Here is a 288,358-nt window from a genome sequence, read left to right as displayed (position 1 = left end):
AAACCACATGTTACTGTGGTTCAAAACAAAACTGGAGAAAACGCTAATTTTAGTGGTGAAATGCATTACCAGTAGCTATGTCTTTACTTGGAACAAGAAGAGAATCATTTTGTTAAGAAGACTGATATATCTTCTATCCATTTTACTGCAAAATGAAATAACCTATGGAAAGTTGGCTCCAGGCTGAAGCATGTTTCTGCATTTGGACAAAGGCACTCCCACAGTAATGACATTTTCATTTCACACAGTGACCCAAATGGGTTGTTGGGGTTTTTTTGTTGTTCCAAAGAGCCCTTAATTGATTAGCTTGCTGGAGGCCTGATGGAATACTAGTGACAGGATATTCTCAATGAATATTAAGTGTGGCCTTTAAAAGTAGTTACTTTAAAAACATTGTCTGAAATGTATCCTAAACTGGTAAATAACTTAATAGTAATTAGATCTGGAAATGTGTATTAAGTCTTTTTGTCTATCCTCTGTGAACAGATGAGTGTTTCCTGTTCTGTACTTCAGGATATTTAATTTAGAGCAATTTTTGGTGGCTCTGTAAAAATATTCTAATTTTACCACACAGAACTGCAGTTCATCCCCTTTACCAATTTTAATGAAAAGATGCTTTCTTGGCTAACTGAAAACTAACAAACACACACACAAACAAACACACACACACAAGCAATCATCCCTGTGTTCCTGAGTTTTACTTCTGGCAGCCCTGGAGGGCTGGATGCAAGGAGGTTGAATTGTAGCATTCATTCAGTTTTATGGCTCAGCAGAAGACGTATTTCCAATGCACCCTGTGCAAAGCCACATAGGGGTCACAGGTATCTCTGTGGACATATAATTCACATGGGATAATCTGTATCGCTGGTGAAAATATATAAGGTGGAAATAATCTAGCTTGTACCCTAGCTCTCAGGTTGAGTGTTCAGGTCTGACAGCTATTGAGGGCATCTTACTTGAGAATTTAGGCCTGTAATGTGGAAATAACTGAGTGACAACAATCTTCAACATATCAATGTTACCAGGCTACTTTTCAAAATGCCACTGCACTCAAAATGACTGAAGAACTTGGATTTCCGCTGGTATTTTCTTTGAGAATAAATTTCAGAGATTACCAGACCATACATTTGATCTGTTTCTAGACTCAATATTTATTTTCTTTTCTATAATTTCAGTCCACTGTATTTTCTGTTATATTTCATGCAGTACATAGCAGCCTCATACCTCAGAAAGGTATGTTATCTTAACAACATTTCTCCCTGCAATATACTTCAGGAGAAAATGCAAAATCCCATAACAAGACAGAGAAGCAGTGCAGATCTTCTGCAGACTGTAACCAATTCTCAAACAGTGACATTTTTGCTGTGTAGCCTGATGATCTTAAGGTCCTTTCCAACCCTAGCTATTCTGTGATTCTATTTAGTAAAACAATGAATTTGGTAATCCTGCTTGTTTTCTGTTTCTTATGTCTTTTGATTATATGTTTGAGCCTTTCTATACAGCCAGGAGTGAAACCTGACTGGATACTGTGACCCAGAAAGTAGACAACTGAGGAAAAGAGCATTTACTCTCATACTGCGATAAAAACATGAGTCTGCAAAATTGTGACTTCTCTGGATTTTCCATTTCTCTAAACAGGTAAAAAAGAAGATGGAGCTAGAGGGACTTTGCCCTTGTGTCCCTTTGTGCTCTTGCTCTGGGAGCAGGGATAGGTAGTATGTATTAGGCATAATCCCTCCCTTTCCCTTCATGAAATTGTGTAATGTCCCTAGCTGAAAACTAAAACTAGGTGGGTGGTCAGCATGACATGACTATCCTCAGCACAGCACAGGGAGACTTTTCAATGTGACTAACTTTGTCTAGGTACACCTCTCAGAGAGACACTTGTGGGGCCTGAAGGAGGAACAGCAATTCACATAACATCACACCTTCCCAGGCAACACCTTTTCCCAGCACAGAAACTTTTAGTATAAAAGATTGTATCTTTTTTTTTTTTTTTTTTGAGCTGTTACAGTGGCTGCTGAGTTAAAATGTTTTCCTGTTGCTGAAGAAAAACAATCTTTCTCTCTGAAAAATTGTAGCTTTGTACTGGACATTATTAGCAAAGAGCTGAAAAATGCGGCAGGATATTGTTCCTTTATTATCTTTGAGCAAAATGAAATTATCTTCAGAGGTTCCACTTACCTGCACTTCCAGGCATCAGCACAAGAAGGCACTAAAACACTACAGTTCCTCACCCGTCGGCCTGAAAGGCATGTTTGGTTCTTGCGTTCCTCTAAAAAGACACACTGCGTAAGTTTACACCAGCAAATTATAAACTGTGGTTTAAGCTATTATTCAGTGCATCATGCTTTTAGTCCTCATTTGCATTTGTGCATGCATTTCTCAGTGCGCTGCTGTGTTTGGGAGTACAGGTTTTCAATGTAGATTGATGACAAAAGCCCAGCTGCAGGCAGCTGGTCTGTACATGCTTTCCTGATGGAACAGATAAAGAGCAGGATAATCTGATCAAAATGATAAACATCTTCTGCCATGAAAACCGTAACAATGCTATGGGGCCTGAAAAAGACTCTGAGTAAAGGATACAGTGGGGTATTTCTTTTATTATATATTTGAAGTTTTAAAATTATATACACTGAAGAAGAGTCAAGAAGAAGGGGCATATTTCAGTCTTGCTTGCATTCTTAGAATATCTTTGGAGTTCTATATATGCAGAGAGCATGGGAATATGGTTTTGAGATAGTAATTTCTACAGCAAACACATCTTTGGTCAAAGCCTTACTATGTTCCCCATAAATCAAGAAGGGGCATAGAAAGATGGAAGCAAAGGAATATATCTGCAGGAGCGGGACTGGATAAAACCAGTGATAGCACTTGATTCCATATTGCACTTGCTTTACTCTGATGCACAAGGGGTACAGGCTAGTGGAGAGTGGTTTTGTGTTGTTTTGATGGCCACAGTTTCCAAGTGCTCCAGTTTGAAGGGCAGCAGCTGCTAATGAGATCCCATCAAAGCAAATTCATTAATATTGAGGAGCTTGCAGATAACACCTCACATATATAGGTAGGGGTAAGAACAGGGGTAAGCATAGGGGTAAGCACAGACTAATTAGCTCAGAAGGAAAAAGTGGTGTGTTAATAAAAATAAAAAAGTCCAGCTTGTGCCTTCCTACCAAGTCAGTGTTCAAGGGATGTGGGGTTTGAAATCAATCTAATCCTCTATCCAGTGCACTCAGTTACAAGTGGCAAAAATCTTGGAAGGAAATTTGCTCACAGAGTTCTGAGAACACAAGAAATATTATTAACATATTGGATCTATTTCAGACCTGTGTTCTTTCTGCATGGTATCTTCAAGAAAAGGTGAGCTACTACATGAGCTCAACAGGGAAAATTGTTCAAAGAAACAGGAATTCTCAGTAGCACTTAGTTCAGCATCTCTCTAGATAGTGTGCAACAGTGCAAGTTCTGACAGAATAACTTATAGGAACAGGGAATTAGAGCAGATGAAATGCAGAGGTCCTTTTAAGCATAAATTGTTCTATGAATCTGAAAATTGTATTAGATGCATTTTGTCCAATCCTCTACAAAATCAAATTCTTTTTTTTGGGATAGAGAGGGGAAAGCCAGGACCTCCTTAAGATGCCAAAGTGAATTTATTGTGTAACTGCACTATCAGAGTTCAAGCTGGAATTCCCATACTGGATCAGAAATTATCATATTGGATCAGCCTTTAACTTTCTCTGAAGGTTCCCACTACCTGGTGCTCCATAAGGCAGACCTCCTCTCTCTATATGCCTCTTCCTTTTGGGAGAAATTTGTTCCCTACGCGATTTTATTCTAAACATGACAATGACAGATCGATGGCAATTATAATTTTCTAATTGTTTGTATCCACATGAAATATCAGGGCTTTCTTTCTCAAAACCTATTCTGTATGTATCTTTACAATATTGATAATGTCATACTCCCTGGACAACTGTTTTCTCAATGAAGAGAAACTCTTTAGCTACTTAATACTGAATTCCTGAAGAAAATTGCTTAATCCATTGTGTATTTTAAATACATTTAGGTATATACATTTAGGTATATGCCTTCTGTTAAGTTAGAGAAAAATGTTTATAAAGAACATGTTAATAATGTCTGTGAAAGCAGACATGTGACATCTTTGTCTGACTGAAGACTTTAAGAATACTTATAGATACACAAGAGTTTCTTATCATCCACAGTCACAAACGGTATCAAGAATATTTATACATATAATTAATATTTGAAATTTCAATTCAGAGATTCTGTGAAAATCAATTATATCAACAGAGTGATAAAATGAAAGTGGTAGACTTTATTTAACAGTGTTTTATACCAAGACCAAACATTAAGCTATCTGAATATTTGAAGGAATATGTGTTTCACACTAAGCTCATGTAAAATATATGTTCACTGACAACCAGCAAATTATTTGATGCTTCCCTGTATGCTACTGATAATTGGAGGTTTTATTCACACAAATATGTTATTTGTATATTGGAGATATTTTTTAAACTGTCTGTAAATACAATGATTATGTATGTTTGCTTGGTTGTTTCTAAAGTAACTCAGGTTCTGAAAAGATGCTACAAAGTAGTCATAGAGAACCTTTGTCAATTAAAAACTATGAACAACCTTGGGCAGTAGCACACAAAGAAATGCAGCATAATTAGGAAAAAGAATAAGTCACTCCAGCAACTTGTATGCACCTACCATGCTTGACCCACATAAATTTATAAAAGCTGATGAATCAGGGGACTTAATTCTGATGAGAAACTGTATTCTTGTACTGCACCATTAAATCTGACGGGAAAATTACTGTTCAACTCAATAGGAATAGAAATGAGATTTCTGTAATTAGAATAGGAAAATGCAGTATTAATGGATCTATTCAAAAAAAGAATGAGTCCATGAAATAAGTCTAAATTGACATGAACACATTTTGGACTTGAAAAATTAAATGCTGGATATAGCTCCTGTTGATGTTTAACAAATGCCAGCTTCTCTTTAATTTGTCCAAGAATTGAACAGTACCCACAAATTTCCTTCTGCAGAGACTATAAGATCAAAAGACTCTTAGGAACAAATATATCACTATTAATTATAAATATATAAAGATCAACATACTATAAAGAAAGAAGACCACACTTTATGTATTCATTGTTCATCTACAGTTCTTTACCAGTCAATGAAATAACCCTTTTTCATTCACAACCCACACAGGGTTGCATGGAGAAAAGGAACTACAAATCAGAACCTGTTCATGTTGTCTAGCTCAATGCCTATTTTCGCCAGACTGAAATGGATACTTATCCACAACTGGAGAGTTAATATACTCCATCTTTAAGATAGGAATTTTGTCACTGGATGACTGAGAAATAAAACCCTGTAATTTGCAGACTCCTATCTTTAAAGGGTATGTGAAGTTTAAACCCATAGCATATCTGGATGCCCCATCCCTTCAAGTGTCTAAGGCAAGGTTGGACAAGCCTTTGAGCAGCTTGGTCTAGTGGAAGATGTCCCTGCCTATGGCAAGGGGGCTGGAACTAGATGATCTTTAAGGTCCCTTCCTATCCAAACCATTCTATGATTCCATGATTCTATGATTCTATGATCATTATTGTTTTACTGGGTGTCTGTTGTTGGGTTTTATTACTTTTCCCTTATATTAATTTTACCTTATATAAAAAAGTGATGTTTTTATTGTCTTTCTGCTCTCCTGTTTCAAGTTCATATTCTTGTCTTTTACTTGTGCCACAAAAGGCATTATTTAACTTGTGCTTCAGCAGCAGACTTCTGGCAGAAAAACAGGCTTGTGATTTCATTGAAAGACCATTGTGGAGCTTGTGAGCTGAAAGCCAGTTCTTATTTTCAAAGAAACAGTTGAGAAAGATAAAGGAAGAGGCAGAAAGTTAAAAGAAAACATGAAAAGATGTTTATAGAGCAGTTTGTTCCTGGACTGAAATCAGTGTAAATGCCCCTTTCTATAACAAGTTAAACAAATAAAGTAACTGTATAGAGCCTAAAGAGGTGATAATCCAGAAACTTGCAAAAGAGGAGTCTAACAGCACCAGGATCTGTCCAGACTGAAAGTACTGAGAAGAATTTAAGTTTCAGACATTAATCTTTGCAGTCTTGATTGCTCTACAAGATTACTAAGCAACAAAAGAGGAGATAATACCTCTAAGTGGCTGGTGTGATACAGTCTTTCTAACATACACAATACACTGGACTCTTCACAGAAAAAAGGATGGTGAAATGATTCTTGCTGTGAGAAGCTTCGTCTCATTACAGAGGGCAGGCAGACAGAAGCATGGAGATTTAGGACTTTTATGCTTCTCCACAAAATAGTGAATCAGATAAACCATTTTGACTATCCAAAGCCCAGCCCTTGGTCACAGCTCTGTGACAAAGTGTTAGAAGTCCCAGGTGCATATGTGTTGAGGTAATACAGACTTTACAGACAGCTGCAACATATCAGTACAGCCTTGACAAGGAGCATCACTACTTAAGAGCATTGCTGTGCTGTATTTATTACCTTTTTGCTTTGGTTGATAAAAAAAACTAGAAAAGATTTTTTTTTTTTTTCCCCCAAAAGTAATGAGGTCTTTTTCTGTCCCGTGGTAGAGAGAAATGAGATTTTAGTGTGAACTTTCCCAAAATATCTCAAAAGGGGGTATACACGTAATACAGACAAGTCAATGACTTCTGTATTTTGACCCATGGTAGTACTTCCTGCATTGGCACATGTAACATTTTGAGAAGTTTTGTTTCTACTGTTTATTTTACAGGCACATAAGGAGATACTAATCATAAGCACCACTTCCCTTCTCTGGCTCACACAACTGTGAAATTCTTTAGGGTCATATATTTGTAAATATTTCCAGGGAACAGGGGTGGAATCACCCTTGGAAAGAGCTGAGCATTTTAACACTCTTTATTACAAGGAGACGAAATAAAATACTACCTATACTCTTGGCCTAACTAAAATGTTTTTTTCCTCACTATATAAGAGTCAAAGTAGCTTATCTTTGTCTAGCAATGGGTGTGCTGTATGTGGGAAAAAAAACAGAGATAGTTAAGGTAAGAAGCTGGAGATGGGTAAAATGATCCTTATTTGTATCTAGAATAGCAGATAATTTTCTGAATTATAAATTTAGCATATCTCATGTATGAACCAAGCCTGAATGTCACTGATACATCAAAGAATAGAGTTTAAAAACCCTAAAATAATCTGTCCCGTTTAGTAAAAGCTATTGTGGATATATATAGTGATTTTACAAATGATCCTGCAGAGTACATAGAAGAAAGAAAAGAAACATATATCAATTAACCATTAATTTCTGGTAAATCTTTCCATCACAGGGTGGATGCTATTTTTTTTTTTCCAGAGAGATCCTCAGATTTCAAGAGATAAGAAAAAAGCTGCACTGATACAAAATTAACTATGCCTCTCTCAAGTTTTAGAGCATGGCACTAGATCTATTTCCTTTTAAATTTTATAAAGGTGTCAATAAACCCACAAGCCATAAGCAAAAAGGAAAAGCTGAAGAGCAGAGGTTTCTGAAAAGTGTCTTTGAGAATTTCAACTTTGTGTTTGCTCATGAAGCAAAATAAAGCTTTAGAAACAGCTTAATGAGGTGTGGGAAAATAATGCAGAATCATCGTAGGGGAAAATACCAAAAGGGGAGTAACAAATACAAAAATAAAAGGAAACAGAAATATTTTCCTGTGACATCCTCTTTTAAAGCTAGGTGTTTGAATATCCTGCTGAGAGTGTAGATTTTGAAGGAAAAGGCCCCGAGGTTTCATGGCAACCCTATCCAATCTTCAGAGGAGTATTACTAGAGGTGTTCAAGTGTAACTAGTTGGGTAACCTGGAATGATTTCAAGTCTGATGATACAAAACAGAATTTGACAACATTTCCTTACTTCTGAATAAAGAAAAATAGATACTGGCTTAAACAGAAAAGCAACATGAGCAATTAATAGTGAGAAGAAAGATTAGGTACAACTAATCTTATCTGTCCTTTTCATCCTCCTTCTGCATCTCTTGGAACTGGGTGTGAGAACTAGTTTTCCAAAGCCAAGTTTAGAAGGATTGCCTGCAGAAAGCACCTTTGATGAGCCCTCAGGTGGCCACTGCGCATGGTGATGCATGGGAGCTGGCCAGGCAGTCTGCTGCAGGGTCTTGGGGTGTTAGGACTGCAGGCCCTGGCCTAAGCCTGAGCTAAGTGAGCAGGTGGTTTAAGCCCAGCTGGCAACCCAGAACCACACAGCCACTTGCTCACTCCCACCCGCCTTCCTCCACCTGCTCCTGGAGGGATGAGGAAGAGAATTGAAAGAATGTAACTCCCACTGGTTGAGATAAGAGCAGTCCAGAAACTAAGGTATAACACAAATCACTGCTGCTGCCACCAATAATAATGATAAGGGAAATAACAAGGGAAGAGAATACAATGCTCCCCATCCGCCAACTGATACCCAGCCCAACCAGAGCAGTGCTCTAGCCCTTCTGGGTAACTGTCCGCAGTTTATATAGTGGGCATGTTGTGCTGTGGTATGGAATACCCCTTTGGATAATTTGGATCAGGTGTCCTGTCTCTGCTTCCTCCTGGTTTCCCCTCCTCCCTGGCAGAGCATGAGACTCAGAGAGTCCTTGGTCAGAGTAAACATTGCTTAGCGACAACTAAAAACATCGGTGTTATCAGCGCTGATCCCAGACCGAAAGTCAAAACCACAGCACTGCACCAGCTACTAAGAAGGAGAAAAATGACTGCTACTGCTAAACCCAGGACAGCAGAACACAAAAAACTGTCAGACATGATGAGAGAAGCTACCAGACATGGCAAGCAGCAGCGTGAGAAGCCAGCAGATGTTGCAGACAGTGTGGCAGGGGGAAAGTCTGAATTCCATGGGTGGGTCGGGGGAGTCGCAGTGAAAAGCAGCCAGACTCCACAGGAGCTGAAGACGGTGTTAGAGATCCATCAGATAACTGAGTCTTGCTTGGGAAACTGTATCTCATGCCCATGCTTGATGGCAATGTCTTCCCAATGATTTTCTAAAATAGGTATCCTGCAGTAAGAAGCCTAATATCGATAACACTAATACTAAATAGAAAAAGTACATAAATGGATATTTTTAAAAAGCAGTATATGAAATAGAATTTTTAATGACCATAAGTGTAATAGATGAAGTGGCTCACAAGGAGAGAGAGCCTTTCAATCTCTGCAGACACAGTTCCAAGATTTCCTCTGAAAATAGCACTGGTCTTTATAGTTGACCTGTATCACAGACCTTAGTATCACTGACCATTCAGTAGGATGGGCAGATGGGTTAAAGGAGGATGTAGGAATGCAGGGATAATGATAACCACAGGGTATCCATAAAACCTTTGCTCATCTTCGAAAAAATGGGGAGTTAACTTCGGCATGTATTACATTGAACATTCACTTTTATCACTACTATGTTCACTCAGTTTTGGAATATATTTTTTAAGAAATGGCATTTTATTTTGTAGAAAGACCTTCTAAAACTTGAACTCTCTTGAATGGGAAATGATCCATTTTCAGTCACAAGACTGAAGTACAAACCAACTATTTTTCCTGATTTTGTTGCTCTGACCTGACCTCCAAAGTTTATTTCTTTACTTATTTGCTTTTGTATAGATTACAAAAGTAATTTTCTGTGGCTTGAAATTGAAATGCAAAGTTTCAGTTCAGAGGAAAGTTTTAACCAAATGTGAAACACTTTAATATTTACTCTACAATTAATTTGTACTTGACCTCCACCTCATTCTTTCCTCACATTAGCTTCTGCAGTGCAGACCTGTGTTTCCTGGTGGAGCTATGCAGGGAGAAAATCTATTAGAAAATCCTCTTCACTGATGAGCTATAAGGACACATTTCTCCTAAAAGTGCAGAAGTGAAAACGATACTGAAGCAACTTGGGAAACTCAGTCAAGGGTCAAGTCCTGCATGTGCTCACAGGACAAAAAGGTCATAAGGAGAGGGGACTACCAGCACTAGATGTTATGTCAAAAGCCAAAATGAGCACTTGTGGGAATCAGCAGAGAGGCTACAGAAGGAAATGAGGACGGGTATGTACACAGCACAGCACTCTGCAGCAGGAAACATCATGCTGACTGGAGCCAGTCTGCCCCATTCTGCGAATCGTGCTCTGGAACACATCACTCTAGCTGCCATACCTGCTGCCCATGCAGCTGGTGCAGCTGGCCAAGGTCCTGCTTCAAAGCAGTGCCCAGCCAGGGCTGCTGGAGCAGCTGCAATGCCTCCTCTGAGAGAGACAGCTCTGACATTCAGTGAAGCTGCCTGAACATTGCTACTACCAGGAGCTGCTGAAATGGAGCTTCAGATCCCCAAGACTGCTGTCCTGGGTTCTGTTTCTGCCTGAATGCTTGCATGGCCATTGTGCAGGATTTGTACCAGCTTTTCCTGCTTAGCCATGCAATTGTAATCTCTTCCTGAAGATTTTTGTGTAGTAATGTTAGCACAGTGTGATATGCTTCTGACATCTGAGACGGGAACAGTTGTATTACCCAGAGCTGGTAAAGCTATGAGTCAGTAATGTGGTTATCCCAGTGATACAGACACTTATTTCCCTAGCAGATGTACACAAACACACACATGTCTTGCAAACAAGGACAGTAGTATTTCCCTAATTTTTAAATGGGAAAAATCGGAGTAAAGACATTAAATTTGTTCAAAGTCATCCAGAAGCCATGTGTAATTTCTTTTTTATATCCAAAAAGCTCCAGAAAGCTTTGCAAAAGTCTTAGGAGCAAATATGTAAATAAATAAATAAATAAATAGATAAATAAAAATTAATAAGAAAAAAATAAATTAAAAAAATTAAAAAATCCAGACTGTGCATGTCTCAATAAGAAGCAAACAAAAATCCTCCTAATGATGCACTAATGATGCAGCAGTGTTTTTAATTTCCACTTATTACATGTCTTACATAGAATTCAAATCTATACACACAAATTTATATATTTCAAAGCTTAAGTCTGAATCTCGTGGACCCTGCCAGTACTAGAAGCTGGGTAGTCTGTACCCTAAAATAAATCTGGGAGTTTTTCTGTTTTAGCCATGCTGAGTCACAAATTATCTGATTTTAAGCCAAAATAGATCCAGGTCTAAAATTTAATCTGTTTTTTTCACCCTTTGTTCGTAAGCTGAGATTCATCAGCCTGTCCACCACCTGAGTTACACCTCAATACATCAGTTGAAGCAGAAGATATATAAACTATAAATCTTCTCTGCCATCACAGTCACTGTAGATTGAAAAAAGACAAAACAGGCCTGCAACTAACACAAGCAATCACACTTGGCCAGAGACTCCTAGTAAGGGAGCTCCAGCTGTTCTTTCCTGTTCAAGTTTTCACTGGTTTTCCATGTGTCTGAGGGAACAGAAAAATGTCACATTAAGCATGTCCTGCCACTATATGAAAAATTATAAGGTCCTGCTGAAACCTTGGTATTTGGGAAGCAGATTCAATTGAATGTTCAGGGAATGCTGTTCAACAGGGTCAACTGGTCTGTTTGCCATTCAGCTGATGAAGCAGCTCCTGACCTTGCATTGCAGGACCGCTGGCTGGCTATGCCTTAAGTACATATGAGGTTATGACTGAAACAGAAGGGGAGCAGCAGATGGTAACTGTATTTGCATTCAAACAGCAAGCAAATTACCCTGCTGATACTGCCTTTCTTCTGACTGCAGGTGTTTAGCTTTGCCAGCAGTCCAGCAGCAAGTTCATGAGATAGATACTAGTTTCTATGTTTATGTTATGTAAGCTTGTGTTTAAGTCAATACCTTTTGCTTCAGTAATGAGAGAGGGTCAAATTCAACCCTTAATTTTGAAAATGGCATTAAAGTTGGGACCAGTTTAATGAATAGTTTAGTTTGACAATAGCTTAGTGAACTCAGCACTAACTTCAGGTCTTGGCTTTGGTACTTATTTCACAGATCTTGTCACTTTTGCCACTGATAAACAGGGATAATGATACTGACCTCTGTAACAAGCTACTCTGAGATCTACTGATAAGGAGTCATGGTGGAAATTACTAGCTTTACACTACATATCTCTAGTTCAAATTAATCCCTTGATGTGGGTAAGCCATTTCACTTTGCCATCTGTGATGTTTTGACATTTACCCGTTATATGACAAAGATACAAATACTCAGCTGTTGAAAAATATTATGTGGCACCCTTTAAACAAGAAAAAGGATCCGTTTTCAAAATCAGGTACTTTCTGGTTTTAAGCTTAGTTTCTTGACACTGAACAGCATCCCAGATGCTTGATTGATTGCCAGAGAGGGCAAACACAATCTCTTCATTATGCTAATAATGAAGTAATAGAATTTCAATGACTTTTTTTTTTGACAAATGTCAGTGATTAATTAATTCTCTAGTCAGTATAATCACATTGATAATCCCTTTGAAACCAATGTCACCATCACTTTCATACAGTTGTTCGTAGAAACAGTCATGGATTAAACAAAATGTCACACTGCGTGTTCAATCACCCTGTTCCATCCTGAGACTCCCCTTTCTCTGGGGCCTGTTTTTTTGTGAGTGGACAGACGCAGCATGTCTATTCCTAGGCTTGAAAGAGCAACAAGGCTTGAAACTTTGCATTTTAGCAGCCACTGGTGGCCCTTCTCTCACTGAGGATATGGTGCTGAACAGCCTTCTGACCTGCATCAATAAGGTGTTGTGAGTGCTGCCTCCACACTGTGTGCTGCCCCATGTGACTGGGGGGTGCCTTGAATCCCTTAGTGAAATGCACTGTCTTGCTTCAGCACCCTTCCCCTGCCAAAGTGATCAAGGGATTTGTCCCTGTAGGGAGCCTGGAAAGACTGAGGAGGGGGAGATTAGATCAACCAGCAGCTGCTCTGGGGAGCAGGGGTGGGTATCAATCCTATCCATCCTCAGGTGTACACACCCTATTCAGACCACTTAATATGCCTGATCCTGTTACTTAAAAAAAACCCAAACCAACCCCAAAACCTCAAACCTAGTACACACATAGGTGTGCAGCCCTTTGTTTTCAAACACAGAGGAAGAGGAGTTCCCCATCACTCCCCTTTGCACAGGCAGTGGGAGGCTGGGTTTCACTTTGCTCAGCTGCCCTTGAAGCCTGACCAAGCCCCATCTCATATGAAAATGCCACACAGACCAGTCTCTGGGTTACTTCAACCTTGGGAAACTGCCAGTCACTCACCTCAATCCTTTTGCATGTGAAACTTCATGAGACTGCAACAGTCAAATATTTTATCTAGTTATGCTCTGATGTACACTGTATATTTGAAGAAGTATTTGGAAGGAAGAATTTCCCACTCCCCAGACTTTCAAAATAAATGCACCACTAAGCTATTATATTGACCATGTCTCCTTGGAGAGTGAGTCACGCTGAAGCTGGGAAGGGAGCTGAATACCAGTCTTCCCTATGACCTACCTGTCAGTCCATGAAGTGCTACAGAGAAAGCAAGGTGTTGCTGCTCTGTATTGTACTTGCCATATGAGATGACCCCCAAGAGTAGTGTATTCAACCTGACCCCCACAGAAATACAGACATAGAATGCTTTGGTTCATGGTAGGACTGAGGTTTTGAAAAGGTGCCATGGTATCAGATACAGATCTTAGGGTGCCTGGGAACTTTAGCACTGACACTATAATGGTGCCACAAAGTAGAGCTACCAGATATATGAAAGCTTTAAGCACTGCAAATACAAATTTAGTTTAAGATTTTGTCTAAACTCAATTTATATGTACAAATAGTCCTTTGGACCTGAGGTTTTGTCACTTTCTGAAGAGGCAGGAGCTGAGCCGGTGACTCATAAGTACAGTATCCTCTTTCAGGTCCATTTTTGATACCTGCTTGACAGATACAAGACATTATTTTCTGAAACAACTATTCAAAAGCCAAAAGTAATGTGTTTAATTCTAGAAAGCTGTATATTTTGCATGTCACTGACTCATTCTACCAGAGACAGGAGTTGCTTAAGCTTCTTTCACCTACTACTTTTCAGTGTGTAACAAGGTGGATGAAAAGCTCATTGGTCTTCCCTATTTGAAAAATTGCCTGCACTGAACAAATGCATCCTATGCATTTTGGAACATAAAGCTCTCTATGCTTCATGTGAAGTAATGAAAGAAAGATAAGGAGATGTCAAGTGATGGACATCAAGCAAGATAGGGTCAAGCAGAGAGCATGAGTTGTTATAATACTGATATGAAAATGAAATAAAGGAATAGTAATGGTGGTTACTCTGAAACATGGTGTTATCAACACTTTCATTAAGACTTGCATAAATCTTTACAAGATCTGAATGTCAAATTTAGAACTGCAGATAGAACTAGGAACAGTTCTATTTCTGTTTTTACAGGTATTTGTGTGTGTGTTATCAGGTAATGAGTATGGCTTTCCTGGTTTTATCAGAGGCTTTAGATAAATGTAAAGGTTTTAGAGAACATCTTTTTCTTGGAGTTTGAAATATTCTGATGTGTGTGTTTAAATGTGTCACCTACAAATGACCTCACTTGCTGACGTTACGACACATCCTTACACCCAGAAATGAACAAGCAAGGATGACAAAGTACACAAACAGGCAAAATGAACAGAAATGTACAAAGCAAGATCAGGCAGCTGAGAATGAAGAAAGTCCAGCTTCAGGAAGTCATTGAATAGTTGAGGTCTTATTTGGATAGTCTCTGCTTTGCTACTGCTCTTCTGTCTAGAAGAGTGTGCAGCCTGTTTTTAATTCTATTCTCTGAAGCCTGACGTCATCTCACTTGTCTCTGCAATTGAAATTATGCCCATGGAGATGGAGAAATAATACTATTGCAAAAGGATTCGTGATCAACTACAGCACCCAAAATATGAAATGAAAAGAAATGCATTATTTATGAGTGTGGTAAGCTTTGAGGACTGAGGCAGTAAAAAAGCATTAGGCATGAACTGACGTGAACCATCAAGGCACAAAGGCAGCTCCAGCAGCAAATGCTGATCATAGAATCATAGAATAGTTAGGGTTGAAAAAGACCTTCAGATGATCTAGTTCCAAATCCCCTGCCATAGGCAGGGACACATCACACTAAACCATGACCCAAAAGGCCCTGTCCAACCTGGCCTTGAACACCACCAGGGATGGAGAATTCACAGCTTCCCTGGGCAACACAGTCCAGTGCCTCACCACCTTCACAGTAAAGAATTTCTTCCTTATATCCAATCTAAACTTCCCCTGTGTGAGTTTGAACCCATTACCCCTTATCCTGTCACTACAGTGCCTAATGAAGAGTCCCTCACCAGCATCCTTATAAGCCCGCTTCAGACACTGGAGGGCTGCTATGAGGACTCCATGCAGCCTTCTCTTCTCCAGGCTGAACAGCCCAAGCTTTCTCAGCCTGTCTTCATACGGGAGGTGCTCCAGTCCCCTGATCATCCTCGTGGCCCTCCTCTGGACTTGTTCCAACAGTTCCATGTCCTTTCTGTGTTGAGGACACCAGAACTGCACACAATACTCCAAGTGAGGTCTCACAAGAGCAGAGTAGAGGGGCAGGATCACCTCCTTTGATCTGCTGGTCACACTCCTTTTGATGCAGCCCAGGATACAGTTGGCTTTCTGGGCTGTGAGTGCACACTGAAGCTGACTCATGCTAAGTTTGTCATCGACCAACACCCCCATGTCCTCCACAGGGATGCTCTGAATCTCCTCTGCCCAACCTGTAGCTGTGCCTGGGATTGCTCCGACCCAGGTGTAGGACCTTGCACTTGTCACAGTTAAACTTCATGAGGTTGGCATCAGCCCACCTCACAAGTGAGTCAAGGTCCCTCTGAATGGCATTCCTTTCCTCCAGCATATCAACAGAACCACACAGCTTGGTGTCATCGGCAAACTTGCTGAGGGCGCACTCAATCCCACTGTCCATGTCACTGACACAGATGTTGAACAAGACCGGTCCCAACACTGATGCCTGAGGGACACCACTCGTTACTGGCCTCCAGCCGGACACTGAGCTGTTGACCACAACTCTCTGATATCTGACGGCAATCTGAAAGGAAGTGAAGCCAGGTTTATCTAATTTCTGCCAAGGAGTGAGTAACTGTGGTAACAACTGAAGAGAAGATTGAAAGGTGGTACCTTTAATAAAGCTTTAAAAATGTGAACTATTTTTCTGTGATAAGTTTATTTCTAAAGCAACCATTTGGTTCATTCTGTTTGTTTGTTTATTTAAACAAAATGAAACAAAATGGAAACATGTTTTGGATCTTCCAGGGCTGACTGCACTGAACTAAAATTGGAATTCATCAGTGGTGAAACAAGACAGTTATTAGTTAATGGAGATAAATAATACTCTTGTCAAAAATGTGCTCATATTTCTATGAGACAAATAGATACTGAACACCTTGAATGTGTACGAAAACCAAGTTTCTCCTTTGGCTCAAACCCTCAGCTTTTTGCTTTCCCTTGCATAAAAATTATTGCCACTACTTTAAAGCAGAAATATCAAGAGCTAGTGAACTTGGATGTGACACACATAGCAGCCTTCCAGTATCTGAAGGGGGCTCACAATGACGCTTCAGAGGGACTCTTAGAGACTGTGGCGATAGAACAAGGGGTAATGGGTTCAAACTAATATAGGGGAAGTTAAGGCTAGACATAAGGAAGTTGTTCTTTACTATGAGGGTGGTGAGGCAACTATGAGGGTGGTTAGGCACTGGAACAGGTTGCCTAAAGAAGTAATAAATGCTCCATGCCTGGCAATGTTCAAGGTCAGATTGGACAGAGTGTTGGGTGGCATGGTCTAGGGTGAGGCATCCTTACACCAGTTTTGGTGTTGCATCCATATGATCGTCCAGTTCTTTGACAGTACTGGAAAGACGCCTTAACTTTGCTGTCCTCCACTGAGACTGTAGACCCTATTGAACTGGTTAAAGAAATGGTAAGAAAAAAAAGAATATAGCTTAAAATTATTATTTTTCTCTTCTGATACATCATGTCTTGAAAAGGGGATCTTTCCGTCTTCCTTTTCCCACACCTGGTTTTGAATTGCTCAGTCTCCAAAGACTAGCACAGCATGTTATTGATTCTAGAGAAAAGCAGTATGTGTAGTGTTCAAGGAAAGCAATGGCAATGGAGACTGCTTAGCCTCTGGGAGTTACAGGAGAAACTTTGGTAGATGAAAAAGTAGGGACAGTCTTGGCCAAGATAATTTATGCAATTTTGCTTTTGTTAAGGTAAGCTTATGTAACAGCAAAGTAAATCATAATCAATTTCACTGTTGTTTGCTAGACAGTATATAATTACTACCAAACTGGTATGGTGCCAGCTGTCCTTAAGGTATTTTGCAAGATTTAAGACCACTAAACACAGAGCCCAGTGGATTTCAGTACATTTTTCACCTTCAGTTTCATTATGAATAATGACCTTTCTCTTTGCATTCTCCTGCAACTACAGCAGACCCCTAACAGCTGCTCAAGACAGACTATGTAATGAATAAAAAAACAACCAAGCAGGTCTGAATGCCATGATGTATAAAGAAAAACCATCATATACATGAAGTCTGTGTTTAAAATACCCGGGTACTCAGCACTGAAAGGATTTTGTTATGGAGTTATGGATGTGGCAAAAGACATTTAAATCAGAACACTGTATGTAGTCTATATGACCTGTTTTAATTTGACAAGATTGCGAAAGTGCAGGAAAATGGGAAAGATCTACTCTTCTAAAGAAAAAAAATAAATTGAAAGCAAGGTAGAAAACATAAAGGTTTGACAGTAAGAATTGTCACAAAAAGCCAGTGAGGAATATAGTAATTTTGGCAAAGGACTTCTGTGCAGTTACTAAGTCTGGGAAACAACCAATTAAGATAGATATTACAAGACATTATAAAAGCCTGTAATAAAGGAATGGATAAATTTCAAAACAATGGGGTTTAATATGCTTTTAAACATAAACTGTATTTAGCTTTGATATTAGGAATTCAGTATCTTTTTAAACTTTCTCAGTTGCCAAGCATAGGGAAAATGTCCTCCAAATGGTCCGCAATTGTGGGTTGATTGCATTGACTGCATTTAGAGGAAATACGTTCTAAATAAGATAAAGAAATACACAGAATGCTAACTGATCAAATTGTGTAGTGGTTACTGAGACAGAACTGATCTCACATAAGATATCATTGAGAAGTCAATGATAAGCTGACTTTCATCTGGCAAGATACAGACTGTGTCATTCACAAATATCTGGAGCTAAATTTGTGGAAAAAAATAGTTTTTATTTACAGTGGCATGACAAGACACAGAACACCCAAACTTTTTATCTCCCAGACTAATGTTTGAAGATCAGGAGGTTCTTGATACTTAAGAGATGAGGCTGTGAAAAGTACCTGTAGCTTTGTCAGATTCTCCTTAACTACTGATCTTGAATTTGGAATGGGAGAACAAAGCAGATTTAAGTTCTTTGTATTATATAGGAGTGAGGCTGCTAAGCTTCATGAGTGCATGAGTAAGAACATCACTTCTCTTGTGTTTTCCATGAAGTAGGGAATCACCACATTGCACTGCATATCTGTCATGCTACTGAACTGCTTCTGGTGCTCTAGGATTGGGTGATGGATGGTCCTCACAATTTTTTTCTGCAGCCAGGGCACAGAAAAATATGTGGAGAAATATTTCTGGTCATTTTGCTAGCGATGTTGCACACCTCACTGCAAGAGAAGAGCAAATCCATTGTACTTTTAGGACTTTCCATGAATAACTTCTTTTTATTTGGAATGCAGAGGAATTATCAGATGGAAACCACAAATAAACTTATCAAACTATTTGAAATTTCTCTCTCAACTCAGTCTCTTTCTCATGTCATGTTGGTTTATTCTGCAAAGAGAGTGTCTGAACACCCTCATTTTGAATTGGCAATATTCTAGAGTTGAGAAGTCTGCCATTTGTTTTGCTTGGGTTGGGACATATGGCATATTTGGGGAAGGGATACATTAAATCACCAACTGGCAAATACTTGATTGCTGGCACTATTAGCCCAGTGATGCAGCCAGGCATTTTCATGATGGTTGTATAGTACTCAACTATAGGTTTCCAAAGCATCTCAAGTGGTATCTCAAACATCCACCCCACAAGCATCTCTTATGCATATGATTCTATTTTATACAAATGTACAGAATAGCATGTCCCAGTTCCCTGGTTCAATAGGAGGGAAACATGAAATTCACACTTTCTACTCATCATTTGTTTTTGCAAATTCTTTATAGAGAGAGCCAAGTATGTCCTCTGATAGCAAATTATCTATAAATGCTCAGATAATTTCCTTATTTTCTTCCTTTCTCTAAACACAAGAGTATGATAAAGCAGCTCAATCTCATTAATGCAAATATATACTGAACATAATTATTTCTCCCACAATGCTGAACTTTGCACAACCTCTGCAGTAAGTATTGCAAAGTATTTTAGGGTGTACTATAGCCAAAAATTAGACTGAAACAAAACTATACCTGACAAATGAAGAGAAGTGATTCAAACATAACAGTTTATAATAAAATGTAGCCCTAGAGATTCAAGCAGCTAAAGATTAAATTAAATGCTACCTTTTCTTTGATGGCATGTGAAGTACCCCCAGTGGTTAGGGAATGACAGATTGCAAAGGACTGATGATGTTCTGTACTCTAATTGCAAACTAGCAGTAAGTCATCTACTTTATAAGGCACAGAAAGCCATCAATTCAGAGTTTGTTTTTTTTTTAAAAAAATCCAACAAAACACAATCTTTCCATCCTGTTTTTCCCTTTTGTTCAAACTTCCCTGCTGTCAAGATTTTTCTTAAGCTCTGTGTTTTTGGAAGGAGCTTTTCAATTACTGTCTTTTATCCATCTTCATCTTCCAAGTATAATACATTTGGAATAAAACCAAAACCAAAACCCACAACCCAAGAACAACAACAACAGAAAGAAAACCCAAAATCCCAAACCTGCCTGAAAGCTGTAAATGTGTGGATTGCCCTTCACAAATATACTGATTGCTAAAATGTCTTTTTACAGCCAGTGCCACCTTAGCTTTGCACAGAATAGAGCACATTAGTCTGATCAACTTGCTGCCAGATCCTTGCTCAGTCTTATGCAGCTTCAGGGCTCTAGGCATACTAATGAAACAGTGGCAACTATTTAAAAGATAATCTGCTTCCTTTCATCATAGTGCCCTTCACGAGGAGATTCCTTTGCCTGTAGCAGAAGGTAGTATTGCTATTTGTTCCAACTAATGAGCTGAAAGCAGAAAATATCATAAAACATTATTAAGAGGTAATTTTTTGAAAATAATCTCTTAGGCCTCTCATCTGTTTAGCTGAAATAAGAAGAAATGAGCGGTAATGTTAATCCAGTATGCCTTAGGGTAATGTCTCTATGACTGAAAATAGATGTATTGTAGTTAGATGAAAATTTCTGGCCCTGTTAATAAATGAATTGCTCAGTTTGTAAGTGTTTAGGATTAATCCTGATAGGGTCTGAGTTTCCTAGATTTTACTTTGTATTCTCAGTGAATGTTTTCCATATTCTGGTTTCAGCAGACACGAGGGCACACATTTATCATGAAGCACAGGTCTTTGGTTTCACTACACAAAATTTAAGCAAGAACATTTTGATCTATTTCTGTGTGACTACAGCTTTTGGGAGGAATTTGCGAAGTTACTGAGAAAGCAAATGAGCTTCATTATACAAAACCCCTAAATTTACAGATGTACATCTAAATTTACATGCAAAAGTAAATTTACAAGTTTGTGGGGTTTTGTTGTTGTTTTCTTTTTTTGAAACAAATAGAATAAGAAGGAGAAAAGGACTCCTTTCCAATAGCCTGTGAAAAGACAGATACAGATCCCAGTCCTTTGCTCGCCTCTGAACAAGAATGTAATTCCTAATCTTTTATATCTCAGGAGAGCAACCTAACCATTATTAAAGGTGGATCATGCATTTCCCTAGTTTACTTGTACTAGAATCACTTTACATAAAATGTTATTTAAGGTGGAGAGTGAGAATAGCTTAGCCTAGGAAGAGAGGAAATATGAACTAATTGACATGAACTATTTAACTGTGTTTTCTGTAGTCTGTTAGAAACAGAAAGGCACTAATGAACTATGTTGACACAAATGCAGAAGATATTATGTTGATCAAAAATTCTACATGCAGGAAGGATTGTACTGCTATTGGTACTGGAGAAAAGAAATGCATTCAGTAGTACAGGCTATAAGCCTTATACTTGGGGATGAAAAAAAAGCGTCTGTTGCAAAATTGAAGCTAAGCAGCTGCAATCAAAAATAAGAACTGTGATGTTCTGGTCAAATGCATGTCAAATGTGGGCCACAAATTAGGTCCTAAAAGAATCAAAGTACAATATGTATTAAATGTACTTAATATGTATTAAATGTACTTAATATGTATTAAATGAACTTAATATGAGTTATGGAAGGAAAGGTTGAAATATATACTGTCCTGCTAAGATACATTAAAAAATGCATCAATACAAGCAGCTAAGGTCTGCAACAATGAAAAAGAGAACAGAAAAGCTGTTAAGAAAAGCAGTTTTAAAGAGTTTGTCTTGGTTTTCCCAGGGAGACAAAAGCAGAGATTTAGTTGCGATTACTGTTTCAGGGTTTAGTTCAAGGAGGGCAATTGGAGGTGAGGAAGAAAGGAAGCATAACAGCAGCAAAAGTATATAGCATCCAAAGGAGATTGCTGAAATAGCAGATCCACAAACTAGCTATCAATGAATTCATGCTGAGACTCTTAAGGTTAGTAAAATGTTGTGTCAAAGAAATCAAAGAAGTAAAAGCAATATAATGTAAAATAAAAAAAAAAATCCTCACTTAAAACCTAATATACCTTAAAATGCATTAATGGGGTGAACTGTTTTCTTCCTTTTCGTTCTTCTTTCTTTTCACAAAGAAGCCACCCGACAAACTTGAACATGTAGGCTAAGTTGCCCATATCTATCTGCAGCACCTTCTGCAAACTCAACTAGGACAGCTTTTTGAGTGGTTGCTGACTTTGAGCTTTGCAGTGAGCATTATTTTCAACTTTACTGAGACAGTTTCTTTATATTAGACACTAGTGAAAAAATCTTCCCTGTGAGGGTGGTGAGACACTGGCACAGGTCGCCAGAGAAGCTGTGGCTGCCCCATCCCTGAAAGTATTCCAGGCTAGCCTGGATGGGGCTTTGAGCAGCCTGGTCTAGTGGAAGGTGTCCCTGACAATGGCACGGGAGCTGGAACTAAGTGATCTTTAAGATCCCTTCTAAAGCAAACCTTTCTATGGTTCTATGAACATTTCTTGGCTTCACTTCCTGCCCTGCACAGCCAGGCTCCAATCTGTAGCAACAGACATGAACTAAAGTGCTTGCTGAGACAAGTTGCAGAAATTCCCTAATAAAGGGCCTGTGACCTGACAAAAATATCATTTGCTTCTTTTCATAGTGATTTGCTTTAGTTTGCAAAGGCACAAATGTTTGGCAGATTTGTAGGCAACACCTGTTGAGTTATAGTAACTGTCTTGGCAATATATAGATCAAGCACATGTAATTACAATTGTGGTAAGCACTAGGTTGTTTCTGAAACAGTGTTTCTCCAAGACAACATGTTCAGTCACAGGGGGGTTGTCTGAGACCTAGCATCAGGGGAGAGATTTGATGGAACTGCTATTAAATTTTTTAGGCTACAGAGTGAAACATGTCTCAGCTGCTGATAATTGATGAACAGAGAGTTATATCGAAACCCAGGGGAGGGATCTATCTATTGATGCAATCTTCATCCTAAGATCTTCACAAGTGGGAGTTAATGGTCTCTTTCTTCCATGGTTTACTGCTGTTAATAAAGGAGCTACAATTGCTTTCTGAAGAACATCCTGGTTTCTCTGTTGATCAATTGATTTGCTTTTCTCCCAGAGCAACCTTTTTTCCCCTAAGATACCGTATGCATTCCATTATTTCATTGAGTAACTTTTAGTTTTGCTGATGATTATGAGATCTATTTGTCAAACAAAGCAGAGGAACTCAATTTTCTTTAGGTCATAGTGTGGTAGCTTTTAATGAAGTCTTTTATTTAAGTTTCACAGTAAGAAGATAGCTAAAAGGTCAAGAACAACAAGGAAGCCCTGCATTTCACTGACATTTAAGGCCTTCCTAATTTTACACAGCTGTTAATTTCAAATGGCTGTATCATTCTTCCTGAGGAGAAGAAATCACATAGGTCTTTTTCCTGTGAGTTATCCCATATACAGTACTTGGCACAGTTGCAGCGTTTTTACTCTCAATCGGGTACTTTCCAAACAAAATGAGACTCATTTAAATTCCTTTATTATGAGGAGTAAGCACGGAAGAAAGAAGGATTTCTGTCCATGTTTGGTCTTACAAGATCCAGGACTACTTCCAAGGCTCCATGACCTCTTCGCCAAGGTCTCATGGCATGATGGGTACCACACCAGCATGACACCTAGGAATGGCTGAGCTACCTTCTTCCACCCTTTAGAAGAAGAAAATATAGTTAATTGTGCAGTTCCCTTTGATTACAGTGATAATGGCTGTTCTCCAGGTTCATTTAATCTCCTTATCTAAATGACAAACGTATATGTCCTCAGCCATGAAACCCGACCACCCCAGGCATGACACATCTTTTGAGGCAGTTCTGGTTTCACTTGATTTTCATTACAGTCAGGATCTTACCAGCCTTTTAAAATCAGACTCCATTTCACTGTTAAGCTGTTTCTATTTCAAAATAAAGCCTTGTATATGCATAGCTATTACTAGAGGCAGCATTATGGTCTTTTAATGAAGCTGTCATAATGTTGTGTAAGTGATACAGGAGGTGGTGAACACAAGGTCAAACAAGGTTTGTTTTTGTAATGATCACAGACTTTGGCAAGCAATTTTTATGGTTTAGGACCTGGAGGATGGCTAGCTGGGATATCAGCCATACATATACTAAAGGAGCTCTAGGAAGATGCCTGTAACATTATCACAATCATAACACTTATTCTCAACAGGCCAGCAACATTTCAGATTTTTCATATTTGTTGAAATCTCTCAAAAAAAGTCTGTGAATTTAACACTGAGTAATGACCCTATGTAAAGCATTTTGTCAAAGGAGAGCCAAATGCACAGTGTATTTATTTATTCTGCTAATTGCACAAAATCATTACTATATGAACTTGAATTACTTTGTTCACAAAATTCTGTCATATTTTTAGTGAAACGTGTCATGTCATGATACTGTGCAACTAGCTAAGGTGAAAAGTAGCAAAGCTTTATTCAGGAGAAGTGTTTGGAGAATTATATAGCTGGAATGTAGTTACCCAGCTTTCTGCTAGCCAGAGCCAGTAGGTCTACTATTGAACACTGATCATGATTGAAAGCACTTGTACTGGTGCTTTGACAGCTTTGTTCTGAGCTCTGTCTCAATGCTAAGAAGGAGTACAAAGATGAATGATTTCTTCCCTGTGACTTCCCAGGGTGCTATGGAGAACCCCAAGGTGCTGTTCCAGTACTCCAACCCCGGCATCTCCTGGCTCTTTGGCAGTTAACAGTAGCTGTATCCACTGCATCCCAACCCATGGGACAGGACAACCTGTCTTGGCAGGCCCAGGGCATGAGGATCTTCAGCATGGAAGGGTGGCTGAAGGGCTGAGGAGCACATCATCTACCCTCTGTGAATACTACCTTCTACATTTAAAGCATGCAGTAAGTCACCTGTTTCCACCAGGCATTTGGCTCTGCACCAACATACCTATTTATTCACAAGCAACAAGGTTTTCCTGCTGGTACATGGTGTGGCTGGGATAGGGTGGACAGATCAGTCCAAGGGCAGCTGTGCTGCCCAGCCATGGGCTCCACAGGCAGAAAGGAGCCACTCTCACTGTTCTCTTTGTTCTTAACTGAGAGGATCACAGATCAGTGGTGCCTTAAAAAATGCCAAAGTGATGACTGTGTTTCCATTTGATAACTTTCTGAGGATTTGGCTGTATAAATGTCTGGTAAACACTACAGTTAATTAGATGCCTGCATCTGCACATTTAGTCAAATATGCAGTCAGATATTGATTCCAGCCACAAGACTCTTGTAAACAAAGTCATTGAAGATATGTGAAGTGTTTGGGTGAAAATCTTTATATAACAAGATTATCCAGCTGAAAACTCCGAAGTTCTAAATTAGCAAGAAAATCAAAACAAGAAGTAAATTCAATCCAGACACCCATGAGAAAGCAAAATGATTATTAAAAAATAAGAGCTTTGACCACTTGCCATCACCGCATACACAAGCACAGTACAACTTCATTCAGTACTGATAGACACAAACTGTGTTTTCACGATCATTGTGTGAGCTGGTGATGATGTCATCACTAAAGCTAGTTTCTGAAGCACTTTTCAGGCAATTTTTATTGTGTGAGGTCTGGTTGAAGTGGTGATGGTCAATGGCAGCCTTGGCTGCAGTGACCATGAGATGGTGGAGTTTAGGATCCTGTGTGGGAGGAATAGGATACTTAGCAAGGCCACAGTTCTGGATTTCCGAAGGGCCAACTTTGGCCTATTCAATCAACTGCTAAGGGAAGTCCCATGGGAAAGGGTACTAGGCGGTAAAGGGGCTCAAGATAGTTGGTCAGCATTCAAGGACCACTTCTTCCAAGCTCAGGATCGGATTGTCCCACTGGGTAGGAAATCAAGTAAGGGATCTAGGAGACCAGCGTGGTTAAACAAGGAGCTGCTGGGCAAACTCATGTGGAAAAAGAGAATCTATGGATTATGGAAGGAGGGGCTAGCCACCTGGGAGGAATATAGGACAGTTGTTAGAGGATGTAGGGAGGCAATTAGGACAGCTAAGGCCTCCTTGGAACTTAATCTTGCTAGTCGGGTTAAGGACAATGGAAAGGGCTTCTTCAAATACATAGCAAATAAAACTAACACAAGAGGCAATATAGGCCCACTGTTGAACGAGGTGGGTGCCCTGGAGACAGAGGATACAAAGAAGGCAGAAGTGCTGAATGCCTTCTTTGCTTCTGTCTTTACTCCTGCAGACTCTCCCCTGGGGTCCCAGATTCCTATAGCCCCAGAAGGAGTCAGGACAAAGGAGGAGTTTGCTTTGGTAGATGAGGATTGGGTTAGGGATCAGCTATGCAATCTGGACATCTATAAATCGATGGGTCTGGATGGAATGCACCCATGGGTGCTGAGGGAGCTGGCGGAGGTCATTGCTAGGCCACTCTCCATCATCTTTGGTAAGTCGTGGGAAACAGGAGAGGTGCCTGAGGATTGGAGGGTGGCAAATGTCATGCCAGTCTATAAGAAGTGCAAGAAGGAGGACCCGGGTAATTATAGACCGGTCAGCCTTACCTCCGTCCCTGGAAAGGTGATGGAACAACTTATTCTTGACTCCATCTCTAGGCATATCAAGGATGAGGGGGTCATTAAGAACAGCCAACATGGTTTTACGAGGGGGAAGTCATGTTTGACCAACCTTACAGCCTTCTACAAGGAAGTGACTAGGTGGAGGGATGATGGTAGAGCGGTAGATGTGTTTTTTCTTGATTTCAGTAAGGCATTTGATACTGTCTCCCACAGCATTCTCATAGATAAGCTAAGAAAGTGTGGGCTTGACGATCAGGTAGTGAGGTGGATCAAGAACTGGTTGAAAGGAAGAAGGCAGAGAGTTGTGGTCAATGGCACAGAATCTAGCTGGAGGTCCGTGACTAGTGGAGTCCCTCAGGGGTCGGTGCTGGGACCAGTGCTGTTTAATATTTTCATCAAGGACCTGGATGAGGGAACTGAGTGTACCCTCAGCAAGTTCACTGATGACACTAAATTGGGAGGAGTGGCTGACACACCAGAAGGCTGTGTTGCCATTCAGCGAGACCTGGACAAGCTGGAGAGTTGGGCAGGGAGAAACTTGATGAAATTCAACAAGGGCAATTGTAGAGTCTTGCATCTGGGGAAGAACAACCCCATGTACCAGTACAGGTTGGGGGTTGACCTGCTGGAAAGGAGTGAAGGGGAAAGGGACCTGGGGGTCCTGGTGGACAGGAGGATGACCATGAGCCAGCAATGTGCCCTTGTGGCCAAGAAGGCAAATGTCATCCTAGGGCGCATTAGAAAGGGTGTGGTTAGAAGGGCAAGAGAGGAAGAACTTCTTTACTGTGAGAGTGACAGAGCACTGGAACAGGTTGCCCAGGGAGGTTGTGGAGTCTCTTACGTTGGAGATATTCAAGGCCTGCCTGGACAAGTTCCTGTGTGATCTACTCTAGGTTACCCTGCTCTTGCAGGGGAGTTGGACTAGATGATCTTTCGAGGTCCCTTCCAACCCTTGGGATTCTGTGATTCTTCTTTAGTTATGGGCAAAGGACAAATAAGCCTTTTTTTTTTTTGTTTTTTTTTTTTTGGGTTTTTTTTTTTTTTTTTTTTTTTTTTTTTTTTTTTTCCCTAGAGTTTCTGTCCTGTTATTAAAGAGTGAAAAAAAAAATATTGCTAGACTTAGCACTGTGGCTCGGCATGGATGCAGTTTTGAACACGTCTAACTTCTGTGCTTGCAAAAATTGAGGGTTGTACAAGCTCCTGTGTTCAGTTATAAAGATCCTGTTGTGCCCACATATGCTGGCCACAGTCACAGCTGTGGTCATATTTTCAAAGTCTGACTCCTTTAGGATGTTTAAAGAGGACAGAGGCAGTAAATAATATTGAAGGACAGATATGATTTAAAATGAGGCAGAGAATGTTATCTTTATAATTTTTCCAGGACTGAAAATGTTGTTTGATGCCTTCTTTACTGCTTACAAGAAGTCTGAAGATCTTAATCAGCAATACAATTATGTTCTTAAATACACACTGTCCTCAGCTGCTGGAAAACTGAAACATTGCTGCAGAAAAGATCTCTGTGTGAGTTAAAATGTTTATTCAATTTGGGTTTAACTTCAATTATTTCCAGCATCTTCTCCTTGATAGTGACGCAGAACTGAACACTACTACATGACAATTTTTCCCTTTTTCCTCATACATGTATGCTTATGTATTGTGTCCTGCACTTGAAAATTGTGTAATGAAGGTCCTATGTTTCACAGCAGTGGTTGTCAAGGAACAATATCAGAACAGACAATAGGAAGGAAGCAAATGTGTAAGTGAACTGTCTCTAACTTTTCTAGATCTTGTGATGTATTATTAGAATAAAACCAGCAAATTATCTCTACATTATTGGGAGAAACAGTTACAGCTGTGTCAGCTTATTATTCCAATGTTAGGAATTAATTTTTCAAATAGTTGTTCAAATAGTTTACAAAATAGTTTGCCTATGTATTTAAATCGCCTTTGCTTTTAATCAGTATTTTGATTTGTTTGCACCATGAAATAGGAGAAAAATCCAGAACTAGGTTCAAGCGTTTCAGAAGCATAACTAAACTGAAATTGGTTACTCTAAGGATGGGCTTTAAGGGTCCAAGGCAACTGGGGCCCTTTGAAATCCTGTCTTCTTTCAGAGTTTCTACTGCCATGTTGCCAAGAGGAGTACAAGAGATGGGAGTGAGGAAGGGGCCATTTGAGCAGTAGATTTATATGGCAAGAACTCCAAATACCCATTAATGTGTGTTCCAAAAGCACTATGTTTCCTATGTTTGTCATGCTCTAGGAGTTAATTTACTCTAAATTATCAGTTGTACAATCTCTTTTACCTGTTCATCAGGGGAAAATTAAAAGCTTTGGCAGCCAGACAGAGAGTCAATGGGTTCCTAAAATGTCTAGAAAGTATAGAAGAAAGCTTAAATTACTCATAGCTTGTAAGACTGGCTAATAGCAAAGATAATTTTAGTATCTGTGAAGCCCTATGAGGGGTCTAGGGAGAGATGATGCAAATATGAATAAAGAGGTGGAAACAGAGGCTACTGATTTATCCGTTGTTATGGGAAGGGTCAAAGGGCAAAGTCCATCTGTGCAAGGATGGCTGAGAAGTGTCAGAGGTAAAGCAGAAAGGAACAGAAGAGAACTCAGTGATGCCAGCCATGTTGGCAATGAACTTTATTGTTAGTATTGGAAAGGCATTTACACTGAAAACTTTAAAACAATGCACAGCAATGCTGAAGAGATTTCATGTTGTATAAGTAGCACATGAAGAGGTCAGAAAAGTTCACAAGAGCACTAATATGTTGGCTGAATTAATAGTGGTGGTTGAGCTTTCCTTGCTGCAGGATAATAGTATAGCATGTGGTTTTGAGACTGGAAACATGCAGCTGGCAAATAAAAATCTTTCATTTGCTTTCAAACTACCCACAGCCCATGTGGAGCTCAATGCTTTCTCTTCTGGGGGTTAGTCTTCCATCTTTTAAATGAAATGATGAATTTGAAAGTTAATGGTTTCCTGATGATTCTGAATGGAAATATTTATCTTGATTGTGAAAGATTTATTTGGAGAAGGTAGATATCTGCTCAGATCTATATGACCAACAGAAAAGACAGGAGAGAGAAACAATCAAGGCTGAAAATCTGATGGATTATCAGAGATAGGAACTCATAGCATTTTAGAAGGAAGAGAGAGAGGATGAGTGCCATTTTGCATGAGAATGTCTGACATTCAGACCAGAGTGATTTTGAAAGTCATGGTGTTTCTGCTTGTCCTTATATGCTGGAATACATATTCCACGTAAAACCGATAAATTAACAAAGAGATAAAACAGAAAAGGAGTTACCTGAGGTACTTTCTCCTATTGAAAACCCACACCAGACACTCTTCAAACTGAGATAAATGATAAGTAACAATCAAATACCACCTTCCTGTGCTGACTGTATAGGCTTATTTTTAATCCCTTCTACCCAATAACAAATACCACTGATTACCTTTTGCTGGCTTAAAACTCATCTTTCCCATCACACTTGCAGTTAAATGAGTTTCTCTTTCTGTCACTGTCCTTCCTGATCAGCTGCTAACAGGAAGAAGATGCAGGTGTGCTGAATAATAACCCTGGTCTTTCATTGTTCACCCCTGGTTTTGAGCACTTGCCATTAAACCTACTGTTCAGGGCAGCACAGCCCACTTGTAAGCTGCCTAGAGAAAAGACCATACCCACATGAAAGAAGGAATAGCGTGTGGAATACAGATATTTGTACTCCTGTTGTAGGAAATATTCAACATAAAATGGAGAATGGAAACCTTGAGTTTACTTCAGCAGGTTTTCAGGGCTGTTGGACCACAAGTGATGTGCCAGCTAATGGAAACATCCCTTTCTAGCAGCGCAAAGTGAATGTGTAATGTAGCCATAGTGTTTAGGGGCTTATTTTTTCAAGGTTTTCTGTGCTATGCTGGCTTTGCATAACAGCCTTGAGTGTTGCAGGGTATTTTTCAGCTTGAATAATTTATACTTTTTTTTGCAGTGAATCTGAGTGAATCTAGTGCTAATAGCACATGGACATTGTCAAGGGACATTTTATCTTAATGTCTCCTTTTGTTTTATTCAGTAGGAAATTATTGTCCTGATATTCTCAATTACAGTAATTCAGAGAAAAATAACTGCAGCAAATACTATTATGTGATGTACAAAGAACATCAAGGCAGACATATGAATATGAGAACGTTACCTGGCTGGTCCTGTGATTTCAACATTCTCAATACTCTTCTCCTTTCCTGCTGAAATAAGATGTTTGTGCCATAGTTGATTTTGCTGTATATTTTCTTCTCCTGCCACCCTGTGCTTGCCCTGATATTCCCAGTTCAGAAAGGTTATTTTTTTTTTTCTCTTCTTCATATGAACAGAAAAACATCTTCTTGACCTGACATATTCTCACTCTGGCAAGTTGATTTTTCCAGCTGTGGTTTTTTGGTTCTTTGTGCCTCTGCACTCCCATTTTCCTGCTGCAGGTACTTCTGTTCCTGCTCCCAAGGCAGTCCAACCTACTGAGCACACATCCAGTTATTTTGCTGATCTAGTGACATAAATGCAGGTGGTTTTGGTCATTCACTATTTACAGGGAGAGTGAGGGAAGAATGGAAGGAGGGAGAAATAGTGAAGAGAAAGGAAATTCAGCCTGTATTTGCCCGTCTTTGCCCATGGTTTATTATGAAGGTCAGACATTGAAATTCGTGTGTATGGAGAAGGGCTGCCCAAGCTTCCCTGTCATGGGTGCTTTGCTTTGCCCATCTCACAGCAGCCCCTTTCTCTGCTCCTCCTCTAGATCCCTCTGTGTCTGGAAGCACAGCAGACATCCCATAATTGTGTTTTCATGGATAAATATTGCATTTCTGATAACCTGCATCTTCGCATAACCTACACAAAAGCAGAGGAAGAGAGGAGGAAAGAAGGCAGGATGGCTTTCGGGGAATATGAAGGGAGGGACAGGAGATGTATTGGAGTAGAGACAGCAGGCTGAGAGGGATCAGAGGTTGTTACTGGCAGAACCAAGACCTATATGTTAGAGATGCTAACATACATACATATACCTTCTAGTGCAGCTTAATTATGGCTTGCTCTGACTGGAATCTTGGGTTGGGTTATGGGCAACAAAATACAGCAGTAGTTTCTGAATGTTTAATTCTTCTGTCAGAAGATGGACCTATCTCTCATGTATTTCTTCCAGACCTTTCCTGCTTCATTCCCAGTTCCTAGACCCCGCCCCCAGCTGGTGTTTTGTTTGTTCTGTATGAGCTTTCCCTTTTCTTTATAACAACAAACGTCAGCAGCTCTATGTAATGCACCTCTGACACCTCTGGCTGTGCCCTGTTCCCCCGAATGCCTCTGCAGCTCTGGCCTAGTGACAGAGCAGTCCCTTCAGCACCAGCACAGGGGGAGTATCTATGCCTCCTGCCGTGCATCCACCTGTGTTTATGGGCTATGGGCAATGTCTTATATAGAAATACTTTCAGATTTCATCTAAACTAAAAGCAGAGTTAATTGCAAGGTTTTTATTTAACTGTGAATATAAAAATGCTTATGTCTAAATTTGCTTTATGTATCTGAAAGCAAATATTAAATCACTTTGTTCTTCCAGTTCTGAAGTCTAATTTAAAATCCCGCTAAGCTGTATGGGAATTGTATAAGGCCCCTGGGGAGGACAGAGAAGAGAATAACATAATACTAGGTCAAATGTAGACTATAAAACTTTCTGAGATCTGTTTGAAGCTGTGGGAAACAGCTCCTGTTGATGACAATGAACAGAAACAAATAAAAAAAGGCCTGTGAGAGAAACAAAATGGTCAGATTGTTATTTTGCCTTGGGCAAAACCTACCAAAACCTGCTTTTTCATTTGAGTTCAGAAGGAAGAAAGTCACCGAAAAGATTAGATCATGATGGGAAAGCACAAAAGCAGACCCTTCATTAAATATGTAAGGATCACAGGGGCAGGAAATTTCACCAACAAAGAGAAAATGAGGCGTGTCAGAGCTGTAGTGCGATTATGTATGAAAGTATATGCTACTCCTGTCTGACTCCCAACATTTTACATATATGCAGACAGCTATCTCTCTCTTGAAAGCATTTGACAATGACCTGGTGTGATTATATGCCACCTTTTAACTGAAGGCTCTCAAGTGCTTCCAAAAATTACTATTATTTTCTTTTGTGGAGTTATTCAGCATCAAATCTCAAAACAGAGCAAAAAATTAGGAGCAGAAAAGAGCTCCAGTCCCTTTCTCCAAAACAGCAGTCAACGTTACCTACACCTGTATGCAATGGCAGTGCCACTGAAAGACACCCATCCCCTTCTGAACTGTAGCAGCTAAAAAGAATACAGCAGAATAATAAGAACAAACAGCTCACTTTTACAGTTGCCTTTCTTATTTTTTCTGTTCCTGAGAATTCCTTGGTCTTCCCGGTATTTGGCACCTGGGCTAACAGTTCACTAAGAAAAGAGTGACAGTATCACTCACAAACAAAACTCTGAATTCCAGGGGTAGACAAAAAATAGCTCAGTGAAAAGGACTACTAATGTTACTAATGAAGAGTTACCCTCAAAACAAAGTTAAACCAGCTGTTTCAGTGCTGCTTCTAAATGAGCAGAATGTGTAGTGTTCATTCTGTTTTGATTGGACTGACCTGTGGAGCCCTAATTATTAAGAAAAGGGAATTAAAAGCAGGAAATACCATTGTCATAACATATGAGCTACTCTGCATCAGTACAAGTGCACTTCACTTGAATAATATTAATTCTCAGCTGACACACATAATAAATTACTGCAAGCTGTATTACAGATGATGTTATTCAACTCCTGCTCTTCTGCTATAGAAAATTTGTCCAGCCTGTTTCTCAAATAAGAAGTGATTTACACCTGGCATATTCACTGGGAACTGGGAACAATGAGAGCTGGATGAGTTAGTAGTTCCCAGCTCTGCCTAAGGGAAGCAGCCTCCCTACAGTGTACTAGTTGCTGTGAAGAAAGAGACTCTTCAGCAGAAGGACCACAGTGGACTCTTGGTAGATGCAATGAAGGGAAACTACTCTTCATGGTGGGTACAGACTAAGGTATTTTCCACTTAGGAGAGTAATTCACAGTCTGGTGAATGATTTTAAGGCATCAATTTCCTTTCGAAGCACCTGCCATTGTTTATATTATTAGCTGTCATTCCCACATGTAGAACAAAACATAGATATCCAGACTGAATGGCATTTTTTGGCTTGTGAACATGACAACAAAGGAGGGAGTGTGACCTCCCTGAAGCAGATGGCATCATGCTACTTGCGAGCCACCAGCATTGCCCATCCCCAGTAGACAGGCAGTGCAACACATTCCTTTCAAAGGTGCAAAGCATTGCAATTTCTCCCACTTGCCTCATAAGATATAAGTAGCTGCAGATATGCTATCCTAGCCTTCATAAGGGGCCACTGTCAGTGCCTTGAGGGCATTCCCTGTCCTCCACAGGGTTTGTCTGTCTGGGCTCAGGGCCAGGCTTAATAACAAAGCTGTCAGGCCTTGGCAAGCTCAGCAGATGCCTGCCCTGCCTTTGCTCAGGACCTATTTTTAAACTGAGGCTCCTGCACTTGGTGTTTGCCTGAGTTATGTTACAGGTATGCTGGTGCACACTCCTGTGCCTCCCTGATGTTCACACACTGGTGGGACTTTCCAGCTTGAGTTGGGACCTGCCTCATCCTTGCAGACTTGCCCAGGAGTCTGGGGTCTCAACAGATCCATGTCACCCACATTGACAAAGCTCTGCTCTCCTCGCTCACTGCTGTGGGCTGTGCCTTATCAGGATGGTGCTGCTCTGCTGCTCCTGATGTTCCCTACCAGTCTATGGGGGCCACAAGTGATGGTGGCCTCTTACAAAATAATTTTTCTGAGATGGATATTGGGTCATTACAAGCTCAGGATGTGTTCATACTCTCACCAAGAGGTCCGAGCATTTGGTCCTCACATGCAACATAGTTTGGATCTACATTTTCTGCAAAAGACTGTCCTTCTTCTGCCTTTGTGACTGCCTCAAAGTTGCTATGGAGACACTTTAATTTTAAAGCACAAGTAAATCGTTTAGGAAAGCCACAGATGCATTAGCTTTATTCCTCTGTTGCATAGGCAGGGCTGAGGGCATTACTGGCATAGAGACAAGCATAGACAGATAAATAGATAGATACTATGACGCCTACCACCCTTGAATGACTTACCTGTATAATCCAGGCTTGCTGAATCTTCATGTGAGTAAGACTTGTACGGAGAGGATAGATAGCAAATATGTGTATAGAGGAAGGAATCTGGGAACATAATATCACTTTGGTAAATAATAAATTTGAAATGAAAACAAGTAGCTTCCCAAATGGATGAAAGAGACTTTTCTTCAAGTGTTTCTCAATTTCTAACACTAAGAAACTGAGCTTGAGAATTGAGAAATTTTAAGACTGAGCTTGAGCAATCTTTTATTTATTCACTACTGAGGTAATTTAAGAACATGCTTATAAGTCCTGTAACTTTGAATACTAGAACAGATTCTTTGTTCACTGTAGAAGGAAGCCATACCAAGTCATACTTTGTAGTAGAAATAAGACTTTATGTTGCAGAATCATAGAATCATAGGGTTAGGGTTATAAAGGACCTTAAAATCATCTAACTCCAACCCCCCTGCCATGGTCAGGGACACCCCACACTAAACTATATTGCCAAAGGCTCTGTCCAACGCTTACAAAACCTTTGGTTAATAAACAATTAAAGAAGTTATGACAAGTGGAAGAATAAGAGAGAATAAGATCAGAATGAGACCAGATTGACTTTTATATATTTCTAGGAGATGACTCATTCATGCACTTGGATCCAACAGGGACTGAAAAACACTTCCAGGTTCATAACATATAGAGATTTTTTCCAGAAAGATCTAACATTGCCATTAAAAAAATAAAACAGACCCCAGGCTTAGGAAGAATGCTGTAACTCAAGAGCATGTTAACTCTGTGAAGATTCCTAATAACTTATCTTATTTCTGCATTTCAAGCTTGAATAATCAGTGCTAAGTACAAAATTCAGCAGAAAATTTATTCCTTGGCAGGACACTTTCCTCCAAAAACACTAGATTATTCTAGTAGCTAAAACTGTCTACAGAGAGTTCTTCTAGAACATAGAGATTTAACCTTTTTACTGCATAGCTAAACCCAGGTCTTCATCATTCAGAGCAAACTGGATGTGTGAGCTATAGGGTGCGATTAGGCTTTCATTATTGCCCTCTTGCTTCAAATAATTGAAATGGCTGGTTTTACCAGGATGGAAAACCATTGGGCAAAGTAGTTCCTAAGGCTGAGTAATCGGGGCTATGAACCAATGAAACATCTATTAAAATCTCAGAAGTTGCTTCAAAGACTCTCAGTTTTCCAGATCTTAGTGGGGAGGCAAGGGAAAGAGAATTGAAATTAGGTAGAGAGAATTGCTTACTTTAGACTTCATGACTCTAAATGAAAGACTATTTTGGGCTAGTGACAAATTGATCAGCAGTACTTGTTTTTGTGATTATCGAGTAATCATGGAGATTAAAGGTTGCAGGCAAATGCCACTAGATAGTAGATGTGTTTTGGAAGAAGATTTAACGAGTGAATTGGTGATTGAAAGCAAATTACTCAGAGATGTTTTCACAGCACGCACTGCTTAGCTACCAGCATCTTTTCTCAGGAGGAAAAGTGATAATACACTTTTCTGCTAGCTGGATGAAGAGGTGATAGGGGTTTGTAAGAGAAAATAGAGAAAATGAGGTGGGAACTAGCCCTTTGCTCTATGGCTAGACTTGCGGGAAACAAGTGCCAGAGTGTGACAGACATCTTGAAACTGATTGGGTTTTTAAATGCTATAGGATTTACCTCATTCCTTTCTAGGTCCACTGCTGTCTGGCCCTTCTACTCAAAGAGACCCCTCTTTGGAGGGAGGAGGCTGAAGGCCCTTCTGTGAGGAGCTGCAAAGCAATGGCACCCACAGCACTGAGCCAGAGCTAACATGTGTGGCGGCTTAGGAGAGCTCATTAAGTCTGGCTTGGCACCATGATAGCTGCAGTCAAGAGCCATCAGTTGGCATGGAGCTGAGCTTCAGCACATCTGCCTCTGGCCAGGAGACAGGCTCTTACAGGGAATGGGAGGGAAAACCTCACGCTGCGGGAAATGGAGTGTGTAAAGGGTATGTGAGACCGTCATCTGCACCATTCTTTGGCAAAAGACATGGCAGGAGAGAGTGTTGGGTTGTTTTATTAGGCAAAGCACACATGTACTACTGCTGCTTCTGTTGCATGTCTGCTTCCACTTGATGGTTTCATCAGCCCGACCCAGCATGTGAACTGAAGGAGCTGGAAAACAGCTGCATCAACTGCTGATGCTGTGGTAAAGAAACTGCAGTTAACAGAAGGATGGAGACCCATCTAGACCCTTTTGTCACCCACATTCCACCCCATCTAAATCTGTGTCTGGCTTGGACTGTGTCATGTAGCTTACAGTTCTGTGTAGGGTTGTGTGCTCATTAATAACACATTTAACATATCTGACTTAACTGCTCTGGTAAAATGTATTCTTTGTAGGACAAATATTGTCAGCTCTGCTGTGCATTTTGCTTGCCAATTTATAATTGTCATGCATACTTTATCACACTGCAGGTCTTTATCTCAAGAGGTGCAAGCAGTTCTGGAGAGGTGAACTAAATTTTATATAATTAAGCAGACAACATTTGCTCCTAACTGTGAAGGGTCATTATGTAATTGTAAAGGCTCTTACTAAAATAATTGCTTTGGGATTTGCTGCCAGCCTTGGGATTTTTCTTTGGCTGTTTGGGTTTTTTTTTTTTGCTTGTTTGGTTGGACTTTTTTTTGCTTGTTTTTTGGGGAGTTTTGTTTGGTTTGGGTTGCCTTGATTTGGTTTTCTTCCTTCCCCCTCCTTGGATAGTGTTACTTTAGAACATTACTTATGCTAAGTCCATTTGGTTCTCTTCTTCAAGGGGTGCAAAATAATTCTGTCAAATAAAATTACCTGATTTTGCTGTAACTGGAAGTATCTTGCCAGTGAATTGTTGTGATTTGTAGTTCTAACCTTTGTGATTTCATGTAGATGACCAGAAATACCTATTCTAGACCAACATGAAATAACAGAGGTGTATTTTTGAAGATGCAATGAAAATTGATTGAAATTGTAAAATCTTTTCATAAGATCATAGAATCATAGAATCATCATAGAATCACAGAATGGTTTGGCTTGGAAGGGACCTTAAAGATCATCTAGTTCCACCCCCACTCCCATGGGCACCTTCTGGACATGGACACCTTCTACTAAGACCAGGTTGCTCAGAGCCCCATCCAGCCTGGCCTTGAACACTTCCAGGGATGGGGCAGCCACAGCTTCTTTCAGCAACTTGCACTAGTGTCTTACCACCCCCATAGCAGGATTTCTTTCTAATATCAAATCTAAATCTCCCCTCTTTCGTTTTGAAACTATTATCTCTTATTCTATCACTACTTACTCCTATAAAAAGGCCCTCTCCAGATTTCTTGCAGGCCCCCTTTATGTATTGGAAAGCTTCTATAAGATCCCTGTGGAGCCTTCTCTTCTTCAGGCTGAAGAAGCCCAACTCTCTCAGCCTGTCTTTGTAGGAGAGGTGCTCCAGCCTATCTTTTTGTCTTGCTCTGTCTCACAAGAGTTTGTCCATTGAAATTCCTGCTCTGGTCAAATATGAAACCCAGGGGAGCTATGATACATTAGTTCTTTAAAATGCTATTTTTATTGACCCTGACCAATGCCAGATGGATTCCAGAACTGACAAGTTTCCCTTATTCTGATCCAGAACACCTTGAAGAAGTTATGGCTGTTACAGAGAACTTCCTGCCTAAAAGCTGAATGAATGGAGAAACTAAGTCAGTCAGCAAGACTGGAGTTTATGTTGTGGAATTGTTTCATTCCCATTTCACTGACACTGTCAGGAAAAAAAAAATTAAAAATAAATCCATGCTGATCTCCTGAATGTTGCAGTACCTCATGCTTTTCTTGAAATTTGAACTTAGGAGACAGTGACACAGGGATGCCAGCAGACAGAACTTCTTAACTGGATAGTTGTGTTCTTTAGAATTGTCTAATTTGCGTAGGTCTGTTTGCAGACATAAATGAGATCTAAAGACTGAAATACAAAGGGCTTGCTTGAAAGCAATTACAGCATGCAGCTTCCATGGCTCTTAGATAAGTTTTTATTCACGTTACAATACAAGTACAGCTGCCACCTCAGCTCTCACACAGCAGTTCTTTATGCTAACAATTCACTTTTTTCTATATTCCTGCAACCATGCGTTTTTCACTTCAACTTTAACATAACAGGAACGCCATGGCATGTCAAGATGACCACTAAAGACAGGTCTGTGAAATTTCTAAGCCTTTATTTGTGTGCTTTTAAACCAGATATCCAGCTCAGTTTCAAACAAAACAGGCACAATATTCCATGGGGTTTGCTGACATTTCTGACAGCTTGATTTATTGGAAGAAACCTCAGTGGCCAAGGAGGAGGGCAGAATGCGGAGAAGATAATTTTCATATCACCAAAGGACATTTTCCTTTCTTCTCTGATCTCTGTTGTTGGAGGTGGGCATAGCACAGCCCTGAGATGAACCTGGGAGTTGAAAGCGCATAAACTCTCATTGCAAAACTTTCTTCTAGCAGGGATCTTCAAAACCAGTATCACGGCTGTTCCTGAAATGTCTGCCTGCTTGCAGTAGATTCAGGGCTTTTAAGAGCATTTTCATCCTCTGGCCATTCTAACAGACATAAAATTTTCCTTTGGTTATTTCCCTGAACAGTGTATCTCTTGGCTGAGAGCCCTGCAGAAACATGTACACCCCAGCCTAATGTTTTTACTGTCTAAGCCTCTGCCTTCTTTCCATCTACTTGAACTGCTTTACTCAGATCTCAATAAGTCTGCAACAGAAAGCAGACAAATACTTCCCAGAAAAGCTCATTAGACCTGCCATCCTTCCCCAGTCTTTTAGGAAGGACTATATGAACTAGAACCTCTTCTGCTAGCAGAAGTGAGCACTGGCTGTGTAACTACCTGAGAATGGATAGAGGGAGATAAGTGGTGTTGGATTTGTCCAATATACTGCAGGTCTTCAGAGATGCTTCATCCAGTTTTTTTTTTTTTTTACTTGAAAATATTCGTTCTTCAACTGTCACTAAACAATAAACAGGTGAATAAAGAAAACAGCTTTTCTTAGACATCATTAATGGTAACCCCTTGTTTTGCCTTGTTTGCTATTTGACCTTCTGCCTTCTCAAACAACTTGGCCTTGAAATGTAGGGTTTTGTTCAGTGAAACTATTAGGAGAAAGTAAGGAATAAATAAGATAAAGGTATCAAAATTCTATATGATAGCCTGGCATCTCACTCTGAGATTTAGAGACCTGCAGTGAGGAATTTAGGCACGTGGTTAGCAGGTTAGAGACTCTGAGGCAGTGGAGATGTGTAATCTTGCTTCTTGGTGCTTTTGCAAAATTTCAGAAGTTCATTATTTTGTGAAAGGTTCTAAGAGGTTGTGGTCTCTGTCAAGAAGTGTCTGTTTCCAAGATAAAGGAGACTTAACACATGAAAAATGCATATGTTTCTGTTGTCTTTTCCATGTCATGATGTAGATATGCCAAAATGCTGTCACTATTTCTTACAGGTTACAATTGTGCCTGTCCAGGTAGTTTTTGGAAGATTGGAAAGCTTGTAGTTACAACATTATAATGAAATCTAGTTATGTGAGGCAGACTTACAAAACTATCAATTGGTCAGCCTCACCTCTGTGCCTGTAAGAACATGGAGCAGATCCTACTGAAAGCTATGTTAAGGCATACGGATTATAGGGAGGTGATTAAAGACAGCCAGCATGGCTTCATAAAGGGCAAATTGTGTTTGACTAATCTATGGCCTTCTATGGTGGAATGGCTGGGCTGGTGGATAGGGAAGACCAACTGATGTCATCTATCTTGACTTCTGTAAGGCCTTTGATACAGTCCCACAAAACGCCTGTGCTGCTAAATTGGAGAGCTATGAATTTGATGGATTAGGAATTAGATGGGTGGCAGTGGCTAAAGAGTTACAATCAACAGTTCAATGTCCAAATGGAGATCACTAAAAACAGGTGTCCCTCAGGGATCCATATTGGTTTGGTATCTTTAGTACTGACATAGGCAGTGGGATTGAATGCATCCTCAGCAAGTTTGCAGATGACATCAAGCTGTGGTGCAGTTGAGGAAAGGGATGCCATCCAGAGGTATCCTGACAGACTTGAGAAGTGGGCCAATGTGAATCTCTTGAAGTTCAACAATGCCAAGTGCAAGGTCCTGTACCTGCATTGTTGAAATCACCAATATGAGTACAGGCCAAGTGATGAATGTATTGAGAGCAGGTGATTATTTTATGATACTGCCCTCCTGCAAGACTCCACCTGGAGTTCCAGTTCTGGGGTCTCCATCACAAGATGAACACGGATGTGTTAAAATGGGTACAGAGGAGAGCCAAGAAAATGGTCAGAGGGCTGGAACACCTATCCTATGAAGAAAGGCTGAAAGAGCTGGAGGAAAGAAGGCTCAGGGGAGACCTTATTAAGGCCTTTAAATACTTAAAGAGGGCTTATAAGAAAGATGAAGAGAGACTTTTTACCAGGGCCTGTAGCAATAAGACAAGGGGTGATGTTTTTAACTAAGAGAGAGTAGATTCAAACTACATATAAGGGAGAATTTTTTACGATGAGGGTGGTGAAACACTGGAAGAGGTTGCCTAACCAAGCTGTGCATGTCCCTATTCCTGACAGTGTTCCAGGCCAGGCTGAATAGGGCTTTGAGCAACCCGGTCTAGTGGAAGGTGTCCCAGCAGAGGGTTTGGAACTACATAATCTTTAAGATTGATTCCAGCCCTAACCATTCTATGATTCCATGAAAACTATTTCACAGGGTTCTACTAATACTGAGATACTGGGATAGATGTTTCAAACCTATACTTTGTCTTAAGAAAATCTGCCACAAGCATAGTTTTGTTCAGGAAAGTGAATTTAGATCTCAGATGCACCTTCTATATACTTTCAGATAACTGAAACACTTCATGTAATTTAATATTCATGTGGTGTTCAGGATTCAAAAGGAGCACTTACACTTCTGCAAACTGCAGCAGGCTTTGACTATAAATCAATGACTCTTGTCTGCCCATTCTTGCTTTCATTAATATTTCATAAAGTTATTAAATTACTTTTATGCAGTTTCACATTGAACATATGCAAGGGGTAAATGTGATAAATCAGTCAGTGTCTCACAGCAAGAATGAGGAAAATGGAGAGAATTACTGAAATGCTAGTAGGTGGTTAGCCATAGACTGCACAGACAGTAGAAAATTTCAGAGAATATTCGTCGTGCAGTTTTTGGGAATTTTGGGATTTATACACAGGTGAACCGCAAAATATTTCTGAGATAGCAGTAACTCTGAAGCTTTTTGGTTTTGTTTGTTCGTTTGGTTTTTTTCCCCCTTCTTCCCTAATTCTTAACAGCATTTCAATGCCCCTTAGTTGAGGTTCAGTACACTGAAATCTTCTGCCAGAAAGAAATCACGTACAAGCCTTTGAGACTGTAGTTAAAAGAACCAAACACTAATGATGACCCTGGGCAATGGCTAGCAGAGCACACATACAAATTATAAGTTGTTCATAGTGACAAAACCACTGCCATTTGGAGAGTGTGAGTTGGAGAAAATAAGAAAAATCAATGATTTTGGTTTTTTTTAGAGTCTTCATTACACTAAATTATTTTTCTTTGGAAACTCCTTTGCCTTTCAGTCTCTTTTTCAAGAACTCTATTGCAGCGATCTAAGTGGCTGTAGTAAGTTTTTCAGTTCATATTTGAAGAAGTTACAGATTTGAAAACCACTACAGAAGCTAACATTTTATAGAGTGGAAAGATAGTGAGATGTATAGAAAAAACATGCCTCTTTCTTATTTATTTATTTATTTTAATCTGGAAAGAGATCTATTTTTAATACTTATTAACAATAATAATGAATAGCACATGCAGATACTCTAGGCTGTAGATTATAAGAGGCAGTGTGTTAGGAAAATATCCAGGTGTATACAGATTTAACTGTATTTCACATTGGTTTTTTTTCTGTGTGATTTTGCATAAAAAGCTTGAGCTCCTGACTTCAAGCTGTACAAGAATTAATTAGGTAATCAAATAATTAATCTGCCCTGACCATTCCTCTGGTCTATTCAAGCAGCCTTTTTTTCTGATCTTTCATTACCTTTTAATAGGTCTCTTCCCAGCTGTCCCCTCTAAAAAGCTTCTCACAATTAAAGATGTAATTTAGCTTTAACGTTTTGACAGTTATTGGAGTTAAATATTCCAGTGGCGTAATTGCAGGTATTAAGATGGGATTTTCATAATTATGTGATTGAGTTGAACATCACTATTTTCAAGATTTCTGAGGTGGCATAAGTGATCAGGTTATGTAATAAGACAAAGTCCTAAAAATCAAAGTTTCTCCTTTGTTGAAAGTAGATGTAAATTATGTAAGCAAAGATTTTGTACATTATTTCCATTATTAGTACCAATGTTTATTTATAAACGAAGCATCTATGCAATATGAGCACTGACTCTGTTTTCAGGCCTTTCCTGGCAATCACCATTTTTTATGATAATAAATGTATTTGTGCCAAACCATAAGGTAGCCTTATCATACGTTTACAGAGAGGAGGAAGACCAAGTAGTCACCTTGCGCAGGATCTCACAGGGAGTCTGTGACAAAAGCTAGCTACATATATATCCTTCCATAGTAGTTTCCTAGCCATAAGTTGGCATTTTCCTTCTGTTGTCTTCCTATAATACAACACTAGCCTTTCAAAACAATTTTGAATGTAAAGCATTTAGTGAGAATAATCAACTAGCTTTTTAGATCTACTGTTGCCCATCTGTGAAGAAAGAGACTTTAAAGGAATTTCACAGTGACAGATTATAGGTAGTTTTCTTTCTAGCACATAGCCAATTTTTTGCTGTTGCTCTCTTGGGTTTTCATTGGATTTGAAACCTTGAAAAACAGATTGGTGAGGGGGGAAAAAGCCTTCAGCTGGAGGTGCAAACCTGAGAGAGAAGTTAATTAAACATGGTGAGAACTTAATTAAAATCAGTAGAGAATTAAATAAAGGAAAATATTGTGGTAAAAAGAAAATATTTCAGTCTGACCAAAACCAAGAAAGAAATTCAGACTTTCATAATGACATTCATCCTTGTACTTAGTCTAGCTGTGAACCCTGACCCTAAGGTGTTTTCTCCGAGGGTTTTATTCATTTGGTGTGTAGAAAAGCATCGCAAAGTGATAGCTTTGTGCTTATGCAAGTGGATTGGGGTGACCTCCATGTAGACTTGCTATTCATCTTTCAGGCTTGCCTTCCTTGTTATTTAAATACCTTAATCTTGATCTAAACCATCACAGGTTACGCTCATGTCCACTGAGGCTGTTTTTCTGGCTAGTAATGTTTATTTATCTACTTGGCATATGCAGAGGTGTTCTGAAACAAGGATAAAGAATCAACACCTTCCATCATTATAGTGTTCTTGTGGGTCCTTAACCATCCCTCACAATTACTTCCAAGTAATTTTTGATTGATCTGTACTAGATGTGTCCATCTTTCATATTCCTTATTATAAGTAAGATATTGTATTTTATACTGGCTTCTCAGAGGTTTCAGGTGCTATGGTGATTGGGAGAAAGAGACTACTCAGGGAGTTTATGAGGACAGCAAGAAATATGTTGCATATGTCAAGATTATACAATAATGAACAAGAAACTCCTGTTCATAGACATGCCTGTGGAGAGGTTTGGAAATTAAAACACTTTCCATGTTTAAATTTACTTTTGAATAGGTAGGCAAGGAGAAAATATGTTGAAAGAGATTTAAAACTATAAATATGCAGACTGTAAAGAACAGAAAATCTTGGAAAACCTAATGAAATAAAACTAGGCATTTGGATCATTTCTAGGGTTGGGCAGTGTAACCTGTTATTTGTTCTATGCATTTTTAATAGCTCCAAAATCCCTATTTTTCCCCTTTATGACCACCTATATAGCAGCACACCTGGTTTTATGAACACACGAAAGTCTGTGGTAGGCTGTTGCTCTGAAGCAAGGAGTGTGTGTGAGAGGAAGGAGGAGTATGATATCTTACAGTTGGTCTGCTTGGCTCCACAAACAGAAAGCAGCAGGATGAGCAGACACAGTGGCCTTACCTCATACATGTCAGCACAGCATGAGCATGAAGGATATGCCACTTACAACCACTTGCTTTGGCCACACCACAGTGATATGGACAGTCAGGACTGTCTTGAGCAATGGCTTGGTATCTGTGGGCTCACAACATGAGCTCAAACTGTGCGTGAGTTTCCGACAGTTCCAGGTGAGACCAGCGTGCACTGAAACACTTCATGGAGCTTTTAAACTACCCACTCTTGCCTAGACCAGACTATCAATAGTTTTTACTGACAAATTGGTGGTTTAGCAGTTGTTCGTGGTAGAAAGGGTAAAAAGGTTGCTCTCCTTAACCTCCTCGCACTTGCTTTTACACAATGACACAAGCAGGAAAAGACTTCCCTTACAGGCATGCACTGTAGGCTATGGTGCACGCCACATTTATGATGGTGGTACTGACTGTCAATCCAGTCTTGTGGATAGGGAGTCAGTCAGGAGAATGAGAGCAAAAAGAAATCTATATTAGTTGTAAATCTTCTCTAACATGGAGAGGATCAGTTCACAGAGAGGGAGCTGAGACACAGGATTTAATCACTTTGCCTTTAATGCCATGGGTTATTTTTAAAAGATTTACTGTGTAATGATGTAGAAAGACAAGTGACTGTTATACTCATGGATGGGTCTAAAGGGATTCTAACAAAACATTTTTATTCATTCGTAATGAATCTGTTGACTGGAAAACTGAACTGCTCATCAAAATTTGGTAGATAAAGACTGTGAGAAAAGACAGAGAAGATGACAGGTTGAACAGCGATGTGCATGCAGGCACAGCCAACAGAATTATAAAGAGCTCATAAAACCCTTTTTCCTTTTCAATTGTTTCTCCTCTGTGGTTGTGCTTAGTTAGGTTCTCAGGCCAGCTGATCACTGAAGACATCTATTAACTTCAATAGACTTAGTGAAGTCCTGTAACTACTCCATATGGATGTGCCAAGAAAATATTTGGAAGCAGTGTTTGCTTACTTATAAATCACATCTTCTGTTCTGAGACCTGAAGTTATAGGTTCTTGGTTCACTGCATGCTTTAGGTTTACAGGTGAATATATATAGTCTTAGATTACATTAATAGGAACACCTAAAAGAGAGTAGTTTTGATGGGGTATCTTAATTTTCTCTGTCACAGATTTGACACCAGTTAGTGTTTTAGAGTAAAATTCTGTAATTCTATCTTGGAGATGATTCGCAGAGATGCTAATGAAGACAGAGATGCTTTCTGGGGGAAAAAAAATCAGTATAATATTTAACACTGGAAATAGTTTTTTTCAATATACAGTCAGTTATAAATTCAGAAAAACAGACATAAGAAGGATCATGTCCCTTAAAGGAGGTTGGTTAATAATCCTCAGCAGTCAAAGTCAATAGATTCAAGAGACAGAAAATCACCAGTGTCCAAATTAGGCCTCATTGGTATGTGCATTGTTTTTGTGAATGACTATGATTAAATATCTATAAAGTAACATAAGGGAAGCCTGTTTACTGAAAATGGGTTCCAGCAGACTAACACCATTTTGTGCAAGATTTTAAAGCATGATCAGGTAAGTTATAATAAAATAGAATACATTCAACAGGTAAAGATGTGATGCTTGTGAAAAATAAAACATTGGCAATGAAGTGAAATACTTGAGCTACAAGACAAATTAAAGCATATGTACTTTGAAGACATGTCTATCCTCAGGTCCTATAATGAGCTCAGAATGTCATTTTCAGTTGTATAAAAATATGTGGGCTTGTTTGAATACACAATGACACAAATTAACCTTTATTCGAGTACAGGCAGAATTTTCCCTGGGTGCAAATAGAAGTTTAAAAATATTCAAATGGAGTTGGCATCAGGCAGAGTCTGCTGACAGCTGAAGGAAATAGGGATAAGAAAGATAAGAGATAAGAAAGTAGAGCCTTCCATTCCTTTTAACATGTTCGTTTCCCCTACACACACCAGAATTCTGGAGATCATCAGGTTATATAATTTTATTATATTAATATTAATCTGTTTTGTTTATTTATATATTTTAGTTATTATTTTATTTATTTAAGTAGCTTAGTTTCTTAATAATTATAATTTTATATTTAAATTTATTTATTTATATATTTTATTATATTATATTATGATTCATACACCATCAGTACTCTCATAGGCAAGATAGATCAAGCTGACTTAATTTTAGATTACTTTTGAAATATTCCTAAATAAATCAGGACAAAGAAATACTTTAATTTCCTGAATTCTTATTTAAAAATTCCAAGAGACAATTGTTTTCATCCATACACTGTGGAAGTCACTCATGTTCTTACGCATTTTACATACCTAAATGTTACTTTCTGTGAAGATGTGGAATTTTCTTCTAACCTTACTTTTTTATTTGAATGTTTAGCTAAGATGTCCTCTAAATATTATTTTAAAAATTTATTTAAATTCATTCGTCTACATCTGCACTGGGAAATAAAGTGAGATTAATTTTTAGTTATTTTGTAAAATAAATCGTAAGTACACACCATATTTCATTTATTTTTAATCTTTGAAATATTTTCCCATATGTAAAAAGCAAAACATCAAACAGATATTTTAAAATATATACTAGGTTGCATATATGCAATAAAATATATGCGTGCATAAACAAACGAGAAGTTTGACACTTCCATAAGAATCATAATATGAACAGAAGTGACACTGAATTAATTCATCTCATTCAGCCTGTGCAAACACAAAATACATGTGTTTGTCCAGCAAAGATGTTTTTCCAACCCGTTGTTAGTAAGTTCTGAAGAACTTCCAAATTATTCTTTATTAAACTGTTCTAAAGTTTGTATATCCATACTATTTGAAAATATTCTGATGTCTTTTAAATCCACATTTCTGTAATTTAAGCATATGCATACTTGTGTGCTATGAAAAGTTAATTTGTTTTGTTTTGTTTTTGTTGTGTTTTTTTTATAGCTTCTATATATGTATCTATAGAAAAGTCTCCTTTCTTCTTTCCTCAGCTTAATGCAAACATTTTTTTCTTCTTTCTGCTTTAGTTTTACTCTTAACCATCACCATATAATAAACTCCTTGTGGTCTGGAGATCTGAAACTCATTATTGAATCAAAGAAACAAGTAAGTAGCTTTATGCAAAGATATGAAGATAGTTTAATGTGGAAACTTCTGGGATAAATTGTTGCCAGTGGATTTGCAACATATTAACCTCTGCAATATAAGTGAACTGAGCTGGTGGCTGAAATCTTCTTGCACTTTATCTTGAGGATTTTGGGCTTGATATTGCAACATCCCTGAAGATAGAAGGAAACATCCCCAAGCCAAAGGTACAAATCAGATGAAGATGCTGTTGCATCTTCCTCCAAGTTTCACCTGTAGACACAGCAACAGAAATTAAGTCACTTTATAAACCTTTCTGAAATGTCATGCGGTTACTGAAATGTTGTCCATATGATTATGCTGAAAGTGAACTTAAAAGGTTCTTGAGTTTCAAAAAAGCGACTTGAGATATACCTCCTTTCTGTGACCACAAAACACTGCCTACAAAACCATGCCTAGGTGAGATATTTGGGCACCTAAACTGATCAAAATGAGTAAAAATGCCTTCTTCATAAAGGAAGAATTGGAGGAATCAGTTGAATGCACTGACAAAGTATCTGAAGAAGCTAGCCCTGCATAGTCTACATTAAGTAATGAGAAGCCAGCTGGTAAGGTAAAATGGTATTTACACTGTTACTTGCATTGTTTCCCCATGTAACTAAAACAATGCTTTGATCTGAAGATTTCTAGTTGCTCTGTATGATACTGTCGTGGTTTAAACCAACTCCCAGAGAGTTAGGAAGGAAAATCCAAAGAATGTAGCCCCCACGGGTTGAGATAAGAATGGTTTAATTGCTAGGACATAACACAAAACCCCTACTGCCATTTACTACTACAAATAATAATGATACAGCAAACAACAAGTGAAAAGAATACAACACCCCACCAGCCACCAACCCATAACTCACTCCACCCTGCCCGGCTGAGCACCGCGTGCTCCCTCCTCCATTTTCCTCTAGAGCTCCCCCCCTCCAGCCCTCTCTTTCCCAGTATGCATCCTGGGCATCACGTGCTATGGTATGGAATACCTCATTGACTAGCCTGGGTCAGGTGTCCTGTCTCTCCTTCCTCCCGGCCTCCCCTCCTCCACCTGGCTGGAAAAAACCTTGAACAAAAACACCCTCAAAACATGCTCAAACCATGACAGATACTTATTGCAGCTCCTGTAGGAATCATACACTCAAACCTCTTCCAATATTCTGGGTAAAATCAACAGCTTCACAGGATGCTGTACCAAAATGCTCAAAATCACATTTAACAAAAGAACTGTAGACTTGCACCACAAAAAGATAAAAGCAGAAGTTGTAAAACCTGAGATGGAGACACTGCAACACCCTGCAAATCCCTAAGCTACTGTTCACGCAGTGATTGGTATAGAAACCTCACAGCTTACTAAAGCCACAAGTGCTTTCAGAAAAAGTTGCTCACTTGGGTGTCTGAGTTCTAATTGATCTGGAGATGTTTTTTTCCTGTTTTTCTCCTTGAAAATTGAAATGCACGTTTCAGCTGGTGGCTGAAATGAAAAGAAGTGCTACCAACAGTTCTGGGCTTCTGCTTAAATGTGGATGAAGTAGTTTCTTAGTCTTTGGTAACTCAAAAAAAAAGCACCATGACAGTTACACTTTCGCAGCATTACAGCAGTGCAAGATCAGCCTGTCTTTCTGTCCTTTAGTCATCCGTATACTAGAATGCCTATATCTTATTTACAGGCTATTTAAGGTAAATCTTTGACAACCATAGTAAAAATAGGAGTAAAAAAATCCTCTAGTAAAAGGATCTTACTAGACAGAGACATTAGAGAGAATTTACAGTTGATATATAAGGAACATTCCTTAATTCCTATCAAAATGCTAAAACTAAAAAGAAAACCGACCAACAGATACCACACTGAAACAAAGTAATGTCTTTTTGAATGAAAGGTAATTGTTACTATATGGCTGTTTATTAAAAGACACAGAAATAAAGTCCTCTTTGTGACTATATCCCACAACAGATACAAGTACAAACATATTTTCTGGTATTCATAAGTTTTTTATGAAAATCTGATTTTTGGTGATATGCCGCAATAAAAAAATAAAAACATTGCCTAGTGTTAAAAAATAATTGGAAATGGCAGTGGTGTGTCTCCTTTTTATTGAAGGGCTTACTCTACAGAATTTTACATGAAGCTGTTAGCAATCATTAAATCTGAAATGGAATCAGTCAGTCTCTCTTTCTGTCCCTGAGATGAGTCTTATCATATTTATCAAAAGCTGTAACTGGATAAACAGTTGAATAAATGAATGAAATTTGCATTCATACAACAACTTTCATCTGCACAGGACAGCAAGAAAGTTAGAAAGTAAGAATTTTCAAATTAAAAATTGTATCTTTGCTAAGCAGTGAGCGGCAACTGATATTTATTATTTATTATTCCAGGAGCAGGAAGATAAGAACTCAGCTGAAAGAATCTGACCTAGAGAACATCTGATCAAAGAGCAGGGTTTATTATTTCTTATTATGGAATGGAAAACAGCCTCTTAGCTGTAAAATACTGTCTGTATTTCCAGCTATCTTATATAGCTGATGCAAATGGGACATTTCCTTACGTGACCTTTTGACCTGCTGTGGCTATTAATCATCTCACTTTGAAATTCATTTATTTTTCATAAGTTATGAAAAGAGAAAGTCTCAGAAGATTTAGGAGGAAAAACTAGTTTGTTGTTTTGTAGAGATTCACAGATCTGGGATTCAAATGATCTGTTTAATGAGTTGCTGGAATGGTTTCACAAACTACCTGAGGTTGGTTTGAATCTGCCTTCATAAGCACATATGGGGCTGCTGTTTGATCTGGGCTCTGTCTAACCTGGGCACATCTAAGAGTTCTTAGAACAAAGCAGACAGTACCAGAGAGACTTCCAAATCTGCCAGACATAGCCTATTTCTTTATTAAAGTCTGTTCAAAAACATCCTTGCTCAGATTCTCCCCAGGTTCTCAGAATCAGAAAAGGGTAAGTGTAGGCCACTCTCTAGAGCTACTCTGTCTCAGCAGGATTTAGATGTCCAAAAGTCTAATCCACCAATATGTTCAATAAGAAAGATAACAGGTTATTTAGATTATTACAGGTTATTTAGATTACAGGATATTTAGATTAATTTCATTGACTAATATATGTAAAAACTTCTGTGCACTACTAGCTAGTTGCTTATAACAACTCATTGTCTTTCTTTGAATAAAACCCTCCTGATTCAGTTACAGGCCTAAGAAATTATAAAACCAGAAAAAATATTAGCAGTGAGTACAACAAAGCAAAAAACAATTGTTAAGAGGTATCACTGGAAAAGTATGCATCTAGAAGAAAACATTTTTTTCTTCTTATAGACTACATGCAGAGCTGAATACCTGAAATCTTAACCTTGTTGATGTCCTGGAAAACACTGACATTTTAAAAATGCATATTTATTTTCTGTATTAGAAACTCTGTAGTTCCCTGGAAAACAGCAAAACAATATACTTAGCAGTTAAGATGGTCAACTGGTATTTTATAGAACATTGGTAACTACAGATTATATAAACCAGCAATTATTAAGTCTTTCTAAATGTACAATATCAGATAATTTGCACCTAATGGTACTATAAGAATTGGTAAAGTTCTTTCTGCCATAAGTACTGATTTTGAAATGTATCTGTTTATCACGAAAAGAGGGTAACTGGAGAAAAGCCAGTGTCATTCAAAATATGAACTAAGAGAGTAAATAGGAAAACCTGGCAATATCAGACTATTTATACATACACTGCTCCTGTGAAAAGCCTTGAAAGGGTTTGGATTAAACCAGAAGAGAATTCAAGATTAGGAATAATTAGTGCCATATAATTAACAGCAGCTTTCATGGGTTTGGAAAGATTTTAAAGGCTTTGTGGAACTATTCCTGTATTGTCTGATATAAGATCACAAATTTGGCTGATAAAACCAGCTGTGATGATATGTGGACACAGGGTTCTGAAACTCACTCATCTTAATACTCTCTATGTATAGCCAGGGGATTTAAGGGAGTTTAATGCTTTGTTCCAATATGGAATAATGACAAATTCTGATATTCTGCTTAAGAGGAATTTTCCTGTTCTGCTGTTCTAGAATTTCAAACCTTGCCTTCATTTCATGAGAGAAAAAGGAAAGTTCTTCTGGTGAAAAATAGTGTACTTTATTTCAAAATATGCAGTAGATACAATTTTTCTGTTACTAGTACAGAAAAATTTCATGGGTGCCTTGAGCTACATTTTGGGTTGGGCGTTTATTGAGTGCCTTTTAACTCCTGGGTCCTGGCAGTCCTGAGGTAATGGTTGGGTCTGATATTCTTAAAGGTCTTTTCCAACCTAATTGATTCTATGATTCTATGAAGACAGAAGATCTGATATGGAAAGACACAATACTTTAAAGTTTAATGTATTAAAGTTAAAAAGTATAGCACTCAAGTCAAAGGACCCATAAAATGAAACATTTTGGCTGGTAATAAGGGAAAGATGTATCTACATATAATACCTGAAGGTATAAGTTAAGAGATCAGTCACTGATGTTTAAAAATTAATAAATAACAATAAATTAAATGACTTCTAGCCTCTAAGCTCATGTTTATTATTGAAGTTTCTCTTGGTAATCACTGCTTGTTTAATATTTTACATTTGGTTGTATGTGTCTCAGGAAAATTATGGAAATATCCTCTTTTGGAATTTCAGAATCAGAACTTACTTGGAATTACCTGAAAGTAGTTATTCCAACTTTTAAAGTAGGACTTGAATAACGCTACTGCAATCAATATACTAAGTCTTCAGTTTCTATGGGTATAAACTCTCAGGGTGCTTACTGGATTTCCTGTGGCAGAAGCATTTTTTTCAATGAGGAGTTAGCCAAACTTCAGAATAGCTGTTAAGCCTAAGCAGAATTTGATCTGAATGCATATCCTACTCTTGCTCAGACTTATTATTTTCTGAAGAGTTTTGATTCACTTAAAGGATATGGTAAACACACTCTCAATTCAAAGACGTGGAATAACTCAAAGCATCAATCTACAATGAAATATTTTTCTGTAATCTGCAAAACCTGAAGATAGTGATTTGTGTAACCCTTGAAGTAGTCCTTTAACACTGTACTCATCCTTTATCTAGCCTCCCAATTTAAAACACAAGTTAAAATATTCTCAGATCCATACCGATGGACAACCATAAACTTCATGAGGATAAAGATTTTCTTAACATCAGTATAATCGATGTAGGCCAAAACTAATGTCGGTAAAACAAATAGATTTCATCTTCACACTTGAGAGAGCATAAGCTTTCAAATATGAGTTACCAAACTACAAATAATTAAAGATTCTGTAGAAACGATCTCATCAAAAGTACTGAAAAACTGTCAGAAATAACCAGGAGGAATAAAATGGTCTGATGACGTAGCATCAAGAACAGTTAAGGTTGGAAAGGACCTTAAGATCATCTAGTTCCAACCACCCTGCCATGCGCAGGGACACCTCGCACTAAACCATGTCACCCAAGGCTTCATCCTATCTGGCTTTGAACACCTCCAGGGATGGAGCATTCACAGCTTCCTTGGGCAACCCATTCCAGTACCTCACCACCCTCGCAGTAAAGAATTTCTTCCTTATATCCAATCTAAATTTCACCTGTTTAAGTTTGAACCCATTAACCCTTGTCCTGTCACTACAGTCCCTAATGAATAGTCCCTCCTCAGGATCCCTGTAGGCCCCCTTCAGATACTGGAAGGCTGCTATGAGGTCTCCACGCAGCCTTCTCTTCTCCAGGCTGAACAGCCCCAACTTTCTCAGCCTGTCTTCATACAGGAGGTGCTCCAGTCCCCTGATCATCCTCGTGGCCCTCCTCTGGACTTGTTCCAACAGTGCCTGGGATTGCTCTGACCTAGGCATAGAACCTTGCACTTGACATGGTTAAACTTCACCTTACAAGTGTGTCAAGGTCCCTCTGGATGGCATTCCTTCCCTCCAGCGTATCAACAGAACCACACAGCTTGGTGTCATTGGCAAACTTGCTGAGGGCACATTCAATCCCACTTGTCCATGTCACTGACACAGATGTTGAACAAGACCGGTCCCAACACTGATCCCTGAGGGACACCACTCGTTACTGGTCTCCAGCCGGACATTAAGCCATTGACCACAACTCTGATGTCTAAGGGTAATCTGAAAGGATGTGAAGCCAGGTTTATCTAATTTCTGCCAAGGAGTGAGTAACTGTGGTGACAACTGAAGATTGAAAGGTGGTACCTTTAATAAAGCTTTAAAAATGTGAAGTATTTTTCTGTGATAAATTTATTTCTAAAGCAACCATTTGGTTCATTCTGTTTGTTTGTTTATTTAAACAAAATGAAACAAAATGGAAACATGTTTTGGATCTTCCAGGGCTGACTGCACTGAACTAAAATTGGAATCTATCAGTTGTGAAACATGACATTGAGCGGTTTACCACAACACTATGCATGCTGCCATCCAGCCAGTTCTTTATCCACCGAGCGGTCCACCTACCAAACTGATGTCTCTCCAATTTAGAGACAAGGATGTCATGCGGGACAGTGTTGAATGCTTTGCACAAGCCCAGGTAGATGACATCAACTGCTCCACCCCTGTCCATCAGTTCTGTAGCCCCATCATAGAAGGCCACCAAATTGGTCAGGCAGGATTTCCCCCTAGTAAAGCCATGCTGGCTGTCACCAAGCACCTTGTTGTTTTTCATGTGCCTTAGCATGCCTTCCAAGAGAATCTGCTCCAAGATTTTGTCAGGCACAGAGGTGAGACTGACTGGTCTGTAATTCCCCAGGTCATCCATTTCCCCCTTCTTGAAAATGGGGGTTATATTTCCCTTTTTCCAGTAGTCGGGAACTTCACCTGTCTGCCATGATTTTTCAAATATGATGGCCAGTGGCTTTGCAACTTCATTTGCCAGCTCCTTCAGGACCCGTGGATGGATTTCATCTGGTCCCATGGAGTTGTGCATATTCAGGTTCTTAAGATGGTCTTGAACCAGATCCTCTCCTACAGTGGGCCTAAGGCCTTCATTCTCACAGTCCCTACATATGCCTTCCAAGACTTGGGTAGCGTGGTCAGAGCATTTGCCAGTGAAGACTGAGGCAAAGAAGTCATTCAGAACCTCAGCCTTCTCCAAATCCAGGGTAGGCAGTTCTCCTGACGGCTTACGGAGAGGGCCCATGTTGTCTTTAGTCTCTCTTTTATTTGCAATGTACCTGTAGAATCCCTTCCTGTTATCTTTCACATGCCTAGCCAAGTTTAATTCTAACTGGGCCTTAGCTTTCCTAACCTGGTCCCTAGCTATCCGGACAACATTCCTGTATTCTTCCCGGGCCACATGTTCTTGCTTCCAACTTGGACTAGGAGTTTGTCCCAGTAGCCATTGCAAGAGCTGCAGCACTGACCCAGCTGGGTTTAAAGAATATTCACTGCAGTCTCATTTTAGAGAAAAAAAAAGAATCTGTAAGTGAAGAATATAATCCTCTGTTTTGCTGATATAACAGGCTGGTGCAATGATGGGACTGAGGAGTTTTCCTTATGTCTTCTTGGGCAGCCCATCTACCTCTTGAAGTCCAGAAGACACTGTAATGAACCTTGCATTCACATGTGAAAGTGTTCCTGCACCTCAGGATTTGTGTCCCAGAAACTGAATTTTTGTCTTTTTGCAAATTCAGTCCAGTGCTTGAAACCTGAGACTTGATGATCACTATGTGCAGCATAAAAAGACAGGAAAGGGTGCCTAGGGTCTTATGTTCATGTGACAGTAGGGTGCTGGAGGCCTCTCTTCTGTTTGTAAAGCAGTGTCTCCATCACATCCTCATTCATGTATCTTCCTTATAAATGCAAAACGATTTCCATCCTTTAGCCATGGAGGATTTTCAGAGCTCTGATGGTTATGTTTGATTGACTTATCTGTATGTTAACAAGTATAGACAATTATTTTTTCTTATTGTACATATTCAAGGTACCTGAGAAAAATATTTTCAGGTCCCAAAATCTCTCTATGGACACTTGAGATCTTATTTTATGATTATGTAAAGCTGCTGAAAGCCTCCAGAGAAATTTTAGTCTTGCTGCTGTCATAAACTTCACTGGATACTAGTAAGCACTTCTTCAATGACTTGAACTTCCCTGACTTTGTCAAATCCATTTTTGATCCCATTTATAGTTTTCATACCCAAAACAACCGGGGAAATTCAATTCTACTGTGTGATTATGCACATCATAAAGAATACGTCTTCGTGATTGTTTTAAATCTCTCACCTTATATTGCTATCTGATTCCCTCTCCTCTTTGAGGTCAATAGCAATTTCTCATTTTCCTTCTTCATGTGAATTGTAATTTTATTTGCTGTTATATTATGTCTCTTCAACTATTTCATTTCTTAGATGAAGAATCTGTTCAATCTCATCTTGTAGAGAAGCCATTCTGCACCTCTGATAATCCTTATTGAGCTTTTCTGTACTTTTCTCTTTCCACTGTAACTTTTTGAAATTGAGATGACCAGAATTTTGCTCAATATTCATCACAAATTTAATCCTATTACATCTATTTCACAACAGCTGTTGTCTCATTTAACATGTGTGACAATTTTAAATTGAAAGTTTGTCATCTGACGATTGTTTCATTAACAACTCATTTGTATCAGCTGTCAGCACATGAATGCATTAATATTACCAGAACAAAGCCACAGATAGCTGCAATAAAAGTGGAAATTCAGCAAACTGAGATCTGATGAACAGTCTGCATTGATGTATAGGTTTTACTTCCATACAGAACAAATACAGGGAATACACTACCTTCAAGACAGCAGGTGTGCACAGCCAGCAGGCTGCGGCTTTTTTGTGGAACTGGTCAGACTCTAAATTGGTATTTTTTGTGCTAATAGATTTTCAGTTGTCTTTCTTATCTAAGTGTTCAGCTTCACACAAAGCTATGCTACTGTGACCAGGAAGGTAATAATCACTTGGAACAAGAGATGAAAAATAACAGAAAACCCCCAAGTCAATAATTCAGCAAAACAGTACGCAGAACAAATCAAAGCCTAATCTCTTTTCAAATATGTTTGCTTTGTTATAGCAAATATTTAATTTTAACTGCAAGTTGAATCTAACACTGGAGCTTTATGAGACAAAATGAGACATTTTCCTATTGGCTAAGGGGAAGCACAGGAGACATAAGAAGTAATATTTTGTAGGCATAGCATGCAATAACACTGAAGTATCTGGGGATTAGATGTATAGGAAAATTAATGGACTGTAAGAACATGAAGGTTTAGGTCTGAGACATTGGCTTGCTTTTCCCATAGGAACATGAGATCCAATTGTGGAGCTCCCACCTAGTAGGATTTAGGAAATTTGCCATGTGGAGACCCAAAGCATGGAGCTTAATGAGAGGTTAAGCTATTTGTAGACCTGTTTACAGTGGAGTTTCCAGTTAGTAGTTCTGTCAATGGCCCAGGTAATTCCAGATGGTGTGGAATAACTGGCATCTTATTTCACATAAACAGTCACTTGCAGACCTGATTGTGTCAGTGAACCTGGAATATAACTTGAAAAGCTGATATATAAATTTAGGGAGACTAAAGTATTAATTAAGCAGATTAAAAGATCATGGATGAAAAAACAAAAGGTGAGAGGTTGTGGAAATGGAAGGAGATGCCATCTAGTGAAAACCATGCCAGTTCTATACACTCATACTTCATAATACACGTTTCCGTGGTATCCACACTCAACAGAATATAGTGCTTCCTTTTTAATGTTCTTGCCAAATATAACTGTACATATCAGCCTGTGTTGAAATAGAAATACTCACTACCTTAATCTGCATATTTTTACTTAATTTCATAATGTGAATTGTATGCTTAGCATTCTATAAATAGAAACCAATTATCTTGACTGAGTTAATGATGCAGCAACTCCTGTACAAGGGAAAATATTTTACAGTATGTTGTAAATATAGCTACTCTATGATGAAGATAACTGCATCTCTAATTGGAGTAGGATAGCTCGTGTTTCATGCTAAAAAATAAAGTTAATGGGAAAAATAATAAAACCACCCTAACTCCCACATATAAAATTTAAATACAGTACTGAATAAACATAAAATGAATTCATAAAGCTGTAGTTCACTCCCACTGAACAATGGAGTATTTTTTTCTTTCTCTTGAGAAAAATCAAACATATTATTGCATGGCATTTAATTCATTTAGTAAATAAATGAGCATTATGCTGTCAGAAACGCTTGCTTATAAGACTCAACATTTTTCAAATTGTACTGCAATTCAGGACGTGAATCACATCTATGGTAGTGGAAACAGTTTCTTGTATGTTTGGAGAACTTGCTAATCATATATATATTTGTTTCATTTTGAAATGCCTAGTTTGATTGTTTGTATTGGCCTGAAAGAGTGTTTTATTAGGGTAACAGAGAGCTCAGACCTTTGAATTGAGGACAGTGCTGAAGTTTTCATGCTTAGGCATTTGAAGACAAACACTTTAGTAGAAGCAGAGGAAACTGAGGTGAGTCCAGGTTTGAAACTAGTCATGCTTTGGGCACAGGACTGGACCAGGTTACCTTCCAACCTTGGACATCCTAGACTGTACATTACATTGCTCATTTTCAGAAGGTACAGCTTTGCCCATGTGGGTACTGTTATTTGAGAATGGGGGAAACAAATTATTATCCAAAGAAATGCCTTGATGCAGTGATAAAATCTGTATAAGTGATTGCAATATAGAATTTGAAACTGAGATATGAATACAGCAAGTAGGCAAAAGGTTGCTTCAACACAAAAGATGTGTTTTGGAGGCAAGGTCAATATATGTTGTATAACATCGTTTTGATGGCATCTGCTGTACAGTTTCTGTTAAAATGAAATTCTGTAAAGAGAAGGCTCAGGGGGATCTCAGCAAAGTGTATAAATACCTAGAGGGTGTAAAGATGGAGCCAGTGATGCCCACTGACAGGTCCAGAAGCCATAGGCACAAACTGAAACACAAGAGGCTCCACATCTGAACATTAGGAAGCACTTTTTTGCTATGAGGGTAACCAAACACTGGCACAGGTTGCCCAGAGAGGCAGTGGAGTCCCCATCTTTGAACTATTCAAAAGCCGTCTGGACATGATCCTTGGCAACTGGCTGTAGGCAGCCCTGTTTGAGCAGGGGGTGGGACCAGATGATCTCCAGAGGTCCCTTCCAAACTCAGTCATTCTAGGATGCTGGAATTCTGGGACAGCCTGCACAGCCAAGCCATCAGAGAGCCCACTGCCTTATAAATGCTCAGCAGATTCTTGCTTGTGTTGATTATGTTGCCACTCAGTAAGATCAAGGACAGTAGATTTAGTTTTTAATACAGGTTTCCCCTTCAGTCTTATAGCTTAAAGTTCTTCTGTGTGACTGTCTAAAATTTGGCACCTGATGTTAATTCAAGGACTCTGGTCATCTTCAGCATCTCTGGGTGAAAGTTTTTCTTCAAAGGAACAATGTGATCAGTGCAACTAAACTTCAGTACATGTATTTAGAACTTAGTCATTGACTTGTATATTCAGGTTTCACCACCTGTCTAACAACTTTAAGAAAATTAGAATCAAGCTGGCATTCTAAAATTATACAAAAGAGACTTTTATACAAAATATTGTTAATTGCAATTGTAATTCCTAACCATTTAAGCTCTTCAACAACTCCTTTGTCTTTCATTTCTTTCCTCTTTAGAGTCTTTGCTGAGGCTGGGAGCAGAATATTGAGGCAAATTTTTGTAATGGCTGTTGAATTGATATTGCAAATTTCATTGCTCTTGAGACAACATTGCAAATGCTCTCATCTCCCATCTATGAAACAGTAGGGCTGTAAAATTTTCTTAGGCCAAGGAAAGAGTTGCCTGCTCTTCAGAGAATTATTAATCTGTTAGAGTTTATTTGGAAGTCATTGATTTAATTTAAAATATAATTCAAGTATTACAGATGAAAAGTTGCTCTAGAAAGTTAAATTAAAGGATGTGTTAATTTTTTACAGCAGTTGTGTTTAGGCAATTCAGCAAAGATTATAGGCAAAAGTGCTTTATATTTGAATCTCTTTGGAAAATCTGTTTTCTCAAATTATGTATTATTGTAAATTATCAAATTATGCCTCTTCACACAGAGATCAGTATTTATCTGTATTGAACAGACATACTAAAGATTTGGAACTTGTTTAGTGCTAAAGAACTATAATACATAACATATCTTGGATCAAAAGGTGTATAATGCTTGACTTTTTAACTCTCAAGAGTATTTATTTTTTGTTATTCTGTAGCATAATGTCATTTTGGTGCTATAGTCAAAGATGCTAGATGACCTTGATGCATGTGCTTTTGATTTGTAACTTTTAATAAACCATTTGAGTTTAAATTCATCACTGCCATTCTGATTAAATGCCAAGGCTTTAAGAAAATTTTATTGAAAGAGATAGATACATTGAAGAAAGATACATTTTTTTCATAAAATTCCTCAGTGTTGCAGCCATCACACAGATGATGAAATAATCAAAGGATCACATGGAAAAATTACTGTTTTTTAAATTTTTCCTGCTTATCGAAAAGAAACAGAATCAATAACTGGGATGGGAATCTGCATAGCAAATTATTCTCTGACAACTAATGAAGGAGAATTCCATTTCTGCATTTGTGTCTTGTGGCCAATTAAGAGATGCCTATAAGAATCCTTGTTTTAATACTAATTGTGCTTCTTCTAGTTAACACTAATAATCTCATTGTATATGAAAAAATTGTGCTAAGAAGTATATAATCCACAAGTGTGCTTGGTTTGCTTTAGGGTGTCTTGTTTCCCAGGAGGCTCTAGGACAGTGATTTAGTGTTGGGGTCATGCTGCAAAGGCTCCTGATACAAAAGCTCCTATAAAAGCAGCCCGACCCTTATCTATCATGATCTATGTGCATAGAAATATCACCACTGAACATACCCAGGATTGCTGCTGGTGAATTATACACACAAGTAGGCTCTGAAGTCACTGAAGATTTTGGTATATATCCAAGCATACTGAATATTAAGTATCATAAAGCAGTGATTAGGGCATATTTCAACATAAAGGACATCCAGAAGAACTGATTGTGATAAGGAGCACTTTGGACCTTATTGTGCTAGAATTAATGGAACTTTCCAATGGCTTCACTATGTCTACAAGAGTTGTCAGAATGGCTAATTTCAAAACAGGTCCCTAAAAATCACAAAATAAATGTGCATTATTTTCTTTGGGTATATTTGATGTTTCAGAGACCTATTTTTAATGAAAAATCAGATCAAATCTTAGTGCGATGCATGATCCAGAGGGGATGATCATCTGCCTTGGACAGACTAGGTTTTTTGTTTTTCTTTTTTTGAAGGAAGTTTGAAGGACCATTTTTTTTTCACTGTCTGAAGCTGTATGAAGGAGAAATTATTCATCTTAAAAGTGATTGCTATGGTATTCCTTTATTTCTTTAGACTGGTTGATTATAAAGCATGATCAGAATTTTCTTCGGGGACAATTACTAGAGAATCCCTTGGATGAGACATTTCTATTCCCTTCCTTCTTGTCTGCCTCTAGCAATCTGGAACACAATTAAGAATAAAAGAAAAATGTAAGCTGCAGCTAAGGAATTTTTTAAGGAACTAGATTTTGTTTGTATGTTTTTGGCTTTGTTTTTGGTTTGTTTGCTTGTTTATTTATTTTTGTTTACCTAAAGTGGTTGAAGTCATATCTCCTCTTGGATGCTGAAGAATTGCTTGTCACCTAGGGAGAGAGAGAAATGATGATGATGAGCCAACAAGAGAAAAATAGAAGTCTTAGCTGGAAAGTATCACCTGAAAATTAAGAAAACCATAGCAGAAACTAGCAAATCTTAGATGCACAAAAGATAAAACAGGAGGTGAGTGGAGATGTCTGAAAAAGACTTCAGAGCAGCATTTATAATTCTGTACTAATACACTGGTGTTCGCTAATGCAATATTTTGAGCTTCAGTTTTCCCATTGCCATGGTTACCTTCAGTTTCAACTGAAGTCAACCTATGGGGCTTTATTCACTTTGGGGCTTAAACATGCTGTTACCCTTTGTTCCACCAAAGTGAACACAATGAAAATGTTTGATATCCGTTTTTAGTTTCCAGGTCACCACAGTGACGATGAAGAGGTGCTTTGGGAGGATGTGGGCTCAAGATGACAGACCCTTGCTTATCTTTGCATTGGCCAAAACAATTCAGGAACTAGCAATTTGAGAAGGTATGGTGAGCCAACAGGGCACTGCAGAAGGGTAAAGAAGATCTTGTCTCAAACTAGGACATAAGATCTGAAAGGTAATGGGAAAAATAAATTAGCTATTGGTATAAACCATAGAGACTGTGAAGTGATAAGAAGTCAGTGAAGAGTTGTCAGGTTAAATCATATCAACATAGGTAATTTCTTCCTTTGGTGGGATAGCTGCCTCAGTGCAAGCAAGAGGGAAATTCAGACTCTATGCAAATTAACTCTGGTATTTTCAGAGACCTAGGGAAAAGCAATCTACATGAAATCATCATAACGATGGTGCTGATTGAAAAAGTCATTCACTGAGCAGTGCTCTGAGATTTTTTAGAGCATTTCAAATGGGGATCCTCTGTAAGAATCTAAGTGATATTTTAAGCAGCCAATCCCTGGGTGATACTCAACTGTGAGGTGACACCAAATTCATAATTCAAGTTGAGTTTAAGAAACTGAAGAATTACCCTGCAATCAGTAGTATTCAGTTTACAAAAGGTAAGGTGAAAATGCCATTCCTGAGGGAAACTGAGCTCTGTTATGCAAAATGTATCATTAAGGATAAGCAGAAATACTGCATCTGGAGCTATAATAGTGGAATATGACCTGAATATGCATCAATAATGAAATTGTAGTGCAGAAAAAGTTTCCTTCTAAAATGCATAAACCACAAAAGGAGTATCTACCTCATGAACTGTAGCTGTTCTCCTCTGCCAGCAATGGTGTAGCCTCAAGCATTGAACTGTGGTCAATTTTAAGCACTGTGGACCACTCCTTATTAAAAAAAAAAAAGAAAGAAAAATAGGGAAGGAATCAATTGGAAAGCAATAAAAATGGTTATAGGTCTTATTTAAAGAAAAAGAAAGAACTGCTTTATGTAATTAGAAAGGAGAGGCTGAGGTGGAAACATCACACTAATTATCTATGTGGTAGACAACTGTCCTCAGATGGTAGGATGAAAAGCAATTAAATTAAAGTATCAGAGATGTAGTTCATATATCAGGGAAGATGTTTTAACTATGAAGAAGAGTAACTAATCATAAAAAGTCTGCGATTCTGGTCACTAGCAGTCTCTATGGCAAAGTTTTGTCACTGTCTATGAGGGAGGATCTCCATGTGCTTCATCTCACTCAGAGCAAAGGAGTTACTTACCAAGGTCTCTTCCAGTTCTCTTTTCCTTAGCTATCCTTATATTTCCTCATATTTATATAAATAATATATTAACATTTTTTCTATTAATTTCTAAATTTGTATTTATAGGACATATTTGAGGGGGAGCATAATATTTCAGATTATATTCATTTTCTAAACAATGATTTAGCATTTAATTTTCAAGGGAAGATGCAGCTTCCAGGTCTGTGTAGGTAAGAGACATATATTTCTATTTTGGTTGTTCTTTGTATGGATTCAGGTTATTTCCAGTACAGAGTTCCTCTAACAATGTAAGTGTGACAGCAGGAACTGGGGAGTCATAAGACTCTTCTCTGACACAGCTTGCCAGGGAAATACAAACTGCACATTTTAAGTGTCTTTGTTTCTGATTGACAGATATCTTCCACCTAATCTCTATACAGTGGAGGAGTTTGTTGTTCTCAGAAGAAGCAGAATGGTTTCTGTAAATCACCTTCTCCTAGAAGTCATGATTTTAGAAGCTGGATATTACAAGATAAGTACAAGCTAGCAGAGTGCATAAAAACCAGCCTAAGTGCAGATTACAAAGTTTATTTAGCAAAATTACCAAGTGGAAAACAAATAGACACCTTGTCCATTGATGAAGACTATGTCTAAGTGTGACAGCTCACATGGGAGCTGCTTTCCAGCCAGCAGCACTACAGGTAGGACCTGGGGACTGGCTGGGACTCCCCTGTCTGGGAGTCTCAGAACTGAGAGTCTGTATCTTGGCTGACCTGTACCAATCCTGTCTTCTAGGCGACCCCAAGTTTTTCCCTTCTCATACTGTACTGGAGACAAGGGATTGCAGAGTCTACCTATGACTAGAGGGTTCTAGAGAGCGAAGACACAAATACGGTAGTACTGCAGGTTTCCTGAATTACTCCTTTCCTCTGCTGTTGGGAGATTTGACTTCCTTACTCTTTTTCCCTCCCTGTTCATACAGGGAATGACTAGGCTATCGTTCACGTTAGTTATTTTCTTTATTTCCAGTAACTTACATGTGCAGTAACACAAGACTAAAGGCAGGTACTCAGCTAAAACCTCATTCAGTTTGATTTACTCTGAAGACTCTAGACAGTCCAAGTGTGGTGCATGTGTACAGCAGAAGAAAGATTTCTCAGCAGATTGTAAGGATTTCAGTGCCAGCTCCTGGTGCAGTTTGTTCCAGTCAAGTGTTTTAAAGGCTGAGCACCTATTATCTGTTTAACAAATGAATAGTATTGCAGACAGAAAGTTTACTGTGGTTTTCTGCTCTTCCTTTCAATTGTAAGGCATTAAAATAATGCAGCAAACTGTTGTTGATATCTTCTTACTGCCTCTTATAGGTAATCAGATGTGCACCAGAACCACAAAAATTAGGTTCAAACAACTCCCATAAGACACTGGCAATCTGCTTTGGTCAAAAATATACTTTTAAATTGCATTTTAATTGTGGAGAACAATATATCTTTAATTTGACACTAGATGTAATTCATGTTTTAAAGCAAGTCTTTACCCTGTCCTATTATCTTTACTGTAATTTGTAGGATAACATGGATCATTTTTCAACATCTGACATTGCAAAAAGAACTGTAAAAACCCAGGCTTGAACCAATGAGGTAATTATTTCAAGCACAAAGAGACAAAGCCCCTTTCTCAGCTTTTATTTGGTATATCACACTGCATTACTCTGCCCATTATAGCTATTTCCAACATGTTACTTCTTACATATACATCAAAATTTCAGTTTCAGTGTGCCATATGTCAGTTTAATTATTAAAGTCAAAACAAAACCAGACATATTCCTAAAACCAAGCACAGACCCTCACCTTTGCATTCTGTCACATCTTCATTAACTAGTTCCCTCACTCCACCAAAGGCCACACTCTCCAACATTAGCTCCAAAACTAATACATACAGAATTCTGAGTTCCAATCATAATTTATAGCTTCATAGCCAGCCCTGTACAGAAACTGGACCGTTAGTCTCTCTCATCTCCTTAACCCGGTTTCTTCCAAGTTTTGATAACTTGACATTTCTAGCTTAATCAAAAATCATTTTTCTGAAGCCTCTGATCTAAGCCCAGTGCTGGATGTCTCTTTAAAGACTCTCATTGGTTTTAATGAGACAGAAACTTCTTACAAATGACAAATGGAGACAATGCCAGCTCAGTGTCAAACTCCTCATTATAGACTCACAGTAGCTGCCATTTGTTACAAACCAAAGCTTCTCTCACAGGATGCTGTTTTATCTGAGTGACTGAGATCAGAACTAGCATTGATATTGTGAAAAATCTTAGATATATTTAAAAAAATAACTACATCCTACTCATAATTAATTTTATGGAAGTTGTTTTGAGCTTTAGGGTAAAGGTATTCATGTGAAGTTTAAGCTGACAACCATGCTGGAACTAAAAAAGCCAAAGTTTTGAATATCAGAATATCTGTTAAAAAGTTTACAGTTTGTAGACTCAGAGAAAACTTCTACAGGAGGGGTGTGCATCAACAGAAGCATTCAAAGCTACTGGAGTTGATCGAACCCAAGTGGACATGGTGCTTTAGTTGACCCTCCTGCTTTAGCTGACCCAGAGGAGCTGGACCATCCTGCTTTAGCTGACCCTGAGGGGCTGGACTAGACAGGGTACAGATGTGCCTTCCCACCTCAGCCATTCACTGCCATGGTCACATCTCATTGCAATATGGCTGTCAGGAGAAGCAGAAGACAGCTCTTCAGAAGCTAAACACTGTGCTGCTGACACTGTAAATTCATTGTTATAACAAGGAATTAATTAATATTTTTACTGTCTTATGAATAGGTCATGTTCAGCTTGATACACAGGCATAAAGAGTTTACATTCTAGTTTAGAAGATTAATTTTCTCCATAGGAACTATGAATGACTTATTTTTTTTTTTTTTCCTTCTCTAATTCTCTTCCATTTGAATTCTGATTTATCGTTATGGTTTTACTGGCTTTTTTCCTCCCATTGCTGTAGTAAGAATGAGACTAACAGGTAGTGGTTTTGTGACAGCAGATGCTGCACCACAGATATACATTCAGTTTGCATGTACATAGGGGGGTTGCAAATATGCAATGAAGCATACTGACTGGGGAATACAGATCATAATACACAGAGATGAAAGATAATGACTACAGTAAATTACTTTTCTCTCTTTGCATTGTATCACTGTTTACTCTTGGCAAGAAGGGGGAGAAAAATAAAGAAAACAAAACCAAAAAACCAAAACCCCCAAATACAAGCCCATTTCTGTGTTAACTCTCAGTCTCCCTTTTTTTACCAGACTATTTATTGATGAATACTCTCTAGATAGAAGGTGTGCTTTTAGCAGCAATACATTGATCCCTTTCATCCATATGGGATAGTGGGTATGACTCCATGTGTGGGCACTGAGATTTCAGAAACAATCCTTGTCTGTATTTTCTTGCACTCAGACTTATAGAGTTCAGTTGCCCCATAACACTAACACTGGCTGCAGGATTACAACAGTATTGCCTGTAAATCACTTTCTACTTGTGCAATGGTAACAGGAAGAGAAGAGCTGCTCTAAAATAACTGTTTTTTTTTACCAGATGTGTATCACAGATCATGGGATTTAGAAAGTTACAAGTTTGACATACTTCCATGTGTAAAGCATAGCCTTTTTTGGTAATTAATGCAAAAAACTTTCTTGAGAGTGGCAACAGGGAGGGGAATACAGAGATATGTGTGTCTGTGTTCCCTCAGATAAAGTCATGTGCAACAGAGGAAAAAGTTTATTTTCCAGGATATGAATTTTAGTGATCATTTTTTTCTAGCTTGCTTCATATTCATGTGATGTATAATCTTTTTTTTTTTTTTTTTTTTTTTTTTTTTTGTCCGGAAGATAGCCAAAGAGTAAGAATTTCACACAATTATATTTTACAAAATTGCATGAATACAGGCACTGGAACACTAAGCAGAAAAGCAAGCAATAATGAGCTGCAGGAGAAAAGTGACATGCAAACTCAGAAATTTGGTCTAAAAGATCTCCAAGCCCACATCACCTTCAAAATTGAAGCCTGACAATCAGTACAGACTCCAAATAAATAACTGTAATTTATTCTGACACAGGCAAGCTTCAAACTTTCTAGCTTATTACCTCTAGTAAAAGAGCCTCAGCAACACAGGATGGAGCAGGTGCTGAGGAACTGACCCAGAAAACTGCACACCGTCCACCACTATTTGCTTCCTGAGATTTGTGCAACTCTGCCTGCACACTAAGCAAGACCTAAAGTAGATACTCTGACAATTTTTTTGACAGCTGTCAAATGCAATACCCAGAGCCATTGTGTGCTTTTGAGCAAGCTACCAGGAGGCTTTAAGCAAAAAGAAGATCTGAATAAGTCAGAGACCTACTGCTCCTGAGCTTACCGTGAGCAACTGGAACTAAATTGGCTGTCTCTATAGAGACCCTGAGCTTAGGAGTTCGTGCTCGTTGCTGTGAAATGTATATATCTGCTGTGCGACAAAAATTCTGTGCAAACCCTCCACAATAAAAAACTAGCATAGATGCTGCTTTTCTCCACCAAATGTTCTGCTTCAGACCTGAGGCAGCAAATACACCCTTTGAAAAGTTCCAGTTTGTTTTTCCAACAAAACAAAGGTGTTGTTTTGGAGCAGATACTAGTATTGTTTGTATCTCAAAGCTTTTCTCCTTTCATTTAGCCTCCCTGTACAATATTGGCTTGTATGAAACCCACCCAGAATTTCTAATCTACTCTTAATTTTGTATATAACTATACATAGATTTTCAGTTCAGTTGTTTGCAGTGTATTGACTATTTGAGGCAGGGTTAATTTAATCTCTTGACTACCAGTTCTGCTTGGGTAATTAAATTTCCAGTGGAACTTGAAGAAATGAAGTACTACATACATTTTTACATAACTCTTGCACTGTGCTGCTGTGAACAGTTAGAAAAGAGCCACGCTACCCTGGCAGCTGCATGACTGCAGTTCAGCAACTGATAAAAGGATTGATTTTCAGACAGTGGAGCAGGTTGAGTGAAGAGGTCAAGTGCTTTGAGACTGTTATAGGCAAACCATCATCACTATAAACATTTGAAGAAGAAACTCTGTGAAATTTATAATCCTGTGCCCTAACGTGGTAATTGCTGTGCTTGCTAAATAAGTTACCTTCCCTTCTTTAACCTGGTAGGTGTTCTCCTCTCTGACCAACTCCTTGAGATAAATCAAAATGAGCCAGACTGGCAATGAAGTTAGACATGCAAATAATTCATGTTCAGCATGTTAACACTATTCAGTTTAACACCATGTATGTGGGCATTTGGTGCTGAGCTGGTCTCTATCAGGGATTTAAGAACAGGTGGGACTGCAATTTCAAGTATATCTGCAACTAGAAAAAATGAATTTGCAAATAGGTAATTTTCCTGATGTGTGTGTCAAAATTCCTTTATGAGACCACAAATCAGAATAAACTTCCTTGAATCCAAATTTTGTAACACATTGTACCTCAGATTAGAATTGAGACAGATGCATTCAGCAAGGAATTAGGGATTATCCTGAAGATAATCTGTGTCTTAGTACTGTGGAATGCCTCAATGCTGTGTCATTTTTTTAGAAATGAATTTGAGAATTAATGGTAATTTCACTTTCCTCTCTGTAAAAACAGCTTTGCCAGATTGCTGGGAGTGATTTGCATTTTGTTCATCATTCCATGAAAACCTAGTCAGCTCTGTATCATCTTGGCACTGTAATATTTGACACTGTAAAATTCTTGCATAATATGCAATGTATATCATGCTGCCCATGGCCACTCATTTGCTGAAATGTGACAACCTTAATAGTGGCATGAACGTAAACTTTGCCATATTGAATCAGAGTAACCACTCATCTAATACAGCTTCTCATGCCAGCCATACCCAGTAACAGATGTTTCTGAAATTGTAAAAGTCCTGGAAGTGCCAATTAGACAAAAATATTCCCATGGCAGTGATATTTCCACTGGCTTTCTACCAGCCAAACCAGGCCCTCTCCCAGAGCTTCTTCTGCCTGGGAAAAGGGAGATGAGATCTGTGGCCTTTTGGGAGCACCTATCCCTGGCCCAGTTATACACAGATCCTGGAGAGCGCACAGCTGTAAACTGAGCATGGAGAGCATTAAAGGACAGCACTCTGCTCAACCTGTGGCATAGCTCATCTGTGCTAGTACTCACATCCGCCAGACATGGCCATACAGTTGCCTAAATTACACTCTAGTAAACACTGCATCTGCATGGCTAGTCTGCTGGAGACATGGTAGAGGTAACTCCCATTTCCTTATCAGTATGCTGAGTAAGGAGATAAAGGGTTTATTTACAAAGGGTGGTTTTATTTGAAAGCAGATTAAAAAGAAGGTGGTGGTGGGGCTAAGGCTTTGGTCAAGATGCAGCTCCAGGCAGTTCTGCTGAGGAGGCTAAGATTGATGTTCACTCGTGGCAGCAGTGGACAAAAAAGACTTACAAACATGTCTGCATTTGAGTTGGTAGATCCCATCTACAATAAACTAGCACACGGTAGAGCATGCAACATCTGTGGTGGAGCATGCAACACCTGTGGTTCAGCATTTGGTAACACAATGAGTTCAGACAGAAAAAGTAAAATTCTGCCTTCACTTTTCAGCTATACAATTCTGCCCAAAGTCTGCCATGTAGAAAAAATTTGTCTTTCAGCACGCTGACAAAAAGTATGGCACGCAGTTTTCCATTTTCCTGCCAGATTGCTCCAGTTTGCCTCCACAATCAGATTTGCTGGTCTGGACAAGGAAATCAGAAACCATTTTTTTCTACACTGATTATTATTTGGAGAATATTTCAACATCAAAACACAGTCACTTTGCATTACATGGGAAGAATCATTGTGGAGACCTAGCAAGTTTTCATTCCTAAAAGCCATAGTAACACGTCAAATATGAAAAAAAAAACCACAGGAAAACTACAGCCATAAAAGTCCCACGGTTTTCAGCACTTTGTAAGGAAAATAGATGTCTCCACCAGTCCTGCTCGTGATTCAGTAGTATTTAGCTAAATCAAATCAAACTTTTAAATGGTATTTTTCTGATGAAGCTCAAGGAAGAGAAAGCAAAGAGCATGTCCTTCGTGTTCAATCTTAAACCACACAGTGCAGTGGTGCAAGCTGTTTCTTGCACAGCAGCATCTGGTTTCCAAAACGTTGGTGAAAGTCAGGACATTTGAAAAGAAAACTCATTGTTTAGTTGACAAAACATTCTATCCAGTACAATTTCTAGCAGAGATGACAGCATTCAAATGGAGATCAAACAGCTGCTGTTGGAAAGGATATGTACAGCCATAGCAGGAGGATCAAAACTGAAAGTCAGTTATAGAAAAGAGGAAACTGAATTTCACACTCCAGTTGAAGAGGAAGACAAGCTGATGGTTTGCCATGTTTGTGAAGAAACCAAAAATATTTAGTTTAGAAAAGGATGGAGTATGACCCTCACTGGTATCTGAGGAAAGGTAATGGCAAGCCATTAACTGAATTGATTAAGGAACTGAGTAAATAAACAAACTGGACTGGACAGTTTGCAAATGAGAGCTGAGACTGTGAGAGTCTGAAACTGCAAGTGTAGTCAACTGACAAGAATGTACTTGAGAAAGAATTCAAGAACACAGAACAACCAGCTGATTGATTTAAAAAAAAAACAACAATCATAAGGCATTAAAGCACCACAGAAGCATTGCCAGAAGAATATCTGGGGAAAACAGAAGTTGAGGATAAAAAAAGCTGCCATAAGGAAACTATATATCCTCCTTGATACCAAACAAAAAGGCTCCCTGCTCAGGTGATTCAGAAATGTGAAGGAAGTTCTTTATGAAATAATGTTAAAAACAGTGAAACTTCAACAGCTGACACAAGTCCAAAGTGCTCAGTGGTACCCTTAATGACAAAATGGCTCCAAGACACAGCTTTCTGGATGGCACTTCTGAAATGCTTCTCACAGTTTGGTAATGCTGTCAAAACCAAAGCAAGGCTGATGAGATCAGCTTTGTATTTCAAGGGTTTCAGCAGACTTCTGGTATGATATGACTGAGACATTTACTCTGTCTTAGTGTTGTTTAAGTTGGAGTGAGAACAAATCCTCCCTCTCAGCATCTATCTATATCTGTATTTAGGCTGTAACTTTCTTAGAAGGAAAGAGAAACTGCAATGTAAATATCCAGTATTTCCATTTGTTGTGGTTTAAGCCCAGCTGGCAATCCAGAAAAAATGCAGCTTCTCGCTTCCTCCCCTGACACATGGAGGGATGGGGAGGAGAATCGAAAGAATGTAACTCCCACGGGTTGAGATAAGAGCAGTCCAGTAACTAAGGTATAACACAAATCACTGCTGCTACCACCAATAATAACAAAGATAAGGGAAATAACAAGGGAAGAGAATACAACTGCTCACCACCTGCCAACCAATACCCAGCCCAACCCGAGAAGTGATCTAGCCTTTCCTGGTAACTGCCCTCACTTTATGTACTGGGCATGATGTGCTGTGGCATGGAATGTGCCCTTAGTTAGTTTGGGTCAGGTGTCCTGTCTCTGCTTTCTCTTGGCTTCCCCTCCTCCCTGGCAGAGCATGAGACTCACAAAGTCCTTGGTTAGACTAAACATTACTTAGTAAGAACTAAAACCATTGGTGTTATCAGCATTGTTCCCAGTCTGAAAGTCAAAAATACAGCACTGTACTAAGGTACTAAGAAGGAGAAAAATGACTGCTACTGCTGAACCGAGGACACCATTTCTCTCCTGGTTGAAGCTGCTTAACTTCATGTTGGAAGATGATATTGGGAAACTGGCAGCCACCTCTTATTTCTATTCACTTCTAATAAGAGAATTTCAATTATACTGTACTTCTGCATGTTATAAACTGATGCTTCCTAAAGTACGTACAACCCTCTTTACCACCACTAGAATTTGTGCTTCAAGCAAAATGCTGCTGACACACATTGTCTCTTTAACTAAACTTTAAAAATGTGGACGTTTATAGCACTAGAATAATTTAACGTAGTAGAGATGAAGCTATGGTATCGTCCCATTTGTTTCTTGCATAATAATATGGGGATAGGGTGCATTTTGAAAACAGTGTTTTACTGTGCTCCACTTTAAATGTAGATTGTCAACACTGAAGACTAGAATGGATCATTTTCACAGTACACTGTTGTCTTTCATTTTGAAGAGTGTGTGTTTGTGCGTATTTGTGTATGCATGACATTTAGATTTTAGTATTTTAACTGTCAGTTTCATGAACTTATTCAGTTAAGTTGACATCCTCAAAGACTACATAAATATAATGCTCTTGTTGAAAAAGTGTAACACAGTAAGCTATGCTTGATAGCTTTAATTTATGAAATAGGAGTGTCTGGCTGTAAAGAATTTCAGAAATACAAATATCCCCTGTGGTAAAGTCACAGCAGAGGTTGTTAATCAATTTTTGGAAGAACAGCTAAACCACTTCTTCAAAACAGTGGCAAAAGCTTCTAAGGCTCAAAAGCAATGTGCACAGATGTGGACATATGCACATATATCCACACAAAAAGAGAAATATCCATCAGTGATGGACTCAGATCTTCCACATAAACTATGAAAGTGTCAGGTTTCAACTAGGTAATGGGAAGTCCCCTTAGAATCTTTTTATCCATCATATTTGTTGAAAACTGTGGTTCAGAAATACTAAAATATTTACCAAATGAATCTGTGTCTGAAAATTTTTATGGTTATGGGACTGACGGGGACCAAAGGGACAGGGAGAGGTGTTCTCTAGTTTCTCACTCTGAGATTAAGTTGTCAGAGTTCCTTGTCTCAGAATGTATTTTTGGATGCTTTCCATTTAAGTAGTTATGTCCAGAGATTTTAAGCTTGATGAGACTAAATTAAGGTACACAGGAAATTAATGTGCAATAATCTAGTCAGTACACATCAATTTAGCTAGAGCACCTAAAGATGGCTTACCTAAACAAAAGAAGTGGTTTTTTTTATGACAGCAGATTATATAAAAGTGCTGCAAGTGCTGAATGGAGATGTGGAAGGTACATCTTTGAAACATGATTGACTGGGACAGTGATTTTGACTCTGGTGCAAAGAGATGTTCTATTGAGTAGAATTTTTGCTTTAGTAATAAAAGTAAAAAATGCAAGAGAGCTCCAAGTGTGCCTTTCATCAGGCAGACAGCTGTGACAGCTGAGTGAAAGACGCATGTATATGAAATGTAGTAATCACAGGCTTTTCTAGTTTCTTGAACAGCTGCTCAAATTAACAAATGTATAGAACTGAGTACCTTTAGGTTATTGCACTTAGCACACGATTCTTCTTTAAATCTCTTGAGCCCAGGACACTAAGAACCAATTCCCCTTTCATTTACTTCTGCACAGATCTGAGAGACTTGCAGTGTAGATGAGTATCTGCTGTCTTCCCTAATCTCCGTTTTTGTGTTTTATGGTATAGCACTTCAAAACACTTGGCAATAATTTTTCTGCTACTGCTACAAACACAGATAATTCTGCCGTGTACAGTGGCAAGCTATTTACTGCAGTTTAACAAGTTTGACCTAAGAACTTTTGTACACAGCTGTTTAAATGATTTGAATTGTAAAAAAAAATAGGATTATCATAAACTTTAAATTACCTAAGGAGGTAAGATAAAGAATAGAATTTGGCAAGCAAGCATTCACACCAGTGCTATGCAAAGGTGGAGAGTTCATTAATGCCTTGCAGTTCCCTTTGTCTTTCTTGATTTAATACTCTGTTAAATGTTTCACCCTATACTTTTTATACAAAGGTATCTGACAGACACAAAGATTAGCAAGCTCAGAGTTGGGATCTTTCACAACTCATTATTTCTCAATCACATGTGATACAAGCATGCTTTTCCCCAGTTGTTCAGTGTGGGTTGTTTAATATTACGAACACAGCTACTTGCACTACTTGGGTTTTCACAGAGCATAGTGCTTGACACATTGAGGCAAGTGGCAGGTCAGCAACGTCTTTCACCCCTTTTTAATCTTTCACATAGTTCTATTCATTTTTGTTCACTAACAGTTCTTTTGTATCTGTTTTTCTCCACAAAATGGTGTAGCTCTGTAACACTGTAATTTCCTAATCAAGAACCCTTCCCCTGACAGAGCTTCAGTTTCTTTACATGATACACAGGGTTTTTATTCAGGCAATGCTGGATCCTCCTGCATTTGGAGCTAGCCAGAAAAAAGGTAGCACTTCTCAACCCACACCCAAACACTTTATTGTTATTTACCAAGCCGAAAACTATGGAGTCAGTTTTATTCATCCAATTTAAGATTTTTAAAGTAACCAAACTCAAAGAACATTTTCAACCTACAAAGGTTTCTTTGCTTCTGTCATCCATTAAACAAATCTTAGAGGAATGCTGTAGATTAATGTAATAAAGTATTTATTCAGCTCTTGGTGTATCACTGGCCAAAGGTGAGATGAATATTGTCCTAGTGAAAAGAATAAGACAAATTAAGATCATGTGTTTTAGAAGCACAAAAGCTGATCAATGGCAAATTCAGCTTCTTGGTACAAAGGTTGTGAGATTTTGGGATAGAAAAGTGTCTCTCCTGGTCAAAGCACAGGGTGGCAGAGTTTTGTAAAAGGTAATGTGTGGCACATGACTGTTTTAATGTGTGTGAGAGCATGAACAGTATCTTTGGGGTCATGTTTCAGGGTTTTGATGCTGGAGTCTCAGATGTGCTGATAGGCATGTGTCTTGTAGAGAAGGATGCAGTGAAGAATTAATACGTTGCCAGAGAAGGACAAGAATAAATTTGGTTTACCATTATTTTTAAGAAATAATATCCAGGTCAAAGAATCAGTTTAGATCATAGCCTCATTTAGAATCTTTCCAGAAGGGGAAGACTGCAGTTTTGGTTGGTTTTTTATTTGTTGTTGTTTTAACTGCTGTCACCTACTGTTATGTAGCTTTATCACAAGGCAACGTGTGCATTGCTTCTACCGGAGGGTTGTTTCTGGGAAAATTCTAGCTTTAAAGAGATTTTCTCTTAGTTGCATTGACATGGAAAAAGGAAACCTCATCATGCTAACGCAGTTACACTGGGAGAGATTAGAATATCAGTGTAATGGCAGGCTGGTGAGGATTTGTGTCTTCTCTAGAGCCTATAGGGCAGATGATCAACTAGCATTTATCTGCTTTTGAAATGCCATGTTGTTTTAACTCAGAAAATACAATATGTGTTATACCCAAATGCTAGCCTTACCTCAGCTACTACACAATGAAACCTAATTACTGTCTTCCCATCTACATGTTGAGGTATTGGTTTCAAGTATTATAGAGGTGTCTGCATTGTGAGAAGGTAACTATTCCACAGCAGTAAAAGAAAGACACTGTGGGACCGTAAAGAAATAGTTGGCAGTTAAAAAACTGATACACCACACAACACTAAGACCATCGGTATTTGCAGAATGCATTCTGATGATGTTGGGTAGACTAATGTCAAAAGGCAGAAAAGCCTTAACTAACAAACGAGTTTTGAAATGCATGATTACACAGGACAGAATTATTTCAGCCTTCCAATATCTGAAGAAAGCCTACAGGGATGCCAGAGAGGGAGTCTTCATCAGGGACTGTAGCGGTAGGACAAGGGGTAATAGGTTTAAACTTAAGTGGGGGAAGTTCAGGTTAGATATAAGGAGGAAGTTCTTTACTGTGAGTGTGGTCAGGCACTGGAACATGTTAGCCAAAGACGCGACAAATGCTCCATCCCTGGCAATGTTCAAGGCCAGATTGGACAGAGCCTTGGGTGACATGGTTTAGTGTGAGGTGTCCCTGCCCATGGCAGGGGGGTTCGAACTAGATGAGCTTAAGGTCCTTTCCAACCCTAACTATTCTATGATTCTATGATGACAGCACTAGGGAGGCAGCACACAGTGCTATAGCAGATTCTTTGTTCTTTATTCCCTGGCAGCTAAGAGCTGTATTCTCACACAACAGCAAACTGATGGATCTCCACTGGCAGCCAGCACCAAAGGAAAATCAGTGGACTATTTTTATTTAAATTTCAAAATATAATAAATTGCATACACATTTTTTCTCCCTATGACAATCAATAATACAAACAGGAATAATATTAATAAAACCAGTCAAAATAGAGAGACTTGTTGACAGAGGCATTTTAACAATATTGTGCAGTCATTTGCAGCAGCAGATCATGAGAGATTGCTAGATATAATTCTTGTTATATTTTAGTTTTCTTTATATCCTGGTCCAAATAGAAATTTTTGCACATATTCAAAAAATCTACTTAGAATCTCAACCAAAAGGACTCTAGGATCTGACTGCTTTTTATTTAGTTTATCATTGTATGTACAATAATATTCTACATGTACCTGAAAGACACGTATGCTCCAAGTCAAGCAAAAACCGTAGCACATTCAAATTATTCTTACATAGGAGGGTGTGGTGAATGGTCAAATGCTAAAAAAGAGTGTTTATTAGTGATACTAATTTCAGAATCTTAAGAAAATGTCACAAGCACAGAAAAGAAATTATTAAACCTGTACTATTTCTTGACAGCATCTTTTGACTGACGAAAAATTTGAGAATCACACATTTGTTTTCAGATATTTGCATTGTTTTTATATCAGTTTGAAAAAATGAGCATTTGCAATGTTCTAGGAGACCCTAATATTGAGCAATATAGTGCAGAAAAGTTCTATTTTCCTAAGAGAAGAGGATTTTCAGGAGAGGCAAAGAAAGAATTTAAGAATTTTGGTCTACACGGATGACAGGTATGGAAAATCCATCAGCTATACTGTGTTTTGCTATAAAATGTTTATAGAGATACACCATAGGTGAGCTACATGGGCTAAAGTCTATGCAGCAATCTGCTGTGACCTAAGCCTCATGGCTTTAAAAAGAAAATCAACTGCATTTTACTCAAAAAGATTAATTCAAAAAGATACTATTCTTTTCCCTGTAAGATAATTTCAGACTTACTCAAAATTTATCTCAGCTATTTAATGCCATGAACTGAGCTAGTAGCTAGTTTCAGATCATTGTTTCACTTAAAATTGCACAAGACTTTCTGTCCTTTTTAAAAATACCTAGAAATTAATAATAATAATAATAATGATAATATAACCTGGATTGCTTTATTATTCATTACCTTTAAAAAGAAGGATGAGCTTATTCTCTCAAGACTGAGACACAACTTACTTGCTGTAGATGTAAAATACATATGTTTATTCATTTTTCCTATGAAAGAACCTTCTGAGATTATTTTAATATTTATTCATAAACGCTTAATGCTAGGCTGAAGAGTTGATACTACTGCTGAAAAGAACTCAGTCACCTGTTTTTGATCCTTTAGAAGCATTTTCCTAAATACTTGTGTTCTTGTGAATGACAAAGAAGAGGTTAACCTTTGTTGGTCTAATGGAACATTAATAGTCTAAGGGGAAAGTCATAGGGGAAAACATGGATGTTCTTTGCAGCCTTCGCGTACTTTGTGGCCAGTGAAAAAAATGATGTGAGAGCAAACTGAATGAAGTTTTGGTATCCAATATAACTAAATTTAGGTTAAGATCAGGCTAATTATCTCAGATGAAAGTCTTTGCATTCTCAGAAATCTAAGAGCTTCTGTGGTCATCGGATGCCTTTTGAAACTTTTTCCAGAAATGGACTCTAAATTAGTACCTCAAGAAACTAATAGATAACGATTACTGCTGGGTCCCAGCCCTTAGCAGGGGCAAAGCAGACACATAGTAAGGGATAAATTATGCTTCTAATTCATGACAAGCTGACTAAGTAACGATAATGAGCTGGAGTAACGTGGCAGTGTAAGCAACCAGGAGTAACTTGATGTTATAATTAAGGAAAAAGGGGAGAAAGGGGAAATGATTTGTCTGGGTTCACAGAGGAAGTTGGTAGTACAATATAGAATTAGATGCAAATATCCTGTATTGCAGTCTGCCTCTGTCACTAGAGTGGAGCTACAAGTTTAATTTTCCTTCTCTGCTTGGATGATAAACTCCCTTTAAAACCAAGGAACAAGCTGATTGCCCTAGTTTATTCAACACTTAGTTTTTAACATGCGTTTTTTTTTCATGAAGAGTCAAAAATTAGTTTCTTAAAAGAAATACTTCTTTTCCATATCTCCTCTGAGTTACCTTAAGGGAAAGGAAATGAGAAGAAGTCTTAGAAAATTGCCCTGACTGGAAAAGCAGGAAAGTTTATTTTAGGTAAAACTCAAAATCAGAAAAGATGAGGTGTATTGCTTGCTTGAGGCACAGTTCTGTTCTTGTGCGAGATGTTTACACAAGTAGTAGCAGAGTGGAAGCCCAGAGGTCTTATGTTTGTTCCTTGTCATGACAGGCACCAATGAGCTACCAGGGTAACTCAGTCTGTAAGTGCCCAGGAGGTCTAAGGACACCCACAGCTGGCACATACTCCTGGCGCCAGACTGCAAGAGGCCACATGTGCTCAGGAGACATCAGGAGCTGGTTTTCTCTGATCAGAATGACCTTGTTCCTGAGGACAGTACTGACAAAGATGAGATTTCTGTACCTTAGAGAAAAAAGCTAAGCTCGTCCTTTTGATGTGTTTCTCTCATGAAGAAAATGGTCGTGGGAGTTCTTTTTGCTTGTAATTTTTTCCTTTATTGGGAATTTTAAAACTTTTTTGTAATCATTTTTTACTAGGTTAGCATTTTTTGAGTGGAAACTCAAACCACATATCTTGTTTTAGACACAACAGAAGAAATTTCTTTAATTCACTGTATAGGGTGAAGGCTACCTTTTCTGACCTTAGACAAGAAAATGCTATACATGAAAGAAGTTTAAAAAGTGACAATTTTTTTAGTAAGATCATCTAACATCTTCAAAAAGAACACTGATAATTTCAGTTTCAGAAATATCTCCTTTTTTGTCCCACAACAAATAACAATGGTTAGGAGCACGGTGGGAAAGCTGGGACGTGAGCAGAAACTCTTTACAGGAACAGTGGAGGTGCAGGTCCCCATGGACTTGCTTTTGTTATTCCAGACTTTCACTGTAAAATAGGGATGCTTGCAGCCAGATCCAGGAACTTAAGATGAATTTAATAACCTCTAGTGCTGGCTATATGACAAGTAGGTATTGGAGATTTATGGTTTTGGAATCAGGCACCAAAATTCCAGTTATGTCCCATTGGATTTAAAAACATAACCCTTGTAAATTTAGACTCTGGTGATTAAGAGAGGGTTACTACCAGAGGAATTTACTACTCAGGTGGGCTCTGAATCAGTCTAAGACTGACAGTGTAAAAGTTTCCAGCTAATATAACTCTTTTTCCTGTAGACAGTCCTGTTGCAAGTGGTTAGTGCCGCTGTCTTCAACAACGTGCTTTAGTTGAATGAAGATGTTTCCTACAGACACACAGGTCTTCATGCATGTAATTTGTACAAAAAGCAATTACTGACTATTTCATACAATCATTTTCACAAATGGTTAACCAGTAATTTAGAAAGTACTGTGATTGTTTCTCCTTGCAGCTAGAACTAGCAATACCAGAAGAGTATGAAGTTTTATTCTGTGAGGCATTTCAAAACAGAATGAAGAGACAATATTTCCTGTGAAATAGCTTTTCTAAGAAATCTTGGTATGGATCTTTCAGTGTGGCACTTCATAATTAAATATGAAATATATAAATAAACCAAGAAAATTAAAAAGCTTTTATTTGTTCCAATTAAGTACTTTAAAACAATCAGTCCCTGTTTAAAGTTTTGATTTACCATAAAACCCCTCAGCAGAAATTTGGTCAGTTCTATCAACTGCTTAAGCTTTAATCATTGCAGTGGTAATAAATTAAGAATCCACATCAGTTCAAATGTTTAAATAGGTTTTTTTTTATATAGGATTTATTATAGCCACAAGAAAAAAAAGCAAACAAACTGCACAGTTTAAAAAGTAATGATTTCCCAGACGTTCATTTTCCTGAAATTTATGAGTCTTATCATCCTTTGTTTTCTATATCAAGCCTTCTGGTGTTCTGCAGCTGAAGCTGGAACACACTTTCTATGTGAATAATCTTGGCTGCTATATGCTGTAGGAGTTTGGCACTGAGATGAGTGTAATCAACTTAGTAAATGTTTTATTAATCTGTCACAAAGAATTACTTTCAAATCTAGACAACGATATACAATACTCTGGAGCATGAACTTGGTTTAAACGGTCAGTGAACCCAAACCAAGCTAAGTAGAATCATAGAATCATAGAATCATGGAATAGCTAGGGTTACAGGGCAAGTTGTGTCTTCTGGAAGGCAGGATCATGTCTGGGAAGGGCCCTGTATTTCCAGGTAGAGACAGGAAATTCTCCCAAATAGTGACTGAGAGTGAATAAACATAAGTTGCCAGGTTCATCCATGTGGAGGTCCCCGTTACCTTTCTAGTATTGGAAGCTGCAATAACTTATCAGTGTATCTCTGGAGATGTTGGAACAATTGGAGCAGCAGCTTCCCTAGCTAAAAGGAGGAAGCCAAGGGAGATTCACACTTTCTTAGGAACTTCAGCTCTGATTGCCAAAAGTGTTTGCAGATGACTAACCCAGTATAATTACTACGGACATTACTGCTTGTCTCAGTTTTAGCTGCAGATAAAAGAGAGCAATTATTATTTCAGAATGTTTACCCCGGAGGGCCCAAATACATCTAGTCATTGCACTATTTTTTTCATCTGACTCAGAGAAACTGAGTTTCTAATAAAGTTATTTTCATATTTTTAATTGCTTTATCATTACTGCATAAACAGACTCTACATTTCATGTAAAAGACTAAATTTGCAGATCAGACATCTATTTTTTTTTTATTATTTCAAATCAAGTAACCAAGGAAACAAAGGATACTATTTACCTTTATAATAAGGAGCTTAATGGACATATTAGAGACTACTTTCCAATTGAGAACAGCCCTGAGGAGAAGGACTTCGGGGTGCTGGTTGATGAGAAGCTTAGCACAACCTGGCAGTGTGCTCTTGCAGCCCAGAAAGCCAACCTTATCCCAGGCTGCATCAAAAGAAGTGTGACCAGTAGGTCAAGGGAAGTTACCTCAAACAAGTAGAAGAACCATGTCTTAACTCAAGGTGGTAGGGAACAGGGATGGTTGTTGTGGATACTCAGTCATGACTGAGAAGAAGGTAAGTGTATTGATACCAGCTTTGAGGATACTTTTATTCATTGCTTTTCTTTCTCATAATTTCAGAGAATTCATAGTAGATGGCATACATGCCAAGTTCTGCCTCCCTCCCATCTGTGCCACAATCTCCCTGATGGTATTTATAACACAGCTTATTTTACATATATATCAATTTTCTAATGGGAGTCCAACAGCAAGAGAGATTACCTTGCTTGGCAACCCACCTGTAGATACTGTGACTCTTTTATTAAGGTAATAAACTTCACAAATATTCTAAATTTAAATGTACATTAAAATCTAAATTAACTGAGAGCATCTGAAAACGTGGTAAATGCAGCATCTGTTTAACTGAGAGAATCTGAAAACATGGCAAATACAGCATCTATTTAACTGCAGGAAAACCAAGGTTTACAAGTGGTAATGTTATTTCCTCTTCATTACTGACCATTTAGGATAGTCTCTGTGGAATTTTTGTGCCACTTGCCTCCTACCTAGCAGTTAGCAAACATTTCCTCAGTCTCATTAAAAAGTGTATTGGGTATTATGTGAAGTAACCTGAGCAAATCAAACTCAAAGTGCTTTCAAGTTCTGTTGTTCAAATTTGCTTGTGTTAGTGTGACAATAATATCCTGTTATTTCAGAGCTGAGTTTGGACATAAGTCTTATCAGCTAAAATTGTTAGGAAAACAGAACAAACTTGAAGTTTCTGAATAGCAAGATTTTTTGCATTTTAACTGGAAAAAGACTATTATTATCTTATTTTTTTCAAGATAGGTGTAAACTGAGGAAAACAAAACAAAAGAATAAACAAAAACAAACCCCACAAACCCTGCTGTATTGCCTCAGTAACTTTAAATGTAAAACAAACATTACTTTTATAGTGAGAAAACTTTCCCAACTGAAATAAGTTACTCTAATGATATAAATCCTTTTGAAAATATAGATGACTGTCTTCACTTAAAATTCAGTTACAAGGGCAGAGAAACAAAATAAATGTGTTTAAATCTATTTTGTGATGAAAAGAACTCATAGCGGCATATGGAATGGTAAAGTGTTAGCATTCTTTCTTCAAGGACCTTTGTTTTATTATCTTAATTGTCACTCAGGTCGATATAACACGTATTTATTTATTGAACTCTTAGATAAAGAATTATTTGTGAAGGAATTGTTTGGTTGCTTTCATCTGTAAGATCTGATGAAAATTAAGCCTGTGACAAGAGATTTCTTTTCAGGAGAGCAAAATTCAATCTCTTATGAGGAATAAATAAGAAAGGTGAAAAATTAGAGAAAAAATAGGAAAATAAATTCTAGAAAGCAGAGGGTATAGAGTATAAGGTTGTAAGTCTTAAGCCTAAATGGAACTTTGTATGCTTTAAAAAATAAGATGTTATGAAGCTGCAGCTCAGATAGGAGATCAAAAGTTATACTTCAATTGCAAGAAAATAAGAAGTCCTTCATAATAAGGACGTTAACATTAAGTAAACAGAATTCAATTCTGCTGTGTTAATGAAGTAAGAGTAACCAGTAGACTACAGTAACTTGAGGTTACTGTGGATCTGCATTTAAAAGACTGTATGGACATAGCTGGTAATAAATATCCAAATTGGTGAGATGATTTTTCAGAGCTGTTCCCAAAAATGGCATTACATCATTTCCACTATTCCTTCTTTTTCTAATTTATTAAAACCTGATTTTGTGAGTGCTAACTTTGATTATTTACTAAGGCTAGTTAATTCATAAATTGTTAGGTTTATTAAAATGTATTTTCCTATAATAACTGTTAAGGGGATATAGATAACTGAAGGAATCACTTAAACTTTATTAAGTTATTGAACATTGAATAGTTATAATATGAAGAATAAATCTCAGCTGATCATCTTCCAAATCTGATGGCAAGGACACTATCTAAGACTAGGACATCCTAAAATGCAGATTTCTAGGAAATATAATGCTAAGAATAAGGTAATTTTCCCAGAACACTGTGGACCCTCATTTCTGACATGCTTAAAATAGGATACTGTAACATTGGATAGTACAGAAGAGTCTGTTCTGATAAGCACTATCCAGGCTAGAGCCATAGAAAAGATCCATAAGTGTAAACAAGCAAGTGTAATATACACTGGAGTTAGGTGCTCAACAACCATAAAAATAAGCAAACAAATGCCCCTAAATTATTTCTTCCTGTAGGATCTTATTACTAGGAAGAATGTGATGCAACATTATGTCTAACTCAGGGACTCTGGAAAGCTTTTTGCAGGTAGTTAGAGACATCTGTGCCTATGAAAAAAACAAAATTTCACAAACTGAACTGTAATAAACCATTAGGAACACCTATTATAAGCTTGTTAAAACCAAACCTGATTTATGTATCCAAACTGCTCAGCAGAATATGCAATTTAAAAAGTAATGCACCAGAAGAATGTCCTAAGACTTTCTTCCAACAGATATTTCAGGGTAAGCTATGAAGCTTCCACAGATTAAAACCTAGGAAAATAAACAAAGACAAGGAAAAATAACACAACACAGACAAAAGCTTTACAGTTGTGTCCTGGTTTCAGCAGTAGCAGTCATTTTTCTCCTTCTTGGTAGCTGGTGCAGTGCTGTGTTTTGACTTTCGGGCTGAGAACGGTTGCTGATAGCAAATATGGTTTTTTTTACTGCTCAAATGTTTGGTTTGTCCAAGGCCTTTTTCTGAGCCCATGCTCTGCCAGGGAGGAGGGGAGGCCGGGAGGAAGGAGAGACAGGACACCTGACCCAGGCTAGCCAAAGAGGTATTCCATACCATAGCACGTCATACCCAGGATGTAACCGAGAGACCCGGGAGAGCTGGAGCTCTGGGGGGATGGAAGAGGTATCGGTTGGTGCTCGGTTAGGCAGGGTGGGGTGAGTTATGGTTCGGTGGCTGGTGAGGTGTTGTATTCTCTTCACTTGTTATTTCCTTTATCATTATTATTTGTAGTAGTAGTAGCAGGAGTGATTCGTGTTATGCCTTAGCTATTAAACTGTGCTTATCTCAACCCATGGGGGCTACATTCTTTGGATTCTGCTTCCTAACTCTCTGGGAGTTGGGGGAGCAAGGGGGGAGTGAGTGAGCGAACTGTGAGGATTTGGTTTAAACCACGACAAGTTGTAAATGATAAATTATCTTTTCAATATGATCGTGTTATGTTATAGATATTATTTTTGTATATCATACTTATTATACAATCATAGAATAGATAGGATTGGAAAAGACCTTAAGATCACTAGTTCCAACCCTCCTGCCATGGGCAGGGACACCTCACATTAAACAATGTCACCCAAGGCTCTGTCCAGCCTGGCCATGAACACCACCAGGGATGAAGCATTCACAGCTTCCCTGAGCAACCAATTCCAGTGCCTCACCACCCTTACAGTAAAGAACTTCTTCCTTATATCTAACCTGAACTTCCCCTGTTTAAGTTTGAACCCATTATCCCTTGTCCTATCACTACAGTCCCTAATGGAGTCCCTCCCCAGCACCCTTATAGGCCCCCTTCAAATACCCTTCTAGAGAAAGTCTGCAAAGACCATGATAATATTTATGCGGTGTCCTTTACTTATGGAAGCCTAATACTCTTTAAAGTGATATCTTAGCTCACTATGGTAAGTAGATATCAAAGTCCTTAAGACTTATAAACAAAGAATTGACTATATAAGTAACTTGACAAGATCACGAAAAAAAATTGAGGTAAGAAAGGATTTTAAGAGAATCAGATCTTTGACTGTTGGGTCTAGACAATGAGTAGACCTTTAAAACATTAAGAAAAATAGAGCAAACAACAAACATGGGAAAGTACATAAATTACTATTAATAATAGATGTTGAGTGGTACATGCTAAATTCTGTAATTAGATAAAAGTGAAGATCTCAACATTGTGATTGACTTAAAGGACCCTTTTCAATGTTTTGAGGAAATGATCAGAAGGAATAAAAATATAAGGAAAACTTAGAGTCTGTCACCAGAGGTGATTTGGTTTTTAACTGTAATATTTTAATTTAAGTCATACCACAAGAAATTAAATGTAAGATTAAAAATTAAAAAATGAAAACAGGTGACAGTACAGCATAACAATGTTGAACAAGACACCATATATTGTGAAGTATTTGTTATATTTTTCTGCTTTCCTGTAATTATGTGCTGAAAATAATTTAATCTGAATGGAGCAGGTCAAAGTGGGAAGAGGGAAATTGACTAGAAGTTGAGAAACTCATTTCTTGATACTATTCCATGTGCTGAAGTCTTATCATTTTGCACTGGAATGAAACAAAGCCTTTTACAATGTAGTCTCAAAAGCAGACTGTCAAAATGTCTGTCTCCACATCAAAGCATGCACTTTTAGGAAAGTGCACACCATGTGCTTCCTTGCAGCTAGAGCTCCGTGCTGCAGGAAAGCCAGCTTTCAGACTTTGCTATCTCTCCCCCATAGTGCAGTTTCTTGTCATGGGCTGTTCTGAGTCAGTGTTGTGGTTTAATCCCAGTCGGCAACCCAGAACCATGCAGCCGCTCTCTCACTCCCCCCTCTTCCTTCCCCTGCTCCCAGAGGGATGGGGAGGAGAATCAAAAGAATATAACTCCCACGTGTTGAGATAAGAACAGTCCAGTAACTAAGGTATAACACAAATCACTGCTGCTACCACCAATAACAATAATGGTAAGGGAAATAACAAAGGAAGAGAGTACAACCGCTCACCATCCACAGACCGACACCCAGCCTGACCCAAGCAGTGATCTAGCCCTCCGGGTAACTGCCCCCAGTTTATATCCTGGACATGATCTTCTGTGGCATGGAATACCCCCTTGGCTAGTTTGGGTCAGGTGTCCTGTCTCTGCTTCCTTTCGGCTTCCCCTCCTCCCTGGCAGAGCATGAGACTCAGAAAGTCCTTGGTCAGAGTAAACATTACTGAGCAACAACTAAAAGCATCGGTGTTATCAGTTGTCATGGTTTGATCATGTCTTGAGGGTGTTTTTGTTCAAGGTTTTTTCCAGCCAGGTGGAGGAGGGGAGGCCGGGAGGAAGGAGAGACAGGACACCTGACCCAGGCTAGGCAATGAGGTATTCCATACCATAGCACGTGATGCCCAGGATGCAGACTGGGAAAGAGAGAGCTGGAGAGGTAGAGCTCTAGAGAAAAATGGAGGAGGGAGCACGCGGTGCTCAGCCGGGCAGGGTGGAGTGAGTTATGGGTTGGTGGCTGGTGGGGTGTTGTATTCTTTTCACTTGTTGTTTGCTGTATCATCATTATTTGTAGTAGTAAATGGCAGTAGGGGTTTTGTGTTATGCCTTAGCAATTAAACCGTTCTTATCACAATCCATGGGGGCTACATTCTTTGGATTCTCCTTCCTAACTCTCTGGGAGTTGGGGGACTTGGTTTAAACCACTACATCAGTGCTGTTCCCAAGCTGAAAGTCAAAAATACAGCACTGTACCAGTTACTAAGAAGGAGAAAAATGACTGCTACTGCTGAACCCAGGACAGCCAGAGAGGGCAGAAGGCTAAATGCGTATCTCACATATGCTCGTGCAGAAGTAGGAAGATCATCTTATGAGACTGCCTGAGAAAACATGTTTTGCTGTACCAAAAGCTTTGACATAGCATATTTTGGGAGAACGTCCTCCATCACCCCAAGCCCCACATCAGTGCTGACTCTCTTGGCATAAGCTATTAGCTTGTTTCTGAAAGAAAAGCTCTTCAATAAGACTTTAAGGCAAATGCACATTTCTGTTAGCTTTTATTCTATGAAGAAGGAAAAAAAGTCCAATTATTCTTTTTCATGGCAGGCAAACAGCTTTGGTTTATTTTACACAGACACAAATATCAGGTAAATAAAATGCCAGAAATGGTTTTCAAAGAGAAATGTCACTGCCTTAAGCCCAGAGAACACCTCTGGAGAAAACTCCTACCCCTAGTTTCCAGAAAATGTCATGATTACATATGACAATATAGAAATATTATATATAGAAATATTATATATAGGAATATTTTAAATTACTGAAAATGACAATCAGTAATGTCACCTACTCCAGTGATGTCTAGAAGTGTCACTCTACATTTTTTATACCCACCAGAGGACGTTGGGGTCAGGTTTCTTCCAATACCTGTTTATTGGTTTATTTGGATCACTTATTACCTGCAAGGGAGAGAGAACACAAAATCGGTTCTTTTCAAATGGCCTTCCCTTGAGTACTAGACAGAAAAAGCTTGCCTTTAGCTTTCTGGTCTTCATGGGATGTATAGCAAAACTCATCTGTTTTGTCATGATAGGTTGGGAAGCAACAAGTTGATCACATGATCTGGCAGACTTCCATGTGAAGATTTTTAATATGAACAACATTCCTATGGTAGTGCTGTACACATTCTGAAAAATAGAGGTGTGGTGTAGGTAAACAATCTCTGTCCCTGAACATTAACTTTCTAGAACCTTCAGAGAAGATCATTAAGTTGCTGATGACTAGTATTCAGCCAGCCTGCTGCTTGAGAAAAACATGTCCTTTTACTCAATACATATATATACTTAAATATTTCTGTCTTCCTCAATGTGTTTCTAGGAACAACAGTTAGAATACAAAACTTTATACTCAAGGATAAACTAAAGTCCACTCACATGGACTTTGCTTAATGTATTACCAGTAAAATAATGAATTTTACAATTTGTACAAAACTTTTAATCTAAAAACTGTACAGTCACAATTTAAGTATAGAATAATTATTCTTATGAGCTTGAGATCTGCAAAGGCATCTGTATGTGTGTACCTTTACAGGGTCAGGCTTCAACTTTTCAAATGCCTATACATATATTCCATGACTTAATGCTAGAAGCATGCAAAGCACCAAATGCAGCAGATGAATCTCCAGAATAACATGTGAAGCAGTTTTCAAATCCCTAAGTAGGAGATATATTTCAAATCTTCATTGAGTGTGTTTTCATAGTGTATACTTTTAAAACTATTGCATTCCTGTCAGGACTAATGAGAACAGCACTTTTTCTTTCTCTGAGAAAAAGATAAAATACACTGTAATTCTGAAGCTTGACTCATTACAGCTCTTGATCTTCCATTCTTCACAGAATGAAATATTGGACAGTGCTGCTGTAGAATATGAGGCTACTATGTCATTCAGTTATAGTCTTGTAAATCGTCAGTTTAGGACAAGCCACGTCTGATGGATTCTGCCAGCTGGAAAAATAGTGGACATTTTTCTTGCCAAAGAAGTCTTGCAGTCACAAGCAACATGAGATTGACTTTTTACCCTAGCTTTTGTAATATAACCAGCTGGTACCATTAAATTCTGGGCCTTATGATAGCAATCTTCTTACAGAAAGTTGGGTTGAACAATGAAAATACCTAGACAACCTATAATATTTTTATGCTATACTATAAAAACATTTCAGGTTTTAACTTTTATACTGTTGCTGTAATCATATAAAAAAAATTAATACTTGACTACTTAATGTGATTTAAGAAAGGTAGCCATTAATTACTTTCTTTACACTATTAACACTTCATGAAATATCTAGATTTTTTTTCTGCTGATGTAAGACTTTGATTATTAGACATGATTAATTACCCTGTTTCCATTGATATCACAAGCAACTCATTAAAGTACTAGGTGTTTTATATTCACAACACATAATTTTTCAGTTGACATTGCATTCTGCTAATGAAGACAATTAACAGACACTCTTTATACTCAAAGGGAACCTGCCAATAAAAATTATGCTGAAAAAATTAAAGTGGTGGAATTTATCTGATCAAAAAGTTATCAGATCATCTGTAGTCCAGTGTACATTTGAAACCAAGTACACACTTCAATTAAATTAATTGGGATTTAAAATTTATTCTTATCCTACTTTTGATGAGGAAAGTTTTGATGAACTTTAATACTTATCAGTAGTAAAAGCTGTTCCATTAAAAAGTTCTCATTAATATCTAAAGAAATAAAAATTATTCCTACACTGTATTCCTTCAGTTAATTTTCCACTTAGAGAACCACCATCAAATCAAAGATGCTCCACAGATCCTAATTTACTACCTTTTAGTACAGTTTTAGTACTTCAGTACTTTTGAAAATATGGTTTGAGGTTAGCAATATAAACTGTGAGTTCTCCCCCACAGTCGAGAGATTTGCATTTCATGGTATCAGCTGTATCAGAGATAATATGCATCCTGTTTAATGTGACATTGTTTCATTTAATCTAAGGAAAAAAAATTCTTTCGATTAAAACATTCTTCAATAAGAGTGAAAGTCTAGGTAACACTAAGGGTTAAAATACTAAATCAAAGAACCTTGTTAAGCTTACTCAGACTTCCCAGAAGAAGAGCTAAGAAAAATAAAGATAGAAATGTGAAACCAAGTCCTCATTCTACTCTTCTGTTTAGAACTGACTTGATAAAAGTGTGAAAGTTAACTTCAAGGAGCTCTGTTTTTTCCATGATTTACATAAGGTAGAGCAAAGTAAAGCCGTAATAAGTTGAAATATAGTACAGTATGCAAAGACTGATGAATTTAGAAGTAGGAGTATTTATTTTCACATTCCCAGAGCTTCATGAAGGCAACTACTTACCTGATGTGCAGGTTGTCTCCAAGGGCTGCTAAGCCTTCCTATAGGTAGCTTTTAAAAATAGCTTATGTCAAGCTCCTTGACAAAGAGAATTTACTCTGCACTGAACTATTGCTGACAGTAGACATGTCCAAATTAGATTTATCTGAGGATTCATTATTTTCCTTTTCAATTCAATTTCAGTTTTCAGCACCTAGTTTTCAGTTTTCACTTACCATTTCTACAAACAGGGTCCGAAGCCTTTAATTTTCAGTCTTCAGCTGAAAATGTCTTAAGACCTGAATGGATCCAATTTCTAGAAAATTGTCAAAATTAATTCCAAATAATCTCTTCAGTGTATTCTTTGAGAGATTCTAGGGTTGGAGTTAAGGGACACTTTCTATTGGATTAACTTTTTCTTTAAAGTAATATCTTTATTGAGTTTAACAGGAAAGTTACTAGGGATTTTTTATTGCACTTGGAGAGTGCCAAATCTACAACACATACTTGAATGATTTGTTTCTAATTGATTATTGGTTGCCCAGGGAAATTGTAAATGCTCCATCCCTATTGGTGTTCAAGGCCAAGTTGGACAGAGCCTTGGGTGACATGGTTTAGTGTGAGGTGTCCCTGCAGGGGGGTTGGAACTAGATGATCTTAAGGTCCTTTCCAACCCTGACTATTCTATGATTATATGATTATATCTGAAACTCTATAGCATAAGTTAATCAAGCAACTTTAACTGGGTTGCCTATAATCTTGTAGTCTCTGATAAAGCAGTAGGATGAATTTATAACATTAGGCATACTCTGCAATTCCTAATGACATGCTTACTGTAATAATTTTTATGTTAATGTTATTAGCATTTAATTTGCAGTACAATAAATTTGTATCAAAGGAAATATACACAAGAAAATATGTCTTTTTTCACTGTTTATGTTACTGGTTACTGCAGTCTTTACACAGACACATTTTCCTGTAGAATTAATTCTTAAGATAGAATTGTACATAGAATATGTCTACACAGGATGTGCTTCAGTGGAAGTTTTGAATGGGGAAAATGAGACAGAAATCTGCCCTACATTTAGTCATTATACCTTGTAAGGTGTACATTCAAGTAACGCTTTCTTTCTTTTACATGAGGAGACAGTATTATAGCATACAGACAGTGATGGAGTATAAAAGTCTAATAAACATACTTTTTGGTGTTTCATAAAGGTTTTGGCCAAAATGTCACTCCTTTGAAAACACAAATATCTTTGTCCCTTTGACAGCTGTCTCTGTAAGTCACAAAAGATTTGTTAACTGTTAATACAGATGTCCTAGATATCATACATCACAATTTTGACTGTACAGTAAGACTAATTAGCTGGGACTGTGTAATGTTGATAGCAAAACACTTTCAGCTGTTTATTTTTTCTGCTGATGTGAACCTTAAAATACTTTCCTATTAAGATTTTTCTTTTAAGAAAATATTATATTCTAAATATTTTAATGACTGTTTTAAGAGTTTCTGTACTAACACAAGCTAATATTTCAAATCACTCTCCACCATTAGGTGGAAAGAAAATCAACCAGAAAATGCTGGCAAATACCGTGAATTATATCTGTTTCCAAGCCAGAGCATCTGGTCTTTTGGCAGACATCCTTGGCAGATCTGTTATACTGGAGGCTTTGAGTTTCTTTTCCTGAGAATTTTGTTTGGCTTATTTTTCTAAGTGGGAAACGGACATTGATGTTCCTACTGTGTATGATATTTGGGAATCTAATTTTTCATAAGACCTTCATGGGAAGGCTCTGTAACTATGGCTAGTTAAAAAATACATCATACTATTTCTTGGGAAATTAGTTTTGATCAGAGCATTTATGTAGAAAGTGTATGCCTTCCAAGGAATATCCAAATTCTACTTAAACAAAAATCAAACAGTACAGAGCAAGCTGCACACAGAATTTCTGATCTGGAGGATTTTTTTTGAAGTAAAAGGCTAAAAAAGATATCCAGAAAGAAGGACAACACAATTTACTGATTAACCCTATCTATAACAGCTGTTCTTCAGCTGAAGACTGCTGCTTGTGTACTTCGCAATCCTTGGGAGAAAATAATGCATATGACCTATAAATTATTTGAGTTGCTCTAATTATAATTATAATCTGTTAATCTATTCAAAAAACACAACCACACTGATATTGTCAGTTGTATTAGTTATGGTTTAGCTCTCAAACTGGCCTTGAGAGGACTAATCATGAAATAAGGTCATACTAAAAATACAGAACTGCAAACTACAGTTCCTCTGAAAGTTACTTATTCATAAATTTCTCAGTGAAATTCTTTTACAAATAAATTTTCTACACATTTTTAGAAAGAGTTTTTGAATATTTGATGTTTAGGCTGTATTATTTAATCCTTGTATTTTCTAGGCTGTTCATTAGGTGTGCAACTTCTGAAATTATTAGCAGTTCTTGTAGGATAGAATCTGCTTCAGTTGAATCAATGTAAAAGCTTTCAGGAGTACAGCATAAAATATGGTAACAAGATAAGGATATTTTATCTGTTTCCCTCTTTTATGATAAAGATGAGTAGCATAATGTTTCAGAAGCTGCTGAGTTAGAGCTTATTTGAGTGCCCAGACTCAGACCTAATTCTCAGAATTAAGTTTGGTTTCTGGAAATTGAATCCCTTTGCAGACACTGTAAGGGGAGAATCAAAAATCACAAAAATACAAAAGTCAACATACCACTTGAGAATCCTCACCATTTTCCTGCATGTACTATGTATCTAGTACATGAGAATTAAGTATAGCTACTTTTCCCTAAGCTGAGAGTAGGAGAATCAGTGGTTGCTGGATTGATTTTTTTTTTTTTATTTTGGTATCTATTATATGCCTGCAATATGTCAATTTCACTGCCAAATATTTTGTGTGACTTTGAGTGTTTTCAGTATTTTTGTGGTGTTTTGAATACAACTGCCTCATTTGCACACCAGAAAGATACTCAATGGCCCCTTTCTAAAAAAACCCAGCTATCTAAAGGCTCACAGATTTGAAAGTCTGATGCACTGAGTAGCTTCAGAGGTGAGTTTTTAATGATTTGCCTGGTTTTAGCAATAGTTTGCCAGTTGTTAAGTTGCTCCCCAGGTGGCAAAGTGGGAAATGGTGAAGAACAGAGATGTTCTGACAGTCTAACTTTGGGTATCAAGATTATTTTGTCTACAGAAAAGGCTCCCAAACTAGTCTGCCCATGAAAGACTATCAAGTTTTCCTGCCCTGTTTTGTGAATTCGTGGTAGAACTAGATATAACAATGGGTGCACTGCCCACAAGTCTGTCTTGCATAATAACCTGTCTTTGGTACTAGCTTCTTATAGGAGATGCTGAAAGCAGGAATATGTGCAAGGTATGCATGTGCTATTATTATCTGTTACCCTTTTCTAGCTTCTGTCAATCCATTGACAGGAAGCCAGAATTTGCAATATTGGTAGACCATTTTCTGTCACGAATTTACTTAGCTCCCTTTTAATGCCATTTGTCATTTTGATGTCTGCAAATCCTAATGACCTGTGTTTCTGCTTTGAGCAAAGAAACAAACATCTTGTTTAAACTTGTCAAATGCTTCCACTCAATACACATTTACTCACTTTCCAACCTTTCATGACTTCATACATCACTGCTATAACTCACAGATGTCGATTTGGGACTTTTCTTTTTTCCCCAGAAAGCTCTAGAAATCTCTTTTTGTGTAGATACTATGTGACATTTTACTCATTCTTGCAAGCCTATTTTTGTGCCTTCTATACTCTTACAATATCTTCTTTTAAAAAGAAAGGGAGAGAAAAGCCTTGTATTCTAAAAAAAGTTGTATTCTAAAACCTTTTATAATTACCCTTATGTTTGAGATGTTAATTCTGACTCATCCTAAATAAAATATGGCTTTGGTGTGGGAAGATCATCAATAGGAAATACTGATCCAAATAGTTAATTCTGTTTTTCTGCTGTGACCTTACCACCACTGAACAGTCTCTTTATGACATAATTAAATGGTCACCTCTCTCACTTAGAAGCAGGCTCCCAGCCATAGAGGTATTTAAAAATATGCTATACTGGTACTTTTTATGAGTTTAGGAAATTGATCATCAAAATATCTTTCTTCCTGATTTACTATGCTTTTGCATATAACCTGAATTTATATTTTTTCATATCTTTCTCTATTTCTCTTAGGTGGACACAGTTTCTATGTTTTGAAGAATACCATTTTTTAACAACTGCTTTATCCCATTGTATAGACCTTTTCATGCACTGCGCATGTTTGCTTTGATTATCTAGACATTGTCTTTGCTACCTACAAGCATTTTACTTTTAAGTTGCTTTTTATATATAAGTTTCTCCTTTCTGAATTGTAATACTACTTACAGAAATTATTTTACCTATTTCATCTTTTATACAGTACAACTATGCTTCTAATTGTGCTCACTCCATTTTAATTACAATTCAAAGAAATGATCCAAAAAAACATGCTCATGTTTTATTACTACCATTGTGAACCAACTGAACCATTTTCATATGGTCATTTAACTACTATGATTTTCATCCTTTCAGTCAACTCAAATTAGGAAGGAAGTACATGTATTTTCAAGTACTTCTGAAGCAGGATTTTCAAGCTCTCTGAACTGGCAAAACTTAATTTCCTACCATGTGAGAGGTATTTAACATCTAAAAATTGATGTAATTAATTGACACCTATTTTAACATTTTGGGTAAGTGAAGAATGAATATTCCCTTTCAAAACATTTGAAAGAGCTCACAGATTCTAGACATCTCTTTTTTTCTGATCCATTTGCTTAGTACAGTCATTGATAATTCTTGTGATTATTCTACTTTATTTCTGTTCAAGAAGGACAATGAATCAAAACTTGCCCCTGGAAAATCCCTTTATTCAAATTATAAGTCCTTTACATACAGCTGCTGATAACAGACCCAGCTATTTCAGCCTGGAAATAGCATTCTAGAAAGCAGCTCTAAAAAAGGAAAGTGTTTTGCTCAGTCATAAGTCATACCTTCCTCTGATTCCAAGTGTTTCCAAAGGAACAAACTGAAGTGGAATCTGTAAGCAAAGTAATTTCAAAACTCAATGTAGTTTTTTAAAAATTTTGACTGATACTCATTCTTGTACAAGTTAATAAAAACAAAATTAATTATAAAAACTTTCTGGTTTCACTCATTTTGTATCTCTATCATCTGTATCAGGTATATCAAGCATATCAGATATATCATGTACATCATATAAATAACTTACTTATCTAATATGATCTATATGTAAATCTTATTCTGGATAGATAGTTAACACACTGTTATCTACTGGTTGCTAGAGAGCAGAACCTGGTTTCTGCTTCTGCTACTGTTAACCACTCAAGTTACTAAATGCCCTGTTATTTTTTCTGCTGAAAAACAGGCTCTTAACAGCCTTGGCTCCAAACAGCTTAGTCACAAGGGCTAACAAGAATTAGCATTTCCGAGGTCAAAGATGTACTGATATATCCCCTTTTTGCTGCTTTTCTATCTGTAGAGGTTGGTAAGTACAGATCTCCATATTCTAGGTATCTTGTCTCCAAAACCAAGCTTAAAGTACACGAGTATTTCAAACAGGCCAATTGCTTAATCAGCACTTTATCCTCTACAATTTAGTCTGGAAAAAAATATCAGGATTGTTAAAATTGCTTTCGCTGTAGTAGTTTTACCCCCTCAGATGAACTGAAATTAGATTCAGATTGTCCAAAAAGCAATAAACTTTACTGTGAAATGTACTGGAAAAAAAAAAAAAGATTGAAAATAAAACCTAAGCAAACCATCATCTTATAGTTGGGTTTTTTTTCCTGCTATAAAAAACTCTCCCCAAAATATCATACTAGATGACAAAGTTATTTTTTACATATTTTGATTTTTCTCTCTTGCTTTTCTGATAACTCATGAACATGTGGAACTGAAGTCGACTAGAATATTACTGCTAACAAAAAGCCCTAAACTTTCTATCTTCTAACTCCATCAATATGCAGTTAGTATTGCACTGGTTCAAAAATCAGGATGTGAACTTTTTACTGAATTCCAAGAGATCAGTGTAAGTAGGAAACTTACTGCTTTAATAAAGTACATTTTTACATCTTACAGTTATCACAGAAGTCTTCTAAATTACCTGACAAATGAAATAGTTGTTTTTTTAAGTAATGTTCCACTTCAATCAAACAAAAAGTTTTGTACCTCTAAGGAAAGCATGGGATATCAAGAAAAGTGCAGAAGTGTCCAAATAAGGATTCCAAATGATTGTTAGTATTAATTTTCTTACACATATTAGATATCAAAGCCAAATACTATTTTCTGGAATGAAAAAAAAATATCTTTATAACATCATAAATTTTTGTGGACTTGAGATCATTTGTATGTTTTTGTCCTTGCTCATGTTTTGCCTAATTTAACCTATTTTTGATAGGTATGGGAACTTTAATTAACTGTATTCTTTAGATTCCTATCACAAATACAAACTCCACCATTTTATAAAGCAATTGTTTCAAGTTCAAAGCAAACAATGCATGGAAAATTTAGATTCAAATTAAAGCTTACTTTTTTGCCACATGCAAATGATTACAGATATCTTTATTTTCTAAATGTGGACAAAAAGAGAGCAGTGAAGAAGAGGACTTCCAGAAAAATGAATGTTATTGCAATATGCAGTCCTCAGACCTAGACATTTAATACTTATAAAGTGAGAGTACCCCCTAATTGCTTGGCTGTACCAGTTAGGTTGTAATTGGTTTAGCTCAGAGATTTTCAAGGAGACACCAAATCACTATGATCACAGAGTTTGAATTCTGTACCCTTTACGAACTTCATCTGAACAGTTCTATGAAAACCTGTAAGGCTGTTGGATTTTTTTGTTGTTGTTGTTGTTGTTTTCTTTTTGATTTGGGATATTTTTGTAGAGCTATAAAATTTTATGTGGATACCTGAACTATCATCATTTGTTTGAATAAGAAGGAAAAAAAATTTTTATCAGCTTCTACTGTAGAGTAGAATGGTCTCCTAATTTAACACTTGATTTCTCATGCTTTTAAGCACAGATTTTGCAGTCCTGATGTACAACAGTCATGGTTACTTATAGGAATTTTCACCGTAGATACCATGTTCAAGGTCTAGCTGGATGTTGCTTTGAGCAGCATGGTCTAGTGAAAGATGTCTCTGCCCAGGGCAAACGGGGTGAGATTAGATGATCATTTAAAGTTCTCTTCCAACCCAAAAGACTCTGTGTTTCTATGATAACCTTTATGCTACAGAGCACCCACCCTGGTAACTTTTGAATATCAATTTATTCACTTTGCTACATGTATATGAATCAGAGAGATTGAGGCATGAGCTGGCAATAAGACAATCCCAACACAGCTCTTTGTGTAACAGTCCCATTTCAATGGTAGACCAGGCTTCTAGTTCTGCGTGGAGAAGCTTGGCAAGTCTGCAGCCCTTTAATGATGCACAGTTTATTGCTCCTTGACTTTCAACAGAATGAGAGAAAATTAATGGTCTAAACAATTTAAAGTTACATTTAAATTAGCTCTTCAAGGTTACAGAAACTCACTGAGATCAACAAACTCTTTGCAAAGCACAGGCAGCTCACAGGATAAAACAAGGCTGCAGTGATTGCCTGTATTAGTGGAAGGGACTTCTGGAGGTCTTTCATCTCACTGCTGTTCAATTAATAGCTAGCAGTAATCTAGACATTAATGAGGGATACAACTGGAACTGCAAAGAAATAACATAATTAGGCCCTGAATTTAATTATTCACAAAATTACATGAAGATGCTGTACTGTTTTATTTTAAATAAGGCTAATTAGGTTTCTTTTCTAATTGGAATTTTTATAGATTCTAAGATTTACCATGTGGAAACACATCTTAGAAAATTTCCTCTCTGCCTCTCACATGTTCTTCCTAATCTCCATAAGAATTAAGAGCTGATCTATGTTATAAAATAATATCTTAAAATCAATTTGTAACAGATTTTGAAGGATTAATTTAAAGTTCTATATGATGAAACTGCTAAACATGAAGAGCTACCTTCATGGCACCTCATATTGTGTACCAAGATTTTATAGATGCTAATTGGCAATTTAGTTTTTGATCGGCTTGGTGATGGCCACTTGGTTTATCAGTGTCAATGTCTAGATACAATTGTGTGTTCAAAATACTTGTCTGAAAAGATTTTGGTGATGCCTAGCCTCACAAAATGGTGTTATTTTACTTCTGTAATGAACGGTTTACTATACTTTCATAATAAAATAATAAGGCCATTTCTGCTCCAAATAAGTATGCAGAAGCTCATAATTAAGTATTTATTTTTTATCTGAAATAGGTGAACAGAAATCAACAAACCTTCCTTTCCATATATTAGATTCCCATCTTCTTGTGTGGCAGTGACCAGTTTTGTGTGTGCAAACAAGTTGTATGTAGTGTAATTTGCTGCTTCTGTGTCTCAAAATTTCCACTTTATGAAAATTATCATAATAATTGAATGTCTTTTTCACTAGAAACCTCACTTTATGACAAAGATCCCTATTAAAGAAGCCAGCACGATGATGCCATATAAGATGGGTAGATTTATTTAAGCCAGGCTCACCCAGAGTGGCAGACTGATGGGCAGTTACAATCTAAGTGAAGAAAGCCTTCAGGCCTGAAAACATGGATGGAAACCATCCTTCCTTTCTAAGCAACAAAGCCAAAAAACCTGAAGGAAATATTAGTCAGAAAGCTTTAAAATAAAAATAACTAAATAGCTGAAAATGTTTTAAAAAGTGTTTTAGCAATAAGATATGCCATTAACTTGAAAAAAGCCTTTCTGCTCAAACATTGCTCTTATTTTCTTCCTAATAATTCAGTCTTTCTTCCTGGGAAAAACAAAAAAACAAAATGAAAAAGAAAATGAACAATTTTGGCAATGCCTAGAATTTTGCTACAAAGATTTAACAGACTGTAAGCTGTAAAAGACAAGGTAGTTAAGCTAAGCTGGTCTGTTAATCTTCAAATATTTGTTTCTTGAAAGTGATATGTTTTTCTCTATGTGCTTCTCATGAATTACCTGGTAAAATAGTTGATTAAAAATTAATTTAAAAAATGAAATGGTATATAAATATCTGACAGTTGTATTAATAACAGAATGATCTATGTCACTAAAACAAACCATATAGTGGTTATGTTATGACTCTGGGTACAGAAGTGATAACAGAATGTCACTTTTAAGCTTACACTGTAGTATTCCTCCCTATCTGGAAATTAAAGGCTTATTTTTACCATTATAAACAGGTATGGAAATAAAACTGTCTGTAGTATTGAAAATAAAAGCTGATGAGGAACTCTTAAAATTCATTGTTTTCTTGGAGTAGTGTTATATTCTAATTCTCATTTTTAAAAAGATATTTTTTAATAAAAAATACCATTACCATTAAGGTAAGCAAGTAATTAAAATGGATATTTTAACAAAATATTCAGAAACCAACAGAAAGATTTTAAAACTTGTTTGCATTAACTGTTTTGATTCATTGTATCTATGATTTTATAACAGTGAATTGGGGATGGATGGGGGATGTTATCAAATTTAAGCAGAAAAATAGCATTTTTTCCAAATTTCACAACACATTCCAGTCTCTGTTCTAAGAAATTTATTTGGAATGATATGTAACTTATTTTTATTTTTGCAAAGCTATTAAAGTTTGAACTAGTTGATTACACTTTTAGAACCTCATGATAAATCCTGGTTCCATTGGGATGTAAGGAAACTAAAGCCTGTATTGATTTGTTTCATTTCACAAGTATCTGGAATGAGGTCTGCTATAATTTTTCCAGATAATTACAGAATGTCCAGAGAGCACAGAGGGAAACAGACCTAAACAGATGTTAGATCTCCCATACTTTAGTCATAGGTTCCCATCAGTTGATTAAGCCAGTATGTATAAGCTGCAGATATAGACCAAGCTGTACAATGAGACAGGAAGACACTGTTCTGCCAGGTTGATTCCAGTTAATCCATCGCAGCAATGTGTTTGGTCAGAGACAGTAAAATTCTAACCAGTTTGAATTTACTTTCCACACTGGCAACTTTGCTACCAGCTCCTAGTATATCAAGAAGTCAGATGGTCTGAAATGAGCCTAATAATGCATAGAGTTAGTGGTGAAATGGGTTCCTGGCAATTTGTGAATTAGGAGGGATAATCAGTGCAGTGTGTGTTGGTAGCTGCTTGGCTTTAGAACAGGATAGATAGAGAAAAATACAACATTAGCAGGGACAGCCATGCACCCCTTCACTCCCCAGGCTGCTGAACCTAAGCACAGCAGCAGCAGCAGCAGAAGGCAGGCTGGCAGACCTTCTCCTACCACCACCTTGGACACAGGTGGCGGTATCATGAGCTTGGAAAAAAAGAGTGTGGAGGTCTGGAGCAGAAGCCACACAGGTGCTGTAATGTTTCCTGCTGCTCTGACCTGCTGCCTTCTCTTCAGGACAGCGTCTTGTCTGAGCCCAGATTGGTGGGTGGAAAGAGCTGAGAAGGGGAGTGGTACAGGTGGTTTCAAAGGAAAATTGTCTATGATATAAGAGGGTTGTAAAGGACATGCATACAGAGACTCAACTGCCTGTGTGTCACATTTTGGAGGGTTCATAAGAGCTGGGGTGGGAGCTTGCTTGTGTGGAAACTGAATGATTTGATCCCACCAGTGCTGAGGTCATAAAAATCTGCAGAAAACAGAATGCATGTCCCGTGCTTCTGAATACTATAAAAGTGCTATGATTTATCTGTGAGTTCATTATATATCAATGGCTTTTTTTTCTTATATCCAAAAGTATGGCTTTACACAAGAAATCTGGGGAGGGGCTTTTTACAAGGACATATGAGTAATGGCTTTAAATTGACAAAGGGGAGATTTAGATATTCACAAAAAAATTCTTCACTATGAGGGTGGTAAGGCACTGGCACAGGTTGCCTTGAGAAGTTGCAGCTGCCCCATCCCTGGTAGTGTTCAAGGCCAGGCTGGATGGTGCTTTGAGCAACCTGCTCTAATGAAGGGTGTCTCTGTTCACAGCAGATGTTCTTTAAGGTTCCTTCCAAACCTAACCATTCTATGATTCTATACTCATACATCAGGGAACAGAATATGCAGAATGGGTCATCTAAAAATCCAGAGTATAGTGGATGTCCTTTCTTCTGTGAAAATTTCTGCTTTAACTTATAGTAGAAAGGAAGATCCTTTTTGTTGTGAAGGGATTTTCCAGACTTCATGACAGTCCTAGAAATCGATGAAATGAACCTTGACTAAAGTACGTATTTTTACAATTGATTTAAAAAATTACTTACATATATCAGGAAAAAAAATCTGTATTTTTTTATGCATAGCATGATAGATAGGAAACTTATGTGAACAGTGTTAAGAACAATATTTCTTTAATTAACTGTATCTCTCTGGAAAAAAAAGAAAAAAATTCACACCAATTTTGCCATTGTACTTATGAAAAATCATTGAAGAGACTTTTAGAACAATGTGTTACTGCCTTTCCTTTTACAGTCATAGCTCTACACAGAACTGAATTACTCTATCCTGCATCACAGATTGGCTAATCTTCCATGGTATTTCAGAATTTCTTGTTGCTAGTAAATTGGTTTCTTCTGGCTGTACAGATAAACATTCTAATTACGCTGTACAGAGGAATGACTGAGGTGGATACCTTGGAAGTATCAAGCATCGTGAATTTGTGTTCAGACTTCATGTTTATTAAGCCTTAATCCCATTCAGATAGCACAAAATATTCTTCTTTTAATAATCTATTTTTCATACCTTTCAATCTCTAACATAAATCTGTCAGGTGGTGAGAATTCAGGTGGAGAATTTTCTGAATGCATCCTCCTGCTGAATGCAATTTCATTCCTTCTGATGATTCTAGGATTGGGAAGGGCAACTAAGGTGGAAACGGAGATCTTTTCCAGCTGTTTAAATTATTGCCTATGAGAAAAGAGTGACAGTAGCTATTAGCCTGTCTGATTTTCACATGACTGAAGACAATATATTATTAGTCATGTTTTAAACACTGCCTATATTTTACATTCACATACCTGTATGGAGATGCCAGGGTGTCCTGATTTCACAGAATCATGGAACAATTAGGGTTGGAAAGGACCTCAAGATCATTTAATTCCAACCCCCCTGCCATGGGCAGGGACACCACACACTAAACCATGAAGAGGGTTAGCAAACAGCTGTATGGTGCTGAGTTACCAGCTGGATTTAAACCATGACACAGGACACTGGTGCTAAGTTCTGATTCACTGTTTCCTGAGCACAACTCAAAACTGACGAGATTTTTACCTGTGAACAAAAGGTGATTTGAGGCACTTGTTTAGAGTTCCAGAATTGGCTGAACTACTGGATAGAGAGGTACAACTTTCCATACACTTCTTACTCTCCTTGATTCAGCTCTGACAGTGTGCTATACAAATTATTCATAGAATCATAGAATAGTTAGGGTTGGAAAGGACCTTCAGATCATCTAGTTCCAACCACCCTGCCATGTGCAGGGACAACTCAAATGAAATCATATCAACCAAGGCTTCATCCAACCTGGCCTTGAACACTGCCAGGGATGGAGCATTCACTACCTCCCTGGGCAACCCATTCCAGTGCCTCACCACCTTCACAGTAAAAAATTTCTTCCTTATATCCAATCTAAACCTCTGCTGCTTAAGTTTCAACTCGTTACCACTTCTCCTCTCAACTAATGAATAGTTGCTCCCCAGCATCCCTGTAGGCCCCCTTCAGATACTGGAAGGCTGCTATGACGTCTCCACGCAGCCTTCTCCAAGCTGAACAGCCCCAACTTTCTCGGACTGTCTTCATATGGGAGATGCTCCAGCCCCCTGATCATCCTCATGGCCCTCCTCTGGACTTGCTCCAACAGTTCCATGTCCTTTTTATGTTGAGGACATCAGAACTGCACACAATACTCCAAGTGAGGTCTCACAAGAGCAGATTAGAGAGGCAGGATCACCTCCTTTGACCTGCTAGTCACACTCCTTTTGATGCAGCCCAGGATATGGTTGGCTTTCTGGGCTGTAAGCACACACTGATGCCAACTCATGTTCATTTTCTCATTGACCAACACCCCGAGTCCTTCTCCGCAGGGCTGCCATGAATTTCCTTTTTGCCCAACCTATAGCTGTGCCTGGGATTGCTCCCACCCAGGTATAGGACCTTGCACTTGGCATGGTTAAACTTCATGAGGTTGGCATCAGCCCACCTCACAAGTGTGTCAAGGTCACTCTGGATGGCATTCCTTCCCTCCAGCATATCAACTGAACCACACAGCTTGGTGTCATCATCAAACTTGCTGAGGGCACACTCAATCCCACTGTCCATGTCACCGGCAAAGATGTTGAACAAGGCTGATCCCAACACTGATCCGTGAGGGACACCACTCATTACTGGTCTCCAGACAGACATTGAACCGTTGACCACAACTCTTTGCATGCGGCCATCCAATACCAGTTCTTTATCCACCGTGTGGTCCATCTACCAAATTGATGTCTCTCCAATTTAGAGACAAGGATGTCATGTGGGACAGTGTCGAACAATGTGCACAAGTCCAGGTAGATGACGCCAACTGCTCCACCCCGTCCATCATTTCTGTAGCCTCACATTTTCCAAGAAAACATTTTGAAGTTCCTTTTTTCAGGAATCTTTCTTTCACTGTAGTTTTCAGAAACAAATACATAGTTGCCTATTCTATTCACACTCCTATGTACCAACTTCCTTAGATATTTCAGAGGTTACTCCTTCCAACCATGTGCTTTGGGCAACTTTTTCTTTTTTGTGTTCTGAAAACTTTTCAATCCCATTAATCAAGGATTGAAAAGTTTTCAAAACACAAAAAAAGAGAAAGTTGCCCAAAGATTCCATTAATCAGGGCTTATTTGATCTCAAAAAAGATAAAGCTCTTCATGTATCTATGAGGAAGGATAAAAACATTTTATGGTTTTATTTATTGTAACACCAGGAATACTATCCAGACTATAAAATTCTTCTTTATAACAAAAGAGAATCACGGAGTAAATTTAGTAAAAATGTAAGTAGAATAGAAAAGTCTGGTAATTTGGGGACCATTTTATCCAAAGGAGGGCCAGTTGCAAGGTTAGGGCCATCTTCGAGGTGTGAAAAAGTATCTAATGAATTTCCATTGTCTCACCTTGTGTCCAATGCTTCTCATACTTCAGTCAGCATTTGTATAACTGCATCTGTAGCCTTGTGTCCAGTTTGGACTTCCTAGTAATAGAGCAAGTCCAATGGAGGACCCCGAAGGTGGGGGACACATGATGTACAAAAAGACAGTTCTTCACTTTAAAGAGAAGTCTGAAAAGGGATCTTCTTACAGTTTTCTTTTACTTACTGGGCTACTGACAAGTCAGAGACAGACTTTTCCAGTTGTACAAATGCTGAATGAAGCAAACAAATCACTTCCTTTGATTGCTGTCTACATTTTTTTTTAATATGGCTCAGTATAAACTTAACTTTCTTCATTGAAAGAATACACTTCTGACCCACCCTTAACTTGCTGTTCATCAGTATCTCCAGATCCTTTTCTGCGAAACAGTTTTCCATATGGCCAGTGCCCAGCCTGTTCTGCTACAGGGGATTATTCTGTCCCCAGTGCCCAGTTCTGCATTTGCCTTTGTTGAACTCTATAAAGTTCCTGTCGGACAAATTCTACATCCTATTAAAATCTGAATAGCAGAACTCCCTTCTGGGATATAAGATTCTATCCCTAAGATGTTATTGCTTTCAAGGATGCATTCCATCTTGTCTGTAAATACCTTTGCATTTTCTGCGTATGCATGTGTGATTATTATCATGCATAAAACATCTTTTATTTCCTCTGATTCAGTCACTCATTTAACGACTCTTCAACAGCCACCACTTCATTTTTTTCTCAAGAACCACTTGGAATGCTTGACCTCCCCTTTGTATTTTGTCCTTATCTTCAAAACTCTCCTGATTTGCAGGTGACGTTATCTTTGACTGCTTGCTGCAAGAGCTCCTATTGGCTTGCTTTGTGGAGAAAAAGAGATATAAAAGACAGCGCCTCTGAAGAGCCATCACATAGAAGGAGCTCAGCTTCTGGAAAACTGACCAACTGACAGCAGATGAACCCAGGTAAGCTTGTTACTTCTAATAAATTAACAAGATCTCCCTACATCTATGGACTGAGTAATTAGCCCTAGAGATTTTCACTACAGATCAGGTCTCATGTTGAAAGTTCATACTTAAGTTTTAGTTTTTACTGCTTTAGAGTTGGGTGTTATTTCATTAAGTGCTCTGATTGCTGGAGTATAGGAGTTTCTGCAAATATTACTTTTTAGGAACGCTGGTATTACTCTGCTTTTGTCTGATCTGACATCTCCCTGAAACGTGATGTCTTCTTGTCGATGCTAGAGTTGTAGGAGAGACAAGTGCTTGTTGCTTCTTCCTAATTATTATTTGTTTCCTGTAACCAGAGAGAATAAATTGGAGGAAACATTCCCTGTACTGCTTTGGTTATTTGAATTCAGTAACACGGGCAGGTCAGAGGAGAGCATATCTGAAGCTATGCCTTCATGATTATAGCTGCCATGTCTGAATCATTGTCATCAGGAGAGTAAAATGGTAAAAAATTAGAGTTCAACAGGTCCAACAGTGTGAAAATGCAGCATCTATTAATATTCTAGATTATTCTCCCCTGCAGAGTAATTAGGAGTCAGAAAAGTGAAAACTGAATATGGGTTCCATGGGCATGAATATTGTATTCATTTAAGCTTTTTCACTCCACTCTTACAGCATTCTGAAGAGGCACTCTAAGGTTTACATGGACATCTCAGGCTGCTTTCTGGTATCTGATACCATAGTCCAGGACCCCAGCTTTCATGACCCTTTGGAAAGCACATGACTTTGGAGAAACATGTAGTTCATGTGCCTTGACTGAGCTTTGCTAAGGATGCTCACTGACCAAATGTCACTTCCCAAAGCATGAACTGCTCTGTGTTTGTCAGGTAATTCGAAGACTTTATCACTAGGCAAGATTTTAAAACAAGAGAAGACATGTATTTTATTCCATCTGTGTACTGAAAGTTGATAAAATAAAACATTACCCAAACTTGCAGTTCTTTTCTGCTACAATTTAACACTCAGGTCTTCAGTGTGTGTCTTCCTGTTGAAGACTGTAACTAAACAGAGACATGCCTTCTTCTGCTTTTTGTTTGGGCATAAAATGCAAGTAGAATATAAGTAGGTGGTTTCAGCCCTCTTCCTATTTCATTTCATGTTAATTTCAATATATATGTGAACTAGTAGAAATATTTTTTTTGTCCAAATTGATTCAGTTACTGATCTAAAACTCATATTTGTTCATAATCAGGGTCTGTTTTCAATTTAAAAAACTATGAGTACTGAACACAAAGTAATGAGATCTCTGAAAAAGAAATTGCTTCACAGTGAGCTGAACACTTGAAAATAAAGAAATGAAAAATGGAGGAAAAAAGGAGAATTTGTGAAATAAATTGTCTCCACAATTGTTTCAGTACCTTCTTATCCTTTACTCTATTGCACATAGTTCATTTTGTGTGATGAGCCCATAGAAAAGGCACATGTGGCTAGATACAGAGTGTAGCAGTTGTAACGTGAGTGCAATCAGAGCTTACCACTGTAACAGCTAGCCAAGCGTCTCTCCAATAAGGTTTAATGGCTGTGTATCTATGTGGCTGCCACACTAATGACTAGAACAAGCATATCATTGGGCTATTTTATGAAGTAGAGGGATATATTCTCTCAGTGAATTCCTGAAACATCAAATAGCATTTGCTAGTTTCTTATCTTCAGCTTCTATAGAATCCTCCTTCTAACCTTCCTTTTGGTGATGTCTGCTGTTATAATAAGCTCAGCTGGATCTAGAATGCCTGGCTTTCAATCCAAACCACACCTTATTTTCTGTCTTAAGACAAGAACTGTCTTAATTTTGTTTTCATTAAAATTGGTCTTTCTCTGATCTTTCAGGACTTGATTTTTGTATGATTCCCAATTTTCCACTGTAAAGGACTTAAGAGTAGAAATTAAAAAAATTGAAGATGAACCTAGAAGACATAAAGAAAAAACTGGAAGGCTGATGTACTTGAGTTATAAAGAATAAATTACTGCAGCAATATATTGTAAAATATATGTATAAGCCAAGCGTACACTGGGGCTGACAGAACTGTAGTGGCACATGTGACCATACTTTTTCACATCATGTAGTTATCTCAGTGCCATTAGCTTCAAGTCTGTAGGTTTGGAGCAGGTCTTCTGAACTAAGATTTGTATCACCTGAGAAGCAAATGCAAGACAGGCAGAAATTAATTCACGTGAATGAACTTCTTTATTTCTTGGCTTGGGCACTGATCTAGTTTTCTTCTTTAGCTATAAGGAGACCTCCTTGAAGGTAGTCACCCAAGTACAAAGTTTCCCTCAGTTAGGTTGCCACAGAAAATTCGTAGGTTTCCATCTGAGACCATCATTTTCCCAAAGGTTTACATGACTTTTTCATAAATGTAGAAGAACCATTAGAGAAGAGATCACTAAAATAACATGCTGAAAGGTCACCTAAGCTCCCTGCTGAAGTATATAACTTCCATTTGAAGGTGCAAAGCCACAGAATTTAGATATTTAGCTTCTGCATAACTTTGAGGAGCATATTGCATTTAGAATCACTAAGATACTGTGCTGTAAAGCTGGAATAATATTCCCTCTTGAATTCATTCACATCAACATTTTAAATTAGAAGGAATTAAAATCATCTCCTCAAGAGTTTAAACTTCTACACATATCTTATAGAGGCAAATCTGTTCATAACTGCCTGACTACTCCTACTTCAGATATGCAGTCTGCTTCCTGTGCATTTCCTATTACCATTATCCTTGCAGTCTACTATCTGTTCATCTCCTATTGCCATTATCCTTTAATGTGATATCTGTGATATTTTCTACACAAGCAAATCTTCCTCAACATGAGAAACAACATCTTTATATTGAGGGTGGCAGAGCACTGAATGGACTGCCCAGGGGGCTTGTGGAGTCTCCCTCTCTGGAAGCATTCAAAATGCGCTTGGATATATTCTTGTATAACCTGCTCTAGGTGGCCCTGCCTTGGCAAATGGTTGGACTGGATGATCTCCAAAGGTCCCTTCCAACCCTAACAATTCTGTGATTCTGTGATGAAGAGAAGAATTTATACAAAATTGCTGCAGAAATATTATTATTAGTGACATGAAATTAACAGAACAGAAAACATGATTATGACAAATCAGTTACAAAGTTCATTCTGCGTAAGCTGTGCCCACTCAGAAAACTAACTGGTTTAGTTCCAAAAAAATAGAAAGTTATCATTTAAGAACAAGGAGCATAAACCACAACAATGAAAGAAAAGAGAAACTAGAAAACAGTGACCCTGATGAAGATTCTGAAATCCTAAAAGAGAAGTCACTTAATAAGCTTCATATGAAAAAAAATTAAAAATTAAATACTGTGATTCTTCTTCAGACAAGCAGGGAAGTTTTGATTAAAATATGCATAACTTGTGTTTATTGGATTGATGAGACTAATTCTGTAATGGTGCATTCAGCATTGATACCCACATTTTTAAAAGGACATTGAAAAGAAGAGAAGAAATTGCTTAATATTTATTACAAGAAATATTAATTAGTTTGGTATAATTTAGATTATCAAAGAGAATATTAATGAGACAAAATTGTAGTTTATTTCTTTCTTCACAGAGAAAAATTATAAAGTCGTGAAATGCAGTTTATTCTGGCAAGGAGCCCATAGTTGGAAGTTGAAGCCGGACTAATTTAAAAGTGAGATTCTTCATTTTCATGGATAGCTATCTGTGAAGCAAATAATTTCTGCAGTATGACCTTTCTATTCATTATCCATTTCAATCTCCTTTTTATCTAGGGCAATATTCAGCACTCCTAGCATAGCTTTAACGTATTCTTTTATTTTAATTTGTTTGTATATTTTTAAAGGATGGGTGGAATTCTTAACCTTAGTTTAAGGTTTTTCATGCCCAGAATGCAGCAACTGGATGCTTACTGCAAAGCAATATATACACTGTAATTTGTAAGAGTGGAGAGGGAACCATTCTGTGAGTTTCTTGATCCTTTCCATTTGTATTTTCCAAAAAGCCTGAAAGAGGTTTTTAAAGCATCTTTGGAGGATGGTTTTGGAGACATTGATCATGTCTTTGCTTATGATAGACATTCCCATTCCAAATTGATTAGTCACTGACTGTCAGGAACTGCAAGCTGGAGGTGTTCATAGGGCAATAACATTCCTCTTTCACAAAAGTATAGGCTTCTGCAGTTTCATTCATCAGGAGTTAAATCTATGTTTAAACCCAGGACAGATAGTCTTGTTCATTTTAACCAACATCCAAAATAATTTCTCACAGTGCCAGGTCCTTTGCTTTTGAGATGAATTGCCCCATCACTCTGACTTCATCTCTGTGGCTCGGGATCTCTAGCTGATCAGATCTGAAATAGTCACAGTAATGATGACTTTAAGAAATCCCTTGTCTATATCCTCTTTCTCAGACAGGAGTAAGTCCAGTAGGTCTATATACAGTTCAACAGAGATGTCATCAGCTCTGCATCAGAGCTGCTGCAGCCCTAGAATGAAGTCTGCAGTTTATGCTCTACAGTGCCTTTGTTAGTCTGGGGGGATTCTGGGAAGCAGGCTGCATGACATCCCATAGAAATGAAAAGAATGGAAACCAAACTTCCTGTATGTGCAAGCCCCGATATGGAAGACTGAGTCTATGTTAGTGACACACCACAGTCAGCTGTCTGGAAGTAAACAGCTTCCCTGAAATGTTCATACATATACATATGAATACACACAGTATGTAGCATGAAAACCCATTTTTATTTAGAGTTAAACAGCAGATCTCGTTTTCTTGCATTCCAGCATATTCTGGGTGAAAGATCCCAGTAGCCTCTTTCAACAACAAGTATATAATTTAGAAATGTACAAAGGGTTTCAAAAAGACAGCAATGATATTCATTCCCTTTCACATTCCATTATACCTAAAGTAAGAGTAATTAAGTTTGCCAGTATCACTGAATACACTTTCTTCCAGTGGATTGTATTTAGCGTATTTTTTTCTGTCTACCTGAGGCAGTTTTCCGTAACATGTTTATTCTTTACTCATTTTTTTGACTCTACTTATGCTTGAAAGCAAAGACTCTAAAAGGATAGTAATCATATTTCATTCTTTTGCCACATCTTGCTAAAAATCCTAGAAAGAAAGTCAGGTCCTCGTATATCTGCTGGTCCAATGTTTCTGTTGTCAGTAGAATTGCACAGCACTTGACATGTTTGGCATATTGTACCTTTATCCTGTGCTGCTTGCTTACCAGGATAGGGGGGAAACTGGATTAAGTTATCAAGGTGAAGCCAATAATGAGAAGATGACTTTGGCAGTTCATGTCTGCTCCAGCCTTCTCTAGATCCTTGGCTCTAACAAAGCTATTTATTATTGGTTATGTCAAATCAAAAAAGCAGATCTCAATGGAAAGGAAACTACGATGTCAGTCACTGTGAGATACTAAATTGCAAACCCCAACCTTTCCAGCATTATTGCTATGCATTCGTAAATGTTACAATGCCAAGCAATTTCATACTCTCTCAAAATTATTGTAGCAGATAATTCATAGAGAAAGTCAAGCAACCTATTTGTTCAGAGTCTGATAATAAAGAAATACTATGGCAAGTTACTCATTCCCTCCAATAGCTGATGAACTGTACATTCCAAAACCTGTCTCTCACAGGGGACAGATATGTGTAGTTAGATCTTGAATTATTTAGAAAGGACTAAATGGTAGCACTATTCTAATTTGACTCATAAAAGGCTTAGGGAAAAAAAAAAAAAAAGAGCAAAAACATAAATATAGCAATGCATCTTCAAACCAAACCAGGTTTTCTAAGCCTTTGCTAATTCACTGGTAAGAGTTAGATTAGTGGGTTTAGGCAACCGTAGCTATGAGACTTACTATTTTTTTTACTTTAATTGGGAAGGAATTGAGTTCCTCTCCATGGCTAGTTTTAAAATACTGTGCAGTCATTGATCTCCCACATTTTCACTTCTAAATAATTTATCAGTCTGTAAGATATTAATCTCAGTCCCACAGGAATTCACCTGTCTCACATGCCTGAAGTTGAAGTAAAGAATCTTCACCAAGAAATTATTAAAACAATATTTCCACTGATTTCAGTAGGAATACTTTCCTCTGAATGGGATTGTAAATTTGGCACTAGTGAAGACTGAGGGTATCCACCAGACCTGAATGGTGGTGTTATCAACTCCTATTTATGTCTGCTAATGTGATTTAAATGAAAAACTTTCTTCACAGCAACCAGTTCATAGTTATCAGCTTTCAGCTACATGCCTTGAAACATACACATTATATTATACATTATTTCATGAACAAGTTTCTTCAAGAAATACCAGCTTTATAGTTACCTTCTTCTTAATTGAACCAGATATTATGTTTACAAGTCACAAGTTTTAGTCACTCAAGGATATGACAGCATGGAATTTTGTTGCTCTAACTTAAGTATAAACTTTTTAAGGAATTTTTGGGAAATATTTTTACTGCTTTGGGGAATAAGAAGTTTTACTTTTTACAGCTACCAAGAGCTTTTGATGATTTTCACTTTTTGCTGTACCTATTTGCTTTAGCTTTTCCAAGGAAGTGAACATCTTCACATCTCAATAAGGACAGACTGTCACAGACAGCTGAAAACAGAAGCCCAAGCTGCATTTTAGCATGTGATACTACATGAGGTTTCTCAGAGGCATCTTTTTCTGTAGTAGTGTGAGACCAAACTGCCCTCAGTGCTAGGTCTTCCATGCCAGGAAAGTACTGAAGTAAAATTAATTGGGGAAAAAAAGTTATTACCTTTTGGGAATTCAAGACTGTCACTTTCGGGGATTTGTCAGCTTTCTGTTTTAAGTCCTTTAATAAACTGTGACAAATTGTATGGCAGGGGGGTTGGAACTAGATGATCTTATGGTCCTTTCCAACCCTAACTATTCTATGATTCTATAAACTGCACTCTGATATCCTTACTGATATCTCACTGTCTGCTGATAGGGAAATACTGTAAACACAGATAACTGAACAAAGTTCTTCAATTTTTCTCTACTATAAGATGAATTAAAATAGAAAACCTCATTCTCCAAACATTTCCTTCCCATTTCTGCTGTGGAACTGAATTGAAATGTGAAGAGTGCTTAGGTGATTTTGCACTATGGTTTGACTTTTTCTTAGCCTACTGGGGGGATAAGTAATTTCATGCATTATTAATTTTTAATTTTAAAAAGCTGTGGCTGAAAAAGCTATCTTCAAAAAAAAAAGTTTAATACTTCAGAAATTAATTTTTTTAAGAAAAGAAGGCTTTAATTTTATGGATACTATCTTGTAGTACCAAACACGTGGCTATCATTTGTGGCTGGACTTGTTTTAAGGTTGTATTTTAAAATTATTTGAAATATTATTTCTACTTTATAGTTTACTTCAATAATGGAATCATAGAATAGTTCAGGTTGGAAATGACCTTAAGATCATCTAGTTCCAAACCCTCTGTCATGGGCAGAGATACCACACAATAAATCAATAAAAAACTCAGTGACTTTACCCCCCACCCCCCCAGTGGACCACTCAAGAAATAAGTCTATGGGAGAGAAACCAGTGGCTATTCTGTATTTTAAGGATTTGAACAAATATGCTGAGGGGATTTGTTGCCAATCTCTAAAGCTGTGCACCCTTACATGATACTGATACACGGGTAACCAATGTACAGGGGGGTAATACAGAAAAATTGTACAAGGGAGTTAAAGGAATTCCTTTGCTTAAACAAAAGTGTTGTCTGTCTTAAGTACCTGCCATTGCCATCTTGCCAAGGCATTGATTACTGCTGGAGGGGAAGAAACAGATGCTAATTCTACTGACAAAAGCAGATGAAAGGTCCTGCTGATAGGCGGCAGGAGAGGCAGACTGGGTGACCAAGCCTTAAGACCATGACAAAAGCACAGGTGTTGGGTCCTACTGATAAGCGGCAGGAGAAGCAGACTGGGCGCCGACTAACCCTAAGTCCATGTCTGAAGATTAAAAGGTGTAAAGGTTAAGAAGAGGAAGACTCATTTACTTCATCTTGAAGACCCCTACCCACAGGAGGAAGACTCATTTACTTCATCCTGAGACCCCTGCCCATGACCAGAAGGGGCACTGCGCAAGTGCAAAGGACCTTCTGGCTCATTATAATACGAAGCGGGGATAGATAATACATATGTATAGGCGGATTGAGCAACCTCATGTCTATGTATACCTTAAGAGAATAAATGTAAAGGGACAACAACCCTGAGGTGTGCATGCTTTGCAGGAGCTATCCCCATGCACCTCAGCGCTGAATAAAAGCATACCTACTTTACAACTTTAACTAGTTGTGGAGTCTATCCGCGCATCAATACTGAGCTGAGAGTTTTAAAACTGTTCTACACAACTGAGTCAGCTATTTGTTCTTCCTGAGAGTTGCAGTGGAAAGTTGCTCAGTCCATGCTTTTTAAACCGAATTGGAATCAAAACACTTTATTGATCTATCAAGAACATGGAATCAGGCAGCAGTCAGTGAAGTGCTGCATTCAAGTAGTAATACAAGAGGTAAAGTCCCAAACGAGACATATGAATATCAATAAACACAAGCAACAATCTGAATGCCCTTTGCAAAAAAAGCAGAAGAGATTTCTTAAATTCTTTTTCTTTCCAAGAAGAAGACCTCACCATAAGCAGTGTAGTAGCAAATGCCACATGGTGTATTGATAAGGAATGGTGAGGAAATCCTGAATGCGCTCTGCTTTTCTGCAAAGTTCAGAGGGAACCAAACCCCCTTTCTTTCACCTCTGGGATAGCAACACTCGAATGACTGCACATGGTATAAACGGCTTTATTGATACAGTCTGAACATACAGATTAATTTACAGGGACATTCAGCAGCGGTGCCCAGTGTGTGGCTGCCACAGGCAGGGACATCCCCCTGGGCTTCCTGGGTACATGCATTGCCTCAGGGCCAACACCCCAAAGGCCTTTCCTCAAGGCATGCTGAGTGAAGGGGAAGCAGCAGCAGTGGGCAGGGCTGTGGGGGCCCCGTCACCCCTGTGTCATAATGCCACCACCCACCAACACAGCATCACAATGCTCTGGGGCAGTGTAAGGCAGCGTCCTGCTGTGTCCCACTGCCAGAGTGCCTGGCGCTGCCACCAGAACAGAGCTGGCAGCCTGCAGGCAGCCGAGAGGAATTCCCTTGAGGCACTGGTGGAATTACTTGGAGGGGCTGAGGAAGGAAGACTGCCCGAAGCTGCTGGAGGTTCTTTTCTGCAATTCCAGCTCCTGGAGGGGCCACACTCACAGCTCATTGCATCGATGGAAATCTTGCTTCAGTCTTTGGGGAGCTCACCGTCCTCGTCTCCTGGGCAGATAGCGGCAGTAGCCATAAGAAATCAGATCCACAGATAGCCCAGTGCCAGGCACTGGGAGGATTCCTACCGACAGGGTTGATCAGGCCAGCGGCATTTTGCTTTTGTTGGAAGTCCCCGAGAGGACTCCAGGTGGAGGCAGAAAAGGCAGTGCCAGTGTCCCCTTGTCCCCTTAGAGGCATAACCAGCCCGTGGACCAGGAGCCGGTCTTGCTCACGTGCTCAGGGAGTAGCCGATCGCCAGCGCTGGGGTCAGGAAGGAATTTTCCCCCGGGGCAGATTGGCACCAGTCCCCGGGGGTTTTTTGCCTTCCTCTGAGCACTGAGCATGACCACTTGTCAGGGCTCCTCTGGTCCTGGTGCTCTGGGTTATGGCCTGGTGCTCATGCTCCACAAACGTGGCCCTCGTGTCCTGCAGCTGGGGGGGGAAGGGCTTTTTTCTCCCCGGGCTGGACCAGCAAGCGTCCCCGGGGTTTTTTGCCTCCTCCGCAGCCGAGCACAGCCCCTTCATGGGGCTCCTTTGGGCTATTGTATCCCAAAGGCAGCGGCTCGTGCTCCACGCAGCTGGCCCTCGTGCCCCGCATCCGGGGGGAGGCAGCCTTCTGCACTCCCAGGGTGGCCCCCAGCGTGGCCCCGGGACTTGCTGCTGTCTTCTGTAGCACTGAGCACCACCCCGAGTCAGGTCTTCCCTGGCCCATTCTGGCTGGGTTCTTCCTCTGCTCTCGCACCACCACAGCAGTGCTCCTGCCACGGATTTCCCTCGTCAGCCTGCAAGGGATGTTTTTCCAGCTAAAGTGAAGGATGCATCAGCCTGCTGCTGGCTACGTATGTCCATTGGGTTAATGCTTGTGAGCATCAGCTCTGGAAGGTTTAGAAAAAGAATACATAATCTAAACTAAACTAGAGTAGGCTAAAATTAACTAAACTAAACTAAATTAAAATAACTTGATTTATAAATAAATAAAATACTCTTTCCACCTGTAACCTTTCTGATTTGTGTTTTTGCATGTTTCTGGTGCAGAAAACCCCTTGGTATTTCAGTTAAATAATGGTCTCATCATTCCACCTCTCACTTTGAGTGCAGGGAATGGAATGGGTTGGAACGCAATGGAATAGAAGGGAACAGAACAGAACAGAATGGAACAGAATAGAACAGAACAGGGCAGCTGTGACATGTTATGCACATAGCTCTGCATGCCAAGCTCTGATGGAGGTCTGAGGGCCTGTTGGCAGTGCAGGTCCCGAGGGAGGCCAGTTCCAGGCACTGAGGCCTATGAACACCCTCTGGACCCTGACAGAAGGAGACCTGCACTGCTCGTATACCCGTCTTAGGCACATATGGGATGCCACCGGAGAGAGAGCATTGGGCCACATGGACTCCTGATGGAGCGTTGCTGTTCCCACGCTCCTGTGTTTTGCTCTGCTTCTCCAAAAGAAACAACTCAGGCATTTCTACAACCCAGTATTAGAAGGAGGGGTGGCTTGGTGGAGGGGAGGGAGGGGGCAACGAATGACAAGGAAATGAGCAGGTACTGCCTGCATAAACAATCATTGCAAACATTTAGTTCAGGAGCACGTCCTGCTTCAGGCTGAGGGCTTCATCTTTGGGCCTCACTCATGTTAGGGATGTTGAAGAGACCTGCAATGATCATCAAGTCCAACTGCTTGACCACTTTGGGACTGGCAAAAAGTTAAAGCATGTTATAAGGGTGTTGTCCAAAGGCCTCTGAAACACTGATGGGCACAGGGCACTCCTCACCTCTCTAGGAAGCCTGTTGCAGTGTTTGGCCAGCCTCTAGGTAAAGAAATGCTTCCTAATGTCTACTCTAAACTGCCCCTGGTGCAGCTTAGAACCATTCCCACGTGTCCTATCAATGGATCCCAACAAGAAGAGATCAGCACCTCCCTCTCCATTTCACCTCCTTGCAAAGAGCTGTAGAGAGCAATGAGGTCACCCCTCAGCCTTGTTTCTCCAAACTAGACAAACCCAGTGTCCTCAGCCACTCCTTACAGGACATGCCTTCCAGCCTTGTCACCAGCTTTGTTGCCCTCCTTTAAATGTATTCAAGGACCTTCATGTTCTTCTTAAATGGTGGGGCCTAGAACTGCACCTAGTACTCAAGGTAAGTCTGCACCAGCACTGACTGCAGCAGGACAATCACCTTTTCCTTTTCTTCCTGTCTTTTTTGATTACTAGCACCCAGCTTTGTGGATTAATGGCCTCCTTCTTTTCTGTATGTTCTATAGTTCTTTGTTAACTGCAATTCTGTTAATGGAAGAGTTACTCTAATCTGAGTAGCTAATGAAGTCTGATTAATTCAAATTATTCTTTGAAAGGGACTGAATATACTTGTCTAAGGTCCTGGAAGACTTAATGTGTTGAAAAAGATTTAGGGATGGCTGTACACAGAATATCATGTTAGAGTTAGTTTTATTCTTGAACTATGTAGCACAAGTTAAGTTACTATCAGCTTAATTCTTGACAGTTTCTCTTCACAGTTTAAACTCAGACTGAAGTCTATTGCTATGCAGATAGCTTTTCTGAGCTGTAAATTATGCACTTTGAAGAAGAGCACTGGCTGCTTTTAAATTGGTTTTGGCTGGTCTTGTATAATCCTCCTAACGGTAACAGCCCAGTACCATTCTTTGTCACTTTAAATGAGGTAATCAGCATCTTTCACATCACAGATAATTTACTGAAGTGGAAGAGATTTTTTTATCCTCTACAATCACATAAAAAGTTCTGACTCTTCCCAGTACCCAGAAATCTCAGACTGAACAAGTTTAACCTATTACAAGCAGTGCCCTATTTATGGATATTTTTTTGTTGTTGTTTGCTTGGAATATTGTAATTTCTAAGGGCCTGCACACTATTAGGCAAATATTCATTCCATTAACCAGTCTGTCAGGATATGTTTAACAAAAACTGTCAGGTTCTATTGCAACTTGATGATATTTCTGAAATGTTGCCTAAATCAGTCCTAGTTGCACGGTTTTCTTATCAAATTTTCATTCCCCTCTCCACCCCCCCCAAAAAAAAAAAAGTCTTTCTCTTTCCTTTCTCCACATTTATTGCATTTTAGCCTTTGATATCGTATTTTCCTAAATCTTGAGCTTGGACTAATTCATCCTCCCTCACACTGCTCATCCTGGCATGTGCATACACAATATTTCCCCCCCCCCCATTGTTAACCCAGACATTTTTTTGTTGGAGGGTTCTCTTTCCCTTGATTAAAATGAGAGAAGTGTCCACTCATAGAGAAATACATTGATTTTGCAAGGACTGAGTCTTAAAGCTGTGCACTGTTTAGCAACACATTTCTGCTGGGTGGCAAAGAAAAAGATGAATGCAAAGAGAAGTCAGGCTACACTGAAAGTAAAACAGGGAACTGTGGCAAGAAAAGGACACGATTTTTGCAAGTCGTTTTCTGTCTGCTGTCATCTGTCCACACAGCCACAGAAAGAAAACAGAAATGTCTATGTAATAGTCTGACCTGTATCCCTGACCTATCTCCATAGTAACCAGAAAGTCTAAGGCATCATAAGAGATGCCTCAGGATACTTCAACAGCAGTGTTACTTGATTATGTCTTTCTTATCCAAATGTGTCTATCAAAGTGGTTGAAATACTTTCAGCTGACTCCTTAGGATAGATTCTATAGAGTAGGTCTCAAAATAATTTTATAATGCTTATTCCATTTCCATTGCAGACAGTATTATACTAAATATGACAGGAAAAAGTTTTCTTACTGTTACAGATTTATCACCTCTTAATCTCTTCTTACAATGTTAAACATACAAAGGTACATTCATATTATCCTGGAAGAAACATACATACCAGGTAAGGCAGCTGTAGATGTCAATAAAATCCTCAGAAAACTTCTTGCTAAGAATTTAAAAATAGCTTACTTTCCAATCTAGGTACCATTTCCTGCAGCTGGGACAATGTTGTTGCCTTTCATTTCTTTTCTTTATTTCTTTGGTAATTGACAGAATACTTCATAGCATAGAACATAGATATCATGCTGCTGTTTTTAGCAATAGCAGCATCATCAAATACAGTAACATTAGGGTATTTCTCCAATATTAACAAAATAAACTTCATGTATCAGGTTAAATAAGGTTTCTCAAGTTGACATGAAGTTGAGTTTTGAGCATATCCAAGGTAGGAGATTTCACAACCTCTCTGAGAAAACACTTCCAATGTTTGATGACCCTCACTCTTTTATTAATGACTAAGCAGAACTTTCCATGCTGCAATTTGTGTCCATTGCTTATGACTGTTCACTTCCAAAAAATAATCTTCTCTACAATTCATTATGGGGGAGTTGTAGATAGCAATAGCATCTTTCTTGAGTCTTTTCTTGTTTGATATAAACAAGACCAGACTCCTCAGCCTCTCCTCACATGCCATGTGCTCCAGGCCCTTACTTAGTTTGCTAATCTCTCCTGGATTTGCTCTGATATGCTCAAAATTGGGTATAGTGTTTTGGGTGCAGTTCCACAAGAGCTGAATAAAGCAAAACTGGACCTGCTGGTTAATACAGAGCAATTTGAAATGAGCCTAAATGTAGCATGGCCTCACTGCTGACTCATGTTCAAGTTCTTGACCCCCAGGTATTCTTCCACAGAGCTGTCTTCCAGCCAGTCTGTCCAGTTTTATATTGTTTTGTGGCATTATATGCCAGACTCTGCATTTATGTTCCTTGAACTTCATGAAGATTCTGCCAACCAGTTTCTTCAGCCTTCTTCAGAAGTCCTTCTGACTGGCAATCTTACCTTAAAGCAAGTCCACCATTGCCCCAGTTTGGTATTTGTCTTCAGACCTGCTAGGGTTGTATTATATCCAAGTATTCAGATTTTTATTTTCCATATTAGACAATGTTGGCCTCAATATCAACCCTAGGAATGTCACTTATAACTAGCTGCAGCTGTATTTTATAACACTGATCACAACCCTTTGAGCCCTGTGGTCCAGCCAGCCAGTTTTCCACCCACTTGACATATCACCAATCTCTGTTGTAAGGATAAAGTGGGGGCAGTGCCAAAACCATTGCTAAAGTCAAGTAAACACCACCATTTTATCACTAATCATAAAGCAGCAAGATTGGTCGGGAAAAATGTACCATTTCTAGACCTTTATTGCTTGTTCCAAACATTTTTTCATACGCATGGACATTTTTTCCATCAGGAGTTTCTCCATAATCCTTCCAGACACTGATAGGAGTCTGACCAGCCTGTAGTTCTCCACATTCATTCATTACTGTTGGAAAATAGACCTGATGTTTGTCTTTTCCCAGTCTTTGAGAATCTGTCCTGATTTTATGGCCTTTTGAAAAAAACAAGAAGAAACCTTCCAATGAGATTGACCAGCTTCAACTTTGGTGCATTAAGTTCCGTGTCCATTGCTTCAGTGTTCCTTAATTGATCTTCTTTTTAAATGCTATGTGTTTGAAAACTTTGATGACAAGCTGATTCCACACTGGAGATGTCTGCAGCACTGGACTGCACTCTATAGCCATTTTTTTTATTAGTACATAAGAAACAGTTTACAGCAACAAACAATAACTTGTTGAAATGTTATACAAACATGAATAAGTGTATTGCTACTATTGACATCCCAGGAGTTCTTTTTTGTACTGCCACATCTTAAAATTAATTTCATTTATTATATGTAAATTTATAGTATTTATTATATGTGGGATTATGTTTAGAATCTGTAAAATGATTCAGCTGATTTGTACATATGTTGTAACTAACTTTATCCTCAACCGGAAGAATTTTTTTCTATGAAAAACAAATGTTAGAGCTTGGAAATATTAAAAAAATATTCCCCTAGAGCAAAACCAAACTGATGATTTCCTTCTTGCAATGGATTTAATTACACAGAATGGATAGCTGTGTTCCAAGGTTATTGCAAATTTGTTGTATAGTACAGAAAATTCTTACGAGACCTTTTTTTTTCTTAGATTCCTTAAAGGTCAGAAAAGTTGAGAGAAGTTACAAAGAAACCTGTTCTGAACATTTGCACTTTTGTCCATTGACACTTTATTGAGATCTCAAAGGTAACATTAAGGAAGAAAAATATCTTTTCTTTGTTTTTTGTTTTTTTTCAGTTGTATATGGATTTCCTGTTTCATCATACCAAGCAATCACTGGTATTCTCTCTTCAAAGTTATTTTTACTACAGCATCAAAACATAATCTTTATTGACTAATATATATTTTCTTAAGTATGCTGCAGTTTAGACAGGCTGCTTTTTCTTATTTTTGTGTAAAATAGTGAAATAGATACTTACCTAAGTTCACATAGAAAGCTGGTATTGTTTCTTAAAAGATAAAATGTCGGCAATTGTCTATACAGACAAGTATGCTATAGAATTATTGTTGTCCCCATGGCATAGTGATAGGGAAAAGATATATCTGCTGACAAAAATTCTGAACTTCTAACTAAGGTGAAAGAATCTACAAGGAGAAGTATGAGTTTATAGTTATATGATTGTAGCCCTACAGTCTGCAAGCCATTTTCTCTATGTAATTAATTATTCATTTTTGAACCCTAAGCTAAAAATCTGCTTCAAAGATTAATGTGACTGCATAGAAGAATACAGCACTTCTTACAGCTACCCTGAGGTCTGTTGTACTGAACAAAATAGCATGCAATGCAATATTTCACTATGTTTGGAGAATACGTGTGTCAGAAAAGCTAATTTTAAACATCATGTAGGGTCATTCAAACACCAGGTTTGCAGATATACATTTTTCAATCACGCCTTTTTTTCCATATAATTACACTTAATTACTGGATAGAAACCTGTTTCCAAGAGCAAAGAGAATAGAATGGAAGGGCTTACTAAATTCTGTCTCTGATATGCACAGCTTGTTTATAATGGGATGAATCAAAGTCTTAGCCTGCGAAATTCAAATCTGGAGTTTAAACATCCTTTCACTGATGCAGCTTCACGATTTTCATTTGGGAGTTTCTATCAAAACATTCCTGTCTTTTTTACCAAGAGCAGACAAAGACAGAACAGACAAAAAAGTCTTACAGATTGTATGGATATATGGTGTGGATATTATATAGATAGCTCTCACAATCTAAAGGGTTACCCAAGACTGCGGATGTGTAGAGATTCAAACCATGGGCTCATATGATTCTGTAATGCACAAAAACATGGAGGCTTTTATCCTCTTAATTTCTCTATTACAGATTATCACAAATGCCACACAAATCACCACTAACAAGTATAACTATGATTAATAAAGCATATATGTATCTTAAGTTGTTTAAAATTAATTTCAGAAGTTAATAATATAGTCTAGATCCATAACAAGACAGCAATGAATAACAGCAGCAACCAATCATACAGTAGCAATCAATAGCAACAACTGAATAGGTGTATTACAGGTTCCTATAAACTTATTGATGGAGCAACTTATCAATGGAGCAACTTATCAAGAGTATTACAGCAGATATGCTTGTTGTGATAGATTTATGGATACATAATACTGGCTTGAGGTGAATTTGATGGATTTATGAATGGCAAACCATTCCAAAAGGGAGGACAAATCAGTCTCAGAGGTGGATCCAACCATCTCAGAGGCAAGAGTATAAACTGAACTGATCCCAAAGAGGGCCCAAAGTAGGACCAACAAGAAAACAGACACAGTCTCACTTCAAAGACAGTCAGTGTTCACACAGTCTGAAGGCAGCTGGGCTGCCTCTGTGACCGTCCAAGCTCCTGTAGAAACTTCACATGGAATTCAGCCTTTTTAGGAAAGAAAACATGTACTATGTGAAGTTCTCCGAGAACTAGCTGTTTGCTGGTGCCATATTTCTGAAAAAATTACAGCATTGGAAATGAGGAAGAAGAGCTATGTTAGACACAGGTAAATTTGGATGTACGGGGCAAAGTATTCCTAGCCTTCAGAAGAATGCTGTTAGCCCAGCAGAGAACATTCCTGTCAACAACTTGCAATGGGCACTGAAATAATATGCATACTTTATAGACAAGCACTTAGAAAAATCTGAGTTCAAAGACTTGAAGTGTTATTATGCTGCATTTGTAATGTTTGATATTATCTGCATTGTCCTGGTGTCCCTCTATCCAGTTTAGAAAAGGGTTGTCTCAGGAAGGTTAATATTATAGTGTTAGTTACTAAGCTGATTCTGTGCTTTTCAAGATAATAGCAAGTTACTTGTTCTTCAAACAGCTGTTGTCTAAATGGGACGTTTTACACCTGAAATATTTGCTCAAGTACTTTCTGAGGTATAACTTAACAGGATATAGGCTTAAGGTACAAATTATGAGTTGTTTCTTTGAGTTATTTTCAGAGGAAAGAAATATTTCTGACAGTCTAACTGTTCCAGTACAATTCTGACAAAGAATGTATCTCTTTAACAGAAAGATTGCAGGATTGCACTTGTTTTCTTTTACTTGCTCCCTTGCTCCTCCTCTGACTTCTGGTGCCTTAACTAAAATTGTACTCCTCTCTTCTCCCACGTTGCCCTCAGCTTAGGATCTCCTCTCCTCCCCGTTTCAGTCCTGAGATGTGTCAGTTGCAGCTGCAAATATGCTCAAGCCCTGTAAGATGAGTCAATGAAAATACTAGTATATATGAGAGCAGCCCCACACTGCTGCCCCTGGCCCCTTTGTACTTACCCTTTCTCTATTTCTGCACTGAATCCCACCGTGCAGGAATCTATACAGCCTGCTATGGAGAATTAGACCAGATGAAAACAAATTAACAAAGTCACCTAGATTACTTTCCTTGAGCTCCTATATGGTTAAATAAATAGGACTGAATCTTTTTGAGTATGCAACAGGGCAGCAGAACCTGACTGTTCTATACAGGCAGCACACTTTTTTCCCTGTCTGTGCAGGTAGCATTTTGCTAACTTTTGTTCACCTCTATCATAAGATGATGGTGGAAGCTGATTAGGAGGAGCAGAGTAAAGCATGTGACCACAGATCAGGGCAAATTTCTAATATGAGACATTACTACTGAGTATAGTATGGTGCTTGGCTCTTAGCAGGTGAAAATGTATGGGCCTGCTCTATATAATCGTCTTCTGCATTTCTTTTTTTTTTTTTTAGTTCCTAACATATTTCTCTTTCTGCTCTGCATTAGCTGTAAGCTATGGAAAGGTGAACCTCCATCTTCTTAGCAAATCTCTTTTGTGCAATAGTATACAGAGTCTGAATAGCACAAGCATACTATTCCTGAAAGCAGCACATCCTGCTATATAGAGGCATCCTTCAACTAGATAACCCCATGACCAACTCTCTTATCTCTGCCTTTCTACTGCAACTTAGCCAGAATTCAGAGTGGGCTTTGTTCTGTGCAAAGCCTGAAAAAATGTCTTTGTGCATTAGAGATAAGAAGACAAAACAAGAACTTAGGAGGCAAAGGTTGTTTTCATTTATTCCAGTTATGCAATTTATTTTGTCACCTGTTTTCTGCCTCTGCAACCTGGTATGTGGATTTCTTCCATTAAGCCTGTCTAAATAACAAAAGCACTGTCTCCTAGGAAAAGTGAAAAAATGTAAGAGCTAATAAGAAAAAGAAGCAAAGTCTTTTCATTAAGAAATTTTGTAGTATAAAATAGTAATGAAGATGGAGAGTTAATTTAAATCTTACTGATAGGTTTTTTTATATTTCTTTTAGTTTAAATTTTCTCCTTTTGTATAGGTAGTTTATTCTTGAACAAAGGTAGCTACTTCGAGGCAATGATTCCCTCCAAACTCATCAACACCAAGACTGGCTAGAGCTGTCCCCAAGGCAACATAAAATCCTGGTGACAGGAATCAGGGCATTTGCAGAGCATCTTCAGTTCACAGAATCACAGAGCAGCTACTGTGAGACGGGCCTCATGGAGATTACCTAATCCAATCCCCCTGCGCAAAGCATGGTCACCTACAGGAGGTCTCATTAAATGCATCAGATTTTGGATTATTTCAAAGGACTGAGAGTCCAAAACCACCCACATAGTAGGAAAGTGATTTCTTATGTTTTTTAAATGGAAGCATTTAGTTGAATATGTTTTCAGAAATGATTTGTTTCTCCAAGATACCTTGAAGTTCACTAGAATAATAACCTGAAAATTATATCAGATAGCACATTCTTACATGAAGTTATTTACTTAGAATAGAAAAAAAATCCATCAGGTTAGTTACTTTGACATTTTTTCTGTGATATTAGTTATCACAGAACCACAGAATCATAGAATTATTTCAGTTACAAGAAAACTCAAAGATCACCTAGCTGCACCCACCCTGCTACGGGCAGGGACACCTGCCACTAGACCAGGTTGCTCAAGGCCCCCTTGCCTTGAACATTTCCAGGGATGGGGAAGTCACAACTTGTCTGAGCAGCCTGTTCCAGTGCCTCATCATCCACAGAGTGAATATCTTTTTCCTAATGTCTAATCTAAATCTCCCCTCTGCAAGCTTAAGGACATTGCCTATCGTCCTGTCACTACATGCCCTTGTAAAATGTCCCTCTCCAGATTTCTTGCAGGCCCCCTTTAGCTACTGGAAGATTTCCACAAGGTTTCTGTGAAGTCTTCTCAAGGCTGAACAAGCCTCTGTGTGTTTATAAATATATGCGTCTACAGTGTGCGTGTGTGTGCACGTGCACATGTAAATATATGGAACATATGTGTTAATTCATAAGTTCATAAAACTTTACATAGCCGCCTCTACAAGGTAGCTCTACAAGTTAGATACAAGCCACACTCTACAAGTTAGATTTATCTCTTTTCATTGTAGACTTGTTTATTGATCTTTTTTATTAGAAAATTTTGTGTTATTTTTACAATATATTTGTAATATTTTTACAATACAATAATATAATTATTATTGTATTATTACATTCAAACTTAAGAGATAAATGAGCATCCACTTAAGTGACATTTATTCAAACCACAAAGTTTTACATATTAGCTTAGAGGAAAACTCCAAATAATTTAATGTTCTTAATTGTTTCATTAGGTATGTGAAGAATTACATGTAGAGGTTAGTGTCATTGTGCAGAATTAGTCTGTTTTAATTTATATAACAAAAATATCCATTCTGAAGGTATCCTATTTCCATTGCAGATTCACATCTTAAATTTTTATCTTAAGCTTCTACACTGACTAGGGAGGAAAAGAAAGAGACCCCTTATTAATGAAACTGATGGCATAGAAAACACAAGTACAACTTCTTATGGATCAAGAAATTTTAACTTATTTTTTTTCCTAATTTTTCTCGGTGAAACAGACTACAAGCCTATTAGATTGCTGATATGAGCTAGCCTAGAGCTGAAAAACTGAAAAGGTGGTTTTTTCTCTTTCTTTTAAGCATTTTTTGAAAAAACTGGAGTTCTTCCTGAAGGAGACAATTAAAATTAATGACAGTCTCAAGAATGGACTTAGTATAAACAGAGCAAACCAATAATACTTATGCGGACAATATAATCTCATATACAAAACAAGAAAATATAGTCTTTCCAGAAGAAAAACATAGATTAAATTCATTTATTTGCAAGGGGTAAAAATATAATGGGGTACAAGAGGAAAATAGTGTCTGCAGAATCATTAGACTTTGTGATCAATGCTACAGCAAAGTGGTTACTATGGTATTTCAGTGCTAGTTCAATGCATATAATTTTTTTTGTAGCACAGTTGGTATACTGGTCACAGACTGAAATGGCATTAGTAAATTAAGGGCAACTACGGCACATTGTTTAATTTGCTTTGTGAAGATCCGCTGTTTCAACTTTCAGACATGGATATTTCTGTCTTTATTAAAGATGCATACGAAAGTTCTTCCTTTGGTAAACTTACCAGGATTATTCAAACACCTGAGAGAGAGGAATATCGATAACGGTTGCTGAAAACATTGCAGCCACATCTGCAGATCCATCATCAGACCCAAAATGCGGATGTCATGTCCCTGGACCTTGTACTGGATTTGTACAACCCACAAGTAATAGCATCATATAAGAAGAAAAGGTAAAACAAACACCTCACTGAAAGTACCAACTATGAAAGCAGGAAACAAGACTGAAAAGGCAGTATCTTTCATCTTCCTGATTGCAGGTTTGGTTGGGTTTTTTTGCATTCTATTTTAAATTACTGTACCTACACTGTCTACGACCATAAAACACAACCTAAGCAGTCAGATTACTGTGGAGCCAATGGGATAGAATACAATCATGGACATGTGACTGTATTAGTGTATTAAAGCACACCAATCAAAGTATGATAGTTTTATAAGACAGTAGGAAGATATATGAAACCTGATCTGATGAAGATTCATTGTTGTGGACAGATGTTGCCATTGTAAAAAAGCTTGATGATATGAACTGATCTGAGGGCCTTGAGTGACTTTTGAACTAATGCCAGATGTTGTGACTGCAACATATTTGATCTGGTAGAACAAATCCCAGAGTCTGCTTTATTGCACTGCCAGTGTCATTTGTACTGAATATCAAATGATCTTATGTTGTATATTTTTACTTCTTAGAACTAATTGAAAAAACAAATCTTCTTAAACCACTTCAATCGAATATATAGCCTCTACCCATTTTACCACATCAGTTCTGAACCGTTCTGTGAACATTTTAGTTTACTCATAATTTTAATGTTGGCTAGTTAATTACTCTTCTTCCTGCAAACATATTTCATATGATTCTGATTATATTGCTTGTGCCACATTTGGGACAGAGAAAGGAGAAAAAACAAAACCTCCCAGAAGTAAGTGACATGAGTCTGGGCAATTTGGTGTTTGAATACTGTTTCTTTAATTTGAACTTTTTCAGTGCTTTGATATTAAAATAATGCAAAAGAAGTCCATCTTGTTTATACCACATCCTATGTCATGCAATTGGAGGTCTTAAAATTAATCCTTACTGAATAAAATAGTCAGGACTATATTCTAAACACAAAGGGAAACATATTAACATAAGCTAAATTGCCTTTTCTGAGATCTCCATTCAAGTCCACCTTTGAAATTGTAAAATAATATAAACCTTAATTTAAATTACAGCAAGAGAATGGTAGTCGATGTTTATACCCTTAGGAATATAAAAAGTTCTTCAAAACCCTAAACCAATACTTTCCACTGCTTGAGTATACTGGTCATGAATAATACATGATAGGAAATCCATTATTTTCCTAAAACTCTTTGGGATTATTTTACCAGTCTTATATTTTCCACCTAAAAATCATTTTGATTATACACATGGACAGCTGCCATTGTAGCTTTCACTTTCCAAGTAAGGCTAATTATACTTTTGGCATTGGCTGTTCACCAGTAAATAGCCTGATGTCCAGAAATACACTTTCTCTCCTTTGTCACCTTCCATAGTTTAGTGTTTTCTAGTACCAATGCAATGCAACATAGGAATAGAAAGGCATAGAATCATAGAAACATGTCATGGAATCATAGAATGGTTTGAGTTGGAAGGAACCTTAAAGATCATCTAATTCCAATCACCCTACCATGGCAGGGACACCTTTCACTAGACCAGTTTACTCAAAGCCCTGTCTTCAAACGTTTTTACTTAAGACCTTATTGGGAATACTCCTTGCCTAAATTTTATATGGAGTAATTCACCTGAATATAATGATTTTTTTAGTTGGGAAACAAGTCTACCTAACATAACAAAATAATTTCATATTGATGTATTAAAAACCCCAAAGACATGTCTTACATACAGACTGACATTAGCTATTAGTGCAAGGTATAATTCTGAATTTTGCTGTATTATTTGATCTTAAGGGCCTTTACACTATTTAAGCAGAATAATTAATTCTGAGATTCATGCCTCTCATTAAATAGATGAAAACACTAATGTATTAGAACATGTTCTGTACTGCATACTGAAGAAATTCTAATTTGCTTTGATATGAATTATGCCTTTCACAATTTATGCCTTAATCAAAGACCAAGTATTCCTTTGAACTGACCTACATAAGTCTAACTAAATGTTCGTGGTAGGTAAAAGCTTTCCAGTGTTGGTGACCTGAACAGAAATGTTGTGACAACAGCACATCAGTTTTAATAATGAGACGTTCAATGATTGCATGCAGTTAATTTTGTAGCTATTTTTATTGTCATTAATCACTCTCAGTTTGTTTTATAATATCCTGTGAAACCTGTGTAATATCCTATGGAGAACATCATGTTTTCCATGTAACAGCATCAGCATAAAACAAAATAAATCTGCTCATGCTAAATTTTGTTTTCATTTGCATCTATGTAAGGTGATTAAATCATTATTCCTATATGTGGAGAGTATTGTTTAAGGAATACAATAGTAATTTTCATCAGGAGAAGAAAGTATCCTCAAGTACAGAATGTGAATAGTTTGGAAGAACTGAACACATGCTAAGGTTTTGAATGAGACACAATAATTTAATTAATCATAGGAAAATATACTTGATATACATTAATAGGAGATTCACAGTAAACCTGTGAATTATTATATTCTGTAACCAGGAAGACCATGCCATTTGACAAAACTAGGAGGAAGCTGTTCTCAGTGTTACTGATGACCATAAATACACTCAGACCGTACATGACAGGGGTTTCCTACGTACATCGCTGCAATTTAGACATTCAACACTATTTTTTTTCTTAACAGACGCCAGTACAAGAAATGAGTCTCTCATTAAATACTAAAGACTATCCAAGATTAAGTCTCACACACTTGCACCCATGGGTGCAAGTAATTCCTGGGAAGATTTGACTGGGCACAAGGGGAAAACTTTTCATACTGAGAACAATCAGCCATTGGAATAATCTCCCCAGGAATGCAGTGGATTCCCCAGTACTGGACACTTTTAAGATTTGCCTTGGCAGCATGCTAGAACATTTAGTCTAGGTCATGCTTGCCTGGACAGGTTGGACCAGATGATCCTGGAGATCCCTTCCAACCTAGGATTCTATGGCTCTATGATTCTCACACAGAAAAGTCCTTAATGAGAAACTCATAATGATATCATACATTGTGCAATAACTTGGCAACAGAAGTGATTTCTTGTGGCAAGGTTTTCAGAATTTTTATTTTATACCCTGCACACTCGCATTGTACTTGCTTTTCCACTACTAGCCTTTTCTTTCACACACTTGCGCAACATTTCTGGATGCTGAGCAGCTGTCCAGTGCTAGGCATTGTGCATCTCACTCAGCACCGAGTTAGGCAGGGCACAACAGCACACCTAGAATAGCCGTGCTGCCCTGCCCAGCCCTGCAGGGCACAGTGAGGCTGCACTGGTGCCACCAGAATCAGCAGCAGCCTCTGTCTCTGCCTTGCTTCTGTTAAAACTGTTGGTGCAGTTCAGTTGTTGACTTCAGCAGCAACCACTTTATCTGCATGAGGTTTCTTTAGGGGCATATACTCATCTGTGACTCTAGGCATGTGTCAACTTGCAGTTGTGAAATGGTGTACAAGTGGAAAACTTGCATAATGCTCTGCAAAGATCAATGCTGGCATACTCTGTACAAGTTGGAAAAGATCGGTTCAAAAGACTCCTGATATCTGAGACTCCTCAGGAAAAATATGAATATGTATTTCTGTGATATCAGTTCCCTTACATACTTCAGTTCTCTTACATACTTCAAAGGACAAACCCTCATCATAATGGCCAAATAATCCCTGGTATCTCATTTCTAAACTGGAAAGAAAGTCTGAGTATTCGCTACGTGGTAACTGTAGGAAGTCCCAGACACAATCAGTCTTTTGATCACTGCTTCAGCTCTTGATCTGAATCATTCTTATAGCTAAGCACCTTTTGGAAAACTTGCACAGTATCTACTCTAGGTACAAATGCAAAATTTATTCTTCAGGTTTTTAAGTCTAATACTTTTCAATAACACATGTGTTCACACTTGAGAACTATAACAGAAGATTAAAATGTTTGAATATAAACAAGGAGTCAGAAAGAAATTTTCCCTCAGAATTGAACTCTAAAGGACATAAGCCTGCAGCCAGTGAAAGCGAGCTGTTTGACTGTTTGCTGGCAAGAAGATGAAAATGACTCTTCTTCTTCCCCCACACTTTGAACATGTCCTCAAAACATCAGACATAGTAACTGATTAATATAAAATTTTGTAGATTTTGTATTTATTTTATATTCTTACCATGAGCAAAATATACTTACTATCATCCTAACTGTTAACTGTGGTTAACTATGTAGGATATTTGACATTTACGATTCTACACTAGAAGCCAGGCACTGGAGAGCTATAGCACTAGGTCTGTTTTCATCCTACCCTATGGGTTTAGGAAGCCTCTTCAGCTTTTCAGTTTCTTTATCTGTAAATTAGAGACAACATTTTCCTATCTAGATATCAGACACCCTTTGAAGTAATTGATGCCTTATCACTGTCATGCAAAAGCAAAACACTTTAAAAAAGTCAGCCATTTCTACAAAAATAATTTAGCAAACTGGCTTTTAGCCTGTGGAAAGATCAGTTTAAGAAAATCAGAGATTAGCATTTTCAAATCATGATCAGTTTTACAGACAATGGGGAATTTTCACCAGTGGTGGATGAATAAAACCAACAGTTTCTTTACAGAGATTGAGAGCATGTCAGCTAGCAGAAAATCTGATAAGGTAAATATAATACAAAGAAGCAAAATGACACTCAGAAATGTAAATTAACATGTATAACTGTAAATGAACTATAAACTTTCTTTCAAGTTGAGAAGTTGCAATTTTGCAGATTAATTTCAGTCTCCTAGAAGACTTGTAGTGAATATTTGTGAGAGAAAAGCAGCCAGACTTTTATGGAAAGGAACAGTCATTTATGGAAAGGGACAGTATTGTCAAGTTCAAAAAGGAGCTAGATAAGGTTTTAGACAGAAAGAATTGAATCATTTGCTCTTTTGAGACCATACTTTGACTTTTGTTTTAATGGAGACATGCTGTGGTATTTAGGGGGCCCTGTTAAAACTTTTTGTTAAAGAAAAATAGAAAATGTTTCAGAAGATCTTGAGTTCAAAACCTTGCCATGGGGAAATCTTGTTTTCTAACTCATTACAGACTTATAAAAGTTTCTTTGTGCTTCACATTTTCTTGGGAAATTCATTGGCAAAAATGTTTAAAAAGTTACATTGTAGGCTTTTAATACATTTTTGTTTTAACACTTTTATAAATTCTGACTTAATACATTTATTTCAGTAAAATACCACTACCATTCTGACTCAAGTTTCTTTTATCTTATTCTCTATGTTAACACTATTTAATGCAGAGGTTTTAAATTTCCAGCAACTGTCAGTCCTTAGAGTTAATTTTTCTGTCTCCTAAGTACAAATGAGTAAGAGCCCCTGGCTCTGAAGGAAGACTTATTCCATTAATCAGAAAAGACTAGGAATCTCCTGAAAAAAAAAAACAAACCCTCTTTTTTACTATTAGATAAACCTGAGCTAAATTGCAGAGAACAAAGTGTCAAAACATCCTTTTCTCTACAATCAAAATATTACATTTTTTGAACTTATATTTGTACAAAGAAGGCTTATATGGTGCAATACTCATGAAATTATCATTAGAAATTTAAAATATAAATATCTCCCTTAATTTGTGAACAGCTGAGGCACTACATGGGTGGAAGTTTTCTGAAATGGTGGTTTATCATTTGAGAAATGTCTATTTTTGTAAAAACATGCTGGCTTATTTTATATTCACAGAAGCTCTTTGCATTACTTTACAAATACTTGAGGATTTGTAATATTTTTTCTTTTTTATACAAAGATTTTTTCAAAATACAATGAAAGGTAATTTTTACTTCCTCATCTATATCAATGCTTGCTTTCCAAGCAGAATTACATCTGTTAACATGTTTAATGTTAAAATGTTTTTCTCCAAGGCTCTTTATCAGATTTGTGCTCCCTCTAGTTCTCAGACCCCACAAGTTCTCACGACCTTTTAATGATATTTAATTTCTTTCTCAGGCTAATCATGAAGGGGGTTTGATGTCAAAAAAACAAAAACAAAACAAAACAAAAAACCCAAACTGTATTTGCTTTCAATCTTTTTATTTTACAGAGAAGATAAATGTCAAGCTTTGTCCTTTGCATACAGCTACTCCCTTATTACACTCAGAGTCATGCAGATGCATAACTGTCTCCAGACACCTCTGTGAAAAGTACTGTTAATCACAGACCATTCTCCCATGCACAGATTTTCTTATCTTATGGTGAATATCATAGTGACCTTCTCACAACGTAAGTGGAACTATTCTGCATTTTTATTAACTAGTGACAGGACAATCTTTCCTCAGGAAAACACTTCAACATCAGCTTACCAATAGTCATAGACTTTTTTCAACTCTCTTTCAGCAGCACATTGAAAATATTGATTCTCTCCTATCTCCAGCCTATTTCAATTCAGTCTATTTGGTGTGCTTCTTCTTTTTCTGTTCTTTTCATCTCCACTTTCCACCATATAATGCTGAATCTGCCTCCTTCATCCTCCCTCTTCATCCATAGGTTTGTTGTTTGGTTTAGGGGTTTTTGCCTTGTTTTGTTAGAGACCTAGCTTTCCAAACCTGACAAAGTAAGGGTATACTTTCTGGCACAGACCAGTTTCCCAATCTTCACCACAGATCATGTACAGCGTTTGCATACTAAATAATGATGAACTTAGACTGTGAAAATGTCCACATTAGAAAATGATACTCTGTTCAGGTTATGCAAATACCATAATTCCAGAGTGTATGACAATTAGCTCATACATGAAGAGAGATATTATTCAAAATTATTTTGCCTAACAGAATAAAATATAATTTGTTGCAATTTTTTCCTTTGTATATTTTCATCATTTATTTAATAACTAATGCAGAGCTTGATAGCTGATGGTGAATGTGTTCTTAGTTGCCCAGAGAACTCCTATTGCACACAGAAGTATTTTTTACATGCATAATCTTTAAATCAGTGCAAAGCTGACAGATGATGGGAGGCTGGACTATAAGACATCCAGAGGTCCACTCAAAAAATTACCATGATCTCTGAAAGCATGTAAAGCTTTGAATAGTCCAATTAAACAAACTTACATTTTAAATTGATTAAGACCATTCATTATTTTAACTGCAAGACCTGAGTCTTCTCAATAAAGCCCTTTACTCCATAAGTGCAAAAGAACCTCCTTAATGTCAAAAAAAGAAGCTTTCTTTTATCTTAGCTGTAATTTTTAGTCATGTGGATTAGTTTTAGTAGTCCTGTAAGTAGCAGAGAGTTGGACTTGATGATCCTTTTGGGTCCCTTCCAGATTGAGATACTCTATGATTTTATGATTCCTCTTCATTCCCTCACCCTCAAGTATTCATATAGATTGATAAGATCCCCCTGAGCCTTCCCTTCATATGTTAGCCTTGCCATGTACCACAGAAAAATGACCTATATATCTGCATGCCTGCAGGTAAATTCAAGAGTGGAATTATTGTTTTTGTCTTTTTCAAGGTAATGAATATATCTGCCAATTATTAACATTTTTTGCTGTTTGACTTGAATTACATAAGTGATGGTGCAAAAGTGTGAGGAGTGGTTGATATATCAGTTAGTTGTGCAGCCATTCAGAGGCACCTTGAAAACACCCACAGACAAAATATAAATTACATGCCTGAAGATTGTATACTCTGGAATATTACAATAAATTATAATAAAACAAAATAAGATCATACGTATTTTTTAGTTATGCCTCAAAATTCTGCCTCTAAATCATCTCCTTTGCAATGCAAAATTTCCTATGTAAATGTATAGTATAATATGATTTCAGACAACACAGATGATCACTTTGGGTGTTAATGTTTTCATAGGTAAAAGGCATTTTAGAGAATGCAGGTATTTTATATTAAAAACACAGCAGCTGAAACTAGTATTGATCAACTGTTACCAGCAACAAAACTTTCATGTGCAGGCAGGCTATCAAAATAAAAAGCCACAGTGGAAATTTTCAGAGTTTTAATGCCAGTTTGTACAATGCTAATATAGTACCTATTACACACAGTATTATTTTTCAAATTTCCAATAACTTCATCCCTGGAACTAACAGAGAAATGCAGCGAAGAAGACTGTAACTGTTTTCACACACACTCCGTCCCCATTTGCTGTTGATTTAAAGACAAACTACCCTTAGCTTCTATATTAATCCAAAATTAGTCCCATTTAAAAAACTAGGTAAATTTATACTTGTCCTGGGTTCAGCAGTAGCAGTCATTTTTTCTCCTTCTTGGTAGCTGGTGCAGTGCTGTGTTTTGACTTTCGGGCTGGGAACAGTGCTGATAGCAAGCATGTTTTGAGTTACTGCTCAAATGTTTGGCTTGTCCAAGGACTTTCTGAGCCTCATGCTCTGCCAGGGAGGAGGGGAGTCTGGGAGGAAGCAGAGACAGGACACCTGACCGAAACTAGCCAAAGAAGCATTCCATACCACAGCACTTCATGCCCAGAATGTAACTGAGAGTTACCCGGAAGGGCTAGGACTCTGGGGGTTGGAGGAGGTATTGGTCGGTGCTTGGTCGGGCAGGATGGGGTGAGTTATGGTTCGGTGACTAGTGAGGTGTTGTATTCTATTCACTTGTTGTTTCCTTTATCATTATTATTTTTATTGGTGGTGACAGTAGTGATTTGTGTTATACCTTAGTTATTAAACTGTTCTTATCTCAACCTGTGGGAGCTACATTCTTAGGATTCTCCTCCCCAGCTCTCCAGGAGTTGGGGGAGAAAGAGGGGGGGGGGGGGGGGGGGGGGGGAGTGAGTCAATGAGCTCTGTGATTTGGGTTTAAACGATGACAATACTACATTTACTATTACTGTCCTAGCTGCTCTGTGTCAGGATCAATAAAAAGAAAGTGGAAATATATATAGCTGTCTGGGTGCTGCTTCTCTAAGACACAGTGTCGTGGGTAGTATTCCTTTCCGTTGTTATTTCCTTTATCCTTATTATCATTGGTGGTAGCAGTAGTGGTTTGCATTATACCTTTGTTACTGGACTATTCTTATCTTAACCCATGGGAGTTGCATTCTTTCAATTTTCCTCCCCATCTGTCTGTACGCAGGAAGAGGAAGGGGGAAGTGAGAGACCAGCTGCGTGGTTCTGGGCTGCTGTCTGGGCTTAAACCAGGACAAACCCATTATCCCTTGTCCTGTTGCTACAGTACAGCCTCCGATATGCTTGTAGACCTCCTTCAGACACTGAAAGGCTGCTGTGAGTTCTGTTCTGTACAGATGACAGTCTGCATTTGATATTTGATGCATTCTTTTGGACTGGAAAAATGTATGAGACATGTAGAACTTGGATTAATTCCTCAAGAGAACTTCAGTGCTCTGTATCTCCTCAATATGCTGTTTAGGTCTAGAAGAATATGGTATTTTGTAACACTGAAATATTCTTCTGAGATGTTTTCAGTAACTTCTTCTATTTTGGAAGATACTATTTGTATTTTGACCATATTTAAAATGTTGCACTGCTTTTAACATTTATGCATGGAGCTGTCTATTAATAACTGAAGTAATTTTCTGCAACTTTATTGTTTTAATGTACGTTAGATTTACAGTGCAGTTTAAATTATTTTTCCCATTCTGAATTGGCAAATCTAATAATTTCCTTTATGCTCTCAATAGAGAAAAAGTTAAATTTGGTGAAGAATTTCAAGTAGAATTTGATAACTTGCCTATGAGCTTAACATAGCCTACATTACTCTCTTGATGTTGTCTACCTACAAAAGAGGCTGGAAGCAGCTAGGAGGCAGAAATTATGATAGTGGTATAAAGTGAACATTGCTCATCCAGTTCTTTTATTATTTCCTCACTAAGCAGAGAAATTTTCCAAAGCAACCATATTACCCAGAGGACAGCTTTACTCATAGAGTTACACAAGCATGTGTGTATCTGTAAAAATGGGTCCATAGTTTGAATTTATGGCCTGAAAACAGTTAAAAAAGAGTGTCTGCATTGCATGTTTATTAGTTCATACTGTTCAATGTTGATATAATTCCAGCTGAGTTATGACATACAGCATATATTCATAAAAGGGAAGAAAAAAAGAAGTCATAGAGTGATCCCAAACCTCCTGAAATCAGATGTAATATTTCTATTGAGTTTAGTGGCCCTCAGAAACACTTTGAACTACTACATACTTTTTCATTATTTACAGGTATGCTATTTTTAGGAACATACATGAATTGCATTCCAGTTACATACTGGAATTACATCTAGAATTATAGCTTTCTAGAAATCATTTTATGCTGGTTTTTACTGTCTATAAAATATTTTTCAAAGTGTTTGCCACATTTAACTATGTGGAATTGCTTAATTACTTGAATAGAAAATAATGAAAGTCAGACTTTTCCATTTATTACTGTTTTATTTCCAGAATGAATGACATGGCTGTTTGCAAAACTGGAAAAAAAAAACTTTTAATATGCTCTATGGAAGTGAATTTAATTCAATGATAGTACTGAGCATGAAACTCTCCTTTCCCAATAGGAAGGATCTTTTATGTGACTCATGCATGGAATATTTAATCTTCATTTCAACAACTATAAACAGTGGTTTATTTCCACACCAGAGCTTTACCTCATCACCAGGAAAAATCTCTTCTAAACTGAGAGAACTTATATACTGCTATTTCAGTTTTGGGACTAATGAAGAAAACTGAACTTCTTGCATGGAAATCTTGAGAGTCCAGAATAGTACAAGTAGGTCTAAATGTTTGCAATATAAGTACTGAGTACTTCACTGATCAACTTTTCAGTTAAGTGTTCTTTTACTTCAAAAGAGTGAAATTACTAATGTTCTCCATTAACTCCATTAACAGAGAGCTAATGTTCTCCATTTTGCTTTCAAAAATCTTAGCTAAACATACTGACAAAATCTTCTTTTATGTGCATAAAAATAAATAATATATTTTTGTGAATCAGTTACTTTGGTTTTACTTAAAAGCTTTAAGACTTTCTGTTAATTAGCTCATGACCCTTTCTGAATCTGTTATAATGTGATTTTTACACTGCCTCAAATTGCTGTTGTAATTTTTATACAACAATATTATTTTTTTACAGTGGAAATTGAACTAGACAGAGTTACTAGTGTGATCATGCCCTTTTAATCTCAGATGTTTTGTACTTTTCGTATGTGTGCAGGACCATTGCATCACACATCAGACCTCGTTTAGCATCTGCTTGTGTTTACATGATTTTTCACAACTAATTTGATGAAATAAAGGCATGGATTTGCTTGAGCAAGTCCAGAGGAGGGCTGCGAAAAATGGTCAGAGGGCTGGAGCACCCCTCCTGTGAAGACAGGCTGAGGGATCTGGTCTTGTTCAGCCTTCCAGTAGCTAAATGTTCCATAGATTTACCTTGTTGTCTGAGATGACCATAGCTAGTGCTTTAATGAATACATAATCACAGTTCTAACTCAAACTGCAATTCAAGGACTATCTGTTGCCTTACATGCATAGATGGACCAGCCATCTAATTTTATGTCTTCCTGATGGGCTCTGCATATGACTTTTATTAGAAATACTAGCGCAAATAGAACTAATGGGATGATCACACATGGAGGCAAGAGACAAGTGTTCAGACAAATTTGGAAAAACTTTTGGGTGCTCATCTTATAATATGGAAATATGTTTAATGGAAAAAGCATTATCTCCTGTTCTAGCTCTTTTATTTAAAAAATTTGTTTAGTTTTGTCCTCATCTTTCTCTCAAATTAAGAATCCAAGAACTGTGTTGCACCTGTTGGCTTTATTGATGTGTGGAATGTGCTCTGATGCATAAGAAAGCAAAAAGTAGTAGGAAATAAACATTTAAATGGAGTAAATGTTTTGTTGTTTGGTGGGGTTTTTATTTTTTAATTTAATTTAATTTTTATTTATTTTATTTTTCTTCTCTGTTTTAAAAATAGCTAGGAGTTTAGTGCATTTGTATAACTTCAAAGATACTATGAAGCAAGTCTGAAATGGTTCTATGTTTTTTCAAGCTTAGTTTATTATATGTTGGAAAAATAATTTATTTTTATTTTTGTTCTCATAATATTGATTCTAATGCAGCAATAAAAGAAACTGTGATATTTAATAAGTAAGTTATGAATTAGCTTCAGTTTGATCAATTTTGCATATTTAGACCTTCAGGCTGCAAGTGGCTAAATATCCTTTCATTGTTCTGCTTTATCCTTGCTCATCAGCTTACATTCCTATGCCTTATTTACTACAGCAACTTCAAACTCTTTTTTTTTATTTGTATTCTCCTTCTCCTTTTTTTTTATTTGGTTTCTTTAATTAGGACTGACAATGAGAACAGAAGAACCAAAGAACCCTTCTTACTTCACCCCAAGAAGGAGGAATTTTGATATGATCCTTATTTCCAGAAAGGTAATCAGTTACAGTATCAGTAAAAATTTGAAAGCTACCAATTAATTATGACCTCTCAACTGAGACATATAAAATTAATGACGTTTAGAAAGTTCCCAGTTCACTGTTCCTCCAGTTCCTCCAGTGCATTGACGATAACTTCTTAATGCAAATGGTGGACAAACCAACTAGGAGAGGAGCTCTGCTAGATATAGTACTCACCAACAAGGAGGGTTTGGTTGAAGTGGTGATGGTCAATGGCAGCCTTGGCTGCAGTGACCATGAGATGGTGGAGTTTAGGATCCTGTGTGGGAGGAATAGAATACCTAGCAAGGCCACAGTTCTGGATTTCCAAAGGGCCAACTTTGGCCTGTTCAATCAACTGCTAAGGGAAGTCCCATGGGAAAGGGTACTAGGTGGTAAAGGAGCTCATGATAGCTCGTCAGCATTCAAGGACCACTTCTTCCAAGCTCAGGATCAGAGCATCCCAATGAGTAGGAAATCAAGTAAGGGATCTAGGAGACCAGCGTGGTTAAACCAGTTGCTGCTGGGCAAACTCAAGTGGAAAAGGAGAATCTATGGATTATGGAAGGAGGGGCTGGCCACCTGGGAGGAATATAGGACAGTTGTTAGAGGATGTAGGGAGGCAATTAGGACAGCTAATCTTAATCTTGCTAGTTGGGTTAATGACAATAGAAAGGGCTTCTTCAAATACATACCAAATAAAACTAACACAAGAGGCAATATAGGCCCACTGCTGAATGAGGTGGGTGCCCTGGAGACAGAGGATACAAAGAAGGCAGAAGTGCTGAATGCCTTCTTTGCCTCTGTCTTTACTCCTGCAGACTCTCCCCTGGGGTCCCAGATTCCTGTAGCCCCAGAAGGAGTCAGGACAAAGCAGGAGTTTGCTTTGGTAGATGAGGATTGGGTTAGGGATCAGCTATGCAATCTGGACATCTATAAATCAATGGGTCTGGATGGAATGCACCCACGGGTGCTGAGGGAGCTGGCGGAGGTCATTGCTAGGCCACTCTCCATCATCTTTGGTAAATCATGGGAAACGGGAGAGGTGCCTGAGGATTGGAAGATGGCAAATGTCACACCAGTCTATAAGAAGTGCAAGAAGGAGGACCCGGGTACTTATAGACCGGTCAGCCTTACCTCCGTCCCTGGAAAGGTGATGGAACAACTTATTCTTGACTCCATCTCTAGGCATATCAAGGATGAGGGGGTCATTAAGAACAGCCAACATGGTTTTATGAAGGGGAAGTCATGTTTGACCAACCTTATAGCCTTCTACAAGAAAGTGACTAGCTGGAGGGATGATGGTAGAGCGTTAGATGTGTTTTTTCTTGATTTCAGTAAGGCATTTGATACTGTCTCCCACAGCATTCTCATAGATAAGCTAAGAAAGTGTGGGCTTGACGATCAGGTAGTGAGGTGGATCAAGAACTGGTTGAAAGGAAGAAGGCAGAGAGTTGTGGTCAATGGCACAGAATCTAGCTGGAGGTCCGTGACTAGTGGAGTCCCTCAGGGGTCGGTGCTGGGGACCAGTGCTGTTTAATATTTTCATCAAGGACCTGGATGAGGGAACTGAGTGTACCCTCAGCAAGTCCGCTGGTGGCACTAAACTGGGAGGAGTGGCTGACACACCAGAAGGCTATGTTGCCATTCAGCGAGACCTGGACAAGCTGGAGAGTTGGGCAGGGAGAAACTTGATGAAATTCAACAAGGGCAATTGTAGAGTCTTGCATCTGGGGAAGAACAACCCCATGTACCAGTACAGGTTGGGGGTTGACCTGCTGGAAAGGAGTGAAGGGGAAAGGGACCTGGGGGTCCTGGTGGACAGGAGGATGACCATGAGCCAGCAATGTGCCCTTGTGGCCAAGAAGGCAAATGGCATCCTAGGGTGCATTGGAAAGGGTGTGGTTAGTAGGGCAAGAGAGGTTCTCCTCCCCCTCTACTCTGCCTTGGTGAGGCCGCATCTGGAATATTGTGTCCAGTTCTGGGCCCCTCAGTTCAGGAAGGACAGGGAATTGCTTGAAAGAGTCCAGCGCAGAGCCACAAAGATGATGAAGGGAGTGGAACACCTCCCTTATGAGGAGAGGCTGAGGGAGCTGGGTCTCTGTAGCTTGGAGAAGAGGAGACTGAGGGGTGACCTCATCAGTGTTTACAAATATGTAAAGGGTGGGTGTCAGGATGATGGAGCTAGGCTTTTTTCAGTGATATCCAGTGACAGAACAAGGGGCAATGGGTGTAAACTGGAGCATAGGAGGTTCCATGGAAGAACTTTGTTCCATCAGGAAGAACTTCTTTACTGTGAGAGTGACAGAGCACTGGAACAGGTTGCCCAGGGAGGTTGTGGAGTCTCCTACGTTGGAGATATTCAAGGCCTGCCTGGACAAGTTCCTGTGTGATGTACTCTAGGTTACCCTGCTCTTGCAGGGGGGTTGGACCAGACGATCTTTTGAGGTCCCTTCCAACCCTCAGGATTCTGTGATTCTGTGATTCTGTAAGTTGAACATTGATTTAGTCAGAATTCTTCAACATTTTTTTTTCCAAAATATAAAACCTTTCCACTACAAACAAACATCTAAGTATAAAATAGCAAATTCTTAGAGAATCGAGGAAAGACATGAATTTATGAGGAGCTGCTAAGAGCTATTCTGGTCCCAAGTTTGCAATTGCACAATAACTGTACATCTATAAGAGCTATATAATCTAGGGCTGCATTGAATTATTTCATTTTAAGTTTATACTTGATCATCCTACAAAATTTAATTTTCTATATAGTTCTCTGCTAATAGCAGCACTGTATGTGAGGTTGTCACAAGCAGCAGCTTTACTACAGATACACAGCTCATCTGCAGATATGCTCTGCCACATGACTGTGGGAAGTCAGCTTATTAGCCTGCTGATACTGAACTTACCCAAGATGTGCACAAAGGATCAAACTAAACATTTCACCTGCATTGTTTGCCATTTGACATCTTACGCTTTTGCAATCTTCATTATTTGCAAACAGCTATTTCTCTGAAATTTAGTGTTATATTTTAATATGAAACAATATCTTTGATAGAGCATCAATCTGTTATTCTTTTAAAAGCTCAGATTAATGGCTTTATACTCTTTTCTGCAAAGGCAGTGAACTGTAGCACAATTCTTTTTATCATGTCCCCAAAAATAATTTATGCTCCAAATTTTACAAAAAAAAATAGCTTTTTTTTCTCTTCTTTTTTTTTTTACAGCTTGTGTAATGCTGAAATTACCCGAATCTATTATCTATTTTGTTACTGGATATTGACGACATATTTTGTTCACTTACATTAAGCTGAAACAACTTCTTTTAAATCAGTGTTACACCACAGCAAATCTCTGCATTCAGAGATTTGAAAAGGAAATCAGGAAGAAATTACTCACTCTTGTACTGCACTGCTGTGAAAGGAAATCACTCTCAAGAACTGCTGCACTGGTTGTTGTCCTATGCTTCATACATTATTCGGATTGAGAAGCTTTATATGTGCTAGACAACTTTCAGTATGAAAAACACAAGAAAAAGAGCTTTCTCAAGCTTCTTCCAGTCCAGAAATTTATTTGGTTTATTTGGCCAAACGCTTATTATAAAGCATTCTTTCAACACTTCTTGACTTTCAACACTTTCTTGACTGAAGCATTATAAGCACACTGCAGTCTTTACTAACCTGTATGGTCGTGTGTTTTAAATCAATATTTCTAAAAATTAATGTTGCAGACCATCTGCACTTCAACCAGTACACCAAGGACAGGCAAAGACCAAGACACAGTGGATGTGTGTAAAGATTTAGCAGCTTAAAGTAACAAACCCCACATTTCCTGTCAGCAAAGAGACTGACAAATGATTCTCAAAAATCTTCAGAATCTTAGGAGCAGATGATGATAAATAGGGGAGCAGAACCCACTCTGCACCTTCCCTACCCAGTGGCATAGACAAGCCAAAGCTACAGTCAGAACCGTATCTGCAACATCAGGGTGAAACTTGCAAAAAGGATAAGCTGAATAAAAATCTGTTGGCTTAGAGGAAATGAATGCACAGCTTTTTATGTGAGCTCCTTTGTTAGGTTGCCTTGGCAGTAGGAATGGGAACACATCTGAGAAACATCTCTCTATCAGTGATTCACCAGTTCTCACAACAACTACAGCTATTATTGGTATTTGCTAGGGCTTTTGTAGAAGGTCATAGATAGATTTCCTGACATCCCCAAGCACAGAAGTGAAAAGGAAGTTTGTGAATGTGATTATTTGTCCAAACTAAGCTATTGATTGTTCCTGCCTGAATGCTGGCCTTCTGTGGGAAATGGGGTTAAGCTTTGTGGCAGGACATCTAGAACTTCTGCATAGGTATCCTTTTAGCTTTAATGCCCTCATCACCTTAAGGAAAAGTCAGAGTAACTGCTAACAAAACATAGACGGATTATGCCCTTCAATGTAGTTAGAAAAACAAACATAGGAAATATGACTTCCCTGGGTGGATTGAGTCTACCCAAAAAATCAATAAACACATTGATTTTTCTCAGAACACCCTGTGAAAAATAGGTGTCACTAGTTTGAAAGTACACTGTAATTGTTGTACAGATAAACCTTACCTGAGCCTCATCATAGAATTATTTTACTATTTTCAAGAAGGAAGAAGTAATAGGAAAATTATTTTTATTCTTTTAAAATAAGCACAGTCCTAGGAGCACTTTGAATGCAGTGGTAGCTTTTCTATGGAGCAAAGACTAACCTGTATTGGAATGAATCTACTCAGGACTGGTGAGGTCACACCTAGAGTGTTGTGTCCAGCTCTCGACAGTGCAGTTTTATTGGGTTTGTATAGCATGATTTTAGTAGCAGGGGGACTACAGGGACGACTTCTGTGCGAAGCTGTCAGAAGCTTCCCCTGTGTCCAATAAAGCCAATGCCTGCTAGCTACAAGATGGACCTGCCACTGGCCAAGATTGAGCCCATCAGTGGCAGTGTACCACCTCTGGGTAAACATAGTTAAGGAGGTGAGGGGGCAGAACATGGACAGCAACTGCAGCTGGAGAGAGGGAAGAGCATATATGAGAGCAACAGCTCTGCAGATACCAAGGTCAGTGCAGGAGGGCAGGAGGTGCTCCAGCTCTGGACCAGAAATTCCCCTGTAGCCTGTGGTGCTGACCATGGTGAGGCAGTCTGTGCCCCTGCAGCCCATGTTGATCAGTGGTGGAGCAGATCTCCACCTACAGCCCATGGAGGACCCTTCACTGGAGTAGGAGGATGCATGAAAGAGGCTGTGACTCTGTGGGAAGTCCACATTGGAACAGGACCTGTGGCCCCATGAAGAGAGGAGCCCATGCCAGATTATGCTGCAGGACTTGTGACCCCACAGGGGACCTGCGCTGGAGCAGTCTGTGCCTGAAGGACTGTACCCTGTGGAAGGGACTCATGCTGGAGCAGTCCATGAAGAACTGCAGCCCATGAGTAAGACTCATTTTGGAGAACTTTGTGAGGGACTGTCTCCCATGAGAGGGACCCCACTCTTAAGTGGAAAAGTGTGAGGAGTTCTACCCTGAGGAGGAAGGAAAGGCAGGGACAACATGTGATGACCTGACCACAGCTCCTATTCCCCATCCCCCTGTTCTGTGCAGGAGGAGGTAAAGAAAATCAAGAGTGAAGTTAAGCTTGGGAAGAAAGGAGAGTGGGGTGAAGGTGGTTTTTAAGATTTGGTTTTATTTCTCATTATCCCAAAGCTAACTGGTAATAAAGGAAATTAATTTTCTCCAAGTCAAATATGTTTTGCCCATGATGGTAATTAGTGAATTATCTCTTCCTGTCCTTATTAGACCCATGAGCCTTTTATTACATTTTCTCTCTCCTGTCCAGCTGAGGGGGAAAGTGATAGAGTGGTTTTGTTGGGCATCTGGCATCCAGCCAGGGTCAATCCACCACAACACTACAAGAGAAACCTGGAAATAGTGGAAAGAGCCTGACAAAAAGCCACAAAGATGATGAACAGACTGGAGCTTCTCTCCTATGAGGAAGGTCTGAGATGGTGGGACTGCTGTGCAGGATCAGGGGGATCTTATTAATGTGTATAAAATATCCGATGGGAGGGAATGAAGATGAGGGAGACAGAATATATTCAGTAGTTCCCAGAGAAAGGACAAGACACAGTGGCTTCAAACTAAAACCAGGAAATTCAGTCTAAATACAAGACCATACTTTCTTACTGTATGTGTGGTTGAACACTAGAAGAGGCTGCCAAGAGAGATGGTGGAGTCTCCATCCTTGGAGATATTAAAACTCTGACTGAACATGGTCCTGATCAACCTGCTGTAGATTATACTTCTTGAGGAGGGGACTAAACCAGTCGCCAGAGCAGCCTTCCCACCTTACCCACTCTGTGATATCTGTGACTTAGCATCCCAAAAGAAAAAGCAAGTAGAAGGTTGGATCAGGATCCTTTTCCTTTCGGACACTGGAACCTCCTATAGTTTTATAGGGTTATTAACAGATCAGCAACAAGTTCTATGTCTTTATTTTGTGGAGGTCTTTAAGCTCCTTTTCCAGAGTTTCTCCTGATGTATATAGAGCATAAGCAAAGGCATGGCTGGTTAAGGATTTTAAAGGCTCACAGGAACTGATTGTTATTTTAACACTACGTTGGGATATCCCGGCTTCATTGAGACATTTCTCGAAGGAAGTCAATTCTATTTTAACACCACTTTTGGCCTAATATCATTGGTACTTTTACAAGCTTGTGACTACCCTTGTCTATCCCTTCACTGAAGACAAGTAGCATAATGCAAAGGATATTAGGTAGGCTCTCAGTTCCTAATGGCTTTGATGTAAACTTAGTGCTGTAGGTGGCTGACTGCTGATATGTCTCCCTATGTGTCATGGTGTATATTCCTGCTAAATAGTTTCAAAAGGTAGCAGTCAGTTGACATTAAAAACCACCTAGCACACTTGAACAACAGACTGGCAGAAGGCTGACAAAAGACGAATGCCATTGGTGAGATCAATAGTAGGAAGAACACATATATATTTGGCTGGGGTTTCCAAAAAACACATGCTCTTCCATTATTAGATATATTCCAGAAGTAATACTCAGAGGAGACGGGTAAAAGCAGAACAGCATTTTTTTTGTAAAATATATTTGAGAGAAAAAAGGGGAAAACGATGCATTCTGTTTATGTCCATTAGGGACAGCTTTTCTGAGCACTCGTTAATTCACAAAAGCAAATAGCTTTTGAAAATGAAAAATCGCTTATGTCAGGATGCCTAAAATCCCCTTCATATGAGGTAAACGGTGTTCTCTGCACACAGAACTGCATAAGCAATAATTTAATTGTCTCAGTTACTCATCTGTAGTTGCCTGTTTCTTGTCTCATGACTGGACTGGAAACTTTCTGAAGCAGGTCTAATTTGTATGTTGTACCTCAATACAGTGCTAAGAATTTCTGGTGCTGGTCCAGACCTGCTGCTCTATTTTACTACATTAACATAAATACTAATTGCCTATTTAATAATTACCTAGAGGTAAATATTCTTCTTTCCTGTGCCAGTCAAAGAAATGCATCTAAATAGAACCGATAAAATGGTCAGAAGTAGTTGCAGACAAGTAGCAATTCAAACATACAGTGTAAAAGCAACTATAATAGCCAGAATTGAATGGACAGGACTGTTTCTAAATATCAAGGATTTCAAACTCAAGTATATAACACATTTTCTGAATATACCTTGCCTTCCCTTGTTCAGTCACTCTGTCCCCATTCCTGATTAAAGGAAAAAACCAAAAGAAATACTCATGTAATTAGAACTAAATCTATACCTCTTTTTCCATCTCAAGGAAGATGTGTATTTTAAAATTGGAACTCTAAAGCAAGGCCACATTTTGTTCAGAGAGTTATTCCTTAACCTTACTTTGGGGAGACATTCTTTTGTCTGCATCCAAAAACACATGGAGACTGAGTCATACTGTTTCCTTTTTCATCTACTAAGCCCAAATAGAGCAGGATAGATTTCATTGCCCTCAGTATGCCCTCATAACACTTTCAGCTTTGCATTAGGACTGTGATTATAATCAGATCTCATTCTTCAGGGTTTCAGCTGATCAGCTGTAAGAGTCAGGGCCATAATTTGACTTGTAAATTCTCCTCTTCCTCTACACATGCATCTTTTCTTTTGAAGCACTGGCAATTGACTGCAGCTGGCTATTGGGTGAGAGTTACCCATACTTTGAGGTGGCACAGTGCTTGAAGGTGCTTGACTGATGTGTCTGATTAGGTACTTGAAGTCATTCTGATAACACAGTTTAAGATCAGGAAGGAAAGAAAAACCCCACAATAATTTCAGGGGGTTACTTACTCAAGGTTGATCAATTCTTTTGGCAGATTAACATTTGACAAGATGGACACTTACGTAACTGATATGATGCCAAGGCATTTTGGAAAAGGTTGGTTTGGGGACTTCTGATTTAGCTTTGAGCTATTTTCCTAAAATGTTCCATTTTTATGTTAAGTAACCTTGAAACAGGTAGCATTTGAATGTTTTACAATTTGCTTTCGTGCCCAAGTTTCCCTATCACTGTGTGACCAGAGTACATATTGCAGATGGCTACATTGCACTTCACAAAATACACTCATGCTTCAGCCTAATGAAGCAATCTACTACACTCTTCTGCTGGAGCTCTGAAATGATGAAATTATTTTGGAGCTGGAATTAAGGCCTCTATTTTCAACAGTAGATACAGAGACATGCTCGAGTCATGGACAGACTGATGACATAAATGAAGCTTTTTTTAGGAATATGATATATGATGCTGAGTGAGTGGTAATGGACATTTCACTTTTTGCTGTATTTCCAATGCTGTGCTCTCAGAAACAGTTGTGCAACAACTGGTCAAGTTTTCCAAGAATGAAGGTGGTGATAACAGCTCCTCCACCGCAGCTGATCTCTTTAGCTACACTAATACCTTTGGTGATGACATCTTTTTTATCCTTTTTGTCAATTTGGAATTCCCAAAGAGGGGCTCCTGCTTTGAAAGCCCCAAATATCTTTCCTTCCTCTTTGCTTCCATTAGCACTCAAAGTGTACCAGAACACCTACAGAAATGGTTGCTTTATTTCAGTAGAGGAATGAAAAAAAAAAACCACCACCCAAACAGGTTTCCACAAGTATAGACATTTTAAAAAGAGCTGCTAAAACCAAGATCTCAAAATCACAGACTTCTACTACAAGTTTGTGTCTAGTTATTTACCCATATTACTCATCCGAATCTTTATGGGTACAACTGAAAAGTAAGAAGAAGGCAGTTATATTAATGAAGAAACTAGATTGGGTGATATGGTTTAGCGTGAGGTGTCCCTGCCCATGGCAGGGGGGTTGGAACTAGATGATCTTAAGGTCCTTTCCAACCTTAACTATTCTATGATTCTATAATTTAAAAAAGAAAAAAGCTTCTGGTCTTGCTAAAAGCAAATTGAGAGTATGCGGAAAGGGCAGTGAGGATTTTGGGTTGTATTGGTAATCAGAAAGTCACAAATGGATGTAAAAGTGGAGTAGCACTTGAAGCTAAAATGAAGAAGTCAGGTAATCAGAAAGGACAAGTTATACAGAAGTGCTGGCAGACAGAGCAGATAAAAAGGTACCATGGGTTCACAGAGGAGCCCCATAAATAACTGAATACAGTAGAAATGGAGATCCATGCACTGCTGTTTTGTCTACGTTGGATTGTGGTCCTGTATGTTTTAATCCCAGTAAGGTGTTGTCGTGGTTTAAATTAAGTCCACACACAGCTCGTTCATTCACTCCCCCCCTTCGCTCCCCCAACTCATGGACAGTTAGGAAGGAGAATTCAAAGAATGTAGCCCCCACGGATTGAGATAAGAATGGTTTAATAGCTAAGGCACAACACAAATCACTACTGCTACTACTACTACAAATAATGATGACAAAGCCAATAACAAGTGAAGAGAATATAACACCTCACCAGCCACAAACCCATAACTCACCCCACCCTGCCCGACCGAGCACTGACCGGTACCTCTTCCATCCCCCCAGAGCTCCAGCCCTTCCGGGTTTCTCCCGGTTACCTTCTGGGTATGACGTGCTATGGTATGGAATACCTCTTTGGCTAGCCTGGGTCAGGTGTCCTGTCTCTTCTTCCTCCCAGCCTCCCGTCCTCCCTGGCAGAGCATGAGCTCAGAAAAGGCGTTGGACAAACCAAACATTTGAGCAGTAACCCAAAACATACTTGCTATCAGCAACTGTTCTCAGCCCGAAAGTCAAAACACAGCACTGCACCAGCTACCAAGAAGGAGAAAAATTACTGCTACGGCTCAAATCAGGACAGACCTAGTTGTCTGACAGCCTTATTTACCTTATAGATCATGTGCAGACACAGAAGGGATTCTTGACTACATTAGAGTAGGACAAAATAAAAATGCCTCAGCAACAGAAATGGTAGCATCTGCACCAAATATGTTGTTGGCAGATTGATTCTTATCACCAAATCAAAAACTTTAGTGGTATCTGTAGAAGGCAAATGTGAGCAGCTCTTTCTGGATGAGAAAACATAAGAAAATTACTCCAACTAATTAGGTTGAAAGAGCATTGTTGATGATTCATGAGAACATCAGTAAAAATCAAACTAAATATATATTCTCCAGCAGAATAAAGTTTCTCTACTGAATACTGAATACTGACTACAGTATTTAGGCAAGTTTATAATTATATTGGCAGTTAATGGAATGTAAAAGCATTGGGAAGTTTAAATAGGATTAAAAAATACTATGTGATTTCTAACAAAAGCAGGCTTATTAAGCCTCTTAACCTGTCGACTATTTTTTCTCCATGGGTTTTCTTTACTTATGTAAACAGTGTTCTTAAAGCAGTTTCATTGTACCAGCAACACTGATTAATATACCCGATGTAAATTTTAGAATTTTAAAATAGCTGTTCTACTCTGAATGGTAATTTATGCTCTTTTTATAGAAATATTTGTATCTATGTAACTATCTAGAAGTTGTTACATTGATCTTTTATCTATTACTTCTTTTCCTTACTTTCAAAATCTGTTTTCTAAATGTTCAGCTTAGTTGAAACCCCATAGTAATTTCTGATACATATGTCAGGCAATTCCCTTGAAAGTCTCCACTGAGCACTGTGCAAAGCTTGCACCCCTCAACTGATACCTCAAGATACCAGATGACCACACTACATATGTCCCAGTTGTACTCATTAAATAAGACTGTAGAATGATTTTAAAGCTTTGCAAGCTTGTCCTTCATATTGATTATCTGTGTGGGCTATATGTTACATTTGCTTTTGTAAATTCTGGTCAGATTGTGACAGCTTCTGCTATAGCATGCAAACTGAGGGCAATGCCTTCAGATTTTCTGCTGTACAGAAAATGAACCTGCTGTACAGGTTAAATGAATAGAATATCTTATGTTTGGCACTAGCTTTACCTAAGTGAAGTCTGCAAGGAGATGTATTTAGGAAAGCCTCTGGCTTAATGGCTCCATGTACCATTTTCATAAATAAATTAGCTGCTGGGAAGAATGTGTATGGGTTTCTGAGGTACAAGCCAGGCCCCCACGTCCACACTCCAGAGTGCTGCAACCTCTGTTCCCCTGAAATCACTTTTATTGATGTTTCCTGCCACATTTTCCAAGCTCAAGTTTATCTTAAAACAGCAGATTTGGTTCTCTTGTGGCCTTGTCATTGTAGAATTCATTACAGCTTAGACAGTGAAATATGGAGATGACTTTTCTTATAGGTTCTCTTATTAATTTTGGTAAGAATATATTCAGGTAAATAAACAGAGTTCAGAGCTTTCCTTTTTTTCCTTGTTTACTGCTTTCCAGTGCTCAGTGTGTGAGTGCCCCTGACTGCTTGAGCTATGGATGCTTCCATCTCAATGGTCCTACCCTATCTATAGCTTTTACCTTCCTACAGCTCTTTTGCAGCTCAGGCTGCCTAGGCATGTCATGTCAGACCTGGACTTTGGATCCATTCTTAAATAAGAAGTGAGAAGTTTATAACAGCTGTTAAAGACAGAGAGTATTATGTGTTGGAAGGCAGCTGGGATATCCCAGAGAAATCAAAAGGCACCACATAGACACATTGTACAGGTAATTGATTCAAATGGCAAGTGTTGCTTTAAAAAGTTAAAATAATTTCAGACTGTCAGAGATACCTGGGAAAAGTGAAGGGAGTCTCAAGCTGTTCTCCTTAAGCTCAAAATCCTTCTCTTTCTTTATGAAACAAAAAAATACCCAACACTCTCACCAAATACATGCATTTCTAATAAAATTATGTGCAATTTGTAGCTGCTTTTTCCTTTGAAATTTTCTTTTTAAAGATTATGCTATCTGTAAAGCCTTTTCTTTTTTTTGTTTGTTTTTTACATGTTCTAAATACAAATCTTCCCATCCCCCAAAGAAAGAAAAATACTCCTTGCATTTTTCCTTTTAGAAATGCAATCTTAAAAGTCATGAAATAATGCAGTACTTTTATTATGTCCTTTGCTGCAAGGGAATGTATTTGGTAAAGCTCTTACATTTAAGTGATTTATTTCTGTCTTTTAGACATAAAGTTTCACAGCTTTCCTGTGAACTTTGATTCTGAAGCCACACATCTTAGATGAATTGGTCTGTTTGTTTTCCAAGTTTATAAGTTCCCAGAATCCACTAAATTGACTGGTTTACCTCTATTTTCCTAATTCAGAAAATCCTGTTAAAATCAGTTATTGGAATGACGAGCAGTGTCTGTACCACAAGCTACTAACAGAAGTCACAAATTTTTTTTCCAGAAGTCAGTTTTGTTTTTTTCTCTGAATAGGTGTGAATAACAGCTGTTGCATTTAGCATGCAGATCAATGAATGTCATTTCCTTTGGGCTAATCTCTGACCAAAGTCACAAACTGTCTGAAATCTCATAATGCACTCAGAAGCACATTGCCCTGAAGGTGCTGGAAATCTCTACATCTCATCTACATGAAGAGAAAGCAAGTGGAATCGGTGTCTTTATTGGTGCTTACAAAATACTATTATCAGGAGCTAGAAAAAATGTATCTGATCACACACAGAGAATTATTATGATTTGATAATACAAGGTTGTTACCCTCATTACCATTAAAATCCAGCTAGCCTTAGTGACCTTTATATCTTCTTCTGTATAAAATGCTTAACAGTTACGATAATTGAAATATAATCCAGTCGACTAAATATAACCCATATTGTATTAAGATGCCAGTTGCAGTTGTACATTTCCATTTCTTCAGCAGATGTGTTATTGCATTGCCTAACGGTTGGTAAATAAGAGGGAGAAGTGCAAAATTTGCTATTCATTTTACTAATCTTCAGCTGGGAAATGTCAGAATGGAAATTTTCATATACTTTCCCATTGTCTGAATGTCTGATTATGCTAACTCTGTGCTCAGTACTTCACGTAGAGTCTAGGAACCATTAGTTTTAAATATTGTTTTGACAGGCACATGGACTCTGTAAAAATATCCTTAAAATGAGTGAAACCTTATTTAAATGACTCCAGCTCCAGTGGTCTCCCAAGGAGCACCTGGGGCACTGTGTTGCATGTGGAAAGAGGCTGTGATCAATCCCAGGCCCCACACTCTTCTCATTTTGTTTTGTCAGAAATGTCCCAGTTGCCTTGGTCCCTGAGGATACTTAAACACAGAAGGCATCCTGCCTCAAATTTATACTCTCCTCTTAAAGGCAGTATGAATGCAATGGCATTGGACTAGCTCAGGATGACTTGAACCCAGTCCTCAAAAATATCTCAGGAGCTGTGAGAGCCCCCAAGCCTCCTATTCTGCTCTCTCCTGCATGCCTATCTCCAAGTGTGAGCAGCCTCAGTCACTGCTTGTGCCAGCTTGGCCAGCCACAAACCAAGCCTCCTGAACCAGTGGGATCCCCTGTGAGATCTCTGAGGGGGCACCAGAAGATATCTTTCTCTCATCTGAGTGCTTTGGAAAGTTTTCCTTTATGTGGGAAACCCCTTTGGACATCTTTAAGGTGCACTACACCCACCACACTGGAGACTTGGCCAGAAGAATTCTCCAGCCAGACCCAAGAAGGAAAGACTCTTCCTGGCCAAAAAATAAAAAGCCTTTTGTAGTCTCCTGAACCCCTTCCCTCTCATTCATTGAACTTCCACAACTGCTTACTGCCCTGGAGTGGGATGGTTGCTAAAAGAGATCAGCAAAGGGAAACAGGAAATCATGTCTTGGAAGATGGCCTTTTGTCACAGCTCACAAACGTAACAAGCTCAGCCTGATCTCAGCCTGTGAGATTCATACTGTTTTTATAGCAATATAACTCTTGGCCAGTAAGAAATTTAATGTACAGTAAAACCGAAGGAAGCTGTTGGAACTCCAGCCCTGATTTTCCATTTGCTACTGTAAAGCGTTAAGGTATGTGCTTGCTCATAAATAAGATTATATTTCTGGGCAAATATCAGGCACAGATGTTTCATATACAGCAAGCTGTCCACTGACATGAAAAATAATAATGATAGCAATCTTCCAGAATGAGCTTCATATGAATTCCTCCTAAATTATGCTGAAACCTTTACATTATACAATATTCCTGATAACTGCACCAAGCTGGGATTAGCAGGCTTGTCCCCACCACCTGCTGCTAGCTCTTCAGCTCCTTTGTGCTCTGAAACAAGTTTCGATGTTTTAACCAGGATGAATGCTGATCCTGTTGAAGTCAGCAGGAGTTTTTTTAACCGATTTAAGCCACAATTATGCAGAGCTGCTAGCAAAGAAAAAGAGATGAGAAATCCTGGACTCTCAGTCAGCTGCTGCTTCATAAGAGCCAAGACAGCAGCACTGGGATGTGGTGGTGTGAAATGACAGAGGCAAAGAGAGCAAAAGGAGGGGTGCAGAAATTTACTGACTTCCATTTCCCTGGGAAACACTGGATAATCCAAATTAGCAAATAACTTCAAATCTTCTGGTCATAAGCTGTAGAAAGAATTATCACATTCAGCTATAGGACACTCAGGAGTACAAGAAGGGAGTCTTATAAAACCCTGGGGTTATGTCTGCTAAGTGCATTATATTCTTCACCACTGCTTGGAGGATGACAAAAGGCTGCTTTTCCCTTTTTTAATAAATAATTTAAAAATTATTTTCTGCTCTAGATCAGACTCAGCACAAGAGGCCTGGTAGAAAAACAGACTGGGGAAATCAATGCTCATCATGAGCTCTCAAACCATTTTTTCAGCAGTTAAGGTTTTTTGCCTTCTGATAGCATGTGGAAATAAGTACTGGAAAAAAAAAGCTTGTCAAAGTCTTCATGTTTTGGGAGTAAGTTTTTTCTCATTTTCTTAATCTTTAGCTTTCAAATTTTACTTTTAATAGGAAAAATAGAAGGTCCTATATTTCTTTATAAAGTATAATTAGAACTGCAACGGAACGGAAAGTCTGGTTGGAAAGAAGAAATTATCTGAGTCATGGCAAATGTTCAATACCAGGCAGTAAACCTGGTATTGGAAATAATGGAATAACTTTAAATTAAAGCAGAAAAGCAATTTTTGACCTTGATCTGTCTGTCCTGGTTGCAGCCTTTTACTCATTTTAAAGCAATTTTAACCTGAATGTTTTCTTGACCCCTTTGTGTTGGAGCAAGCAACTAACAGCATAGACTGAGAAACCCTACCAGGTACCACTGTAACATATTGACAGAATTGCAAGCTTATTTAATATACCTCAGTAAAGTTAATCTACTTTTCTAAACTTCTTTTAGTTGCAAAACTCTAAATCATATTATTGGAAGGGCTGTTAGCACTGCCTATAATCATTACTCAGCAAGATCCTGTTTTCAATGGGATAGGTCTTTTCTAAAATTGAATCATTTGGGCTGAAATATTCCATGCCAAAAGACTGCTTCATCATGACTGGGTGATTAGTGTAAAGTAGTGCTGATGACTGTAATTTCAACCAATATCCTTCAAGAATTTCCAAGAAGGAAGATGTGAAATAATGTATCTCTACCTTAAAATCTCTAAATCTATGCTGGTACTATGGTTTTTTTTTTTTTTTTTTAGTTTGAAAACCCCACTTTTGGGGGAATTGAAATTAGGCAGAACAAATACTTAGTATGCTTTTAAAAGGAAAGAACTTATGGGAAGAGATGGAAACTGGGAAAAAACCATTCCTACCTACACATTTCTTTTTAATTTAAATCATCAGTTGTAAGCTTTCATGGGATTTGAGGAACTATTATCCTGAAAATTACTGTCACAAATTTATACTTAATTTCACTATATCATTTACCATCTGTGGACCACAAAGTAATTTTGAGACATTAATGAAGCATACCTTACATACACCACTTTGTAAAAATTGTTACATCTCTATTATAGATGATGAAATGAGGAGGTTAGATATACCCAGAGCAACACATAAATTGCATTGGACACTTGGCAGCTCTTTTCTGCTGGCAAATGCTTTCATTGTCAAAGCCAAACAAACAAGACTGGAGAGATGTAATAGGGCAGTGGAAGGGAGCAGTTGCCTTGTGAGCTTGTTTGGAAGATGATGGTGACATAGACTTTGTGAGTCAAGTGCCAAATGTCCAAATCTGTGGACAGGTTTAGCAGGTCACCATGACCCCATACAATGTACGGCTAAAATCTTGCCACTTAGATAGCAGTATTGCTTATCACCCGAATTTACTCAATGGTCCCAGTCTTCTATAGGTCCTTTCTGTGGCAAAGTAAATTCAATTTTCTTCCTGACTATCTACCTTGTTAGGTAATCTTTATAATTTATTCAGGAGACTGATAAAGAGGTAAACAGTTAGCTAAGCAATCTGCCCTGATTTTTTTTTTGTAGGTTTTTTGTGTAGTGGTTCCTGAATACCAAGCAAGAAGGAATGCAAACTCTGCATTTAAAATTATACAGATGTCAATGTAAACATACATTTATAGTGCCAATTGTCAAATATGACTGTAAATTCTCTTACAGAATTTATTTTCACTGTGTATATAAATCTGTATGGACACATACAGTTAAAGCTGAATCTCTAACTTTAGGAAGATTTAAACCTCAAGCTTAAAGCACCTTAAGCCTCAAGCACCAATTTACTTAGTTGCTAAAATCAATTTTGATTTCACTTAATTTTATAAACGATGTTCTTGGTGTCTTGGCTGGTTTTACTATATCTATCAAACATAATATGCAAATGTTTGGAGTCAGTAGTAGTGACCATGCAACATCTTAAAGGGTTCAAAATTATATAGCACTTTTTTAAGATGATATTTATGAGTAGTTCCCTTTCTCTTTTAAACTTTTCTCCCTACATGATTTCTACTGTAATAGCAGCAGTTAGTTTTTATTGAGCCCAGCTGATAGGATAGCTGTTTCTGAACATCATCTTAAAAACATCATTAAATCAGTCAGTGCTTGATATCTGATATAGAATAAAAATAAGCTGAAATAAAGAAGAGCCTCTGGTTTTAAAGGCAAAGTATATTATAGGAATATATTATATGTGCAGGTAGATATGGGTCTTAAAATACCCAGTGAGAGTTTCCTATTTGCTATCAAGATTATTTTGCTCATTTGGACAGTTTTATATTCTGGGTTCACCTACGCTTTTAGTATTTTGAATGAGCAAGAGTAACATTATATATATAGAGATCAGATCCAAAACATGAAGTTGCTCAAATTCATGAACAGAGTTTTGAACAGCGTTGAGAAACATACAATAGATAAATCCTAGATAATTATTTCATTATTTTATATAGTTAAGATATACCTTTTTAAATCAAATGTTTGAAGTTACGAATGGCAAACAGAATTGATGAAGCCAGGAAAACATAATTTAGAGGGAAAAGTCCAAAAGTCAAGAGATGTTTAACGTCAAATTTACATGTGAAATTTTCAAGGGATCTTTTAAGAGAAAAAAAAAAAAAGGATGAGTATTCTGCTTTCAGAAAAATTATTATAAATAAATACTTTTTTTTCTGAGAAATCTTATGATACATTTATCCAATATAAAGCTGTTAAGTACAATGCTAAAGATTACAAAAAAATAATATTTTTTAATCTTTTCAACTTGATACATCAGTGATTTTTCAATCAACAAGCCAATTACTTTAACAAAACCTCTCTTTGGTGGAGAAAAAATCTTGACTTGAAGAACTGAATTCTAATTTTCAATTTGGAATCCTCAGTCAAACTTTTTCCCTTTTTTTCATCATGCATGCATTTTATCAATAACAGACCCTACCAGACATCATGCTAATTGTGAATTCGGCCCATTTGATTTTGATGTTTACTGTGTTGTAACTCACTTTGTTTCTACCAAAGACTGACAGTGTCATCTGATGAGTCAATAGGATTGACAAACATACATGCACCCTGCAGTATTTCAATGGAATGAGTGCTATACTGTAGTATATGTTTCAGTAGATCTGTTCCTCAGCTCCCTTGAGTAAAAAGCATCTCAACACCCTCTTAAACTGCTATTTTTATGTCAGGTGGATGAAAAATAAGTTGGAGAATATAAAGCTGATCCATTTCCAGAGTACCAGAGATGCTAAAAGATGCAGAAAATTTATTTCTGATCTACATAATTTCCTAAAATTAGGGTTTGTGCTAAACCCACAGTTCATGTCCACAGACACAACTGAGAGTGAGGAAGTCAAAACAAAATGTTTGTTACCCACAGAAACTGGTGTAAGCACTGTAAGCACTATGTTATCAGCAAGAGCCATGTAAAAACTTTTGGGCTGATGGAAAATATCACTGACCTCACAGCATCCATAGCATTGTGGATGTATTTCTACTTAGCCCTCAAAGAGGCTGCAGTTTCCCCTAGCATGGTGTTTTGCTGTTGCAAATAGGAAGGCAACAGTCATCTTCTGATGGCTATGTAGATAATTGTGACAGCTCTTATCACACTCTGCAGTGTCCCCCAGTTTGTGGATGAACACTGCACTGCCTCACTATGGCTGCTTCTTGCTACACACCCTGCTATGTGAAAAAGTGATGATACAATTGTACCAGCCCTAGTTCTGGTACACCACCATGCTTTGCAGACAGTGATCCACCAGTGGATATGAAGATTTTACCAGGGTTGTCTGTGGATTTACAGGACTCACAAGGTAGCTCTTCTCTGTGCTTGATTTCTTCTCTTCCTCCAGCCACATGAAATGAATGCAGTTTGCCCTGGGTGAATACAAGAGCATTCAGAGCCCAGTTAAGTTGCTGATGCAAGATAATGTCAGGAGAATGAACCACCCCATTTGTCTGTTGCCTTCAGCAGATCCAGATCACTTTACAGGTTGCTCCATTTTGGGGCATAGCTTAATCTGAACCTTTCATATAGCTCTATTTTTTTTCTTGGTGATTCTGTTTCTAAGAAAACAATTAAATAGAGCCTTGGCCAAAATACAGTCTGAAAGATTCATTCAATTTACACAAACTGAGGGTGAAAATTTAAAAATCGGTGGTAGGTAGGTGTCACAAGGACCAGCTCCCCATATCCTGTCACATCTGAAGACAATCCCACTGACTTTAGCAAATATTGGCTTAAGTGAAGCAGCAATGCCTTGATTATGTTTTGCCACTCAGAGTGAGCAAATGACTCACAGCAGTCAGTTTGACAAACAGAATCTCGTTTTCCAGTCATGAATAATTAGTGATTAATCTTTGATGATACATTTGTTTATCATCTGCGATTCAAGGTATGATTTATGCCTGTAGAACTTAGCCTGGGATTTGTTCACATGGTACCTTTCACATATATCACTTTGTAAACCTGTACTTAGTAATTTGCTATTTATGCTATGTGATACTTATGTTTTGCTATATCTGTTCTCTGTTTGGAATACTCTTTACCTTTGGAAAAAAACTGAATGCACAAACACCAATGCAAAATGAGGCTTGACCAAACATATGTGATATTTTGTCTTACAACAGGTACTTTCCTGATCCAAAATCATGATTCATGTTGTGTGAATAGAGTTAGTTCTAATGAACATTAGAAAAATGCTTGTTTTGCTCAAAGAGACGTTCACAAGCAGTTTCTCCCTATTCTCTTTTCACTTTTTTTTTGTCCAAAAACTCACTCTTTGAAGATGAAAACATTTGATTTTTACAGAACACATGATTAGTACTTCAAGACAATTTCAAGAGGTAAATGTAAATTTTCTTCTTTTTAATGTTTTTCTTCATAGAGCCCAATCTTTTCTACTTCTTACTCATCACTAATTTCAGGACATACAAATAAAATTTGAATATTTATGTATTGTCACTTGAAATTAGCTTTTCTCAGTTATTACTTCACAGTCATAATGAGATGATAATGTGTCTTTGTATAATTCAAGAGCCAGCTGGATGCTTCTTGTCCTTGCTGCCTGATGTTAATTCAGCCATTTCTTTTGATGTGAGGAGAGCTGTATTAGATATTTGCTAATTTATTCTACATAACTTGTCTGTTGTGACATAGCAAGTTTGGATGACTGCTTCTTCAGAATGAATGTGGTGCACTCTCATATCATTTACCCCATTTAAATTACCTCTTACTAAATCTCGCTTAAGTGATCACAGTGATTTCTCTTCCATTAGACACACATATATATCCATATATATTAACTAGGTGTTTTCTTTCTCTTCATCTTGTGAAATTCCTAACTATTAAAGACAGAGGCCAGGAACATATGCAAACAAGGTTTTTAAAAACTGTAATTGTGATAAAAGGAAATAATGAAGTGTACAAGAGGTAGAAGATTTAAGATACAAGGGGGAAAGGAAAAAACATAATGCTTCCTGACATCACGGTAATTAAGCATATCATAGCCTGAAGAGATAAAGATTGGAGTTAATAACATACCATGGCTGTTCCTTCAGCTTTATGTTTTTTTCTAATAGCCTCATTTTACCTTCTAGCCTCATAGTGAGTGAGTTCTTAATCTGCTGGTAATTCAATGTATTGCCAACTGTGCCTCTGAAATGAAGACCCAATGAAAGGTGACATAATCAGGTATTTAGTGAGGAAGTAGCAGAATAAATTCTTTAATTTTTGTCTGATACATGTGCTTGGGATTTCTGAAAGCTCTGTTACTGAGTATTTTTTTTCAGCCTGTGGTTTGAATTGACGCTGTATTAGTCAAAAGAAATAAAATAAAAGAACATGTGTAAACTATGAGGTTTGAAGGAGCATGGAATTTTTGCAGAACTACTTGAATTTAAACATTTTAATTTTTCCCTTTTTAGTTTTTCCGTCCTTTCCCTTTTATCTTTTCTTTCCCTTTCACCTTCTTTTTAAAATGTTTTGCTTTTGCAAATGAAGAAAATGACACAAAAGGGGAAGAATTACATATAAAAATATTTTTAATTGGATTTTTTGTGGTATATAATAAAAATCAAACATTTCAAATTTGTTAATACCTTTTTTGCCATCAAGATATAAAAAATACTTTCACTTTCTTTTTTCATTCTATATGTATTTATGACTTTGTGGATTCTGCAGTGGTCCTTTATTTACAGCTGTCAATTTATTGGTGTCCCAATATTCATTTTACTGAAATCATCCTCGAAAGTCACCTTTGCTTTCAGACAATACGTGTGTTCTGGGTTCAGCTGTAACAGTTCTTTTTCTCCTTCGTGGTATCTGGCTCAGTGCTGTGTTTCAGCTTTAGTCTGAAAACAATGCTGATAACAGACCGATGTTTGAGTCGTTGCTAAGCGATGCTTACTCTGATCAAGGACTTTTCAGTCTCATGCTCAGCCAGTGAGGAGGGGCACAGGAAGCCAGAAGGAGCAGAGACAGGACACCTGACCCAAACTGGCCAGAGGGATATTCCATACCACAGCATGTCACACCCAATATATAAACTGGAGGAGTCACCCGGAAGGCGCAGTCACTGCTTGGATCACACTGGGTATCAGTCAGTGGGTGGTGAGCCATTGTATTGTGCATCACTTGCATTTATCTGGAATTTTTTCCCTTTTGGTTTTACTTTTGTATTCTCTCCTCTTGTTCTTTCCCTTATTGGTAGTAGTAGTTCTATATTAGACTTTAGTCATTGGACTGTTTCAACCCACAGGGAATTCTTTCAGTTCTCGTCCCTGTCCCATCTGGAGGTGGGAGGAGGAAGGGGAGAGTGAGCAAATGGCTGCAAATAGTTCTTAGTTACCAGCTGGGCTTAAATCATGACAGTGTGGCAAGTGCAAGAAACCTAGCAGTGGAAGCCTTAATGTGAAGTTCAATCGTTATTGAACCACAGAAACTTTGCATATAATATTTTACCAGAATTCGTAATGTCTTATTTTATTGCAGCAAATTGATCAGGTTGACACCTTTATCTTAGATTGTCTATTAAAATGAGTAAAAAGGCGAGGTTTGTAGCAGTGGTTCTGGGCACAAGAAGACATCAGATGTGCAAACCTTTGAGAAAGAAGGAAAATAAGTATGGCTGTATCTGTTTTACTAAATAAAATAGAGCCAGGGATAGAACCTGTTTTTGACCTTAAAGCCAAGTGGCACAGACTGATCAATACTGATTCTCCCATAGCTTCTACGTGTCGTCTACCTAGGTGCAATATACTAACATATTCTGAAGGCACTTTTGTCAGTTCACCTTCTGAAATTTTGTGAGTACCTTGTCATGTTTTCTAACATAAAACTGGGAGTATGGATGGGTTGCATGTCTTGGTGTTTAGCATGTAGACAAATCTTGGTGCTGGTATAACATTTAATGTTGGAAGGCCATGGAAAGAGCCCATTTGGGATGTACCTTGGGTAGTGTACACCTATATATGGTAATGACTCTGGCTCAAGCCCCCACACTGAAAGTGATAGTTTATATGGTGCAAAACTGTGTTAGAGAGTGTGGATAACCAGCAGACAGTACTGGAGTATGCTCTTTGTCCCTGGTTTTATGAGCAGTAATTGTGTAACCGCTAAGACTGTATAAAAAGACCTTCTTCCCAAGATCTATCTCAAGGTAAAAAGGGTTTTACTCAAGGGTAAAAGTTAGACATGTCTTATAGCACAAAAAAACAGTGCTAAAGGTACTAGTGATCTAAAGGGCAACCCCAAGAGGATGATTCTTACTTTAAAATCCACTTTCCTGTTTTCCGGTTCTGCTCAGCATACATAACTGGGTAGGCTGTAATGAAAACAACCTATGGCTAGAAGGAAGGCTGTATAGAGCTCTATGTTTTTGTGTTTCACTTGCAGAACCACACATTGAACAGTGCCTTTAGATGGAATTTGAACATTTGCTCATTGTTACTGAGTGCTTTCTGAATAGTTTTCACTGAAGACCTGTGGACTCATGAAGGGAGAATAAATTTTTTCATTGTAGTTTAAATGTCATTAATAAGATAATTTTAATATATGGATAATTTCCTTTAGTTTTAAAAACAACTCAGAATATTTTTTTGTTATTATAAGCGTATTTAAGCTCTGTCCCAATATATTTTTTACCCAACAGGTTAGATTTTTCCCCAACCAACATGTGCTTCTGAGATGCATTTTTTTCATCGAAAGGGATTCATTCTCTTAACATGGCAATTAGGTTGATTACTTCTAAGTGTAGACAGCTCTAGTCATGCTAATGGAGTTAATTACTTTTGTTGCATTAAAACGGTTGGGAGGGATTTGCCTCTGTACGAGCTGTGCCATTTGCCACAGCTGTCTGTGGGTTGGGAAGTGTTGGACAGCCTGATTAGTATGATGATTAATGTCTAGAGGAACTCTGCCAGGGACCCAAAAAGCTTTTGTATCTTTTCTTGAGATATTTGCAGAAAATTGCAATTGCTGGCATACTTGTCCTGGCTACTTGTCTTTTAGAAAACAATTCAAGGGCTCTCCAAGGTGTCTTGAAAACAGGTGAGAACTCAATAGGGGATCTCCCAGTTTATTTGCCAGGAGCTTGTTTTGTATTTTAGAGCAACCAGAAAAGCTACTAAAGAAACTGCAGAATGTGCTAGCTTTAACAATGATTTATCTAAAAACTGGGTAATAAGAGATTTAAAGAAAAATTGTGAAGTTTCATAAAATCGATAAACAGAAAGATGGTTCTCTAAACTGAAGATCTTGATGGCAGCAAGACTGACATGAAATGTTAACAGAGAGACTCCTGGAAGAGGCTGTTGGAAGATCTACTGCCTCTGCATTTCGTTGCTTAAGTTTCTCGTAATGCCAGGTTGGGATTTATAGCTGTCCTTTTCTGGGATAAATCTTTCCAGGAGGAGACAGCTTCAAATACAAATAGTGTTGGTGGAGCCCTAGATTTAAAAAAGAAATGTACAGGAAGTAAAAAGGGACAGTCTCTAGTGGCTGCAGACACCAAAATGTAGAACTGTTTTAAAATAGTTTAGAAAAAAAAATATCTCTTTCAAGTTAACACATTAATTATTCAAATCCAAATTCAGGCAAACAATATGAAAGAGCAGAAGGTTTGGGACAAATGACTGATTTAATGGAGAAAAAAAATTGAGAGAAATGTTTGAAGGTGGCTTGTTTATGTGTGTGAAGTTTTAATAAGGAAATTTTAAACAAAAATGTACACATTATATGACAAAAAGGATGTTATTTTAAAACTTATCTTGGGTGGCTCAGAAAATATAAAGGTATCAGTCCTCTATCCACCTCACAAAGTTTAAATACGGTAGAGTTGACTCATCCAATTTCTGAGCACTGACATCAAAAGCAAAAAAACCCGCCAGGAAACCAAGTTAAAAATGGATGTCAGGAAGAACAATGAGTGCCACAAATAAGCTGACAATCTAGCAAATGCATGTCCACAAAGAACAAGACTTACAGCATGACAGTCTGCAACAATATTTAGAATCAGTCAATGTGCTTTGCCCTTACAAAAAAACCCCCATATTCACAAATGTTATTGTTACAAAGGACCATTATGGTTGTCACCTCATCTCCTTCATATTTAAACATAATTCATTGTTATGTAAATAGTAGCTTTCTACATTAAAAACAGATTCTTTTCAATAATAAATTTCAAAGAACTTAAATGTTTGCACTTTTTACCAGAATTATTCACTTACAGATGGAAAACTCAATAAACGCTTCAGTTAGTATAAAAACTTGACTTCTCACTCAGTGGATGATCTCTCCAACTCAGGGTGCATTACAAGACTGTTGATCTCCCTCAGGATCATAATTCTTAAAAAGGAAGTGAGACTGACAAATTTAGGAGAAATGAACCTGGGTTATGGCCCTAATTATTCTTGTGGAGAACATTGTAATAATATTCTAAAATATATTGTAAGAAAGGGTATTCTTGGAGACTGAAGTACCATCTTTGGGTAGGTGTGCCAGTCCATAGTTCCAGAAACACCTACAAGGGGGTGAGACAGTGCCATTCATAGGAAAAACAATGGCCTGTAAGACAAAGCATTCTTTATAAGAGGACTTGCAAACATACCTGATCCTCTAAAGCCTTCAGAAGAAGAATGATTCCTGCTCTGTCTACTGCAGTCTGTTCAGAAGCACCACTTTCTTTTAACTGAGAAAACTGCTTATATTATCAGCCTTTCTCCATTTCCTTTTTATATTGTTTAAAATGATGGTTTTTTAAAAATTATATATAATGTATTAAGAACAATCTCTTTCCTCCATATAAAACTGCCAAAAAAAGTTCTTTCTTTCATTCTTGTTTTTGAATCCCACTGAGTTTTGTGCTGCATGTGGCATGAACATTAGTGCTATTCTGCACCCACTCTGAATTTTATGCAGCTCAATTTAATTTTGTATGTATTTATTGAAAAAATGTTCAAATTGAACATTCTTATTCTCCCCTAACTGACACTTTTTTCTTTTCTGCTTCTGAGAGACAGATCATGTAGTGACTCCCTTTCAATGAAAAGCTGAACACCCACACATGGTCTTAAATCCAATGTATATTACGTATTCAATATCTTATTTTTTAAAGACTAGAATGTTAGCATTTTTTCCCCTTAAATGCCAACAGTAACAATGATGTGCCATATTAAAATAAAAATACCTTAAAATAAAAGGTATCATGTGACTAAATTCATGAAAAGGACATCATTAAATGTTTCACCATTAGGTTAATTCAGCTTTCTTTACTTTCACAATACAGTTTCAATTTCTTTTGTTTTAGGATAAAATTTTCACGTATAGAGCTGTATCTAAAGGCAGATGAAATCAGAACTATCCTTTCACTTCTCTGTGCTGGTGTTGGCTGGGGTAGAGTTAATTTTCTTCATTCATTCCAGAATAGGGCTAAGTTTTGGATTTGTGCTGGCAACAGTGTTGATAAAACAGGGATGTTTTAGTTACTGCAGAGCAGAGCTTACACAGCCAAGAGGGTTTCTGCCTCTTGTCACCCCGACCAGTGAGCAGTCTGGGTGCACAAGAAGTTGAGAGAGGACTCAGCTGGAACAACTGACCCCAAATGACCAAAGGGATGTCCCAGACTACATGCCATCATGCTCAGCATATAAACCTGGGGGGGGGGAAAGAAGGAAGGGAGGGAAAACATGTTCAGAGTGATGGTGTTTGTCTTCCCAAGTAACCACTATGTGTGATGGAGTCCTTATGTCCTAAAGATGGCTGAACACCTGCCTGACAATGGGAAATGGTAAATGAGTTCCTTGTTTTGCTTTCCTTATGTGTGAACAGCTTTTGCTTTATCTATTAAACTGTTTTTACCTCAACCCATGAGTTTTCTTACTTTTACTCTTCTGATTCTCTCCCCATCTTGCTGAGGTGGAGGGATAAGTGCTGTCTGGGACTTAGCTGCTGGCTGGGGTTAAACCATGACATTGTCTGACATCTTCCACTATCTAGATTCAGGGCATTAAACCAAAACAAAACTAAATATAGGCTCATCATTTCTAGAGATGTTGAAAATGCTGTGAAAAACAAGTTGCTTAAAAAGTAGTAGCAATTTGTTGGTCACAAAGTCTTTTTTTAAAAAAATAAATATAAAATTAAGAATCTAGACTTGCTGAATGAGGGAGGAGTGAAATAACCAAAGATAATCAGTATGTAATAGGTAAGGTGAGTGAAACATCTCTGCTGTCTAGAGACAACAGGGTCTTGCCTGCATCTCACTGAATTTCATTCCTTATCTGGGAGGAATTCAAAGATCTGCTCTTGAGCTCAGGGTCATTGGTTTGATTACACTGTTCTGGTTTGTGTAGTTATTTGGCCATGAGTAATGTGTATGCCTAGAACTGGTTTTTCTAGCACCAGTCAGTTATGTATCTAAAGGTGCATGGACGCAGGTGAATACCCTAGTGGTTTAGGAATGCTTCCCATGGTGAGATACCGTGGCTTTCTTCTTCACATCTTTTATGTACTAGAGAAGGAAGTTCAGCTTTTCCTGTCAAGATGATTAACTGCCAAAGACACACTTCAGCATCAGTGATATATACCTGAACTTAATAAAACCTGCCATCAGACCTCAGAAATTCCTGTTCTCTCCAGTCAATGCAGTATTCTTTGGATCCCTGGCATACAGGAATATGAGATAGGAATTATAAAGCTGAAAGAATAGATTAACAGGGCTTTTTAGGCTGAGGAAAGGCTTTTAAAGCCAATCAAGATTATTCAAAAGATTGATGCAGAAATAAAAAGAGACTTACCACATCCTCATTGGGATACATTTCCAAAGAGAATTTGAAGAGACTGGAACTTTACTGTGTTGGCCTTTTCCCTCTTTGCATTACCAGGAGAGTCTGGAGGAAAAAGACTATCTGGAGACAAGCTGCCCAGCACAAACAAACTATAATTTTCTTTACCATTTTTCATTTGGAACAAACTAATTGCCATTATCTTAACTGTTTCCGCTGTGTGAGTATTTTAGGATTTCTCCAGCTGTAATTACAATTGTAGCAGCATAATGTAACATCATCTTCTGACTCCTAGATAAGACTTTTCCTAAATTATGTAGTCCAATTATTCCCTTTAGCTTTTTGAGAATTCATTAACTGACCAAAAAAATATAATAATTCCAGGACCACTTCCACTGGGAAAAGTTCCTTGTTTAACCATGAATAACCAAGGCATTATCTAGCCCCTGCAGCCTAGAGCCAGCCAAACAAAACAAAATTAACAAACAAAAAGAGCTGTTACAATAATTTTCACCAAAACATATCCTCTGTTTTATGGAAAAAAAATCAAAATTGGAAACATTTTTAATATCTCTATTTCTAAACTGTCTAAAGCACTTCAGTTCTGCAGGGTGAAAATAAAACAACTGCTACTGCTCATCCTGTGCTCCTGTTAGCACCCAGCTGAGCAACAGCAGGGAATCTGACTTAGGGGATCTAATTGTGGCCATGTGATATTTTGCAAACCGAAATCTTTTTCACCATAAAAGCAAATAGAGGTGGTAGCTGGACTCATGGGGTGAATATTGGTACATGCTGACATGCTTTACCACTTAATAATTTTCCTGACCATTTTCAAAGACTTCCAGCTATAATTCATGTTGGTTTTTATTTTCCAGTCTTCAAATCACAGAAACTTCTTGAAACACAGTGATCATGAGGAGACCATTCTGTTCATTCTTTACCTCTGAAGAGAAATTAATGTGCTCTGGAGAAAATGTTTTGCTTTAAGAGCAAGCTCAAAGTTTAATGACTAAGAGCAAGTTAATACCAGCACAATTATTTCATCATGTGGAATTTGTCTAGGTCTGCCCCCTCCAGTTATGTCATTTGCTAAATATTTTGCTCAGAAATAATCTGCAAATTGCCAAAAGAGCACAAGTAAAAACGTCCATAGTAGAGAAGTTTTTCACTAAACCAAGAGGTGTCTCTGGAACTGACAAAACCAATATGCTTTTGTCTTAAGAACTCATGGGAGATAGGCTAAGCTCCATAAATAAGTGCCTACCTTTAAACATGGAGTTCATTCAGTCTGCCTTCACAGACCATATTTTTTAGATTATGAACTCTATTTCTCATGTGTTCTCTCCGCTCAGTCTATGCCCATCTTGGAAAGGCTTTCCAGAACTCTTTCTGACTGCACATTACCACAGATAAACCCGTGTCAACAAATAGGAGAGATGACAATGAAGTGGAAAAATTACTTCACTAAAATGATAGTCTTGTCAAAGCATTACGGAATTGTGCTTTCGTTCTAAAAGTAGCACCTTTCTGATTCATCTTGAGCTTAGAATTCATGTCACCAGCAGATCTTATTGTGAAGAAGTGCTAACAGCTGTCCGCAGCTCATTTCGATGCATACTTTCTTACCTAAGTGTACACCTTTTTGAATACCCTATGATTTTCAAACAACTGAATTTGCTGAATTCTGTCATTGTCCTGGCAGTTTCTCCCATCTTGATGTCTTTTGTAAATGTAATGACTGTCCACTAGCTCTTCACAAAGTCAGTATAGATTTTTTCCAGCTCTGTGAACGTACAATTTCCATTGATTTGAATAGGAGTCCTGCACAATGAGGATCTTTGAAATTTCTTCCCAAAACTCAAATATTTACTTGAATTTAGTATTTTTTAATTAATATTTTTTCATAATCTTATAATTTTTACCTTTAGCATATGCATAAGAATAATGATAATTTTAAAAACTACATGGAAATTAGCAAAACAATCAAAGCAAAAAGATGGCAAATCATTGACAGTCAGATTCATCATGTAGTTACCCTGTATGAGTAATGAGACTTCTGTACTGGGGCATGGCCTCCTTTCTGTGTTTCATCACTGAGAATAAATGAAGCCTGAAAATCAACTTAGCTTAGATATCCATTAGTTGGCTAGAACTAGGAGAGTTTAACTCCCCGTAGCTTTTCTGTGCCTACACTTCCCTATCTAAGACAGGAGAAAATGTAGTTTTCTACTGCCTCAATATTCATATAGATGAGAAGTGAGCAGGTCTCAGCTGAGGACACACTGCTGTAACAAGTATAGAAATACTGTTTTACCAAGCTAATAATGCAATTTCCAATGTTTGAGCCTCCTTCAGCATGTCTGTGTATAGCCTGCAGGAATGTTACTAATTACTCGTGCCTTATGCTCTCCTAAGTGGATGTATGCAGTGCACACGGATGTCCTTTTGGGAGCAGAGCAGATGTTACTGAGAGGAGGAAGCTCCAGGTGGAACCATGTAGGATGCATTTTGTAGAGCTACACCATGACTGAGTTGTCAGCCTTTGCTGCAGCTGTCAAAAGCTCAAAAGCTTGACAATGAAAGGAGATGATCCTTGTCTCTGAGCAATCCATTCTTTTAAACACTTTGCATATTCATTAATTCAGGACCTTTCATGACTGCAAATATTTCCTGCACTTTGTTCCTCTTTCAACATTTTTTCTTGATTCTAAGGTAGTTTAATGTTGTGCAAGACAATTATCTATGAAACAAAGATAATTTCTGTTTAATGCAGTCAGTTCTTACTTTTTCCTCAGCAACTAACACAGGTTACTACTGAGACTAAAACAGACATGGGAATGAAAAGATACCAAGTAGTTTCATTGCTAGTCTTTTCTGGAGGAGATTGGATTTATACTAAGAACAGAGAACATAACCTTCATTTTGAAATTCAATCTATCCATTCACATAGTCAAAACAAATTATCTCCATTTCTGGAATAAACAGGCCCACTTTTCACAGTAATCAGGGCAATCATCAGTACAGACACTGCTTGCATATGGGTGAGAATAACTGAGTATGATTAATAAAATATACAGACATACCTTTTTCTGTGAAGAATGGAGGTTTTGCTATCATCTATTCCTCATAAGGAAAACTCTTTCCTATGTGAATGAGTGTTTGTAAAAAGTAAATTGTTTTAAGCCACTTTCTTTGGTTCACATGTAAATGAATTACAAAATCCCACCACTGAATCTCATGTATCTAGAACTTCAGATCTCTGAGAGGCATTTACCTAACAGGGCCCAGAGCCTCACCAGGCTTTTAATTAAAAGTGACAAAATATCTCATCAGAGGATAGCTCAAGTATATGAGAAACAATGAGCTAGGTAACAAATTATGACTCCACGAATATTTTAATTTTGGCTTGAGATGGTTTGTGCTGATCTGGTTTTCCTCAAAGATCCATCAATCCAACTGGACACAGCTATGAGCAACCTGTTGCAGTGGCTGTGGTTGGTGCAGAGGTTTGGACTGGGTGATCTCCAGGAGTCCCTCTCACTTCAGCCATTCTGCAGTATCTGTGGCTCCACCATTTTGTACCTGACAATTGTTACTTATACAAAATGTCTAGTTGAAAGAGCTTAAGATGAGAAAGCATATTCTGGGGAAGTGAAAGGGTAAATATAAAGAAAATCCTTAGCAATGCCAATATTATCTTTACTTTTACTTGTTTGGGTAGGCAGGCAGTCTCCAGAACTATGAATTATTCCTTATGAACAGAATTCTTGGAAACATCCTTGAGAAAATATTTTAGACCATACAGTGAAGGCACATGCTTCTTTCCAGTTTTTAAACTTTGTTGTCCCTAAAATCAGATTGGAAGAATGTTCTTGAAATAGGAATATGAGAAAATCTTCACATCTTCAGGAAGTCATACTATGTGTCTGGGGAAATCACTCAAAGACATCATCAGCTTTTGCCCTTGCACTTCAGCCCCAGCCCAGGACTGTCAGTATGGGGGCAAATATCTAATCTTGGTTTTGTCTAGTAAAATTCTATGAAGTGATAAGGAATTTTATACACAGGGAAAAGCAGCAAAATAATACTGGTTTCTGAAGAGCTATCATTCTCCTTAAAAATACTTGATGTATTTTCTTTTCCACTGGGTTTATATCTACACAGATACAGTTATTTAAAGGCATGACAAAAAAAATTGGTTTTTATACAGTTTATAAAGTTACATATATTCATATATGACTGAACTGAAAGTAGTTTGCATTTCACATAGTAATGCAGGGATGGTCAGGACAGATATTTCATCATTTGAAACTAGATAAAGAAAAATACATACCTTATGGACAATATTTGAAACAGCAGTAAGATTTGAAAATACTGAAGAAAATAAGAGAAAATAAAAAAATGCTTCTGTAATCACACAAATTTCATATTACTGTGCTCAGAATTAACTGCCTAATTTTACAAAAAGCTCATTAAAATAGAGATTATTTATGTGGCAGACTCCACTGTGACTGCTAATGTTTTACAGCCTTGTGGGAAGAGCAACGCCTGGGATGTCTCACCATAGGGAATAATCCAACAAAGTTACATTTGCACATGCTGTCCAAGTGAACTAACAAAAACACCTGGACAATGACAGAAAGTTTCTTATTTTCCTAGAAGTCTTAACAGAGAAATACTTATTTGTAACTAGCAGGAAATAACCACTGACACCCATAGATTCTCTTTGCTGTTGCTAATTATGAAACTTAAGCCCCAAGTGTCCAAGATATTTGTATAATTCAAGTATCAGCCTTCCTGCATCCTAAGACTTAAACATTTAACTAGTCAATGTTTTCTCAGTATTTCCCAACACTCACCATCTACCTTTTTCATCCCTTTAACTTGTAAATTCATTGTATCAAAGATAACATTTCTCCTTATATTTTTCTTTATTCTTTCTTTTTTTGGTGTCTAGATAGCAAAAAAGGGAGATTTCTGCTCTTAAAATACAATGGTAATGATAAACACAGCTAGACTTATCTCAACAGAGACTAAATCAGAAAAAAAAATCCTGTAGTTTGTCAGTAAGCAACTAGAAAGAAAATCAATATCCAGATATGGTTCCATAACCATTTACTTCTCAAAAAGCAATTAATATATGCTTTCTGAATAGGATATTGACAGGCATCTGGATTATTGTATTGGATTTGCACAGCCATTGTCATATGAAGAAAACATTCGCTATCTTTCTCACATCCAAACTCCAGTGTAGAAAAGTGAATGGATTAATATTTCACCTTTCCTTCTCTGACACTCAAATTAACTAAGATCAAACTAGCTTTATATTTTAGAAAAGAGCAAACTGCACAGTTTGCTATAAACCAGTTTGGATTGATTCATTGATGTTAGAGCTATATCGTAGTGAGAAGATGAAGATTGCTTTTACCCTGCCATCAAATTGAAAAAAAACCCACAACAAAACAAAACATTTTTACAGTTAATGATATATGTTTTTGTGGTTTTTTTCCAGCAAAACTTGTCTCCATTTATTTGCGACTTAATCTGTTATCAATAGGGACACTGTTCTGTTTGCCGTGAGCAACAAGCTGGGGACTCAACTGTGAGTACCATTTTGTTTTGTGAACAGCAGGCTACATTTGGACTGCCTTGTTTGCTGCAGTTTTCACTATAACCTTTTTCTGTTGTTGTTGGTTTTGGTTGGTTGTTTGGGTTTTTTAAATTAAAACTGCCTTATTTTATTGTTGGCATCCACAAATGAACAGCCTTTTAAAACGTTTAATTTCTATTTCACTTTTCTGCAATGAAATAAAATAGTCTGTAATTATTAGCAAAGGTTTATATTATCTTGTTTAAGACCATGACTGGGGAAAATGTTAACTAGTTGAAAAAAAGGCTATCTCATAATCTGTAAGAAGGAAGCTCTTCTGCATGCTAGTAGGACAGATCTAAAAGGTAGAAAGGACTTTGGAGATTTTAACTCCCCTGGGATTTACAGTGACAGCGACATAAACCAGAAGAAATTACCTGCCAAATTTCTGTTGCTAGTTTGTTTGTTTCTTTGTAATTCATTTTCTGTGGTTTTAAAAAACAACTGTGTCTGAACGTCAGAAATCACCCTGTGAAACCTGCCTGTTTCACTTGCCGTAGGGGTTAGGTGCATATCGTGAGCCTTTGAGACAGGAGTCCTTCATCACCTTAGAGAAGCCAGAGCCTCCACTGGCTGAGACTGGAGGTAGTCTTAACAGCCCAAAACCTAGAAATGGGCTTTGATGGTGTACGCTGTTACGTACAGCAGAGATCACACTGAATAGTATTTTTGCTGGGTCTGAGACAAGAATTCCACTGTAGGTGAGATTTACCTTGTGTTTGGACTTCTCAATAGGACACACATTCTTTATAGCACAAAGAGTAGCTCTGAAGCTACCCAATCTGCCTCCACTATCACCTTTCATGTCCAGTATGGATGCATTAGTTCTACTTTCATGTCCAGTATGGATGCATTAGTTCTACTTTAATTCCTCCCCACAAGGATGTTTGTGATTACTCCATGTGCGCAGCAGAGAAAATTCAGGACTAGAAAATTTTGCAATGTAATTAGGATCAGAGTATGAGAACAGAGCCAGAAAGAGAAGCAAGGACAGAGCCAGAAAGAGAAGCAAGGAAAAGGGTATCCTATTATTCTGTCCCAACCATCAGGACTATCTCTGTCCTTTTATTTTGAATTAGTGTAACTGCAGTGTAGTATTAGACAGAGTTTGACTGGAGTGGTACTATTTCAGTATAAGTGGACATTTTTGTTCAATATTTAAATTATTTTTTAACAATTAAAGTGTAATAAAACCTGAAGCCTCCTTTTATTTTCTGTGTTGAAGACCACTATAAATTATATGCTTTAGTCTGAAGTATAGTAATTTAAATAGAGTGACATGGGTTGTACTAACTGTCAAGTGTCTTTACATGATACCTTTAATAACAGTGTTCAGTGAGCAGAGCAAGCTCAGAATATAGCTTTAATTCAGTATATTCAATAATTGTCTAAGTCACTGATTTTGTGCAGGGTATTTTGGCATTTGAAATTACCAAGAAAGGTAAACACTTTCATAACAGAAAGAGAGATGTGTAGAGTAACCATTTTAAAGGAAAAATTATCAGTAATAAAAGTAGCACTGCTCTTTCTTGACTGACAGTTTTGAGTTATCAAAATTAACTGCATAATAATGATTCCCTTCATTAAACACAAAGTTGACAAGGAAATAAGAGCAATGAATAGCACTGACCAGTTTCAAAAGAAATTTGGCCCAAAACTAGAGTTTTAAATTCCACATCTGGATAATTATGGTTTCATTGTTGGTCTTTATGCTTTTCAAAAGGTTTGGTGAAAGTTTTCTAATTCTATCCATGTGGGGAAAATTACAGCAACAAAATTTTATATCCTTTTACCTTTTTTCTTTCTAGGACTACTTAATATTTCAATACTTTAAAATACCATGTGTAAAGCACAATTCACTGCTTTTCTTTTACATGATTAATTAATGTATGTGTCCAAAGAGTTACATATTCTTTCCTCATACCATTTACTGTAAGTGTGCTGGAAGTGTGTGTAATTTAAAGCAAAAATATATACAGGACTTAAAAAAAATCCCTGATTCTGGCCACAGTAATTCAGAATGATTCAGAAGATACAGCTGCTCACCAATTGTTCACCACTTGGGCTACATTCTAGTCTAATATTTTAGCCTTAGCAATCAGAAATCAAGTGGTAAGGGCCAACCTGATGACATACTGTTGCTAAATATGTTTCAATGGGTAAGAATACTTGTAGCCAATACAAATTGGCTGGAAGAACTCTGATGTTTCTATAGATCTAGCTGGAATATCAACTACATGTTTCTTGATTACAAAGCTCAATGAAATGTCAGACATTATGCTTGATCCTCCACAGCCTTGTACAGTTTTTAGTTTTCTACATTGTTCTGATTCAATAGCTTTTTTCACAGAGTATAAATAGGTACAAATAATCTCATGAAGCTGTTGGAAATCAGGGTCTTTTTTGTACACAGAGTGCTATAAAGCCATTTGTGAGGGATCTCTGCAGTGAGCTCAAAAGCAGTTCAACTTTCAAATTTCAGGGAAATTACAGTATATCTTGTTAAATCTGAGAAAACTGTGAGTAAGCATAGAAATATAGGCAGAAAAAGAAATCTCATTATGGAACCATGCACACACAGGCATATACATTTTAAGAAACCAGTAGCAAACAAATGAAAAGATTAAAGCGAGAAAAATGGCATAAAAGTTGCCTTGAGTACATGTTCATTATACATTCATTTCTGAGTACAGTACTTACACCATAAGAAAGTTATTTTACATTTCTGGCCAGTGTAAGTTTAATTCACTGTTGCTTGCTTTAGGGGGTATTACCTGGAATAGCCAAAATATTTGGTTCTAGCAGCAATGCTGATATTTGATAAGCATCCTCTGGAGATGGCATACTGTGCCAACTCTTCTGTATTCAGTCCCTGGGATATAGGCATAATTCAATTAATTGCGTGTAATATTAGAGGCACCAGAGGTACCTTAATCATCATGATTTAACTAATACTTAAATTTGTTTCTTCTTAGACTGAAGTATTATAGCTGCTGTGGCTTTGACTCACAAATTGTTGTCCTAGGGTTCAGGTAACATGTTTCAGTTATAACTCATGAGTTTACCAGAAAAGTCTTTAATGTTTAGGCCTTTTTGTTTCTAGTTATGTATTTGAATTTCACGAGTATGAAATTTAAACATATATTAAATCTACAACTAGCTTTATAAAGTAACTGGTATGGTCATGTCTCCTCTGTGAAATTAGATTAATTCTAGATTGTGTACACTCCATTTCTCCTTTTATTCTACCTCCTAGTTCATGACTTTCCCTCTGCATTTTGTTCCAGACAGTTTGAAATTATTCCTCATATTTAGAAGGTACAGAAGTTAAATCTTCCCTTCTGTGTTGCAATACAGACTATTTGTTATCTTGTCTCCTTCCTCCATTTAAAAACGTCAAAAATGAAGTACCACACACAGTATTGAAAGATGTCCCACTGATATATTCACACCTAAAGAAGATCCTCTAGAATTCAATAAATAAAAGACTTTTTAAGTTCAAGTCAGCGGAGACTTGATCATTGAAGTTATAGAAGTAGGCAAGGATGGTAGAGTTTTACTAAGCCAAACTCAGTGGGTGTATGGATAACTGTATATGTAAGTTTTTAAGTACTGTATGATTCAGTCTGCTGTTCGTGTTGCCTACTTTATCTCACTGTTTTTCTTTTCTGCTCAAATGTGAAATGTTTCTGTTGAAAGAGGCTTCTCTCACCTTAGTGCTCCATCAGTGCCTATTTTCAGGCAAGAGAACAAAAGCACTGACTGTTAAATTGCCTGCAGCCTTCCTAGCATAACTGTTAGTGCAGACCTGAAGAGCTTCCTTAAGCCACAGTGCCTCCTTTCTCAACGCTGTCAGTCTGAATTCACGACTTCTCCAGCACAGTTTGCAGACCTATCCAGACAGCTTCCTGTGTTTTTCAGCTATGTTTCAGGTTTCAAAATCTTTTCTACACTGAGGAAAATATATTCAGTGTTTAAAACTCTGCAATTTCATTATGCTCAAGGCCTGCAAAACCTGTTCTCTCATGTCACTAACAAAGTTTTTGTCTTCCTCTCATGTAGTTGCTTCAATTGTTTTGCAGAAATGTAAATGTCTCACATTCAAAACTTGTTGTCTCTAGCTGTGTTTTCTCTACATTTTTTTGGTCCCTTTCTGACTTTTCAGTTCCTTCTTTTTTCCCTTTTCACTCTTCCACTTTTATCTTTATATCCTTTTTAATGTTTAGTTCTATCCTAGGAAGAATATTTTACATTCTCTGCACCACAGTGTGCAAAGTCTGTTTTTATTTCATTGTTTGGTTGGAAACCTGGACTAAATACAAGAAAAAGGTTGTTCTTCCTTCAAGCATTAGAGAACCAGTAGCTTGAAAGAAGTGTATAAGCAAAAGAAAGAAGGAAGACCATCAAATTACAGCTAATAATAGTGGATCCATCCTTAAAGAATGAATTCATTGACCTTTAAAGAGACTTGTTTCTTGACAGCTCTGCTGTCATTCCAAGATTTCATCTTGTTTTCTCTTTATACCTACATAATTCCTCTTATTTAAAATGCAGTGTACACCCATGCTCTGCCTGAGTTGCAGCACAATTTCCCACTTTGAACTTTTTGTTAAAAGACCCTTTCATTTTTTCTAAAAGTTCCTTTTTAATGAAAATTCCTTTATGTTCATTAAATGTCAGAGAATATTGAGGAAAGAGGGAAAGTGAAAGGAAAAATGAATGTAAAATGCATATACATATGCTCAGTAGTCTCGTTAGGATTCTGTCCACTATCCTGAATTCTTTATGACAGGCTTTCATCTGTTTTTTACTCATTCAGAAATCCAGAGTCCTGGAAAAGTGTTATTTAGCTACAGTGGGTAGCTGATTTGAGAAGTGAGATTTATTGTCTTTTTCTTTTGTTGTATGCTCTCACCTAGCTGAATATTCATTGGAACTAGATGCTTGTTTTATGATAATCATATGAGCTAAAAATGCAGGTTGGCCTGCAGAGTTACATCACAAGGGGATTTCATTTGTGTTTCAAACATTTTTTAAAATGTCATATTTTTCTAATCTTGCTGAAGTAAGAGAAGGATGGGAAAATCATATCAACAAGTCTGACCCTCTCTATACCACAGGTCAATAAGGCTCACGTAAATGACTCATGATTTATTTAAGCCAGATGTTTCAGTTCTTAAATTGCTGTAGACAGAGGCAAAGACAGAACAAAGCACAGTCAGTGCCTTAAGCTTCTTCATGGTTAGAAAACTGTTACGATGACATGCTCCCAGCAAGCAAACCATGTCTGACATAGAATTTCTTCTTCTTTCTCTGTTTCCTCATGCAATGTCTACCAAGCCTGGGAGAAAATCCTATTTTGTGCAAAGCCAGCATCCAGTGTTTGCCTAGGTAAGTGAGCTATCTGCTGCAGATGTTCTGTGTTGCAGAGTTGAGACACACTACTCATTATTCACCTTGATTTAATATATATTTATATAAAGAAACAGCAAGCATTCATGTGATTTTTTTTCCCACTATTTTGGCAGGTCAATTTAAAAATGACTGAGCTGGAAGCACCCAGGTTGGATCTGGAGATTACCCTCAAGACTGCTCAGGAGAAGAGGGGACTGCAAGGTGGGATGGGCAGGAAAGCACAATGTCAATTTGAGATCCACGAGCTCCTGTGGGTTGGCATAACTTAAGAAGGTCTGCAGAGATTTAAGTATCTGGAAAGATTAAGCCTGTGTATATATATGTGATACCATTCCTGGCATTGCTTTCAGCTATCATGGAGTTGCCCCTATCTGGGCTATCAAACTCTCTGACCCTCTGAAAAAGGTTGTCTGGGTCTCATGCATCTTTTGGGAATGGTCTTCAGCTATGCTAGCTCTTGAGCCACACCTGGAGTTTTTCAGTGATAGCCTTGGTAAGCACAGAGCACAATCAATGACCACTCCAGTAGTTTGACTGTGTAAATAACCAATTCCCAGTGCCCAGAAGCGTTCCCTAAAGCTGTTTGATGTGTTTATGTAGGCTTAATCTCAGGGACTAGAAATGGTGAAAGAAATTCTCTATGTGTCAGTTTGCTGCCATGTGGAAGCTGCTGTGTAACTCCCTAGAAGCAAGGACACACATTTATGTCACTGTTGCTCAGATAGAGGTTTGTGTTTCTATTCACCTCAACAAACTTTCATCCACCAGAGAATAGATGGCATGCTGGGGAACACCTCACATAATAATGTGATCATCTCAATGCCAGTGAAGGAATGAAAAGAATTAAAGATTACTTTGTATTCCTGCACACCTAAAGGAATAGGAAGAGTGCAGGAACACCCAGTTGGACTGCTTTTTTTTGCAGCACCACACTTTAATTATGATTTACAGTTGCATAGGAATTCTGATCACTGGACAAAGAGTGAAAAGTAAGTGCCTTGTATGAAATTAAAACTAGACTTCAAAAAATCACTAGGGTAGAAATGGGTTATCAGACTCCCTAGAAAGGAACAGAAAGAAGGAAGGAGTAATACAGAATATTTGTACATTATGTTTCTTTGGGACTTGCAGTTTCAGATCATCTCTTCAGATGTGTCACTTCCTTAGTGTTAATTGAGCAATAAAAGATTTAAAGCAGGTAGCAGCATGGTCCTTCATTATTCCCTTATAATTCTTTGGGTTTTATTAAAATAAAAATATCATTTTTCTAATTCTATGCTAACATTTTAAGATCTTATTGCCTTATATGTCTTCTTTCAGACAGATTTTTATTTTCAAGGTTTAAAAACATTTTCAGGCTTGTTCCACATATTATTTACTACTGGGAATCCTTTAAGATCTGTTTATCATGTGATTTAGTTTTACAGCTGTGGAGAACAAATAACAGTTCATTATTTTTCACTGTGCTAATGCAAAATGGATTAGTAAATATGACTGCCCAATCTCTGCAATTGTCAGTATGGGAACTATCCAGGTGCAACTGAAGTTAATAAAAAGCTTTCTGTTAACTTCAGCAAGAAGTAGTCTGAGCTCTGACAGAATAAATTAATTTGGCTGATTTTGTACTGAGATGGACTCCTCCTGCTTTGGGACCTGAAGTGTTAGTGCAGAGCTAAGCAGAGCCTCAGTGGAGCTGCAGGTCTGGGAGAAATCTTCATCATCAAGGCTCACCACTGCAGAGTTCAGGTGCTCACTGATTATCTTCAAGTGATGGCATTGAAAGAGACCCTTGCACTTCTTTGTCCCCTCTGCACTAAAATTGCAAGAAGTCTGCCACCTCTTGTATCCTGCAGAACTATTACAGCTCCCAAACAGCCATTTAATTTGTATGCAAAAGCTCTTTTCTATGCAGTAGTTTCTATAGCTAATTAAACCATGAAATAAAACCCACAACAAATACCAGGGCTCAATAAATTTGCACACAAATAAAAATATCACTCTGCTCAAAACATAATTTCTATAAAGTGGGTTGTATCTCAGCTCTGTGCAACCATCAAGCCTTGTAATACGATATTGCCATTATTAACAACAGGCCACAAGATATGTAATGAATTTGCAAGGTCTCAGAACTGAGGCTTGACAAGTATGCTCAGTCCAGGCTTTTCTTGGCCTGTTTCAGCATTGTCTCACTTGTTTCAGGTGTGACCATAATTTCTATATGACTGACCTGGGTTTCTATAAACTGACCTGGGTTTTACAAGTCATTTATTGTATTTTACTGTCTTTGTATGGCACAATGATATTTCTATAACAACAACCAGCAATTTTTCTATGCAGAATGAGATATTTATGAGTCTGACATAACGATGTAGTGCAGAAAAAAATACAGGCATGATACAACAGCAGGGCTGTTCAATAGTGAAGCCACGGGATGTGGAACAGAGGAGGGCAGTCATAGGGTGATAAAAGATGGGGCACATACTTGGTACTGGTGTAAACAGCTCACCCACAATCAGTTAAAAAAACCCTGTGAACTGGACAAAACTAGTTTAAAATGTCTCAAAGAGACCAAAGAAATGGTGTCTACCATGCTTAATAGACAATTCAGGAGTAAAGTATAGCTGTAGATCAAACAAGAAAGAAAAAAGGCTTAAAAGTGTGATAGCAGACATATAGAAGTAATTTCAGGAATATCCTAGAGTGAGGAAAAAGGAACTACAAAAATGAAAATTACATTCCCCCCAGAAAAGAACTCCAGGTGCTGGTCACTAACTAGGACTGTGTATAAAAATTCTAACGGCATTATTATTATTTCTTTTCCTCTAACATTAAGATCTGGACTAATAATGACTAGAAGATTTCTACTATACTAAGAGTAAATTCTTGTCTTCCTATATATATTGTATGTATTTCTGCTTTGCCCATAAACAAGCTTTTGCGGGTAATATTTAGTCACATCTGTAACAAAAGGCAGTGACTTCAGTGGGGTTCAGGACTTCACACCATTAACCAATCTTATTCTACTCCAACCTCCAACTCCTCTCAAGTTATGCAGCAATGCACTTCACCCCAAATATTCTCTCAATGTTGTCTAAACCCTGGAAGACCTTTTCTCCTTTGGCAGCACTTCTGTATCAGGTTGTAGTAGCATCTGCCCCAAAAGCTAGTCCCAGATCACTTGGGAACCATTGGCACCTGCCTGCTTGCAAAGCACAGCACAAAGAATACGTGCAGCATGTCAGCACACTGGGCTCAAACCTTAACTCTTCATTCAGCTGAAATCCTGGGCACTTCTGGAATGATACAGATGCCCTCAGGCATCTAATAGAAAATTACAGGTTGACACCACCTGCATATATAAATCTGAATCTCTGTTGGTACTAGGCATGAACAGTGATTTTCATAGGATGTTAGGAATTGCTTCTCAGAAATTAGTTTTTCTACATGATAAGTATCAGTTGGCACTTCTATTTCCACTTTACTGGTTTCCATAATGTAATACATTTCTGGTTTATGTTAAGGATTCAGAATGTGGTTAATTTAACATTCCTGTCATTTTCTTTATTTTTTTTTTGAGAATATGGCAAAATCTAATCCTTGAGCTACATTTCAAATATGATTGTTTATAAAGCATCTGTTTTATTAGAATTGGAGGCTCAAAGAATGACAACACAAAGACTAATATTTCTTTCTTCCCTTATTTCCCCAGTGGAAGAGTATGTTTTTCCACTTCAATTAGTTTTCAATCTCCCTCCTGCAATATGATCAAAATGTTTCATGCTGGCCAAATTATTAGTGACAACTGAATGACATATGAAGAGTTGTATCTAAAATGTGATTTAACAAAACGATTGAGTTCTAAACACAGAGCAGACTGACTTTCAATGGACCTGTTCAGATTCATTCTCATTATTATGGGAAAACTAATCCCACTATTTTTAAAATACTGTTGACAGAATAATTTTAAGCCTATTTTTTTTTCCTGGCTTCTTAACACCTTCCCTTGCTGACTTGTTCCTTTGCCCATTATGTCTAACAAGCAGTAAGTTCCCTGAGCAGTTTCCTAGTTAGTGAGCTCAGATCTCGGCATTACACTGCAATTGTTTTTTATTGTATTTTCTAAAGAAAATCTCTGGGTAGCTATCCTGATTTTTCTTGCAAGAACTTGTCCATAATACATGACACTGAAGTCTGTGCTAAGATAAAAACAGTACAGGTCATCGAATGGAGTTGCAGTATCAAATAATTTTCTAAGTGTTAACTTATGTGCTAGTTGATGGAGAGAGTGTTTTTCATTTCTCATTCTGAAACCTTTCAGGTAGCAAAAATTAGTTTAAAAGAAACCTATAATATCATAGCTCAATTTTGTTTAGTAATGGAACATAAAATTAAGTTATAATGAAATAAAAATATGCTGGAAAATGCATATTTTTCAGCAGAAATATATGCATTCAGTAATTTGGGCCACACATTTCCATGATGTGCATATAGCAAGAATGGGTTACTGTTGCAGGCCTGAGCTGGATTTGAGGCAGGGTGTCAAAAAGAAATATAGCCTTGACAGAGTTGCTCACATAAGAAAATAACTGGCAGTAAGTATTTGCTTTGTTCTGCAGTACCAGTATCCTAAGAGGACCTGGGCTGCTGTATGTAGTGTAAGAGGTTACAAAATATTCTTTGAAACTTTTGCACAGTCTTTCTCATTTATTGTCCCCTCTTAAATTGTGAAGAAAAGGGATGTGCCACTTACATCTAAAGTTTTGTCAGGACCACTTTTGCACTTTTTGCTATTTTGAACTTTTTACTACTTTTGAAAGACTTTTTGAAAGAATTATTTATTTTGCAGGAAACTATGTATGTTTCTTTTAAAGCATCCCTGGAGACCTTACGCAGTGCCATTCACCCTTTTCATACGCTGTCTTCCAAAAGTCCAGATATTTGTCTTCAGTTGGTATTTGGAGCAACTGCCCTGCTTACAGTGAGCTGTTCCCACAGACTCCTCAAAGCAAACATCAGCAGAACATGTTCAATATTCCTTTCATCCAAATGTTTACTTGGATGCCTTTTGAGATGTAAGGTGGACCCAAGTTAAAAAGCATTTGTTTTTGCAGAAGTATTTTACTGTTAGCAGTATATGCATTCTTATTGATAGCTGTGATTTTGGGAATGTCTTTTATTTCTCTAATCCATCGCTTCTGAGCTACGCTGTTAGCTATTTACTATTGCCAGAAAAAGGAGCTCTCATCAGATGCTAAGAGCCCAATATAAATTGTAAGTTTAAAGATGCCAGAGTGAGGACAGAAAGGTAAAAGAAAAAGAAATTTATATCTTTCTTATAAAAATCTTTGAAAGTACGACTACTTCATAACATGCTTGTATTACAGCAGATTATTTCATAAATTTTATGAGCAAATGTTAGCAGGTCGACTGTTTCTGTGTTGCAATTTCCTTGAGCTTTTCCATGGCAGTATAAAGTATTTGCAATAAAGATAAGATTTTTCTGGAGCTCTCTGTTTTGCAGTGTGAGATACTATTTCATACTCCTGTTCTTGCTGACACTAATGGGCAGCTGTATCAGTCTGTGATGTTTCCTTTCACAGCTATTACTATGCCCTGACTAGAGTTAATCTTACAGACCAGCAAAACAATAGCAAGCTACTGTACTATAAATTTAAAATGTGATTTGACTTTTATGCTGCCTTTGATGACAGTATACAAAAGCAGAAAAACAACAGCCCTAAGCAAGAAGTTGGAGATAGACTATGTCCGGTCCTTGGGAACAGCAAAGTGGATGTCTGTAGAAAGTGTAAGATTAAAGGCAAGTACAAAGCAGCACTTTTTGCTTTGGAAGCTGTATCCAGGCCACTGCATTGAAGGATAGGCAGATCAGATGTGCCCCATGAAATAGCCTCAATTTTCTTTGGATGTCTTTGTACATTGGTCTACCAAGACATCCTAGAGCAAAAAAATTGTCAAGACCTATGTAATAGTGTGCAATAATATTTCCTGCCCTTTGCCATAACCCTGCTGTGGGACCCTTTATTTCTTGTATTTTGAGAAAGAGCACAGAATTATTTCCATCACTTCCTCAGTGTCATCTCTTGCTTTAAAGTTTCCTGTAATTTTTAGCTGGAGTTGTGGTTTGGGTTTGTTTTGTTTTATTTCTTTTGCTGTGCTTCTGTATGGCTTTTCTACTTTGCCATAACCTCATTCAGATAGAGAATATGAATAATATTTACAGGCATTTACAATGGTATAATGATGTTTTGAGTTTGTTCTCTCGTCCTGCTCTAATAATTTATATAATAATTCATATTACTCTATCTCTACTTACCATTTCTTTAGCAATAACTGAGTGCTCTCCTGACATTCTCACAGAATGCTGGCCCTAACCACTTTCTTTCCTTGGTAGAACAGTTATTTTATTGTCACTATTGGGTTTATTTAGGACTTCTTTTTCCCATTTACAGTGTTTCCTAGTGGACTACACAGTGTCTATCATTTTATTGCCTACTCAGTCAGCATGGTCTTCACCACTTCAAAGACACATTTAGTTGTAATATTTATAAATGCTAACAGTAAATTTTGTCCTCTCACTATCTATATCCTTTTAGCTCAGTTACGTATGCACTGAAAAGTATAAATCACTTTGAAATTTTTCTAACATCATTTCTTTATTGATAAACTTGACCTTTTGTTCTTCCTTTCCCATCCTTTCATGAATTATGAACCTACAGAAATGATGTTACCTGCCTCAAACAGCAGTTTGATTTCTTCAGTAATCTCTGATGAGGGAAGCTGCCAAAAAAAAAATCTTAAACTCTAAATATTATTTGTCTGCTAAACATCTTTTACTACAAGAAAAGTGATGGTTACTGTCATATGCTGTTTTCCTTAATCAGGAAGATTCCCCTAGCCTACATGTTGATATTGTCAATATTCTTAGTATGATAATTACTTATTTAGCACTCAGCTAGAAATTATTTCAGAACGACTTTCAGCCTGTATTGTAAAGCAGATAAAACGGAAAAGTCACAGCGAGTCCTTGTAGAGTGACAGCTTTCGAATTACGTGATATGTATGATGAAGATAGGAGTTACTCTGTATTCATAAGGCAGATCATTTATACAACCGAGTGAATCCAATGTGATCATGAAACTCAATTTTAACAATTCTTATGGATGTGATGATATTTCCAAGAGTACACTGAAGAGCTGAGCCTCTCATTGTTTTCCTTTATAGTATATGCATAGGAAAGGAGAGTGGTTTTTAGTTGTATTCATTGTTGTAACTGATGCAATCAAATGATCTAGATATTTTTTCCACCTCTTTTATTCTTGACTAATCAATGAAACATGAAAAATGAATTTACCATAGAAAAATAGATTCCTCTTCAATACTAATTTTCTGCCTGTTTTATTCTTTATTAAGGACTGAAAATTCTTTATTAAGGACTGCTGCATGGAAATATAATTATTTTTGCACAGAGCACTTTATTTAGCTCAGTATGTCATAGACATGAAAGTAACTTCAGGACACAGTAAATGAGGAAAAAAAAAATGATGGGGATAAAAACATCCATGCAAGAGTTTTGATATAGCAGAGGACAGGTGAGATGGTAGGATGTGGATTATACAAATAGTATTACTTTTCTTCTTTTTTGAAGAAAAATGTAGCTAAGATGCAAAAAGCTTTACATTTCCCATCTGTTCAACAAACAGATAATTGCATACAGTCCAGAGCTGGTAAAGACAGGAGCTTAGAATTTTTAGAAGTGCAGTCCTATGGATATCTATTCCAGAGAATGAACCTATGCATGCAACTAATTGCTGGAAGTCATTTCCTAGTGAAATATAGGAAGTGTCTTCAGATAAGTGGGGAAGATTTAGGTTTGGGATACAATACAAATACAGTACAATAAAAAATAAAATATAATACAAATAGAGGATCAGAGCCAGGGGAAGATTATCTGGAAGTAAACTGCAGTGTACATCAGTAAGCTTTTAACATAGTTCTCTTAGTTGCATACTATGTGGTTGGAAGTTAAGAGAACATTTCCAAGTCCCATTCTGCAACCTGTTTGCTTGTAGTTTGTTTTGAAAAGCTGTGGTACACATTATTCTTAGAAGTGTGGCATGGTGTATGATTTTTTACTAGCCTTCATTTGGAGAAAAGTGGATGGGCATATTTTAAAGGTGCCTGGTTTGTGTGTGTCTATATACATGTACACACAAACAGATACAGACATACACACACACATCCCCCCTAGATACCATGAAAGATATTTTTCTTGTTGTCTGCCAAACTGCAAAACGAAGGCCTTCCTCCCTCAACCCTTCTCAATTGACTTAATTCATGGTTTCCTCTGATGAACAGGATCCTGTAAGAATAGGATTAAACACAGTATGGAGAATCAAAGAATGTGCTCGTAAATATTCAACTTTCTTCAAGATAAAGAGTTGATTTCCAACCCATATATATTCTTCCAAACACATAAATGAGGCCTTCTCTAAAGGCAAATGTGTCTTACACTAACAATAAGTGAGAAAGGACCTAACACAATATTAAACCATTTTGCAAACCCTTTGAGAAATATGTTTCAGTAATATCTCTTCCCCTATTCAGCTACAGATTCAGATAAAACAATAAATAGGCAGACCTTACACACCCACATAACAAAGATATTAGAGAAAAGCCTGTTTTACTTTCTTCCTGAGATTAGGTGTACAAATCATTATGATTTTAAAAGGTTTCTTGGGAAAGGAAGAGTTTTTTCATCTCCACAGAACTGTGTGGCTGCACTTTAGGTCCTCACTTACCCAGAACTTTGCCTCAGAGGGAAATCAAATCAAAGATGCTAAGAAGTAAGTAGATTACTGGGAGGACTTTATGATGTTTACTGAATATTATAAAAATATTATATAAGACATACCCTAATTTTCTTCAATTTTGTCTTGACCCAGTAAATCGTTTTATGTGCAGTTGCCTTGGATTCTCACCAGAGAAATGGACATTTTTATTTTGTACTTCACACAGACATCTTCCTTTGAGAATAAGAAATAGTTATCATAAAAGTACACTTTTACTTGCAAAGAAAAAAGCAGTTACTGTTTCACTCCAATTCCCTATGTAATCATCATTTAAAATATAGGATTAAATTAATTATTCTTTGGAAGGTGTCTTCCCAATGCTTATGTTAATTCATTGGATGTAACTTTTATCTAACATAAAAATGATTCCAAGTCAAAACCAAATTACATGAAAGAACAATTATGTCAAAATGACATTTTTTTAGGTAATTTCAAAACATTGGTTCAATTTTTACTTTTAGAGATTTCTATTACAATTAAATATGAATAAAGTGTAATTATTTTACATTTATATAAAATATCTCATCATGAAATACAAGACAAACATGTTAGGAAGATGTAAAAATATTGATGTGAAAAGTATGAAGTATTTTAATTTTTCATTACAAGTCTTGGTTTTCATAAAGTGATATTTTCTGATGAAATTAATGTTTTCCCCTGAAAAGTCCCTGCTAGGTCTAATTTCTTCTGAAATTACTTCTGTTGTATAAATCTGTGGTCCAACTTCAATTAAATTGTCTTTTTATTGTCTCCCACAAACCAGGAGACAGATGATATTATCGTCTCCGTGGAGACAAGTTTTAGATGTTGCAACAGGTTTATTAGAAAATAGTAAAGAATTTTTTTATAAATTTTTCCAAGATCCAGTTCAGTAATTATTATCCTGAGTTATAAAATAGAAAGATGTATGTGAAGTGTCATTTAAATATAAAAATATTTACTTTTATTTATTTTCTTCATAAGCTTGCAGAGAAAGTAGATATAATCCTTGCTGTAAGGTTAAATAACGTACTACAAAAATAATTTAACATCCATGACCACGTATGGAAAGAGTTCATGAGATATAACACTGGGAAAATGAAAAGTTTGAAATGTTCAAATTGAATTCTTATATTTGAGTAGAACAGCAAAAGCAAAGGTGTTGTTTAAATGTTTACTCTTTTGAACACACAGCACAATGAAGACTTTAAGTTCTTTTTTTTTTTTTTGCAAATACCAAGCAATCAGAGCAAGTTTAAAATGATATAAATACAGCTGAAAGTTAAAAATATAGCTATCATGTCTGTGGGGAAAGTCTGTATTCTGTTCCAGGCTGAATGTGCTTTTGGATTTTTATTCGCCTGTTGGCAGAAAACTTGTGAAGATTTTATTACCATTATGAAACTAGCAGTTCTCCTCTGTGCTTTGCCTCATAGCTCCTAAGATAAGAGACCCCTGCACCTCTCAAGAGCAAGCTAAAACTAATTATCTCTCCTTCTGATGCCAGAAGTTAGACAGGTTGGTTGATGGGGATAATGTGAGCTACCATGATTGCCATGTGCATGCTTCCTGCTAAAGAATGGTTCCATATATGCTTAAAAAGCAGCTACAGGCAGCTTTTGGCTATGCACAAACTCCACAAGTCTGTTATCAGCAGGTAGAAGTCATCCATTTTCCATCTCCCCCAAAGCTTCCTCTGAAGACTGATGTTGCTCCTCTCTCTAATCTTGGTTTTAGTAACTCTGTTGGAGTCATATAGCTCCCAGGTTCACAGCTTGCATTTCACAACTTGTGAAAACTGTCAGCAACTGGCACCTGAAACAAGGGGAACACAAAATCACAAAATGGAATTTATAAACCTTTAGAATTAGTTTTAAGCAATGTTAAGTTCAATGGCTTTGTAACAGTAGCAGTGGAAAATTACTGAGGTGCATAATACATAGAAAAGATAGAGTACAGCTAGAGAACAGACTGGCACAAGATAAATCGTTATAGTTGATGTGGTCTTAAGAAAAACAGTCTAGAAAAACAGGACGCAGGGATAAGGAGTATCTGGGAATAGCAGGTGTCCGGGATAGGCTGCGGGTAAACTAACTGATAAGTAGGAGGATAGGGGGATTATTATGTCTCTGGTGCTAGCGAACCAATTAAACTGGTATAAGCATCTACTGCGCATGCTTCAAAGGCTGCCAGAAGTGATGAAGATTGTTGGAAGAAGTAAACGACCCTCAGAGACCACCACCACAGTTCTGTACGCATGCGGGGAGCTTTCTGGAAAATGATGTAATCCATACGTAGCCTCATGAATATGTATGTGTGCCCAAGGACTATATAGGGATGGCTTGTGTAGCAATAGGGAGACACACGTTAGGAGGAGTTATCCCCCGTGTCTCCCGGCGCCGCAATAAAGAATACCTGCTTGTCAGCTTGAAAACTTTGTTGGCAAGTTTGTTCCTGGAGTTTTCTCCAAATCACACCTTGTCATGGAGCTATTTCACCAAACAAATGTAAAATGACTCTCAGTGACTCCAGAAAACAACCACTGTGAAGCTGTGTGAAGAGGCTTGCTCTGCTGCTCATACATCCAGATGCTGAAGCCTTTGCTTGTCTAGGTGCAGGTTATTATTACACTCTGAAATAAGCCATTGTAGTGCGCTGGGATTTAGTGGTGGTAAAGCAACTGCTGTTGCTGTGGGGTGATAGTAATTTGATAAACAGCTACTATCTGGATCAAAAATTATAGTTCAGTATGAATGAATAGGCTTCCAGCACTCCATGGGCTGTCTTGCTAGTGCATGTCTCTGGGATCCTCCTACCCCAAGCTGCCTGCACATATATATTTCAGCTTAAAGTATTTCTGTTGACAATGTGCAGACCTTGGTGCATTAACATGGATAATTGTCTGGCTGGAATGTCTGTTTGGGTAGTACAGTTAGCCAATAAGATTTCAATGTTCACTGATGTTTTAAAGTGTTACAATACACTTTACTGCTTTGGCTAATGAACCTGAGCCTTGATATTGGAACATCTGATGGAAGAAAGTTTAATTGCATATGGAACAGCTGTAAGTTGGTGCTTAAATATGCATTTAATCAGGTAAAAATAGAGTTGCTTGGAACCCACTTGAATGTTCAAGCATCCCTTGTCACTCATACTATTAGGACAGGTAAAAATGAGGAAAAACTCCTGCTGAAGAGGAATGTACTAGTGAGTGATTGTTTCCAGATCTAAGTCAGAAAAATGAAAAGCGCACTATTGATCCCTAGAGTTTAGTCTAAAATCTTTTGTGAATTTTCTAAGTTTTTATCAAAATAATCAAGGTATCCGCAGCAGAATCTGAAAATTATTCCTAAATTTTGAAATGGAAGAGACAAAGGAGTACCTACTAATGAAAGAAAGATGTAATCAAAATACATTGACTAGCTTTTTATGGGAGAAAAAAAATAGTGAGTGGATTGTTGTAGAACACAGATAATTTGCAGCAATTTGGATATTTGAATATAATTTTATTTTAATGGCAATGAGATTTTTGTGTTTTGGTTTGGTTGTTTTTTTTCTCAGAGGCAGCCATCAGATAGAGACAAAATCAAAACAGAAAACTGTATAAGACCATGAAAAACTTGTAGAGGATTTTTTTATTTTTTTTCAGGGAATTCTGTGATAACTGAAATTCAGCAATTCAGAAAACTGATTTTCAACTAAGTTGTTCTAAAAAGATCAAAGATTCAAACAGAGCCTGAAAAATTGTTTTCCTTGTTTAGAAGGAACATCAAGCACGTCAGTGGACTAAGCTCTTGTTTCAGCTCCTGACAGCTCCTTACAGCACCATGACACATTATAGGCTGATATGTAACAGAATTAAATTTAGAAGAACCTGAAGTTTGTGAATAGGGACTTCACAGATTCAGTTCCACAATAAATAAATTTCTAGGAAGCCAGGTGGACCTTTTGGCTCAGCTCTGATTACAAGAGACACAGAAGAACATCACTACCAACATGGAATTGTAACATCCTAAGAGTGTTTTCCTCTCTGAACATCTCTCAATGCACTGTGAATGCGAGAAGGCCAATGTGGTTCAGTTCTTTTCAGGCTGCAGCAATGAGGTGTTCCTCATTGATTCACAATAAGTCAACACTATCTTTTTGCTGGCAAGACTCCCTTGCACAATTTCTCCTGGAGAACTCAGGAAGTAAAGTCTTGCAGAGGAAAAGTATACGTTTGTAGTCTAGAAAGGACAGCATGATATAAAAACTTAGCTTAAAAAATCTGCCCTTCTATATTAGTCAAACTAATTTAAAAAAGTTGGAAAGTTAGGCATCAGACAGTAAGGTAACACTGTTATGAAAGTAACATATAAAATCTATTCCTTCTGAGGACACTGCATTTACTTGGTAAATTGAGCGTCTCAGAAATTTGCCAGAGGGAATTTAAAATTATTAAAAAAAAAAAAAAGAAAGAAAAAAGGAGCTGTTGCTGTCTCATGATAAGTGAGGAAATGCTATTTTTTTGCAGAAAGTTTGAGTCTTCCTTTGAAACTGTACTTCCAATGTGAGCCGAAAAATCTCTGAGACCATGCTGGGCTGCAAGTGTTCACAGAGCAGACAGAAAGCAGGCATACTAGTAAACATCCTTTGCCTTCTTGTACAAAATAGCAATGTCTAAACTGCAGGAAGCTGTAAAGCATCACATGCCCCGGGGTGCTTGTACCATTCAAATCTAGCTCAGTTATCTGTCCTGATCATTGAGCAACTCTTTTATAGTCTGCATCACCATGTTTTCCTCATATTGAAAGAATATAATCATAGAATCACAGAATCATTCATTCTCCCAGTCCCTGCCTTCGCCTTCTGTCACTTGGGCAGCATGCCTGGAGCACTTGCCAGTGAAGACTGGGGCAAAAAAGTTGTTGAGTACCACAGCCTTCTCTGTATTCCAGGTAACTTTGTCTCACATTTCCTTCCAGAGGGGGCCCACATTTTCCCCAGTCTTCCCTTTATCACCAATGTACCTATAGAAGCATTACTTTTTGCCATTGGTGTCGCTGGCCAGATTTAATTCTATCAGGGCTTTGGTATTCCAAACCTGGTTCCTGGCTGTTTGGACTTCCATCCTCTGTAGGCATCCTTTTAATGCTGGAGTTTGTCCAGGAGTTCCTCTGTCATCCATGCACCACTCATGGCCTTCTTGCCTGACTTCCTCTTTGCCAGGATGCATTACTCCGGAGCTTGGAGGTGATGATCACTGATTAACCAGCTTTCCTGTGACCTTCTTCCTTTCAGGGCTTTATCCCATGGTGCCAAGCAGATCCCTCAAGAGGCCAGTCTGCTCTCCTGAAGTCCAGGATAGTGGGCTTGCTGTGCACCCTCCTCACTGCTCTAAGGATCTACTATTTCACGGTCACTACATCCAAGTCCACTCTTGAGCTTCACATTCCCCACCAGCTCCTCCTTGTTGGTAAGGACAGTGTTCAGCATAGCCCCTGTCTTCATTGGTTCCCTTATCACTGGGAGAATGAATTTATCATCAAAGCATTCCAGGAACCTCCTGGATTGTTTATGACCTGCATAAGCAGGTTGTCTGTCCCAGAGATACCAGAGTAGTTGAAGTCCCTTGTGAGGACCAGGGCTTGTGAAAATAAGGCTGCTCCAATCTGTCTACAGGAGGCCTCATCCCCAATCTTCCTGGTGAGATGACCTGTACCTTACCCCCACTATAATAATAAATTATAGTAAATAATCTAAATAAGGCCTTGGGAATAAAGAATGGGATAATACATACTTGGGCACCACCCCAGCATAGAAATAAAGTCAAATGGGAGGTTCGTACTATGTGGAAGCTGAACAGCCTCGTAATCCCTTGTCACAGAAGCTAAATAGCCACAGAATCAAATGGAGTTGATGTGGAGTCTTTAATACCAAACAATACAAAGCCAAATCAACATTAGATGTGGAACAACCAGTAAACACCCACGGTAATGTGAGCCCTGCTGAGTAACACAGTGCTCTGGCTATTCCTGATAACAGTCACTTTAAGTGGCTTGTTTACTGTGAGATTCAAATGAATTCTCATAAGCAGTGGTTCAGGGAAATTTTGAATTTGATGATGAAATGTCAATAAGCTAAAGAGCTAATTTTTCACTTAGTATAAAACAATGGTATATTACACAAATGTTATTCCAGTTGAGGGTTCAGCCAATTAACGTGGCAGTTCATTAAAAAAGACTGATTACTATAGGAGCAGGGGAAGATTGCTAAGTACCAGTTTCAGGCTACCTATAAGGGCATCATATCTGTAACAGATGCCAGTTGTCAGTTCTCCTGAGAAATGCACAAAAAATTTCAGCACTTCAAATAGCCCTTTACAGAGTGTACTCTCCAGCTTCTGGAAAACATAACTGTGGAAATTGCTTAGTTGAAATTTTCCATTTGTTTTGTTAACAAAAGCTGATGCTTAAGCACCATTTAAAAAAAAAATGAATCTAGACCCTGAACTTGAGACAGCTATGGTAAACAAAAATTCCCTTTTTTTGGCTGCTGTAACAGCAACCCTAAACCTGATGGAAAATGCAGAGGAGGGCAGAGAGAGGAGAGATTATGTAGAAAAGGTATTTTACACCAGAAGTCTATCATTTATACTATTATCCCACAATGTATAAATCTCACAGAAGACCTGACAGTGATCCAGCAGGTGTGGACTGATATGAGGCATGTACAATGTAGCCTTATCATGATGTGTGACTTATGATATACACTGTCAGTCTTAAAAATTAAATACATGAACAGACTTCCTGTTACAGCTACACAGGAAGGAGAATGTAAGGAATAAAAGGCAAGTGACAATTTGGAGATCTCTAAAGGAGGTATTGTACCCATTCTTTTGCAGTATTTTTCTGGGAGCTCACCTGTGTAAAAGGGAGCAAGGTTAAAAGCAAAGTCCTCAAACACCAGTTAAAAATCAATACATCATGGATAAATGAAAGAAGGGGGATGTGGGAATGATTGACAAAGCACTGATGTGCAACAGAAGATGAGAAAGGAGGAAAAAAACAGCACATAATGGATGTAGCCTGAAAGCATCAGCAAAGATGAGAGCCCAGCATGCAGGAGGAGCAGCTCCCCAGGCTGGTGCTGCAGCTCTGGGTGGGAGCTACAGTGCTGCTGAGCAGGATTCTTGCTAACACAGTGAAGAACAAACCTAATAGAGAGCCTGAAAAAGAGATTAATTTCAGCTCATGTTATCTGCCTAGCTTCAAGATACTTGTTTTAAAATGAGTTTTTCACTTCCATGTTTGTATGATTGGCCTTTCCACTGTCAACAAAAAAAAACAAACAAACCTGTTGTTTCCCTCTAAAGGTGGTCTACGTATTTAAAGTAAAGTAAAAAGCAGCTGCAAGAAGCTTGGACATCTCAGAGGCAAAGTCAGACAAAAATGCCAGGACAGCACTATTTTCTGCCTCTAACAAAAAAAAACCAACAAAACAAACTACAAAAACCCCAAAACCCCACAAAACACAATGAAAGATATTATCTTATTATTTCAGTTGTCTGAGTTCAGAAACTGAGGGAGAAATGGGAAAAAACAGAGGTTTAATATATGCAGAGCCTTTTGAAAGAAGTAAATGTGCAATAAAATGACAAATTTCTGCCAACCATGAACGGGAGAAATTTTGCATTTAATGCAAATGCACAGCATGACAAAAACAGAAAAAAAATCTGGGAAGGCTGGACCTGCAATAAAAATGCCAGGAGCAGAAAACAAATTCCTCCTAGGCTGATTGCACCGCTGATGCTCATGTTCAAGCACTTCTAGAAATAAGTGAACCTTTCCTTAATGAGTGCCTTCACACTTCCATTGACATATTCACAATGAACTGTCAAGTCACTGGATTTCCAGGCTTTCTGATACTACTGGTACTTGCACAGAAACGCATGTCCATGAAGATCTTGGCTCCCAGCAGCTGTGGTGGTATGTGCAAGGCTGCCCTGTGAAGAGGCTGAGGCCACTGATGCTCTCACTAAAGCTGGCTGAAGGCAGGCAGGCTGTATGTTCTGGCAAGGATTAGGCATTAACCCCAGCATTTTTTTTCCCTTTCTGGATCTGTGAAGGAGTCCTTCAGCGTTACTCATCAAATCAAGTACAAATACATATAAGAACTTGAGCTTTTCCATTTTGACTTCAAGTTTTATTTCACTGAGATTAATTACTGATTTTTTTTAGAGGTCTGAAAAAAATGCCCATATGTTCAAGAGCTTTTCCGCTTTCTACAATTCTATCACTAGTTCCACCCAGATGAGCACCTCCCAAAATCTTGCCTCACAAAATGTATTTTCAGTATTATTTCTTTATATTCCTTATCTCTTCTTGCTTGCCTTTCCATCATTCATCTTCTCTCTTTGTGCCATCATTTCTCACCTCCATTTTACCTCCAGTACTGCTTTCTTCTGTCTCATTTCCAGTCTTTCATACTTTTTCCTGCCTACTTGCATGAAACTCAACCCATCTTATTAATGAATAAAATTGTTGGACTGTTGTAGAGAACATTATGGATAGGCAGATATTAGAAGCATCATAGTCTGCTTCCATGGAATTCGGAAGTTTAGATTTAATATAGTTAAGGAGTGGATATTTATTTCTCCAATTCTGCAGAGACAGACTGGAAGACATAATTTTCTTTGTACAAGATTGGGTTGCTTTCCAGGGCATGAGAACCAGAATGTGCCACCCTTGGCTCCCATTCACAAACAAACAATGTGCTACTTGAGTAGCAAAGCAAATGGTGTTTCTGCACTCCAGTGCCATGAACTTTTGCTCTTGGGGATGAAGTGCAGTGAAATCATCCACACAGCCACAGCCTTTGCTTGGGACACAGGCAACCTACATCCAGATTCTACACTTTTACATTTGTCTCCTTATCTTCTAGCATAGTTCGACACAGATAGAGCATATTTCCTCTCAAAAAGAGATTTTGATGAACTAAGGATGAACTGCAGCATACTCAGCAGGAGCTGAGATCAGTTGGACATAAGAAGTCACTTTATCAGGCTGTATATAATTTGTGAAATGCATTAATGCCAATCACCCTCCTTCATCATGTCTTCAGTTCTGTTTCTGGCAGGAGTATGGTAGAGTAAGTAATTTTAAGACAATTAGCTGGTAAGTGTTCTGGGCTGATTAAGCATGAAGAACAGGCCTGGCAAATACAAACAAGGCTAATGATTTTCTGCAGTCATTTTGCTGTTTCATTCTGGCATTCTTTGAGCAGCCAATACAGCAGAATAAGAGTCAAGGCCTGTAGCCTTGTTTATAATTATGGCCATTATAGTCCCTTTTTTTAGACGCAGCTCTCATTTGTCTTACAATTTTATCATATTTGTGATCTGAACTTTAAACTTTGGGTTACAGATTTCATTAGCTGTTTTCCATGGTTTCACTTTTCACCGTTAAATTCCAGACATTTTCAAGGCTAGAGAAATACAAGGATTTTTCCACGTCAGAATATAACACTTACCCTACCAGCATTTTGGCAGTGGACCTATATTTCAGAATTGGTCAGGTGCATCCTTTGTAACAGGAACAGAACTTTTGTCATTCTAAATTCAAAAACCAAACAAATAAATGAAGAAGCATCCACACCTGGACAAGTTATAAATCTCTGGGAAAAAAAATCCTTTTCACAGTGAGTCAGTGAAGGGACTGTAAGCCTGGAGAAAGAGTTTGTATTAGACAAGAAGGATTTTCTTCCAGCCCCAGCTCCCAATCTTTCTATCAGAGGTCATGAATTCTGAACACATCTATGTAAAGGTGCATAGAATAATTACTGGCATGTGTATACCCTGTATCTTTCAGTGAGCTAAGAACATCAAATGAAGCTAGTAGGAGCCAGGTTCAAAATAAAACCAGGATTTTAATAAAACACCATGTTCTAAAATTACATGTATACATAGAAAAGTAAAAAGCAACATCTTTTTTCCTTTGCTTTGTTTCCTAGATCAGTGAAAGAGAAACAAGTAAAGGCTGCTTTATATTGTTGTTTTCAGGAGGACCGAAGAAAATTCCCTCTTCAGTCCTTTATAAACCACCTCTAAAGACCTGGCATCACAAAATTATTTGTTCAATAAAACCATAAACCCGATGTTTCTGAGAGAGTTCAAGAGATAAAGGTATCCATTCCTGAGTTCCCAAACAAGATAAACTTTGAAAATCCCCTGTAGAAACTAATTAGTTATACAACTCATAACAACACAATATACTTCACTCTCCTTTTCAACTGCAAAATACAGACCCTTCTCCAAACAAGTTATTTAGGTAACTAAACTGTATACTTATGGAAACTTCTCTGAATTGCATTTAGCTAGACACTGCTCTTTAAATATAATTACACTTTCAAATGGACTAACTTATGCTTCAGCAACACCAAAAAATGCTGTCAACAAACTTTCACAGGGATAATCTTACATGCACAGAGAACTAAATGTTTCAAGTTACACAGCAGTTTAAGCTTAACAGATAGCTGGAATGCTGACCAAATATTTTAATGAAGGTTTTGATTCAAATTAGTATTAAACAACACCCAGACACTTAATATTTGATCTGTGGGAGTTCTGAAAATTTGCGGTTTGAGAAACCAACACTGCTGATATATTTGAACATTTAAACCCATAAGAAGCTGCTAAAAGGTGAAATTGATGACTGGAGTGTCATCTAAAGCAGATGAAAGAGTATTGTCTCAGCTATGAAAGGATATTTTTGCCCTTTGGATCTGACAAATCAATCACTGCAAGGCAGTTCATTTTATAATTGCAAGGAAGACAGGAAAACTCTCACAAAACTATATGGAGAGCTATAAATGATCTGGATTATTACATTTCCTATCAGTTCAGCCACGGCAGTAGTGAGTTAAGAATGACAATTTTTCACTCTGAGTTATAAAAGAAGTCAATTATATGGGTAGTTTTGCTCAAAGAACAGAATAATGAGGAAACTGCCTAACAGGGTAGGCACAATGACCCACACACATGCCAGTGCTTGAAGAGATGACATGGACTCTTCCAGACTGAACTATCACACTTGTTTCCTACCACCCTTGCTCATTACTGTGGTTGTTGCATCTTAGGGAAGGGTTGAACTGTATAAGAGCTCTGTGGTCCCTCTCTGCAGAAGTCAATGGATCTCCTTGCACTACCATGATTTAACTCACCCCATGAAGTCATAGAACTGCATTTCTTTTGTTTGATACTAAGAAAAAAAGTTGGCTAAGAAAGTAGGCTGAGAAAGTTGGGGCTGCTCAGCCTGGAGAAGAGAAGGTTACATGGAGACCTCATAGCAGCCTTCCAGTATCTGAAGGGGGACTACAAGGATGCCGGAGAGGTACTGTTCATTAGGGACTGTAGTGATAGGACAAAGGGGAATGAGTAAGTTCAGGTTAGATATAAGGAAGAAGTTCTTTATTATGAGGGTGGTGAGGCACTGGCACAGCTTGACCAAAGAAGTGGCAAATATTCCATCCCTGGCAGTGGTCAAGGCCAGGCTGGACAGAACCTAGTGTGAGGTGTCTTAAGGTCCTTTCCAGCACTAATGATTCTATGATTCCATGAGACTAAATGGTAAGACGCGCTCTAGGAGTGCAAGTAATTCTCTCCAGTTGTGAATGGACTGTCAGTGTACAGGACCTCATTGTGATTCAAATAGGAAATGAAACATAGACCAAAAAAGATCCAACATAAATACAGAGTTGTCTGTTTCTCAGCACCGTTTTGCTCTACACTCTCCCTTGCACCACAACACTTGCCAGTGCAGACATACCCGTAGACCAGCAAATGTCAGACTAGAAATTGCCTCAGGTGCGGAAGTTGCAGTTTGGTTTCCCTGCTATCCACTCTTTCAAACTCTTTTTGGTGACCAACAATGAGTTTTCTCCTCATAGCCATTATTCTCTGCTAGAAGAAATTTGGATGTCACTGTTAGTTATTTTAATTCATATACCAAAATCTTCTGTTTTGAAACCTGAAAGAAACAACTTTAATCCTGTATACTGTACTGAAGAAGTTCTGGCAAAAGGATCAGTATAATGCTTTTGATACTAGATTAGATATGACAAACCCTGGCAAACCATGGCACTTTCTTTTGTTCTTGTGATTTGTGAATGAAAAAATATTCTTCAGATGACAAAAGTATTAGTTTTAAGGGTTTGGGGTTTTTTTGTTTGGCATGATGCACATCTTTTAAAGTGAAGAATGGATGATTCATCATACTGGGGATCAAATAATTGCTGAAACACCAGGCTTATTTTACCTCCTAAGCAGTCTTTTCTTTGAGGCATCTTCCTGCGGAAGTTTTGAGTTGATTGAACATCTTTGTAAGCCATCACCTTTGACTATGAGCATATATAAATAATACTCTTTTATGATCGCTGTCTTTCTGAAGGAGCTCTGATCCCTGGGTTAAGAAACATAGTCCATAATCTCAGCACTGAGAGAGTGAGCAATCAGTTGTCTTAACTGAAGTCAAATGTGTAACTCTTGCACCACTCCATTATGCACTTTGCTGTGTTAAGGAGCAATTATACATTACTGCCTGTCTGCCTGCCAGTGAAGAGATTGTCAGAAATGGGCAGGACCCTTCACTGAAGGAGTTTGATAAAAGCTATCTTCACAGTTGCCCAGGGTCCTTTCTTTGCTTCTTACTCTTTTTAGCTTTTCAGAAAAATCTCCAAAAAGGCTAAAACTAAGCTACCTGAATTTATGTTGGAGTGATTTTCTCAGTCCACCAAAGAACAGATGTGTCTATGCCAATTAAAAATGGCAAGATAATAAATCCTAGCTGAGGGGTTTGGCCTCCTTTTTTTGTTTGTTTTTGGTCTTGTTTGTTTGTTTTTTTGTTTTATACATATTTCATAAAAGGAGCAGAAAATAGCTATGAAAGTTTACTTCAGAAGTACTTCTTTGCCAGGCATCAAAAATCACTGAGAATAGCTAATCTTTTCAAAGAAAAAGAAATTGCCCAGGCAATTTAGATATCATACAACAAAACCTAGTAATACTGTGCAGGCAAAATGAAACAGATATTTCCTGGAAAGGAAAAACGTTTTCTATATGTTTTCTAAATAATTTATGGTGAGCATTTAAAACTAGTACTGTGGTGATCCTCACCAGGAGACTATCATACATTAAAGAATTAGTGATCAACAGAAGTTATTCTGAGTAAACCCAGTCCTGCACCATGCTGTACTACAAATCCAGCATGAACTTCATGCCTGTGCTGGGCTGCACAAATCCCCTGGCTGCAGGATCACATCAGCTGGCTTACTGCCTGCAGGCTGCTCCCACTGGGTACCAGCAAATGCAATGCCTTGCTATTCTTGCCTTTATCCAAAAGCACCATAAAAAATTCTCATGTAAGCATTTTTTCTGTTTGACAACAGGATTATTCTTGTTTAAGAAAATCCTGTAGTAACTCAAATGACCAAAATGGGTTCACTCTTCCCACATTGCGGGACTGCACAGTGGGCTGCATGTGAATTGGAGGCCTGTTCAAAGCTGCAAAACTCAGGGTTCCCAGCATCTAAAGGAACATAGGTTTATCTGTACTGTTTCTTCACAGTGTTAGCAGCATTAATCAGCAGCTTTTTAAAGGATACTTTATAGAGCCTGAGTGACTTTCTTACTGGGATCATAACGGACCAGTATCTCCTAGTACAAAACAACTACTTAAAATGACTATTTGAAAACAGCAGGACTATCTAGACGGCAAATGGAAATCAGCTTTTCTCATAACAGCTTAATTTCTATTTTCTTCTTCTGTGTTTACTGAAATTGCAAGTGCCACTATTTGAGCAAAGGGTTGATGCCCAGCATGTGTGCAGCTACTGCTGAACTTCTGATTGGCTCTGAAATATATTTTCCCTATTCTCTCCCTAGGAGCACTTTCAAGAGGCATTAAGAAAATTGTCTTAGACAACCTGCCCACTCCAGTTTAAAAAAACATTTTTGATACAGTCAAATACATGCAAATGATTTACAAAAATATTCTTTTTGAATCTTAAATATTCCAGACATTTGGTCCAAAATGCCTCTGTAGCAATTACATATAGTCATTACAGGATGTAATGCTATCCTTAGGGCTTCTCAGTACTAGCACTAGAGCTCAAATTGGCAATACCGACAGTAAGATTCTTCAACTATTTGATTATATGACCATAAGACAAGCAAGGATTTGGACTTGCACTGATTTTTTCCTTTGAATGTTGCCTGCATACATACCCATTATGAGAAATATGTAACCAATCATACGTTTGATGTAAAGAAAATACACCCTGCTGTTAACTGCAGAGTCTCTTAACATGCTGCAAATTCAAGACACCAACTAGCATTTCAGTCATTTATTAATGTATCAATACCTCCAAAGGCAATGGCTGAATTTTCTTTTCCACTTATTTCTGATGAATATGGCACCAATATATGACAAGACTGCAATCTGGTTTTGGCTGAGACTGTGCAGTAGTGGTCTGTACTGGGTTAGAATCAACGGAAACTTACCTATAATCTTTTTTTTTGCTTTCTCTGAGAGACTCTGACTTCCTTTAATCACAGATATCATGTAGTCACCAAGATGGAAGGGATGCCTGGAGATCACCCAGTCCAACCTCCTACACACCACTGTCACCTACATTCTTACTTGCTTACCACTGTCCACACTTTGTGGTGAAAAATCACCCAGGATGGAGACTCCACAGCCTCTCTGGGTAACTGAGTCCAGTGCTTGATCACTCTCAAAGTAAATAAGCTTTTCCTCATGCTTAAACATAGTCTTCTGTATTTTGGTTTGTACCCATTGCCACTTTTCCTGTCACCAGGTACCACTGAGAAGAATCTGACTTGGTCTTATTTGCATCCCCTACATTCATTCAGGTATTCATTCACATTGATAAAGACCTCAAGAGCCTGTCCTACTAATGCAACCTAGGAGGCTGCTGGCCTGCTTTCCTGCAAAGACACATTGCTGGCTCATGGTTCACCAGGACCTCTCGGGGGCTTCTCTGAAGAGCTGCTTTCCAGCCGCTCAGCCCCAGCCTCTGCTGGTGCATGAGGTCATCCCTCTATAGGGTCAGAACTTAGCTTTTTGAACTTCATGACCTTTTTCTGTGCACATTTCTCCAGACAAATGTCCCCCCACATGCCAGCAAAACTATCCAGTGTATCAACTACCCCTAGCAGTTTTGCATCACCTACAAACTTCCTGAGAATATTGTCTGTCCTCTCACCCAGGCCATTAACAAAGATGTTAACCTGTATCTGGCCCAGTATCAAACCATACAGGGGCATACCAGTAGTGCCTTGTCTCTAGCTCGACTTTGTGTTAATTATCACAACCATCTGAGTACAGCTGCACTTTTCAACCCCACTTACTTAGTCAATACTTTATTAGTTTGTCTGTGAGGATATTATGGGAGACAATGCTGAAAACCTTGCTAAAGTCAAGATAAACAATATCTCTCCTCCATCAAGACAGTCATCTCTTCATAGAAGGTTTTCAAGTTAGTGAAGTATGCTTTCTTCTTATTCAGTCCATGCTGACTACTCTCATGTAATTGCAAATAGTTTCCAGAATAGCTATTTCATCACTTTCCTGGGATCAAGGTGAAACTGACTGCCTTGTAGTTTCCCAGATGCTTCTTCTTGCCTTTTTTCAAGACAGGAGCAAAGTTTGTTTTCTTCCAGTCCTCAGGAATCTCTTCCAGTCGCCACAGTCTCTCAAAGATAATCAAGCGTAGCCTCACAGTGACACCAACCAGCTCCCTCATCACTCAGCAATCCTGGTTGCATCCCATCAGGGTCCACAGACTTATGCATGTCCAGTTTGTTGTTGCTTTTATCAAAATGCCTCTATTCCCAAAATGAAAAGAGAACAGGCTGAACTTTTACTACTCTCAGAAGGATTCATAGACTGTATTATCTCAAAAATAAGTCACCTGAAGAGGATTATCTATCACTGTCTGAAGAATGTGACACCCCCAGCCATGATTTGGAGACCGTATTGTAAGGGAGAGTATTTTAAAGAAGATTTTGGTCTCAAGTAGTGAATAGGCTCAGATATCTAAAGGGATTTCAGCACAATGACATGTAACTTTTAATTGCCTGATTCTTGTTATAGAAGCCACAAAACTAAATCAAGACCTGGGTGGTCTGAGTTACCAGTGCAAAGGCACTTATCTGGGAGGGTGAGAAGTCCTGGGTTCCAATCCTTCTTTGACAAATTTCACAAATTACAAGTTTCATCCAGAGTGTTCTAGTTATGCATATCTATAGTAATTATCATGGAGATTAATTAGCCTGGAAAGTCATGTTTACTTGTTTATTCTTCCTTCCTCTAACTCAGTGATTGTCAGAAATTTTCTTCTCCAAGAAAGAACCATTTCAACACGCCAGGTGGCTTGTTTTATTGTTTTGTTCGTTTGGGTTTGTTTTGTTTCTGAAAAAGATGCTTCCATTTTTATCTGAACATTCACAGTGTTCAATTTACCTTTTTTTTTTTTTTTAAATAGAAGCAGAGCTGGCAAAGAAGTTCTCCAGGACCCATTGTTCCTGGAGAGTTCCTAAGACAGGTCTGAGCCTGCAAAGAGAAAGTGCATCATGTCAGTGCTGGACAGACCTGAGTGAAAAGTGGAAGATGACAACTTGATTAATGCCCCTTCTCTCCAGTCAGGTTATTTGAAACCTGAAGAGAAAATAAACAAAGTATCCTATATTCATAGCAGCACTCATTTTTAGCCTGAAGAACAGGATCTGTGATTCTTCCTGTACATGAAGACAAGTGTTTTTGAGGAAAGCCTTCACAGGAAGGGAAGAAATTAAGAGCTGCACAAGGGTGAAAATTATTATTAACAGAATCAGCCATTTATACTGACTGGTTTTATAAAGCCCATAAATCCTTGTTTTCAGAAGCCTCAAATGTGATGTCCCTATTGTAATGATAGGGGACAAAGTTATGCTGACTACTACAGCTATCATTTCCACAACAGTGAGTTAGACTGGCACTTGGCAGTTATCTCTATGAAGATAGTCACTGTCTTGAAGAACCCCATTTCTAAGGGAATGAGTCAATTCCTAAGCTTAGGTATTTTTTGTTATTTCAGATGACTTGGCTATCAGTGACAACTGTGGGGGCAGGTATAGACAGAAGCTACATAAGACACAGGGAGAGGCTACTGGAGGCCAGATTGGTTTCTATGCTTGGGTTGGTTTCTAAAATATGCTTGGGTTTCTAAAATAGCACCTGATTCTTATTTTTAGGAGCTGATCCACCCTATCCCCTCTCATTAATTTTTAGATGTTTTCTTAAAGCTGATGCCTCTGGAAAATGTACTCTGTATCTTACCTTTGACTACATTTTCAGTCCACCTATCAAAAAGAATGAGGCTCATGAAATCATACTTTTCATGGGTTGTTTTATACACAAACATATCTCTGTCTACCCACATTTTCTATTTAACATCTTTTGAACAATTTCAGCCAATTTGACATATAGATAGTGGTTTCAAAGGCATTAACAAGCTACAAGTGTCATGAAAATAGGCTGGATGAATTACTCTCTTAGTGCCCTGACAGGAAAAAAGAGCATGGTATGAATTTTATTATAGACATTGAAGAGTCATATAAGAGAGAGCTGGTATGAGTACTCCAGAAGCATGAAAAATTTCATGTGGAGATAGTAGTTCCATAAAAAGCAAAAATATCACCTGTTGGAAACCAGGCTTCATCAGCTCTACTGCTCACAGAATTATGACACTTGTTATCCCACTTCATAGTTATCTCCATTAGCGTGAGCCACCCAAGCAGCATGGAAGTTGAACATGTTATAAAAAAACAAGAAGGAGAAAATTTAAAAAAAGGTAAAAGGTCTGAACCAAATTAAAAAACAAAAACAAAAACAAAAAACAAAACCAAAGAAATGGAGGGGCAAGGGAAGGCTCACATTTTTATTCTTACATATTCAAGGCAGAAATCTAAAATAACAATAATGAAAAACAGTGAGAAATGTATAGTAACACATTTGTATGTGAACTGAGAGAAACTTCCACAAGTACTCATAGACATCCTATGAAAATAGTATTATGTTAGTAGTTGACACTTCCAAAACCTCATGGAAACAATTCTACCATGTCTAACTGATTCTCCCATACTTGTTTTTATGGCTACTGCAAATCTTTTCCTTACTTGACAGAGGAAGTACTTTGTCTTCTTAGTAACTTGTTTTTATAAGTAACTTATTTTTATAAGAAAATTCCATGCAAATGAAAATTAATTGATCCCTTAATGTTTCCACTGGGTTGGGGTTTTTTTTATTATTATTTTTGTTTGGTTTATCCCTGCATAGCATAGCCAAGTCCTTGTATTCTTTATGAAGTACCTGTATGTTGTCTTTGCTCTGCATAGGAAACAGATGTTTCCCCTTTCACAGGGAAATAAACAAACACTGTTTAGAATTAATTTCTAAGAGAATCACAAAAATTAGAATATGCCAGAATTCTACTGCCTGTGAAATTTTGTTTTTCTGTCTGTATATTATGGTGCTGTGTTTAATGACATTCTTTGACACAACATTTTATTCCAGTGCAAAACATCCTGCCCACTAACTACCATTGACATATTTTCAGTTAGCTCTGTGACTATGTTTTTTTTGCAGCAGCACAGGGATTTTATTGCAGCTGATTAGACTGGATGATGAGTGATTTAATGGGATTTAGTTGACCCTACATGAAAGGAAAGACAGCCTTAATGCCTAAAAGGTTGTTAGATTCGTGTATGCCTTCTTACTAAATGGGTTGCCTCAAGGATCACAGCACCATTTCCTGAATGTTGAGCAAAAATGAATACATGCTTCCGTTTACAGTGGAATTTAAGAAGGTGTCACATGGAAGGCTTTAACTAGATTATTCCACCAATATGATGTAAAGTTTGTATAGCAGTAAGTAACAGTATCTAATATAAAGATTTCCTTAAGATCAAAGACTTAAAACCACACTATATGCAACAGTTCTGCTTTAATTATAGTGGTGTAGAAACAGAGACGAGTTTGGGAACACTTTGACATAGTATGAATAAAGGGCTTATAAAGCCTTATATGCCCTAACTGAGACCAAGCTTTTACAAAGTAGGGTGAGGTATAGGAGAAAAGGAATGCTGTGGGATCTAAAGCACTTACAAAGATTTTCATTACAAAGCATTCCTCAGATTTTTTGTTTTATGTCCATATACTGGAAATTGTATTTGATCTTTCCACATTTTGCTGCTCCATTTGAGGTATGAAGGAAAATACATTCTTAAGAGTTCAGTTCTTTCTGATGTACTGCCTGATCCACCATCTATATATTGGTGTCTTACTAATAGAGATTCCTCAAAGTAACTCAAAAGAAACTTTGAATGGTTGGAAGCCCAAAGACTTCTTCTATAGTTTTATGTGGAAAAGCACTTTTATCTCCTGATGTCCAGCTTTTTAAAAAGTCAGAAAATTAACATATAATACAACTCAATTTCTATTAATTTATTATTTCAAGATGGTAGAGATTTCATCTGTCTAAAGAAGTTCTCTGCAATAAAAATAACCTATTCCTTACTATTAAGCTACTGGCACATTAGAACCAAAGGACATTATTCTTCATCAACCTAGTGTCACTTGATATATAGCACAATTCAAGATAGTTAAGATGGTTCAAGACCATCCTAAGAACCTGAACATACACAAGTCCATGGGACCTGATGAAATCCATTCGCGGGTCCTGAAGGAGCTGGCGAATTAAGTTGCAAAGCCACTGGCCATCATATTTGAAAAATCATGGCAGTCAGGTGAAGTTCCTGATGACTGGAAAAAGGGAAATATAACCCCCATTTTCAAGAAGGGGAAAATGGATGACCCGGGGAATTACAGACCAGTCAGTCTCACCTCTGCGCCTGGCAAAATCTGGGAGCAGATTCTCTTGGAAGGCATGCTAAGGCAGATGAAAAACAACAAGGTGCTTGGTGACAGCCAGCATGGCTTTACTAGGGGCAAATCCTGCCTGAACAATTTGGTGGCCTTCTATGATGGGACAAAGCCTTGCATGGCATGGTTTAGTGTGAGGTGTCCCTGCTCATGGCAGGGGGTTGGAACTAGATGATCTTAAGGTCCTTTCCAGCCCTAACTATTCTATGATTCCACATGCATTTAAAAACAGAGGATAAAACACAGATATCTCAAGGATAGTGTTCATCAAAGCTTCTACACAGATGTGAGTGATTTTATAAAGAGTTCTAGGCAGTAAAGAATGAAGTCTGACCCTTCCTAGCTCTTAGAAACATGCCCTTAGAAGGGCCTATTGAATTGTCACAAGCTGAAGGTAACCTTGTGTGATCTTGAGCAAATCTCATCTAAAAGAGATTCAGAAGGAAACATGCATGCTGAATTTCATTCAGGAAGGTCTAAGACTTCCTGACATTTCTTTCAGGGTGTTTTTCTACAGTTGCTGAACTGATCAGATAAAATTCGATTTTTTCTCCGACTGGAGTATCAGGCATTATCTATTGCCAAAAGCATGATGTGAGACTTAATCGCTCTACTTTGGGGTGGCAAAACCTTCACTGAATTCTTGTAATTAGGCTGACTGACACTGTAAGCATAGATTGCCTACTCTGTTAGTCATCTCTTAAAAAGAAATTACTGTATCTCTTGTGGTTACCTTGACAATCCACAATTTAAGCTATTTTTTAATGCAAGTTTACCAGAAAAGTGCATGCTGCACATTACAATCAAATGACTCCAACAGACTGCTAGAAGAAATCACATTGTCATGTAGGTAAAGGAAGAAATACATATGCAAATCTACATGGAAATATTCTTACCATTCACCAAAGTGATTTGTAGAAGGTATATGGCTGTGCATATGTTTCTTTCAGGTTTTTAGATTTCTGCTGTCCTTGTGTCCTCATTTGCAACAATAGTCAGTCTACATCAAATCTCACATAATTAAACTGAACAGAATGGCACTTTCTTTAATGAGGGTAATTGTTCATACATTGCCCCTGTGTAATGAGTCACCACAAGCAAAAGGATGTGCTAATAAGTTTGCACAGCTGGTATTCTGGGCTGGATCCTGTCTGAATAAGGACAGCTTAGCAAAACGTTCCAAGCATTGTGATGTTTCAGGCTGCAAAATATCCTCTAGTTGGAAGGTTTTATTTTTTCACTGCAATGTTCAACTTTCCTTGCTGTTTCAGCATCAGCAGCTGAGAAATGAGACACTCAGGAGTCTTTCTGCCATTGGAATGTGAAACACTGTCACAAACTTTTAATAAAACCTTATCTTCATATTTTGGTTTTGGTGGGGTTTTTTTGGGGGGGGGTTTGTTTGTTTGTTTTAGTTTTTATTTCCTTTTTTTGGTGTTTTTTTTTATCATAATGGAATTGAGTACTCCTCCATTTAGATATGGTGGCTAGGCACTTAAAAACTAACACACTTCATGCACGTATCTGACTGACAGATGGACTTTGGTCAGGTTTGTGGACCTGACTGAGAAATTAATCACTACTTTGCTCTAGCTACTGCAGTTACTGAAAAAAATTTTTCAGTTCTATATTATAAATCAATGAAAATTTAACAGGAAGGAAGAAGTTAAGGATTTTCTACTATGGAGACATTATCTTAGAATAACTGTGAAAATCAGGGTTGCAGACCACCTTGTGCACTGGGAAAATACTTGAAGAGAGGGGGAAATAATCATATTGAAACACTGTGGAGCTTAGACTATATTCACTGATAACCTTCATTTCCTACTTGAAAAAAATATACTTCGAACTGTAACATGGGCACCAGAGGACACAAAGCTACAGATGAGGTTGAAGAATTTTTGCAGCCAGATTCTCCTTATTAAGTACCATGAAGCACTTTCCCAGAAAAGTATCATGGTGGACAGAATTCAGCTGGAAGTGTACTGTTTGGATTTCTTACACCCATAATAATTTGGAGCTTGGGATATCTATGGCTTCTAGAAAATGCTCATCTGATTAAAGGCTACTTTAAAGAATAGTTTTAGAAAGTGTTTCAGTCATGCCCTTGTTTGACACTTAATTAAATAATTCATCAGCACCCAGAATGTGAAACACAGCAATTTAAATGATGTGCAACAAAAACCTGTGATGATGATAACTTCTGAGTATGTAATCACTAAGTAAAAAACTACAGCAGTGTGTATAGGTACAAAGGCTATGGGGAGAAGAAAAAAAATCAGAACTCATAATCTTTTCTATCTTAGAAGCTTGAATTCTGCCTAGTATAGTTATGTGGTCCTTCTGGTCAAATCCAAGGAGTGACTGTGTTTCATCATCAAAACTTAGATCACATTGCAAAGCCCTGTTTCTCAGTTCACTTAGTGTAGATCTTATTACAGTACAGTCTGACTAATGCTACATAAATGCCTGTTGGCTGTAGGTTCTGGCAATAGAACAGCATACTGCCATACATTAACCAGCTTTAAGACAAATATATAGTCTGCTTAAAATATCTAAAAATTCACTTGCATGGCCAATCTTATTCAGTGTTCATTGTGGACATCACCAACATCCTTCATTCTATGTCTTAGATATTATGCTACAACTTCCAGGGTATCAGTAATAATAGTATCCTAATTAGCATAATCATGATCTCATGTTCTACTTTTTCTTTTTTATGTTTCTTTAATTATAGCATCATCTACACATGCTCTGGGCAGGTAATTTTCTTACAAAGGTCATTTTCTCATGAGAGCCTAACCTGGACACAATCACAACTTACTTTCTACGCAGTTATGGCAACCTTTTTTCTACTTTCTAATTTCTACTTTTCTACATACACATGTCCAAGTTCTTTTACATACTGCTGCATTCTCAGATTGTTATACTTCAGATTCATAAAATAGTTTATTGCAATGTCAATGAAGCCCATTATAATTTCTGGCTATGTAGCTCATTGTGCAAGTAATCAGTGGGCAAGATCATCTCTTTTTCTTTAAAGACACTATGATTTTCCCACCTGAAATAGAGTTAACCCATTTTCCCTCTTTTCTACTAGATACTTTATTTAGATTTATTTCAGCATTTCTCCTGAAAGAGCCAAGCACTGACTTGTTATGGCTGGAAGTATGTCTGGAAAATGGAATCCATCACCATCATTTGAGCCGAAAAGGCACTGATATACTAAAATTGCTCTTATCTTTTAACATAAAATGTCACCTCCTCAGTTGTACCTTAATCATTGTGTTCAAGATTATCAGAGGTATTGCTGACCATGGTCTAACACTGATTTGACAGAGAGATTTGCAGTGCGGGTTTTTGCTTCCTAGCAACTAATTGGATGGAAACCATTCATTTGATAATCTATATCTGTGGTCTTCTTAAATTAAAATTTCATTCAGTCCTGTATTTGGTTTGTTGGTTTTGTTGGTTTTATTTATATTGATAATTTTCTGAGTTCCTTGGATAGAGGAAAAATGGGCTTACAGTGTTTCACCACCTCTGGCAAGGAACCATAGGTACCACAAATCTATAACACTGGTGCTCTGGCATCACAAATCTATACAACAGCTTGCCCGCTTCATTTTTCAATGACTACTTCCTACTTTTTAAGAGGTGCTTAGCCAGTAAGTATTATCATAAAAACATAGAATAGTTAGGGTTATCAGCAGACTCTAGTAAAAATTAAAACTTTGAAGTGCAGAGAGAGATTCTTTTCACTTTCACAAAGAACATGCTTTTATGAACATAAGCGTTTTGAAAAGCCACTATCTTATTAGCCCTCTCTCCTTATCTCTAGAGCATTTTTCTCTTTTCTTGTCATAACTCCTTTTTGAGTGCTGCTGTATTTTTAAAGGAACAGCATAGCACATGGTAGATTGAAAAGGCACAATCAAGAAGTTTCCTATAACACAAAGAAAGTGCAACTGACTGAGAAAAAATGAGACTGGGAAAGACCAATGCTAAACTTTGGTAGAATATTAGGGGAAAATGGTACCATCAGATACAAATTATTGCAATCACCTAAAAGATGTCATAAAAATCTTCCTGGATTATTAACATATCCTTAAATATAAAACCAGGAATGATTCTATGTTGACATGAAGAGAGATTCATCAGCAAAATGTGACCTTATGACATTCAATGGCAAATTGACAAATGCCAGTTTATCAGACCCTGAAGACCCTATTTTATGTGCTCTGATGCAAACATGAGAGGTTACATTCTAAGTAAAAGTCATTCAAAAACATTTACTTGTCAGCAGAGTAAACTTTATCATGTGTTATAAAACAAATGCAGTAAAAAATTATATGCTAATAGCAGAAGGGATAGATGTCAGAGCTACACAACCAAATTCCAAATACTCAGTCTTCCATCTGGTACCTCTAGACATTGTGGAAAGCAGATCTCACCTGTGTGTCTGCAGCAGCCAGATCTTGTTCTTAGCAGAGGGTGGAACAATTGAAATTACCTTAAAAACACATTACGGCACAATGTCTTACATAACATAGACCTTCTCTAATTTGAGAAGCATATTGAGTAGTTTGCTTCCAAAAGTGTGGCCCAAAGCAGACAGCAGAGCAGTAGCTAATCAGTTGAAACTGAACTTCAGCTCTGGCTTATTCAGGTACTGCTAACTGCAGATAAACAACTTTATTTCCATTGACCTGAGTTGAAAGAGTGTTCAAAAGAATGCAGCAAAGAGGAGAAAAACATTTGATATTTTAAACTAACTAGAATGTTTGAATCTGTTCTAATAGTAGTATACAATAAGAGATGGAATGCAACATTCACAATCCTGAGAACTTTACAGAAAGAATCAACATAATGAGATGCATAAAGTTGTGTCAGTACTGGTTATCTTGGTCTTCCCACACAAGCAAACCAAAATATTTTTTTACTTTGTGCTTTTAATAGTTAAACATAAACAGTCTCTGAAAGGATTGGACTAAGGATTATTTGAAAACCTATTATTGATTTGAAATATTAGAACAATTTGTTATTGTTCCTAACAGCCACATTACCAGCACAGAATAGTGATTACAGAGAAAGCAAAACTGAGATCCCATAATGTGCAACGTATGTGTATATTCATAGATAGATAGATAGACCACTATAGGATGTGTTCCATGATCTTTGCATTTCCCATCTTTGCATTTCACTTGCCATTTTATCAGACAGTGTTCTTAGAAACTTATGCCTCTTTTTACTATCTGCATTAGACAGACTATCTGAAAAATGCTGTACTATCCACAAATGAGATCATTCCATCATTTTTCTTTTCAAGACAATTTAAAATATATTTATAATTAGATTTAATATTGACTTTAGGGGTTTCTGCTGGTAACCTCCCACCACTGTGAAAACTGTCTATAATGAGATGGCTAGAATAGAAGATAGTCTGATGTTGTCAATTTGTACCTTAGTTCCAAAGGCTTCAAAGGGATTTTTGCACACTCGTAAAAGAATCAGGGAATGCCATGAGCATGTACACCCACATAAAGGGGGCCTCACTATGTGAAGATGTTCCCTGAGGGACTCTTTTGCCATCCTTAAATTAGCCTAGCTGGTACAAAGGATGTGCAGCACAAGGACAGTAGTGCTCAGTGGTATTACAGGTATACAGCTTATGAAAGTTTCCATAATTGTAATAATGAAATGTGCAAGACAAAAAGCTTGTAGGCAGTGTGATAGCTGCTTCATCCTGCACAAAATCATGAACAGGGGAGATAAAACAAAAGATAACATTTAATAACATATATGCAGAGACTACAAGGGAAAAGTGGTAGTGGCATACTGTCAAAGTGATTGATGGAAACTAGATGACTTCATAGAGCTGCTGAACTTCATCATGACATACACTTGACCCCAGAGGCATTTCAGTCGAACTCTTCAAAGCCTAGAGGAGATGCTATCCTTCCAGACAAACAAATTAAATGCTTCAGTATAGTAATAAAACATCTAATGATGGATATTTATGGCTATTGTCACATGCTTCATGGCATTTTACTGGTCTGTCAAACATAACAGTTACCTTAGCAACCTAGTAATGCACATAGCAGAGTGGTTGATTTGTAGAAAAGTAGGATTAGGAGACTTAAATTTATAACTCATGTAATACTCAGCACATTGTGCAAAGCAAAAAATCATCCTTTCCACAAAAGTAATAGAGACGTTAAGCAGATGTTGCATTTACAACTTTTCCACCCTCTTAAAAAGATAGAATTGGATCTGATGCACCCCAGTCCACCAGCTTTACCTGGATTAAAAACTCAAATGAGATCTAGTTTAAGAATCTGAATTAAAAACTCAATTTAAAAACTCAAATGAGAAAATATTAGAACATATTTTCAAAACAAATGTAGCTAGTTTTCTCTGGCCAAGAACATAGGTGGCTCCACAAAAGCTCTCACACAAAGGCCAAAATAGCCTTGCCATAGCAAACACCACTGTTCTTAAATTAGTTTTGGATTTTTTTGTGAAGGAATTGTAACACTGCTTATAGCAGAAACTTTCTGTTTCTTTAGAAAACAGAGGGAAGCTGCTTTTCTTTCAGTTCCTGAAAGAAACTGTTCCTCTTCTTCACAGATAAGACAGGAGAGCAGCTATTAAAAGGACACTGATTAGCCCTGACCAGTCTACCTTGATATGTTTGAAGAGGAATGTGAAAGTCTAATACAAACTTTTTAAGAGTAACTTTCTCTTTCATGGCTATCATTCCTCATTCCTTCTCTGTGGATGGATTTTTAGCAAAGAATGGCCACATTCCCAAGTCAGCAAGTGCCTAGGTGGAGCTCAACATGAACCGAGGATGAAGAGAGCCGTGGGTAAAGAAGCAAAAGTAACAGTGAAAGCAAGATAAGAAGGACAGGGAATTGCTTGAAAGAGTCCAGTGCAGAGCCACAAAGATGATTAAAGGAGTGGAACACCTCCCTTATGAGGAGAGGCTGAGGGAGCTGGGTCTCTGTAGCTTGGAGAAAAGGAGACTGAGGGGTGACCTCATCAGTGTTTACAAATACGTAAAGGGTGGGTGTCAGGATGATGGAGCTAGGCTTTTTTCAGTGATATCCAGTGATAGGACAAGTGGCAATGGGTGTAAACTGGAGCATAGGAGGTTCCACGTTAACATCAGGAAGAACTTCTTTACTGTGAGAGTGACAGAGCACTGGAACAGGTTGCCCAGGGGGGTTGTGGAGTCTCCTGCGTTGGAGATATTCAAGGTCCACCTGGACAAGTTCCTGTGCGATGTACTCTAAGTTACCCTGCTCTTGCAGGGGGGTTGGACTAGATGATCTTTCGAGATCCCTTCCAACCCTTGGGATTCTCGGATTCTGTGAAACTGGAATGTGCTAAGACACAATAGTGAACTGTTAGCAAGTTTTAAAGGCTAGGTTCCCATGCTTAATTTAAGCAATTGTATACTAGTTGCTGTGTGCTACATTGTATATGTATCGAATCTTAATACTGCAAGCCATTGAATATGTATCCATTAATACAGCAAGTTATTGTATATGTATCCAAGTACAATACACCAAGTATCCAATTATAATACAGCAAGCTATTGTAAGCAGATGCAAACAATGGTATAAAAAAAGATAGATGCTTTGTAATAAATGGCTTTTGTCTGATCACATTGATCTCTGACTGAGTCCATTTTTCTGTGGCTCTTCTTTTTGTTACCTGCTCTCAACGTATTGCTGATGCAATCCCTTTAAGCAGTTCTGCTGGCCATGACAACCTGCAGCACTTCCTACTGTTTCACTTAGTGAACTACACAGTAATTTAAATATTCAAGGAATATAGAATGATTGTCTTCTTGGCCTGAACAATTCTGTCAAAACAGGAGACATTTTATCCATAACTTATTTGGATGTCCTGAACTGAATAACCTTCATGCACAGAATGATCAATGTGTAATGAATTCACAGATCTTCTCTAACAAAGGCAAATATATTGAATTAGGAAGTATTGCTAAGCACCTTATTCCTCATTAAGTCTATGCAAAGCTGTCAAAAACTGGGTTAATAAGCTTCTGTGGATGAAGTTATCTTCTGCTCATGTACAGAAATCAGTTCACTGCCCGCCTTCATATCCTTTCTCCCTACAAAGCACTTATTTTGTAAGAAAAAAAATAATCTTCTTACTGCACCACAATTCCTTCTGCTTAATCAGCACACTCTGATCAAGAGCATGTAGACATTGCAATTCCATCTCCACATATTTCTTTATTTATTGGCTTTGTGTTGCTTTTAAATTAGGCATATTTTATTTCACTTAGAAATGGCCTTCTATTACTAACTTATCTTTTATAAAGAGTAAAATAGCCACACATAGAAAAGACCTAATCACTATAGGTCCCAAATGAGTACTTGATACATAGAAAAATAACATTCTTTCAGTTGTTCTCTCATTTGACAGGAAATAAAATTAGGCAGCATTGCCTCTTGAAACATTTGATTTACTTGAGCATGCAGTTTCAATAACCAAAAGTTAATTTTTATAGTCTTTTGCTGTCTTTATTCATTGCTTTTTGCTTTACAGTTGGCACAGCTTCTCCTAAAACAATCTGCAATTTATCTGGCAGCGACTTATCAAGCTTTGGCACTGTTATTACCCAGGAGGCTCTGGCACAGTAGTAAATAGTGTTTGGATGATTAGTCAGTGTCACGAAGATGAGAGTAAAATTAAGAAACAGTAAGTACAACATTAACACTTTTAGAAAGAAAGAAAAAGAAAAAAATAGAAGTTCCTGTAAACAAATTGTGCTGTTCTTAATCAAACTGACAGTTACAAAAATAATTAGTTGCTTCACAAAGAGCTAAAGCATTTTGTGTTCAAAGACTTTTTAAAAGATGCTTCTGCTGTGTTTACTTCCCAAGAATTAAATTCTGGGCTTTGTCTTACATGAAAGTTCTAAGAAGATGCCTGGTACTTAGTATCCTGCCCATTGTTGCTTTGAAATTCCAGGCTGATTCTACATTTAAAACAGTTTAAGTCCATGCCTGACCCAAAACAAGATAGTAAACTAAGTTTGGAAATGTCACCCTAAGTCATTCAACTTTAGAAAAATGTATCACCTAAGGTTATCCTATGAACTTCATATCAGAGTATCACAGTGATTTTAGTATATTGACAAAGCTAACAAGCCTGAATTAATTACCACATGCCACATTTCACAGAAATATCACCGTTGATGTTGTTCTAGCACATATTAAAAGTAGGAGTAAGTGTTTAGATTATTTGTAAAAGTTTCATAGGAAAATCTATAGGACAGTGTGTTGATCTGCCAAAGATGTTTTAATTTTTAGACAATCAAAATAAATAGAAGGTGAATGGGAAGGACTAGAAAGAATAACCGATTCTGAAAATTAGACCTGATTGGCATAGCAGCAACTTCATGAGATTATTTCACACATCATGAAATCTCCACAGGACTTGGAGAGGTCAATAAGGGAGGAAATACATAACAAGAAAAGGTCTCCATTCAATTGCAGAGTGCATGAATTATGAGAGTAATGAGAATGTGCAAGAAAGGCAAAAGTGTTGCCGTGGTTATAATATTATACAATCAGATTTTTTTTTAATGACCAGAAGAATCATCCTACAAAGAGGACATACCTATGACAGCAAATTTTTAGCTGTACTTGTTGAATAGGCAGAGACAGACATAGCATCATTCGAGGTCTTAGGATGCCCTTTGATACAGAGATGAAGAAAATTAATAGATGGGAGGCTCTTCCAGACTGGAGCCACTTCACAGGTTACAGTATTAAAATTAAAACAATTTTAGGAGCACTAAGCAAAAAATGGCAGAGCTCCTAGTCCTTACAAGTAAAGAGAACAGAACATTTATTGCAAAATAAATGCCAATAAATTCAGGGAATTGTTAGGAAACCCTAAAGACAAAAGGGATTAAGGAGAGCTGGCAGTTCTTCAAAGGAACAAACCAAGGATAAAAGATAACCTATCCTGCTGCAGGGGAGAATTGAGATGTGTAGTGGGAATCAGATTTGGATATGCTGTTCCATCATTTTATCCTCAAGGAAGCATACAGAAAGTGCAAAGTGGAGTAGGTTACATAAAAACTATAGTATCATCAAGATTTTCATTAACATTCTAAAGAAAAAAATAAACAATATGCCTATTGATTTAGCAGCTGACATAATCCTGGAAAGCACAAAAGATATATTAGTGGACAAATTCCTTATGAAAAAGTAAAAATTAACCTAAATATTATGTTATTCAATAGGTGCAAGTATTTTGCAGTTATAGCCAGTGACATAAATAAAAGATGAAAAATAAATAAGGAAGCAAGCATTTCAAAGGCAAAGGATCTTGGTAACTTCTGACCGCAAGTTAAACACATCAATAATGATATAGCAAGAGAGGCAAGTATCATTTTAGAGTGCAAACAGAAGTGTAATTTACAATTACATGAAGAAATATGCCTTCACTTGGTTCAATATCACTAAGGTATCAGCTTGAGAAACATGTTCTGCACTTTAAGAGCATTCACCAATTGGAGCATGTCCAGATTAGAGCAATGAGAATGATCAGAAGCTTAAAAAATTACCTATAGGAAGACACTGACTGAACTGTGACGCTCCAGGGCAGCCTTGGGTACAGCAATGATGAGATGGTCGAATTCGAGATGATCAGGACAGTTAGAAGAGCGTGCAGCAAGCTCACTGCCCTGGACTTCCACAGAGCAGACTTTGGCCTCTTCAGGAACCTGCTGTTGACGCAGGAGTCACGGACAACGCGGAGACGATCAATGTGATCAAGCGATTGCTAAAGTTTATTCAGATACAGTGCTTCTTTTATACCCTTACACCCTTAGGTTTCTTATGTAACAGCCTTGATACTGAGCTCTAATTGGTTAGTCTAGAGGTTACTACCGTTTACAAAGCTCATGTTTATCACTTGTTATAATTGCTATTAAATACCTTACTCTAAAAATACAGTGGGAAACTACAACCTTGGCAGAGATCATTCTCTGCACGTTTTCAGTGGAAAATTACAGAGGCCTAACAAGACAACTGACCTTGCTTATGCCTTCCAGAAATCTTCTTTATGATAATAAGGCTCAGGGTATAGGGATTGCTCACTACGTGGCCTTGGCTCTTTAAGAATTCCCACAACCTGCTTAGCAAGGTTCCATGGGATATAGCCCTAGAGGGCAGGGGGCCCAAGACTCTTGGTTGATATTCAAGGATCACCTACTACAAGCTCAGGAGTGTTGCTTCCCAACTAGAAGGAGGAGCAGCAGGAGGGCCAGAAGACCTCCTTGGATGGATAAGGAGCTGCTGAGAAAAATTCACAGGAAAAAAGAGGCTTATAAAAGGTGGAAGCAAGTACAGGTGGCCTGGGATGAATACAGGGATGTTGTCCAGGAAGCTAGGAACGACGTTAGGAAAGCTAAGGCCCAGTTAGAATTAAACTTGTCTAGGGATGTTAAGAATAACAGGAAGGGATTCTATAGGAATGTAGTGGATAAAAAACAAAGTGGGAACAACATAGGCCCCTCTGGAAGCTATTGGGAGAACCAAGGAATAAGTAAAGCTAAACAAGAGAAGGAGACTCCCTGAGTGTATACAAAATACCAGTAAAGGTAAAAAGCTCATCCAAATAGGAAGAAAATTAACTGGTTTCACTGTGCAGTGTGTCTGTAGAAAAAAATAGTATCCTGAAGTGGTGGAGAGAAACAGAAATCTTTCTAATGGTGTCAGTGATAGAGCTATGGTTGGAATCGTAAGCACTACAAATATTTAAAAACAACTTCGGCAAATAGCTATCAGAAGTAACAGGCACCATTAATACTACCTGCTAACTGAAGAAAAAGAGTAGTTGAAACCCCAAAGTTTCTTTCCTAACAAATATCTCATGATTTCGTGAATACATGTAATATGGAGTACTTCAGATACAAAGGGAGGTGAAAGCTTTAATGTTGGTTTGTGTGACCTATTAGCCATTTCAGTCATTTAAATGATTTTTGGTGTCCATTTCTCGCTTCTCTTGATCTATCCAATATATCAAAAAGCTGTGAGTAAAGGCTTGTGTTTTTTCTTTTTGTTATCAAGTAGAACATAACAACAAATATGATGCTGTCTCACTTTTAAATGTGTGCATTTAACCTTACAAAAACCATTTTACTTTCTTGTAGTTCAATATATGACATATATAGCTGTAAATTCATTTCTGTGCTCACCCAAACATGGAAGATTTAAACCATTTTTTATCAATTGAAGTAAACTGAGGACGTGGCTTCAACATCACTCTGAAAAGACAAACTATCACTGTGATTAAGTGAAACATTTTGATACATGAGCTAAGTTTTTAATGAAAGTTGGACTTGTAGTGTCCACTGTATCACAAGATGATTAAAAGATCTAATAGAAGTGAGTGGAAGTTTAAATCAGGTTGTAAAAGCAATGCTAAGAGTGTTTTGTAGAGACATTAATAACTAACACAATTGCTGGGGTCTTAGGTCAAGGTTGTGTGCCATTTTATATGCAGTTTGAAGTCAAAATAGATTATGTGTCTTTGACAGCTACGTGAGAGGGATGGAAAACTTTCTGGAAATAATAAAATATTTGAAAATACACTAGGAGTTTAAAGTACAACCAGGGAGTTTGTCTATGTTTCTTATGTACCCAATTTGAAAGATCCTTTAAACACTGGAAATCAGGATTCATACTCATAATTTCTGAATTCCAACAGGATGGAGCCAAGTTATTTTTTGATATATTATAAAAGCCTTGATTAAATTGCTCCCTAAAAACAGAGGTGCTGAAACAGGAATTTGATAGGAAACAGTTGTGAACACCATGGGAAATGCATACAGCAGAGGAAGAAAAAAGGAAGGATCTGGATTAAAATCTGTTCTGGCACAAGAATGGGCACTGGGAAGTGAAGAAGATGTTGTAATTTTTATCAAATATGATCCTTATTTTGTGTGTGTTTGTATGTGTGTACAGGAGTGGAAAGTGTTGCAAATTAAGAAGAGTCTGTACTGAAACATTTTGCAGCCTTAGGGAGACCAAGACTGAGAGTTCTTACAAAGGATTGTCAATGTTCCTCACCTCTTCTTATCTTCACCTGTCAGTATATATCAAAATACATCAGAACTGCCAGAATAATAAAGTACATTTTTCAACTGAACCTTGCTAGGAGCATAGGGGAAAAGGGAGTATAAATTATATTAATGTCTATATTTATATTCCGTTTTGAGCTAATCCTCCTTATTAAGGAAGCAGCAAAATATCTTGTCATGAGATTTATTGATCTTTATAGTACATATCGAAAACTCAAAATTTTCATTTTTCATCACAATACCAAATTTGCAGCCAAGAAATAGCTTTTGCAGCAATCTTGAACCTACAATCTCAAAGATTTGTTTACTTATTTTCTTTTACCAGAAGTATAATTTCTCCCCTTAACTCTACTTCATTACCTTCACTTAAACAAGATTAAACCAGAAAAATGTTTCTCTATTTTGCATTTCACTATGTATTGCACCAAGAAGCTTTCTATCTGAATGTTTGTTATTGTATCATCTTTGTTCATAGCACTGAAAATGTTCTATAATGAAAATAATAGAAAAAAAGAAGCAGGTATTTCGTATTTCTTACAAATTTAACATCAACAAAGGAAAAAGTTGAAAGTTTTCATAGAAATATTTAACTCTTCTACAATAGAACACAATGTGTTGTGTACATGACTGCATATCTGTATTTGCTAACCATAAACATACTGCATGGGAAAGAAAATACTGCTTGCAGCTCAAACTCTTTTTGGCAGGCCACAAGCTGGGAAACTTCATGTGGCCGTTCACTGAAAATTTCTCAACATATGCTAACAGATTATATTTTTATTTGCTTCTTTTGAGAATGCATGTTTACTTTTAAAGCTTTTTAACCACATAAGGGCACATAACCCAAGGTCTGCTCTTTGTGACACTGCCAATGAAAATAAGGACTTCCACTGAATCCCATGGAAGAGGGTAGATGTAAAAGCCTGGCTGCTAAGTAAAATATGCTCTCCAGTCTAATTAGAAGTGTTTCAATGTCATTCTTTTTAGTCAGAACAGCAATTACATGCATGCCACAGACTGTGGAGGACAGATTTAACAACACTGGCATTTTTGTTTAGCACATAAGGTACTTATTTATCAGTCTTACACTGGTTATTATCTTTTTTGATGTTGGAAGTTCCATTAAAAAAACAAAGGCAATGCATTGTGTATTCAGCCATTTGATGTAACACATGAAAGAGTGTCCCAGGCCTTCTCAGAAAAATGATATGAAGGTTGCTACAGTAAAATCAATAAACTGAGACCACACCTTAATTTCTGAACCGTCATATTGCAAGGATGATGAAATTACAGTCTATGAAACTGGCAACTTGATATATAGATGATATTTACTTCTATAAATAAAAACATTTAATCCTTTTTCAAGGATTCAGATTCAACCTAGAAAATATTTTTTTTTCTCATTTTGGTTTACTCCTATGATTTATTGTTGTCCCAGAAGTGTCCTATTTTCAGTTATTTCTCTTTTACTCCACAGCCTTCAAATTGCACCTCAAGCTGCAGTTCTGGAATCACACTGAAAACAATGAAATGGTATAACAAAAAATGCATCAATGTTTAATTACGGACAAATTTTGTTACTCAAATTGTTTTTCAATCATAAATTATGCCATACAGTAGAAGAAAAAGATGTCACATATATACTGATATACAGAATGACCTAACTGTCAAAGTTATTCCACAGGTTCTTCGAGTTTCTTCAGTGTAAAATACTACAATTGCAATAAAATTCAGTGGATAATAGTGGATTTTTTTCACCATCATGTATGGAAAGACAACATACAGAGCAGCTCTTTATTTTCTCCTGTCACTGTGTGAGGTAGTCCTGAAGACATCATCCAGGCCTGGATAAGCATCAAGTCCTCATCACTTCTCCAGCCACCACTCTGTTCATACTGACTAAGTAACATGGCATTGAGGACAAAGTGAGAAACAATGTATGCCATCATGCATTTGCAATACAGTTTCAGCTCTATGCCAATACCGTGGCTATCTGAAAGGACAGCACTGAGAGTTCTGAATAAAATCTCATTCAAAAACATTCAGAAATAGTGCATTTTCACTTTTTAGGTATCTAATAATTCCAAAATTAATCTTGTTACAGTTAGAAAGCCTCCACATGCATGAATACTATTGAATTTTAATTCTGTCTTGTGTAGTAGAGTATGTCAGTCTCATACCACCACCACCACCACTTAAAAGAGAGAAAACTTTTGGGGATCATGTCCTTCTATTTCTTTCCCCGAAACAATGCTGAATTATTAACTGTGCCCCAAGCTGTACAATACACAGCCTGGCTGAAGTTTTGGGGATTTTTACATAAACAAGCATTCAGTTTCTTTCATTGCAGCATCTTTTCAATACATTAGACTATCATAACAAGTAGTATGGCAAAACTGTAACGGGAAAGTTTGAATAAAGTTTTTTTAATTTGTGTAAGTGCTACTCCATGGAGATTACAGTTTGCAAAATCACTGAACTATGTTGATGTGCCACTCTCATTAAAATTCTTGATTTAGGGGATTTGGTGAATATGAAGGTTAAATAAAAATACACTCTCAATCCACATTGCCTACATGTTGTTATGGAAATTGATTTCTATTGAAGGGCAATCTCAGAGCAAGTTTTTTGCTGTTTGTTGCTGTTCCCAAATGGACAGAGATTTTCTGGTGATTTAGCTAAACAGGTCAGCCTCTGGGTTTGGAGAAAAAAGGCATGGCAGTGTCCTGATTTGAGCAGTAGCAGTCATTTTTCTCCTTCTTGGTAGCTGGTGCAGTGCTGTGGTTTGACTTTCGGACTGAGAGCAGTTGCTGATAGCGAGCATGTTTTGGGTTACTGCTCAAATGTTTGGTTTGTTCAACGCCTTTTCTGAGCTCATGCTCTGCAGGGGAAGGAGGGAGGCCGGGAGGAAGGAGAGACAGGACACCTGACCCAGGCTAGCCAAAGAGGTATTCCATACCATAGCACGTCATACCCAGAAGGTAACCGGGAGAGACCAGGAAAGGCTGGAGCTCTGGGGGGATGGTGGAGGTATCGGTCAGTGCTCGGTTGGGCAGGGTGGGGTGAGTTATGGGTCGGTGGCTGGTGAGGTGTTGTGTTCACTTGTTATTGGCTTTATCATTATTCTTTGTAGTAATAGTAGCAGTAGTGATTTGTGTTATGCCTTAGCTATTAAACCGTTCTTATCTCAACCCGTGGGGGCTACATTCTTTGGATTCTCCTTCCTAACTCTCCATGAGTCGGGGGAGCAAAGGGGGGGGAGTGAGTGAACGAGCTGTGTGGACTTAGTTTAAACCACAGCAGGCAGGAAGTGGCTTCAATAAGGGTGACCATGAACTGAAAAAGTTCCTGGCTAAGAAAAAAGGAATGGAGAACAGAAAAATTAAAACAGTTCTTTTAAAGACTTACTTTTGAAATTTGGTATGTAAGATCTCATAGGAGAGGAAAAGAGGAAGAAGTATGAGAGGGAAGCTGACGTTTCCTCAAGGAAGTGACACAGCAGGTACAAGCTGTCACAGTGCAGAGAAAGCAAGGAGACCATGGTTGAGCCTTGACCTCAGCTACAGAAAGTATGCAAGAATGGAAATTAGGTTAGATTATAAAAGGTTTGTACAAATGAGTACATTGTATAGACAGAAATCCAGAAAACCTAGAGTGTGACCTCCAAAAGAAAATAAAGAATATTATGAGTGTGTTAACAGTAAAAATCCATTATACAGCAGGGATGGAAAATTGACTATAAATGATGGTGGATCAAAGTGTTAAAGGCATTTTTCTATTTGTCTTTAATAGATCAGCTACAATTTAGTCAAGCAGTACAATTTTGTATCGGTGTCAAAGGCAGAAAGTTTCACTGGGAAAGAACAGAAAGCTGGGAAAGAACATGTCAGGGAGAATTTGAAAGAAATACACATTTTATTAAGTTGCCCAGACTGTATTATTTTCTTTCTAAGTAGTTGAAAAAGTGTCCAGGATGGGACAAGATGGTCCTTATATGCAAAATGAGGAAAAAGGAGCATATGAAAGAAAACAGGTCAGTGGCAATTAGTATGGATCTCTGAAAAATAAGTTGTCCGAAAAATAGTTTGGTTCTATCATGGGGTAAAACGCCTTGTGAATACAGAAGAAACAATAACTGTCATGTATCTTGAGTTTTAATGCAGTTTGAGATTACATTCTTACAAGCAGCTTAGTGAAATATGGCCTAGATGAAAGGTGCATGACAATGCAGATGAATAATTGTACCAAATTAAATATGAATCAATGTTTCTCTTTCAAGCAAAAGGATGCCAAATGGGGCTCTACAGAATCTATTCTGGATCCAGTTTTATATATAACTAGTAGATTTCATGGAGCTGAAGCTTCCTGGGAAATGTAATTAAAATTTAAATGTAAAGAAAACAAAACAAAACAAAACATGGGAAAATGTGAATCAATGGAAGCAAGAAGAAAGGTCCTGTAGATTATTTAATTTATAAATTGGGCAAGAGTGATAGTCTATCAAACTTCAGGGTGGATTTATGGATATAAGGTAGTGAAAAAATAACAAAATCTGATAATTGAGGTGAATTGTAAACTGTATAGAAATGAAAAATCGCATGCCATTGGTAAAAGGCAAAACTCATGCCAAAAAGTAAGAAGAGGTGTACAAGCAAGACAAATGAAATAATTCTCCTATTCCACAGCATTGGAAAGTGTAAGCTACAATTTCACAGATTAATTACTGCATTCTTTAGAAAAATATAGAACTAAGACAGTAAAGAGGAAAGTAATGGGAAAATAGGTGCACACAAAGAGAGTTTGCATCAGCCTAGGTCATTTAGCCTAAAGAAGAAAATGTTAGGGGGACAATATGGACCAGTTCTGATACTGTAAAACATAAAAGGTTTTTACAAAGGAGGAAGGAATTATCTGTTCTCCATGAGATAATGAGCATGATTTGCAGTCAGGAAGATTACTGTGATTTTATCATAAAGACTTGTAAAGCATCAGAATAGACCATGTGGGTGGCTGTGAAGACTCCATCACTGGATGCCTCTAAGACTAGATTAGAGAAACTTCTCTTAGGACTGAAATGTGTGTCACTGATTCCCCACAGGGCCACAAGACCTGCAAGGTGACCTCTCAGAATTTTTCCCAAGAATTTTTATTTTCCACATTTCCCTCTATTTTGTCAAAGTCTTCCTTTGCACCCAATAATCTGCAGATTTACAGTGTCTCCTCCTTCATTCTTGATTAGCTACTGTTCTGTTTTTGGCTGGAATAGAGTTATTTTTCTTCTTAGTAGCTGGTACAGAGCTGTGCTTTGACTTTAGTCTGAGACAAATGCTGATAACACACCAATGTTTTAGTATTTGCTAAGCAGTATTTAAACCAAGGACTTCTTAGTCTCAGGTTCTGCTAGTGAAGAGGGACACGAGTAGCCAGGATGGAGCAGAGACAGGACATCTGACTCAAGCTAGCCAAAGAGATACTCCATACCACAGCACAACATGCCCAATATATAAACTGGGGGGAATTGGCCAGGTGGGGCCAGGATGAGCTCAGTATCAGTCATCAAGTGATGAGCAGTCGTATTGTCTATCACTTGTCTGGGTTTTTTTGTTTGTTTGCTTGTTTGATTCCTTTCTCTCCCCTTATTTACTATTTTTTACAATAATTTATTTAATTTTGATTATTAAACTGTTGTTTTCTCAAGCAATGGGGTTATTATCTTTAATCCGATTCTCCTCCCCATCCTGCTGAAGGGGGTGGGGGGGAGTGAATGAGCAGTTGCCTGCTTAGTTGCCAGCTAGTGTTAAACCATGACAGCTACCTCTTCATCTCCAATTTAAAGTTACTTGAAAAAAAGCTATTTCAGCCTTTTACCCATGGACTTGTGGTGCTGTCTGCAGTGCTGACTGCCCTGCAACCAAGTGTGAAATACTTATGTACTTTGTGACATGGTTTCCAGTTGTACTTCTGGTGGAAGTTACGAGCAAGGGAGAGAAGCTCTGCTGAATTCCCACATTGTGTGAGCTCAATAAAGTAGGACCACAATAAAGTAGGAACAATTTTTCGTTGGATGCAAATATTCTGAAAGTCAGAGTATGTAAGATAAAATCTAGCTAAAAATGAATTTTCTGGAACTAATTATGCAAATTCAAAGAAAAACTGACTGAATGGGGATGTATGAAAACTCTGCCTACAGGTGTGTCACTTGCCATCTTACTTCTTTTAAGAAAACTTCAGCATTTATTGTGAAGTTCCTACACTATGACATTTTTGCTTTTGGGAACAGGAGAAATCCTAAGGGCCTGAGTTCTGGATACTTCAGGCAGAGGGAGCTCCTACACAAGGACAAATTTGTAACTTTAAAAAATATCTGCTTTCCTCCACACTCAAGCCTCCTTTTTGCATCCTGAGCTAAGCCTTCTCTTTCCTGTCAGCACAGGACTGCAAGTGCTGCTAGGTGGGCCTTTTGAGTTCACTCTCTTGTCAATCAGCCTGGGAAATCCCTCACTGAGAACTGAATTTCATAGATTCTGAAATGAAAATGGAATTGAAACATTGCAGCATTGTGTCCCACAAAGTGTGCAGAGGAGCACATCCATGTACAGTACAGACACAGCAGTGCTCTTAACTAACCACACTGAATCTTGCAGCAAGTAATGACTGCTGTCATCATTTTGGATGGGGACTTAAGGAATACTTATAAGCAGTTTCACTAATAGAATACACATTTTCATGTAGACCACATGTTTATTTTCAGAAACTTCTGCAGTCACTGAGCATGTCTCTCTTTTCCCACATTCTATATGTATGCTGCTTTTAAGGGGTAAGAGATGGCAAAAAGCTAACCCTAAAATGATCCTTACTTCACAGCTTTCCACCTGGATGTTCCTTTGCTTTTTGTGAAAATTATAAAATGATGAGTGGCATTTACCAGTGTAAGGCTATGAAAACCAAGTCAAATCTGGTTACTGAAAAGCACTCCTGAAAAGCACTTCAGAGCACTCCTCCCTTAAATCTCTTCACAAGCAACCCCATCTTACAGATACAAGTCTGGTATTTCTAACTACCCAAAGGCAGGGTTGTTCTCCTCATATCTGATGGGCAAATTCACTAGTGCAAGAGCGGGGTTATAAGGAACAAGGCAACTGATGCTAGGTAGTTTAGGGAAAATATGACTAAATATTTTTGTCAATAACAGGAGGCTGAGTCATCCAAGAAGTGTTTCTAAAGTCTTTCTCTGCACTTATTCCATCTTTAAGTCCTTGATCTTTTCTCTATACTATACATTCACGCACACTGTTAAGTAACAACATTGTAAATTTTATGTGTTCTTTCAGCTGCGGCTGGAATTTTCATGCTTAGAAGAAACAAATCAGTGGTATTTACAAACTTTTTTTTTGAGTCATTTTTATAATAATGGGAAAACCCTACTTCCTAGATCATTGCTTTCAAATAAAAGTATTATCTGCTTGAAAGGTCATGCTCTCTAAATAACACATACATAAAAACGAATCTTCTCTCCTTGAACCGAAACTGTTATAAAGGCAATGCAGTAAAATGCCACCTTGATTTTAATCTTGCTCAGAAATATTTCTCAGTTTGCCTCATTCAGTGTTAAAATGTTGGCCATTATTGTCTATAAAATCATCTGTAGATCAGCATGATGCAGTTTGTTAAAAAGGCAGTGATCTAGTCTATGAAATTGCTGCTCCAAGTCCCATTTTAGCATCTACTTCTTGATCTGAGCATCAGCAGTTTGTTTTTAAAGAGAACACTATTTATGTCCCTGGAGAAAGCTGGAAATTTCCCCAAGAAATAAGTCAGGAAAAAAATTGCACTATGAGGCTTCTGTTAGTCAAGGTTAATGCCTTTAACTGATTACCTGCCACCTCTAGCATGGTAAAACAATTTTTTTTCTCCCAAGAAAATGAATCTCAAGCTTTTTTTTTTTAGAGCAGTTGATAACAGCCTTTTAATACCTGCAGAGATATTTTCATACAAATAGTTACACTAATGAAATTTAATAATACAACCCATACTACATCTCATACAATCAAATCCTTATTCACTTCCAATGGTAAGAAAATGAATAATAATTTTGTGTGTATTTATCAAATGCACCACTTGTCTGATACCTCTAGGAAGATTCTGGGGTTTTTTTTTGAGGCTCTTATTTTGCAGATTTTGTGTCAAGCTTAACAGCTGGAATTACTAAATATAGTCAGGATTTATCTGAAAGAGAAGTGCTATTATAGCTATCCTCAAAAATTAGCTTTTCCAATGTGGATCAAGGACATAATTCTATGATAAAGGTATAAGCATACTTCTAGAAGGTAGGAAGAAAGGGAATGCATTTGAGACAGCATAGTGTATTTTCTTTTTTAAATGTATTACCAATGATCAAAAAAAGTATAAACCAGATTTTTACACAGCAAAACCCAGCCTTGTTAGAATCAGAAAGGTGAGCTGCAGGAAAAACACAAGCACAAGAAGACCATATGCACAAACTGTGAAAGAAACAATTATTTCTCATTTTACATATATGGAATTATTATGCTATATTATATCTTTACCTGCCATCTACACTCTATAAACTTTTTTCTCTTTTGTAAATGTGATGGCAGACTTTACTATAGCAAGGCTAGGAAAGAGATTTAAAAGTTTATTTGCAGTATGCCATGGCATTTTGATGACATTCTCACAGCAACAGCAAGTAAAATATGTTCCTTAATAGACCACCTTAGTTTAAAAGCTTTGAAGTCACTTCCATTTATCTGGTTTTGATCCAGCCAAATAACTGAAGTCATCATTACCCCTTGGAGGTGTAAGAATGCAGAATGTTAATGGTAGGTTTAGAGAGCACTACCTTCTTGCTGTGCCCGAATGCTTTCTTGCTGGAAGAGAAAACATTCAGTTTGTCATCTTCTAACACACAGCTACTGAAGCTGAATTATCATGCTGTTTTGTCTTTGATAGCTATATAAATCTTTTATCTAGTATTCCTCATATTCTTCATTCAATATCCACAAATGAATATTCAATGTCAAAAATGTCTAATATATTCATGGACTAAGGAGACAGCTAGTCTTGATAGCAACACAGACTACCCAGGACTCTCAGTTAAATGTGATTTCAAATATCAAAGCCTTTTTTACTACAAACTCTTGGTTTTTTTAAGATGTACACATTATATGGCAGGCAGTTACAGCAGAGAAAAATAAATAACATGTTATGCTTCTGAGGACTTCAGAGAACTGCATTTTAACACAATTACCTTGTACGCAAAAGTTCAAAGTAATGAAACACCTCTTTGGCCCTTATCAGGTGGCTTCTGTATGCTTCTGTTCTGTGAATGTCTTGTGAAATGCAAGAGTAATGGAACCAAGATTTTTTAAAAATTACTCTAGAAATCCAAAGAAGATGTTAGAAAACTATGACTACATTAAAAAATATTTCATCTACTCACAGAATTCTGAAATTATCTGAAAGCTGCCCAGATACATTGTGATTTGCTTATGAATTTTCAGTAAGATTCTGTACAAGGATAAATTTCTCTGTGAATGAACAATGTAATTTTATTTCTCCAGGTGTTCTTGTTCATAATTACTTATCAGAAGATATAAGTTCCAGGACACATGCTGTGCTGACACTGCCTATCTTTGATAGGGTGTTTGATAAGTTCATTACACATGGGATGTTGAAAAATACCTAGTCAGCTCATAGTTTTTCATTAGGCAAAACCATCTCAAAGTGTTATAGCATCCATTCACCAAGCACTGGCAAGGCAAGCTCACCCATGAAGAACTAAGCACCATCTGCATGAGCAAAACAGATGTCTCTTCTCTTATACTCCATTCTTGTCTACATACACAGAAAATAAAAGCAAGCATGATGCTAGCCTCCTGTTTTAGAATGGGAAACATCAACTTTTCCTCACTTTACATTTCATTTTCACCAGCGTAAGTGTATATTTTGGCTCCTAATAGCATAAATATGTTAGTACTAAGCACACTAATTTGCTGCTCCAGCAAATTTTTCACCTGACTGTTCTTTATATATAAACCTGTGAAAGTTGCCTAACATAAATTTTCTTAGCTTATTTTATTCCTTGAGATCATAATTGCATTATATTTTTAATGGGTTTTCAAAAGTCCCAGAAAAAAAATGCAGGAAAAAAGGCTATACCTAGCTTGCTTTAAAAAATGCCATTACCACACTCTCAAAATGAAGGAATAATCAAAATTTGCTTAGCAAAACAAAAAGGTAAATGTAGGCTCTTTCAAAAACAGCCATAGAGGTGGCTCTATGCTGGCAATGGTGGGTCTGCAGCAATAGCTGTGAAAGTCACAAAATGGTTGAGCATCTCGAGGTCATCTAGTCCAACCTGACTACTCAAGCAGGGACACCTATGGTCAATTGCCCAGAACCACATACAGGTGGCTTTTGAATGGGTCCAAGGATGGAGATTCTACAAGTTGCCTGGCCAACCTGTGCCAGTGCTTAAACCCTCAGAGTGAGAAGTGTTTCCTGACATTCAGAGGGAACCTCTTGTGTTTCAGCTTGCATCCATTGCTTCTGGTCCTGCAGCTGGGTACCACTGAAAAGTGCATGGCACTCTCTTCTTTGCACCCTTGCTTCATGTATGTATACACATCGATGACAAACCCTTGTACCTTCCCGTCAATAGGCTAAACAGTCCCAGCTCTGAGAGGTGCTCCAGTCCATCATTTTCATGTCTCTTCACTGGACTCTCTCCAGTGTCCTGTGTTCAGCTGTAACAGTTACTTTTCTCCTTCCTGGTAGCTGGTGCAGTGCTGTGTTTCAGCTTTAATCAGAGAATAATGTTGTACCACACCAATATTTTTAATTGCTGCTAAGTAATGCTTATCCCAGTCAAGGACTTTTCAGTCTCTTATGCTTTGCTAGTGAGGACAGCACAAGAAGCCGGGAGGAAGCAGAGACAGGACACCTGACTCAAACTAGCCAAAGGGGTACTCCATACCACAGCACATCATGCCCAGTGTGTAAACTGAGGGGAGTCACCCAGAAGGCCCAGATCGCTTCTTGGGTTGGGTATCGATCGGCAGGTAGTGAGTAATTGTATTGTTGTCATGGTTTAAACCCAGCCACGCAGCTTGTTCACTCACTCCCCCCCGTCCTCCCCCAACTCCCAAAGAGCTGGGAGGTGAATCAAAAGAATGTAGTTCCCACGGGCTGAGATAAGAACAGTTTAATAACTAAGGTATAACACAAACCACTACTACTACTATCATTAATAATAATAATGATAAAGGAAATTACAAGTGAAGAGAATACAACACCTCACCACCCACCGACCAACAACTCACCCCACCCTGCCTGAACGAGGACCAACCAATACCTCCTCCAACTCCCCCAGAGCTCCAGCCCTTCTGGGTAACTCCCAGTTACATCCTGGGTATGACGTGCTATGGTATGGAATACCTCTTTGGCTAGCCTGGGTCAGGTGTCCTGTCTCTGCTTCATCCCGGCCTCCCCTCCTCCCTGGCAGAGCATGAGGCTCACAAAGTCCTTGGTCAGACCAAATATTTGAGCAGTAACTCAAAACATAGATGTTATCAGCACCGTTCCCAAGCTGAAAGTCAAAAAACACAGCACTGCACCAGCTACCAAGGAGAAAAAAATGACTGCTACTGCTGAACCCAGGCCAATTGTGCATCATCTGTGTTTATCATTATTTTTTTTGCCTTCCCTTTTTAGTTTTATATTCTCTCCCCTTATTTCCCTTATCATTATTATTGATGGTAGTAGTAGCAGTAGTTTTGTATTATACCTTAGTTACTGGACTGTTATTATCTCAGCCCATGAAGTTTACTGTCGAAACAGTGCTCTCACAGGAGAATGGATATTTGGTACATGAACACTGAATAACCCTGAAAGATACAGCAAGGCCATAAGAGGCCCGAGGAAGCTTAAGCAAGCAAGATAAGAAGAAGCTGGAATTCACTGAGTTATGAGAACTGTGGATTGTTGGCAAGCGTTCGAGATTGAGTTCTCACACCTGTGCTTGACCAATTATATGTTAGTCGCTAAGGGTCTTCAAGACATGTATCCAATCATAATATGCCAAATCATTGTAAGTGTGTGTAAGCAATAGTATATATAGGAGTTAATGCTTTTGGTCTGATCATATTGATCTCTGACTGAGTCCATTTGTGGCAGTTTACATTCTTTCAATTCTCCTCCCCATCCCACCAGGATCAGGGAAGTAAGCAAACAGCTGTATGGTTCTAAGTTACCAGCTGGGCTTAAACACCAGGTTGCAGAGCCCAGAAGTGGACACAGCATTCCAGGTGTGGCCTCACCAGTGCTGAGTCAAGGGAAAGAGGACCTTTGACCTGGTGGCAATATCATTTTTAATGAAGCCAAGGATACCATTTGCCTTCTTTGCAGCAGGGGCACATTCCTGGCTCATGTTCAACATCACGCCCACCAGTACTCCCAGGCCCCTTTCTGCAAAGCTGCTTTCCAGTTAAGCAGCCCCTAGCTAGAAGTCATACCTCAGTAACAGGTCTGTCATTGCCATTCCTTCAGAAGCATTTAGGATGCCGCTTCCTCCATGGAGCACTGAGAGTTAATTCATTCAGAATAAGAAATAAACCAGAGTGACCATATAACTTCCCAAACTAGCTATTTAATTTCACTGCTATCCCAGAATTTAACCAAGGCAGGAAGAAACACCAATAAACTGGTAAAGAAGAGGAAATAGTGAGCATCAGCTGGATGCTGACAGGAAACTGATGTGGATAACCACTGCTGTGGGCACATGTGCATTCAGTGTAGTGGAAATCTCTGAAAGGATTTTGTCCCAGAGCTCCTGAAAACATCAAAGAACAGGACTCCTGACCATTCACAAGCTATTGAAACCTCAGACGCTTTATATGCCAACTTTGTTTTTTTGCAAAAATGTAAATATTCATTAACAGAAATAGGCACCACCCTACCACAAGGGTAAACTGATGGACACATTCATCATATTTCTGGTTTAGCATTTATCTTACAATGCTGTTATTAAGCCATTGTCAAGTCTACAAACCTAGCAGGCTGTGTTTTGAATTTATTATTTAACAAACCCTTTGAAAATGTCATGAGCTGCCTTTTGTCTTACTGAAATGATGCCAGGCCGAGAACTGTGGTCAGCAAATAAATTCTACGGATGCTGCAGATTAAGGTCTTTGTTATTTCTGGGATTGATTATTTCAACTATTTATTTTGGGGTTCATTGATTGCACTATTCAAACTCTTCAGTCTATGACAGATGCTACAAATCAGATCACACGCAGAATTTTGAGTAATGTGAAAAAATAACCCTATATATTTAACTCATCATAAATTTCCTCAGTGTTTTTAAAAGACTTCTTCCTGTTTGAAGAATCCTAAGTAGTAATAAATGATCCCATTGAGCAGCAACTGACTGGAAACAAGGACTGAATTTCTCGGTAGGCAGTCTTGGGCAAAACACTTTAGAATTCTGCTGTTATTACTTACCTAAATGCACATAAATGTTCATGGGTAGGAATGAAAATTAAAAATAGAGAAGTTACTCCCCTAAACTGTATCTTTGTGCACACACACAAAAAAACACATCATAAAAAAACCCAAAACATAAACCAAGGTATGTCTCTTCTTCAGCACATTTTCGCATCACTTAGGCTACATCAAGTTTGATGAACCCCTTGAAAGTCTGGTGTGTTTGGCCCACTAATATGGAGCAAGATCAAAGATTTGGAAATTTTCCCTTCTACAGAGGCTCAAAAGACCCAGAGGCTTTGTGAAGCCACCTTGACTTTTTATCTGATGCAGAGACACTCCTGATAGCACAGAAATGGCATAACTGTATATAATTCTTTCTTGATCCCTTGGCACAGAGTGATATTCGGAAGAGAAAACTAACAAACTTCTGTTAAAAAAGTTGTTTATAAAAGCTAGAACCAAGCTTTTTTTTAGTTTTGCTTCCTAGATCTTGCCCACAACTCACCTCTAACAGTCTTTTCTCTCCTAATGATGAACAAAAGTTCAATAAAAATTAACTTAAATTCTGGTAAGAAGCAAAGAAGAGTTTTGGAGATTTACTGTGAGGGAAAAGGGAGGGAGATAAACCACAGGTTATAAGGATAAAAGCAGAGAATATGTCTGGAGGCTTAATTGCTTTACTTTCATTATTAAAATTCCTGCCAAAACATCTCTCTGAGCTAAAACCTAAAACTCTGCTTTGGTCCTGGCTCACATTAAATTCCCATCAACAATATTATTACAGTCATAATGACAACAATATCTACATTCTGTTTCATGCAGAGCAATTGGCCTTTGAAGCTCCAGAGGATGCTGTGAACTTTTCCTTTTCTTTTTTTTTTTATTCCAGACACAGAAAACATGAGAGCCACTCGTGTTTTGCATTTAAAAGATTAAAGGTTTCAGACTTACATTCTCAGAATTATTTTTTTTCCTAACAAAAAAGACAAAAGTAGCTTATTTCCTCTGAAAAAGAAATAATATCTATATACTGCAGTGGTTCTCTTTGTCTACAAAATATTCAAAGCATTGGAGACACTGAACTAGGAAACAGTATTAAATGTATTATATTACCTCCTCTTTTCAATAAATTTTCCTTCCCTCTTCTCAAAAAACAGTTATAATTTAAAACCCCAGTACTCTCCAGTGGCCACACAAATAATGTGAATTGGCATAATTTTTTTTAAAAATGGGGGTTTATTAAGTAGAAAATTCAAAATGACAAGTGGAATATAAATAGAATTGTGTAAAAATAAGTGCTTAGCTTATTCCAACTCAGCTGGTGCAGGACCACAAGAAAGATTGCCGATGAATACTCAATATTTATTTGAACTAAACTGCAGATTGTTTCATAGCTCCTGGCTAACATAAAGGTATTATTACTAAATAGGGAGAGCAGCCATATCAAGAGCTTTAAAACTGTTTCATTTTTTAAATGTTCAGGTGCAAACTCCTTTTATAAAAAGCTCTTTGTTTATGATTCTGGGACTGCTAATAAGAGAAACTGAAAGGGAAGAATATCCTGAAGTGTTTGTATTTGACAAAGAAAAAAGACACTGGCAACATATGAGCATAAAGGAAAACAAGCAGGATAGAACTGGCTACAGGTAGGAGTCAACAGTCTGATACAGTACCCGTGAATACTTCTTTTTTTTCCACCAAGAGATTAATCTTACAATTTTTATTTCTCAGTTTCTCTAATTTTAGCAATAAATCATTTTACCTCAAAGACAGTGTTAAAATATAGATAACCTCTACCGACAGGAGCATGGTCTTTGACAATGAATATACCATAGGGTACAGTGAAGGCAATTGTTGAGCAAAACTGCCACTCACAGGCAGGGTGCCATGGGCAAGACAAGCGGGGTCATCTAGCCCACAGAGACACCTGGACCAGCACACTGGGGACAACATTGTTTTAAGCAAGAGACCCAATGCCACCACTCGTTACATCTGCTCCTTCTGTAAAGGGGGCAGTTGTGTGAAATAGAGACAACCTCTTAACTGCCTGTTATTTGGTTAGCACTGCCTCAGTGCAAGTTATTTAGTTCTACTGCCTCAGAAATACAGAAAAGTGAGGCATTTGTATCTCATAGAAAAGTAATATTATGAACACAGGACTGCCACCTAGAGATGCCAACAATATTTGATCAGTCAGAAATGGACTTTAGCCGTATTTACATGCTGATATCTTTTAAATGTCTGAAACACCTATTAGGTGACAGATCTAGGTATCTAATTTTGGAATTTGAAATATTTCTTTCTGTGCCTTGTTCAGCTTCCAAGTAAGGAAAGACCATTAAAATAAATCATGCGGTAATTTTTCATTGACTTGAAAGCTGCAGAGTGAACTATTATTAATCAACAGAAGCACACATTCTGTAAATAACACATAGTAATATCTAGATCATACCATACCAGCAGGTATTACGTTTTCATGGAAAACCAAATCTTTCCAGCTGAGTATTTTCAAGGATTTCCAGATCCTCTGTAAATAGCTGGGAGCTAGCTAATAATTGTACCCACTCAAACTGGTAAACTCAACAAGTTATTGTCTCCCTAGCAGTCCTGCCCCTGGGTATACATAGATATGGCAGCAACATGACATGCATTAGGGGTTAAAGACTTCTGACTTTAAAAAGCAACACTGTTTTGCTTTTAGTGAAGGGGGTTTGGGGTTGTTTTTTTTTTTTTTGGGGGGGGGGGTGGGTTTGTGGGGTGTTGTTATTTTTTTTGGTTGGTTGGGGTTTTTTTGTGTTCTTGGTTGGTTGGTTTGGGTTTTGTAGGCTTTTTTTTTTTTTCTTTAAATAAAGGGGGGTGGGACCTCTCTGTAACCCCTGCCCTGATGCTCTGGGGAAAGCTTTGCAGTGGAGAGTTCTTGACTAATAGCTAATCCCCGTTAGGGATCAAAGACAGAGAAAAGATAACCACAGAAGACAGCCTTCAACAGAAGAAGCATAGATAAGTATACAGGTAAGACAGCATTTCAGGGTCAAGTTGTGGGAAGTATGAAAGTGAGGGAAGAGCTGTAAGTAGTATTTCTAGGCCTAACAGGCCACTTAAACTCTGCTCACAAGAGGCAGTCTCAACTTCTTGGAAACAGCCAAACCCAAATTGTTTGTACAGTGGGAGTAAGAAGCAGCGCAGATGCACCTGCTGAGGCAGTTAAGATTTATTTGTAAGTCAAATCATAGAGCAAAAACACTTCTGAGGTAATAAGCAAACAATTATTATTGTTGTTTTTTGGTTTGTTGTGGGTATTTTTCTTTTAAGAGAAGTTGGTACACATGTGTCACAGGAGTACCCAAGGTTGAGGGATTGTTAGTTTGGACAGGGGGAATTAAAAGTATCCTAGAGAGGATATTTGTAGTTCTCTCTGGGTACAGAACTTAACAGTTGAACTGATTGGGAAAACCACAACAGGATTTGGGCATCTTTAACTTTCAAAGATAATATTTTTCAGGGAGGAGAGACATTAATGGCATACACTGAACAAACACTAGGAATCACATGCTGCAGATACTTTCAGGGACACATATACACTCTCCCTGCTCACTCTAGGACCTGCTTAAAGCTAGAGTGAAACAAGTAGTCTCAAAGGGAATCCTAGTGGTTGTACCTATGGATTAATATAGCATAGACTGATGGACCATCTACCACCTGTAAAATTGTGTGTACATAAACCTGCTTCAGATTTACTGCCTTGGAAATTAATATGACAAAAGCACCAGAATTGTTATACTGTTTTTCTCTTTAGTAAAATAAGCAGCATATGCAGGAAAATCTGTTAATTTAAACAATTCTAAATATTTCTGAACTGTTTTACAGTTTCAATTACTGCTTCATTGTGGCAACATATGTTGCAATAAATATTAAATATTTTCTTGAATAGCATATTGTACAAATGTGTGGAACACTTTCTCTCCATCTACAGATCACACAGACTTTAAAAAACAATTTTCAAGCAACTCTGATGAACCAAAAAACTGCCAATGATGTAACCTTACGTGCTTGGTACCTAATTAAAACAGGCCAAATAAGTTGGGTTTGACCAAGACTGCACAAATACTTAGCTGGTGATTCCATTTGTACTTTTGCTGTCCCTTTTCCTTGCAGCGTGGAATTTTACAGACTGATTTTTTTATAATAAAATTAAATTAATAACTCACAATAAGCTATATATTAACCTAACAACACCTTTCTTCTCTTAGTAGGCACTACCTGGGCATACAACATATCCTTCCAGTATATTTTTATTCCCTGTGGTGACTCAGGGCTCTTCTTTGACTATAAAAGTTGGAGGGAAAACTGCATTCAGAATCACTGCAGCCAACAGCATTTCACAAACGAGTTTGCTCTTCAGCAGCAAGGTATCTCATAAATGGTTTAGGACACATAATCACAACTTGGCATTTGAGATTCAAGCCCTTAACAAATCAGAAACAAGTGGCACTGCCAACACTCTTTCCTCGGGGGCCATATGCCTTGCCTGAAGCAGAGCTGCTGGAAAGATGAGACTATAATGTTGGGTTTTTTTTTTTTACTTTTTTACTTTTACCTTATATTGTTATTGTTTTACTCAATCAGAAGACTGCTGTGTGAAGCCAGCAGTAACTTAGCATGTTTTCATTCCATTTTTCAGTAGGAAGTCTTGCAACTGCAGATAATCTGTGCTGTATCGGTCTGGGTGGAAGTTGGCTGGTTTTGTGTGCTATCTCAACTTTAGTGCTCTTATCACAAGTGAAAGTTGATGTCAAAAATTGCCACATTCACAAAAAATACTTTTTGCTAATTAAGGCCCAGTTTAGTCATAGATCATAGACTTAAAGTATAGAAGTGCATTTTCTGGAGATGACCCTGTACACACTGAAGCACACATTCAACCCATTAAATTTAAAGCTACATGTACACAGTCTAATATTTTTCTATCTAAAACTAATCATACAGGTAATTCTTATGCAAACACTCAATATATTTTTAAAATTCTGTAAAGCTTCAAAAGAAATTCCAGCAGACTCTCAGAAATTTCTAACCATTGTTTCTTGGAATTGTTTACCTAACATCACTAATAACTTGCTAATGAAATGGTATTCATCGATTTACAGATTACAAAACCAATTTCCACTGTGCTATTTCTCACATCCCACCACTGACCCTGAGGTCATCAAGCCTATAAATAACAAAGTAAATCATTTTTGTACTGACTTGATTGTTGTGATATTGGAAAGATAGAAGTTACATCCAAAGTCTGACACTCCTCTTCATCCTTCCAATGTAAATTATTACTTTTTCCATTAAAGACAATGAGCTCACAGCAGCCCTAAGTCACTGAAAACAGGATGGGAAGAAATCTGCAACAGGAGCCCATGAAATCACAGCTTGGATAAAGTAAATAGAAAAAGACTGTTCACCATCCAAGGACAGGAATTAGGGGCTACTCCAGTGACAAAGAAGAAATTGAAAATTATCAAAATGAAAGAGTTTTTCCATGGAATAGTAAATTCTGTAACACATTGCCATAGATTACACAGATCCCAAAAACTGTATAGTTTAAAAGCGATTAGGGTATTGGAGAAAAATGTAGGTACAAATAAAGGTATAGGTACCAGCTCTAGCTAAAACCAGACAAAGACCTTCCCCCACAAAAAAAAAAAAAAAAAAAAAAACCAACAAACCCCAACCAACCAAAACAAAACAAAACTTTTAAACTGGGCTCTATTGAAACTGGAAATTTGTGTCTGGAAAATCCAGTGAAACATTTGCTCTAGTCTCTTACTCCTCCCTGAGAATACGTTGTTGGCTGCTAAGACAGCATATAGAGCTCGATGAGCCTAGGTTTGGACAAATCTAACTATTTCAATGTTCCCAAAAGCATCAGGTCCAAAATACCCTCCAGCCAGGATAAACTAGAATAAAACTTTTTTTTAAAAAAAGAAAAAGGAAAGTACATCTGAATTTCAGTGAAATTTAATCCTATATTAAATCAGAGAACTATTTCAAAGTCCTTTGAAACTAAAATAAATGTCAAATAACTATCCCGTAGTTCTATGAAATTTATTTAATTGGCTATATATGTTAATGTAGACAAACCATGTGGAAATAACAACCCCTTTCAGTAAGAAAATCTTTCTTATTGCTTCTCAGAAGCAATGATTACACCATATGTTATCAATTCAATGGCAGAAATGTATTTAGGAGAAAAATGTGAGCAAAATTAAAGTACAGGTATTAAGCATGTTTGACAGTAGGGAGTTAAAGGAGCATGAAATTAAGTTATGCTAAGAGGTGATTTTTAAAATGGCTGATTTCCACCAGAGCATTGCTGTATTCATGTCAAGCATTTTGTGCTCTCAAATGCATAACAAAGAGCATACCATGATCTAGGGCAGCAGAAAAGAGGAAATGCTGAAGAGTGAGGCAAATACAATTTTGATTAAAAGACCAAACAGTTTGAAAAGCTCAGATCACTTAACTCTTTAACATGTCATATAAAGTGACTACTTAATGCTAAAAGATTTGAAATTATCTTGAACTTGGGAAAAAAATGGATTGCTTGGAACAACATCACAGAAACATTTAGAATTTCTTAGCCAAGTAAAAGATGAACTCCAGGATTTTAATTTTGTTCTTACTGTTTTCAACTCCTCTATACCATGCAGCTTTCTACTAGAGCCCATATTGCTTCATGCCTGCATCTAATAGGAGGAGCATTTGGACCAAGTGGCCAAGCTGGACAACAGAGATCACTTCCAGAGTCATAGGACAATTCAGGTTGGAAGGAAGTCTGAGCCTTCAGCTAGACTAGCCTCTGCTGAAATCTTCTACAGATGCTTACAAGTTTCCCCATATCACTCTTACATTTCCCCATGCTCCTTTACTATGACTATATTGCCATTTCCCTAACGCTTTTTTTCTGTGAAATAACCATAACCAATTGTCTCGTATAATGATAGTGTATTTTTGAAAATATCAATCACTTGCATCTTTCCCTGTGTCCTCAAGGCACATCTGCTGTGCTGGCTTCTGGCAGTTGCTCCAGCAGTGGGCTGACTTCATGTAGGCACTGCTGCAGTGTTGCACCTCTGCTGAAAGGGGTCCAAAGGCAGGCACATAAGCAGGCAGTTGTTATGGTGGAAGAAAGCCAATGGCCATGTCCCACAGGAGCTCTGTGTCAGCACTGGTATAATTCAGCACATTCAAAGGAAATTTAGAAGTGAATAATGAAGTGGCAAAGCTTATCAATGATACCAAAACTATCCAGAGCAGTGTAAATGAAAGCTGACTGTGAAGATTCATCAAAGGATCTTCTGATATGAGCACTGAAATGATATAATAAATTTATCACCAACAAATGAAAGAAACACAAATGTGGAAGACCTGCATTCTGGAAGTCTAAGCAGTGGTGAGTTCTAAATTATGTGAGGCACAAAGAAAGAAATGCTGTAGATTGTGGGCTGTTCTCTGAAAGTATTAACATTGTCAAAGTGCTACTAAGCACAAACAAAATGCTAGAATTTATTAGGGAAGAAGCAGAGGAAAACTGCATTTTGCCACTGTATAAATTATGACACATACTATTTTCTGCATCTCAGGAAAAACAAAAACAACAATAAACCAGAGATACTGCTTAGATGAGTAGAGATTCAAGACAGCTTCTGCAACATACAGAGGGAAAAAACTGGTGGGGGGCATGACAGAAGGCTATAAAAACATGAATTACATGGGAACAGAGCATAAATAAGCTACATTTATTCACTATTTTTCATAACATGAGGTAGAAAAGACATCCCATAAAATTAATAGTCAGTAACCGTAAGCAATTCAAAAGGAAATATTTTTTTTAATAACATGTATAGTTGAAAGCCACAACCTTTTGTCTGCTGCAAAGTCTCTTTTTAACCCCTACTCTCCAAAGACATACTTGGCTTTGCCTAGCCATACAACATGGCTCAATGATGGATTGGTCCAACCTATAGTAGTATGATTTATTTTAGTATATCTTAAAAAAAACCACTACTTTATATTAGTAAGGTAAGTCTATTCATTATATTTGCACTGATTTTTCATTCATCATTAATTTCCAGTTCACTAATTTCTAGAATAAATTAACTCCATGAAACACATTTTCATTAATATTCATTCAAGGTCTGAACTGGTCTGTAGATACGATTTCCTGACACTTCAGACAAGCAGTTTCTAAACTAAACCCAGCTGAGCTGTCAGTGCTCAATTCTTTGCAAAGTCAAGTGGACAAGAGGATTTCACCAAAACATAGGAGCAGCCAAACCCAAATGTTACATATGTGATATGCCTGTCCTTACAATTAGGTACAGATATAGTCACTGTATTTCAGTCAGAGACAGTAGCTCTAAAGAAGACTAGGCAATGACGAAACATCCTAAGTTTTTTCACCATTGCTCTCAATAAATAGCCACATTATCCCTAGTGAAGTGGAAATCATTTCAGGAGTAAGCTGTTTTTCCCATCAATAGTAAATAACTATAAATACAAGGCATCTGATAAAAAAAAATGTATTAGCTATCATAGTACTTTGGTGCTTAAATTCATTATATTGAATTATATTCATTATATAAGGATGACCTCAGTCTCCAGTGCATAAATAAATTGTTTTATGTTAATAACTTATATTTGTTTCATAAAATCATAGAATAGTTAGGGCTAGTTCCAACCCCCCTACTATGGGCAGGGACACCTCACACTAAACCATGTCACTCAAGTTTCTGTCCAACCTGGCCCCAAACACCGCCAGGGATTAATCACAGAGTTATAAGCACTGCATAATTAGGAGAGGCAGCATTCCAAGAGACTGTGTCAGTGCTTTCTACCATGGTAGAAATTAATCTGGGATTTTCTAAACAGGATTAACCACACATCTCAAACTTCATCATAAGCAAGGCACAGAAAGCTAAGTAGAAATGCCAACAAGCATGAACAAATCCCGTTACAAGCAAACCAAATTTTAGCCATAATTATCCCACAGAAGTAACATTTGGCAATTTTGTTTAATCCTGTGCATTTGCAAATTCTCAGCTAGTTTTTGGATAGCCATTAGTCTCATGACTTCCGTTATTTCCCGAATACCACTATCACTAGTTTAGAGAGAATTTTCTCAAACAGAGCAATTTGTGCAGGAACATACAATCAAATAATAAAATTTGAAAGCTAACCTCCTTGCTTCTGTTAAAATTCATTTATCATTTTCCAATTTCAGTCTGTAAGCAAGGCTACTGACCAAACTAAATGAATTGTCCCCTGAGGAAATATTCCAGGAAATAAAAGAGTAAAAGAAATCTTTAAAAAAAATAAACACTCTTGATCACCAATTACATCAAGTAAATGAGAAATAGAAAAGCAATGAGGAGAGAAAAATGATCATCAAAACCAGCATTTAAATACAAATAAAAAGAGAACAAGAAACACATGGGACTAGCCTTCTCCAAAGATGGATTTAATAACCTAGCATGGCCCCACAAACATGAAGGTGATATCCAAACAGGAATTCATGAATTTCAATATTCAATACAATGATAAAATTGGATACTCAACAGCAAATCAAATTTGCAAGGCTGCATTAAATGCTTGAACCCTCTGTACATTGAAAGGCAGGGAGCTGGATGCAATTCTGAGATATAGCCAAGCTAAATTGTGGGATGTCTCTATTAGTCAGTAGAAAATGATGAATGGAAGAATGAATGTGCCTGAAATTCACCTCTGTGACCTCCAATCCATTAGCTGTCCATGCCCAAATGTCTATGAGAAATCAGTATTCAAACCCATTCTTTTATACACTGATATGTTGGTGTTTTTGTTCAGATCGGTCCCTTTCTCTCTTTAGAAAAGCAGCAGCTGCTTCCCATCTTCCCATGATAACTCAACATTTAGAGCACCACAGCTGACCAGATATCTTGGGTCCTAAGCCCTTTACAACCATAAAACCGTAGCTTATGCATCCCAAGAATAGGCCTATAATAAATCAATAGGCCCAGGAATAAGCTATAAAGTAGCAGGAGAACCTTGCTTGGTCTAGTAAAGCAAGATCATTTAATTACTCTTTAAATGTGTCCAGGTACAAACCAGACAGGGAAAAGTGGTTTAAAATGGCAATCAATACAACTGCAAATGTGCATTCACTACATTGGCAGCTGAACAACTGGTCATAAATCATTTTAAACTGGCAATTAAAAGGATAACTTTTCAAACACAGCATTTTGTAACAGTTTCCCAATAGAAGAAACAAGGACAAGAAAACCGACCCAGATTCTAGGATATAGCTTGAAAATTTTTGAGAGTGATTTCAGGAGCTGTTGGCATCCAGAGGTATTGACCCAGAGGTCCTTCCAGTCCTCCACTCCTATGCTGCTTCTCCATAGCAGGCTACCAGCAATAGAACCTCTGGCTTTCTTAATGGCTGGAAGAGCCATTGAGAATACATACACAAAAGCTGTGAGAGAGGATACTGATTAATTCACAGTAAAGCATTTAAATAGACATTGAAAAAGCATACCGTGATCTCAACCTATTCAGCAGAAACTGCTGAATACAAAGAAATGCACAATTATCACTGAATCTGTGAGGGGATGTCTGAGGGATGAATTTGCTCATCCTAGGGGTCTACAGTTTCAAGCCAAAAGAGCAAATAGTCTCAACCAAGGCTTAAAAGAGTGAAGGCTAACATTTCAAAAGAAGGAGTTAAATTTAAATTTCTACAGTTATATTTAGGCACCATACGTTCATATTTTCAAAACCACATGGATTATTTAAGATCAAAATTCCTGCTAAAAGCCACAGAGACATGGAAACATTAGAAACTGTTACTCAGCTGAGGGTGCATATCTATGAGGATTAGGATTAATGTAATCATAGTTCTGCAAAATAACAAATAATGTCTTAACAACAATTGACATTCTCAACAACTGTATTTTAGCTGCCACCAAATGGCACCACATGGTGAAAGTGGCTCAGTGTTCACTGCCTGAATAGTAACAGCTTGCTTAAAAAGGATCCTGTTATGTAGAATGCAGCTCAGTATATTCTTCTGAGACATGTGCTTCACTTTTAAAATACAGTGATAGACTTTCAGGGTAGGCATAACCAACCTCAGGCCCACCATCAGCTACCAATAAGTAGTAAAGGCAGTCCTTCAATGGCTATAAAAGGTCTCTAGAAGCATATATTGAGATAGTAACAAAAAATATAGTTGAGATACTTGTATTAGAAATTCCCATTAATTTTCCTGAGAGTACATCCCATGCTTTATTTAGACAGCTGTGGACATTTCAGGCTAAATGTCTACTGTGATTTTCTGTTTAGTCAGTATTCTCTCCAACCTCATTATACCCGTATCCAACAATTACATCCAGGTTGAACTAGCCTCCCAGTTTCAACATAAACAGAAAAACCTAAAAGATGAACAAATAGGAGAACTGCATGCCAGCTTGATTTTTTTTTTCCCTTCACATTAAGCTTGTGATAAACAGGTTTGGGAAACAGTAGGCTTCTCATGGAACTATCTGTCCTTTGGAGGTGATCAGTTTTGCAATCTCACTCTGAAGTTTTAAATTTTTCTTCCTGATACATAATCTCCCCAGTCATATGTTTAAGGACTAAGATTCTAGTTCTTTGCAACATGTTCCACATCAGTAGAATTAATTACGACAAATTTCATGATTCTTTGTCTAAAAAAGCAAACCTGAAAGCTAAAGAAACAGATCTAAAACAACATTCAAAAAATTATTTAAAAGAGTGATTAGCTCATACCATCAGACTGCCTTAGCAAGGCAACTGGCCAGAAAAGCATCAAATATAAACAATATAACTATAAATCTTATTCTAATTTATGCAATGGATTACCTTTATGTGATGCATTACCATTCACTTAAAGGTTTTCCATGCTCCACAAGCTCAATCTATGTACAGCTACCAGTCTCATGGGCACCTCAAACAATTTAAACACTTTAGGTAAACAAAATATGTACACCAGTATGTTTGAACAGCTGCTAGTGGATTTGGACATTTCCAGTTTGTTGGCATTTTTCTGCTATCACAGTGGAAATTTTCAGAATTGCCCACTTTTTCTAATATATTAATTTGCTGTAAGAAGTTGTTTAGCTTTCATTAGCAGTAGATGCTTCATTTATTTTTGTTTGGGAACAAAGAAAAAATGCAAATATGCCCTTCTTTGTGATATTTACTCTTTTATTCCATTTTTTCTTTACCTTAGCTGACTTGCAAAAGAAAAAAAGTTTAACTGCATATAAAATCTATGTGAACTCAATCATGCAGTGCAACTTTGCGAAACTCATTTAGCTCAGCCTTACTCTCCACTCCAAATTGTCTCCAGTTGTAACCTATCCCATGAAGATGTAATGAAGAGCAGAAATTCTCTGTGCAGCATGAGCCAAGGTAGATCTGGAATAAGCAGCTGAGCTGGTGCATCCTTTCAGCCCTTAGCCAGCCAGTCTTGGCCTCACCGCGTGCACCTCTATGGTTCTGAGATGCACTGAAGTTTTCATGTAGCACTGCAGTTTGCTGTGCACATGCACCAGTACACTCTGAGGTCTTTGTATTTTGGTCCAGTACAAAGGACATGTCTGAAGACACAGAGGCAGTCAGGCTCCTTGGTCAGCAGCAAAGCAAAACAAGCTCCAAACACAGCTGAATTTGAGCTCCTCTCCCTCTCCTTCCCTGCAGCTCTGCTGCAATGACTAGCCAGCCCTTCTTACAGCGAGAAACATTGTGCTGGCATTAAAATCAAATTAGCAGTGTTCCTCTTGAGTGCATGCCCCTGAGAGAATAAAATGGAAAATGCCAAAGATGCGATTACACCCGAGAGTGGAGCCAATGTTGAAGTCTTACTGAAATCTTTGATGTGTGAACTCATATACCAGCAATCACCAAGCATTTATTTGAAACATTGCCTACTTATAGCTGTGTTTTCAGGGTGATACTGAATTGCAGCTTGTAACCCAGGCCTGCTTTATGCCATATTCATTCGTAAGGGTGAAGACAGTCCACATAGTCTACCATTTATGAAATATTCTCAGACCAAAAACTCTTGACAGCCAAACTAAGAAAGATTTCTGAACAACACAGTAGATAAAGCTTATTACATTGATTCATCTAGCCCCAGGCCAGGCTGTGGTAGTAATTTCCTTACACAGTAAATTCTGCAGGCAAACCTATAATTATTTGCTCTGTTATATGGTAAAATAATTACTGTGGAAGTACCTGGTACAATTCAATTAGGACAGAATGAAGATAAGGGTGGAGTAAGAAAGCAATAAGAGACAAGACATCCAGCACTGGTATCTGTGATGGCTTTCAGGAAGAACGAATACACTAAGAGACTAAGAAGAAATGCTGACATGTGCTGCAATGATGGCAGTGCAAACTGCACTCTTGTTTTTAAGCACAGTCACTAGGTTCATGTGTTAATTGCAACATTAATATGAGCAGGGCCTCTTGAACTACAATATTCACAGCATTCACCCATCCAGCTACTGAAAATCATCTCAATCTCAGCTACTAAACAAAAATCTTGTTTGCTCAAATTAAACAAAAAACTCTTGAAATTTGAAAGGTTATTCATTGCAGGTAAACAAGTTCCTATATTCATAACCCTGAAAAAGCAAAGATTTTATTTTCTGGGAGATCTTGGGTGTTATTACTCCAAGACATCTAAAAGAAGATGGGTTTTTTTAGAGTAAATGCTCAGTATATGAGAATTTCGACTCTGCTTAACTCATCCAAATCTGAGTATTTATGAATTAGCCTTTCCCCAGAGATATACAAAGACTATAAATTACTGAAAATTACCATGAAAATGAAACTGCTGGGGATAACATAAGCTTCATATTTAATATCCAGAAAATTATTTCCCTTTCTGTTCTTGATCAATATTTTTGTAATGAATAAAAGAAGCTAAGCTGTGGAAGAGTACTTTCTTAATTAGAAGCAAACATAATGCCACTATAAATTGATTACTCCATAAATTCAGTTACAGAAATTAAAATGTTTAAAAATTAAAGTTTCAAAATTCTTTATTAGCCATAAGAAAATACAATCAATGCAATAAATTGTCTCTTAAAAACATAATTACTCTGACCTTAAGTAGTCCTATAGTAATTATTTGTACGTAATGAAAATGACACAAAATTAAATTCTCACCCAGTCTAATAACTGGTTTTAACTGAAGAAAGATTCATAAGCTAATTAAAATTCTCAGACTTTCTTGGTGGAAGAATATAAGGAATACAAACACAGCATTCTGTTTAACTCAATCGAGAGTTAATTTGATTCTTTATACAGTTTTATGAAATATTTAAAATTGATTGTATGGATTTCCTTCAATACTCTTGTATTCAGGTTGGTAGGCAAGAACAGTAAATTACTGATGGATGCTAGTAAAAAACTGTGTGCAAACCCTTTTTATGTTACTACCATGACCATGCTTATTGTGCATTTTGGAGTACACATGAAAATCAATTATTAGCAAATATACCAACAGCAGAGAGACTCGGACCTAAGAAAAAGAAAAGAGCTAAGCTCTTTTCCTAAATGGAAATTCCCTCCTATTTAAAACAAAACTAACTGGAAACATTTTTAATCAATTCTGCAAATACTGGAAGAATCTGAATTAAAAAAAAAAAATCCATAGAAGCAAAACTAGATCCATTTTGTTAAACCAATGGTAAACAGCAGATAAGCAACAGGAACTGAGCATTTACAAAGGTAAAACTCTGTAGGAGTTTCTTTTCTGCTCCTTTTTGAGAGGTGGTAACAGCAAACTGGAAAGTTTAAAATATTTTCTAGCTTTACAAGGCAAGAAATAAATGTTGGTGCTCTTTAAATGAATGAATAAATTAAGATGACGCATTAAACAGGTTGAAACAGGTATAGGATGTTTTGCTAGCATGTTATCTAGCATGTCAGCATGTTATCTCTAGAAATCAAACTAACCTGCCCTTATACTAAAAACTCATCAAAGCCAGATAATCAATGCAAAATATCAAGTTCAGCAGAAAAATTGCAGGTAGGCATTTTTGCTAATGTACTGTTTGGACAGTGATTACTCAGGCTTAAAAAGAAAAAAGAGAAAATTGAAGAGACCCAGAGCCAGGGGCTGGCTGGGCACTGGGGCAGCTCCACAGAAAGTACTAGGAGGGTCCCAGGGCAGGCAGCAGGCTGGCAGGGCCAATGGGAGTAGCAAACAGAAACATATACCCTGCATGAGTGGGAATTGCAGGATGTGTTGTTCCAGGAAGGGCTGGAGGTCTGCAGGGACTTTCACACATGCTGTTCCTTCCCCAGCAAGGGTGAATGAGCTCCTCTGGGAGCCCTTTGGCTCCACATGGGCACCCTTTGGCCACACTGCTCTCTCCATGGTAAAGTGGCAGCCTCATCCAGCTGCAGCCTTGGCTCTTTTTCCACTTTGCTCCATGATGCTGAAAAAAAGGTATGGTGGACCTCTCACAGAGAGAAAGATCAAACAGGTACCAAAGGAGGGCAATATTCTGTCAAGGAAAAGCAGCAATGAGAAGAAAACCTGCATCCAACTCCTTGAAATGTCCCTGGAAACAGCTTTATGACTCTTTCATACCCTTAGACCCTGTCTCCCCACTGATTCTCCAAACCTTCATCATCTCCATAAATCACCACTGACCACTCCACCTGTGATCTTATCTTTTGGCCTCACTTTTTCTCCAAGGTAGGCCACCTCCACTGGGATATCCTCCATTGATGCTAATATTGAACTGAATATTTCAATCTGAAACAAGAGGATGAATAATTCAACCAGAACAAAATCTCTTGGGATTGTTATTCTGGTAAGATTTTGGTTTGGCTTTGTTTTGGGTATTTGGGTTTTTTTACTGCAATGGGAAATATTTTAAGATTTCTACTTCCACTTTGTCAGCAACAGAATAATCAATTATTCTTAGACCTCTAATGTGCACATTGTTACAATTGTTTTTCCAGCTGCTACAGGGTCCTTTCTTCCTCCTCTAGACAAATGCCCAGGCTTTTCATCATGACTGTACAAATCCTTTAATATAAAATTAAATAGCATAAGTCAATGAAATACTGTGTTTAATACAAATAACACCATTACTCTGCTACAGAGGACCATTTGGTTATACCTTTCAGCTTTTTAAATAATTCCAAGAGTACAGCTGTTCATTGTCTTGGAGATGTATAATCAGATATTCTTTTCTAATGCGTTGTGAATCATTATTTGAATGAGGTTTTGTTTTCTTTTCATAAGGAAAAATATATGAATTTTCACTGTAAAAAGATGCAATTAAATTTGTTCTCCTTCTCCCACTGTAACTCCCCTTTTTTTTTTACTCCTAGTAGCAAGATTTTTTTTCACTTTCATCACCTTCCTCCTCCTTGGTGTTCACTCACCATCCTGAGCATCTGTGCAGCCCACCAGTGGGTCCCTATATTCATCAGTTCCTTGCTATTTCTTCCAGGATTTGGCTGTGAAATGGGGAATAGCTTTTCCTGAAAATGATAATAAGTTGGCTGCTTTAAGCTTCCCTACTGTCTTGTGAAGGTAAATCCCTCAGGATAGCAGAGCAGCAGCAACAGAGAAGACACACAGTAGCTTGCATGAAGTTAATAAATTTTCAAGAATTCTAAAAGTATAACAGCATTTATTTGTCAGGAAAGTATTCATGACTTGCACTACACCCATTACTAATATGAGAAAATGCATCTTCCTTATGCTTTGAAACGTCATGGCTAGTTTGATAAATGAAACAACTCATATCTGAGGAAAAGCAGTGCCTATTGCACTAGAGCAGCTTTTCCTTTTGTTCTCAAGGTCCCAGTTTTCAACAGATTGAGCTACTCTTTCTCATCTTGTTCCTATGGTTTATTCATTAAGTTAAAAGAGTTGAGGGCTAATGATTTGAAGCATTTGTCTCTGACTTCAACAACATATTCTGGCAAAATGTATTAATTCTCCTTCTATTCTTTAGAAAAATCAACAATTTTCTTCAGGAAAGATAACAATGATGATACTGTAGTAAATTATGGTCAGTTGCTAAAGAGGAAATGAGAATGAATACACAATTATTTTTGGTTTAATACATTTTTCTGATTTGACTTGTATTTCACTGGAAATACTCATATGCACCCTGGTCACAGGTACTCTGTGAAGTCCTCCACTTCAATGGGACTATTGACCAGATTGTTTATCAATAAGGTCAAAATTTAGCGTTTCCAATAAATGTTGAACACACGTACAGGTTGGGATTTACACCAAATTCAAATTAGTCTACTGCATTTCCTACAGAGGGTGAAAAACAGCAAGTTACTATTTTTCTGTACTACATTTGAAATATTCTGGAACTCCACAGGACAAAGTTTTTGTCCTGAAAAGACACCAAGACCTTGAAAAATTCCAGGAGCTCTTCATCACAACTAGGGCAACACCCTCCTTTCTCCTTTCGTTTGTACAAAGTTGATCAATTAGCCTGACAGTATCGATAAAGTACATCTTATCTCTTCCAATGAGGACAAACAGGCCTTCTCTGCCCAGAAGAGTGGTTTCTCCTCAACAGCAAGCCCTGCACACAAGGCAAGACTCTGCAGTGTTTCTGCTCTCAGTCAGTGACAGGTTACCGGATTTTGAAGGATGAAAAATCCTGTTCAAGGACTTCTTTAAGTGGGGAAAAAAACAGTTTTGGATCAGGTCTTTCAGAGGTGTGTAGAGTTCCCACGTTGACACCTATACCCCTCAAATATCCCCCACACTTCACAGCCTGTTCCATTTCTTTGTGAAAAGAAGGGACTTACAGGGTATTGTAAGTTGCTCTGCATGCTATACTGCAGTAACACTGTAGTACACTCAGATTGTGAGCATCTAGCACTGGCTATCACTTGAAAAGTTCAAATATGTTTGTCTCCAGGGGTCTGGAACTCTATTTTAGGGGATAAAAACCGTATTGCACCACCTATGTACCCAGTTACGGTCTCCAGTATAGGAATGCTTCTCTAGCAGCTGGAACACTGACTCACAGAGCTTGCTGTACACACCTTTTGAAGTTCCTACATTCTTCAAACTATAAACCACTTCTTTAAAGCAGAGACTTGTAATGCATTACAGTCTCCTTTCGTAATTAGTACTTCTGTTGTGTTTGTACTAAATTAAATAGTTCAGAGCCTTTTTCATCTTGGAGAAAGTAAAACAAGCCAGAACAAGACTCATTTTTTCTCAGTACATACATAAAATCACCTTTAATAGCCATTTTCCCTCTTGACCCTCAAGTCATCCTAAATTCCCTTTGGGGAATCAATTGCAATTCAGTACTACACATCACCTGTGAACAGAAAAACCAGAGCACAGAGCTAGTGCCTGGGCTTGCTTGCCCAGCCTGCCCTATGAAAGAACAAACATTTGGTAAATTATGAACAACTAAACATAGTTGGGCCACTGTAAAAGATGTCAGATCCTGGATATTTATTTTAGATATAGACCACCACCATTTTATCTACATGAGCAGAGCACTTCTTATCTGATAATCACAGAATCCCAAGGGTTGGAAGGGACCTCGAAAGATCATCTAGTCCAACCCATGCAAGAGCAGGGAAACCTAGAGTACATCACACAGGAACTTGTCCAGGCGGGCCTTGAATAATCCCCTCTAACTTTGTTTGGGTTTTGTTGTTATCATTATTGGTACACTGAAAGCACTTCATCCCAAAGACACCAGCAAGTTGACTCTACTCCTACCCCAATGGAAAGTAAATGGTAACTCTGGGGACCTTGACTAATCTAAATTGTACTTGCATAAGGCCTTAATGAAAACATTCTCCCGTATCGGATCAGGAAGAAGTAAATTCCACATTAGACATTAATTATTTGCTATAAATATTCTCTTACCTCTATTGTACTCTAATCTACATAAGGGCTGAGTAAATGGGACATGCCTGGATGAAAGGCACATGAAAGAGTGTTGCTGGAGTTGAAGCACAAAGCAAAACCTTCTCTCCTTTTAGTCACACGATTCCACAGAAGGGAGTAACAAGAACAATTATTATTTTTATAGAGTTTTAAAAAATGCAGAATATGAAAAATAAGGAAGACATCTATGCCTGAAAAAGATCACAACTAAAATAGCTAGCAAAAAAAAAGACATCACATAATGGATAGAGGATGCGATACATCAAATACTAAAGTGTTTAAGCCAAGAAGATTAGCATGCACCATATTAGTTCCACTATTTTGTATTCATCCATCATCTGGGATCTTCAGCTTCAGAGATTAGAGCTTCATACAGGCATCATTAGAAACAGAGGTTGCTGGGGGAACAGCTGGTCAGAATTTTTCCAGTGAAATAAAATTTAATTTGAAACATCACCAGGCTGGTAACCTTTGATGAATGCAAAGAGGGTTTGCAGGAAATCCTGACCAGAACTGTAGTAGACAGAGCAGCTGGATACCTTGAAGTCTTGAAAACATTGGTTCTAGAGAGAGCTCTGAGAATAACAGGGCTTTATGCTACAAAAACGGGGTGCAGAGCTTTGAATTCACAGGGTTTGTGCCTCTAAGAGAGTTCACATAACAAGTGGTCCAGATGGCAACTACCCTGAGAATACACTTGCAGCTGTTAAGAATCTTATCTATCCACTTCCCAAAAAGTAATGTCAACTGGTGTCTCACACTGTGGTTAGGAGCTGTTTACCCAGGCAATAAAAAAGTCCCCATCTCTGCAGGGGTGTTAGGACCTAGCAGCAGGCTCAATCTTGCAGACAGTACTTGCTGAATGACTTCTGTGATAAAACATGGGCTCCCATCCAATTGCAACAAAACTTCTACCAGCAGTTGCTTTTATTCACACAACGTCTATAATTTCAGCTTCAAAAATTAAAGAAGATAAAGAAATTATAATGTGTAGGGGCAATGCCAATTCATTTCATGTTTAACTAAACAGCTATCAATTTGCAGGAAATTTTGGGCAGGATTGACCTGGATCAGATTCAACTAAGTGACCTAGAAATAAACAGCTATGTATCTCATTACTGCTCCCTTATCTATTTTTTCATATGGCACTCCCTGCTTGAGCTCAAGCCAACAAAAGAAATTATATTTCCTTTGCTCCTGAAGACCATCACAGTATTTTGATCAATGACCAAAAAAATAAAATCCAGATTTCACCAATATCTGCCAAATGACACGCTTTTTAATCATCCATCCCATCCTAAAAAAAAAGAAAGTATAAATCATGATCTACAGAGAAAGGTATTTTATATGTACCCTACTGTTACAAAATTTATTATGTTTTGCTATAAGGAGAAAAACTTTCCTAAACCTCATATCCATTTCAGGAGTCATAGTGGTTTTCACGCGTTAGCTTACCACAGTATAAGCTGTAATGGATCAGTAGATTTGTCATACCCTTTGTTTACAAAACTCATTATTATATTTCAGCAGCTCACATTTATCATGCAGGGACAGGAAGAGAAAAATCTAAACTAGAGTTCCAGTCCCTAAGCACAACTGCTACAAAAGAACTGTGTTTAGAAAAAGTATCTCTATTGTAATAAATGAGACAGTATTGGGGTGGGGATAAGATATTTAAAATTTAGTCCAGATGAGATCAATACACATTGCATGAGTGGAAGGATACACATGAGTGGAAGTTAAAGCACATCACAGAAGGAGGAAAGGAGAAGGGGGGGGAACCTGTAACAAAGGAAGAGAAAAAGAGGAGGGAAGACAGCTCAAAGGAGGAGGAGGAAAGGAGACAAAGACACCAAGAGAGACACTAAAAATGCTAGAAAGGTATCTTATTTGCAAACATGAAACTTCATATTATATTTACTTTTGATTTTTTTGCTAAATCTATGGATTAAATTCTAACTCTGATGATAACCCATCATTTGTTTTGTTTACAGGAAAGCCTATGTAGTACTGTAGAGCAAAGACCACCACTGTGAAGCTAGCACATACAGGATTCAACGGTTCCTCAGAGATGGTAGATTGTACTAATGCAGAGGAACTCTCTCAACAAAGTAAGTTTAGTAGGCTTGCAGGTTAGGGAATATTTTCTCAGAAAATAAATACAAAGATACAGGTATTGGCAGTTCCTGACTTTTGGGAATTAAATCTATTTTCAACAGCCTTTCTTAACCTGGAACAAAAACTTCTGGTAAGGAAGATAGAACAGGGATCTGTAAAGCCACACATGATATGAGAAATGTAAATAGTTCCCCATCTCTTCCAGTACCATAGCTAGATTACATTAGGTGAAACTTAAGAAAGTGCATTCAAAACAGTCTAAAGGAGGGAACAGCCTCTTCTGTTACACTGCAGAGTAACACTATAAAGCAATTAATAAATTGCTCTTTCCAAAAGAAAGCTTTAATATATTAATAAAAAGGACTTATTTTCAAGTGTTAAAGAATATTTAAACAAGCATCACTTGATTCAGGTGAATGATTGTAACTTTCTTGTATTTTAACTATTCATTAGGAATTACAGAACTTTGCAGTTTGTAAGGGAACTTTTTTAATTTAATCCAATCTCCTGCTCATAGTGGGTCTAATAGAAGAATTGCACAAAATGACCTACAGTCCCATTTTGAATAGACCCAAGGATGAAGCATCCTACTCTCATGGAAAGGGAAAAAAATAAATAAATATGCAATGTCCCTGGTTGTATCTATTGCCTCTTGTCTTTTGAACACAAGCCTCTTGGAGTCTGGCTTTTTTTTCATGATAGACACCTAACACTGAAAAACAAAAAGCATCTTTCACAGGTACAGTGTATGGTGGCAACTTGAAATGAAGTTTAAGTTGATCAGTAAACACAGGAGAAAAGCAGCCCCCCTTAGATTGACTAGGATAGAAATCTTCAGCTGTTTTTTTAATCCATGCCCCCCCCCCTTCTTTGTTTTCTTTGAGATCCAGACCTCTTATTGAAATCTCTTTAGAAGGGAACACACAGTACCTGAAGCCTAGAGACTTCATTTAAAATCTAATTCAAAAAACCCAGATGAAACAGCTATGAAAAGCATTTATAGGAAATTAATCCATGCACATCATATTGTCTATCAGATATGAAACTCACTTGTTTACAACTTCATGAGTGTCCTACTTCAGATTTCACTGAAGACAACACTCCAAATATAAGCATGTGTAAATTTGTCAGGTTTTTTTTTTTCTTTACACCTCTCAGTGTCTTATTTACAGAAATCAATCATGCATACACTCTCTTATGGCTTTTCTCCTTTATAAATAGTTAAGAGGCACCAGAAATTCACAGATCTTATATTATTTGCTATTTATTAAGAGGTTGAAACATTAAATGGATGGGTTTCTCAGTGAATCTAGATTACATGTCTCAAAATACCACCCTTTCTTCCTGTCTGAAAAGAGCTATGATCCTTAATATATCCCCTGAAGTTCTGTCATCAGTATTGACTGGCACCATTGCCAGGAGTTCTTTTCTGACCTGGCCAAGAAGTCAAAATATAAACGTATTTCATTCCTTCATTTTGGCACTGCAGAACACCTGCTTGCTTTTTACCCCATGATTTTTTTTTCATTCTTTTTAGTGCAGAATTGGACATAATAAGCATCTGTCTCCCTCAGACACTAGGAGATCTTAGTGAGAACACTCTATTTATCTTAAGCTTTGTATTTCTTAATCTTGTTTGTGGGAGCAAATTTTCTTTTGGGTGACACAGCATCCTCATGAACTCAGACATTTTCAGACCAACATGATGACTGCTTACTTGTTCATATTTCAGGTTTGCTCCCCAGCAAGGTTGGAGACCTTTTTTTTTTCTTTTCCAATTATGTGAAATTTTCCTGGAATTGATTTTAAACATTTATAGTTATGATTACAGCTGCAACTCAAGGACAGGCTATTTCTCCAAGGCTCAAAAAAACCTGTCAGTATGAATGTGCCTTAGAAGCAAACCTATTATGAGCTTCCTTTCACCTCCTTACCATAAACTTTTGCTAGTGGCATAAAAAAACAGCCTTTTCAGCTCAGTTTGATTTTGTTTACCATTTCTCCTTCTCCCAAAAATGTGGTTAATGCACAGTTTGTATGTGTATCCTGTATGTGTATCCTGACAAACACAGTGCCAAGTGAAGCAGTGTGACTGACAGCAAATACTCTAGGCTGCTGAGGGCAACAGAGCACAAGGACTAAAGTGAAGTTGTTTAAGTTACTACTTCTCACAGGAAGAGAGGAGGGATGACAGTAAGTCATCAAGTATAAGCCTTACAGTGAGCCATCAATCTTATGCTTGTACTAGTATTTCATGTGAAGAGAAGCTAAAACTGCATCCAAGAGTCAGAGCAATATTTTGCACATCCACAGAGAAAAAAGGCATGTAGTTTTCCAGTAGCTTGAAAACATGCTTAGCTCCTTTTAAGAGGGTAAACAGGTTTATGGAAAGTTTACTGCTGTTGAGTTAATCAGCTTGTAAGGCTTTGTATTTCCAACATCCACACTCAAAGCCAACAGAAAGTGACAGAATTCACTAGACCCTTATATTCCAGAGAGTCTCTCAGAAAAGTAATCAGCTGTGGGACTAATGAGGCCTTTTATTCAACAGAACCTCAGACTCAAGTTTTGAACTTGCTGTTCTCCTGGTGCAAAGGGAGAAAAATCTCTGCCAACACCACCAAACATCATCTGTTTGACTGCCTGCAACACAAGCATATTGAAAGCCCCATATTGAAAGCTTCCACCGACTGCCAAACTGCATGCTTAGTTACACCACAATCTATTAAAGGGAAACATAGAGCAGGCAGGGAGCATAACATCAAACACAAACAGATTTGAACCCCTGTATGAGAATATGACAGAACCTGTGGTTCAGAGCAGACCAGAACAAGTTGTTTCTTCAAACAACTGCCATTAGATGAGAAGCTGCATAACAAAATGTACTGGGATTTATACTCTATTAAAAATGAGGATTTTTAAACTCAATGCAGAATACCACAGCTGTAGTACTCTGTCCTCCTCTATTTCTAGCTGTGACCATTGAGTGCCTCCAAGCTTTAGGGCCTGAATGCATGCCCCAGATGCACTCTCGTCCTGTGCTTGGGCAATATCCCACTGCATAATAATTTTCCCTCCTGTACCCTCATTTCCACAGAAAGTGAGCCAGGAGGAATCTGTATCATGGTCTGCACTGTGCACACAGAGGACTGTAAACAAGGGTATCCTATAAGGTACACACAAGCTTTAGGCTAACCATCATTGCTCAAAATTGTCTTCTACCTTTGCTGTGAAAAAGCTGAATCCTGCAGGTCTCCTGCTGAATCTGACTGTTAGGTTATGGCAACCCCTGTGCCAAAAGCACTCACCAACTGGATTAAGTGATTGCAATTTTCCCCTTCGGGTGGTCTAGTTGGTACTATGGAGACTGGTTGAATACTCCTATGCAGTTAGCCATAACAGTAAAAAGCAAAGCATAAATAAAAGCCAATGCTTTAACCCTCAAGACAGGAAAAGAATTTCTCAGTCAATTAATAAAAAGAGACATTTTAATAAGAACAGGAACTAACACCCAGAAATCTCTTCTCCGAGAAGGGTATGTGATGCAGTCTTCCTTTAACTTTTTCCCTCTCTACCAAACAACGTCATGTTCCCACAAGAGCCTTCACAGGAAATATATATTCTATCCTCTTCCATGCCATCAGATATGTTGCTCTCCTGAATACAATAGAAATGGGGTCCAACTTTATCAGGGAAAGATATGTTAGCCTGGTCTTTTCCCTCCCAGGAGATGTTTCAACTCTATTGGTATTCTGAAAGAAATGGATATGGGCATCACCATTTCTTTCTTTGAAGGTGGGCAGCCTGTGGAGTCTTACTTAGGCTCTGGATCCTATGGAGATGGAGACATATGAAGAGTCCATGAACACTCAAAGCAAGCAGGCAGTCTGTCCATGAACACACAGCTGTTCTGCGCCTCTACAAGACTAAAAAATAATGCCAGTACACACACTTACTATGCAGAGTCAAAGGACTCAGGACATGGGCCTGTGCTGTTAAAAGAATGAGTGCTACCTTTCTCTAGCCCTGAATCCATCATGTGCAGCTGGAAGAGTTTCACACAAACCCTAAGTCTAATGTTTCACATACCATATTTCACCATTCAGGCTCTACAAACACTGTTGCAGAAGCTGAACTAAGACTGAAGGATACATCAAAGAAATACATTCCAGGTAAGCCAAAAAACTGAGAGGCACAAGTACATTAATTTAAAGATATTCAAGACATCTCAGATAGAAAAATACATATCTAGGTAGATAGCCAAAGATGCTTTGGTTGTTTGATTCAAAAACTGGCCACTGAAATCATCGCAATAAAAAAGGTGAAGAGCAGGTAAAGCAGAAATGCTGAAGAAGCAGCACAGGAAAGAGCCAATCACAGTATCATAGAATAGTTAGGGTTGGAAAGGACCTTAAGATCATCTAGTTCCAGCCCCCCTGCCACAGCCAGGGACACCTCACACTAAACCATATCCCCGAAGTCTTTGTCCAACCTGGCCTTGAACACTGCCAGGGATGGAGCATTCACAACCTCCCTGGGCAACCCATTCCAGTGCCTCACCATCCTCACAGTAAGGAACTTCTTCCTTATATACAATCTAAACCTCCCCTGTTTAAGTTTTAACCTGTTACCCCTTGTTCTGTCACTACAGTCCCTAATGAAGAGTCCCTCTCCAGCACCCCTATAGGTCCCCTTCAAATACTGGAAGGCTGTTATGAGGTCTCCACACAGTCTTCTCCAGGTTGAACAGACCCAACTTTCTCAGCCTATCTTCCTACGGGACGTGCTCCAGTCCCCTGATCATCCTCATGGCCCTCCTCTGGAATTGAGGGACTTGCTGAGGGCGCACTCAATCCCACTGTCCATGTCACCGACAAAGATGTTAAACAAGACTGGTCCCAACACCGATCCCTGAGGGACACCACTCATTACAGGTCTCCAGCTGGACATTGAGCCATTGACCACAACTCTGCTTGTGGCCATCCAGCCAGTTCTTTATCCACCGAGTGGTCCACCTATCAAATTGATGACACTCCAATTTAGAGACAAGGATGTTGCATGGGACAGTGTTGAATGCTTTGCACAAGTCCAGGTAGATGACATCAACTGCTCCACCCCTGTCCATTAGTTCTGTAGCCCTGTCATAGAAGGCCACCAAACTGGTGAGGCAGGATTTCCCCTTAGTGAAGCCATGCTGGCTGTCACCAAGCACCTTGTTGTTCTTCATGTGCCCTAGCATGCCTTCCAGGAGAATCTGCTCCAAGATTTTGCAGGCACAGAGGTGAGACTGACTGGTCTGTAATTCCCCTGGTCATCCATTTTTCCCTTCTTGAAAATGGGGGTTATATTTCCCTTTTTCCAGTCATCAGGAACTTCACCTGACTGCCATGATTTTTCTACTATGATGGCCAGTGGCTTGGCAACTTCATTCCCCAGCTCCTTCAGGACCTGTGGATGGATTTCATCAGGTTCCATGGACTTGTTTATGTTCAGGTTCTTAAGATGGTCTCGAACCAGATCCTCTCCTGCAATGGGCCCAAGGTCTTCATTCTCACAGTCCCTGCGTCTGCCTTCCAAGACTTGGGTGGTATGGTCAGAGCCATAAAAGGAAACGGATTTTAGAGACAAATGTAAAATGCAAAGCAAGAAATATCTCCAAGTCAATGACAAAATGAGGAGGTAACTCAGGGTAAGACAGAATGTGTTTTGCAGAGGAAAAATAAAGTTAGCTTTGAATGCCTTTGATGAGCAGTGGCAAATATCTGGTAACACAATTTAGTCTGGAAACACTGAAAAAGATAGATCAACAAATTGGCTCTCCACAAAATACATATTTCATATAAATAAGAACAGGCTTTCTGGTTACACAGCAATCTTTCCTGTCATTTAATCATATTGTCTCATTCTGTGTGGGTATCTTCAAATGCGATACAAACAAGTTTCAGTCTTCAAAATCCTGTATTAGAAAACAAAGTCTTCAAAGGTAAAAGCTAAAAAATATCTAAGAAATATCTCAGAACTCCTTATGAACATAGATTCCCTATAACTATAGTCTACCTATTTATTAGGAGCAAAGTGGACTATCTGACATATAACACTGTACGTATACTTTTATTTCATATATTACTGCAAATGGACAATTGTAACATCAGCTTTGATTAAGACTTCAGACAGTATGACAGCCTTTCAAAATAAACACTGACTGTACTCTAAATACATCATATATCTTTTTTCACCCAAAGTATTTTCATCTTTTTTTAACACACTTGAGGGCTCATATTTTTTATTTTCCAGATAAGCAGATGACATTGGAACTGATAGAATAGAAACATTTTCTACACTGTCACACACACAGAGTCTTTGAAATAGCTGATCATTTTCCTTGAGTTACCAGAACTAAAAGTTATCCTTCAGGTCCTTAACAGTTTGTCTGGGGTTCAGCTGTAGCAGTCATTTTTCTCCTTATTAGCTGGCACAGTACTGTGCTTTCAACTTTAGCCTGAGAACAACGCTGACACAGTCATAAAGGAGTAGCTCAATGGTTTTGAACTTCAGCTGGGCTGGGAACAGACTTTTTTGGGGGAGGGAGGAAAGGAAGGGGATAAAAAGATTAAGCAAAGTCAGAAGACTTTGATATAACACTAAGGTGATTAGAGTCATTTATGCATAAAAACTGAGAAGCTGAGTACGACCGTCCTATTGACTTCAATGACATCTGTCCCTGACTTGCGCTCATCAGCTGTGGGTTCTGGTGTCAGATATAGATTTACAGCCTCATGGACAAACATATTTTGGGTTAAGGAATAGTTGCTCAAAAAAAGGAGAACCCTCAATATTTTAAATCATCCACTTCCCTGACTTTAACCTGGATTTTTATAAAAGAAGAAAACTGAAAAAAGTGCACAAGTCTAAGCACAGATATTACTAATAGGGAACAGGTTATTCCTTTAGTACCAGCAGTAAAGTACATTCCTGGTCAGCTCTTAGAGGTCACTAGGCACATGTTCATGTCTTGATTATCACACAGCCTGTACTTTTCTTGTATGAACTGATACTTATGAGGCAAAGAAAATTGTTTAAGAGAGAATTCTGACCAGATAAATGAAAGGCAAAACACTGTACTTGGCAGTCCTGTCCTCCCCTTTCAACCACAGATCAACATCATTCTTCAAGAGAAATTAAGACCGAGCAGAAACAATGGACAGAGCAATACACACTACAGCCTAATAGGTAACAGAAAACAATTCTGCTTGGGAGAAAGAATGATTTCAAAATAGATTTGCAAAAGAACTTGCATACAAGAAGCAAAACTGTGAGCAGCAAGCAGAAAGAACAAGGCACCTGGTAACTAACAAATACTTCTGTGAGAAGGAAAGTTGGTGAAAAGTCTGTTTGCAGTAACAAGACTGTATTTCAGTCCTGAAATCCTGTAACTTTTGCTCAGTTCTGCTCAAAATTCTGTTCAAAATGCAAATTATGTTTCCTTGTGTCACAGTCAGGAAGGTAATTCCATTGCAGAATAATATTAGAAAACATACTGATCCCAGAACATATTATGTGATCTGGATTCAAAATGGTGACTGTTTAAACAAGTGATACAAGAGTGGAAGTAACCCAAGATATGGATATATGGATATGGATTATAGTATTTTCAAGATGAGGAATCTTCAATCAATTACTTATTAGGAATCCTTCACTCCCAGGATAAGGCTTATTTAGAGGCACATATTGCAAAGGTTACCCAACTCCCCCACATAATTGTGAGCGAACTGGCAAATGACTATTTTAGTACTAAATGTCAGATCTGCACAGTTTTGAATAAGCACAAGCTGATCAATGGGACAGCTGCTGCAGTATTTTTGGCTTTGCTCTTTCAAGGCTGACGAGTTACTGGTATAGTTTCAGCACAGTTTTGTTCAAGGATAGTTGTAAGTCTTTCTCTCTTGGCGATCTCAACTAAACTTTAATTTTGCACTCAGTGCTGTTAATATGAAGTGTAATCTGGGCTGAAACAGTTCAGTAACCACAAAGTGATTTAAACTGCTGCAACTCCCCTCATTTCAGGGAAACACCCCCTGGTTTCCAGCTGAAAAGGGCCCTATATTTATAGGCAGCTGACTGTCAGAAAGGGAGCCAAATATCAAGCACTCTTTCAAATTAAAAAGCAAATGAATCTTCCCAAAGAAGTCAAATAAGTCTAAATTCCAAACCAGAGATCCATTTAGATCATCCTTACCTAATGAGACAGAAGGCATTGATAGGATTTCAGAGCGTGGGCAAGCAGCAGCTGGAATTGCATATGAAAAGGTGCAATATTTTCAAAGGCTAGGGACCTTATCACAGAATGGGATTTTTGATTTGGACTTTTTTCTCAGTAGAGGAGTCAGATCTTATAACCACATGGAAATGCCTGGTGGGGTGCTCTTGCTGCCTGATTTCCAAAGCCCTGTGAGGTGTCTAAGCTCCAACATTGACACTTGGGAATCCACATCATCAGGCTCAAGGGACTGCAGATTCATAGGTTACCTCCTCAGAGATACACGGGAAGTAATGTACATCACACAAATATGCTTTGCATAGAAGTTCTGAAAAGCTACTTTTACCTTAAGGGAGACAGTAAATAGTGAAACAGAAGCTAAACACATCTCTGACCCTTCTGCCTGTCTCTTTTCCACACACTCTAGAGACACTTTACCAGATGAAGGCTACCTGCAGCCTCTCCATCAGCTCCACTGTTCTCTTCCTGCTGTTCCAGACCACAGCCATACTAATGGAGGAGGCAGTTTTATAACCTTGTCATGATTGCCTAATCAGCTTCATCAGGTGACCTTCTCATCAGGTGGCCTTCTCATCAAGTGATAGATTCCTGTGTTTCTAGCAGTTAGACCTTGACTGACTGCTGTGCCCTAGCCAACAGCTGTTGTTGTTCAAGGGTGCTCTGCTTATTTATCTAAGCTGGATGATGTACAGTGTCATCCTATCTATTCTGCAAGCCTTTTAATGTCTGAGTACTTGGTGTGATGCACATTTGGATGTTGCTTGCTGCATATCCATTCAGGCATGAAGTTTGCTTATTATACCCTATTGATCTAATTTTGCAGACAAACCTGTCAAGAAATTATGATTAACTGGCAGCAGTGTTTCTGGTTCTGGAAGAATTTAAACCCCAATTTTATGCAGATGAAAACTGCAACACAGACATGAAGGCCTGGTCAGTCATCTCAGACTGCCTCTGACCTTTGAAGTACAGAGAGTTGTAACAGGGATCATTTTCTGTATGCTGCTGTTTTCCAAATAACTTTTCCTTCTGTCCCCTCTCCCAGATGGGTTATGCTACCCCACTTCCTCAGAAACGGTATATTGTGTTTTGGAAACTACCTATTGCTTTATATGGTCAGGCTGGAAGGGGGTTTGAGCAACCTAGTCTAGTGGAAGGTGTCCCCGCCCATGGCAAGGGGATTGGAACTAGATGGTCTTTAAGTTCTTAAGATGCTCTCAAGCTATTCCATGATTCTATGATTTGAGATATGATACTCTACTGCTAACAGCAGTGGTCTACTCATCCAAAAAGCACTATCTTTCTCACTGTCCATGCAATTTTTATTTCATCCATTCTTATTTTATGTATCAGAGGAAAAAAAGACTTTTCTGCACTCTGGCAACAACAGTAAGATAAAATGAATTTGATTTTATACCAAATCTGCAGGAAATCACTTTCTCTAGTATCATAAAAGGTGCGCCAAATCTACCTACTTATTTACCACAACACTAAATGTATGAGTATCATATGTGGATTACAGCCAATTTCCACTCCAAATTGAAATTGTAATGTTTAAGATAAAGTAATAAACAGACCGATATTTCACTTCCTGAGTCATTATAGTACAGCTGTTTGACTGGGCACACTGTAAATGTCACACAGGTCTTTCCATTTTAAATTATGCTAATTGCTTTTTTATGATAACTTCTTGTAGGCCCGTTTACATAGCTTAAGCTTTTTTATGATAACTTGTTATAAAAGAACAGTTTACACAGCTCAAGCTCTGTGCCTGACTGCAAGACACAGCACTTTCACTCCCTCTCTGTGAGCTAGGTACTTGATTCCTTCATCTGCACATACAATTACATTCTATAATTGCCTGTGAGATTCACTAGTGGGAATGTTACTGTGTAGAAAACAAAATCAGGTAGCAGAAGTCTTACATTTATAATCTACCTCTTTACCTGTGTGTTGGTTTTGTGGGGGTTTGGTCAAAACCACAAAACAAATAGAAAATTAACAGAAACATCAGTAAGTTTTCTTTGTAAAACAACAGTTCAGAACATTAACAGACTCTGCTGCTGATACTGAAAAGAAAAAGAAAACCTCCAAACTTCTCAAGCATCTCCTCCTGTGTATCTCACAACAGAAGTTAAGAATAGCTTCGGCTTTGCCTTGCCCTTGCCAGTGAGAGTAGTTTTCCCTCTTCTGCTGAGTGGGAACGAACAGACACTGTGCTCCAAAAGACTTGCTTTCAAGTATTCTTGCAGCCAAAACCAACCCACACAGCGACTTTTCCTTTCTGCAGGTGGGGAGCAAATTGGCATCAATGATCAGAGTGCAGCTAATCTCACTTGCCCCCACCCTTCCCACACTAGGCTTGAAACATCCATTTCACAGAGTCTGACACCACAGTGTTTTCAAGGAAGGGTGAACAATGAGGGCTACACATGCCTAAGTCTAGAAAATAATAACAGGCACTTGTTCATCTCCCAGGACATGGGTACCTCTGTTAGAGAGTTTTCCATGGAAAAGTTCCTTATTCTTTCTCATATTCTGTCCTGAAAGTTGCTCCATGAATTTGCTGTGCAAAAGAATGATTAATGCATAGTTTTGTTTCCATGGACATTGGGGTTTTTGCCATTCAGATCACAAACCTGAGCAATTTCCCATCCTTACTCTCCTATGAAATGCAGCTGACAGATTGGCTCTGGTTCTTCTATAAAGGGAATGTATGACAAGGATTTATAAAAATAATCTTCCTACCAAAAGAAAACCCAAACAAACAAAAAATTCCACAACACTTCTTTGTAGCAAAAACATACTTAAGTGAAGTATGTATTTCAGAATGAAGAAAGAGGATAGTGGTGGCTATCAGGATGTGAACATATGCTGGCTTTACAGGACAACAGTTTGTTTAACTACTTGACTGGCGATTAAAATTAGAACTATTGAAGCCTCGTAGCTGTAGTGAATTCATAGGAAAAAAAAAAGTAAAAAACCAAAATCTAAGACAAACGGGGCTAAAGAGAATAAAAAACATTTATGTTTAAGAGACCATAAAGAAATTCAGTCAATGTTAGTGGTCATAGCAAATAGAATTTATACAACTGTTAGCTAAATTAAATGTAGACTAAGTGGGTAACTGTATGAATTTCAGACAGATATCGCTCATTTTTGACCAAAATAAATGGAATGATTGCAGCCAGACCAGCTAAATACATCACGGGGAAGTAACATTTGAAGATCTTCAGCAGCTTATGGGGAGGGGGAAGTTATGGTCAAACTAATTTGATTTATTCTGAAATCAAGTTTCTTAACAAAGAGAACAGAGAATGCTGTACAGTGCTGTAGGTTACTTGTCATCATGACACCACTAAAAAGGAACGCTCAAGTGAAAAGATATCTATTCAGGGATAAGGCCTAGATGCCGTACTTCTAGGTAAAGCGTTGCTACTTCAGAATTAATATCTAGGTAAAGGTTTTGGAAATGCAGTGTTTTATACAGGTGCACATGCAAATGAACGTGAACTGCCTCTCTTGACTTGCTTAGTCAATAGCCACATTTGCAGCCATTGCCACAGTCACTCAAGCTTGTAACCCAAATTCTACACCCACTGCTGTCTTCAGTAGCATTTGGGTTGCACGTAAATCCTTGGCCAAAAAGTTAGTGCTGTCTTTAGCTGTGCAATGCTGAGTAAAAACCTCAGGTGATTATAATCTCTGCCTGCTACCTCACTGCTGTGTCCATTTGAAGAAGAGTATTAACAAACAGGTAGAATGAAAGCAAGGGCAAGAGGAGAGTCATGAAATAGGTTTTAAAACACCCCTGATAACAAGACTCAGAAAACCTCAACTAATTTTCTCATCATAGAAATTACTTCATCTAAACCTAAGTACTTTAAGAAATTTGACAGAGCTCATCAATCTTTTTAATAGGGCTTTGAGCTAAAGTTGAAGTTAGATCAATTGAACCTAAATTAAATGTGAAAATAAGTGTAATAAACCTCTGAAAAAAACTTGCCAAAACTTTTGTTGGAGCTTCTACTACAAACATTTTAAAGTAAGATATTTGGTTTGGGTTTTTTTTTCATAAAGATATTAAACGAGGAACTCATGCAGGAAAACCAACAATTTGTACTAAAGAGTGTGGAGACAGTGTTCTCACAGGAGAATGAATATTTGGTACATGAGCTCTGAATAATTCCAAGGGATACAGCAAGGCCATGGGAGGCCCGAGGAAGCCTAAGCAAGCAAGATAAGAAGAAGCTGGAATTCACTGAGTGATGAGAACTGTGGACTGTTGGCAAGTGTTCGAGGTCAAGTTCTCACACCTGTGTTTAACCAATTATATGTTAGTCACTAAGGGTCTTCAAGACAAGTATCCAATCATGATATGCCAAATTGCTGTAGGTGTGTGTAAGCAATAGTATATAAGGAGTTAATGCTTTGCAATAAATGGCTTTTTGTCTGATCATATTGATCTCTGACTGAGTACATTCCGCGGCAAAAGAGATTATCAAAGTTATCAAACCAGCTGTTTTGGCTTTGGAAGTCACTCATCTGAATTTGTGCAAAACCTTACATTTACAGCTTTCATATGAAAAGCTGTTTTAAATAAGATCTTGGGTAATGTTCTGTCCCTTTGTGTTTCTTTTCAGATTTTTGCCATGTCTTTCCTGGACTCTTTGGTTTCATTCCACTGACTCTGCTTGGACCATTTTTTATTTCTCTTTTACTAAGGAAGCTGATCTTCTCTTTCTTCACTTCTTCCTTTTCTTCAGTTTTAGTTTTCTGTGTTTGTTCCTTCCAATCCCTCCTTTGCCTTTCCTTCAGTCTTTCTCTTCTGTCTCTTGTTTGTCCCTTTCCAATCAAATTATTTAATGTGATCACATATGGAATAAGTGTGTCAGGGAACATAAAAACAAGTTAATAATAACTGCCAAATAAGAAACAAAATTCATCTGTTAGTGTAAGCCAAAGAGGCTAAATAAATAAATAAATAAATAAGGGTCACAATATCAACACTTTGCAAAGCATACAGAGATCATTTATGAGCGTGCTGAAATGCTGTATTTCAGCTAATTGCTTTTCATTCTAACTTCTATAACTTCACTTATGGTAAATTTTCTAAGATATAAAGGCAGATACGTTGAAACCACCTTAAAGAGTCAACAGAAATCATCCATATACTTTTTTCCATAAAGATCAAATCACAGCCAGGGGCAGTCTTACTGTTCTAGAAATTCTGACAGGTGTATCTGAAACACATTATCTTCTTAAGGACTTCTATTATCCTTTCTGAGATAACTTGATGCATTCAATTAAATTCCTGGTGTGAAGCCCCAAAGCCTTACAATCATTTATTCTCCCTCTGCTCCAGCAGGGTTTCAAGCCCTTCTGTTTCTTCCCTTCAGGATGTTATAGTCCAAGCTTGGTGAAAAGAACTTTGTGTCTAGTCACTGGAACTAATCACTGGAGCAAAATGCTGCATTTCAGCTCCCAGGCAGAAAAATTTTGACATCTGATTGAGAACCTTACACAGAAGTCTGACACAGTTTACACAATTCGTGTGACCCTCATATTTTTCAGTGAATTCACTGAACAGTCTTATATTTTCCTATGAACATATTCAATCTGGGTTAAATGGTCAAGCATAAAAGAAGTTGCCATCCCAGGCAAGTTTCTCCTGAACATATCCAGGTAACTGTTTGGTTTTTTCTCACTTAGTTGTGAGTCTTGTATTTTTCATTTCTATGCTACACTATTTCTGTGAATAAATCCAAACACCAAGGCTTATGTGTATCCAGGATTCACCTTTTTCTTAAAGGCAGTAGATATTCTTGTTAGATGTTAACTTTCAGACACTGCGACTCTATCAAAGGCAATCTATTTAAAATTATTTACAATGAAATGTACACATTACTGCTCCTGTGGAACCAGAATGTGGCTTTTGAACAGCTGGGAAGGAACCCAGCTGTTCAAAAGTTAAGTAGCAGTTTACAAGTAAGACTTAATGCATTCTTTTTGTTCATTGCAGTGTTCAGTTCAAAAGTACAACAGTACCTAGAAGATACTGTAGTGACAGGACAAGGGGTAACGTGTTCAAACTTAAACAGGGGAAGTTTAGATTGGATATAAGGAAGAAATTCTTTACTGTGAGGGTGGTGAGGCACTGGAATGGGTTGCCCAGGGAGGTTGTGAATGCTCCATCCCTGGTGGTGTTCAAGGCCAGGTTGGACAAAGCCTTGCATGGCATGGTTTAGTGTGAGGTGTCCCTGCCCATGGCAGGGTGGATGGAACTAGATGATCTTAAGGTCCTTTCCAACCCTAACTATTCTATGATTAGATGATTCTATGATTCTACAATTCTATGATTCTACTATGGAATTTGCTTGAGAATTTGAAACATATAAAAAAAAATCACAGAGAATTACAGTGAGATTGTTCCAGAAAAATGTTGTCATAGCCCAGCAGCCTCACCAGGGGCTTACTTCTTCTTTCTTTTTCTTAATAAATGTATTTATTTATTTGTCTTACTAACATTAGAAGTTTTCTTCAAAAAGAGCAAAGGAGAGGTGAAGAAGAGGCAATAGACAGAAGATTAAGCAGCTTAGATAACCGTTTGAAAAACAGGATTAGAGACCTCAGCAGCACAGTAAGAAGGTCATAAATCACTGAGTCCCATGCACACAGAGCAGCAGGTAAAAGTTAGAAGTGATGACAGACAGAGGTAATTTACTGATGGGGCAAGGAAGTTTAAAATAAATAAGAGCTAATGGTACTCATGGGTTTTGGCAGAGGATAGCTTTGCCTGTTTTAGAGGCAGCTGAACCTGATGAAAGAAGAAAACAACTAATTTCCAGCATCTTTCAGCATCTTTTCAAGGGAAATGTAGCCTAAAACAGTAGATACTGAGAGTAGGATTTCCTCAACACTAAATAGAAGCAGCATCCATTATATTTTCATGTGACTTTAAACTCATAAACACCTTCACTAAACTTCAGAATATAGCAAACAAATACAGAAAAATGTTCCATCTTTCCCCATATTTTAATTTTTTGGCATCTTTAAGTGCAACCACTGTGATATCTGTGATAATCCCATAGAAGGAATTGGATTTTCACAATGCCTAATGCCACACAAAATAGCTGTGGAAATCATACAGTTTCCACTACAGAAATTACAATTGAGGAACAAATTTTCTGGTTTTATCGAAAGATCAGAACAAACAAAATTGTTGTGTTCATTTCTTTTATTATTAGTATTTCAGTGCTTCCCTTGAAGCATTAACATTTTAACTTGAAAACAAAAAATTACATTATTTTAATGAGATGATTGAAATTGAGATTCTGATTTTGTTACCATCCCAGAATAAATATTTCCATCATTTCAAAAGCTTTCCATGCATTTCTAAAATGAGAAATGCACTGGAATATTTGCTCTGAAAATACTGGGATTTCAACTAATCTGAATTTTCCTGTGGGGTAGGGGAGAGAAAACAGTCTCAACATATTCTCACCATAAAATATTGTCAGTCTCTTGCAAGTCCACCAACTCCGGGCCACAAGGCAAAATCAGTTTAGACTCGACCTCCATATATGAGAGAGCTTACTGACTAGAAGCATGATGAACTTGCTGAATATTCACTGGTTAAGTGACTCCAAACCACAGTGTTTTAGAAAGTTTTAAACATTTATTTTGAAAAGGAAACATGAAAACAGAAAGATAAAAGACATTTCTACAGGATATAACTAGAAATAAGCAGATTTTTGTTTTGCCCGTTTTTTTCCTCCCACTGCCAATTTAAATGAGTTCAAAATACTTTCTGAATAGTTAATCCCATCTCTCAAATTCTGAACTTGAAAAACTGAAATTCCATCTTGTTAAAGCCTCATGTAACAGGAATGGCTTTATGCCATGATTAACTAATGATGCTGAAATCATTTCAAAAAAAAAAGCAAGCATAATGGATATAAAGGTGAATACTTCCAGGTCTTAATCATGCTGAAGATGCTACAGTCATTAAATTGCTTCTGATGCACACATCCAGAGACAGAAAAATGTCAACAAAAAAGATATATGAGTTGCAGTGAAGCCTGTGGAATTACTTACTGGCAGCAGTTATGAATCTTGCTCTGTTTTCGGATGCTGCTGTGCATTTTATTGTGTATAGCAAATCAGAGCAGAAGGTAACATTGTCACTGGTAAAACAGCCTGTTAAAATAAATTTGGAAGTGCTTAAAATCAAAGAATGTGTGTCACACTGTACCCAGAAGCTAGCCCAAGAGGCAGAGAAGTTAAAAAGCTTTCATTAGATGGCCATTTTTATATGGCTATAGTTTCCGAGATGAGGCATTGCTGCTTCAGCAGCTATGAGAGCAATCTTAAAGTTCTGGAGGGTTTTGGTTGGGTGAAAGGATGGAGGAGGGTGCTTTGGGTTTGTTTCATTGGACTCTACTTGCCTGAAGGGTTGTTACCCTCTTGGTTGCAAAAAATGAATCTCCTAATTTGGAAGATGGACAGAAAATACACAGCAATGTTACTTAGCCCTACAACCCTGGAGCAGCAGAGCGAGTTTCACACACTAGGACAGCTGGATCTCAGGGCATCTACTTCTTGTACCCTATTGAAACTGCCAGTGCAGCCTTAAATATCCTGGAGAGACAAAGACTGATCAGTACTTAAAATCTGCAACTTATGGTGTCAGTTCAAAGTGTTGATTCTTATGAATAAATAAACTGTCTTGCGAGGCAACAGGTTTGTGCTGGTCCCTGGAGAGAAGCAATTGCCCAATTCTTGTTGGTCTGACATCATACTGTATAACATGTCTCACTCATCCAAGTACTGGCTAGGACACAGGGCAGGGTGCAGGAGGTATCCTAGGATGTGCTGGGAAGCTTGAGGAGGTGCTCAGTGACCACTTGCAGAACTAGTAAAAACTTTGTGTGTCTATGATGCAGCATGCTGAGCACTTAGGGCACTCTGATCTGCCTTAGTACAGTGTGGCAGAGGCTGTGTGCTCCACCTTACAATAAGAGATGGCCGCAGTGAGCATCCTCAAAGGACCCTACAAAAACTGAAACAAGGCAAGAATGTAGATGATATGTTTTTAAACATTATCACCTAGCTCAACAGCAAAATCAGAGTGCCACCAGTGTATGAGCAGGGAGCTGGGGGGGAATTTTCCCAGAAACTTTTTCTTTACACTGTCCTCCCTTCAGTAAAGAGGGAACAGAGTCTGGATGACACAACTGACAGCAGGAGCGTAGGCACTTGCAGACAAAGATACAGCATATAGGAAGTATTTGGCCACTGTAATGCCTCCTTTCTCTCTCCTCCCAGTTCCTTTGATTCTTAGTTCTTGTTTGCTACAATGGAAAATCACAAAAAGCAAGATGGGAGAGGAGCATTAAATATACTGTCTGGAAGTCCTTTTAATAAAATGTCTGGTCTGGTCAAGCAGTGGCCACAGGTCGGGTGTGTGCCATCTGGGCACAATTTCCAGATCAGATATCCATGTCATTTGTCTGAATAATTCTTAAATACAGCCCATTTTGAATAAAATAAAATTATTAAGATGTTCCAGTCTGCTCTCAGAAAAAAATACACTGCTGTGCAGTGTATTTGGATTAAGTCAAATACTTCTCGTTGCCTTGTCCTCAGTGACTTTAGGGTTTCATGACTATTATGAAACTTCAATTTTATTCTTATGCTTTGCTCTGCACCATTCTCTAGCTGGAACACTCACAGTGAAAATAAGAGTTTCATTAAAAGTTTGAAACAAGGACAGAAGGTATTTGGTGAATTTGCTTTTAACTGGGAAAAAAAATAAAAGTAATATAATCTGTTCTTGTAAATGTCTGATTAATAAGGTCTGCATTTTCAAGATGTGAGTTTTAACATTTCTTTCTCATTTTCAGTATGTGTTACTACAGCGAAATCAGTAGTCAAGCAGCACAGGCCATGTCAGCAGTTTAAAGTTATTTTAGCTATATACTAAGAAAGAATGTGTATATGTAGCAATTCAGGCTCCAGTGAGAACATGACTATACTTGCAAATCGACAGATTCTTATTTCAACTTAGTTTTTTTGTTCCTCTGTGAGCAGAAGGATATTAACATAAGAGAAGCAGGGTTTGTAGAAAGAGATGTTTTATTAGGTTTACTGATACAAATGAAAATATTAGGGTTTCAAGTATGCAAATCTTCCACAATTAGTCTTCAATATTTAAAACAGAGCTATTTTTTGCTTGAGTGCATTTTTACTTCAGATAGTCCTGATAAGTAGATTTTTGATCATTTAGATACAGGATTTACAGGGAAGGCTTTGAGGACCAGGAGTCATTAGCCATTTCTTATGTGAGACTGATGAAAAATCAGAATTTAGAACTAGATAAACACACGCTGAGATTCACCTCAACCTGTCTGAGCTTTATAATTTCAACACTTTCCCTCAAATGCTTCAAAATGTCAACATCAAACAGGCAGCACATGATTAGTTTAGGTCTCATGCACTGACTGAAGAATGTAGCTGGGTGAGAGCTGTTACATGTTATTTTAATGTAATTGCAGTTTTTCACTTCAGCTCTCCAGTGGGTCTGGATAAAAATAGCTGCTGAATATTCAAGATGAAACATACACTGTCAAAACACTATCTAGCATTAATTAGATTCTTGTGGATAATGGATAAAATTTGAAATGTTACACCATATTCAGCTAAGTTCCACTTTGGGGACAAAATTACTTACTAAAGAGTGCTTAGGGGCATTCTGTCCCTTGCAGTTTGTACAGAATTATTCTGTGGAGAGCTTTCACATTGGAACTCTTCAGTAAGTTTTCTCTGGATATCCTCGTAGAATCAGTCAATAGTCTCTTAAAAATAATTACACATATCTGTGATATGGAACTCCTACTTCCCTGGTCTTTTTCTTTAGAACATCACCTAGACAGCCCTATAGTGCATTTGCGAGACACTGACATATGTATGTTTGAGGCTATCACATTTCAAAATCTTGCCTGATATTTTTGTACTTTCTTCTCAAGTCTTTCAGCTTTTAAGATTTCCTCCAGCTTCCTTTGAAGTATATCTGAAAGGCACTATACAGTACTTATTTACATAATAATATTGCATAATGATACTTGCATTGTATTGCACTCAGTGTCTACTACTAAAGTGACCCATGTACTTTCATTAGGGTTGCATAATGGTGGCCATTAGACTTCAAATAGATGAGTCTTGAAAGTCTGATGATGGGACACAGTTGATAAATGCTAACTGATCCTCTAATAAAGCAATTTTGTGAGATGGGAGGAAACCTTCTGGAAAATCTTCATTTGCAGTTTCCAGGAATATTATGAATTCTTCAGCACTTTAACACCTCAAGAGTAATTGCACAACTTACTTTATAATGGACATTTCAAAACCAATTATGAGAATATTCACAGATGTTTTCTACATGTTGCATAATAAATATATATGTTTCCAGTGATTAAGTGGTTTACCTTTATATTGTAAATTGTTCACATCAAGGAAACAAGCTTTTTGATGCAAACTAAGAAAAGCACTGGCAGACTTTTATTTCCTGTCATCTCGCTGAGAAGACCAGTTGCTATTCTATTTTGTAAGATTTGAAAGACACTTTACTGCTTTCCTCAGACAGGTTGTTTTGCATAAAGCCATCATGAATGTCATCTAGGGATGTCTAATCTGCCCAGTAATCTGTATTTCTGTCTCTTTACTTCTTCCATGGGAAAAAAAAAAACCACAAAAAAAGCAAAACCAAACAACTCAGTTGTCTTAGGTTCAGAACCCAGTGAGTACATGAAACACTATTAGATACCCTCATAAACTGCTCCAGCTTCTAGGATTATCTCCACAGGTCTGGCCAAAACTCAGAAACAGGAAAACAATGCATTAAAACGGCATGGTGTGACATCTAACGCAATGTTCTTAGGCCTGTGCACTCTCTTAGGCAATTTACAGCCTCCCCGATGGACACTTCTTAGGAAACTGAGCCCACAATGAACCACACTTATCTTCAGCACTGACTAAGATTTCAGAGTGTGCTGGCAATAAAAGTTGCTGTCAGTGAAGTCAGTGCCATTGCAGAGGACATCCAGTAGTACTGGGAGGTTCTCTCTCCCACCCATGTCCCTGGGAATCTGTGAGCACTTTCCCTGTACAACCACCTTAGTCCAAGGAACTTGCAGGGTAGGTTCTTCATTTCATGTAGCCTTTACTGGATACACTTGGAATACCTACAGGGCTGCACAGCAGCCAAGCTGCAGCTTCTTACCACAACAGTGATAAACAACAGTGGTTATATCTTCTCCACCCATGGACACCTGAATGAGTTTTAATTTGGTCCAAATTAAAACTTTCCAAATTAAAGTGTAAAACTACCAGAGGGGAAAGTAATAAGTGATTTATTGTTAACTGCTTTATGGATCTAACTAAAGCTCTGTCCTTGAACAGTTTTCCAGCTAGTTAACATTCCTTCATAATTGTTAGATGAGTGTTTGTTATTAATAAATTAACTCCCATATGAAGGACACAGCAAAAACTACTACTTAAGTTATAACTTTTTTTTCTCTTGAGTTCTGTAAAATTCAGATTGATGTTCCCCAAATGGGAAAATATTTTATGGGTTCGACAATAAAATACATCATCACCAATATTTGGTTGATTAAGAAATTAGAGTGATCAACTTACAATATTTCTATAAGGAGCTGGAGTCATAGAATCATACAATCATAGAATAGTTAGGGTTGGCAGAGAAGTCTATATTGCAAAGTAAATATTATCTATGAAGCATGCATCCTAAATTTAGATATAGTCATCTTCCCTTTGCTTATTTTAATTATGGTGTTCAAAGTTGTTCTCCAGCAACCTAGCAAATTTCCTCAGAAACTGTAATGTATACCAAGATGCCTTTAGTGTTCCTCTTGGTTATTTGCTTTAGCTGCTGTCTATTGTCATAGTAAAAAATGTGTTTTCTCATTTCTGCTCTTGAGTTATTCAAGTTTCAGACTTCAGCCATGAGTTCACAGCATGCCTTTGTATGCCATAGTAGCCTTTCAGGTTTAGTGAAAATATTTACTCTCCAAGGAATTCCAATTCACTACTCTTAGCAGACTGAGAGCTCTCAACTGTGAGAAGCAATTCCACTGGCTCTCAGAACCACACTACCATTTTTGCCTTCCTTACAAATATTCCTAGTCATTTTATGGTGACAACACTACAGTTGTATTTAGTATTCCAGTCTCATCACTGCTCTATGTTGGCATAAAAATCACCTCACTGCTCACCTATTTAGACATTCTAGGATCTCATTAACATTTTTATTATAGACTGCACTGGCTGGTCATATTAAGTTTCTAGCATTTCCAAGGCCTAAGTATTTTTCAGAGGCAGGATCTTCTACGTCCATGTTTCTAAAATCAGATTATTACCTGTTTTTTTTTAAGGCAACCCTCTAGATGAAAGGGGAGGGGGGGAGTGGGGAAATAAGAGAGGGAATTTTTAGGTGTTGAAGAAGGCCTTGAAATGTTATTACACTGAGAACATAGAATCATAGAATTAACTAGATTGGAAAAGACCTTTAAGGTCATCAAGTCCAACTGTTATCCCTCAGCTGCCAAGTCCGTCACTAAACCTTGTCACTAAGAGCATCATCTACATGGTTTTTTGAACATTCCAAGGGATGGCAATTCCACCACTTCCTTGGTAAGCCTGTTCCAACACCTGACCAGTTATACAACATCATACTTCTTACAACATAATCTAGAAAAGTTTATAGCAACACTTTTTGTCAGTTCCTCTTAAATCTTTCTGCGTCCTTTTTGTCCCTACATGTGTAACATATATAATTTGACAGTCAGCATTTCCATTTATGATTGACAATTAAAATACCTGTTCTGTACTGCTGTTAAATAAAGGGACATTTCAATCACTCTGATTAGTCACATTCCTTTCATTCTTTTTTGCTTTGAAAGGTCTTTCATCTGTTTACATGTTTAGGAATTGCTAAAGTTTTAAGTGATTTCTGTATGCTACACTACAGAGTGATATTGCAGACAAAAACATATGATAAACAACAGAATAAGCTTGTGCCTGTAAACCTGACAAATGAACTGTTGCTGAGTTTGCCCATGCCTGTATGGCTTACTCTGATTTTCTGTTAACTTTCCAGATAAACATTTGTCAGCAAAATCACTGACTTCCCAAATAGTGTCTATGAAGGGAGTATTACAGAATATTACATGAAAACAAGATCTGAGATGTTCATGTCAGGTTTGTCTCTGAACAAGCCAAGTGATAAAAATATATTTTCTGACCCTAATTAATAACACAGTCACTTAATCAGCACAGCTTAGATGATAAATATCAAAATATCAAAAGAGATTCTTTGGGAGTGATCAAGCAAAAATTCAGAAAATAAATTTGATTGAATCATTTTTTTCAATAAACTGCAGAGAAGGTTTTGAATTTGGGGAATAACTTGCCTAACCAGAGTTCTTAAAATGTTTTTGCTTCCAGATCTATCAAAATAAGTGTTAATTTAGTTATGCATCTCAGCTTGAGAGGCATTATTTTAGTTCTGTGGTTCTATTATTGTGTGCATCAGTAGTTTAATCAAGCTTTACATATACAGAACATCTTTAATGATCTTGCCTTTACATACTGCCTCTTGGTCCAAGAGATCCCTGTGATTTACATGTTACGTTCTACAGCTGTCCTGTGAGCACTGCTTCCACTGAAGTCTATAAAAAGTCAATGAATCAGACTCCAAACTGTTCCAAGCTCTCTTCATCAGAGAAGTACTTCAAGCACTACCTAGCCACCCATAAAACTTACTGGTAGTATACAATTGATATAACCATGCAAGTCAAAGGACAAGAAATTAGCCATGCAAATAAGAACTCTGTACTTTGAAATTTGGAGTGAACACTGGAAACGACACTCCTTTCTTTCCTGTAAAAAAGTCCCATGGCTTCTGTAAGCACAAGTGGCTATGAACTTCCTTTTAATAGCCATTCTGAGAGCACAAATATCCTCTCTAACAAGCAAATCCATTTGGCATTAATAGAGATTCATACAGTGCTATTTTCCAAATAAAATTTTGAAATCATAAAACTTGTGATCTTAATAAAACCAGGAATGCCATGCTTTGGAAAGAACATTTTACTCATATGACAGGCTCTCTAGACATATGTTTGACCCTTGATCATTTTCTTTAAAGAAAATTATAGAGCTGCTGAGAGAGAAATGGCTTAGCTGTAGTCCTTTCAGGGACAGAATTGCAGGAAACATCAGAGATGTTAGTCTGAATCCTAACGTGTTCTTCAGCAACAGGATATTTCATCACGACTAGGAATTTTTGATAAATTTTATTATTATGAACTGACCATCTCCTGGGTATGTTCATTTTTAAGGATTTAAGACAAGACAGCTTATAGTGCCAGAAACTGAGTGCTTGCTGAAAGTTCATATGCAAGTAGATAGAGCAATTATAGACACTTGTGATTCAAAGTCCCTCTGCTCCTTCTTTTGGGGTACTCATGCGTAAGTGATGATGCAGAATTACTCTCAATAAATATTTCCTAACCCAAGTGATATATTCAGATTTTCATGTTGATTAAACTCATATAACAAACCTTAGTGATTCTACTGAGGCTGAAGACTTGAAAATAAAACATGTCACAAAATATGAGTTCATTCATCTTCTCAGTAATGTAAACTGTGATTAGCTTGTATATGCAATTTCCTTCTGCCTGCAGCAGTCCCTGTACTACATGCTGAAGAAAGATGCCTAGAAACTGAGTTTATATATGCAAACTGTATCAGGGTGCTCTCTACATCTGATGCCTGGTAATTCCACTTCTCCTCCACCAGCCTTAAGTACAGACTCACTGCTGGACAGGTTAATCTATTGCATCATTATGATTTCTCCTTTCATCATGCTGAAGGAATCCATACCACTCACACAGAAAAGTCAAAAGTCTGTGAAAAAATCCACAGTTAAGAACTTCATGTTTTTTTCCACTTTCAGGACATTAGAGGTTTCATATCATTCATCCAAGAGCTTTAACAGAGACCTGAGCTACCCCCATTTCCATCTTCCAGACCACAGCCCTGTGATCAGTGTTTCAGTAAATCACTGCCTGCCCTTTCCAGCCTTCAGCTCCCACAGCTCCCTGCCTCCTGAATAAGCTCCACTATAAGGGATGCCTTAACATCCACCACTTGGAGAAGTGGTGAAGTAGACACAGATACAGCTCAAAGATGAACCTACACTTTGATAGCATAGCATCCATTCAGTGAATCATCTACAGACAGCTACTGTTGTTCTCCCCTGTATCTTCTTTATTTCTTCATTTTCTCTCTCCAGTTCATTCTGATTTTTTTTTCACCTGTTTGCAGTGTTACCAGGAACTCTTTCTTATATCATCTTGTCAAGTCCTTATTCCACTCTCTACAGTTTATTGCTCAGCCTTTCCTGGGCACATGAGGACACCATCAAATCCATGTCAGACTTACAGGAAAAATGTTTGAAAGTAGGCATTATGATAAAGGAAGTTCATCTCCCTCTCACAGTAGTAAGAAATACCCTGAGGTACCTGATATAAAACCATTTGTTTTTCCATAGGTTTCAGAAATAGGTTTTGGTGGCTATGTTGAAGTTTGCTATGTTGAACATCACAGCCAGTCTGGAATAGCAGCCTCCAGACTGGCTGCAAGCAGTCACCACTGCCTCTTGGCAACACACTTCCTGTGGCACCAAAATGCCTCACAACAGGTTTTGACTAATTCATTACTTGCACAGGGTATTTGAACACCTCAGTATCCCATGGCAACCCATACAGCATGATTCACAGAGAAAAATGTGATGTGCAGATAAGCCCCAAACAACGGGGGCCTATGGAGTGGGTATATTTGTGCCCCGTGAATTCACATGCGCTTGCTGGCAGGGCCACAGTGAGGGAATTTCCTTCCTCTCAGGAGGTTCTATATGGCAAGACATCACATCCTCCAGGGATGGCACCATAACTCGTATAGGGTGCCAGTGATGTCAAGCTCTGGGGAGATTAGGATGCATCCAGTCAACTGAGAGAATACCAAAATCCAGATAAGAAATGGCTCTCCAGAAATAAAGTGATCTGGTTACAGCTACAGCACTAACATATGAGGCTTAAAGTTTACCATAGAGCTTAGACAGCATGTATCCTTGCTCAACTTGCCCTCCTTATTCTAAAAATCATACTGGACCCACTACAAATCCAGGTTTCTTAAGATTCTTGTCTCAAAAAGCTGGGCATTAATAGTGTAGCATGCACTGGTATGCTAATAAATAAAAGTATATCCAAGAGGAAAAAGGAAAGGGTTCAAATGAGTTTTGAATATTCAAACAGGAAAGAGTTTGGCCAATTATACAGAGCATCAAAGACAGAAAAAACAAATTAAAAAAATAAATAGTAAAGTGTGACAAAGTTTGTGGAAAGTGATAACACCCTTTCTTAGAGCAGCTGTTAGTGCTGAAAAAAAGAGAAGCTGTTAGAAACACAAGCTCTATTTCAGAACTGAACCATAAGCAGAAACTTTCAAATATAAATGCTAGTTAAAAACAAATGTTCCATATTTAGCATGATAATTTTAATCGATTGGACAGTCTTCTCACAAAATGTGGCTTGTATTTTCAGAGTGAAAGAGGATGCTGGGAAAAGAGAGGTGATAAAGTCACTAGCTCTAATGGAAAATAGAGAAAAAGACAGTTATTATCTAGTTCATCAGTAATGACTCAGCTTCTCCTTGCATTTCTTGTTTTAATCTTTTGATTTCACAGTATAACATAAGAGAGTTCAGTGAGTTTTCTTGGAACTGGCTTATGGGCACAACATAATAAAATGTTTTTTCTAATTCCTTTCTGTCCTGGTTATTTACAACTAATTGTATTTTAATTCTACTCATGAACATTTGTTTTTATTTATTTTAATGCAAAACATATTTTTTTTCTTCCAGCTTCTGTGTGGTTAATACAGTTTTTAAAACACCAGGCTGCTTAGCATAAAATGTTATTATTTCAGATAGAAACACTGTTTTCCAAACAAATTTGTTCAAATGGACTGCTTATGTAAAAGCTATGAAAACAAATCTCATTGCGACAAATATCTATCAAGCCAAGTGAGGTTATTATTACTGCTTTGTTTTGGAGGCAGAATAACAAAACCTGTGGAGGCCAATGTTTCTTTAACTTCAGATCCTGAGATGATGTAATAATGGAGTTTAATAATTTTATTACGTACAAATACCTAAATGCAGGAAAGAGAGGTATAACCAAACAAAATTTAAATTCGAAGCATCGACTTAAACAATGTCTAAACCAGTTCTTATTAAAAATAAGGAACTATACTGCTTAATTTCTATGCACATAAAACTGAATGCATCTGTTTTTTCTGGAAACAAACAAATTCAGATCTAGGCACACACAAATAGTCCTGTAGTAAACAAGGGTGTGAAATTACAGCATCACTACTACTACTGCTGCTGCCATGCATTCATGTGAATGCTCTGGCATGGTGGTAAACACAAGTAAGTTCTCCTGTCAGACACAGTTGGTAAGCAGAAACTATGAGCATGAACACGGGTGGTCACTCATCACAGTTGATGCCTTGGCACCCTGGCTTGCTTCTTTAAACCTCTTTAAAGAACTGTTAACCCTTTTAACAATTTGTCTTATTGTCAGGACCTCAGTCCTGAATACTTTTCCCAGTAATACAAAACTGAGTAGCCTTGTGTATGTGTATCTCATCTGTAGCCAGCATGACAATAGGATTCCATTTACCTTTCACTGCTTTTGGAAAGGACGCCTGGCAGTGCTCATCCGACCATGTAAAGGAAGAAAGGCTATGGCCAACCAAAAACCATAGTTGGTGCTTTTTGACAAACTGATTTAATTTACCTTGCACTACAGCAGGCTAGAACTGGGTGTATAAGAAAATGTGCACCCAAAACACATCTTGAGCATGAAGAAAGGAGGTAGAAGGAGCTGAGTCTAAGATTCAAACTAGGAATCTAACCCACATGTTTTCCTTCTCATTCTCAAATTTAGTCAAGGGAAAAAGATATATATTCAGATGAAATAAAACAGGCAAGTTAACACAGTTGACAACAGCTATACAGGAAAGTGTCCCAAGTGCCTGAGTTCATAAGGGAAAATAATCTGTGGTGACAAGGCCAGAGACACAATCAACAGGATAAGCAATGGAAAATCACACATCAGGAAAGTTTTGACAACTGACATTGTTATTAACAAACAAACAGGAGGTCTGCTCACCAGCTCAGCACAAAAATTTCAGTACAGTAATGAAGCTTCTATAAAGCTTCAGAGAGACAGGTGACAAAGACCACTATGACACAGTCTGTAGTGTATTCCAATATCTCTGAGACACTGAAAACAGTGAATTATGGGGACACCTACTCCAGAAGCTCTCAGAGCAGGCTTGTAATTCATACTCTGAGGCAGCTGGAAGGTCTCTCTAGCTATTATTTGACTGCAGTGGAGCACTGAATATATTAATTCTGTTATTTTCCCCCCATATCCTAATCTATCTTACACATGTCTAAATAACATGACTGATTCATGCATTATTTATATGGTGCCCAAAACTATGCCTGTCAAGGAATACAAACTTGGATTTAAAATGTGTTGAGATATATTTGGCAAAGCATGAAGTTATTTATGCCCACAAAATATAATACTGTAGGTCATAATTACTTCCTATAACTTGTTAATTGTGTGTGCACAGGACAAAATAAACAACAGAGTGTGATCAGATCAGGCACTTTTGTTGTTCCTCTCATTTGTCCAATTATGATTCATTTTGCTAGGTGAAGTAAATGACTCAGGACTGAAATACATAGCAATCTCTGTTCCCTGTTAATCTTCAAGACACTGTGAGCAGATCCAATATTTCCCAATTTAAGGTCCTCCTCATGGGGGTCTTTTTGTTAAGATAGGACTTATTTGTCTTCAGCATCTGAATTTTCACAAAGTAATGTGCATGGGTAAGGGCTGGTGGAAGAAGTGCTCCCTTTTAATGGTCCACAAACCTTTAAAATTGTTATTTTCCCAAAAGCAACACGGACAGGCTGGAATGGTGGGATAGGCTTTCCCTCATTCAAAATATTCATGGGTAGAAAATGTAGAAACTAGTTACAGTTCCATCATATTAAGCCTGCCCTATTAATTAGAAAATTATTTTCAAAGATTTTCACTCACAAAGCCCACTTTAAGTAAAGCAAATACCACTGCTGAACAACTAAAAAGTTAGTAAGTTTTTTTTTCTGCTTTTGTGTTGCTTATTTTTACTAACCTGGCTTTGAATATTGGCCAACTCTTCAGCAGGAGTTTAGAATAGATAGGTAATCTGAGTGGTATTTCCTCATTTTCCATCTTTTCATCTTGCTTGCTCCTGCAGTAAATTCAGGATCATGTATTAATGACAGTACCATCTGTCCACTGAGTTCATAAAAAGAACATTGAAACATGTAAGATTTCCTGAATCAACGCTTCTGTATCATTTCCCAAGCACACATACAACCATGACAGGTTTGGGATATCCCATAAAAACTCCCATAGCATATGAAATAGTGTCCAGTAGGAAACCTCAATGAGCAGCTTTCTTTGCAACAGGCCCCTAAGATCTTTGTTAGTATGGGAGAGAAGCCGTTGTTCGCTATGAGATAAGCTGTGATTGCTGTGGTCAACAGATACTGACATGACCACTGCACCTAAAGCAAGTGACTCCACAATACATCCTGTTCCTAGGTACATATCCCATTGGGTGATGTCTTTGATGTCAGAAAATTGATCAAATTCCTCAAGTGGAAATGTCCTGGAGGTGAGAGTGAAAACAAATTGCCTTGATTTCTGACTGCAACGATTCCCACAGTCTCCTGACAGTCCTGGTTGTCCCTGTGACTCAACAGCAACCTGGATCCTTTGGTATGGAAAAAAAAATCTCATGGTCCAAGAGTATTGGATGTTCCTGAAAAATTGATGCAGAAGGCCAGCAGCCCACACCTTATAGAATAGCAAGAGAGAGAAAGGGATGAACTTTGATGTTATACTGAATGAGAAAGAAATAGCACAAACATGGAAAGATCTGTTTTTAGGGAGCTCATTCTCTCTGCAGAGAGTTAAATAAGGTCCAAAGGAATTACGCTTCAGTAAGGGCATGACAGACACAAATAAAAATATGAGGATGTGGAAAAGAATGACGTTGCAACAGCCTCGTAAGTTGTGCTTAGCTAATGTCTACCCCATGGGACTGAGTAACAAGTCAAGGCTCTGACAGGACTAAATTCAAATGCAAATAGTTATCCCTGTGCATTGTTTTCCATGACCAGCTGACTTTGACACAGTTCAGAAAGCATCATAGCTCACTCAAATGACTTGCCTAGACAGGCAGAGGAGCAGGACCCAAGATTGCTCCAGGTTTATATTCCTGCCCCTGCAGGAAGGACATCCTGTAGCCATGGATGGTACTGATGGCATCCTGGAGGCATCCTGTGCCTGGAGGCACCAATGAGTAGATTAATGGGGACAAGCTCTTCTGAATCTATTGGAACACCCTTCAGCAGTATCCAGGGAGCATGCCCATGTGATTAATGAATGAGATCAACACCATAGGTCCAGCATCAGAAAGGCTTTATCTAGCTGCAAGCAGAGCAAACATGGAATAAAAATTGTGAAAAAAAATCAGTTTCCAAAAGGGAATTTTCAGCTGGTTTTGTTTGTACTTTATATTGACATTATGGAGATGTTTACATGAATCAGAAAAGACACTACCATGACATAAAGGCCATACATAAGAAGGAGCTGGAAAAGACCAGTATACATCACAAAGCATGCTGACTATCCAGCCTCATCTCAGAAAGCCTCAGAGGTCCTTACCTCAGCGAGACCTGGCACTGACTACAGTAGGGCTGGTTTTGGGTAAGAATTAGTAACAATGGAAAGGTTTACAGAGCTTGACCTCCACTTACACTCTAATTGTCACACTGTTGCACAAACTTTCATACTGGAATAAAAGTGAGATATGAAATGAGAGGGCAGTTAAGAAAAGACAATAAGAAAGGAGTTGCAACTCACAGATGCTACCAGCAAATCGAGTTTATTTCCATTTCCACTACCTATTAAATGAAGGCTAGATGAACCCACCTCCAGAAGACTCCCTTTATTTCACTGAGCAATACAATATCAGCAAATATGCCAAACAAGTAAATCTTCTTCCCAGTGTTACAGCTTCCCAACCCTTTTCTCATTTTCTAAAACCATTTTATTTGTTGTTGTTTGGCTAAACATTACAGGTAGGGTGCTTTTCTCTAATTTTAAATTCACTCAAAGTCATAACTCATGGCAGGTGAGTGTGGCTATGATTAATGGCCCAAATATCTTCTGTTCAAGCTCCTACTGCATTTCACTCTGCAGTACCTGAGCACTCAGCACCATCTCTGGCCAGCTGCACAAAGTACAAGCTTAAATTCAAATACACAGAAATCAGTATGAAATTCATAGGACTTAGAAGACAGTAAGTTACTGTGAAGATTTTGTATGCAAAAAGTCGCTTGCTTGTCTGGAACATAAGGTGTCTGCAGAAGTGAAATACACATGAAATCAGACTTCATTCTTTCTACAAAACTCCATAAGATTTCTATACATTTCTGTATTGTGCATTATGTTTTTTAATTTGTCTTTTTGTTTCTCTTTTACCTAAGAAGCATTAAAACCCTGTGTTTCCTTTTGCAGGATGGCAATGTTTTCTGCCTTTAGATAAATCTACCATGTAATAGTTGCAAAAAGACGGACTAGAGATGGAGAAGCTGTGAGGAAGAAATCCTTATTGGCATTTGAACCCTTTTCTCCTGCTTTGTTCCTTACCATAAGGAACCAAACGTAAGCCATAGATCCAAAAGCTCATTATTACAGAAGAAAATATTGAATATGATCTTATGCATCTGAATAAAAAAAAATGCCCTTCCCAAATGTCTACCCTACACTGAAGCCTGCATTTTTCCTTCATAAACCGAAGCATAAATATACTTGAAGAACAAAGGTAACATCCTTAATCTAATTTGCATATCACTTTTTCTTTCAGATCATTGGAAAAATCAAGTTTAACTTGTTTGGTTGAATTAATTGGGAGCTGGAGGTTGAATAATACACAGGAAATACGAAATGCCCAGAATAGAAAAATGATTCCTTACATAGGCTGAAACAGGCATACACCCTTCCCACACACAGATAAACACACATATATACATACACCTATGAAAAAAACCACAATTTTAAGTTTGTGTGGCTTAGATCAAGCCTTAATCACTGCAAGCAGTTTTATTCACATCTGCATTTCTTCCCATGGTCTCAAATGCAAGCTAGGAAACACAAGATCTTCAACTGCATTTGCATGCACATAGGACAAGGACAGTAATCTCCCACGTAGGAGTCTGTGTAAAGCACAAAAGTATATTTCAGTTGCACATTAAATTCCTGTCCCTGACTCAAAATGATCCAGAAATTCACACTGAAGCAAACTTAACACAACTCTCCCTTTCCATCTTCATTCTATCATCTCATGATCTATAGCATTTGAATGTTCTTCTTCTCACTACAAACTGATGATCACATCATTGGTTTAACTGATTTATCAAAAAGAGGATTGACTCATTGAGAAATTTCAGACTTCAAATCTACAAAGGCTTAACTGGTAATTTAGAATAAAAGTCTTACCATAATCTAAGGGCACAACATTATTATAATTACCTATTATTCTCTCAGCTATGGAAAAAGAGCCTAAGAAAACAAATGTCAAAGAGCTCAGCTTGAGGAAGGAGAGAAACTTGACAGAGTGTGTGGCATGTCTTTGTTCAACTGGGGTTTCTGCATCTTTATTTTATTGCAATTTTTATGATTCTAAGCCACTGTAGGGCTGTGGATTGATGGTAGGGTAGGTACAAGACCTGTCTGAAATGTGGTTCCAAATCGTATGCTACAAAGAAAAGAACAATTAACAATAATTCAGTGTTCAACCTGAATTGCAGGCCTATAGTATGTAAAAAGGCATGTTTATGCATGCAGAAATCACAACAGAATGCCTGCTTGCTTTCAAAAAGTACAGAAGCAACTACAAGGACAATGAACATCAAGATCCTGAAGTTTGTGCCTCATTTGTGCCTTGTAAGACAATTCTTCAAAGCCATACAGTTTCTCCTAACATCATATTGGAGTTCTGGCTCAGTAATAACTTTATGGGAAATGTGACACCCAAGTCATCAGAATCATTTACAGATAGTATATCATTCCCTTAGAGTATTTCTCAATTACAAGTAATGTAACACCTCATGAAAACAGCATGGTACATGGTGTCCCCATCAAGCTTCTCAGTAAAGCTTAGATATAAAAATGCCATGCATTACTTAAGAGACCTCTTAGTAAATTCTTGCAATTGGGATACAGTGACAGCTACTTAGCTGTTGCTTATTGGTGTAAGTCCAGTGACAGTTTGTCCCATATCCTCTTACAGCTGAGTACTTTTAATTGGGATGCTTTTTGGCTGTTGCTTAGGGAAGTAACCCAAACAGAAGGAAATGATATCTCTTATGTAGCAGAAAGACAGTATTAATTTTTGGCATTCCTGGTTTTTATCTTTCCTTCCAGTTGTTTGATGAATATCAGAGTAAACACCAGAAAAAAATAGAATCAAAATACTCAAACTAATCCTAAAACTATGTATAGCCCTTACTAATGCCTCTGACTTCTATCACACAGGATTGAGATTCCACTGGCATTTGACAGAGAGGAGCATGTGCCAGAAGTGAAGTCTTAGAGAGACTGACCAGATTTGCAGTCAGTATAAATCATCAAAGCTCCAGTGGATTTTATACTTCTGCAAATAAATGAAGATGGCCTATAGCTTCAGGGAAGACAATCTGTAGCTTCTCTTTATGAAATCTTTGTATAAAATCTTAACATTTAATCATGAAACAATAGCAAGACACTAACTACAAGGCAGCAAAAGAAAGATCTGAAAGGATAGCATGACAAAGCAGAGACAAATACGTACAACTGATACAAATGTTTCAGAGCTAAAAAGCAAGTGCTACTCCCTTGACATTTCTTTTCTGTCAAAATATAATTAAATAGCAAAATGTGTTTCAGTAATGCATATAATTATGTCTCCAGCTGTCTCCACATATTTGCTTGAAGTGACAAAAATAAAGGCATTCCCAGGTGCTAATGTTGACTAATCAATCTACTATTAACAGGTAACACACCTTCTACAGAAAGAAAGGAAAAGGGCATTTTCCCAAATCAGTCAGTGCATCAGTCAAGAACTCAATCAAGAGAAACAGGGATAGTAGAAGCATTAGCTATGTACCACAGGCCCTGAAATAGTGTGAATTACTAGAATTAAAAGAATACTTATATCAAAAAGTTACTATTACCCCAGCTCCTGCAAGAAAGGTAATACTGTTGATCACATTTCTTGAAAAGCCTGAATCATAACTTTTGCATATTATTTTTCAATACAGAGGGAGAAATTATGAGCTGTGACATGCAGAACTCTCTTTTGATTCTTGTTTGGAGAGAGAGAACAGCAGTAGTGTTCTCTGCCTGCCTGCTCTTTTCCAAACTGCATCTCTTTCCAAATGGTAAAGACTCCAAAAGGTTCAGTGAAAGGGAAATGCATTTTCACCTAAGCTACCTTGGGTGACATACTGTCAACCAAACCCTCCTCCTCAGCCTTGACAGAAGACTATTTTACCATTGCCTCCCTTGCCCCGAAAATGAAGAGAAATTCAGCCAGGAATGGGAAATGGGAAAAAGAATTTT

The sequence above is a fragment of the Melopsittacus undulatus genome, chromosome 3 (assembly GCF_012275295.1).
Source record: "Melopsittacus undulatus isolate bMelUnd1 chromosome 3, bMelUnd1.mat.Z, whole genome shotgun sequence".
NCBI classification, from domain to species: domain Eukaryota; kingdom Metazoa; phylum Chordata; class Aves; order Psittaciformes; family Psittaculidae; genus Melopsittacus; species Melopsittacus undulatus.
Note: the sequence above shows the minus strand (reverse complement) of the source record.